General features: G+C 39.4%; 1 protein-coding gene across 2 annotated transcripts; it reads right to left on the bottom strand.

The window, feature by feature from the left end:
• Positions 1-187,618: 187,618 nt before the first annotated feature.
• Positions 187,619-189,600, bottom strand: DMAC1 (distal membrane arm assembly component 1). Of its 2 annotated transcripts, XM_061132888.1 has the most exons (3): positions 189,277-189,600; positions 188,746-188,792; positions 187,619-188,374 (listed from the first exon to the last, which is right to left on the bottom strand). In XM_061132888.1, exons 1-2 carry the CDS (start codon positions 189,548-189,550, stop codon positions 188,761-188,763), a joined length of 306 nt encoding a protein of 101 aa, XP_060988871.1. In that variant the 5' UTR covers positions 189,551-189,600; the 3' UTR covers positions 187,619-188,374; positions 188,746-188,760. The 2 variants fall into 2 exon arrangements, with proteins under 2 accessions (XP_060988871.1, XP_060988870.1); XM_061132887.1 differs by lacking the exon at positions 188,746-188,792.
• Between the last annotated feature and the right edge of the window lie 98,758 nt (positions 189,601-288,358).

The following is a 288,358-nucleotide window of genomic DNA, read 5'->3' as shown; positions in this document are numbered from 1 at the left end:
GGAAGGACTGATACTGAAGCTGAAACTCCAGTCCTTTGGCCACCTCATACGAAGAACTGACTCCTTGGAAAAGACCCTGATGCTGGGAAAGATTGAAGGTGTGAGGAGAAGGGGACAACAGAGGATGGGATGGTTGGGTGGCATCACTGACTCAATGGACATGAGTTTGAGTAAACTGCGGGAACTGGTGATGGACAGGGAGGCCTGGCATGCTGCAGTCTATGGGGTCACAAAGAATCAGACATGACTGAGCTACTGAACTGAACTAGGATTAGAGCATTTGTGTTCCTGTGGAGGCGGTGGGGTCCACAGGAAAGAGCGACTATCTGGGAATCAGGAGGCACTGGTTTCTGCTTGGCCTTCATCACTGGAACACTATATGGCCATGAATCTGGAGTTTCACCTCTCTGGAGTTCAATCCTCACCTTCAGTGTGGTGAACTAGATCTCTCATTTTCTTTCCAGCAGTGTACACAATACTAAGAGATCTAGACATTTGATGGAAACATAGAACTGTTTATTGACACTGATATTGACATTGTCAATTGACATTGACAATCAACATTGACAACTGTTTATTGATTGGTATATATGGTTGCTCAGACAGTAAAGAATCTGCCTGCAATAAAGGAGACCCAGGTTTGATCCCTGGGTTGGGAAGATCCCCTGGAGAAGGGAATGACCACCCACTCCAATATTCTTGCCTGGAGAATACCCATAGACAGAGGAGCCTGGTGGGCTATAGACTGTGGTGACGCAGAGTTGGACATGACTGAGCAACTAACAGTTATGCTCAAGCAGTTCTTTTCTATTTAATGTTGATTTATCTTTATTTTTCCAATGGTTTGCCAGTGCTTTCCTAGATATGAATCCATGTAAGTATCTTAATTTACAGATAGAAGAAAATAGTTGAGCATAATGTGGATATATTAAATTTAGGTTAAACATTTTCATTAAAATTTTATTTTTTATTTTTCTTCATTAAAATTTTAAATGAAAAAAAATAATTTAAAGGGATACCTTTATTCAGAATGCCTTTCTGTAGGACTATATTTTTTAGATTGGGTCTCAGCTTTTTGACCTTCTAAATGCGGAGCTGGTGCCTATTCTGGAATAGCACATGGGGTTATCTGAAGTACTGACTCTAAGGCTCAGCAGGAAAAACACTTGCCATGGTTAAGAACCAGTGTCTAGTAAGGGTAAGAGAAGCACTCAATGCCTTCCATTTCATGAACTTGGACAGAACACGATTAAGTCTTTCCTAAGTATAGTCTTCTTCCACAGTTAGCTGTCCATTGAAAAATCCAGTTGCCTAACCCACAATTTGGAGGTCATTCTTGCCGCCTTCCCTTCCCTCATCTCCCCACTAGCAAAATTCATCACTGGAATCTTTCTGTTTTACCTCCTAAGTCATTCATTACCACTGTCCTCATCTGAAGCACCAGCATCTCTCATCTGAACCACTGCCTCCCTCTGATAATGGGCTATACAACAGGTGGTCTAAGCATGTGCTTAGGGTACCAGGAAGATGGGAACACATTTCCTCCCCCTGCCGCATAAACACACAAAACGGACTGAAAAAGGGGGGAAAGCTATTTTAATATCAGCACCCATGCTCATCTAGGTCATTTAAAGATGAAAAATTGCTATATAATGTTATATGATTGCTTGTGTTTTGCACTATAGAACAGTATTCTTATATATGTGTGTGTGTGTTGAGGGGGTCAGTTGGGCAACATAACTTTGTTTTATGAAATAGTATCTTTAAAATTCTGATTCTTGCCCTGCCTCTAGTCTATATTGTAGCAGAATAATCTTCTCTCTTTCTCTTTTTTTTTTTCCTTTGAGAACACAGTAAAATCTCACTTATTCAGACTGCATTAGCCATCATGATTCATGAACTGAGAGTAAATTTACATTGGTATTATCTATTTTTATAAAAAAGATATACTTAGAAATTAAGCATATAAACCAGAATAATCTTTTAAAAGCAAGGTTTGATCTTGTTATTTCCTGCTTCTCCCTCCCCTTAGGCTAAATCCTAAACTTCTTATTATGGCCATGTATATACTCTGGGTCCCTGCCTGCTTCCTCCTACCTCACATCTCACCACATTTTCCCTTTCTTTTTTGGGTTCAGTCATGTTGTATGTGTTGGTCACTCAGGTGTATCCGACTCTGCGACCCCATGAACTGTAGCCTTCCAGGCTCCTCTGTCCATGGAATTCTCCAGGCAGGAATACTGGGCGGCCATGCCCTTCTGCAGGGGATCTTCTTGACCCAGGAATAAAACCTGGGTCTCCCTCATAGCAGGCTGGTCTATGTCAATTCCCCTAAAGGTCCTATAGTAACTTATCCCTCCCCTGCAAAGCTATTCTGCTTCTTTCCCTTTAGCATTTAATACTGTGACTCATACTTTGATCTCAGCTCAAGCATCTCTTACTTGAGAACTCTCTCAGCCTTCCAGATGAGATCAGAAGCTACCATAGTCTCGCTTTATATCACAGACTTTTTTTTTTTTTACTGTTTTTATGAAATTTATTTATCTTTTTAATGAAGGTTAATTGCTTTACAGAATTGTGTTGGTTTCTGCCAAACATCAACATGAATCAGCCATAGGTATATGTGGTGTTTGACTTGTATCTCTCTCTTTGTTCACCATTGTTCCAGGGGTACCAGGTTAACACCAGGCTCAATAAACACTGGTGGAGGAGATGGATGCTTCTCTAATTCCATGCAATCTAGGATTTCTTCGGAAAGTAGTAGAGGAGATGCAATCTAAAGAAGTTAAAGCCTTATTCTCAATAGTCTTTGATCATAGTATAAATTCAACACCAACTGTTAGTTGTTGAGAAGTATCTCAACTTTTTAGAAGTTCTTAGTTATAATAATTGCCTCATTCATTTCTCACAACTTTTTCAAACTTTTTGTGGCCAAACAGAATTCTTGAAGTCTTCCTCCTGTCCCCCATTGAATAATATAAACATATTTCTCTTCCAGCAACCTGTCTTAATGACTCAAATCCTTGAGGTCAGTCTTAGCTCCTTTCCTTCTTCCCTCAGCCAAATCCATCTAACAGAAAAGATTACTGGCTCTACAAAATACATCTCGAGTCTGACTCTTCTTACCTTCTCTGCTGTCATTCCATTTCCAGTCATAAACATCTTTCACCTGTACAACTTTAATACACTTCTTATTGTGGTCCCTGATTCCAGTCCTGGCTTCCTTGATCTGATCATCTTGGAATGGCCAAAGTAATTTTTCTATGAAACATGTATTAGACCATATCATGCCCTTGTTCACACTTTCCTTTGCTTTTTTGGCTTGATTTTACCCTTTATATGAAATGCTATTATTTACCATTGCTTCTTGCCTACAACTTTGCTCTCATCTTTTACCACTCCACTCCCCTCTCTTGATAAGTTCCAGTCACATAATGGCCTCCTTGTAATTCTTCAACCACACAATACTGAGTCTCACTTGCGGACATTCATGCTTGCTGTCCACTTTGCCTGGAATTCTATTCCCTATCTCATAACATATGTTTTTCCTTCTCAATATTCAGGTCATAGCTGAAAGACTGTGCCCTCAAAAGACTTTGCCTGGCCACCCGATCTGAAGGTGTCCCCTCCACTCCACCATCATTCTCTATCTTATAGCCAGCTTTGTTTTCTTGATAGCATTTATAACCATCTAAAATTATTTTAGATGTGGTCCACTGGAGAAGAGAATGTGGTCCACTGGAAAAGGGAATGTGGTCCACTGGAGAAGGGAATGGCAAACCACTTCAGTATTCTTGCCTTGAGAACCCCATGAACAGCATGAAAAGGCAAAAAGATAGGACACTGAAAGATGAACTGTCCAGGTTGATAGGTGCCCAATATGCTACTGGAGATCAGTGGAGAAATAACTCCAGAAAGAATGAAAGGATGGAGCCAAAGCAAAATCAACACCCAGCTGTGGATGTGACTGATGATAGAAGCAAGGTCTGATGCTGTAAAGAGCAATATTGTATAGGAACCTGGAATGGTAGGTCCATGAATCAAGGCAAATTGGAAGTGGTCAAACAGGAGACGGCAAGAGTGAACATCAACATTTTAGGAATCAGTGAACTAAAATGGACTGAAATGGGTGAATTTAACTCATATGACCATTATATCTACTACTGTGGGCAGGAATCCCTTAGAAGAAATGCAGTAGCCATCATAGTCAACAAGAGAGTCCAAAATGCAGTACTTGGATGCAATCTCAAAAATGACAGAATGATCTCTGTTTGTTTCCAAGGCAAACCATTCAATATCATGGTAATCCAAGTCTATGCCCTTACCAGTAATGCTGAAGGAGCTGAAGTTGAACGGGTCTATGAAGACCTATAAGACCTTCTAGAACTAAAACCCCAAAAAGATTTCCTTTGCATTATAAGGGACTGGAATGCAAAAGTAGGAAGTCAAGAAACACCTAGTGTAACAGGCAGATTAGGCCTTGGAGTACAGAATGAAGCAGGGCAAAGGCTAATAGAGTTTTGCCAAGAGAATGCACTGGTCATAGCTAACACCCTCTTCCAACAACACAAGAGAAGACTCTACACATGGACATCACCAGATGGCCAACACTGATTTCAGATTGATTATATTCTTTGCAGCCAAAGATGGAGAAGCTCTATAAGTCAGCCAAAACACTACCAGGAGCTGACTCTGGCTCAGATCATGAACTCCTTATTGCCAAATTCAGACTTAAATTGAAGAAAGGGAAAATCAGTAGACCATTCAGGTATGACCTAAATCAGATCCCTTATGATTATACAGTGGAAGTGAGAAATAGATTTAAGGGACTAGATCTGATAGACAGAGTGCCTGATGAACTATGGATGGAGGTTCATGACACTGTACAGGAGACCGGGAGCAAGACCATCCCCAAGAAAAAGAAATGCAAAAAAGCATAATGGCTGTCTGAGGAGGCCTTACAAATAGCTTTGAAAAGAAAGGAAGCGAAAAGCAAAGGAGAAGAGGAAAGATATACCCATTTGAATGAAGAGTTCCAAAAAATAGCAAGGAGAGATAAGAAAGCCTTCCTCAGCGATCAATGCAAAGAAATAGAGGAAAACAATAGAATGGAAAAGACTAGAGATCTCTTCAAGAAAATTAGAGATACCAAGGGAACATTTCACGCAAAGATGGGCTCAATAAAGGACTGAAATGGTACGGACCTAACTGAAGCAGAAGATATTAAGAAGAGGTGGCAAGAATACACAGAGGAACTGTACGAAAGGGGTTTTCATGACCCAGATCATCATGATGGTGTGATCACTCACCTAGAGCCAGATATCCTGGAATGCGAAGTCAAGTGGGCCTTAGGAAGCATCACTATGAACAAAGCTAGTGGAGGTGATGGAATTCCAGTTGACCTATTTCAAATCCTAAAAGCTGATGCTATGAAAGTGCTGCACTCAATATGCCAGCAAATTTGGAAAACTCTGCAGTGGCCACAGGATTGGAAAAGTTCAGTTTTCATTCCAATCCCAAAGAAAAGCAATTCCAAAGAATGCTCAAACTACCACACAATTGCACTCATCTCACACGCTAGTAAAGCAACGCTCAAAATTCCCCAAGCCAGGCTTTAGCAATATGTGAACTGTGAACTTCCAGATGTTCAAGCTGGTTTTCGAAAAGGCAGAGGAACCAGAGATCAAATTGCCAACATCTGCTGGATCATCGAAAAAGCAAGAGAGTTCCAGAAAAACATCTATTTTTTGCTTTATTGAATATGCCAAAGCCTTTGACTGTGTGGATCACAATAAACTGTGGAAAATTCTGAAAGAGATGGGAATATCAGACCACCTGACCTGCCTCTTGAGAAACCTGTATGCAGCTCAGGAAGAAACAGAACTGGACCTGGAACAACAGACTGGTTCCAAACAGGAAAAGGAGTACATCAAGGCTGCATACTGTCACCTTGCTTATTTAACTTATATGCAGAGTACATCGTGAGAAATGCTGGGCTGGATGAAGCACAAGCTGGAATCAAAACTGCCAGGAGAAATATCAATAATGTCAGATAGGCAGATGACACCACCCTTATGGCAGAAAGGGAAGAAGAACTATAGAGCCTCTTGATGAAAGAGGAGAGTGAAAAAGTTGGCTTACAGCTCAACATTCAGAAAATGAAGATCATGGCATCTGGTCTCATCGCTTCATGCCAACTTGATGGGGAAACAGTGGCTGACTTTATTTTTGGGCACTCCAAAATCACTGCAGATGGTGACCCTAGCTATGAAATTAAAAGACACTCCTTGGAAGGAAAGTTATGACCAACCTAGACAGCATATTAAAAAGCAGAAACATTACTTCACCAACAAAGGTCCGTCTAGTCAAGGCTATGGTTTTTCCAGTGGTCATATATGGATGTGAGAGTTGGATTATAAAGAAAGCTGAGCCCCAAAAAGTTGATGCTTTTGAACTGTGGTGTTGGAGAAGACTTTGAGAGTCCCTTGGACTGCAAGGAGATCCAACCAGTCCATCCTAAAGGAGATCAGTCCTGTGTGTTCACTGGAAGGGCTGATGTTGAAGCTGAGACTCAATACTTTGGCCACTTGATGCAAAGAGCTGACTCATTTGAAAAGACCCTGATGCTGGGAAAGATTGAGGGCAGCTGGAGAAGGGGACGAAAGAGGATGAGATGCTTAGATGGCATCACCCACTCAATGGACATGAGTTTGGGTAAACTCCAGGAGTTGGTGATGGACAGGGAGGCCCTGCATGCTGCAGTCCATGGGGAACAAAGAATTGGACATGACTGAGCGACTGAACTGAAAATTTTTTATCCATTTATAATGATCTTTTTTTTTTTTTTTTTTTACTGTTTTCTGCACTGACATATGATGTTCAGAGAGAAAAACTCCTAGTTACCTTATTTCCTGTGTTTTTGCTCTCAGAAAAATGCCTGTAATGTGGTAGTTATGCAAAATATAGTTGTTGAATGAGTGAATGGAGATTCACTTCAGAATAGATTGGTGCTGGGCAAAGACTGAAAAATAACAAAAGTGTTTCTTGAAAACCATTTTAAATCATCTTAGTCCTGTGATTATTTTTAAGCTTTCCCTGTTCCAGGCGTCTATACTATACAGAGGTTTGCTCACAGCTTTTCCTTGGAGCATAATCAGTCAAGTGATTATTTTTGAGGAGTGAAATTTCACAATGGATTGCATAATTTACATGATTATAACCTTTAGTATTTGACTTTTTCTCAGAAGAGAGTTTTGTTAAAATAGGTAACTACACATTGGCTTTTCTGGCACTGGACAATCAGCTGATTACTTAGAACTCGTTTTTTTTTTTTTTTTTTTTTCCGGTCTTCTGAGTTTTATTCTCAATAATTCCAATCTAAAATTCACATTTTCTGCTGTTTTATTGAAGGGCGCAAGAAGCCCTCATATTCATCGAGCATTGGATTCCTAAGTCACTGACAGGTTACTGGAATGACTGTATCCTCGTTTCCACCAGGACCATCTTTTGACCTCTATGCCTGCTGGTACTGATTAGACCACTAGGTGGCACCCATTAGATGGTAAGGCAAAAGGCTGGCTGATGGACTTTTTGCTCTTAATTTGTGAAGGAGTCATGGGAAAATTGTAAAATGAGTGTATAAAAGTCAAGGGCTGGTGAAGTGTAAGTAATTTTTTTTAAAAGATACATAAGAAAAGAAAATCATCAATGTGTAATATGTAATGGTCACTTGCATTAATCAATGCAGAACTCAAAAAACCATTGCATGTATGGTAATTAAGCAATAGAAGTAGATTTTATCACTTGGCTACTGTGCTCTGGACTTTAGTTAGGTTAAAATTTTTAGTGAATAGCTTGGTTATTTTATCATATGCTTCTTTGTTATTGAAATGGAAAAATCTAGACAAATGAGAGTTTCATTCAGTTGTATTAAGATAAAATGAGAATTACTTTACTTTATCAGAGTAGCAAATACCTATGGTAATATATCAAATAGTACATGACTGCTTATAATAAACATCAAGCATCCTTCTTTCTATTTCCAGCCAGATTCCACAAGGAAAACTTAAAAAAAACTTTATAAAGCCATTATTTAAATACAGAAATATGAAATTATTTTGACTTAGATATGGTCTTTCTAGGAAGATTAATATGCAAAGATAATGTGATGTTGGCATGATTCTGTACACTTGTTTCAAACTACAATGGGTACCTAGGAATGAAATCATAGACATCTGTTAAAAATTCTCTTTAAATTGTGTACAAGATGCTTAAGCTTTTGGAAGTCCTTTCTTATAACTAATTCAACTGGTAAAGAAGGGGTAGGGAAGAGGGAGAAAGAAGGAGAATGAGTGACAGGGAAGTCAAAAAACAGCAAGTGATGGAGAAATGGACAGAGAAGACCTTGGTGTTGATCCTTACTAAGACTCTAAAGGCCACCAAAACTTCAGTGGGGGTGGGGAGGACAACTTGAAACTGAAAAACTGTCAAATTCTACAACTCAATCCCTTGCTTTGAGAAGAAATTCATCAGAAGAGCCTCTGATGATTTTCTGGTTTACTGATGAGATCATGGGATAGTAGGCATTGCATGGCCTGGATAACTTGAATGTCTGCTTTTCTTACTTGTTATAGTTGCCCTGTGACTTCAATTTTTTCCATTCACCACCTGTGGGCCAGCTTATCCTAGATAGATGGCATAGTCATGATTTGTGGATAAAATCACATTTGTGAATATGCAAAATTGCCTGTGAAGCCTTCGAATAAACTTTCTGGGAAAGACTGTTGGTGGAATGCCCAGAGGACAGCCTCCATTTCTTTCAAATCCCTAAACACACATTTTCTACAATTCATAGCTTGAACAATGTCTATAGCATAGGGAAGGAATAGGCCCACATCTTCCCAGTTCTTACTTACATAAAAGTTGGTTTCTACTAGCCTAATGTATGTCATGTTCACTCCCATCTGACTCTCCTAGGGCGTATGTCTTAGGTTCTGGGTTGTCTTACTCGTTTATTCTCTACAGCTTATATTCAAGCTGTGGAATGAAGGTAATTAATTAGAAATGGCATTCCCATCATTTCTGCAATTATCATTTGCACACTAAGAAATCCTCTTGCTCCAGACTCTTGAGAACCTGTTAGAACTCTCCTTCCACATGATCTCATATGTGCACTCCCGGATTCCCCCATGAATTTCTCATATCCACTTGAGCTGACTAAACCTAAGACGGCTAATTTCTTAGTGCTTACCTGCCCAGGTTCTGGGTCTTTGCCTTGAGACCCTCTCTCCATATCTTGATATTGGGATATTTTGGCATCTTCTCTTAGCTGGTGCTTTTTTCTTACCTCCTTCTTTTTGTTTTTTAAATTGAAGTATAGTTGATTTACAGTGTTGTCTTAATTACTGCCGTACAGAAAAGTGATTCAGTGATAGCACACACACACACACACACACACACACACACACACACATTCTTTTTTGAAAATGTTCTTTTCCATTATGATTTCTCACAGGATATTCAGTATAGTTCTCTGTACTATGCTAACCCCAACCTCCTACTCTTTCCCCCGACCCCCCACCCCCTTAGGAACCACCAGTCTGTTCTCTGTGTGTCTGTATCTGTTTTCTAGATAGGTTCATTTGTGTCATAGTTTAGATTTCATATGTAAGTTTTGTGGTATTTGTCTTTCTCTTTCTAATTTACTTTACTTAGTATGATAATGTCTGGTTGTGTCCATGTTGCTGCAAATGGCACCATTTTGTTCCTTTTTATGGTTGAGTAGTATTCTGTTGTGTATTCTATTAAAAAAAACTAAGATCATGGCATCCGGTCCCATCACTTCAGGGCAAACAGATGGAGAAAAAAATGGAAACAGTGACAGACTTTATTTTCTTGGGCTCCAAAATCACTGTGGACAGTGACTGCAGCCATGAAATTAAAAGAAACTTGTCCTTGGAAGAAAAGCTTTGACAAACCTAGACAGTGTATTAAAAAGCAGAGACATTACTTTGCCTACAAAGGTCTATATAGTCAAAGCTATGGTTTTGCTAGTAGTCACATATGGATGTGAGAGTTGGACAATAAAAAAGGCTGAGCACCAAAGAATTGATGCTTTTGAACTGTGGTGTTGGAGAAGACTCTTGAGAATCCCTTGGACAGCAAGGAGATCAAACCAGTCAATCCAAAAGGAAATCAACCTTGAATAGTTACTGGAAAGGTTGATGCTGAAGCTCATACCCTAATATTTCAGTCACCTGAAGCAAAGAGCTGGATCATTGAAAAAGACCCTGATACTGGGAAAGATTGAAGGCAGGAGAAGGGGATGACAGAGGATGAGATGGTTGGATGGCATCACCGACTGAATGGATGTGAGTTTGAGCAAATTCTGGGAGACAATGAAGGACAGGGAAGCCTGGCGTGCTGCAGTCTGTGGGGTCACAAAGAGTCGGATACGACTGAGTAACTGAACAACAATAATAATTATTTGGAGGGTCACAAAGTTTGTGAAGCATTGCAAAATACATGGTTATGTTATAGACTCCTCTACTATCTGGATCAGTCTTTCTACTTGCATTGATACACATGTGATCTCCTGTACCACATGCCTGGTCAAGTGGGATGAAAGTTGAGGTTATTGATATTTCTCCCAGCAATCTTAACTCCAGCTTGTGCTTCATCCAGCCCAGCATCTCACATGATGTCCTCTGCATTTAAGTTAAATAAGCAGAGTGACAATATATAATATTGATGTACTCATCTTTCCCAGTTTGGAATCAGTTCGTTGCTCCTTATCTGGTTCTAACTATTGCTTCTTGACCTGCATATAGGTTTTGCAGGAAGCAGGTAGGGTAGTCTGGTATTCCCATATTTTTATGAATTTTCCACAGTTTTTTGTGACCTACACAGTCAAAGGCTTTAGGGTAGTCAATGAAGCAGAGGTAGATGCTTTTCTGGAATTCTCTAGCTTTTTCTATGATCCAGCAGATGTTGGCAGTTGAATCTCTGGCTCCAAATAATTATATTTCAAATTACAACTCAGTATATGCTCAATATATATAACTGAGAAACTTATAAAATAATAAATAATACTGGAGAAAAAGATGGTGGAGGAGTAGGTGGACATGGAGTACATCTCTCCACGGATACATCAAGAATGCACCTTCAGACACAGAAGTGCATGCAGAACACCAGCTGAGAGTGGCCAGAAGTACCTGACCAGTGGAAAATAATATATAGAACCACGCAGAACTCAGTAGGATGAAGGAACTAGGGGGAAAACAGGAGTGTTAATAGGACTGCACCTGCCCTCAGTAGGTGGGGAAACTGAAGCAGGGGTCTGGTCCCCACAGTGAGACAATTGTCTGAGTCAAAGGAGAAACTTTTAAGGCTGAGAGTGAAACAGCTGATCTGTGGCCGCCTAAATAGAATGAGACTCAGACAGTCCTTTCCACAGCCATATATACCCCGGACAGGAACGCTGGTCTCCTGGAGAGCACAGTGGCTGGGAGCTGGAGTTCAGGGATTGTGGAGCAATCCCAGGGTGGCTGCTATTGACTGCGGAGAGATGGATTGAGGGGATGTGAGGGAGGAGATCGTGGTGGGAAGTGCCAGTGGAGGAAAGCCAGGCAGCCATGGAAGCAAGGCGATACTGCTGAGTCACATGCAGGGGGTGGAGCTATCACCGTAGCCTCTCTATCCCCACATGCCAGCATTGGCAGCCGAACGATAGAGAGGCTGGACCATCAAACGCCTGATGCACTGAACTACAGAGTAGGACCCCACCCAGAGTGCACCTTTCAGTGACTGACGCACCGATCTACCGAGCAGGACCCCAGTCAGGGGGCCCTCTATGTGCCTGATGCACCAAACAACAGAGAAGGACCCCCGGCAAGGGAGCCCTCTAAGTGCCTGCACAGACGGAGCTATGGAGAAAGACTGGCCAGAGAGGCCTTCCGATAGCCAGCTACAAGAGGCTCGAAAAGACTCTGATGGGGTCATACTCCTGCAGCAGAGGCAGTCCATGTCCCTGCACACTTGTTGCTGCCAGGGTACCTGCAAGCCAAGCAGCTGTGCCGTCTTCACGCTTACTTCTCACTGGGGCAGAGCTGCCACAGGCAAAAAAAAAGTCTTGGCATCTATGCACACAGGGTCACTTCGGTCGTGTCTGACTCTTTGTGACCCAGTAGACTGTAGCCTGCCAGGCTTCTCTGTCAGAGAAGGGGCAAGAATACTGGAGTGTATTGGCCATATATACTGGTTGCCATACCCTTCTAGAGCACTGTATTTCTAGCTGCCAACCCCCCTGAGTACCTGGTGCTGACAAAACCCCTGAGACCCAAGCAGCTGCACCACCTCCACACCTGGCCCTCACAGGGGCAAACCCAAGTCCTCCAGGGCAGCCTCAGAAGCTAAACCCCAGTGGACAACCCACATGTAGAGGTGAAAATAAAACCACAGTTGAAACCCAGGGACAGTGTGGATAAGGAAGAAGACCCAAAACCTTCCCATCAGCTATATAAGCTTGTGATTAAACCCACATGATCAACTAAGCAGACTCTGTGTCTATGGAATATATAAAAGGTCATTGAGAGCTCCCACAAAAGAAAACACACTAGCTCTGATAGTATGGACATTGGAGGCAAGAACACAGATCAGAATCTGAGCTGACCCCACATCAGGTCCAGAGATCAGCAGTGTTGGAGGGCATCCTAGGGAGGTAAGGTGGACTGTGATTCCCAGCAAGGGAAAGGACTCTGATAGCAGTGACTCAAGAAAAACATTTATTATTCTTATTTTTTGACTTGTTCTGTAGAATCTTTTGGATTTTTTATTTCTTTTTTCCCCCTTTTCCCCCTCTGTTGTAGTTGTCAATTTTATTGGCACTAAGAAATCCAATTAAGCTTTTGAGTGTTTTTTTCCTCAGTCACATTTTTTATTGTTGTCATAAACCTCTGCCTCTACATTGGGCTTTTGCAGTTCTGTGGAGTTTTCCTCTTTTTTTTTTTTTTCTTTTCTCTTTTTTTATTTTTAATTTTTTAAACCTATTATTTTTTCTACATTTATTCCTTTGTTTGCTTTAACTACTGTTCTTTTCCCCTTGCAGTTAATCTTTAATGTATATAAATCTTCTTTATCTATCTAGATAGATAGATAAATCTAGATTTATCTATCTAAATCTACCTTTATCTACCTTTATTTAACTTTGCATATCCATTCTTTCTTTTCTTTCTCTGCTTTCCTCTCAACATATTTGTTAGTTTTATTTTCATTACTTTATTCCCCAGTTGGCACATTGCTTTAGTTTTGTTTTCCAGTTTATGCTTTAGTTTTGTTCTGGTGGATATTACTTTTGCTTTCCTTTGTTCACCAGGTCAATCTTTTGTACTTTATTTTTGTTGGACTGTTTAAATTTTGCTTATGGGTGTATATGTTTTTGTGTATATTCAGTAACACTTTCTATTGTTGTTATAAACCTCTGCCTCTACATTGGGCTTTAGCCATTCTGTGGACTTTTCCTTTTTTCTTCTGTTTTTTTTTTTTTCTCTTTATTATAATTCTATTTTTTAATTTTTTAAACCTATTATATTTTTTTCTACATTTATTCTGTTGTTTGCCTTTCCTACTGTTCTTTTCCCATTGCAGTTAAACTTTAATGTATATAAATCTTCTTCATGTACCTCTATTTAACTTTGCATCTCTATTCTTTCTTTCTTTCCTTTCCTCTGAACATATTTGTTAGTTTTGTTTTCATTGCTTTATTCCCCTTGCTTTAGCAAGGTGCTTTGTCACCTTGCTTTAGCTTTGTTTTCCAGTTTGTGCTTAAGTTAGTTTTGTTTTTAACTGGTAAATATAATTTTTGATTTCCTTCGTTCGCTGGGTAAATCTACTATACTTTATTTTTGTTGGACTATTTTCACTTTGCTCATGGGTGTATCTGTATATGTGTTTATTCCATTATTTTAACTATTATTTGCCTGATTTTGTAACTGCTGTTTATCTGGGGTTCATCTTTGGTTTCTCATTTTTGGATATTTATTTTAATCTCACTTAGTCGAGACTATGGTTTTTCTAATGGTCATGTATGGATGTGAGAGTTGGACTATAAAGAAAGCTGAGTGCCGAAGAATTTATGCTTTTGAACTGTGGTGTTGGAGAAGACTCTTGAGAGTCCCTTGGACTGCAAGGAGATTCAACCAGTCCATCCTAAAGGAGATCAGTCCTGGGTGTTCATTGGAAGAACTGATGTTGAAGCTGAAACTCCAATACTTTAGCCACCTGAGGCAAAGATCTGACTCATTTGTAAAGACCCTGATGCTGGGAAAGATTGACGGCAGGAGGAGAAGGGGACAACAGAGTGTGAGATGGTTGGATGGCATCACCGACTCAATGGACAAAGGTTTGGGTGGACTCCAGGAGTTGGTGATGGACAGGGAGGCCTGGCGTGCTGTGGTTCATGGGGTTGTAAAGGGTCAGACACAACTGATCGACTGAACTGAACTGAATGCCATAACAAACCACTTGTGGAATCTTCTTTCCTGACCAGAGATCAAGCCCTGAGCCTTTGGAGTGGGATCACTGACTGTAAGAACCTAGACTGCCAGAGAACTAACCCTAGGGAGTATCAGATAGTGAGAACTCACACAAAGGAAGCCACTTGAATACAAGACCTGACATCACCTAACCACCAGTAGCACCCTGTGCAGGATGCCTCATCTAAACAACAAACAAAACAAAAATACAAACCCAGTCATCAGCAGACAGGATTACCACCTCATTCAGCCTTGCACATCAGAGGAAAAACAGAAAACAAACAAACATTGCAAAAACCCAGCACAAATCTCACCCTATAGGAAGCTTACACAAACCACTGGACCAACCTTAGGAGGGCAGAAACCAAAAGGAAGAAAGAATTCAACTTTCTTCAAGGAAAGAATTCAACTTTCCTTGAAGCCTGGGAAAAGGAGACCTCAAACACAATAACTTAATAATAATAATAATGAAAAAGCAGAGAAATACTGCACAAATGAGGGAACAAATAGAAACACAGAAGTCCAGATAAATGAAGAGGAGATAGGCAAACTACCTGAGAAAGAATTCAGAATAATGATAGTAAAGATGATCAAAAACCTTGAAAAGAAAATGGAGAAAATGAAAGAATCAATTAACAAAGACCTAGAAGAATTAAAGAATAAACATACAGAAACAAACAACACAATTACTGAAATGAAAAATACTCCAGAAGGAATCAATAGCAGAATATCTGAAGCAGAAGAACGAATCAGTGAGCTGGAAGATAAAGTGGTGGAAATAACTTCTGAAGAGCTGAATAAAGTAAAAAGAGTGAAAACAGCTGAGGACAGTCTCAGAGACCGCTGGGACCATATCAGATGTACCAACATTTGACTTATAGGGATCCCAGAAGAAAAAGAGAAGAAGAAAGGGTATGTGAAAATTTTTGATGAGATTATACTTGAAATTTTCCCCAACATGGAAAAGGAAATAGTCAATCAAGTCCAAGAGGCAGAAAGAGTCCCATAGAGGATAAACCCAAGGAGAAATATGCCAAGACACATATAATCAAACTAGCAAAGATTAAACACAAAGAAAGAATATTAAAAGCAGCAAGGGAGAAGCAGCAAGTAATATATAAGGGAAACCCCATATATTTAACAGCTGATTTTTCAGTAGAAACTCTGTAGGCCAGAAGGGAATAACAGGATATATTTAAAGTACTGAAAGGGAAAAAATCTACAACCAAGATTACTGTACCTGGCAAGGATCTCATTCAAAATTGATGGAGAAATAAAAAGCTTTTCAGACAAGCAAAAGTTAAGAGAATTTAGTACCACCAAACCAGCTTTACAATAAATGTTAAAGGAACTTACATAGTCAAGAAATACAAAAGAAGAAAAAAGATCTACAAAATCAACCCCCCAAAATTAAGAAAATGGCAATAGGAACATATATATCAATAATTTCTTTAAATGTAAATGGATTAAATGCTCAAACATTTAAGACACAGACTGGCTGAATGTATGCAAAAACAAGACCCACATACATGCTGTCTACAAGAAACCCACTTCAGAACTGAAGTCACATTAAACAACACATTTGTAAATAACCAACAGGTTGCTAAAGAAATCAAAAGGGAAATTAAAAAAATTCTAGAAACATATGTCAATGAAGACACGACAACTCAAAACCTATGGGATGCAGCAAAAGCAGTCCTGAGAGGGAAGTTTATAGCGATACAATCCTACCTCAAGAAACAAGAAAAACATCAGATAGACAACCTAACTTTACACCTAAAACAACTGGAAAAAGAAGAACAAAAAATCCCCAAAATTAGTAGACGGAAAAAAATCATAAAAACCCTAGCAGAAAGAAATGAAAAAGAAATGAAAGAAACACATTATAAAGACTAATGAAACTAAAAGCTGGTTCTTTGAGAAGATAAACAAAATTGACAAACCTTTAGCCAGACTCATCAAGAAAAAAAAGAGAGAGGAATCAAATCAACAAAATTAGAAATGAAAAAGGAAAGGTTACAACAGACAGTGAAGAAATACAAAGGATTATAAGAGACTATTATGAACAACTATATGGCAATAAAATAGATTACCTAAAAGAAATGGACAGATTTTTAGAAAAGTTAAATCTTCCAAGACTGAACCAGGAAGAAATAGAAATTATGAATAACCCAATCACAAGCACCAAAATTGAAGCTGTTATAAAAAATCTGCCAAAAAACAAAAGTCCAGAACCAGATGGCTTCACAGAAGAATTCTATTGAACATTTAGAAAAGAGCTAATGTATATCCTTCTAAAACTCTTTCAAAAAATTGCAGAGAAAAAAACACTTCCAACTTTATTCTACGAGGTCACCATCACACTGATACCAAAACCAGACAAAGACAACACACAAAAAGAAAACTATGGGCCAATATCACTGATGAACATAGATGCAAAACTCCTCAACAAATTTTAGCAAGCAGAATTCAACAACACATCAAAAAGCTCATACACCATGATCAAGTTGCTTTTTTCCCAGGGATGCAAGGATCCTTCAATATACACAATGTATGCAAATCAATCAATGTGATACACTGTATTAACAAAATTGAAAGATGAAAACCATATGATAATCTTAATAGATTCAGAAAAAGCCTTTGACAAAATTCAGCATCCATTTATGACTAAAACTCTTCAAAAAAATGGGCATAGATGGAACCTACCTCAATAAAGTAAAGGCCATATATGATAAGCCTACAGCAAACATTCTCAATGGTGAAAAAACTGAAAGCATTCCCCCTAAGATCAGGAACTAGACAAGGGTGTCCACTTTTGCCACTATTATTCAATATAGTTCTGGAAGTCCTAGCTACAGCAATCAGAGAAGAAAAAGAAATAAAAGGAATCCAGATCAGAAGTGAAGAAGTAAAGCTCTCACTGTTTGCAGATAACATGATACTGTACATAGAAAACCCTAAAGATAGTATCAGAAAATTACTAGAGCTAATCAGTGAATTTAGCAAAGTTGTAGGACACAAAATCAATACACAGAAATCACTTGCATTTCTATATACTAACAATGAAAAATCAGAAAGAGAATTGAAGGAATCAATCCCATTCACCATTGCCCACAAAAAGAATTAAATATCTGGGAATAAACTTACCTAAGGAGACAAAAGAAAATTATAAGACACTGATGAAAGAAATCAGATGGGGAAACAGTGGAAACAGTGACAGACTTTATTTTCTTGGGCTCCAAAATCACTATAGATGGTAACTGCAGCCATGAAATTAAAAGACGCTTACTCCTTGGAAGAAAAGTTATGACAAACCTAGATAGCATATTGAAAAGCAGAGACATTACTTTGCCAACAAATCTCCATCTAGTCAAGCCTATGGTTTTTCCAGTAGTCATGTGTGGATGTGAGAGTTGGACTATAAAGAAAGCTGAGTGCTGAAGAATTGATGCTTTTGAACTGTGGTGTTGGAGAAGACTCTTGAGAGTCCCTTGGACTGCAAGGAGATCCAACCAGTCCATCCTAAAGGAAATCAGTACTGAATATTAATTGGAAGGACTGATACTAAAGCTGAAACTCCAGTCCTTTGCCATCTGATGTGAAGAACTGTCTCATTTGAAAAGACCCTGATGCTGGGAAAGATTGAAGGCAGGAGGAGAAGGGAACAACAGAGGATGAGATGGTTGGATGGTGTCACCAACTCAATGGACATAAGTTTGAGTAAACTCTGGGAGTTGGCTATGGACAGGGAGGCCTAGGGTGCTGCAGTCCATGGAGGTGAAAAGAGTCAGACACGACTGAGCAACTGAACTGAACTGAATGCATACATACAGAATTAAAAAAAAAATGGTACCAAAGAATATATTTACAGGGCAACAATGGAGATACAGACATAGAGAATACTTATGGACATGAGGAGAGAGGAGGAGAGGGTGAGGTGTATGGAAAGAGTAACATGGAAACTTACATTGCCATATGTAAAATAGATAGCCAATGGGAATTTGCTGAATGGCTCAGGAAACTCAAACAGGGGCTCGGTATCAACCTAGAGGGGTGGGGTGGGGAGGGAGATGGGAGGGAGGTTCAAAATGGAGGGGATAAATGTATACCTATGGCTGATTCATGCTGAGGTTTGACAGAAAACAGCAAAATTCTGTAAAGCAATTATCCTTCAATAAAAAATAAATTAAAAAAAATAGATAAATAATACTTACCTTTCAGTTCAGTTCAGTCGCTCAGTTGTGTCTGGCTCTTTGCGACCCCATGAACCGCAGCCCACCAGGCCTCCTGTCCTACACCATCTCTCGGAGTCTACCCAAACCCATGTTCATCAAGTCGGTGATACCATCCAGCCATCTCATCCTCTGTCGTCCCCTTCTCCTCCTGCCTTCAATCTTTCCCAGCATCACGGTCTTTTCCAATGAGTCAGTCTTCACAGCCGGTGGACAAAGTATTGGAGTTTCAGCTTCAACATCAGTCCTTCCAATGAACACCCAGGACTGATCTCCTTTAGGATGGACTGGTTGAATTGCCTTGCAGTCCAAGGGACTCTCCAGAGTCTTCTCCAACACCACAGTTCAAAAACATCAATTCTTTGGTGCTCAGCTTTCTTTACAGTCCAACTCTTACATCCACACATGACTACTGGAAAAACCATAGCCTTGACTAGACGGACCTTTGTTGGTGAAGTAATGTCTCTGCTTTTTAATATGCTGTCTAGGTTTGTCATAACTTTCCTTCCAAGGAGTAAGCGTCTTTTAATTTCATGGCTGCAATTATCATCTGCAGTGATTTTGGAGCCCCCCAAAATAAAGTCTGACACTGTCTCCACTGTTTCCCCATCTATTTCCCATGAAGTGATGGGACCAGATGCCATGGTCTTAGTTTTCTAAATGTTGAGGCTCTAAGCCAAATTTTTCACTCTCCTCTTTCACCTTCATCAAGAGGCTTTTTAGTTCCTCTTCACTTTTTGCCATAAGCGTGTTGCCATCTGCATATCTGAGGTTATTGATATTTCTCCTGACAATCTTGATTCCAGCTTGTGCTTCTTCCAGCCCAGCGTTTCTCATGATGTACTCTGCATATAAGTTAAATAAGCAGGGTGACAATATACAGCCTTGACGTACTCCTTTTCCTATTTGGAACCAGTCTGTTGTCCCATGTGCAGTTCTAACTGTTGCTTCCTGACCTGCATACAGGTTTCTCAAGAGGCAGGTCAGATGGTCTGGTATTCCCATCTCTTTCAGAATTTCCCACAGTTTATTGTGATCCACACAGTCAAAGTAAAAACACAGCAGTTAATTTAAATCTAAACATTTATTAACATAGAAAACTTTAGAAGTGCAAAACACAATCAACAGCAATAAGAAAAATGTGACGGTTGACTCTCCAGATGGGTTTCATTGTCCACTAATAATTTATAACTCTCATTTTGAAATAAACTGATCTTAAATATATGGAGAAACATCTCCTTTTCACTCAGGCATTGCCATTTCCCTTTGGTTATCTTTTTACTTTATGTTCACGTGCAAAGAGCCTTCATACTTCTGGAGTAAGGCCTGTTTCTCTATGCATTCACTATGTTGTCTCAAACCATACAACTAACATGAATGATATTTATACCTGTAAATGCAAATTAGAATGACGTTGACATACTTACTTAAAAAGTAATTATGTAATCAGAATTATTTCTCACCATGTACCTTGGGAAAAAGCTTTATTTCTCAGGCATGCCTCTAGCAGTGCAGTCCTGTACAAACCATGAATGTTCTGAAGCATCATGGAACCTATAAATACAAATAGCATATGCTTTTTCAGTCCTGTAAGTTCACCTAGGTGTATTGTTTTGCTTTTGACTTAGCTGAGCAAGAGACCACCTAAAAGAAAATGTGCATTGTAAAGGGCTCTCTAAGCTTGTAGAATGAGATCTAGTCTTAAATCTGTGAAAGATAGCAGCAATCTTGGTGTCAGCTATCACTGGTAATATTGCTCAATGCCCTGGCCAATGCAGTACCAGGACCTTTCCATTTTTATCTCTTATCTCTTCCTCACACTTGGGGTAACATGCTTACAATTCCCTTTTTTGCCAGTGCATACACATCTTCACAAGAATCTCAGCTTTGTATAATTTACTCTGCCAGAAATCAATGGGAGGGAAGTCAGAACTCTTGAGTTTCCTTTGGAACAGTTTCTCTGTGTTCCCTGCTCTCTTTCAAGCTTCTCTTTTAAGTTACTTTCCTAAAGTAAGATGGATTCACTCATTCACTTATTAAATGTGTACCCAGAACATTTCTGTTTCCAACTACTCTGACAAATGAGACAGGTAAGATTCTTGTTCTCAGGAGTGGCTGAGCAGACAATTGGGCTTCCCTGGTGGCTCAGATGGTAAAGAATCTGCCTGCAATGTGGGAGACCTCGGTTGGATCCCTGGGTCGAGGAGACAATTAGCAGGTATTAACAGTGAATTGTGATGCTTATCATAGCAGGGGACACAGAGAGTCACAGGCAGGGCATGGACATAGTCCAGGTGTGAGAGAAGGGACCCTTGAAAGAATGACTCTTTAGCTGGAGACCCTGAAGAATAGTATATGAAGTGTCTGCAAGGATTAGATTGTTGTAAGGATATGATGTCTTAGAAGTGTTAGAGGTGAGAGACTCTGGCCCTGTGTGAGTTTTTCAGGGAACCAACAGCAACCAGGAGGTCTGGTGCAAAGGAGACTTGGAGACTGAAGCAAAGCACATTTTGTTTGACTTTCAATAAGCCAGGTTGAGAACACTTAGATGTCTTTATGGCCAATAAGAATGGAAATCCATTACAGTGCTTTAAGTGAGGGAGTGACAGAGCCGTATTTATGTTTTGGAAAGATCATTTTAGCCTCGGTTTGGGGAATGACTTGGTCAGGATTTAGCGTTTGATTGCATTGAGGGTGAGGGAAAGGGAAGAAGCAACAGTATAGCTTGCCTTGTCAAGTCAATAAAGTTATGAACGATTAAATTGCCTTCTTCGGCCTGGGAAGGGACTAAGTGTACATACCCTGGGGAAGAGCTGATCAGTTAGAAGTTTTTTTTTTTTTTTCCCTTCCCTGTCTTTCTTTCTACCCTCAAACAAATCACTATATTCTTGACTCTTAAATTATCCTTCTTGTCTGCAAATGCTCTGCCTTGGACCGAAATGTCTAAACAAACTCTATTCCAGAGGAGCACTTGCTTGTGGTAATTAGGGCAGCGTGTTTCACTCAGTGGGACTGTCAAAGCCTGGCTGTTAATTAGGCCTCAGGTAGCACCCCACCCCCACCCCAGGCCCACCTCCTCCTCCTCTTCTTAGAAACTCAAGACACTTAGCAGGTGGAGCCTAATTGATCCTCCCAGGATTACTGGGAGGCAAGTCAGTGTGGGCCTGTCTGCATCTGCATCTGTGTTTTCCTGTTGAGGACACAGAAGTACAGGGTGGTCAAGGAGTGCTTGCTGTGTTATCCAGTCAGGCAGTCAGTTCTTTTCTAGAACTGAGAAGAGAACCAAGAAGCATATGTCCTGCTCTTTGTTTAATGAGGGTGCTGGTTTTCACCCTGGGAGCTGTCCCCAGATTCAGCACAGGAGTCCCAGGGGTACACAGGGCCCAAGGGGAAAGCTGAGCTGGGCTTCTCATTCCCCCAAATTCCCTTTTAATATTCTGCCTATTGTAAGAAATCGTACATGTGAAACTAAAACAGAGTGGTTGCTTCAGAGATTTCCCAAGGTGAATCCATTTTGAATTATAGAAGAGCAGGCATTAAAACCAACCCAGTTTCCTTAACTGCTTGTCTAGTTCTTTGTGTGTGTCTGTGTGCATCGTGTTTCAGAATGCATTAGACATGTCTTGACCTGGTTGTCTTACCCAAGGATTAACTAACTCTGGGAATTTCATGCTAGGTTGGGCAGAAGGGTAAATCTTAACCTGTAAGGAAGCATGTGACAGTGAGAGTGGTAGTGTCAGGAAAAAAAAGATGTGAGAGGCGTCCTTCAACACGCACTCATCATACGGTTAGTGCCTTAGCCTCTGTGTTAGTCAGGACTCTCCAGAGAAATAGAAGCAATAACAGATAGATAATAAGCAGTTGGTTCATGTGGTTATGAAGGCTTTTCAGGTCCAATTTGCAGGTGGGCAAGCAGACTGGAGGCCCCAGAAGAGATCCAGTGTGCAAGTTCAAGGGCCATCAGGCAGGAAAAGCCAGTGTTGCAGATAAGTCCAGTGGTGAATTCTCTCTTACTTAAGGGTTGGTGGATGGTAGTCTTTTTTCTTTTCAGGCCTTCAACTAATTGGATGAGTTGGATGGGGCCCGCCCACATTACAGAGGACACTATGCTTTACTTTACCAATTGAAGTATTAATCTCAACTCAAAGTATCCTCATAGGAACACCTAGAACAATGCTTGACCAAAATCCGAGAACTCCACGCCCCAGTTAAGTTGACATAAAATGAACCATTGCAACATCCTTCAACACAGTGGTATTTTGAATATCCTTCAACTTGTACCTAACACATAGGTAATATCTTGAGTATCCTTCAACTCATGCTTAATGCCCAGTATCTTGAACATTCTTCAATTTGGAAACAACACACAGATAGTATCTTGAATTTGCTTCCCACATAGAATTGACCAGGAATGTTAGTTACTCATTTGCATCTGAATTTTAAAAAGCATGTATATTTAAAAAGTGAAGATGATCACAAGATAAAAACTTCAAGTTATAAGATAAATCAGTAATGGGGATGTGATGTATAGCTTGGTCACAATAGTTAGCAATACCACATTGTGTGACTGAAAGTTGCTGAAAGAGTACATATTAAAAGTTCTCATCATAAAAATAAAATTCGTAATTATGTAAAAAAAAAAGTGAGATAGAATTTAATTTGCTTTCACTGATTGACATTGTTGTTTATTTAACTACTTGTTAGGATCCAAACCACTTGCAAGCAGGGATCATATCTTTTTATCATATACACATTGTGCATGCTGAATAAGTAGTGACCTGAGCTGGCTTGACCATCAGGTTCTTTTCAGGATGCTACTCCTGAGATTTCAGTCATTGGCCTCCCTAACATGTTTCATTCACTTGAAACTTGCTGCAAAATTATCCTTTGAGCTTTAAATTTCATGCTTGATTTCATCCAAAAGGTGAGTTTTTTTGGTTGAATGTTGAGAGAAAGATCTGTTCAGCTGTTTCTGACACTTGGGCAGCTGAAGAAGAAAAAGAAGCCGACCGTCAGTTTTATGCCGTAAAAATCATTAAAGATTATTTCTGCACATGAATAACTCCAATGTAGAGTAAATTTAAAATTTGAAACTTTCCATGCATCTGCATCTCACAGGGGAAGAAGTGGGGTCATTTTGGAAATTTTTTCTTTTTAATTGCATGTCCATAGCAGCTTCAAGTGACCAAAAATTTGCTTTGTACATGCAGAGCCTGGATTTAAGGAACTGTTTCCATGATTCTGTTTAGTAAATACATAACAGCTCTATTCAATACTTACTGTATGGCTTTTTGTATATTTGATTATAAATTTGTTTGAGGTTAGGGATAGTCTATCATGTGTCAGCAAGAAGGAGTTGAAGGCTTTTTGCTCTTGTTTTTACTGCTTTCTAAACCCATGTTCTTTATTTCTCATGCTCGGGGAAGGTTAAGCTTTACTTAGTAAATCTCAGCCCTGAGCCCTCTTTGTTTTTGGTTACTTGCTCTTCTGGGGTCCAATCTTGCTATACTCCATCCCCTTGTTTACATATATCATACTACCTGCCTTCAACACTAGACTGTAAGCTTTCTTTCTAGGTCAGAGATGGTGTTTCATTTGTCTTTGCTTGAGTGTCTAACTGCAGCTCTGCTGTAGTTAGGCTCTCGCTGGATAAATGGATGATCGAAAGTAGGTGTCTGTACAGGCTGGTAGTAGGACCTCTGATATGGAAAAGCTCTGGACCTCTAGTCTGGTCTGCTGCCACCAAGCTGATTCTGCTTTTTGCTTGTCATTAGAACAGAATGTGTTATAAGTACTCATTAAGGCTTTGTTTTTTTTTTTTCACTTCTGTACTCATTTTCTAGATACAAACTATTCTCATGATTCTTACCCCTCCTCTATTAAGAATCTTCCTTACTCATGGTACACACGTTTTTGTCACACTTGACCCTTTTAGTTTATATTATGAAAATAAGAAAGCCATTTGAGTTTTCCAAATATGTAATATTGTATTGCTGATCATACTTTAAAAGCTATTCGCCCCTTGTCTTTGTTACTTCAAGAAGCAGATACGTCCCCCACAGTAGGGACAGGATATGTCATTCAATCACCTGTGTCCCCATGCTCCTGCCCATGAGAATGAAGGCTTTTAACATCATCAGAAATAGTAACTACACAGGAAGCTCACTTTTGAGTTCTGTTCTCATGTTTAATTATTCTTGCAGTAAAGAAGCTCTGATCTTAATCCCTGTGGTTGCATATCCTCTAATATTGCATTCTGAGAACAGCTGTTCACCGTCCCTTGTCCTAACTGTCAATGTAGATAAAGAAAGTTAATGAGTTGCTGCTTGGTCTTCTTTCTTTCTAGATTAAAAGACCCTCTAGCCCCTTAAACTTTGTGGGACTGATTTATAGACTCTTTAATTAATTTTAGTTGATACTGTCTATGTTTTTCAATCTTTCTCCATTTTCATGGTCTTTTCTTTAAACACTGCCCTAAACATCTCACCAAAGCTCAGTGACATAGAAAAACATCTTAGCTTTCTAGAGTGGAAAAGTTAGAACCCAGGGATGGAATGACTACCTGAAGCCTCATAAGAACTCGTGGAAGTGGATGGAGTCCAGGAATTCACTGATAACTGAAGGGAACTCTTGGAATCAAGAAAAAGGAATTTGACTCTTTCACTTCCCTGCTGTGTCACTTATCTGTCATTTGAGAAGTGGAAATAATGATACCGCATATTCTGCCTCTTTCTTAGAGATGTTACCAGGTTCATAAGTGATAATAAGAGATAATGGGAAATTGTAAAGCTCAATAGGAAAAGGAGTATGTCAAGGCTATATATTGTCACCCTGCTTATTTAACTTATATGCAGAGTACATCATGAGAAACGCTGGGCTGGAAGAAGCACAAGCTGGAATCAAGATTGCCGGGAGAAATATCAATAACCTCAGATAAGCAGATGACACCACCCTTATGGCAGAAAGTGAAGAGGAACTAAAAAGCCTTTTGATGAAGGTGAAAGAGGATAGTGAAAAAGTTGGCTTAAAGCTCAACATTCAGAAAACTAAGATCATGGCATACGGTCTCATCACTACATGGGTAATAGATGGGGAAACAGTGGAAATAGTGTCAGACTTTATTTTTTGGGGCTCCAAAATCACTGCAGATGGTGATTGCAGCCATGAAATTAAAAGACGTTTGCTCCTTGGAAGGAAAGTTATGACCAACCTAGATAGCATATTAAAAAGCAGAGACATTACTTCACCAACAAAGGTCCGTCTAGTCAAGGCTATGGTTTTTCCAGTGGTCTTGTATGGATGTGAGAACTGGATGGTGAAGAAAGCTGAGCGCTGAAGAATTGATGCTTTTGAATTGTGGTGTTGGTGTGGACTCTGGAGAGTCCCTTGGACTGCAAGGAGTTCCAACCAGTCCATCTTAAAGGAGATCCGTCCTGGGTGTTCATTGGAAGGACTAATGATGAAGCTGAAACTCCAATACTTTGGCCACCTCATGGGGTCACAAGTCGGACACGACTGAGACTGGACTGAACTGAACTGATACAGAGGGTTGTTGGAACCTGAGGGAAAGAGTGCCATGTCTTCCGAATGTAAACAGAAAGTTCAAAGTGCAGTGAAGGAGAATTTAAGTAAAGCAAATGAGATTGGTGATTTGTTGCAGTAAATTCTTGATAGAGATTATCTGAGTATATCAAACCCAGTCAAGATGATCAGGTGGAAAATTAGGAAAAACATTTTACTAGGTTCCATTGTGTCTACTGTCTGGTTAAACTAATTATTATTTTAAAATTTTTATGTGCAAAAGAGATAGTGGTAGTCTTTTTCTCCCTCACAAAGGGAGTCTTCATGCTCAGAAATATCAAGTGGTTTGTCCAGGACAGTACAGCCATTGGAGGCAAAAGCTTGGACAAGGACCCTCTGTCTCCTTATCTTCTCAGGTCTATTTTTGTTTTCTTCAAGAGTTTGAAATGTAATGAACATGAATCTATGAACACCGCTGAGACTGCAGTTTCAGTTCAGTCACTCAGTCGTGGCTGACTCTTTTCCACCCCCATGGACTGGAGCATGCCTGACCTCCCTGCCCATCACCAACTCCCAGAGCTTGCTCAAACTCATGTCCATTGTCAGTGATACCATCCAACCATCTCATCCTCTGTTGTCCCCTTCTCCTCCTGCCTTCAATCTTTCCCAGCATCAGGGTCTTTTCAAATGAGTCAGCTCTTTGCATCAGGTGGCCAAAGTATTGGAGTTTCAGCTTCAGTATCAGTCCTTCCAATGAACACCCAGAACTGATATCCTTTAGGATGGACTGGTTGGATCTCCTTGCAGTCCAAGGGACTCTCAAAAGTCTTTTCCAACACCACAGTTCAAAAGCATCAGTTCTTCAGTGCTCAGCTTTCTTTAACTCTCACATCCATACATGACTATTGGAAAAATCATAGCCTTGACTAGATGGACCTTTGTTGGCAAAGTAATATCTCTGCTTTTTAACATGCTATCTAAGTTGGCATAACTTTCCTTCCAAGGAGTAAGCGTCTTTTAATTTCATGGCTGCAGTCACCATCTACAGTGATGAAGTTAATAGAAGCAAATCTTTCTCTACATAGCAATACTTGGGCAGACTGTCTTATACATCAGACTCTTGAAGACTGAATCATTATGTGTCAATACCTCAAAGCCAGTATCCTCACAGATTTTCGGATTTGCGAAGTCAAGAACTAGCTGTAAACCGTGGCGACCTTAGCCAGATTCTAATGCCTCTTGAAGGCTAGACTGGTGGTCAGCCCTCCACCTGTGACATCTGCCTACTCTCTTTACTTGCAACTACCGCAGTGATATTACTTTTGTCTCTAAGTATACTTTTGCTAAAATTATAGAATTTTAGATTTTAACCCTATTACTCCCATTCTAGTTAGCCTAATAAATTAAGGGACTATCATCCAATTAGTGACAGAAATTAGATTTGAACCCAGGTCTCTTGTGTTCCATTTGAGCTTCCTCTTCATTTTTCCATAGTATCTGTTTCTTATAATCTACCTTCCTTTGGGGGTTTGTTTTGGCAAGGGGGAGTTTCTTCTAGCAAATACTTTGTCTCCATCATCTATGCCTTATTCTAGTCTTTAGACTGTGGGTACTAATGCTTACCTCCTACGGATGCCATGAGAATTAAATGGCAGAAGAAAAACACAGACCTTGCTTAGGATGTAGTAGATGTTAGATGAACACTATATTCCATTCAGTTCTTTACTCAAGGTGTATTCTCAGACATTTCTATAATGAACTTGATTTCATTACTTTTCTCAACTAGACTAGAAGCCAGTGGTCTCCATCTTTGTCTATAATTGGAATCTCCTGGGGAACTTTCAAAGCTACTGATGCTGGGGTGGGCCTTGTTCCCAGAGGTTCTGATTTAATTTCTCTGGTGGCAGAGATAGTCCTTGAGTATTAACACTTAAAGTCTCTCCAGATAATTCGAATGTGCAGCCAAAGGCTGAGGAACAGACCTTGCCACCAAAGTATTCTAAGGGCTGTGTTTTTGTTTTACTCATCTTTGCAACCCTAGGATCAGTAGAGCATCTCAGTGTGGGCACTGAGATGTGGGTTACTTGGAGGGACACAAATGGCCATATATTTCTCATTCCTTCCTTTGTTAATTCATGCAAATAATTCCATCTTATTCCAGCTTGTTTGTCCCTCTGATTTAGTTGAAGCTATTTTATAGTTTACCAAATCATTCTTTCTGAAATGATACGTTCTTGGAATACACCATTCTTTTCCTTTTAGTGTTTGTTTGTTTGTTTCTAATCTCAGGCTTTCAGGAAATTTGGAGATTCAGTATTTATTAATTGAAATTAATGAACTCATGGAAGAGAGAGAAGGAGAAATATTGTATGACATCCCTTATGTATGGAATCTAAAAAGGAATGATACAAATGAACTTTTTTACAAAACAGAGACTCACAGACTTAAAGAACAAACTTTGCTTGTCAGGGGGAAGGATGGGGGAAGGGATAGAGAGTTTTGGATGGACAGGTATACGTTGCTATATTTAAAATAGATAACCAACAAGGGCCTACTGTATAGTGTAGGAAACTCTGCTCAATGTTATGTGGCAGTCTTGATGGAAGGGGAGTTTGGGGGTAAATGTGTATGAATGGCTGTGTCTCTTTGCTGTTTACCTGAAACTGTCACAACATTGTTAATTGGCTATACCCCAACACAAAAAGAGAAAGAGTGGGCACAGAAAGTCTTTTGCCCAGGAATAAAAAAGAAATTAATGAATTCATGCATTCATCCGTAGTGGCAATAAGCACTTATGAGCCTCTGCAATATGTTGTGCTGGGCAAATGGGATACAAAGATGAATAAGATGAAAACTGTTTTCAGAGAGTAGCAAGTCTATTGGTAAAATGAACATGTTAACAAATCATTGTGCTATCACCTGGTAAGGGCTTTGAGAGAGGTATCACCCTCTCAATTGCCCATCAACAGCTGTGGTTTTTTTCCAGATCTCTTTGGTTTAGTTTTTCTCCAGTTTGTGTGTGTGTGTGTATACACATATATGGTGTGTATATATTATATGTATGTGTATACACACACCCATATAGTACCACTTTGAATTTGGGTGGAGTCATTTATGGAAGTAGTTGGAGACAGACATACAAACCAATAAATAAGCAAAATGGCCAAGAAGTGCACAGGCTGATGCTCTCCAGATAAAACCCTAGAAGACTATCCATCTTTGTCCCTATCACAGGAGCATTTTACCATGACATTTTAATAGCATTGATTATTTATAGCAAAGATTTATTTCTATTCTCAGTCCTTTTCCATTAACACATGAAGTATTTTTAAATTATGCAAACTTTCAGAAGTCTCTTTCCTAATCAGGGGGAAAATTCTTGGCAATTGGGAAAATTAAACTTCTTTCCTTATCTTCTGACTGAATTATACCATCCACCTGCTTTCCTGGAGGGCCCCTTGGGATACTTTAATTTTGGATGACAAGGCTGGAGGATGGGCTCCGTTTAGCCAATGAAAATAAAATATTATACTCTGGGGGAGAAATAATAGAAAAATATTATTCTAAGCTTTTTTTTAGACCTCATCCATTCAATAGGTAATTGGCTAGTATGACTCATTTTAAGCTTGAAGCTAAGTAAGAAGCACTTAGTATATGAGATTAATTAGTCAGTCATCTTGCAAGTCTCTTTCAGAATGGGATAAAAAAGAAAGGGTTTTTTTGAAGGGGTCAGAAGGATATGAAGTATGAGTTGTGGTTAGATAAATGCATCCCAGAGGAGACTGTGGAACACAAGGACCCTGGAAATATGTGTCTGTCTGTCTACATAGAAGTTATGGTGGGGTGAGGGGGGTGATACTGAGAGACAGATCAAGAAAATGAGCCTCCTCTACATCATTTCTAGTTTGTCTGGGGCAGGATTTCTCAGCCTCTGTACTTGGACACTTTGGACTGGGTAGTTATGTGTTCTATGGAGCTGACTGTGCGTCAAAGAATGTTTATCAGCATCCTTGGCCTGTACTCATTAGATGCTAATAGCACCTACTTTGTTGTGAGAACCTAGAACATCTTCAGACTTTGCCTGGTTGAGAATCGCTGGTCTTAGGCAAGCCCAGGGTGATTGAAGGCTAGTAATTTTTTTTAAAATCCTTTTTAAAAAACAAAACCAGGGACATGGAAGCAACCTAGATGCCCATCAGCAGATGAATGGATAAGGAAGCTATGGTACATATACACCATGGAATATTACTCAGCCATTAAAAAGAATTCATTTGAACCAGTCCTAATGAGATGGATGAAGCTGGAGCCCCTTATACAGAGTGAAGTAAGCCAGAAAGATAAAGAACATTACAGCATACTAACACATATATATGGAATTTAGAAAGATGGTAACGATAACCCTATATGCAAAACAGAAAAAGAGACACAGAAATACAGAACAGACTTTTGAACTCTGTGGGAGAAGGTGAGGGTGGGATGTTTCGAAAGAACAGCATGTATACTATCTATGGTGAAACAGATCACCAGCCCAGGTGGGATGCATGAGACAAGTGCTCCGGCCTGGTGCGCTGGGAAGACCCAGAGGAATCAGGTGGAGAGGGAGGTGGGAGCGGGGATCGGGATGGGGAATACGTGTAAATCCATGGCTGATTCATATCAATGTATGACAAAACCCACTGAAATGTTGTGAAGTGATTGGCCTCCAACTAATAAAAAAAAAAAAAAAAAAAAAAAAACCAAACCTGTAATGGAACCTCAATCTACAGTCTGCTAAATAGTAAAGTCAATAATGGGAGGAACCCTGTGTTTATTATCCACTGTTTACTAAGTGTGCAGTTAAGACCAAATTGTGAATGAACACCATCAGCAAATGAGTTAGGTATGGGAAGATTTGTTGCTCAGTCTCTCAGTTGTGTCTGACTCTTTGCGACCCCATGGACTGCAGCATGCCAGGCTTCCCTATCCTTCACCATCTCCTGGAGCTTGCTCAAACTCATGTTCATTGAGTTGGTGATGCCATCCAACCATCTTGACCTCTGTCACCCCCTTTGCCTCCTGCCTTCAATCTTTCCCAGCATCGGGGTCTTTTCTTCCAAAGAGTCAGCTCCTTGCATCAGATGGCCAAAGTATTTTAGCTTCAGCTTTAGCATCAGTTCTTCCAATGAATATTCAGGGTTGATTTCCTTTAGGATTGACTGGGTTGATTTCCTTTAGGATTGACTGGTTTGATCTCCTTGCTGTCCAAGAGACTCTCAAGAATCTTCTCCAATACCGGAGTTCAAAGGCATCAATTATTTGATGCTCAACCTTCTTTATGATCCAACTCTCACATCCATACATGACTACTGGAAAAACCATGGCTTTGACTATATGAACTGTTGTTGGCAAAGTAATGTCTCTGCTTTTTAATATGCTGTCTAGGTTTGTCATAGCTTTTTTCCCAAGGAACAAGCATCTTTTAATTTCATGGCTGAGGTCACTATCTGCAGTGATTTTGGAACCCAAGAAAATATAGGCTATCACTGTTTCCATTGTTTCCCCATCTGTTTTGCCATGAAGTGATGAGAGTGGATGCTATGATCCTTGTTTTTTGAATGTTGAGTTTTAAGCCAACTTTTTCATCTTGTTTTTGCAGAAACTACCAGTTTTCTAAGGACTGAGGATGTAGGAACACAGATTCTCAGCTCACTTATTCTATGTTCGGTTTTGTTTGTTAATTTATGCACATATATACTAATGAGGCTTCCCATGTGGCACTAGTGGTAAAGAATCTGCCTGCCAACGCAGGAGACATAAGAGATGCGGGTTTGATCCCTGGGTCTGGAAGATCCCTTGGAGGAGGGCGTGATAACCCACTCTAGTATTCTTGCCTGGAGAATCCCATGGACGGAGGAGCCTGATGGGCTATAGTCCATGGGGTCATAAAGAGTTGGATGTGACTAAGTGTCTGAGCAGATATAGTAAAAAATATATTTATTTAATACCTGAGTTTCTGGTACTGTATGTTCTTGGGATACATTAGTGAGCAGAACAACCACTTTTTAGCTGAGTAACCTTGAACAAATTATTAGGAACCTCAATTTTCTTATATATAAGAAGAGAATAATAATAATATGTGCTTACTCCACTATTAAATAACAAAATGTAATGCATGTGAGTTGCTTAGTATAAAGCCTGCATAGAATAACAGAAACAACAATAATTACTATAAAACTGATAATGATTAAATAGTAATTGTGAGACTCACCAGCTTAACCTTTCAGAAGAGGAAGCTGAGTTCAAGAATGTGTACAAACCTCAATGCCCAGAGCTCTGTGACAAAAGTGGGGCCACCTACCTCTCTACACTCTTTTTCTCATTGAGTGGAGGTTTTGAGTATTATAGATTTTAATAAAATGATGGAAACTTCTGAAAATCCATTCTTTTAAAGAAAAAAATCATAATTGTCCGAAGCTGAACAAAGATTACCCATTTACCATAGATAGTTGAACAAAAGACACATCTTAGTGTTTCGTTTGTAAGCACCATAGTCCAGATGATTATCTGGGTAGGGTTAAGAGGATAAAAGCATGAAAGAAAAATGGAAGAAAAAAAAAAACCCACACAGCAGGAGCTTTCTTCAAAGGGGCCTTTAATTCACATGTTTTTGAACTCTTCTCTCCAAAAAATTATAAGGCAGAAATTTCACATGAAGGTGAAGAGAGAGCATGCCGAAGCAGTAATGGCTTTAAGAAAGACATCTTAATGGACTCTACACACACTATTTGAAATTTCTATAAGAGTTAAAACAGGAGAATAAAGTATAAAAATACCTGAAAAGTATGTTGGAGACAACCACTTAAATTTATGCATTGGCTTCAATTAAAATGTCCTCTGGTTTGACTCCATGCTTCTGTTGGCAAGTCAAGAGGACAGTCAGAAACCCCAACTCTTTTCTGGACATGACATCTGTATTTGGAGAAGTTGAAAAGGGAGTCTCTGAAGGTCTTCATGATCCTGACCAGACCTCCACCCTTTCCTTCTACTCACAAGACTTACAGCCCCACCACTACCGTCTACTTGAGACCATCAGGAGTAATCATATTAAATCTTTATCCTTGTTTATTTCTGTCACCACAGGCAGCTCAGGACTCTCTGGTCAGTGTTCTTCCCTGTTTGGTTCCACATATCCATCACTTGTACCCTCCCCTGCCACATACATGTTTAATAATCTCTCCACTTGCTTTATTGTTCTCTTTAGAACTCATCAGCATCCACCTTATTATATAGATTGTCTACTTTTTTGTTTGGTTTCCTTCAACACCAAGGAAAATCTTAGTTTCATGAGGTGAGAGATGTATGTGTATTTTGTTCAGGGTCATATTTCCATCACATGGAACAATGCCAGGCATATGGTAAGCATTCAGTAGCTTTATGGTAAATTTAAAAAAATGAACTTGATAAATATGTCTGGATAGTGTGCCAGGGATTGTGCTGGAGAGGCACTGGGAGATGGAATTAAGGATGGATCAAATAGAATCTCTGCCTTCTAAGGATACGTAGTATAGAAGGAGAGAAAATTATCACTCAAAGTGGAGTCAAACAAGTGTCTTAAGGAGTGTGGTAAAGACTTCCAATGCTCACCCCTGTCTTATTCTCTTCTCCTTTCAAATTCATAGAATCATAATCTCTCATACCCTTTGCCATTAGGGGAGACCATGTGACTTTTGTTCTGACCACTGAATGGTTGTAAGCAGAAGTGATGTGCATCACCTCAGGATTTAACAAATCAGTGAAAGATTCTCTATCATTCTCTTTTGGCATGTTCCAAAAGTGCAGCTTGAGAATGGAGAATTCTGTATCAGCTTAGACTGAAAAAGCACTGAATGGAGGTTGGATGCCCTAGAGAGTCTCTGAGGAGCAGATCCAAAAAAATACTGCTAAGACCAATGTCAGAGAGCATACTGCCTATGTTCCCCTCACCCAAGGAATTTTATGGTCTTATACTTAAGCCTTTAATTTTGAGTTTACTTTCGTATATGGAATAGGAAAATGGTCCAGTTCATTTCTTTTGCATGTAGGTATCCAGGTGTCACCACTTGTTAAAGAGGCTGTCTTTTGCCTGTTAAACATTCTTGCCTCTTTTGTCATAGATTAATTGGCCATATAAGCGTGGGTTTGTTTCTAGGCTCTCTATTCCATTCCATTGATTTATGTGTCTGTTTTGATTACTATAACTTTGTAGTATAGTTTGAAATCAGGGAGTGTGACATCTCTAGCTTTGTTCTTCTTTCTCAAGAATGCTTAGGCTATTTGGAATCTTTTTTAATTCCATATGCATTTTAGGATTACTTGTTCTGTGAGTAATTATGTTTGTATTTTGATAGGAATTGCATTGATTCTATAGTTTCCTTTGGGTAGCATGGACAGTTTGACAATATTAATTTTTCCAGTTTGTAAGTTCATATACTTTTCCATTTGTTTGCATTGTCTTCGGTTTCTGTCATCACTATCACATAGTTTTCAAAGTATAGGTCTTCCACCTCATTTGTTAAATTTATTCCTAGGTATTTTTTATGCATTTGTAAATGAGATTGTTTTCTTTATTTTTCCTTTTGATAGATCATTATTAGTGTTCAGGACAGAACATTTAGAAATAGAACACTGTCCATGGTTTGAAAAACTGTGAGACACCTTTGTGAGTTTCTATAAGGAGGAGAGGCTTTGTTTCCTTTTATTAGTGCATTCTGTATTACCTTCTCTCTGACTTCAGAATGTCCAAACTCCCGGGACAACTGGGGGAAAGATAGAAGAGAAGTACCTTTCATGATAGCAATCCACCCAGAAGAACATAAATTGACAAATGTTTCTTGAGCATCTGTTCTATACCCACCACTAGATTTGGCATAAAGACAGATGCCAAAGGAATAGAAAATAGCATCTGCTCTGGAGGTGACTGTGTACTTTACTGTAAATAAGTGCTCAATACGTACTGTATTAGCTGCAAGATTTGTAAAAATTTAAAGGAAAGGGAGATCTTTGAAGTCTGGAGGAATTTAGGAAGGGTTCCTGGCAGTGAAGATTTGACCCTGACCTTGAAAAAGGGCAGAATTTAATATAGCTAGTAAGATTGCACTTAGTGTTGAGCTTACATGCACTGAACATAATGTGAAGATTTATATAGCCCATTGCATTCATCCTGCATGTAGTATCTCCACTTTATAAGTAAGGAAATTAAGTCATGGAGATGTTAAAAAACTTGGATTCAAGCTCTATGGCAAAGTTTGTTCCTGTCAAAGCAGATGTTCTTAATCATGAGGCTATCATGTTGAGGTGAAAGGACGAAGAACAGGTCTTTTAAAAGGAAGAATGTATTGGAATGAACCTCAGTTGTACTGTTCTCACACCCAGAAGAGCCTTGACTTTATTGATTTTCCAATATAAATTTCAGGTCCTTTATCCTTTTGGTTGTGGAAGAGGAATTAGGTGAACTGATCTTTAAATAGTGCCTTAAGCAATGGAACTGCTGAGCTATCAGCTTTGCTGAGTAAGCCAAGCTACCTCTTCCTATTTCTCAAGTATGAAAATCCATCTCAACTCTTTACTAACATAGATGTATAAGGAGAGTGAGGATTGGGTGGAACTGGTCCTAATTCATTGAGACAGCTGATGAGTCAGAATCCTTGGACTTTGATGAGGATTAGCATAGGTTAATAGGTTCATCGATGGCCTTTTAATCGCATTAGAACTCCAGCCACACAACTTTACCTGTGATGAGTGAGTGAGCATTGTGGTATCTGGGTCCTTGCTAGAATCATATGGCATGCTTGAAGGGTTAATTGGAGATAATTTATTAAAGAAACTCTTTGTAGAGCTGAGGGTGGGGTAAGGGAACCAACTGCAGATGGTGAGGCCTCAGAGATTAGCAGCATCAAAAAGCCATTGCCACTTCTAGACATGAAGGGTCAAATAGAGGGAACAGTGTTACCCAAACTGATAAGAGCTAACCCTGTGTGAAGTAGAAAGAATAATGGCCCCTCATCAATGTTGTGGCCTAATCCCTGGAGCCTGTGAATATGTTACCTGTATGACAAAAGGGACTTTGCAAATACATTTAAGGTTGAGGGCCATGAGATGGGAACGTTATTCTGAATTATCCTGATGGGCCCAATTTAATCCTATGAGTCCTTGAAGGCAGAGAACCTCTCCCCTGCCCATGGTCAGAGAGAGATGTAATGAAGGAAGAAGCATCTGAGAGATGCAACACTGATGGCTTTGAAGATACAAGAAAAGGGGACCACTAGCAAAAGAAAATGGGCAGCCCCTAGAAGCTGAAAACAGATTGGAAACGGATTTTCCATTTCCAGAGGGCCTCCAGCATGGAAGCAGCCTTGCCAACATCTTGATTTTAGCCTGTTGAGACCTTGCTGGATGTCTGACCTACAGAACAGTAAGATGATGCATTTGTGTGTTGTAAGCCACCAAGTTCCTGGTAATTTGTGGTAGCAGCCATAAGAAACTGATATACCATGCAAAAGAGACTACTTGACAGGAGCTATGGGCTTAGACAGAGGATTGCAGCTACTGCCCAAGTGCATTCCAATAAGTTAGGGAGGGAGGTGAATACCCTGGCTTCTCTCTCCTCCTTCCCTCTGGGGTCCCTCCGGTGCCTCCCCTTGGTGAATCCATTAGCTGAAAGCTGCAGGGCAGAACAGCCTGGGTGATGCCTCTCCTAGTGTTTAGTCTTCTAAACACAGAGCACAGAGCAGGGCAGCATGAGGTGGAGATTGGATCTACAGGGGCAAATGGAAAGGAACCGGCGTGGAGGTTAAACTCTAGGGTGGAGGTTTCAAATGGTTGGATACTTGACTTGATTTTACTCATTACCATAAAGAGGAGGGCCTGGCAGGAAGCATTGCTGAGGAACTGCTTTCAGACATGTGGTTGGATTAGCTCCATATATTTCAGCTTTACAGCTGGAGAACAGATATGTAAATGTGTTTCATTCAGTCCAATTAATCAATCAATAAAGTCAGTCATCATTCAACAAATCTGCTTGAAAGACTTGCTCTTTACTGGCACAAGGAGCAAGTTGGGGTGGGGTGGGGAAGGATATAGGAAAATAGGAGACACCACCTTTGCTCTGGAGGAGTTTAAAATATGTGAAGTGGAGGTGGAGTTGAGACAAGATGGAGAGGCAGACAGACAGAGCCATCCATAATTCATGTATCAGGGCTGTATGCATGTGTCTGTGAAGGGAGAGGACATGGGGTGGAGATCAAGGGTAGTGGAGGTGGGGAGCGAATGTTCACAGACAAGGAGGTACTTAAGCTGGACTTTGAAATATCAGTAGAATATTTCAGTATGAAAAAGGGTAAAGAGCCCCCAAAGCAGAGTGAATGGCGTGAGAAGAGGAGAGGCCAAAGGCTTGACATTCAGGCAACAGCAAGAGTTTCCATTTTGCCAGAATAGAGGGTGCTTGGGGCATCTGGTGCTGTAGGGTGGGGGCTTGAGGACTGATAAGGGTGGGTTAGATTATGAAGAATCTTAAATGGAACTCATACACGTGTGTGTGTGCACACCAACAGATACATGCACACGCACACAGATGAAGCTTAATGGTGTGTGTGTGTGGTTTTGCTACAGACGTCATGAACTCATGAAAGTAGTTGATAAGGTCTGTAGAAATAATATGTTTATTATGAATACACTTATAAAACAAAATAAGCAGAATGTGTGAAACAAGTCATTGCTTCCATAATGTAGACATTTTTATCTCTTAAAGTGAATTCTTGCCTTATACCTCCACATACCCTGCTCTGCCCATTTTAATGGAATTTTGTATATCAGAGTCAGATGTGAAACAAAAATACTGAAAGAATCACAAACTCTGAATTCCCTGAAGGTAAACACGTTGGATGACTTTCTTTACCTCAGTTGATTCTTGACCTCTTTCTTTCTGTACCCTCCTTGTCTCTTGCAACTTATACACACATGTGTGTGCACATGAACAGATACGCATGTGCGCACGTGCGCGCACACACACACAAACACACACACACACAGAAGAACCTTAATGCTGAAAGTTCCCTTATGCTTGCAGGAAGATGACCAGTGTCTCTCCCCTCACCTCTGAGGAACCACTGTGCCATCCAGCCATTTGGCTGACTCACCATATACATGATTTCATTACTCAGACCCCAGCCACTGCCTCAAACAAACATGCTTTGTCTTATTTAAGAAAAGTAACACTTCTGTTAAAAAAAAAAAAATGGAATAACTTTCTTCCTCAAAATCATCAGAGCACCTGGTCAGGGCTTCCTTGACATAGGTCCAGTTACATCCTTTATCTCTTGTGATGGAACCTTCACCTTAGTGCAAGTGAGGCAGGCAATGCATGAAGAGATATGGCTGCTGTTATGTAATTACTTTTGAATGCCTTTAGTAATGTACATTGTAACTTTGTGGTAATAGCACACTTATTTTCCAAGAACCTCCATAGCTAAACAAGCTTGGGGAAGTGATATTGAATCCAGAGAAAGCTACTGCCAAGGATTCAAGAAACTCTGAGCTCTAGAGAAAGTGGGCTTCAGCTCTGTGGACCCAGTTTATCATCTATAAAATAAGAGTTTGGATAAAGCACTTCAGAAAGGCAATTAGGAGAGTAGCTGTTTAGTCCCTAAGTTGTTTGTGTTCATCTCTTTACAACCCCATAACTGCAGCATGCCAGGCTTCCCTGTCCCTCACTGTCTCCCAGAGTTTGCTCAGGCTCATGTCCATTGAGTCAGTGATGCTATCTAACCATCTCATCCTCTGCCACCCTTTTTTCCTTTTGCCTTCAGTCTTTCCCAGCATCAGGGTCTTTTCAAGTGAGTCAACTCTTCACATCAGGTGGCCAGAGTTTTGGCGCTTCAGCTTCATCATCAAGTGTAGAGGTTAAAAACACCAATATGACTCAAACCCAGTCTGCTACCTGTTATTTGTGTGGGTATGACATATCAGTTCACTGAGTTTCATCTATAGAAGGATAAAAATAGTACCTAACTCACAGGGCTATGAGGAGGGATAAATTGAAGGATACAGTGAAGTGCTTGGCATTGTGGCTGTGTGTGCCTGCCTGTCTGTTTTACAAGTAGGCAAAATAAGGAGGCAAAGAAAGGATGAGACTCTGTGGGGCAGTGACATAGCCCTTTGCAGTCACATAGGACTATCTTTGAGTTGGGAAATTTAATGCTGTCTCTTGGAAGAAGGCACTGGGGCTAAGGTGCCACAGGTCTGTGAGATGGGCTCTATCTAGTTATTTCTGGTAAAGATGTTTTAACATGTAGGAAAAGAAGCAAATCTAAACCCAAAAATGGTGATGAAAAATTACTTTCCAGAGAGAATCAATGGAGTATCAAATAATAGTGTTCACACACCCCAGTAGCAAATGCTTGCTGCATGCAGAAATGGAGCAATTTCTGGTTGGACCTGAACACTTGTTACCACTGGCTTGGCTTCACCTTTTATTAATTTTGGAATCAGTGGTGGATGAGGCAGCCTGTCATCCTTTCCTAACCTCTTCTCATTGGAATTGGAGAATTAGATCTGCTTAACCAACCTTTCATCAAGAAGCTGTGAAATAACCACAAACAGAACACAGTGAAGAGAGATTTATCCTGAATTAAGTACTGCAGATTCATACCTCCGTGGAATTACAGGAAATGATTCATAGTTCTGGCTGTGGAATTCTCAGAAGGTTAGAGGGTGGGGATTATTGTTGTTCAGTTGTTAAGTCGTATCCAACTGTTTGTGACCCCATGGACTGCAGCACTCTAGGCTTCCCTTCACTATCTCCTGGAATTTGCTCAAATTCATGTCCATTGAGTTGGTAATGTTGTCTAACCATCTCGTGCTCTGCTGCCCTCTTCTCCTTTTGCCTTCAATCTTTCCCAGAATCAAGGTCTTTTCCAATAAGTTGGCTCTTTGCATTAGGTGGCCAAAGTATAGGAGCTTCAGCTTCAGCATCAGTCCTTCAGTCCTTCCAGTGAATTTCCTTTAGAATTGGTCCAAATAGTCAAAGCTATGGTTTTTCCAGTAGTCATGTATAGATGTGAGAGTTGGACCATAAAGAAGGCTAAGTACCAAAGAACTGATGCTTTCAAATTGTGATGCTGGAGAAGACTCTTGAGAGTTCCTTGGACAGCAAGGAAATCAAACCAGTCAGTCCAAGAGGGTGGGAATAAGACGGCACAACTCAGCCAACTGCTTGCTATGTTTCTCAGAGTGTAGTCATAGATCATGTGGGTCCAAAACTTGCTCCTTAAAGAGTAGAGTAAGTCAGAGTGACCACGAAGTCAGAAAGAGATTGAGGCTACAGTGAAATGTTTGTTCTGTGTGGACAGAGCCTTGCCAAAACAAAAACAAAGAAGCAAAACCCCGTAAAACTCTAAATTGGGAAAGAGACATCTCCATTCCTTGTTTCCTATTCAACTCTTTTATGTCTAGAAATGCTTTAAATACTTCCCTCTGTTCCTGAACTCTAAGACAATCACAAAGTTAGATGTTCATCTCTTTCATGTGTGTGGAAGGTGGTTCTTTGCTCAAAGAATGCACAGGATAGGCCCATTAGTATGTATTTAGAGCACTGAGTTTTATCATTATCATCGTTATTATCATGGTCTTCCTGTCTGTTCAGTTTAATGTTTATTGAAAACACTGTCAGTATCTTAAAAGTCCTTGCCTTTAGCCCAAGATTACAAAAGGACTTCCTCTACTTGGCAGTGAGTGGTAATTATCTTCACATGTATGGAGGTGGCCCAATACATGGTTGGGCTATCACACAAGAAAAACAATATCTCAGTTTGTGTTTATTTGTTCAGTTTTTGCAATGCTGAACTCCTCTGTGGCTTTATTTCTATATGCAGTGGAATTTGTCACGAGGCCTGCCTATATTCATATATCATCTTTCATCTCACTCAAGTCATTCTGACAAATGTGTGTATTATTGCTTCACTTTCTCCTGATCCTCAAGCTGATCAGGACATCCATCCAGTGTTTCAGCACATTCCTGTGTTACCACTGTGATGGAGTGTTCTTGGAAGACTCTCCAGTTCCTGACTTCTCAGGACCTTGGCTACTTTCCAAGGAATGTACCTTTGGAGAGAGTCCTTATCAGTCCTGAGTTAGGGCTTTCTTGTCTCCACCACCTTGCATGTCTAATTCCTTCTGACTCTGGCCCAGATGAGGTTTACTGCCCACATATGTCTAAATAAATCAAAGATTACTTTTGAATAGCACTTCACATGTTTCAGAGCACTTTCTCTGATACCTAATTGTTTTACCAGTTTTTACTTAAGACAGGGAATGGGCTGGAGAATTAGTGTTTTCTAACTTGAAGTTGTAGCCTTGAGGCCAACTGTGGAGCTATTTACCCTGGTTTTCTTCAATAATAGCAAAGATGCCAGGCAGACATAGTTTTGGATATGATTGTAGCCAACAGGGTAAACTAGTTTTTTCAAAGCACATATGGTCTGATTTTCATGTATATCTTGAGGAACCATTTTTTTTTTTTTTAATTTAAAAAGAAAACCAATCTGGTGTACTTATACATCTGCATTTCTGAGTGATGGTATAAGCAGATACTTCAATGTAGTGTATTGGGATCCAGTAACCATCCCCACCCCACACATGTCTCTCTTGTTTGTTCTTGTATGCCTTAGAGAGTTAGTGTGGTTACTCGCTAATCAGTACCATAACCGCTAAAGATCCTCCTCTCACTCTCATACTGGGAGAAAGCTCTTGTGTTATTATTGCTTATAATATTTCAATAAAAAAACAAGACTGTGAACAAGCATGAAGGTTTTGCATCTTTAAGGAGCTTTGACATCATAAACCTACAGTGTTGCCCCATTGATGTTAATCTAAATCAACTGCAGGGGTTCTCCAAGTTTAAATTTACTGTTCATTCAGAAATCACACTGTAAGTGCTCACTGCATTCCCCAGGCTTCTGGGTTGTTCTGTTTGTTGGACATGGCTGGATATAGCAGACTCCTGAATTAGATGTGAGATCAACTGAAAGTCCTTAGGGCATATCTTGCTGTGACTGCTCATGCTCTCAGGACCATTCTCTCTGGAGTTCTTCAACTCATAGGTTTTGACACTAGAGGAAAACCTAAGAACATCACTGACACTAGAGGTATTCTAGAATGCTCAGACAGGTTAAGGAAGATTATACAACTGACTAGTGGCCAAGTCAGGACTGGAGAGATCAAATATTTTAATTTTATCCTGGTGTTTCCACAGCCACATGTAACCTTTTACATGTTCTTCCAGGTAAGAACATAGCAACAGTCCTGTGTCTTTTGTAGCTGAAAAGATAAACTCAAGACAAGTAATTTTCTGTTGGTGTTTATGGCAAAAGGCAATTGTTAGTGTGTAGCTAAAGAGCATCGCATTCATTCTTAAACCTTTTCTGATGCTCAAGTTTGCTTTAGAACCTTTGCCAAAATAAAAACCCGTTCTTGAAAGAAACCTCTATCTCTGCTACTACATTCGTCTCTTTGCTGTCCACAGCTATTCCACATCTTTTGGAACATATTTATGTAAGATCAAGAGTTCACTGGGACTTAATGAGAAAGCAGAAATCACTATTCCAATACCTTTTCTACCTGTAAAACTCAATTCTCTAATTATAAGAAATTGTTGTCATTGTTTAGTCACCCAGTCATGTTTTGTGCCCAACTTTTTGTGGCCCCATGGACTGCAGCACGCCAGGCCTCCCTGTTCCTCACCATTTCCCAAAGTTTGCCCAAGATCATGTCCGTTGCATTGGTGATGCCATCCAGCCATCTCATCCTCTGACAACCCCTTCTCCTCTGCCCTCAATATTTCCCAGAATCAGGGATTTTTCTAATGAGTTGGCTGTTTGCATCAGATGACCAAAATACTGGAGCTTCAACTTCAGCATCAGTCCTTCCAATGAGTATTTAGGGTCAATTTCCCTTAAGATTGACTGGTTTGATCTCCTCGCACAAGACTTTAAGGAATTTTCTCCAGCCACCACAGTTTGAAGGCATCAGTTCTTCAATGTTCTGCCTTTATGGTCCAGCTCTCACAACAATATGTGACCACTGGGAAGTCCATAGCCTTGACTATATGGGCCTTTGTTGGTAGAGTAGTGTCTCTGCTTTTCAACACACTGTCTAGGTTTGTCATAGCTTTCCTGCCAAGAAGCAGTTGTTTTCTGATTTCATGGCTGCAGTCACCATCTGCAGTGATTTTAGAACCCAGGAAGAGGAAATTTGGCACTACTTCCACCTTTTTCCCTTCTATTTGCCATGAAGTAATGGGGCTGGATGCCATGATCTTATTTTTTTTTTAATGTTTCGTGTTAAGCTAGTTCTTTCTCCTACTTCACCTTCATCAAAAGTCTCTTTAGCTCCTGTTTGCTTTCTGCCATTAGAGTGGTGTTATCTGCATATCTGAGGTTGTTTATGTTTCTCCCACCTATCTTGATTCCAGCTTGTAACTCAACCAGCCTGGTTTTTCTCATGATGTGCTCAGCATATAGGTTAAATAAACAGGTTGACAGTAGACAGCCCCATCATACTCCTTTCTCAATCTTGAACCACTCAGTTATTCCATATGGGGTTTTAATTATTGCTTCTGGGCCCACATACAGGTTTCTCAGGAGACAGGTAAAATGGTCTGGTATGCCCATCTTTTTAAGAGCTTTCCACAGTTTATTACGGTCCACACAGTCAAAAGCTTTAGCGTAGTTGATTAAACTGAGATAGATGTGTTTCTGGAATCCCCTTGCTTTCTCTATTTCTTATTTTCCTTAAGAAATTAAGGAAATGTAAATTTGCTTCAATATTGCATTTCTGCAACACCAAAGATTTTGGATTGCTCATAAATTTTCAGAACCAGACCGACTATTCCTCTTGAGGATTTTAGGAATTAGATCAGTTGATTTATGCACACTGGGCACCAGTTTTACTCCGCAGAGGTTTCTCTCCCAAGGGCTGACCGAAGATAAGCTAATCTGATTTTTCCCCTTTGCAGTCTGGAACTGGTACATAAAGGCTCTAGTTACTCTCTTCTGGGATTTGGAGCTGGGAGTTTAGCCTGGGCTAGGATGACCATATTCTATCAAGTGTACACAAAAAAGAAAAGTCTTGTTGGCAGAGAGAAAAAAATAAATGTAATGCAAAAAGCAGAGATGAGGATCGTATGGTCCCAAAGAGATGGCGGCAGTAACGTGGGGTCCTGACCCCCCCATTCCTGGTTCAGTAACCACATAAGGTACATCTTTCCTTGCTCGTAAATCCCCACTGAGACTTAATTTAGTGTGAGCAGCATTCTGTTCTTGGAAAAACTATAGCCAACTGAGTTTAAGACAAGGGCAATCCCTCTCTTGTTCCCAAATAGCAGACATGGTGACAAAAGGACATGAAAACAATGTGACTGGTCTCACTTGAAATTTGCACCCACAAACCTTAAGTGAGGCTTCAGTACTGCCAAGCATGCAACAGTGTTTCCCTGAATCAATTTATATTTCACTCTCCAAGACAACTGTTTCATAATTTCTCCTCTTTCTTCAAACTTTCAACACTCCCTCCCCTTGTCACTCCCCTCTAAGGACCCTGATTTTTATTTTGCTAGGAAAATAGGATCAGAAAAGAATGATTTCATCTTCTCACAGACAACAGATTCACTAGTCTTCTTGTATTTTTGCTCATGAGCTTCCCCTCCTATAAAGTGGATCAACTGCCCATATACCTAATAAGGCAACCCCTCTTCATCTGTACTGGGTTCCATTTTTCTTTGCTAATTAAATCACTCTGCCTGTTCAATTATTCCCCAGACTTTACCTTCTCTTACATCATTAATTTTTGCTTCTGTACTTAATTAGCATTCAAAGATATCATGAGTTCTCATCTTAATAAATACTTACACCCGTAAATGAACATCATCTTTGATTTAGAACACCCGCTTCACTACCACTCCATTTATCTATGACTTTTTAACATCAAAAAATCCTTGCAAAAATTCTTAACCTCCTATCTATGTTTTTTTTTCTCCTCACACCATGCCATTCAGGCTTTTATCACCACCATCAACATCTCACTCCCTTTAAGATCCACAGTGATCTCCATGTTCTCAAGTCCTATGGAAAATTTTCAAACTTCATTTTATTTAACTTTTTATCCATATTTGGCAGAATTGATGGCTCCTTCTTTCTTAAGGCACTTTCAGCATGTGGGGTCCAATAAACCACTTTCTCCTGGTTTTCCTATCTTCTTTCTGACTGCTCCTTCTCAGCCTTGTCTGCTGGCTCCCCTTCCTTCCTCTTCTAGACCATGTTTCATTCATCTTATATCAATATTGGTATGCCAAGTTGTTTTACTGTCAGCTTGGTTAAACTAAGAACTACAGTTCCCAGAACCCTGTTTCCTCTGCCTTCAGATTGAAACTGCTCAAAAGAGGAACTTGAATGGGATTTGAGAAATGGAACTAAAGCAGAGTCATTACTTTCTGAAGAATTTAGGGTCAAATATGGTGACGAAAAGACAAAGAAGTGCCTAGCAGGTTCCTACTTGTGTTTCTTTTCTTTGGCTCCAAGTCAGGTTTCTGCCTCCTGATTTCTGGTCCTGTTGATCAGCAATGGTCCTAGTCACATGACCATATGCTTGGTTATAGAGGCACAGAAGTGGTAGATGCATAGACGCATCACCTGCTGTGTTCCTCATGAAGGGGTCCGCATTTGGGGTTCTACTTTCGTGACTGGATGAGCCTAGCTTATCAAATTTCCCTGAAAGCTTCATCTTGACCACTTGTGTCAGTGCTTTGAGAATACTGGTTAGTAACTTCTTCAGGTCCTCCATTCTCTCTTCTAGATCTTTACTGCTCCAGCTCCTCCAACAATTGTGTAAGGCCTAATTCCTATTAACAAATCTCTTGTCCTATATCATTCCTATTGGAATACTGAGATAAATATTGCTGTGGCCAGAAGTGGCTCTAGGCAAATAAAACATTAAGGATAGCAATATGGTATGGTATTAGGATTCTGATATGAATAGATTTAAAGGGATTGATTATCTTGTTGTCAGTGGCAAATGGGGCATTTTTAGACTATGTGAAGCAGTAGTTATTGTCCTAATTATGAAATGTATAATTGAAATAGACAAATAAGCAGCTGGCACAACCTCCGTAGTGGTTCCCTGATCTGTGGAGTGAGGCCTTTTATCACAGGAATGGCAAGATGGAAACCTCCAGAACTTCCTCTTCCTACTAAATCAGTAACCCAGTAAAAAATCAATACTGAATTTTTTTTTTGGTAGTATTAGAGAGATTTGTTTTACCATCAAGGACTTGAAAAATGTGAGAGTGGTGATTCCTACCACGTCCTCATTTAATGTGCCTGTATGGACTATGCAGATGACAGATCTTGGAGAATGACAGTGGTTTATCGTAAACTTAATCAAGTGGAAGGGAACTCCATTCGTAACCTGTGACAGATGTGGTTTCTTTACAGGACTAATCAATACATCCCCTGGAATCCATATGCAGCTAGAAACCTGGTAAATACCTCTGAGTAGAGAAGAAGCTTGCTTTTAGGTGGTAGTTAGCAATACACTGCTCCATCTCAGGACTATTATCCCTTTTTAATAACTTTTTTCCTAAGGGACCTCTCTGCTTTCCCTTTCCAAATGACATCATGCTGGTTTACCATGTTGATGATATTGTGTGTTCTAGACCTGTTGAGTAGGACGTAGTTACTTCCCTAGAAATATGTGCCATAGTATTCAAAATACTTCTCAAAAAAAATGTGGGAGATGCCAGTTTAGTCAAGCATTTAGGTCTCCAATGATCTAGGGCATATCAAGATACCTGCTATGAGAGAAATAATAGATATTCATACAGTACCATGGGTTTCAGATATAGCATAGGATTTGTTGGGTGAAAAACTTAAAATCAGAGAAGCAGTAGAATGCATACAGTTCCTCATGTTTTTGTTACTCTGTTGCACAGTCTGAACACAGATGCTCTGTCTGCACCATGATCAAAAGTCTAGCAGAGACTTGCTTTAACCAAAAAGCTGCTAAGTGTTAAGTGAGAGTCACTCAGTCATGTTTGACTCTTTATGACCCCACCAGGCTCCTCTGTCCATGGAATTCTCCAGGCAAGAATATTGGAGTGGGTTGCCATTCCCTTCTCCAGCGGATCTTCCTGACCTAGGGATTGAACCCAAGTCTCCTGCATTGCAGGCAGATTCTTAACTATCTGAGCCAGATGTACAAAAAAATAACTCCTGCTTACTCACTCCATTATGTAAGTTAGCCTAAGATAGGGAGTGTCTGGTCTCTTGCAGTAAAAAGAAGGAAAATGGGAGGTCTCTGGGTCCAGGAACATGTTAGGGGAGAGGCATACTGGAGACCGAGGTCTGAATACCGGGGCTCAGGGAATGGCCTGCTGAATGGAATGTTGAAATTAGCCAAAGGCTTTATCTCTGAATGCTGGCTGAGCCGTGCTAAGCCAACTCTCTGCTAAGTGTCCAAAAACGGGGAGGAGATGAGCCCCCAAGGCCATCTGGATTTGTCTCTCCTCAATATCCCTTCCAAGGAAAGGGTATCGTTGCTGCACCTGGCTGCTCTTGCAATGCTAAAGCAGGGCATCTGATTGTCCATTTTCCCTAGGGAAAATGGTCAAGTCCTTGGCTCTGTACTGATTCATGGGTAGTGGCTGATGGTTTGATTGGATAGTCAGAGACTGGGAAACAACACAATTCAATGATTGTGTCAAGCAGTCCAGAAATAGTACATGGATAGAACTCTTCAGAATGGGCACAAAGTATAAATGTATTTGTGTTCTGTGTGCTTATTTACAAAAGACCTCCTCCAACAGAGGTCAGTATTAATAACCAGATGGACAAGATGATTCATGCTACAGATGTTAGTCAGCCCCTTTACCCAGCCATTCCAGCCATTGCCTAGTAGGTGAGGGTGGCATTGTGGAAGTAATAGAGGTTTTACATGGAATCAGCAGCATGGACTTTGCTCACAAAGATCACTTTGGCTTCATTCATTACTGAGTGCCGAACCCACTAGCATAGAAGCCAGCACTGAGTCCATAATATGTCACCACTCTCACAGGACATCAGCCAACCACTTGGTGGAAGGTTGATTACATTGGGTTACTTCCATCATGGAAGGAATAGAATTTTGTTCTCAGTAGCATAGACTCATATCCTGGATATGACTTTGTCTTCCCTGCCTCTGATGATTCTGCCAAAATCATCACCCATAGATTTCCAAAATGCTTTATTGAGTGTTAAAATTTTCCACCCAGCATTACTTTTACCATGGAAATTATTCAATATCAAATTCATTAGCATTGTTATAGTCCTCATAATTCTGAAGCAATTCATCTGAGAGGTCCTTTTGAGGCTCAGTTGTGGTTCCAAATGTGTAGCACTATTTTGAAGGGTTAGTGTAAAATTCTTTAGGATGAATATATGCTCTGAATGAGTGACCCATAGGAATGGTTTGTCTCTGTTACCTCTAGTGATCCACTGGCAGAAATTGTCCCTACAATTTTCTGCTGTGATGATTTAGTGTTCTTTTTTCTCCCTTTCATTTCATTTTATTGGGTTTGCAAACAAGCAATATAATATTGACCCTAGGTTTTGTATTATTTTATGAGGTGGTCATTTAGATGTGACCACAGGAGGTAAAAGAGAACAGTCTCAGGAAAGAAAAAAGAATTTATCTACACAAGCCCCAGGAGGTAAGGGTGGTCAGGAAACAGGTGATAGGAGCTGAGGGAAAGCATTAGGTCAGAGCCTTTTGGGGGGTTTCCATTGGAAAGGCAAGGCAGGGTAGGGTAGACAGCTTAGAAATGGCTAGTTTGAATAATATTGTGGGGCTTTGGGCTCTTTGTGGTTCCTGGTTGCCTGGTCCCCGTTCCTCAGATTATTAAAATAGAGGAGGATTGCCTGAGATGGGAGATAGCAATCGCAACCTGCTCCAGGACTCTTGCCTGGAAAATCCCATGGATGGAGGAGCCTGGTGGGCTGCCGTCTATGGGGTCACACAGAGTTGGACACGACTGAAGCGGCTTAGCAGCAGCAGCCGCCTGAGATAAGGAGGGGGGTATAGGACACGTTGGGTCAGATGGTCATCTGTGTCAGTACTGAAATCACCTGGGATTGTGACACAACTGTCCTAATGAGTGGTGGTAAAGTAGGGCCTGGGGTACTGAAGAAGGGCTGTTTTGAGGGTTAGTATATGAGAGAAACAAGCAGGGGTGCTATACTTTGATTCAGCATACTTAGTGAACAGTGGAAGACTATTTTTATCAGAGGGCACAAGATGTTTCACTAAACTGGAAGTTGAGAGACTGTTACCTGGTTGTTTTGGACTCCTCATCCCACTGAACCAACAGGCAAAGGAAAGAATCATTGTATTGGAAGGGTGATTGGTACTGTCAGTGGGAAAACTGGGCTTCTCTAACACGGTGAGGCCAGTGAGAGTATATCTGAAAGCAGGAGGTCCTCTGGGTGCCTCTTCCATGTCTTAGGTTAAAATTAATGGAATACTACAACAATCCAATAGAGGCAAAACTGCCAACTGGGCAGACCTTTAAGGAACAGTTGTTTGAGTCACCCTGCCATCATACATGTAGCCATGACCAGCCAGGGTACTTGCTGAGGACAAAGAGAATACAGATGGATAATGGAAGAAAGAAGTTATAAATTTCAGTTATGATGGCCTGACAAGTTACAGAAATACTCTTGTACTTCTAAGTATTTGTTCTTCCTTTGAGGTGAATATGTGTGTGTGTGTGTGTGTGTGTGTGTGTGTGAAATGCCGTTTGTTTTCTTTGTTTTTTCTATTCCTCTTTACTCTCCAATATAAAATATATTAATAGTGTTTAATGTTTAGATATCAAAAGAAGTGTGTGACTCTTTTGAAAAGAAATGAACATCCAAAAATGGATAAAGAAACGGAAAGCTTATGCATCCTCTTCTGGGGAGTATTATGTTGTGCATTATTAGTTATATCAAGGATAATTGTATCATGTTAGGTAGAAACATCATTTTGCTGTTGCCTCTATTTGGAAATTAAATATGGTTAAAAGAAGTATATGTGGACAACAAGCTGACAGGTATGAATATGGACTAATTTGGATTGCTTAATCCTAGCAGTACATTTCCAAGAATCTCCTTTCCTGACTGGTTCCAAGTTATGGTTGGCCAAAACAGGAGCTTGTGTGAGATTTAGAGGGTAGAAAAACGAGCACAGAGACACCCAGTTTGTCCTCATTCTCTCCTGCTCTGCATCCAACTCCTCCTTCCAACAGTGAGGCCTCTTACCCAAGCATCTCCACCAGATGTTTGGCTGTGGACACACAGAAATAGTAGCTGCACCAAGATCACAGCTCTTACAAACTTGTGTTGCTGGTTGTGCTTGGTTTTTCAGATTTCCCCAGGTGCCCCAACTAGTCTACCTGCACCAGCACTTCAGGGGGACTGGTTAGAGACTTCTTCTAAGTCTGCAAGTCCCCCTTCCAGGCCTTTTCTTTCCCCGCTACTCCCATACTTTTATTAGAGATCACGAATTCCTCAACCCACAGTGAGCACAGTGCTTTGCCTCTCTTTGAACCCTAACTGCCACAGAGCCTACAGAACATCTGCATGTAGTAGATGTTTGATGAAGGTCAAGTAAGTTTGTGAATGTGTGTGTCAGTGTATATGGTATGGGTAGGTAAGTTGCTGAAGACTCCATATTAGAGATAAATGCTGTTCCAATTTGCTCTAATATGCATTTAGCATGGGTAAAATCGAGAATTTATAGCCCTATGTATTGAGAAAGGGAGTTTGGAATAGTTCTTGGACCTATGACCATGGACCTATGGTGCTAGCTGAGAGTAGTTAAATATTACATCCTCAAACTTGTTCTGTTTCAAACATCCAAATTACTCTTGATTTCTAGGATTTTGTTGAATTCAGGAATATAGAAGTCAATGATTTGTGACATAAAATCATAAAGGCATTGGATATTTGAATGATGCATTAGACAAAGTAACAGTAATGAAAACAACAAAACCCAAAAGACAGTAGAAACAAACACAAAATTCCTAGTCTTTGAATGTATATACTTTCTGCAGCAAAGCAAAATGAATTTTAAAACATTTTCATTGAAACTTAAGAGAATACTCAAAAGTTCCTGGTGAGCAGGATATAAGAAATTAACAGTTTTAATTAGAATATATAAACTGTTATAGATATTAAAGCTAGTTAGTGGACATCTTTTAGTCATTTTATTTCAAAAAATAAAAATATTTGTAAAGTCTCTCACAAATATATACACAGTGTCAGTCCTCTTGTTCGTGTTTCCCCATGAGATTTTTAAGTTTTTACAACAATGATAGTAATTGATTACTATTGGTTCCACCATTCATTTATATTCATTAAGGTAAAAAATTTCCTCTCCTTTGATTTGTCTGGCTAAAGTGACAGATTCTAGAGTGGTACATTTTCCTTGTGAGCATTTTTTTAACCTTTAAAACAAGCGAAAAAGGTGGGAATTACATTTCCAATTTTAGTGTCCAGGGAATTGAAGATCAGAGAGATTATCTAAATGATGTATTCAGGGTCACCCAATGGAGTCATGAGTTTAACCCTGACCTATATTCCTTCCACTGTCTTGCTTCTATTTTATTTTTGTATCATTGCTTCCCTGATCCCATGAATGGTTGTGCATTGTTTTTATAACTATTGCCAAATTTCCCTCCAGAAATTGCACCAATGTACATATATTCCTACCAGAGTAGGAAAGTCTCATTTTCTCCAATCTTCATCATTACTAGCTAGATTTTCCTTTCTTTCTTTCTTTTTTTTTTTTTTAGAATTAAGAGGTGATCATAAAGATTCTTACTGGGGTAGAAGGTGAGAATAATCTGATATCTCAGGTATTTTAAAATCAGAAATGTCAAGCCTTTGTGTTTGAGTGTGTCAGTTAGTTCAGTTCAGTTCAGCCACTCAATCATGTCTGACTTTTGTGACCCCATGGACTGCAGCACACCAGGCTTCCCTGTCCATCAGCAACTCCCGGAGCTTGCTCAAACTCATGTCCATTGAGTTGGTGATGCCATCCAACGATCTCATCCTCTATTGTCCCCTTCTCCTCCCACCTTCAATCTTTCCCAGTATCAGGGTCTTTTCCAAGGAGTCAGTTCTTCGCATCAGGTGGTGAAAGGATTAGAGTTTCAGCTTCAGCATCAGTCCTTCCAATGAATATTCAGGGCTGATTTCCATTAGAATTGACTGGTTGGATTTCCTTGCAGTCCAAGGGACTCTGAAGAGTCTTCTCCAACACCACAGTTCAAAAGCATCAATTCTTCGGCACTCAGCTTTCTTTATAGCCCAACTCTCACATCCATACATGACCACTGGAAAAACCATACCTTTGACTAGATAGACCTTTGTTGACAAAATAATGTCTCTGCTTTTTAATATGCTAAGTTGGTCATGGCTTTTCTTCCAAGGAGCAAGTGTCTTTTAATTTCATGGCTGCAGTCACTATCTGCAGTAATTTTGGAGCCTAAGAAAAGAAAGTCTGTCACTGTTTCCACTGTTTCCCATCTATTTGCCATGAAGTGATGGGACCAGATGCCATGATCTTAGTTTTCTGCATGTTGAGTTTTAAGCCAACTTTTTCACTCTCCTCTTTCACTTTCATCAAGAGGCTCTTTAGCTCTTCTCTTTTTGCCATAAGGGTGGTGTCATCTGCATATTTGAGATTATTTACATTTCTCCCAGAAATCTTGATTCCAGGTTGTGCTTCATCCAGCCTGGCATTTCACATGATGTACTCTGCATATAAGTTAAGTAAGCGAGGTGACAGTATACACCCTTGACGTATTCCTTTTCCAATTTGGAACCAGTCTGTTGTTCCATGTCCAGTTCTAACAGTTGCTTCTTGACGTGCATACAGATTTCACAGGAGGCAGGTAACATGGTCTGGTATTCCCATCTCTTTAAGGATTTTCCACAGTTTGTTGTGATCCATATAGTCAAAGGCTTTGGCATAGTCAATAAAGCAGAAATAGATGTTTTTCTGGAACTCTCTTGCTTTTTATGTGATCCAACAGATGTTGGCAATTTGATCTCTGGTTCCTCTGCCTTTTCTCAAACCCGCTTGAACATCTGGACGTTCACAGGTCACATACTTTTGAAGCCTGGCTTGAAGTATTTTGAATATTACTTTGCTAGTGTGTGAGATGAGTGCAATTGTGTGGTATTTTAAACATTCTTTGGCATTACCTTTCTTTGGGATTGGAATGAAAACTGACCTTTTTCAGTTCTGTGGCCACTGTGGAGTTTTCCAAATTTGCTGGCATATTGAGTGCAGCACTTTCACAGCATCATCTTTTAGGATTTGAAATAACTCAATTGAAATTCCATCACCTCCACTATCTTTGTTCATAGTGATGTTTCCTAAGGCCCACTTGACTTCACATTCCAGGATGTCTGTCTCTAGGTGAGTGATCACACCATCATGGTTATCTGCATCATGAAGATCTTTTCTATATAGTTCTTCTGTGTATTCTTGCCACCTCTTCTTAATATCGTCTGCTTCTCTTAGGTCCATACCATTTCTGTCCTTTATTGAGCCTGTCTTTGCATACCATTTCTGTCCTTTATTGAGCCCGTCTTTGCATGAAATGTTCCTTTGGTATCTCTGATTATCTTGAAGAGATCTCAAGTCTTTCCAATTCTGTTGTTTTCCTCTATTTCTTTACATTGATCACTGAGGAAGACTTTCTTATCTCTCCTTGCTATTCTTTGGAACTCTGCATTCAGATGGGTATATCTTTCCTTTTCACCTTTGCCTTTCACTTCTCTTCTTTTCTCAGCTATTTATAAGACCTCCTCAGACAGCCGTTTTGCCTTTTTCCATTTGTTTTTCTTGTGGATGGTCTTGATCACTACGTCTTGTACAGTGTCACAAACCTCCATCCATAGTTCATCAGGCACTCTGTCTATGAGAACTAATCCCTTGAATCTATTTGTCACTTCCACTGTATAATCATAAGGGATTTGATTTAGGTCATACCTGAATGGCCTAGTGGTTTTCCCTACTTTCTTCAATTTAAGTCTGAATTTGGCAATAAGGAGTTCATGATCTGAGCCACAGTCAGCTCCCGGTCTTGTTTTTGCTGACTGTATAGAACTTCTCCATATTTGGCTGCAAAGAATATAATCAATCTGATTTTTCTATTGACCATCTGGTGATGTCCATGTGTAGTCTTCTCTTGTGTTGTTGGAAGAGGGTGTTTGCTATGACCAGTGTGTTCTCTTGGCAAAATTTTGTTAACCTTTGACCCACTTCATTTTGTACTCCAAGGCCAAATTTGCCTGTTTCTCCAGGTATCTCTTGCCTTCTTACTTTTGCATTCCAGTACCCTATAATAAAGAGGATGTCTTTTTTGGGTATTAGTTCTAGAAGTTCTTGTAGGTCTTCATAGAACCATTCAACTTCAACTTTTTCAGCATTACTGGTTGGCTCATAGACTTGGATTACTGTGATATTGAATGGTTTGCCTTTTAAACAAACAGATCATTCTTTCATTTTTGAGATTGTATCTAAGTACTGCATTTCAGACTCTTTTTCTTTTTTTTTTTTACTATGATGGGTACTCCATTTCTTCTAAGGGATTCTTGCCCACAGTAGTAGATATAATGGTCATCTGAGTTAAATTCACCCATTCTAGTCCATTTTCGTTCACTGATCCCTAAAATGACAATGTTCACTCTTGTCATCTCCTGTTTGACCATTTCCCATTTGCCTTGATTCATGGACCTAACATTCCAGGTCCCTATGCAAGTTTGTTCTTTACAGCATTGGACTTTACTTCCATCTCCAGTTACATCCACAACTAGGTGTTGTTTTTGCTTTGGCTCCGTCTCTTCATTCTTCTGGAGTTATTTCTCCACTGATCTCCAGTAGTATATTGGGCACCTGTCAACCTGGGGAGTTCATCGTTCTATTTTTTGCCTTTTCATGCTGTTCATGGGGTTCTCAAGGCAAGAATACTCAAGTGGTTTGCCATTCCCTTCTCCAGTGGCCCATGTTTTGTCAGAAGTCTCCACCCTGACTCATACATCTTGGGTGGCCCTAAAAGCCATGGCTCATAGTTGCATAGAGTTAGACAAGGCTGTGGCCCATGTGATCAGTTTGGTTAATCTTCTGTGATTGTGGTTTTCATTCTGTCTTCCCTCTGATGGATAAGAATAATGGAAACTTCCTGATGGGAGAGACTGACTGAGGGGGAAACTCAGTCTTGTTCAGATGGGCCAGGTCATGCTTAGTAAACCTTTAATCCAATTTTCTGTTGTTAGGTGGGGCTGTGTCCCCTACCTATTGTTTGACCTGAGGCCAAACTATGGTGGAGGTATGAAGAAAATGGCAACCTCCTTCAAAAGGTCCCATGTACCCACTGCCACACACAGTGCCCCCAACCCTGAAGCAGGCCACCATCGACCCATGCATCCACTGGAGACTCCTGGACACTCAACGGGCAAGTCTGAGTTAGTCTCTTTTGGTGTCACTGTTCCTTCCTCCTGGGTCCTGGTGCATGCAAGGTTATTTAAAGTAAGCTTCAATGGACTTCTACACAATTGCCTTTAATTGTGTCAGGGCTTAGAATCAGCTGGAGTGTTAGGTCTTGTAGGCTGGAATTGGCTTCTAGGTATCAGACAGAGTTGCAAGCTACTGGTTAACTGAGGCTCTCAGCAAACAGTGGGACCTGAGGCTCCTCACTGAGAGGGCTCAGCAGTTTTCTAATCCTATCCTCATAGCCTAAGCTTGGTTTTACCACCAAGCTCAGCAGACAGTTGGCCCTTCACTGTCTTTCCTGTTGATTCAGAGAAAGATAACACTTCTGAAGGACTGTGTTCACTGGAAATGAGTATCAAATCCACACTCTTCTCCCAGCATAAGGAAGTTATAGCTGCTTCCCAGAGCTGCTCATCCATGGAATCTGGTCCTAAGATGTTCTAAAGACCTTTCAGTTTCCTGTGGTTTTCTCCATCTTCTCCATTCCAACACTGCCAGTCAGTGCAAAGAGCATGTGAATCTCACTTTTCTCTTCTCACAGTGCGTGGTGGTGGTGGTTTAGTCACTAAGTCGTGTCCGACTCTTGCAACCCCAGGGACTGTAGCCCACCAGGCTTCTCTGTCCATAGAATTCTCCAGGCAAGAATACTGGAGTGGGTTGTGCATACTTTTCTTTTTTCTTATCTGCTATAATTTCTGGCCTTCCAGGAAATAAATTTTGATACTCTCTCTACCGTCCTTGTAGAGAGAAAGAGGGAATTCTAGAGTCTGGAGCTTGCTTTAGTTAGGATTCTTCCAAATGCAGACCATAAAATAAGAACCTGGGTTCAAGTAGTTTATTTGGTTAATCATTCCAGTTAGCACAAGACAGAGAATGAGGAAAGTGATCCAGGGAATGGAGAGACGATGTAAAGGATGCATTGAGCTGTGGGGCTACTGCTGTGAATAACTGAAACTCAGTGCTCCTAGAGAGCTCCTGAGAAACCATGTTGAATGTGGTTCATAACTGAAGGGTGGAAAAACTGGGGTTTATCCACCCCTTATTGTTAGAAATCGCCTCTTGGTACATTGGATCCTTGGCTGCTGATTGGTGCACACTTCAAAAGTGATGACCCATTGATCAGAAAACCAAATAACTTGGTCTGTATCACTACTATATATTCTCCATCCATGGATTCCAAGAAATCATTTTATCCTTCTAGCCTGCTTTTCTGTATAAATTTGAAGGCATGTGTGTGTGTATCTTCCTGATACTAGCAGCTGCTGAGGGAGTGGAGGCAGTGTACTGAGAGGGAATCAGATGAGGCTGGCTTGGTTGGCACTGTGCCACTGGGGCAATTCTACTGCAGCTGGAGACCTACTATATGTCAGATTGGAATCAAACTTCCTGTTGCTGAAAATCACAATGCCTCTGATCTCAGCACCATCAGATAAGCTGCCAGAAAATAACATCTTAGATATTCATTTAACAGGAGGCAGGGGTGTTGATAGAACTGTCTGGCTTTGAAAATTCCTACAAGAAGGCAGAGCCGGCAAAACTTTAGTACAAGCACCAGAGAGACAGAAGCTAAAAGTATGGCAGAGAAAAAGGATGTGGGAATCTTTGAAATGTGTTCCCTTTTAAGCACATTAGACAAGCACATGGCAGAGACTGCATACCCCTTAATTATTTCCTGGCCTCTGTGCTCACAAACAAGCACCATTTCCAGCATGAGAAAAGGGAAAAGAATGATTATAAGAAAGCACAGAAATGTTCTAGAAATTATCCTGGCTGCCACTTGCCTTAAGCACTGGGATGATGCTGGATCTGGGGACATGACCTGAATGATGTGCAAACTTGCCCTTTAGAAGCTGTGAGGGTACTAATCATGGTAATATTCCATCTGTAAGTCTCGACCCTTGTGGTTTTTCTCTGCATTCCCCATGCCTACCTGCAAGGCCTGGTCCCATCATTTCCTTCATAAGTCACTGAAAAATCTTTCAGGGTCCTCTTTCTTTTCTCACACTGCGTACCACTCTAATATTATGTCTTCCTGGTAGAATATTTATCACATCATGCCACTGCTCAAGAAGCGGCAGAAATTTCCCTGTTGCCTATAGAACAGAACTTGAGGAGGTTCTCTAGTTCCTCACAAGGATGGCCCACACAACCAGCGGCCCACTTGACTGGTTCACCTCACTTAATTAGACAGGTCACAGTGCTATTTTTGACACATCATGCACCAAGTCTGGGACCAAACCATATATTTATTTAATGTTTTTTATCACTAGGTATTTAGCTATGTGGCTGTGGTCACTTTCTCTCATTCATCCCGGATGAACTCTTCATCTAGATGAACTCTTGATTCCTTTTAAGTGCAAAAAAGTCTTTGCTTTTAGACATTAGCTGATTTCTTCTTCTGGGTATGATAAACTAAAACCTCATGAGATAACTTCTCTGGGCAGAAAATAAGTAGACAATTTGGCCACAATACAGAAAAGCACCTACCTGATGGTACTGGAGAGTGAACAGAGACAGACAAACCCAACTGAAGAGTGCACACTTGGGAGGGTGGGCGATGGTTCCTGTAGAAGTCAGTTCTTATATCTGTGCTTTCTGACTAGAGCTCGGTGCAACCCTCGCAGAGCATAGAGCCAGTGGAGTACAAGTGGGAAGACCGCCATCTTTCTGGCTTGGAAAATAAAGAGAAATGAAACTAGGAAACTTAATGCTAAAGAAAGTGGGGAGATCACATTAGGAAAAAAGTCAATGAAAACACCTCTAAGGTCTGTCTATACATATTTCTGACCCTTGAACCACATGTCCATGGAACAGAATAAGAGTTTCAGCCAAAGATAAAAAAACAACTGATACAAGAGCTGCCACCCTGGAGACACCGAAGAGAAAACTTAAGCAGACAAGTTCTGGTTGGGAAATTGATCCTAACTTGGGAGAGGGGGAGATGGAACTCTACAAGTAGGTCCCCATATCTGCAACTCTTAAACTGAGTTTAAATACATGTTATACATATAAAAAACTATAGAGAATCCACAAAATATTACTAGCATCAAAATCAAATTAGTGTGTTTGCAGCCTAATCTGCTCTAGTTAATGTATATACACATACCTATTTCATGGATTGAGAGGCTCAATATTTGAAGATAGTGATTTCCCTAAATTATCCTAAATATTCAATACAATTTCAAGAGGTTTTAAAAATAAGAAATTAGCAAGCTGATTTTAAAATTTTATGGAACTCGAAATGACTAAAATTGGTGCTTTTTAACTGTGGTATTGGAGAAGACTCTTGAGAGTCCCTTGGACTGCAAGGAGATCCAACCAGTCAATCCTAAAGAAGATCAGTCCTGGGTGTTCATTGGAAGGACTGATGTTGAAGCTGAAATTCCAATACTTTGGCCACCTCATGCAAAGAGTTGACTCATTGGAAAAGATCCTGATGCTGGGAGGGATTGGGGGCAGGAGGAGAAGGGGACGACAGAGGATGAGATGGTTGGATGGCATCACCGACTTGATGGGCATGAGTCTGAGTAAACTCCAGGAGTTGGTGATGGACAGGGAGGCCTGGCATGCTGCGATTCATGGGGTCACAAAGAGTCGGACACGACTGAGCGACTGAACTGAACTGAACTGAAATGACTAAAATATAGCTTCACATTTTTTTGAAAGGAACAAAAGTGGAGAATTTACACAGATGGCTTTCAAAATGTACTAAAAAGCTACAGTTATCAAAACATTGTGGTATTAGTAAGAATCGGCATATAGATTGATGAATAGTATAGAGTCTAAAGATAGGTGTATACTGAGATGATCAATTGCTTTAAAAAAAAATATGTTTATTTATTTGGCTGCAGTGGGTCTTGTTTGTGTCATGTCAGATCTAGTTCCCTGACCAGGGATCAAACTCAGGCCTCTGCACTGGGAGGATGGAGTCTTAGCCCCTGGACCACCAGGGAAGTCCTGATCAATTGATTTTCAAAGTAATGTAGTCAGTTGAGTAACTAGTCATGTTAACTAGGGTAGGTGAGGCTGTAGTAGCAAATGAATTGCCAACTTAAGTGGCTTAAACAATAAGAATTCTATTTTTTGGTCCAGGAAATATGTTTATATTGGTAGGTCAGCTTTGCTCCATGAAGAAATTTAGTGACCCAGGCTATGGTGGTACCAACATTTTCAGTATGTGGCTTCTAAGACCATTCTGAGTCTCACTATAGACATCATAAGTCATATCACTGAGACATGGATGTAATGAGGTGGTATATATGTGAAAGGTTTTTAAGGGACTGGATATAGACGTTTTTACTGGCCAGACTTAGACCTCAGTTACATGGTCATACTCAGCCCCATTGGAGGCTGGGATATGTATTAATAGTTTAGCTGTATGTGTAGGAAGAATAGAAAGTATAATTTGGTGAGGAGCTAATAATCTCTGTCACATTATGGGAGGATATGTAATTTAAGTGGGCAGATAAAAATATAATAAGTAAATGATAAATAACAACTGCATCAACAAATGCAAAAGTTGTCATTGTATGTGTGTCAATGTAATTGTAGAGGCATTGTTACCAGGTAAGATGATATTAACTTAGTGAAGATAAGAAAGATGGAATACACTATTACACAATAATTCTGTATCTAATGCCACATTGTTTTGGTTTTCCTTTTAGGTCCTAAATCTAGAGAATGTATATCATATAGAGCAGTCATGAGTAGTGTAACGGTAACTGATTATCAAAATGTAACCATGGTACCTTCATTAGATTTGTCAGGCAAAGTGCTATGTGGACATCAGATATATCCTGAATAGAAGCTGTCTTAGATTCTTGTTTGTGAAGAACCTTATATCACCATTTCCCCATGTATATGAATGCATCTTACACTGTTTCTAACCCATGGTAGTCCCTCAGGTAGTACTTGTGAATCATTGAATCAAAAGAGCATTTGCTATTGGCATTCTTGGTTTTCCCTAGATGAGTAAACTGGGAAATTACTTTGTGTATATGAGAATATAGGTTTTGTTTTTCTGCTTCTACTTGTTAGAGGATGCAGAAAAAATTATGGAAAACTCTAAAATACCATGAAAAGAAATACAAGACAAAATAAATCCTGGAGGCCTGGTAATAATTAATGATGTCATGTATCTTCTGAGTGTGTGCATGATGGCCAAGTGAAAAAGGCCAGATAAATTCCAGGTTATGTCAGGGGAAGTATGAGATCATAAATTCTTGTTGTAAAATTATATCACCAATTTTTAAGTGAAAAATAATTTTTAAGAAACAACTACAGAATATCTTCTAATGCCTTACTTCTATTCAAATCTTAAGTATAATACTTGAAAGAAATCTTAGAGAAACTGCAAAAATCTAAGGAAACACTGTCTTAGTTTGAGTTTTATAAACATAAATGGTTGAGGTAAAACTACCACTTTCCTAAAATATTCATAGAGCTATAGATGTAAAGAGGATACTATGAGAGTGTGCTCTGACCCAAATATGGGGAGTTCAAGAGCAAATAGTTATTCACCAAATATTTCCTTTGTGTCAGGATATTTGCTTGCTACCTTCATATGCATTTACACAAGAATCCTCAAAACACCCATACAAATTAAATATTACCTCCCATTGAAAAAATGAAAACACTGAGGCTCAGACAGTGTTCAATAATTTGATTGTTGAGATTTTATTTCAGATTTGCCTGATTCCAAATTCCAGTTTCTCTCATTAAAATCTCAGTGTAATTAAACAGTAGGTCATGTGTCTCTACCTTCCTATGGAGGAAATATTAAGACAAATCTTTTCTTCTGTTAGGTTCAGTTCAGTTCAGTCGCTCAGTTGTTTCCAACTCTTTGCGACTCATGGACTGCAGCACGCCAGGCTTCCCTGTCCGTCACCAGCTCCTGGAGCTTGCTCAAACTCATGTCCATCTAGTCGGTGATGCCTTCCAACCATCTTATCCTGTTATTCTCTTCTCCTCCTGCCTTCAGTCTTGCCCAGCATCAGGGTCTCTTCCAGTGACTCAGTTCTTTGCATCAGGTGGCCAAAGTTTTGGAGCTTCAGCTTCAGCATCAGTCCTTCTAATGAATATTAAGGATTGATTTTCTTTAGGATTGACTGGTTTGATCTCCTGGCAGTCCAAGATCCAACTCGAACTGTTTCCCTCTTCCTGCCTAGCTTTTCTTCAACCTTTCCTTTGTTAATCCTCACTTCTTTTGCATGGGCTTTGCCTCCATGAAAATGGGCAGGAATTGGGTGTGACGTAAGCTGTCCATGTTAGCTGTGGTAGGAACTCTTCAGATGCCAAAGTCCCCACTATTACTCTGACTGACACTACAACGGAGTGCTTCTGATCCTTTATTATCATTCTTGCACCATTGCTTTTCTCCTAAAAGAGTACAGAGGCATCTGCGATATTTATTGTTCTCATGTTTCTACCAAAAGTGGAAAATTAAATACAGATTGAGGAAGCCATGCAAGCTCCACTCAGCTGACCATGCTCATTTATGTTATCTGCCTGTCTTGGAGACGTTTGAGTTTGTGATGCCTGGGATAAAAACGTTCCATGAGCCTTGCTGGGTGACAGCAAGCCCATCTGATGAAATCATCTCTCTTGTATGAAGAGAGGTTTAGAACCTACATGTTTTAGCAGCATTTCTCCTTTTTCTCTATATTCCCTGATTGTTTCTAAATTAATAATGTCCAAGTACTGGATTATCTAGGCCAACTATCACACCTGGAAAATTGGTTAAAATATACATCCCCTACCCCCTGGCTCTCAAGATTCTGATACAGGGTTTGGAAATCTGTTTTTTTAGCAAGTTCCCTGGGTGAATCCAATGCACTGCTATGTTCAGTAACCAATGACAAAGAAACAACTCTACAGGGAGCGATACTTTAGGACATGTATCAGGCTGCTGGAGAGCATTCGAGGGGAGGCAGAACGTCTCAGTACTTATATGAGTTGCAGTTATAGACTGTTGAATAAGCCTGAATGATCCGTTTTATGTCACAGACACCATTGTTAGATTATCCTGTCTCTACTCTCTACCCTGTCTCTCCCCTACACCTTCTCCCCACCCTAGCAGTTTATATCCCAGGCCAGTTAGGACTCTGTTTCTACAAACTCTAAGAAAAAGCAGATTCTGGAGATTTTAAAAAGAAGCATAGCTCTTCAAAACACTCACCTTACAGACAGGGACTTAAGTCTTAGGAAGATAAAATTTTCTCTCTTTTGCTCTCTTTGCTCTAATAAGCAGACTACAAATATAAAGGCCATTAGATAGTGGACAGTCTCATATCCTTACATAATTTCCAAAGTTGTTACTTTTTATGTGCCATCCTTGGATGGAATTCATTTGGTGTTGAATTTTAGATATGGAGGTTCATTGTATATGCACTCTAAATTAGCGATATTAACTGCTTAGTTTAACTAAAACTATAATTAAGATATTTAAAATGCTTAGGGTTAATTATATACGCTTAAGATTTTCACATCCCCCTGGTTAATGTATTACATATAGCTGAAAATATGGAATACACATCTGAACTCTTACTATACAGCTGGACCCAGAGGAAGTAATAAAAAGTAAATTGTACTTGTTACCAGGGGAAGGGTTAGTTTGAAAAGGTGAAGCATTAGGTGTTAATTTCTACCCTGAGTACATGTTTGACTGATGGTTGATGTGCAGGACATCTGCATGAGTAACGATTTTGAACACAATCTGGTTGGTTTGCAGTGGTGGTAGTTTAGTTGCTCAGACATGTACAACTCGTTGTGATACCACAGACTGTAGTCCATCAGGCGCCTCTGTCCTTGGGATTTCCCAGGCAAGAATACTGGAGTGGGTTGCCATTTCCTTCTCCAGGGGATCTTCCCAACACAGGGATTGAACCCCGGTCTCCTGCATTGCAGGTAGATTCTTTATCATCATCCGAGCCACCAGGGAAGCCCAGTTTGAGGTAGTCATGGTTTTGGTATTGTCTTGTTCTCTAGAACCAGTGGTACCAGGAGTTATCTTGGAGGATAAAAGTCACAGCAGTCTAAAGGAATAGGAGTTTTAAGTTTTTACTTTCAAATGTGCTCCATTCTATTTTTGTCTAAAGTGTAACCTCCTTTCATCTTTTGGGGGGAAATTCACTGAATTGAAGAGAAACAAAGCCACATCAGATCTTGGTCAGATTCCCTCAAGAAGCATTCATTCAGAGCTCACTTTCAGGTTCAGAGTTGAGGCTTTCTTGGCTTTTGTTCTGTAGTGTTGTTGCACTTGTGTGTCATTTTGTAAACAAAATGGTGTACAACAGAGTGCATTTATCACACAAGAAAGGCAGGTTGCAGAGCCATGGAAGTGAATTTCATTAAATTGAAAAGCTTTCTCTGTATTATGATTTTTACTACTGGTTTATAGTAACTCATCAATCTAAAATAATTTGAGAGTCAAAATTCACCTATTAAATGGATTTACTTAATTCGTTATATACTCCCCCATCATCAGTTCTTTGCTCTAGTTTCTGATACATTTTTTGATGATCGTGGTTGACTATATAACCAAATTTCTTAAAAGTTTTCTTCACTAGTAAACATTTAAGGAATTCTGTTTTAGTAGCTCCCAGAATGCACCTGAAGTAGATGTTAATGTGAAGTCTGATGGCTACATAGTGTAGCAAGGGTCTGGGAAATAGAAGGAAAATGATCACAGGGTCATATTCCGGCCAAAGATAACAATGTGCTTAGCTCATACAGAGAGTTATATTAAGCTGTCATCCTTTGATGGGTTTCACGGGATTAAACATGGATGGGTTTGCAGTGTGCAGATGTGCATGGCTTCAGACTGGAATGTTGTCTGTTTGTGCTAGGGGTATTTCCTGACTCAGTCCAAGACCTAGAAGTGTTGACAGGGAGCTTGGGTGAAGTATAGTATAAAAGACCACTGGGAAGTTTTCTGTCACCATAGCCAAATGATTTCATCTACAATAGATCATAACCATCCTTCAGATGAGTACAAGCAAGGAGGTTGTTTTCTCTGGCCTGTTTCTTTCTACGCTGCTGTTTTTGGTTCATGTTTGGGTATGTGTACACACACATGTGTGTATATTGAGCAGACAGACATATGTCTTGATACCAACAGTCATCTAGAAAGTCATGTCTTGTTAACTCTAAAACTTTATCCTTTGGCATTTACACTTGGATGTGCAAATAGGAAGGCTTAGTCTTGTCAAAACAGTGTTATGTGTCTAAATGAGAGAATATGTTAAATTAGAATCCTCAGGCATTGTGACATTCATCATCACCCTGATGCTGTACATTCATGTACGTTCACACACACACACACATGCATGTGCGCGCCCCCACACACGTTTAGGCACACACTAGTGGTTGAAAAAGTACAAGGTTTCCTTAGCAAAGGGGAGTTTCCTGACTCATTTCCAAACAGAAGCTTATTTTCTACCTCAAATTAAATGGCCAGTGTTGCACTTAAAGCATTAAGGCCTCCAAAGTCAATAATTCCTCTAACTCATCACTTTACCCTTCACTTAACATTGGTCACTGTTTCCTCCTTTAGCCATTATTTAGAAATACATCTTTTATCCTCATTTTTTTCATCCATTAATTCACCCTATCAGGATTTTGGCATAGAGTCAGACATAGATGTATAAATAATACCATACAATTCCACTGAGCACAACCAACATTTCCCAAGTGTGTATTTTGTGCCAACTTTTGTGCTAAGCACTCTAGGCAGTGTAAGAGTGAAGATTCATGGGCCAGAGTTTATTTTCCTAAGGAGTCTCCAGAGATACTTTAAACTCATAGTCAGATGATCAGTAGTATTTACTGGGCATCTGTGGGGTATAGGAACTGGCTCGTTGCAGTTGTGAAGCGTGTATTTCAAATGCCTTTTCTAACTTAACTGGTTACTCACAAGACCTTTCTATTTCAAGTACTCATAATCATGTGGTGACATGACTGAGGGGGTTGAGAGAGGCCGAATAAAAGCACCTGTTTCACCATTGCATGTAAATGGAGAGAGATAAAGAACGTAGCTTTGCTCGTCATAGAGGCAATTCATCCACTTAGTCATCATCAGCCACGAGCCAAGTCCTTGTGTTATATTTGGATTATTCTCATGGTAGTGACAATATGGGCTTCCCTGGTAGCTTAAGTGGTAAGGAATCCTCCTCCAGTTCAGGAGACCCAGGTTTAATCCCTGGGTCAGGAAGGTCCCCTGGAGAAGGGAAAGGCAGCACATTCCAGTATTCTTGCCTGGAGAATTCCATGGACAGAGGAGCCTGGTGGGCTGAAGCCAATGGGGTTACAAAGAGTTGGGCACGACTGAAAGATTAACATTTTTACTTTTTACAGTGACAATATGTTTGCATTTATTTACTCAGGCTAGCTGGCCTGGGCCCCTTCATGGCAAAGAAGAGCTACTTTTGAGATATCTTGGTAATAGAAAGGGTGTTAGAATAAGGGAGTTCAAGTCAAGGACCAGGTTTCATGCATGTCATTTGCTGAATAATTAAGCCATACAGTCACTTGGGACACAGTAGAGACACCTAAAAGATATCTCAAACTAAGATGATATGAGTATAATAGGATAATGTGAGATAATGATTGAGATCTTTTCCTTCCTTAGAGAATAGTGAGGAGTGCAAAAATTCCAGTAGAAGTGGTATCCTGTAGAGAACAGAGCCATTAAATTCTCCATGCCTGAGTTTTTGAAAAATGCCTGCTTCTTCTGTGAGACTCCCACTCAATTCCTGACATGAACAGAATTAAACTTGTTTGATGATCTGTGACAACTGGAGTGATAACTGGGGACTGAAAGAGTCAGGGAAGTGGAAATGGTGTTCATCAGGAGCAGAAAAAAGAAGAAACACACAACTTGTCCCGTTCCCTCCATCAAATGGAATTGGACGTTGGTGAGCAAGCGGAAGTATTCACAGAGCTTGTGGGCATCTGTGTAAAGGGCGACTGTCACTTAGTCCCCAGTTGGCTGAGAAATGAGACACCAGCGATGCTGATGCGTCCTGATGCTACTGGCATAGGGCAGAGAGCACCGTGCAGACAGCGGTGGGTTACCATCAGGCCAGGCAGGGTTGTCATGGCCCACTTGTTGAGTGTTTGATTTCTGAGAGGTATGGAAAATAGATCTTACCACATAAGCCCCCAGACTGGGATAAAATAGAGAAGATGGAGGAATAAGACCTTCTTGGTGGGGATCACTGTGGCAGGGGACAGAGAGAAAGGCATGGTTATGCTGCTGTCTGGAGATGGGCTGAAGAAAGCAAAATATCTCAAGAGATTATTAATATGGAGACTAGCTGCATGGGATTGAGTCCCCTGTCAAAGAGTCTGGAGGTCTGCAGGTGCCACTTTATAAACTACATATAAGAAACTAGATCAGCAGTGATGACCAACAGAAAGGGAAAGACATTTGCTTGTCTAATCTATGGCTACTCATGTGTACTAGATTCTAACTATTGCCATAATAAATTACAACAAACATTTAAAAGAACATAGGTTTGTTCTCCTACAGTTCCAAAGGTCAGAAGTCTAAAACGAGTCTTAAGGACCTAAAGTCATGGTGTCAGTAGAGTCGGCTTCTTCTGGAAGCTTTAGGAAAAATTTCTATTTCTTACCACTTTCAGTGTCTAGAGTCTGGCATTCCTAGGCTCATGGCTTCATCACTCCAATCTATGATGCCATCACATGACCTTCTACTGAATCTGAAGTCTCCTGCATCCTTCTTATAAGAGCATTCGTGATTATATTGAGACCACTCAGAGCATCCAGGAAAATCTCCCCACTTAAGATCCTTAACTCAAAATTATTATGTTGAAATTCTAACTTCCAGTACCTCACATTATGTCTGTATTTGGCAATATGATTTTTAGAAAGGTCATTAAGTTAAATTATATACTCGCAGATATGAAAGGAAAAATAGACAACAGCACGGCAATAGTAAGTGTTATATTCATCAATGATAGATCAGACAGGAAATTTATGAGGAAATGCTGGACTTGACCAGTAGACTTAATGTAAACGTACAGAACATTCCACACAACATCAGCATAGGACACATGCTTCTCAAGTGTGCATGAGACATTCTCCAGGGTAGATCATTTCACAAAACAAGCCTTAACAAATGTAAGAGGACTGGAATCATATCTTGTATCTTTTCCAGCCCCAATGGTATAAAAATAGGAATCAATAATAGGAGGAAAACTGGGAAGTTCACAGATGTGTAGAAAAGATGACATAGGTATCACATGAACAATTATATGCTAATTCATTGGATAACCTAGACTAGATGGATAAATTATTAATGCTAGAAACATACAACCTACTAAGGCTAAGTCATGAATAAATAAAAAAAAATGTGAACAGATTATAGTGGTTGTTTGGGTACTGGTGGAGAAGGAAATGGCAACCTACTCCAGTACTCTAGCTTGGAAAATCCCATGGATGGAGGAGCCTTGAAGGCTACAGTCCATGGGGTCGCAAAGAGTTGGACACAACTGAGTGACTTCACTTTCTTGGGTACTGGGGTGGTGATTGTGAGGAGGAGCAGAATGAAAGAATTAGAAAGAACACAAAATGCTTTTGGGAAAGATGAATATATTCAGTATTATTATGGACTAAATGTTTGTGGCTTCCCAAAATTCATGTGTAGAAGCTCCTAATCCCATTTTGGTGGTATTTGGCCCTTTGGAAAGTGATTAGGTTTAGATTAGGCAATGAGTGTGAGTCCTCATGATGGAATTAATACGTTTATGGGAAGGAGACATCTCTCCTTCTCTCCTTCTGTGCACAAAGAGATTTCATGAGCACACGGTGAGATGGTGGCCATCTGCAAACCAAGAAGAGACCTATCAAGATTTGAATCTGCCAGAACCTTCATCTTGGACTTCCCAGCCTCAACTGGGAAATTGAGAACTATGAGAAGTAATGTCTATTATTTAAGGCACCCAGTCTATAATTTTTGGTTATAGTAGCTCAGGCAGGCAAAGATCCTCCCTTTGACTGTACTGATGATTTTACAGGCTTTTAAACCGTTATAAAGCTGTTTAAAAATAACATTTTCCATATTCTTACTGCATAGGCATTTAAAGATTTCAAAATTCTATCATGAGGTTACTACCAAAGACATTTAGCACCTGCAGGTTACAAGTTGAGAGAGGGGTGGAGAAAAGGCACAGGAAATAGATCAGAAGCATGTTATCCAGTGTGAAATATAGTTGTTATACAATCAGATTCTCTGATTTATATTGTGATCTGACTAAGCAGCCTGAGCTATTGGCTTCTGACCCTTTACAATGAAATCCAGTGTTTATTTAGAAATTTCTCTTAATGAAGAAAAGAGATAACACAGCTTTGAATCACTGACATGAAGTGTACCCTTCAGCCTCTTGAAGCAATCCAAGAAAGGATACTAAACATATGAAAAATTACGTGACAGAAATGGAGGAAAATAACCTTAGAGTAGAAAAGGGGGTTCAGTGCCCTACTTCAAGCCCATTTCTTAATTAACCCTCCTTAGGAGAAAGAGTAGATTATCTTATCTTAAAGACTGCCAGCCTTTTACATTTCCTAATGCAGAGTGAAAGTGAAAGTTGCTCAATCATGTCCAACTCTTTGCAACCCCATGGACTATACAGTCCGTGGAATTCTCCAGGCTAGAATACTGGAGTGGGTAGCCTTTCCCTTCTCCAGGGGATCTTCCCAACCCAGGGAATAAACCCAGGTCTCCCACATTGCAGGGGGATTCTTTACTAGCTGAGCCACCCGGGAAGCCCTCCTAATGCAGAGGGACACAGCAAAGTAGGTGGAAAGGGCCTGGCTTGGGAGTCCCACATATCTGGGTGTCCTTGACTAAGTTACTTGGCCTGAATTATTACTTAGTGCATATAAGAAGAGGTTGTACTCGATGATTTCCCCTGCAATTATCTGTTTTAATTATCAAGAATCCAACAGTAGAATAAGTTAGGAGCTTGGAGATATTGTAAGAAGCCTATACCAGGTGTTTGAAACCTTCATTAGTAAATGTTCAACATAGCCTTGCTCTCCTGCTCGCTTCAGCCCAGTTTCTCGAGACTGCTCATGCTGCACTACGCTCATGTTATTTACATTTTCAAATGCTGGCCAGCTTTCAGAACAATAGAATTGGATTTGTTTTATATGCAATGTATTTAATGAGCCTTCTCCACTCTAATCATTATAAGTTACAATAGGACAAAATTAAAACGATTCTCATGTTGGAGGAGTTGTTTATCCATTGTGAGATTATTCCAGTCGCCTCTAAACATCTGAAAAATTTTCCTTGCAAAATAAAGGACATTCCCAGAAGCGTGAACAGCCTTGGTTTAAGGATACAACTAAATTGCAAAGCTGAGGAGGTAAATCTCAAGACTGCTGTTTTCAGAGGGAGAGCCTTGGTTCTTTTTTGGCCCCACCATAAGAATGCTTTGCCCTGAGAACTCTGACAAAGTTTTCCAGCATTCCTATACCCACTAGTTTCAAGGAAAATGTTAAAGCTTGGGAAGATTCCAAGTAAGTGAATGAATAAAGCTCAGTAAGATTACAAATAAGTGAATGAGTCGAATTCTTGAAAAGCACTTAATTTATTTTTTTAAGTGGAGTGGATTATCCCAAATAGGAGTACATGAGAGATGAGTGAAATAGGTTATCACCCTCACATTTTCTTAGTGAAATGGGTTATCCATTCCATGCTTGGCAAGTATGCGTTGATGGAAATGAGGCATCAACCCTGCCCCTCACACTTTACTCTTCCAGCCTAGCTCCAAGGAAGAGGAGAAGAATCCTTCCAGAACTCTTGCCATAAAGAAGCTGCTTGCCTGATGCAAGAGGTGTTTAATAATGCAGCACTGCTGAGAGTGACTGTCCCCCTGACACAATGCTGGCCTTTCCTTCTGGATATTATTAGGCTTAGCCTATTGTTCATACACCAAACCTTCGGAAATCTATTGTTATAAATGACCCTGCTCTTTTGATGCTATTCATCATTTCTATAAATGGAACAACTCTTCCTCTTAAAGTAGATATTTCCTTCCTGTTCTCACTTAGAATGTGAGATGGACAGTTTCTAATAACTACATCTATGTGGTGTGGTAGTATGCCATTAAGAGACTCAGATTTTGAAATTAGATGAGATGAGATTTATTCAAAGAGTTCACTTGCCATTAACATTGTCACTTCTAGACAGCCTGAAAAACACAGGTGTGACAGCACCAGCTGTTAACAGTAGCCGAAGAGTATGGGAAAATATAGATGACATCACAGTTTTCAACTTTGTCTCCCAGGGGGAGGTTCATGTGGCATGTGTGTGTGTGTGTGTGTGTGTGTGTGTGTGTGCGTGCGTGCGCATGTGTGAGTGTGTACTTTTGTGTGGGAAGAACTGATTAAGCAGTCTGTGTAAATGAGAGCAGTCTCTCATTTATCCATCATTAAATTGTGTTTATCTACTCATTAAATTGTCTCAACTTTTTTGAAGTGGTGCCTTTTGCTGTGGTGTGTATATAGCTAAGTAGTCTAGCAGTCTAGCTAAGTAGTCTAAGTAGTCTAGACCTTCTGACTTCAGAACCATTGGTTGAGCAGTTCTAGAGACCATAGTTGCACTGTATTTTGAGTGAAATATGTCTCCTGCAGTTGTGTTTTAGCTCTGGCTATCTTGATTTCTGCAGCCAGTTTGATGATGTTTTTCAAAAACAGGGCTTCTTACAGAATGCCCTGTTTAAGGCCTTGTGTGTCTTCTAGAAGTACCTCCAATGTCTGCCTCACCATCTAGGTTTTTAGCTATTACTGTGCCCCAGCAGTGATCTGTTCTTCCCCATTGTCTGCTGTTATGTTTTTTCTTTTGTTTCCTGAACCAGTATGTTGGTCTACCCACTCTGCTTCCTAATAGCATCTGGGTTTGTTCTTTGATAATGCTGAAGTGGGAAAGGAACTTTGCAATTAAATTCCAGCTGTGCCCATTACTAACTGTGAAATCATAAACTCTCTGGTCTGAGTTTCTTGTTTGTACAATGGAAGTAATAAAATCCACCTCCTCGGATTATGAGATTAGGTAGGATGCTATCTGTGGTTGCTCTGCAAATTGTCAGCTCGGCTAAACTAATTTCTCCAGATTTTCCTTCCTTGTATGCTTCTGGATAGGACAGACTATAAGAGAGATTCTTGGATGAGTTTTAGAGGGTGAAAGGGAGGTAGTAGTATAATCAAAACCATTTTATAGCTCAGAGATACTGTTGCTTATCTGCAGGCTCACCTCACTGACCAGGTCTGTAACTGCTCCCCCTGTGCCTGACTTCTGCAATTTCTCAGATTCTTGATCCAGGTTTAGCTCTGGGTTGAAGGACCCAAGCTTCTGGAAGGTATCATATCATCAAGATCAGAGGCAAGAGCAACTGGCCAGTTTCAGCAATCATAATGGGCTCTAGCTCATGCTTGTGCCCTCTGGCTTGTCCACGCTCCGCTTCACCTTACATCTGTCTTCTGCCTGCTGTGTTCCTGTGGACTTGAATTTCAACACCAGATCTGAAGACAGCTGTCTTATAGGGGCTGCTTAATCAGCTGCCACAGTTATATAACTCACATTTCTGTAATAAATTATTTTTAAGTGAGCACAGACTCAGAGTTCTGTCTTTTAGTGGTTTAAGTGATTGAACCTTAGCTGATACAGATTTGATATATAAACTGTAATTGCAAAGATTATGAAAGGCACTCAATAATAGATAAATGAATGGATAGATGGATGCATGGATGACACAGACTTACTGGCCTACATGAGGATGGTAAAAATGAGAAACTTGAACTTACTGAGCACCTGCTGTATGCCAGAAACTATGCTATGTGCTGAAGAGACAGTTGTATAAAAGTCAAACCAAGTCCTTTTATTCATGACAGTTGCAGTTCAGTAGCATTATTTAATTTTGTTAACTTTGTTGACAGCTTGCCTGGATTCCTGATGACAATATTTAAAGACCACATGGCACATAGATAATGTTTAGGTTATTAAAGAAGGCAGATAATATATCTACAACTTCCTTTTTTTCCCCCTATGCCTTGGCATCATATCTGGTCCATAATATATATTCAGTAAATGTTTAATGAATGAAGGAAATCTAGAGAAGACCTAGTTCTCACAGGCCATTTCCCTGACATAAGCTGGTTTGTGGTCTTGGGCTCTTCAGAATCGCCATCTCTTTAGAGTATGATATTAACTTAGCCATGATTTTTCTGATACATGGTATGTATTAGATGTATAGGATATCTAGAGAAAAATACGCACTGTAAGGCAGGCTCTGGTAAGGTTACTGCTTACCAGGGATTATGCTAAAAATAAATAGCAAAACTGTGGCATGGATAGCAATAGTCGAAGCAGGTGTCCAGAGTCCTGGAGGTCCCCTCTTTGCCTTGTTTTAATCCTTTAAGTTCTGGGTTCCAGGAGGATTCAAGAAGTCCTGGGAAATGGTTGAAGATTTAGGTTGGTTCTGAAGAATAGCCAGGGGCTCAAAATGGAAGCATGTTAATATCAGTGACTGATAGAGATGAACTAATGCCCAGCAGCTCAGTATCAACTCCATGCTCACTTGGTTTTCCCTACTCCAGGCACGTAATTCTTACTGCTGCCAGAGTAGTTTCATAAAGTCTATGTTTATAACAGTAACCCAATGATTTTATAAATTAGGGCTTTACAAAGCCATCCATAGATTTGTTGAGAATCACTGACCCTACATTTTGCAGTACTATAAATTAAGTGTATTACAGTTTTTAGCTTAATGTAGGTAACTTATTGTGAAAGTAGTCTATCTTTTGGTCTAAATTTCTTCTCTGTAAGTTTGAATTTCTTTGATACGTTTCTGGTACACATCAGTGTGCTCTAAGATGTCACATTCTAATTCTCATCTATCTTTTGGTCTCTGTCTCACACACAGACACCCCCCCTCACCTTCCACCTCTTGTGAATTGGAATCACTCAGTTTACAGCTCCTGATGGAAGCAGTTTGGTGACTGACCTGTGCGGTGGCATCCTACATGTGCTCCACTTACTGGTAGTGAGCCACAGAGGCGAGGGAACTTTCATGCAGGCTCCTAGAGCTCTTCTTCTGTGTATCTCCCTCCCCTCCTGTTCTCTGCCCCTCGAATTCCAGCCCCCTTGGTCTTCACCACCTCTGATCTCTTCGCACCTCAGTGAGATGGTTGTGCTTTGCCTGGGGAACCCCCGCTCCTCCACACCTGCACAGTGCCTCCAGGCAGGAAGCCAGGGACTTTCACGGGCTTGCAGTTTGCTTTCGCTCAGAGATCACAGCCCTAGCCTGTGGGCTGTGAAATGTCTGAAAACTTTTTGTTTCCTTTATCTTGCTCAGTTTTCCAGTTGTTTTGTTGTCGGGGAGGGTCAAATTCAGTACCAGTAACACAATGAGGCAAACCCAGAAAGTCTGCCTCCTTCTTTGAGGAGTAAGGACATGATGCTCAATATTCTCTTCTTTTTCTGGGTGCTCTCCCTGTGGGGGTGCGTACATCCTTCTCAACATGCTCTGGCAAAGGATGCTTTGGAGAAAAGAATCACTTCCTAATTAAACTCCAAATTGAAAACCATTCCCCTACTTTGAGAAGAGACATGGATGCTGTGACATGCCTGACTTACTGTGGGTAAATATCACTGGACACTGTCCCCTTTACTAGCCCAGAGCATATGGGTGCTCATTCTTTAACATTTTCATATCCAGTGTCCTATAAACTACACATCTCCATGTGTGCACTTAGAACATAGGACTCAACACAGAAAGCCTTTATCTAAAGAGAAATGACCCTGGAGGCCTCTCAGCCTTGCTCTGGAGAAGACTGTAGGAATAACATTCAGTTCAGTTCAGTTGCCCAGCCGTGTTCGACTCTTTGCAACCCCATTGACTACAGCATGCCAGACTTCCCTGTCCATCACCAACTCCTGGAGCTTACTCAAACTCATGTCCATCAAGTCAGTGATGCCATCCAACCATCTCATCCTCTGTCATCCCCTTCTTCTCCTGCCTTCAATCTTTCGAGCATCAGGGTCTTTTCAAATGAGTCAGTTCTTCCCATCAGGTGGCCAAAGTATTGGAGCTTCAGCATCAGTCCTTCCAATGAATATTCAGAGTTGATTTCCTTTAGGATGGACTGGTTTGATCTCCTTGCTGTCCAAGAGATTCTCAAGAGTCTTCTCCAACACCACAGTTAAAAGCATTAATTCTTCAGTGTTCAACTTTGTTTATGGTCCAACTCTCACATCCATACATGACTACTGGAAAAACCATAGCTTTGACTAGATGGACCTTTGTTGGCAAAGTAATGTCTGTGCTTTTTAGTATGCTGTCTAGGTTAATCATACCTTTTCTGCCAAGGAACAAGTGTCTTTTAATTTCATGGCCGCAGTTACCATCTGCAGCGATTTTGGAGACCAAGAAAATAAAGTCTGTCATGGTTTCCATTGTTTCCCCATTGTTTCTATTTGCCATGAAGTGATGGGACCAGATGCCATGATCTTAGGGATAACATTAATGACTCCTATTTGTGTGTCACCTCACAGCTTATATAGACTTTCACATCATTATTTCACTGAATCCTTGCAAGTTGTCTGTGAGGTAAACAAGGCAAGTAACATTTTCCAAGTTTATCAGAAAGGAACTAAGGACTCCAAAATTCTTCTTCAGGTGTCTTCAACAGCTTTATCCTGACTCCTTTTGGGACCATTGTCATGTATGCAGCTTAAATGCTAAGTGTGTGATGTGATTGGAATTGTATTACTTTATATAATTTAACAATGTTGCTGCTTCAGTTGTCTTAATTTTTAAAGAAGTAGCCTAAATTAATTAAAAAGTGTGTTGCAAATATGTTTGTTCTTTGCAGTTCAGTTAATCATGCTTGTGGGGAGCTAAGCTTTCACCCTGTGAGGTCACTAAGTAGTGGCTTAAATAAATTGTCAATATAGCCTCTGGATGGAAATAATTCCAGTATGCCAGCCTTAAAAATTTGTTTGTTATAGCACCTGATCAGAATGGCCAACATAGCTGTAGATATAGAATAATGAGATGGATCTTTTAGGAGACTGTGGATACAATGATGTGATAGATACCGCTGGACTCCCTAGGCAGGATTCACACCTTTTCTTTCTAAATTATTCCTTAACTTACTAATTTAGAAGTTAAGTTACTAATTTAGAAGTTAACTTACTAATTTAGAAGTTAACTTACTAATCTAGAAAAGGCATTTAGTCAACTAAACAGTCAATTAATTTAAAATTTTCTGAGTACCCACTGCATGCCAAGCTCCATGCCCCACCCTGCAAATGCAAATTGAAAAAGCAGATCTTAGGGAAGACAGTAAGTTCATACCTAACTGTAGCAGATTTTGCCAGGTAGTGAGGAGAGGAAGCCTCATTCTGTGATCCTGTAGTGAGGGATCTTTTACCATTTAGAGGTGATGGGGCTGGAAATTGTGTCCAGTGGGAATTATCTGAAGGTTCTCTAACAAGGAAATTGTCCCTGGAGTCTGTGAACAGAGAGGTAGTCTTCCTGCATATTCCAAAGTAAAAGGAGAGCTCTGAGTGCCCTCGGTGGCTGGGAGAGAGGGCTGACTGGAAAAGAAGACATCAAGATGAAGAATCAGTCCCTGCTGATGGCAGAGAAACGGGTCAATAGCAGAAGATAAAAATCCTTCTGTGTGAATGGAAGATGCTGATTTAATAATAACGCTGATAGAAATAACATTACTATTAGCTACCAATGATGGCATACCTAATATGGGCCACTATTGTCTCAATTAAGTACACAAAAGTTAGCTGTCATTACCCAGTTTTACAAATAGTAATACTGAAAGGCTCTTGAAGGTTAAGTTACTTTCCCTGGGTTACAAACCTAGTGAATATCTATGTGACCCAAAATCTCTACATTGACCCTCAGCTGGTAACATTAAATAATATTGAGTGACTGTGTGCCTGCTGAGTGATGATATTTTAGTTGAGGCTGAGTAGGCTTTAGTTTAGGCTTGGTGATGTCTCCTTTTCTTTATTAAAAATGTATTTAGATGCACTGAGATCAGCATACTTAGAAGTGAGCAGTTAGTGTCAATCTGCAGAGCTGTCTAGAGTAGGAATTGCTCCTTCTTTCTGAGTGAGGGGCTTTTTACCAAAAAAGTAGGCAATTCCCGTAAAGCAACTCTGACTGTTTGTATCAAGAGCATTGATACAGAAGAATTAAGTGAATAAATATTAGTTTGCAACAGAATAGAATAAATGGAAGCAGCAAGGGGCAGGAGCTGCTAGTGGGAGAAAAGAAGAGTTATTAGGCTATTTATGTCTTTTCTCTGGCCTTCCTCTTGCTGTCTGGCTAGACCTGGTCCTGAATAAGTAGCTTCAAGCACTGGTTGGTATCTTGCCTTGCTCAGTAAATTTGTTCAATGGGCAAGGGAAAATGATTATTTCCCATTGCACTGTTGTTAGAAATTGAAGTCCCCATATAACAGAAGCAATTTTTCAGTTCTGTTGAGCTGCAGTTTTCTACCTTGTGAAAAAATAAAGACTGTGCAAAATATATACTCTGATAATTTCAAGCTTTAAACCTTCAAAGAAAATTCACGTGTTTTTTTTTTTTTCTATTTAAGAAGCTATAAGTATATGTGTGTGTGTATATATATATATATTTATGCACACATACACATAAACATATAAAATAAAATTAAAGGAAAATTAGAGAAATGGGAAATTAGACTAATTTGCTACTTCCTTTATTCTCTTAGGGGAATCATACACAACACGTGAAAACTTATAGCTTTTGTTCAGTTCAGGCAATGAAAGGCTGGTTGACTTCACTTTACAGAAAGAATAGAAACAAATAGAAGGGTCTTTAGACCCTTATCATTCTTCCTTGCCTGCAGCTCTCTCCCAGACACTTCCTTATTTAATCCTGGCATAGCAGCAATGCATTGGATGGTGTCAAGCCTCAGGGGCTCAGGGAGGTACAAAACCAGTTTGGGCCTTGTATTTCCCATTTAAGTTAAAGTTACAATTTGTCCAGAGGCTGATTTTTATTTAGGCCTTAGGCCTCCAGGCCTGTACTCATTTGTGTGGCACATTATAGCAATTCCCTTCAAGCAGACTCTCACCAGAGGGATTTCATTTTTGCAAAAGTCTAAGTTAGGTAGCCTAGGAACAAATGACTGAGGAAGGAACTGATGTCCACCGGGCCCAAGGCTGAGTTGTTATAATTTATTCTCTTATTCTCACCACCTCACAACAGATATTTAGCATTAGGGGATATGGCAATAAGTTAAACATGCTCCCCACCTTCAAAGACATTATAGCCTAAGAGGGGAGAAGGACCTGCAGAAGAGCAATTTATTAATAGATACCATAAAATGGTGGCCATAATATGGAAATGGGCAAAATTAAGTAAAGTACATATGGAAGGAGCCATCCACCAATGCCTTTTGCCCAAACCCTGGACATTCATTTCCAGAAGTAAATTCTTTCCCTCCCTATTTTAAAAAGCCCCCACCTCACACCTCCTGCTATCATTCCCTTTCTGAAAACCAGGCATTTCATGGGGTGGGCACACCATCGAGAGCGTGCAAGCTGTGTAATTCTGTGAATTCACTGTGCTTATTTACATCTGTAGCTCTTTGGCCCTTTCCCCTTCTTTTGTTTTTCTCCTGTATTCCCTGACTCCAAAACCTTCATTTCTATTCAAAATATGTCAAATTTTCAACTACCGAGACTTTGAAGTGAAGGGAAGTCATCCCAGAGAGGGAGAAAAAAGTTTCATTTGTGAAAGTGGAATCTGCACAGGGCGAATCTGGTAAGTAGAGGGTCATGAGCTGAGCAGTCGTCAGGCAGGTGGGCCTGGGCGTGTGGATGACAGAAGCCAGCCTGCTGCGTGAATGAATGTGATGGGGCAAAGGTTCCCCACTTGTGAATTGTGAGCACTATCTGAGAGAGGATGCATGAAGACAGAAGTATACTTGTAGGTTGAATATATATATGTATATATTTCCCTCTCTTGGGCCTTATCAAAAAGACTGTATATTTTAAAAGTTTTAACTTTTTCCCAATCCCAGGTGGGGCTGTATCTAAGTTAATGGTGCCCAGGGAAAGATATTCATATTCCAGTGATGATGCCAATAGTTTACTACTTAGTACTCTGCACTGGACTGGGAACTCCTAAGAGAGCCAAAGATGTATGGTTGATCCCTTTCTGAAAGTGCTCTCCGGAGACTTTCCTCAAAAAGTCCCACTTGACGGCAGAGCAAGAAGTAAATCTGCTGATGTTGTTCAAACAACAGGAAACATATTTTATTTCCAACATTACTAATAAATCCTTCCTACTGCATTTTAAGTTCTCCCTCTTAAAGTAGACAGTTATGAAATCTCATACAAGGGGTGTATGCATGGCATTGCTAAATATGCCTCTCCAGGAGACGTATTTCAGCTGCACACCTGGGGAAAGGTGTAGCCTAAATGAACTTGGAGGATTCTCTCCTCAGTATGACCCACCATGGCTTTTCTGTTCCCTACACCCTTTTAGATTTCTTTGTTCAAAGAAACCCATTTCCTAACAAGCATAGAGCAAATACCCCCATGAATACATTAGTTTCTTCTTTCCTCATAAACTTTTTCTTTCTTCCTCTGTCCCTCTGATGCTTCTTTTCCTTCTCAATTTTTTTTTTTTTGTTTTTTTGGAGCTCTTTTTTTTTTTTTTTTTTTTTACACCCCTTCAATCAGTTTTCTCATTTTTCCTTTCTTATTTCTTTCTTCACCCCTTACTAGGCATTTATTGAGGGAGGAAGAGATTTATTCTTTAAAGGTTAAATAGGATGGCTATCATTTTTAAGACTATATCAATCTACTATCAGAGAATGTTAGTCCTTTCTGCTTTTTAAGTCTTTGAGAAAATACTGGTCATGAGTTTAGGGTGATTCTGATAGTGATTACACCTTGCTTTTGTGTCTATTTTGCTTACTGTTCACAAAATCTTCTTTCACTTAGGTTTTATATACTGTAGGACTGCCAGAGACAGTATTCAATGTGTTGATTACACGGGTCTTCCGGATTTGACCTCACTAATATTTCTCAGGCTATGACACCTGAGAGACAGATGTTTGGTGACACAATTCAATTCCATAAGCATTTACTCCCCGGCTCCTGTGTGCCAGGTACCATGTATCCAAAGATGAAGAAGCTGCAGCCTTGACTATCTTAGGAGTTCCCAGCTGAATGCAGAGTACTAAGTGGTAAACTATTGGTGTCATCGTTGGAATATGAAAGATTGCTTATTATTATTATCTTTATATATTTTTGATTGAAAATGAATGTTATGGAAGATTAAGGGCCTTAAAGAATGAGCCAGAGTCTTATGTATTGTGATTGGAAGAGATGTATATGGAATAACCTAATCAAAGGAACGAGTGAAATGTGAACTACTATTGGCCATATCAACAATGGTTTCACCAACTCTCAGGAATCCTCTACCACCTTGATCTTGTTCTGTTCCCATTATCAACACTGGGGAATTTCCACCATCTGCTTTTTCATATCCTACTTTTAGCCAACTGAGAATTTTTACTGAATCCATGTTGGTTCAGTGCACTCGTTTTTAATTCAAAAGAAAAAGCCCCAGAGTCTCAGAAGGCAATTTCAACATGCTAGAGGGTCAGAGTGACATGGTACCAGTGGGTAAGGTTTGTGAGGGAAGCAGAGATCAAGGAATCAAGGACTATATCAACAGATGTGGGAGAACAAGTGATTTCCATTCATCTGGTTTCATGGAAAGTGCTGGGAATAGTGTGTATTTTCAGAGTCATAGTTACTTTGATAGTATTTGAAATAATAAATGCCTGTTTCACAACCATGCATGCAGTGTGCTCATGTATTAGGTTGAACCATGTGAAATGCTAGTATCATATGACAATCAGAATGGGACTTTCAGGGCCTCCTCAATTTCTTAGCCATTAGAAAATTAAAGGTTTTAGGAAAATTTAATACATTTTACACAATCCATTTTAGATAACTGATGAAACTCAAAGATTTTTTTAATGCAATATGGGAAACATTTTTTTCACATAAGGATATTTCCGTGCACAGCAAATGGGGTGTAAATGATCAAGTTTTTTGTCTTGTTTTGGATCTATATCACAGCAAACTATTCAAAACTCTTCCAAAGAAGTTTTAAGAAATCTGAAAATAGACTCGTTAGGAATTTTATTTCTAGATCCAGCTGGAAATACTAGGAAACCAGCCTAATGTGAAATATTCCATCTTTTGGTTGAATATATTTGCTCTGTTCAGATTCAAATAGCAATTATTAAGTACTTGAGCATTTTCTAACTTACTAGCTTATGTGCTAGGTTCATTTATTATTATTTATGCATTATTTTCTTTAATAACAACTCTGTACGTGACCTTACACTTATTTATGTACTATTTTCTCATTCTACAGATGAGGAAACAGCTTGAGAGAAGTTAAGTGACTTGGTCACTTGGAACAGATGAAGAATGAAGTGAAGCCTGGGAGCCAGGCATTGGACCCAGGTCTCTTTAACCGTAAGTCTTGTGTTCTTTCTGCTATTCCATGATCCTTATGTCTAAACTTCTAAAGGAAAATGAAAAATTACATCTAATTTTTCATTAGATGTAAGATTAGATGTGAGATGCCTGTGAAATGAGGAATGAGATATTTATTATTGAATTAGGCTCATATGTTTCTATCCTTTATCATGTAGAAATATAACTATATTTATGCACAATATTATATATGTCATATATGGCATAGTGTTGAACATGTATATGTTCATATATGATATTATATATGTCTTGTATGTCATAGTGTTGAACAAGAGGGCCATGATATTTAGACAAGTAGTGAGAAAATTTTCAGAATATCCTGGACTATAGGAAGAGGGCTGAAAGGGAATGGCATGATTATAGAAGAAGGGATGTATGTAATACATGGAGCATGTTGACTTGATCTCTGTGACTATTAGTCTGGGAACATAAAAGAAATGTGTCTGTGTGTGTGTATCTGTGTGTATGTGTGCATGCATGCGTGTGCTTCTGTCCTATGAATTTTAACATGTAATTGGATATTACCTAAAAGTACAATTTATCTGAAATGTCTTATATATCTCCTATTACAAAATTTGAACTTGTTTAAAATTTATAAAATAGACTATGATCATCTTACTGAAGGATTTTTTGGTTTACACAGGTACCATCACAGTGTAAATACTATGTGATTTATATCTGACTTTTAGAGATGCATCCATTATGTAAAGCAACTTGCTCTTGTCCATACAGACAGTCTGGTTTATGCAGGTCTGTATAATTTCTGGGGAGTGTGGACCTTCTTTATTACTTATATTCCTACTGTGATGCTTGATGTTTTATGGATAATGATCCTTTTAAGAATCTGAGAAGTAATGAAGCTTGTTCTAAGAATAGATACATGCATACAAGTCAACAATCTTGCATTTCATGCCAGAGATTCGTGAACTTCTTGGCACCAATCCCTGGACCTCCAAGTTTAGCCTGCTACATAGTAGGTTTCATAGATACTTCCCTTATGCTCCTTAACCCATAACTATGAGATGTGGGTATGAGTGAATGCATCACTCCACAGTTCAATCCCATCTCCTAATCCACTCTAACTCTAGTCCCATCCAAACTCTTCACTCTGACTGAAGGTAAAGGAAGGGGGCATGATTCCTGTGGATAAGTAGTCAATCATTCCTTTTAATGATACCATTTGGTATATCTATTCTGGCTTGGAAGTTTTTGAATTAGACATAAGTAATAAATCTTCAAGTTTTTTAATCACCAGATGACATAAAATTAGTGTCCTCTGTCCCTGAGCTTCACTGAGTCATTGAGACCCATTTGTGGAGACTGGATGAGGTGAAGTTCAAATATGAACTTAGGAAGAAAAACAGGCGAAGTCCTCAAATGCATGAATTATGTTAAAAAACAGTGATTTTACATTTTGATGTGGTTGTTGTATCTCTAAAGTTAGGCATGAGAAGAATGGTGGTGGAGAAATGCCAGTGTATTGGATGCTACCAAGAATATTTTTGGGATCAATGACTTGCAGAGTTGTGTCCATTGCAAAGTTTGCCTTCAGGCTCAGGATTTGAATTGGTATCATGGAAAAGGTTTGTTTGTAAATAGACAGACTCAGGCCATTTCTAGTTTGTGTTGTGTGGGATCAAATTAATGAACAGGGATTTTTTTGGTAGTAGAATACAAATTTTTGTAACAGACATTGCTATTTTCCATTAATATACTATTTTCCTTTCCTTCTGGACACAAGTTAAAGTTGTACTTTCCACCCTACCTCCCTGAAATTAATTGAGGCCATTTGATTCTCTTTGGTCAGTGAAATGTAAGTTAAATGAAATTTAACACCCATGATTCTGCCCCTCCCCTTCCATCTACCTCACTGACCTATGGAGTTCCAGATGGCAATACCTCCATCATGTTTGATCCCTGAGTGAGGATAACATGGAGCAGAGGCCACTTACCAACCTACAATGGTTGCAAAGCTGAAGCAAGAAAAACACTTTGGTTGTTAAAAGCCACTGACGTTTATGGTTATTTGTCATAGCGGCACAGCCTAGTCTGCTATGCCTGCTATTATACAACTTCTGTTTAAACAATATAAACAGATTAATGAGCTAGTGAGTAGATAGTACAATGTAAAAGGGAAAATTAGTAGTTTCTTGCTTTTAATAGTGGGTCTGTTCCTCATAGGAGCATCTCAGACAGTTGTTCTGGGATTCTTGGCTATTCCACAAAGCAAATACGTGTGTGCAAACATATCGATAGCAATGAAAACTTAGAGAATTCACAATAGCTGGGCTGGCCCAGTGGCCCAGGCAAATAAACACTATTTGCTTCCTTTCCCCTTTTGTTTTCTCTGAGAGCTATAGTGTACTCAAGTCACTCAGCTTCCTCCACTGGGACAGTGGTGACAATGATCTTATTGTTCTCCAGAGGCTCCATGTCATGGTTAAGTCACTTGAAACTGTTTAATAATCTGTGCAGGTCTTGTTGGGTCACAAAGTCCCAAAGCCTCTTCCTCACACATTATCTTCCACCACTCTCATTTTTTTGCCCATGAACAGAAGAGTCTCTCAGGATCCTTTAAAGTGTATCCATCACAGTCTTGACTACAATAGGGAAGAGGTAGGAGAAAATACTTTCACCATTAGCAGGCACAAGCTGAATGAATCTCAATAAGTGACAGGCGTAGGGGATGAAGAGCTAATTTTTAGATTCCAGCAATTCACCAGTGTCACTTTTTAATTTGACGGAAGATGATATATAGGTGGAGAGGCAAATGTTGTCATGAGAAGCACAATGGATTTGGAATAAATGATCTTGTCTCAAACATGCTCTCTACCATTTCCCAGCTTTGTGGCTGTAAATACCTGCTTAAGCTAATCCCATATTCTTTACCAACACCAGTGGGTGAGGTGATACTTACCTTCCATGGTAACTCTAAAAATGTATTTCATAAAATAGGCTTTCAGGGACTTTCCTGGCAGTCCAATGGTTAAGATTTCCTGCCTCCCCCGCAGGGGGTATGGGTTCAATGCCTGGTTGGGGAACTGAGATCCCACATGCTGTGTGGGATAAAAAATGTGGGGAGGCTTTCATTCAACACTACTTTCATGTTCTTTGTTTTCATATTTAGTAAATAGTACTGTAATCCAGGTGTCCAGACATCTACAGTCTTCTAGTCATGTTTTCCTATAATGCTCAGTCAGTGATAATCTAAAGTTCTATCCCAGTCAAATCCAAGAAGTCCAGTGTTTTCCTTCTTTCCACTCTGAGGTTTTCTGAGAATCTCTGAGGGATGTGTACATATTTCACAAATGTATCCTGGCTGTTCCTGTCACTTTAGCTAGTTATCTGGCACCAGACTCACTCTGATTCTCTGCAAGTCCCCCTTGCTGTTGTGTAACTGTCTCCTCTAAGCTCTAGCTCTTCATCCCTACATTGCTTTTTCTTAAAATTTGACCCAGGTCTGTCTCTTTATTGCCTCAGCACAGCAAAAATCAGGCTCTGCGAAGATTATCTTGAAGGCTTAGGGACAACAGAAAAAGATTTCAACTTGATGAGAGGTTAAGTAGAGGAGGCAGAATTTATATGCCCATTATGTAATGACCCCCAGATCCAGTGCTTTCCAAATAGTCTCTGTAGCAAATGAACAGAATTCCCTGTTAAACACAATCCTAGTGAATTAGAATCTCTGAGAGTGACTGCAAAGGAATGTATATTTTAATAAACTTATGAAATGTTTCGCTGTTGGGCATTCATATGGAATTGTTTGGGAACTTGTGCCCCAGTGCCATGTTGCAAGAAGAAGTTTACATCAAACTCGAAAGAATGATTTGATCATATTTCCCTGACCTGGAGTTTGTGCCTCCAACTTTTCCAGGACCAGACTGAAAAAAGCAAAATGAACAATATCAACAGTAGCAGGAACAACAAACTTTAAAAAGAGCTTTCCTTTGGGGAAAACTTTGTTTTTTGCAGTTTCCACACCATGTCTTTTCTTCCTTGCTCATGGAACGATTACGTACCTAGCTTCTGGTGATGAATTAGAATTTGTCCGAGTCACTTTTGATTATCCTGTCTCCTTTTTTAGCCTTCCTTCTATCTAAGGGGGACTCATATGACCCAATTCTTGGCAATAAAATGCAGCAAGAAACTTTGAGGGGAACAATCTCTGGGAAAACTTTCACTTTTCTATCTTAAATATAGATGTGATTATTAGATAATTGATTCCGTGACAGTCAAATTCTGATCATGAAGGAAAGGAAGAGGAAGTTACAGAGACATTGCCCATTCCTAGACCAAAGTCAGCACCTGCTTTACCCTCAGTCTTCTTTTGATGGGAGAAGGATCCCCAGTCTTTCTCGGGCCACTGTACCTGTTTCTTTGTTCTGGCTACTAAAAACATTTCCAGTCTCAGGCTATCCTCTCCATAAAGGTCATGTTATTTCAGTGGTAACCACAATGATGATAGGCTTTTATGGTACATCACCTATTTAGCTCCTCATTATTGCAAATATCTCCATTTCAAAAGAGAATCTTGGCTTTGTAAAAAATCTCATTGTTTTTTATCCCCTTCAAATTAATGAAGAGGCTTGACCTTAAAATTTGCTCTGACAGTGATTTGTCCTCTACTAAGAAAAAGCTTGGAAATAAGGTTTTTCTATTCTGTCTCATCTCCTCACATCCCTCATTCTCATGGTTTCAGAAATTGGCACACTTTGTACTAATATGTAGTATGCAAAAATCTTTTTTATAATTTCCAAATATTCTTTATCATATAAATGCACAAACATGCTCATATTCATACATACACATATACATATGTAGATTCATATTTTCTCTCCTTTAAAATAAAATATTATGAAAGAAATATGTATACATTAATTATAGATACATTTAAAAATTCAGACTAGTATACAAATAGTAAACACTAGTAAAAATAGCATGCAAATAATACAGATAGTATACAAATAGCACGCTAGTATGCTATTCACCAGCATTATCCATAGTCTCCTACAAAGCGTTTCCATATCTTGAGAAAATATTTGCAAACCATATATCAGATAAGGGGTTAATATACGAAATATAAAAGGAATTCATGCAGCTCAATAGCAACAAACAAACAACCTGATTGCAAAATGAGAAGAGAAACTCAATGGACATTTTTTCAAAGAATATACACAACTGGCCAACAGGTATATTAAAAGGTGCTCAATATCCTAGTCATCAGCAAAAGGCAAATCAAAACCACAGTGAGATATCACCTCACACCTGTCAGAATGGCTGTCATCAGTAAGACAAGAAATAACAAGTGCTAGTAGGAACATGGAGAAAAAGGAACCTTGGTACACAGTTGGTGGGAATGTAAATTGGCACAGACACGATGGAAAACAGTACAGGCTTTCCTCAAAAAACAAAATATAGAACTATCATATGATCCAGCAATCCCTATTCAGCATATATTCCTAAAGGAGATAAAATCAGTACCTCAAAGAGATAATGCACCCCCATGTTCACACATCATTATTCACAATAGCTGAAATGTAAAAACAATCTGGGTGTCTGTTGATGAATGAACAGATAAAGAAAACACTGTGTGTATATATATATATATACACACAAATATATATATATATAGTCTAGAGATCTGTCTATATATGAATATCAGTTCAGTTCAGTCAGTCACTTCTGTTCAACTCTTTGTGACACCATGGACTGTGCAGCACGCCAGGCTTCCCTGTCCAGCACCAACTCCCAGAACTTGCCCAAACCCATGTCCATTGAGTCAGTGATACCATCCAACCATCTCATTCTCTGTCGTCCCCTTCTCCTCCTGCCTTCAATCTTTCCCAGCATCAGGGTCTTTTCCAAGGAGTCAATTCTTCCCATCAGGTGGCTAAAGTTTTGGAGTTTCAATTTTAGCTTCTGTTCTTCCAATGAATATTCAGGACTGATTTCCTTTAGTATTGACTGGTTTGATCTCCTTGCTGTCCAAGAGACTCTCAAGAGTCTTCTCCAACACCACAGTTGAAAAGCATCAATTCTTTGGCTCTCAGCTTTCTGTATAGTCCAACTCTCACATCCATACATGACTACTGGAAAAACCATAGCTATGAATAGACAGACCTTTGTTAGCAAAGTAATGTCTCTGCTTTTTAATATGCTGTCGAAGTTGGTCATAGCTTTTCTTCCAAGGAGCAAGCATCTTTTCATTTCATGGATGCAGTCACCATCTGCAGTGATTTTGGAGTCCCCAAAAATAAAGTCTCTTACTGTTTCCACTGTTTCCCTGTCTGTTTGCCATGAAGTGATGGGACTGGATGCCAACTATCATATGATAGTTCTATATTTTGTTTTTTGAGGAAAGCCTGTACTGTTTTCCATCGTGTCTGTGCCAATTTACATTCCCACCAACTGTGTACCAAGGTTCCTTTTTCTCCATGTTCCTACTAGCACTTGTTATTTCTTGTCTTACTGATGACAGCCATTCTGACAGGTGTGAGGTGATATCTCACTGTGGTTTTGATTTGCCTTTTGCTGATCTTAGTTTTCTCAATGTTGAGTATTAAACCAACATTTTCACTTTTATCAAGAGGCTCTTTAGTTCTTCTTCACTTTGTGCCATAAGGGTGGTGTCATCTGTGTATCTGAGGTTATTTATATTTCCCCTGGCAGTCTTGGTTTCAGCTTGTGCTTCATCCAGCCCTGCATTTTGCATGATGTACTCTGCATATAAGTTCAATAAGCAGGGTGACAATACACAGCCTTGACGTACTCCTTTCCAGATTTGAAACCAGTCTGTTGTTCCATGTCTAGTTCTAACTGTTGCTTCTTGACCTGCATACAGATTTCACAGGAGGCAGGTAAGGTGGTCTGGTAGTCCCATCTGTTTAAGGATTTTCCAGTTTGTTGTGATCTACACAGTCAAAGTCTTTGGCATAGTCAATAAAGCAGAAATAGATGTTTTTCTGGAATTCTCTTGCTTTTTCTATGATCCAACAGTTGCTGGCAATTTGATCTCTGGTTTCTCTGCCTTTTCTAAAACCAGCTTGAACATCTGGAATTTCACAGTTCATATGCTGGCTTGGAAAATTTTGAGTATTACTTTACTAGCGTGTGAGATGAGTGTAATTGTGCAGTAGTTTGAACATTCTTTGGGATGCCTTTCTTAGGGATTGGAATGAAAATTGACCTTTTCCAGTCCTGTGGCCACTGCGGAGTTTTCTAAATTTGCTGGCATATTGAGTGCAGCACTTTCACAGCATCATCTTTTAGGATTTGCAATAGCTCAATTGGAATTCCATCACCTCCACTTGCTTTGTTCATAGTGATGTTTCCTAAGGCCCACTTGACTTCACATTCCAGGATGTCTGGCTCTAGGTGAGTGATCACATTATTGTGGTTATCTGCATCATGGAGATCTTTTTTGTACAGTTCTTCTGTGTATTCTTGCCACCCCTTCTTAATATCTTCTGCTTCTGTTAGGTCCATACCATTTCTGTCCTTTATTGCACCCATCTTTGCATGAAATGTTCCCTTGGTGTCTCTGATTTTCTTGAAGAGATCTCTAGTCTTTCACATTCTATTGTTTTCCCCTATTTCTTTGCATTGATCACTGAGGAAGGCTTTCTTATCTCTCCTTGCTATTCTTTAGAACTCTGCATTCAGATGGGTATACCTTTCCATTTTTCCTTTGCCCTTTGCTTCTTTTCTTTTCTCAGCTATTTGTAAGGCTTCCTCAGAAAGCCAATTTGCCTTTTTCCATTTCTTTGTCTTGTGGATGATCTTGATCACTGCCTCATGTACAATGTCACGAACCTCTGTCCATAGTTCTTCAGGCACTCTGTCTATCAGATCTAATCCCTTGCATCTATTTGTCACTTCCACTGTATAATTGTAATGAATTTGAATTATTTCATACCTGAATGGTATTTTATGTCCCCCTACTTTCTTCAATTTAAGTCTGAATTTGGCAATAAGGAGTTCATGATCTGAGCCAGAGTCAGCTCCCGGTCTTGTTTTTGCTGACTATATAGAGCTTCTCTGTCTTTGGCTGCAAAGAATATAATCAATCTGATTTTTCTATTGACCATCTGGTGTTGTCCATGTGTACAGTCTTCTCTTGTGTTGTTGGAAGAGGGTGTTTGCTATGACCAGTGCATTCTCTTGGAAAACTCTGTCATCCTTTTCCCCGCTTCATTTTGTATTCCAAGGCCAAATTTGCCTATTACTCCAGGTATCTCTTACCTTCCTACTTTTAAATTCCAGTCCCCTATAATGAAGTGGACAGCTTTTTTTGGGTATTATTTCTAGAAGGTCTTGTAGGTCTTCACAGAACCATTCAACTTCAGCTCCTTCAGCATTAGTGGTTGGAGCATAGACTTGGATTACTGTGATATTGAAGGGCTTGCCTTGGAAACGAACAGAGATCATTCTGTTATTTTTGAGATGCACTGAAGAACTGCATTTTGGACTCTTTTGTTGACTGTGATGGCTACTCCATTTCTTCTAAGGGATTCTTGCCCACAGTAGTAGATATAATGGTCATATGAGTTAAATTCAACCATTCCCATCCATTTTAGTTCACTGATTCCTAAAATGTTGATGTTCACTCTTGCCATCTCCTGTTTGACCACTTCCAGTTTACCTTGATTCATGGACCTAACATTCCAGGTTCCTATGCAGTATTGCTCTTTACAGCATCAGGCTTTACTTCCATCACCAGTCACATCCACAACTGGGCGTTGTTCTGCTTTGGTTCTGTCTCTTCATTATTTCTGGAGTTATTTCTCCACTCTTCTCCAGTAGCATATTGGGCATCTACCAACATGGGGAGTTCATCTTTCAGTGTCCTATCTTTTTGTATAACACAGGCTTTTCATATTGTTCATGAGGTTCTCAAGGCAAGAATACTGAAGTGGGTTCACATTGCCTTCTCCAGTGGATTACGTTTTGGCAGGACTCTCCACAATGACCCGTCCGTCTTGGGTGGCCCCACACAGCATGGCTCATGGCTTCACTAAGTTAGAAAAGGCTGTGGTCCATGTGATCAGTTTGATTAGTTTTCTGTGATTGTCGTTTTCATTCAGTCTGCCATCTGATGGATAAGGATAAGAGGCTTATGAAAGCTTTCTGATGAGAGAGACTAACTGAGGGGAAAACTGGGTCTTGTTCTAACGGGTGGGGCCATGCTAAGTATATCTTTAACCCAATTTTCTATTGATGGGCGGGGCTGTGTTCCCTCCCTGTTGTTTGACCTGAGGCCAAACTATGGTGGAGGTAATGAAGATGATGGCCACCTCCTTCAAAAGTTCCCATGCACCCACTGCCACACTCAGTGTCCCCGACCCTGCAGCAGGCTATAGCCAACCCACCCTTCCACCAGTGACTCCTGGACACTCACAGGAAAGTCTGAGTCCGTCTCTTGTGGGGTCACTGCTCCTTTCTCCTTTCTCCTTTCTCACTGCTCCTTTCTCCTGGTGTGCTCAGGGTTTTGTTTATGCCCTCCAAGAGTCTGTTTCCCCAGTCCTGTATAATTTCTGGGGGCTCTATGATGGGGTTAACGGCGACTTCCTCCAAGAGGGCTTATGCCACACCCAGGTCTCCTTCACTCAGAGCTCCTGCCCCCGAAGCAGGCCACTGCTGACCTGTACCTCTGTAGGAGACACTCAAACATTCGAAGGCAGGTCTGGCTCAGTCACTGTGGGCTCTCTTGGTGCACACAAGTTTTTGTTTGAGTCCTCTGAGTGTCTCTGGCAGGTGTGGGGTTTGTTTCTAAACTCAATTTCAAATATTATTCAGCCTTAAAAAGAAAGAGATTCTGCCTTTTGCAAGGATAAATGGATTAACTTGTTAGTCATTAATGCTATGTAAAATAAATCATATACCTAAAGAAAAAAACACTTCAATCTCACTTATATGTGGAACTTAAAGTAGGCCAGCTACATAGAAACAGAGAATAGAATGGTGGTTACCAGGTATGGGAAAAGGGTGGACAGATATTGGAATGGAGAGGTGTTGATCAGAGCATACAAAGTTGCATTTATGTAGGATGAATAATTCTAGAGATTTGTTGTATAGAATGATGACTATAGTTAATAATATTGCAGTGAATACTGAAAATTTGCTAAGAGAGTAGATTTCAGATGCTCCTATTACACATAAAATGATAACTATGTGAGAAGATATGTTAGTTGGCTTGACTGTAATAATCATCTCACTAAATATATATATAATCATTATGTTTCCTTTATAACTGACTGGTTGGATCTCCTTGCAATTTAAGGGACTCTCAAGAGTCTGCTCCAGCACCACAATTCAAAAACATCAATTCTATGGTGCTCAGCCTTCTTTATGGTTCAACTATCATATCCATATGTGACTACTGGAAAAACCATAGGTTGAACTAGACAGACCTTTGTTGGCAAAGTGATGTCTCTGCTTTTTAATATGCTGCCTAGGTTTGTCATAGTTTTCCTTCCAAGGAGCTAGTGCCTTTTTATTTCATGACTAGAGTCACCATCCACAGTGATTTTGGAGTCCAAGAAAATATCATCTGTCACTGCTTCTGCTTTTCCCCCGTCTTTTTGCCATGAAGTGATGGGACCAAATACCCTGATCTTAGTTTTCTGAATGTTGAGCTTTAAGCCAGCTTTTTCACTGTACTCTTTCACCTCACCAAGAGTCTCTTAAGTTCCTCTTCACTTTCTGCCATAAGAGAGGGGGGTCATCTGCATATCTGAGGTTGTTGATATTTCTCCTGGCAATCTTGATTCCAGGTTGCAATCCATCCAGCCCCACATTTCAGTTGATGTACTTTTTATAAAAGTTAAATAAGCAGGGTGACACTGTATAGCCCTGATGTATTCCTTTTCCACTTTTGAACCAGTCTGTTGTTCCATGTCTGGTTCTAACTGTTTGAACAGTTATGGGTTGTTACAGGTTTCTCACGAGACAGGCAAGGTGGTCTGGTATCCCCATCTTAGAAGAATTTTCACACTTTGTTGTGATCCACATAGTCAAAGGGTTTCACATAGTCGGTGATGCAGTACTAGAGCGTTCTGAAAACACATGTTAGAAACTCTTTTCTGAAGCACATTAGCCACACATTTTTATTTATTTGGAGTCTGAAGAAGTCTTAAAATTCATTTAGTTTAAACCATCATTTAGCAGAGAAGATGAAATCAAATGATTGTGTCCTTTTTAAGATCACAGAATTAATTATTGGCAAATAACAGACTAAAAGTCAACTTTTCTAATGTCTAGATGTTCAATGATCTCCGCATATCCTTCCATTACTTCCCTAAATTCAGAATTGCATGAAATTCAAATATTAAACAGTAGAAAAAGGAGTGGCAGGTTGCTAAGAATTTTATTTAGAAGGTCATCCTAGTTTCTCTTCACTTTCATTAATGCATTCATTTTTTACTTAGTTGGGTAACATATAATCAGACTTCATCATTTAATGTTAGTGACTATAACATTATAAATTAAAACACTGCCATTGAATTTCATCTGTAGTGAAGATATTTGATAACACTAAAACTTTCAGTTTCTACTTTGCAATATAACCTCCTGTTCTGATACTCTGATCTTACTAGCAATGACATGGCTTTCTTTGCTTTCTCATAACCTTTTTCCCTAGCAGTTCTTTAATGATTAAAAAGATTTTTAGATTAAATTTGCAAGTCCTCAATGAATTCCTGGCAAGTGATGCTCACTTATTGAGTGGTCCATCAGTAGTACCATGGTGCATCAACAGATACTGGATTGTTACTTCATCAGGGCCCTGGTACCAAGATTTATTTTAGAAATCTGACCTGAAAAACTTTTGTTTCACAGATATTCCTTTTGAAAAAAATGGAAAGGATTAAATATACCTTTATTATATTTTATTTTTTATAGTGAAGACTTCTTAGAATGGATAATATGATATAGCAAGAGAACAAATGAAGGGGGAAAATATGATACATAAGAGTATGGAGTAAAAAAAATGGCTCAGTGAACAAATGATAGGAAATTCATAAACAATCTCTTATCCTAAAGCACAGAGAACATTTGCAACCACATGTGGGTCCATTCATATGGTGTCTTCTTTTTTGAGTGTATGGGTCCATCTGTAAATGAGTCTCGAAGCTAGCTCAAAACATGACCAAGCTTTAGAGAGTCCTTTGTTCTTCTCTGGTATTTTTTCACCAGACTCTGGGATTCCTTCACCTATCCATCTCCATACTCTTACTGATTCCCAGATATTCACACATACAAATTCTTTCCACATATTGCAAAGCAGATTTAAGTCACTTTGGAAGGCCAGTCACCCCAGTTTTAGAGCTAGTTGTTTCCTGAAAACCAATTAGAAGGACAAAACTATTGAAAGTTATTGCCTCACCATAGGTCATGTATAATCCACAAAGAAACCAATTCAACCTGGAAAATGTTATATGGAATCACTGCTGTGTGCTAAACTGCAATGAAAGAAACACAGAGAAATCAGAACAATCAAGAAATTGGATGAAACTTAAAGAAGTTTATGAACTAAAGAGGAAAAGAGAGATGGGGAATAGTATTTAGTGATATCTTCTATGTTTTGAACCCTGAGCCATCTCATTGTTTTAATTGCACAGAAGCTTTTAGAACAGTGTGCAGGTCCTAGGACAATGCCTAGCAGAGGATTAGACCTTTTCAATATTTACCAAATGAAAGAGTAAATGTGTAATCCTATGAAGAATGAAAAATTCAGAGGAGCCACATACCTGTTTGAGGTTAGGTTGAATTTACTTGCATGAAAACAGTAATGGGTCACTATTTATTGAGCATTTTGTGTGTGCCCAGACTATTAGTGTAGAGGTTTGATCAACATGGCAGCCAAGTGCATGCGCCTTGGAGTTAAGCAGACACATATTTTTGCTCTATTAAAGTTACCAACATAGCACTGTAAGACCGGGTGGCCTCATATTGCCAAGCTACAGTTACTTCATAAAATACAGATACGTGTACCTCTATTTCAGTCATTTTTAAGAGACTGAATGAAAATATGTAAAGTGCCTGGCATAGTGCTTGGTACAGGGTAGGAACTAAGAGACACAACTAAGATTGGAACCCAGCTCTGGTAGAATGAATAATGTTCCTGCAAAGATGTCCATGTCTTAATCCCCAGAACTTGTGAATGGTGGCAGGGACTTTGCAGATATGATTAAATTAAGGCTCTTCAGATAGAGAGGTTATCTTGGATTATCTGTGTGGACCAAGGTAATGACATGGGCCTATAGAAGAGGGAGATAAGAATGTCTGAGTCATGGAAGGAGACATGACAATGGAAGCAGAGGTCAAAGTAATGCAGCCACTGGTGAAGAATTCAGGCATCAACTGGAAGCTGGAAAAAGCAAAGAACTAATTCATGCCTGAAACCTTCAGAAGGAAGCAGCCCTGCCTACACATTGGTCTTAGCTTGGTGAGACTCATTTTGTTCTTGTGACCTTCGGAATAAATCTGCATGGCTTTAAATTTGTGGTAATTTGTTATCACAGCCACAGAGAACAAACACATCAACCCATGCTTTTACCTCTATGCTTTGCTGCCTTTTGCAAATACATAATTAAATAAGAAAGAACTCTCACATTGGAAGCCTAGAACTGGTTTTCTTTTGAATTTCTTTCCTCTTAACCTGCTTGCTCTTCTCTCATGGCCAGACAATTTGACAAGTATGTTTCCTCTGTCTGATTGCTTCCTCTGTGGCCACTGACTTGGGAATTACATGGAAAAAGAGAGAGAAAAAGCAGAAGGGAGAAGCAAAGGGATCATTGGCAGAAATAAGGTTTTTTTTTTGTGTGAGAAAAGGCAGATCCTCTGTATCTGTGGGTTGTCTTTCTAAGCTAGAAAACATGGGCTTCCCTTGAGAGGGCTTATTTTCTCCACCCTTCCCCAACATGCATCTCCATGCCTCTTCCTGTGTCTCCCAGACACAAACCCAGAGCATTTTTGAGAAACTGGACAACTCCTCTAATGGTGGCCCATGTTCAAACTCCAGATCCCCTGCACAGCTTTTTCCATTGTGCTCCTTAGAAGATGCCTTTACTGAAAATGATTATTGTAGTGACTATGTAGGGCCATCTCTAATCTTTATTTAAAGACAGGTTGTTCACTTATTCATATATTAATTCAAGAAGTTTATTTGGCGAACTTTGCACGGGTCAGATTTCTCCTGAGGAACACAGTGGTGAATGATCAGATCAGAGAAAATTCCTTTCCTCATGCATTTAGATTCCAAAGGGAGAGGCAGACCAACACAAGTAAATATACTTAAAATGTGTGTCAAAAGAATTTCAGATTGTGTTAAACATTTACTAAGGAAATGAACCAAGGGCTGAGATAGCTAATAAGGTGCATGGGATGTGGGGCAGGGGAATAGGGTTACTTACACAGGGTTAGTTAAGGGAAAGCCCCAGACATTTTAGCTGAGACCACCTGAAAGGATGGGTAGGAGGAGCCTTGTGAAGGAAAGGGTCTGGAGACCATTCCAGAAAAAGGGAACAGAATGCTCAGAGACTTAAGGCAGGTTCAGTTCAGTTCAGTTCAGTCACTCAGTCATGTCCGACTCTTTGCAACTGCATGGACTGTAGGACGCCAGGCCTCCCTGTCCATCACCAGCTCCTAGAGTACCCAAACTCATGTCCATTGAGTCGGTGATGCCGTCCAACCATCTCATCCTCTGTCATCCCCTTCGCCTCCTGCCTTCAATCTTCCCCAGCATCAAGGTCTTTTCCAATGAGTCAGTTCTTTGCATCAGGTGGCCAAAGTATTGGAGTTTCAGCTTCAACATCAGTCCTTCCAATGAATATTCAGGACTGATCTCCTTTAGGATGGACTGGTTGGATCGCCTTGCAGTCCAAGGGACTCTGAAGAGTCTTTTCCATCACCACAGTTCAAAATTTCCAGGAATTGAAAGAAGACAGTGCCATTAGAATGTGAGGTATGTTTGGAGCCTTTGCATGTTTAGCTCATGGAGAGTCTTATAGGCAAGAGAAAGGAATTTGATTTGATTTTGTGTGTAGTAAAAAGCAATTAGAAATTTTAAGGAGGCAGTGACATAAGCTGGTGTGTGTTTAAATCTGCCATGTGGTTATTTAGAGAATGAATCTGAGAGGAGCAAGGCTGGAAATGGGGAGGCTGGTTTATAGGCTTTGCTGTCTCCCAATTGAGAGCTGAGGAAGGTCTGAACTAAGGTGGTAGACATCAACTATACTCAGAAACATAATAGAAAGATTCTATGAATATATCTAATATGGCAGAGGGTTCCTGGTTTGAGTACTTGGGTAGAATTGCTGCCATTCCAGCTGAGATGGAAAAAAGATAGAAGTGAAGAAGAAATAATCTTGACAAAGGGAGTGGGAGATACGTTTTGTGCATTAAAGTTTCAGATGTCTGGTAATTATCTTAAGTGGAGCTGTCAGGTTGAAAGTTGGATGCATATGTAAGCCTGGAGTTCAAGGGACAGGTCTGGGCCAGAGAGATAAATGTGGAAATCATTAGCATACCATGGCAGTTAAAGCCAAATGCCTTGTGGTACAACTGGAGAATATGTATAGACCAAGAAGACAGTCAAGATGAAGCCCTGGGGAACTGCCACATTGAGATGTCAGCTAGAAGAGGAGCAGGAGCCAGGGGAACAGAAGGAGAGTGGTCAGTGAGGGAGAAGAACAACCAGGTGTACGCCTGCACAGGAGGGAGAAGGCACCTGTCTCTTGATGCTGAGGGCTCGAGTATAACAAAGACAGAGAGTGGTTTTTTTTTTAATAAGTTAAAAATAAGACTTTATACACAGTATTTCCTTTTCTGTTTCATTCCATACTACTTTTTAAACTTGTGTATACATTCAGCTTTGGGAGGCCATTTATGATATATTAGATTCTTTATCTCTATCTACCCATATTTGCGGAGTGTTTTTTGGATTAGCCAACATGGAAATCACTGATAACCTTGACCAGATGAAGGTATGCTAGGTCACCAGGTAGATTATAGTGGGTTCATGAGTTAATGTGTCAATAATACGAAGAAGTGAAGGCAGCATTTGTGTGTACAAAACTTTCCAAGAAATTTTCAAGAAATTTGGTCATGATAAGGGACAGATAAATGGGGCAGAAGCTGACAGGAACTATGTGGACGGTGGAGGTGTTTTGTGTGTACAAGATGGAGATGCTAAAACGTGTCTGTGTGCTGAGGAGAAAGAGAAAAATGGATGGAGAGACGGTGGATGTATGAGAGAGAGTGGGTAATAGAAGAGGAGAGTTCTTGAGAACACAGAAAAGGATGCGAGCTTGACCTTTACTGGCAGATGCAGTAAGGAGGCAGGGGATGTGCAGGTGTCAGTGATAGAAAGAAGATACTCCTCCCTTCCAATGCTACTGTTCTTCACTGAATTGTGAAAAGTCATCAGCTAGTTTTAGTGGGGGGTTTGAGGGAGAGGAAAAAATATGAAATGCTTGTCTCATTTGAATTAGATAACTAGCTTCCTTTAAGCTGACTTCATGCTTATTAAGCAGCCTTATTGTTGTAATTGGGCTTCCTGTGGGATTTTCCAACAGAAGGAAGATGTGCAGGACAGAGGCTCCAAGTGTCAGCCTAGAGGAAGTTAGAATTCTCCCGAATAAATGTCTCTTGTGAGTTTGTTTCTGTGAGCCAACTTATGTGGATCAACTCAGGGAAGCAAAGAAGTCCAGATCAGAAGTGCAGTGTGATATGTGACAACTTTGTCAACTTTGTATATGGTTCTCCTGGCAAAAGGCTTGATTTATTCTATTAAACTTCAGTAGGGAGTATATAATTTACCTGCATGAGTTGCTGTTCAGTCACTAAGTCGTGTGTCACTATCTCTTAGCGACCCCATGGACTGTAGCACACCAGGCTTTCCTGTCCTTCACTATCTTCTGGTGTTTGTTCAAATTCATGTCTATTGAGTTGGTAAAGCTGTCTAACCGTCTCATCCTCTGTCACCTCTTCTCCTGTCCTCAATATTTCCCAGCATCAGGGTCTTTTCCAGTGAGTTGGCTCTTCACATCAGGTAGCCAGAGTATTGGAGCTTCAGCTTCAGCATCAGTCCTTCTGATGAATATTCATGACTGATTTCCTTTAGAATTGACTGATATGATCTCTGTGCAGTCCAAGGGACTCTCAAGAGTCTTCTCCAGGACTACGGTTTGAAAGCATCTATTCTTCAGTGCTCAGCTTTCTTTATGGTCCAACTCTCACATTCACACATGACTCCTGGAAACACCGTAGCTTTGACTGTATGGACCTTTGTCAGCAAAGTGATGTCTCTGCTTTTCAATATGCTGCCTAGGTTTGTCATAGCTTTTCTTCCAGGGAGAAAATGTCTTTTAATTTTATGTCTGCAGTCACTGTCTGCAGTGATTTTGGAGCCCAGTACAATAAAATTTGCCACTGTTTCCTCTTTTCACGCATCTATTTGCATTAGAGAGCCAAGTAATAAAGATCTTTCGTTCAGACTCACAATAGACTATGCATTCTATCTCTTAAACAATGAATCTAGAGAATCATTGGTTGTAATCATTAATAGTCTCATAGAAACAGCATTTTATACCTCCAAATGCTCCCACTGTGTATCTTATAATGGAAAGTTTTCTGCTCTTCCTTACCTGTAGAAATAACACAAGTAAACAGTTAACGGGGAGAAATAAGGAAGTTCTGAGATTAGCCTGAGAATTAGAGAGACTTCATGCCATTATCAGGTACATTATGCAGCTACATTTCCCTTGAAGATTTACAAAATGTTCATCTAATGGGTTCATAATTGCTGGAAAAATAGAGAAGGGATGAAAGAGTTGGTAGTATATCAGAATATTTAAGTGGTAAAAACCCAAGACTGTCCCCTGCTCCCATATCATCAAGAAGATTTTGGTTTCAAAACATTCAGGGAAATGTTATACCTGTGGTATTTTTAACAGAGTAAATAATGACCATCCAGAGAAAGACTACAGGTTTCTTTCTTAGATGGGATTCTTTTAATACTCCCTTTGGGGACTTCTCAATAGATCATTATGATAATCATTCTTTTTGTGTCATACATTTTCCTCTCAAAAATGCAGAAAAAACTACAGGCATTAACGTCTGAAAGGGTGGCATTTCCAATATACTGGAGGAACTGGTTGTCCAGTCTCTGCTGGTGTCAGTCAGTGAGCTGACTCTGGCAACTGAAACTGTCCGGAGCATTCGGAAAATTTATGATGTGGTAAACACTCGGTAATCTGGTTAACACTGGCTGACTGGCACGATCATGGCCACTAATGGTGCAGCTGGAGTGAAAGAGCACCTTGGCATTCCTTGTTGTTTCGAAGATTGTTTCTTTTGTGAATTTCTGGGCCTGGTCTTCCAGTTGGCATTTGCTTGAAATTGTATTGACACAATTTAATGAAAATATTAAATATATGGTTTCAAAAAAAATGCAGAAAAAAAGAATGTGGGTTCTGGACAAGCAAAGCTGTAGAGTAATTCTTGTGCATAACAGCTGGGAGTGTGTGTTTGGGGAGGGGTTTGGCGAGAGAGAGAGAGAAGGACAACATAAAAATGTTTGTTGCTGTAGAATGTTCCTTACAAAACAGAGCTCAACAGAAACATAAGACAGAAGAACAGGACAGAACGTTTATTCCGAAAACATTTATTGAGCATCTAGAGAACAGGGCACTGCCCTGGGTGGTGCACATCCAATAGCACATGAAGTAGACTTCAGAAAAGCCTGCTGTCAGGGAGACTTGCATTCTGGTGGACGGCACCTGAAATTTTCAGTACATTGCCATGAGACCCAAGGGAGTGGAAGGCCTTTTCAATTCTTGGATCAAACACAACCTGACTGGGTACTTTGTCTTTCTAGTTGATTTAAATGAAACAAGAAGTGACTTTCAGGTTTATTGTGGTAATAAAATTTGAGGCTGGTGAGAAGGGGATGATGATATTATTTGCTATAGAAAAGAAAGCATGTCTGTAGAATGCTGAGATTAGATCTATCAAGGTAGCATGCAGGTAACTAGAAAGCAGCCACCAAATATGATTGAATCCTTCCCTCAGTAGCGATAACATTGTCTTCTGTTCTATTGAAACTTGCATTTCATTTTCTGAGGAAACAAGGATTCTCTCCTCTTCACTGCCAGACAAACTCTCAGACACACATGGGCACTGTCTCTCTGTTCTATGTGTCTGTTACACACACACACACCCACACCCATGCCTCCAAGCCAGTCGTATCAGTGATTCATCTCAAAACTGCCTACCTAGAAACAAACCCATTTTTCTCCCTCTTACCAATCATCCTAAAATTCTCCTTGAAGTAAAATCAGAAAATGCACCAGAATAGTTTTCCTGGTTGCTAGAAATCCTATCACTGTATTTTCAAACCAGGATTCTCAAGCGGCCAGCCTTACTCCTGAAGTAGCACAGAGACCATCTTCCTACTTTTATCTTTGTTCACATGTGGAGAAATCACATTAGGCAACACAGGAGTGTATTATATCCACACTTGTCTCCTTGGCATGGTTTATAGATTCTGCGTCAACACTCAAGATCCTCGATGATAACGAAGAAGGTAATTAGTCTATAATTAGAAGTTAATCACAAATCTATAAGAGAAATTTCAGCATATTGACAAAGACTTTTCTTTAAGTGACATTTCTATGCATAGTTAATTAATTGCTGATCTCAAATTGGGTCACTGGAAATGTATTCTTCTGATCTCTAGTAATTTCTCATCCAGACACACTTTTTAAAAAAATTCAGATTACATCTCTCGGTGCCCCTGTGCAGGTGAGTTTTATTGCAGTGGGAAAAAAGACAAACCATCCAGATACAGTTAATGCATTTGCTTAAAAAAAAATGAACACGCTGTAACTAATGCACCGCTGGAGTCTACTTTGTGAGTGACAGGACAGGACACACTCAGTCCCTTTGTTCTCAACATCACTCATTATCAGAGAAATGAATATCTAAATCACAATGAGGTGCCATCTCACACCAGTCAGAATGGCTGCTATCCAAAAGTCTACAAGAAATAAATGCTGGAGAGGGTGCGGAGAAAAGGGAACCCTCTTACACTGTTGGTGGGAATGCAAACTAGTACAGCCACGATGGAGAACAGTGTGGAGATTCCTTAAATACTGGAAATAGAACTGCCATATGACCTAGCAATCCCACTGCTGGGCATACACACCGAGGAAACCAGAATTGAAATAGACACATGTACCCCAATGTTCATCACAGCACTGTTTACAATAGTTTGGACATGGAAGCAACCTAGATGCCCATTGACAGATGAATGGATAAGAAAGTTGTGGTACATATAGACAATGGAATATTACTCAGCTATTAAAAAGAATGCATTTGAATCAGTTCTAATGAGGTGAATAAAACTGGAGTTTATTATACAGAGTAAAGTAAATTAGAAAGGAAAACACCAATACGGTATATTAACCCATATATATGGAATTCAAAAAGATGGTAATGATGACCCTATATGCGAGACACCAAAAGAGACACTGATGTAAAGAACAGACTTTTGGATTCTGTGGGAGAAGGTAAGGGTGGGATGATTTGAGAGAATAGCATTGAAACATGTATATTACCATATGTGAAATAGATTGCCAGCCCTGAGACAGGGTGCTCAGGGCTGGTGCACTGGGATGATCCTGAGGGATGGGATGGGGAAGGAGGTGGGAGGGTTTCAGGACGGGGAACACATGTACACCCATGGCTGATTCATGTCAATGTATGGCAAAAACCACTACAATATTGTAAAGTAATTAGCCTCCAATTAAAATAAATAAATTAATTTTTTAAAAAAGGCACTCCTTCTGCTACTGCTGCTAAGTCTCTTCAGTCGTGTCCGACTCCGTGTGATCCTATAGATGGCAGCCCACCAGGCTCCCCCATCCCTGGGATTCTCCAGGCAAGAGCACTGGAATGGGTTGCCATTTCCTTCTCCAGGAAAGTGTGTGAAAGTGAAAAGTGAAAGTGAAGTTGCTCAGTCGTGTCCGACTTCTAGCGACCCCATGGACCGTAGCCTGCCAGGCTCCTCCATCCATGGGATTTTCCAGGCAAGAGTACTGGAGTGGGGTGCCATTGCCTTCTCCGAGGCACTCCCTCACCCTCCCCCCAATTCTCTAGGAAAAGCAGTGAACCAGAAACAGCTCAGATTTCACTGTACACATGTAAATGTGATATTAACATTGCAAGATTAATAATGAGGAAAAAAAAAGAGGAAGCAGTCCAGACATTTTTACTCAGTATATGCATATAAATAAATATAATATGTCTATCTGTGAAGCTGCACTAAGGTTCGACACATGGAAATCTAATGGAATTTTAATAGAAAAGAACATGAGGATCAGTATGGAATGACACTGGTACTCTACTCACTGATACCAAATGCATTAGTTACAGTTAGCACTGTTACCATTACTGGCTAAACAGGGGTGTCACGCCTCTAATAATTTGCTGAGCAGGTTTCAGAGACTTTCCATCAAGTAGGAATAAAAAGCAAAATGCTTCCCGAGGTTCCAACTAGAGAGAGAGATAATCATGTTGGAATTGTGAGTTAAGCTTGAAGCAATGTTCATTTCCTGTATTATGTTTCAACTTAAGTAGCACAGCCATGGGCAAGCATGTGAGAGGATCTCACTCTGTAGTCTTGAAATGGTTGAAGAAGGGTCATCCACATAGCTGAACTGTGGATGTCAGTTCCAGCTCCATCCTCCCATACATTGCCTGCCCCTTCCTGTTATTAGTGGAAAGCCATATGGACACTATATCATAGTTCTCATGTTGCTAAACAGAGGGGCTCAGGAAAAATCTTGCCCCACCCCTGAGCTGATGCTTTTGGACTTTACAGAAGTGCTGGTGTTAATGCTCTGAGGTCCTATTCCTGCGTCTGCACCCCATGCGATGTCCCCATGGGAAAGCTGAGCTGTTTTTCTGATTCTTCCATGCCACAGGAAACTGAAGTTTTTGGCATTCCATGATACTGGTGTTTACCCATTTGAGAAAGTTGAAAGGCTCGGAAATTTTAGTAATCTATAACAAAAGGGAAATGACAAAGCTAGGAGTCAAATGTTGGCTTACTTCAGCATTCACATACGAACCACACTTCCTCATGTTTCTCCCTGTGTTCCTGAAACTGGGGCCTATGTCATTGGTTCCCAGGCCTGATTGCCCATGCGAAGCACCAGCAGGCTTATGACAAATGCAGAGTCCTGGACAGTTTTCCTCCCTCTGTTATTTGAGTAAGTAGATCTAGGGTAGAGCTCTGGAATCTGATATATTTTTAAGTTCCTGTCAAGAATTCTGAAGGATACCCAGGTTCAGGAACTGCTGATCCTGATCAGGGTGTTGGACACAAAATTGAGATTCATTCATTGTTTCTTTTCAACAAATAACTATTGAATGCTGACCATCTACCAGGTATTGTTCAGGATGCTTAAGACAAGTCCCTGTGTTTGTGAAATTTACACTCTAGTTGGAAGAGCCAGAGAATGAGGAAAAAAAAAAAAACCAATATGTATCGACATATGTATTCTATCAAGTAATGATAAATGCTACATAGAAAAGCATAGCATTTGTTGTTGTCGCTAAACTGTGTCTAACGCTTTTGCAACCCCATGGACTGTAGCCCGCCAGGCTTCCCTGTCCATGGGATTTCCCAGGCAAAAGTACTGGAGTGGATTGCCATTTCCTTCTCCAGGGGATCTTCCCGACCCAGGGCTTGAACCTGTGTCTCCTGAATTGCAGGCAGATTCTTTACTGCTGAGCCACCAGGGAGGCTGAGTACTATTCCACTGAGCATATGTGCTGCATCTTAAGTCATAAAAAGGAACAGAATTGGGTCATTTGTAGAGACTTGGATGGACCTGGAGACTCTCATGCAGACTGAAAGAGAAAGAGAAAAACAAATATTGTATATTAATGCATGTATGTGGGATTTAGAAAAATGGTACAGATGGACCTATTTGCAGGGCAGGAATATAGACACAGATGTAGAGAACAGATGTGTGGATGTGGCATGGGGGAAGGGTGGTGGGATGAGCTGGGAGATTGGGATCGACACATACTGCCACGTGTAAAACGATAGCTGTTTGGAACCTGCTGTATACACAGGGAGCCCAACTCGGTGCTCTGTGGTGGCCTAGATGGGCCACTTCATTGTACAGCAGAAACTAACACAATATTATAAAGCAACTCTACCCCAACAAGAAAAGAAAAACATAGCATGGAATCTGCAGGAGATACAAACATTGTGACTGATGATAAAAATGAACATGACTATAGGGAAAATGATAAGAGATGAATCTGGAGAGGTTGGAAGAAGTCAGCAGCTTCATGGACAACTTCCAAATAGGTTGATACTAAAGATACTTCTGGAAGAAAATAAGGATGGTCTAACTTTTTTTCTCCAGCTGTTGTGGTGACTATAAAATGACAATACAATCTGTCCTTGTTGGGGAAATAGGCTTCTTCGCTTGTGGAATCCTGGACCCCACAGTCTCATCTCTGCCTTTTCAGGCAGCAAGAGAGAATTAGCTCAGCAGCACTGATGGATAACCACCCTCTGGAATCAAAGATAAAGTTCACTTTCCCACCAAAGATCCTGAGGGTGTTTTCAATGCCACTTGATTCTAAGTACTGCTCAGAATCCTTTAGGTCTCCAACATAGCAGTGAATGAATCTCAACAGAATGGTTCACAAACAGATCTTGGGAGATGCTCCTTCTACCTCATGGCAGACCTGGAGCCCATGCACACCCAGTCAGCATTTTCTGTAAGCCAGGACCCTCCAAGTACAAGTTCACTGTTTCCCCAAGGCATCTCCTGAGGAGTATCAGTAGTAAGCCTGATGCTTTTAAACTCAGTTTCTCCAAGATCCTTGGGGACTGAAGTGACCACACATTTCTGAAGAATTTGCAAAGTATGTTTCCTCAAAGTTTCAGGTTGAGACTAGGGGCAGATTAGTTTAGTCCACATCTACTCAAGGCTGTGGCAGGTATATACACAACTTCTCTGAGGTCCTCTCTGAACTCAGGGGAAGGATCAGGAAAAGGTGAGCCTCTCAGAGAGGGAGGAACACATGTGATGAGGTGCATGGGTCACACAGAGAAGTGCCCTACTCTCAGATTTCTAGCTGTTTTGCTGAGAAGACTCACAGACTAGGATGGCCAACATGTTGTCCCCAGAACTAAATTTGAATTTCATAAGGAGTTAACCTAAGTAGTAATACTGCTTTCTGCCAACTGGAAAAGGGGAAAATGGGGAGGAAGGATAAGGCTCTGTTTCCGATCCTGTCTAAAGAAGAGCACTTCGTCCATCTAGCACAAGCATACATCTAACCTTTACCTGAAAATGGGTGTGTCTGGCCTTCAAATCTTGGAGGTTTAAAATCATTGAGCTCCCTTGACTCTGATCCAAGCGCACAACAGTCCCAGAAGATGTGGGCATTCATGGAAAGGAGAATATGCTGAGTGGTAGCCTGGTTATTCTGAGCTTCTTGAAAGTTTGATTTTTTAACTCACTGAATTCATAATTTCTCAGTGTAAATTAATCATGTGTTATTTGATGAGAATGAGTCAGTCCCAAGAACCTGAAAAAGTCTGACTGATAAAACTGGACTTCTGTACCACAAAGGAAATGATCCTGTCTGAGGGCAGCTGGTCTATCTCTTTAACGTCATTCATCCAAATTTTACCTGGATCATTAGGTATGACCTACTCCAAGGCAGATTTAGATTTAATTTGATATATAATAATGTATGTAGTATATATATATTTGTATATATATTGATAGTGATTATATATTCATTATAGTAACCTGAAAAAAAAATTACTCTGACTTTAGAGTCTGAAAGGGACTTTGATATAGTCAGGATAAAAGCTACACACAAAGACACACACACATATTCCGATACATACGTATAAGGTGTATGTATACTATTGATACATGCATGCTCAATGACTCACACATTATAATAAAATTACATAGTGGAAAATTTGGTGTTACAGTCCAGTTCTCTGGTCATCTAGCTAAATATCCTTTCTATTATCTCTACCATATTATTATGATCTCGCTATTCACTTTTATTTAGTCTGCCAGGTAAACAGACTTGCCCAGAGACATGTATGCCATTTTATTACTCTTAGTAATGTAATCTGGAAGTCAGCTGCAATACAGATTCTATATACCAAACAAGAAAGATGAATAGATGAATAAAGACACTTGAAAAAAAAGAAAATAACCACTTTTATTTTTCTTTATTTCAATCTTACTTTCTATTTTTCAGTTGATTTCACCATTTTTTCCTTTAATAAGCTCACTTACCAATTTTATCTTTTAGACAAGTTGTTTGTACTACCTGGTTTTTTTTTTAAGTTCTCTCAAATGTTTATCACCTTTTAGTGCAGAATTATTTAGCCCCGGATTCTTTCATTTGTGAATATAAGCACTTGGGTTATTTTAATGATTTGTCTTTCATAAGTTTATTTGGACTTATGTCAGCAGCATCTCTTTCCCAATTAAACTAAGTCACCCCAAGGTTTCCAAAACCATAAGATCAAGCTTATTGATGACTTCAATTCTTAACAGCCAATCTTCTCTTACTGAGTGGAAAGCCTCAGCCCAGTAACAAGGTCTTATTACAAAGGAAAAGCATAAAATGGTCATTATAATGAATATTGCTGTGATAAGTTATTATAATCCCTGAGAGAATTGCAGGAATTTGTTTGGAGTTCTGCCATCAGTAACCTGCTTTAGATAAGCAACTGATTTAAATGGGACCAAAGTATCCAGTACATAGAAGATACAGTGAGTTGTTCCAAAGAAAATATGAAATATGAATGGAAATATGAATCTGCCTTGAGTGATCAAATCAATACTCAGTGAATAAGGACAGAGATATAGGAAGTAATCTTGAAGATTTAGAGATGATACAGAGTGATTTCCAGGATAGAGGAAATATTCTTACTGATTGGCACACTTGAACCATTTGAATAGTTAGTATTAACACACTTGAACCATGACTGAGCCTAAGCAAAGGGATTGTTTAACCATAAAAATATAAGAAAGGGAATTTTCAAAGCCAGCAGTGCCCAGGAAGAAGGGAGTGTGTGAATTGTACATCAGGTTTGATAGACAGTGTCCTGAGACGCTCTCAAATCCCCTTTGCCATAGAATTCTACCAATCTTCTTATCTTTTAAAATGGAGATTAAGAGTGTCATGGCCCAGGTACTTAAGCAACAACCAGTGCAAGAGGTACCTTTTAACACTCTTTTTCTATCCTCCTGAAAGCAGGATATAAATCTTTCTCTATGAAAGGTACACTCCCTGCACCTGGAGTTAGGACACCCTTATCGCCAGTGATCAGAGACTTGGAGCCTAGAAGTCTGTATAAACAAACTTCATTTCTTCTTTAACTTACTACCCCAAGCTCAAACTCTGTTTAGATTCTTCATTTATTAAGCATCCAAAGCCTAAGTTTCTTTGTCTCGTCAATTCCTCACAAATTTATTGTTTCTTTGTCTAAAAACTGTAAAAGCTAACTGCTTTGGCAAGTTCCTGGGTCCTATTTCTATGAGACCTCTGTGTACATGAATTGAGATTTGTTTCTTTTCTCTCTTGTTAATCTGTCTTGTTTTCATTTTATTGTTAGCCCAGCCACAAGAATTCAAGAGTAGTTGAGGGGAAAAATTTCCCCTCTCAACAACAGTATCAACTTCACAACATTGTAATAAAGTTCATATGACATCCTATATTAAAATTAGAATGATCTGAATGATGTGTGTAAGTTCATTCTCTGTTTGCCTGTCCCATAAGTCAGTTGAGTGCCTCTGTTGAGATTTTTACCATTGTAATATACACCTCTCCTATTACTTACTTGAAAATAGTTTCTTCTAGTTTTACTGAGATATAATCAGCATACATCACTGTGTAAGTTTGAAGTGTACAGCATGATTATTTGACTTATACATATCATGAAATGATTACCACAGTAAATTAGCATCCATCATCTCATATATTTATAAAATATAAGAAAAAGAAAAAAAATTTCTGTGTGATGACTCTTAGGATTTAATTTATTAACTTTTATATGTAACATGTAGGGGGCTTTATATAATATTTATTATCTTGTACATTACATCCCTAGTACTAATTTACCTTTGTTGTTGTTCAATTGCTAAGTCTCGTCCAACTCTTTGCTACTCCATGGTCTGCCTCACGCCAGGCTTCCCCATCCTTGTGACTCCATGGTCTGCAGCACGCCAGGCTTCCCCATCCTTCACTGTCTCCCAGAGTTTGCTCAAACTCATGTCCACTGAGTCAGTGATGCCATCTAAACATCTCATCCTCTGTTGCCCTCTTCTCTTCCTGCCCTCAATCTTTCCTAGCATCAGGGTCTTTTCCAGTAAATTGGCTCTTCTCATCAGGTGGCCAGAGTATTGGAGCTTCAGCTTCAGCATCAGTCCTTCCAATGAATATTCAGGGTTGATTTCCTTTAGTAGTGACTGGTTTGATCTCCCCGCTGTCCAAGAGACTCTCAAGAGTCTTCCCCAGGACCACAGTTTGAAAGCATCAATTCTTTGGCACCCTGCCTTCTTTATGGTCCAACTCTCCTATCCATACATGACTACTGGAAAAACCCTAGCTTTGACTATATGGACCTTTGTCAGCAAAGTGATGTCTCTGCTTTTTAATTCACTGTCTAGGTTTGTCATAGCTTTTCTTCCAAGAAGCAAGCATCTTTTAATTTCAGGCAATTTGTACATTTGACTACCTTCATCCGGTTCCCTGTCCTCCCACATCCAACCTCTGGTAACCACAAATCTGATCTCTCTGAGTTTGGTTGGTTGGTTGCATGATTTTGGGAAGTATAATTGACCTATGACACTGGTGCCCAACATAGTGATTTGATATTTCTGTACATTGCAAAATAATCACCATGATAAGTTCTAGTTACCATCTGTTTCTATACAAAGATACTGCATTATTATTGAATAAGTACTAGGAATATAATGAAAGGAAAAATATCATCCAGCAGCATATTAGAAAGTAGAACCTCAGGCTTTTTTTAGTTGATGAACTCTTCTTAAGTTTACTCCTTCATTATAGTTCTTTGTTTACCAAGCAACCTCAACTGGTGAGTTGGTGGGAAGTAATATACCAGTAAATCATGCTACCTTCATGAGAGTATATACACTCCTATACTTTAATTGGAGAAGGAAATGTCAACCCACTCCAGTGTTCTTGCCTGGAGAATCCCAGGGACGGGGGAGCTGGTGGGCTGCCGTCTATGGGGTCGCACAGAGTCGGACACGACTGAAGAAACTTAGCAATAGCAGCAGCATCCGTTAATGAAGCTGACATCCAAATTTGTATAGTAATCTCTGGGAACCTAGTTAATATCCATGTAGAGACTTAGATATACTCTAGGTTTGTTATCAAAACACATTTTTGAGCCTACAAGACTTCAAGCCTCACTGTGGACCATGGTAAATGAACCAGGAAAATTCCATCTGGTGAAACCTGTTCTAAAGAGATTGACAGCCAACCTCTTCTTGTGCCACCCTAACCACAAATGTTCTTTTCTCATAAATAGGAATACCAAATCTACCTGGTTCTGAGATATGCCACCTGAAAACGATAAATAATTCATCAGCTCTGAGTTTCATGTAGAAGTATTAGCCTTCTTAAATTTTCAATGCCTTGGCAACCCTGAAGTCTTCTGAGGCTTTGACTCACCAAGGGAGAGTTGAACCATCTAAAATACTCATCCCAGCCATTTCAATTTAGGCCACTTAAAACAATGGGTCTTCATTGATTCCTGCCTCCTAAGCCAGCTTCCTCTGTTAAGGTTTTGGGGACCGGCAGATCTGAGAAATCCTTTTGGGCTGCACCTGTGATAATCAGACACTGAGGAATGTAAATTTGGGTAGAAAAAGACTTTGAAGTCAAGAATAAGAGAACCAGAGAACCCAGGAACCAGGAAGGAATCTAGAAATCAGCCAAACTAACCCCTTGGGGAACTGAGACCCAGAGAAATGAAAATATTGGCTAAGGTCATTGAGAGGGTAATTAAGTAACAGAGGTGGAATTACAATTAAGTCCAGTGACAGGTTCATTGCAGTGTATTCTTCATCACATAAGTGCATTGAACTGATTGCTGTTAAAGAAAGCAGGGGAGGTGATAGAGAAACGAGACAAGAAGGAAAAAAAAGAGGATAAGATTTCTGAACTTGGTTTTCCCTGAAAAAACCTTCAGGGGTTGCTCTCACTTTGATACAGATAATGTATTCCTCTAGCAGTATTCTAGCTTCTCTTTTCCTTTCTCTGCTGCATATGGTTCGGCTGAAGGCTGTGGACTTTTCTCCCATAACCGTGGAACTATTTCCTAATCGCTGTTCTGCATTCCTTTTCCATTTATCAAATAGTTCCACTGAGCATTGTCTGCCTCCCACTGAACTCTTTATCAGCATTCAGCCTTTCTTTCCACCTACTCTTCACCATATCTGATTGCACTATTCCATTGTTTCTTATGGCCTCTGGGCAGTCACCTATTCTCCCACGCCACAGCGTCCCAGTCCCTGGTAGAATGTGCCAGGGGATTTGGAAGAGAGGAGGGCACATAAATGAGAAACAATCCTTCTAAATTTCACATCAAAATTGGAATTTTCTATGGGATTTATGTATGATATAGGAATAAAGAGTTCATTCTTTTTGCTTATTGTTCCTAACATGATCTAAAATCAGAATGCTTTTGCAAGGCTTAGATACATAAAGTGTTAAAAAAAAACCAAAAACTAATACCCAATTTCCACTGGGTATCCACAGACTATCTTAAATTCATTTCCATTTAAGGGATTAAAAGGCAAAAAAGAAAAATGAAATCCTTTAAAGAAATTTGTCTTCCTTATCCTAGCAGATTTAATGCTCTGGGTTCTTTTTCTAAATGGGAGTCTTCAGTGTAATTCAGGAAATCCTGTACCTATTACATTTAGCTTTTCCAACCTCAAATCACTCCCATTAGGGCTTTGTGGCCCAAATGAAGTAGATGAAGCCAACCCTCAGAATGAGTTCTGTTCTATAAAACTCTTAATTTATACTTCATCAGCCAGAAATAGATGATTTAACTTTTTCCACAATGGCAGATCTTTTGGGTTTTGAGGAAAAAGATGCAATCACTGTGTTATCACTTATAAGACCCATCAAAATCCCAGTGGTTAGTGTTGTCCAGTAAATGAGTGGGAGAACCACAAGGGGGCATGTTGGACCTGGGGTCATTCTGAACAGGCGCCCACAGGAGAGATCAAATGACACTGTAAAGTATTTAAAGAATGGCCGTGGAAAATAAATATAGAGAAGAAAATGCAAAAAAAGAGAGAGGAGACTGAAAATTGAATAAAATTAAACAAATCAATATTTTGCCCAGAAAGATGAAACTAGATATATTTGAGGTCTGAAACATCAGTGTAGAGAGTACAGACCCTCATTTGATGAAGCAGTGTTACATGTCTGCTCAGTGTAAGGCTCTATGTTGAATCTGTGGGGGAAATAGATGAGTAAGACAAGGTTCATGCCACGGAGTTGTATGCGTGTTCAGTTCAGTTCAGTCACTCAGTCGTGTCCGACTCTTTGCGACCCCATGAATCGCAGCACGCCAGGCCTCCCTGTCCATCACCAACTCCTGGAGTTTACCCAAACTCATGTCCATCGAGTTGGTGATGCCATCCAGCCATCTCATCCTCTGTCGTCCCCTTCTTCTCCTGCCCCCAATCCCTCCCAGCATCAGGCTCTTTTCCAATGAGTCAACTCTTCGCATGAGGTGGCCAAAGTACTGGAATTTCAGCTTCAGCATCAGTCCTTCCAATGAACACCCAGGACTGATCTCCTTTAGGATGGACTGGTTGGATCTCCTTGTGGCATGCATTTTAGTGCTTTTAAATTTAGAAGTGTATTGGTAACATAAATATTGATAGAACATGGCACACGTCTTAAAAGGGCGCAGATAAAGCATTAGAGTATTTCAGGAGAACAGTGCTAAGTGAAAGCGTTGGGAAGGGAATAGTGAATAAAGTTGTATCTCAGTGGATAAGTACAGTCAGACATACATATATTGGAGAAAGGGGCATGTGATATAGAAGAACTATAGCAGACAAATATACATCAATGTATTAGTTAAGGTAAAGTTTGCTGGTATAGCAGATACATCAGAAAATTTTTTGAGAATAGAAGCTTTCAGAAAGGTTCTTTTCATTAAGATTTTTAAATTCTTGTTTTCATGAAGTCCAAAGGGGCCTTCCTATTCACTGGGTGACTATCTGCAAAGTAGTGATTGAAGGACTAGGTTCTGTCTGTCTTTTGGCATCACCAACTTTAACACCTCCAAGGTCGCTATGCTCATCTTCATTAAGTTGGTAAAAGGAGAAAGAGAATGGAAGGAAATGCTTGGGAGATTTACGTGGGGCAGGTCTGGAAGAGGAACATCACTTGGGCTTGCTTTCTGTTCACTGGAACTTAGTGATATGGCCACACTTGGCTGTGAGGGATGCTGGAAAATGTAGTGTAGTAAAAATGGGTTTCATGAATGAATAATGAGTCTATCTTTTCCACAGGTAGGGAAGCCTAAATGGAGATGCAATTCAATTTGGTTGAAACAGATGATAGGATATGAGAAATAAATTGATATAAAAGTAAAGAAATGGGTGGAGAACATTTTCATTTTTGATTGAATGTTTCTTTTATTCATTCAGTAAAATTTATTTAGCACCCATTATTTGCCAGATACCATACTAGATGGTGAGGATTTAATAAGGAATGTGTCTCGTCGAGAAGACAGTTATAAGAGTAAATATTATAAGCACTGTAATAGAAGTATGTGTGAAATGCCATAAAAACACAAAAGAGAGGCAGTAACATGGCTGGAGGAATCTAGGACTGAAGCTCAATCAGGAAGTCTTTTTATGTGAGGAAAGTGGGCACTGGGGGTGTGAAGGGACTGTTCCTGGGAGAGGAAATGTCATATGCAAAGGCACAGGTACATGGAAAGGCATGGTGTGGTCACAGAGTCATGGGGAATATCAAATTTCTCACAGGATTCTAGGTTATTAGAAACTGGACCAGCCCTGCCAGTCTGAAAAATATAAATTCAGGGGAAAAAGGAAAGAAGTAACAGAAAATGCTGTATTTCACAACAGGTAATAAATTTACAAACTTTTTTCCGTTAAGAGGAAGGAAAAACTTTTTTCATTAAGAGGCTGGTGATGTACACACTTACCAGTAGGTTAAAGAGAGAAATTCACTGTTGATATATTCACATTATAGGAAGGGTTTACAGTTTATCTGATCCCTTGCCATTAATGGTTTGCTCAGAATCTGTTATTTGGAGTTGCTGTCAAGGACATGGGCTCTGAAGTCAGACAGACAGTTTTGAATCGTAGATGCAGCCCTTGATAGTTGTGTGGGCCTGGGAAATTTTTTCTGAGTCTGAGGTTTTCTTGTCTGTAAAATCGGGACATTGATATAATACTCCAGTGTAACAGACTTTATTGACCATAGTTAAGTAGCTTTAGAACCATTGGTTATCTCATGGTTCTGAGAGTTGACAATTTGGGTTGGGCTCAACTAAACAGTTTTTCTGCTTGCCCCACCTGGACTCATGCATATGGCTGTATTCAGCTGGAGGACTGGTCGAGGTCTATAGTGGCCATGTCTGGTGATTTGTCTGGTGGCCATTTGGTGCTAGTTGTTGGTTGAGGTTATGGGGATGGATGTATACATGTACCTAGCAGACTAATTTGGGCTTATTCATATAGTGGCAATCTTAAGATTCCCAGAAGCATCAAGATAGGGCAAGCTACAATGCTTAGAATCTGCAAGACTCTGTTGGTTATGTTATTATCCCACCAACTAATAAAAGCCCTATAAGCCAAGCCCAGAGTCATGTAACAGTTGACTATCCAAAGCCATGGATACAAGGAGATAAAAACAAATTGGAGTCTACCACATCCAATCATGGTGTTTCTGTATAGATTAAATAATATTATGTTTATCAAATTTATGGATGTAGTGAATGTTTAATAAATGGGAATGATAAAGATGATGATGATTATGCATGGATCACTGCCAATGTGGCTTATCTAATTGCCTTTTACAGTTGAGGAAAATGTCTAATAGGGGATAGGAGATCTGCATACTGGTCTAGCTTTGCTGTTATGTGATCTAACATAGAGATGTGAGACCAGAGGGACTAGGAGAGGTTTAGCTACAACAGTTGGCAGATGGATAACATTTCTTGGTTAATTGCTACTCCACTGCAATTCTTCCACCTCCACTCCTACTTCATATCACATCCCGCCCTACTACACTGTCCCCCAATGCCCACCCCTTGCCCAGCTCACCACAACCACCCTTTTCTGCCTACCACTTCCACCACGGTACACATGACTTACTATAGAACCTCTCACTCCATGTCAGATTTCTTGGGTACTTCTTCTTTCTGAATCTGTAACTGTATTTATTAGAATGCTTACAGTTTCTTGTAACTAAATTATGAAGTGAGATGGCTTAAACACTGAGAAATTATTACCTCTTGTAACAGCTATGCAGGAAGCAGTTACTGAGTTGATTGGTTGATTCAAAGGCTGGATAAATGGTGGGTGTCAGTGCTCAAAGATGGCTTCTCTGAGATCCTCTTTGGTTTCCCCTCAGTATTATTGCAAGATAGCATCTATAACTTCCTAGCATCTGCTCTCACAAGAATATAGCTAAAGAAAAGAGAGAAGGAGCATTTCCCACTCCCCGCTTCTGGCCCTCAACTCCCCTTTATTTGTCAAAGAGGTAAGCTTCTCTCAAACTCCTCCCTTATTTCTCATTGACTAGAATGTGACCACATCTCCAAACCAATCAGAGGCAAAGGGGAATAAGATTTTCATTATCATGGTTAGATCAGATTCATCATAGTTTATCTCCTAAAATTCAAAAGGGACCCATGTTTCCTGGATATACTGTTACAGAATGCATTGCTCAAGGGTAATCATTTTTTTAACTTTTTTTTATATTGGGGTATAGTTGATTAATAAACAATGTTATGATAGTTTCAGCGAAGGGACTCAATTGTTTTTTAAAGGTTAATCATGACTCTCATAAGGATATGAAATTAACAGGTGTCAAAGATTTAATTTAATTTATTAAGGAGAGAACTATAAAAGAAGTTATAGACAGTTCCAAAGAGAATCCAAAAACCAAGACAAATATGTAAGATCTCATGATTTTTTAAATACATTTATTTAATCAGTTCAAAACTGTCTTCCTGCACTGGAGAGGAAGAAAGTCAGTTGACCCTCCGTGGAACAGAAATTATTTGCTTATCTGGAGACAAGAAATACATGTTTAACACCAATTTTATACAAGTTAACTTCTATTTCTACATGGCTGTAGAAAACAATGAAAAGCACAAATAACGCAAAGTCAGATACCTTTGAGAGAGTGAGTTCCAATCAATACCCAATTTTCAACTGAAGACTTTTTCTAGTCTTTTGGTCCACTTAAAGACCTTTCAATTTTTCCTTACAATATGCACAAAATCATGATTCTTTAGCAAAGAATAAAGAGGAAATGACTGTTGGGTGGACAACCAACAGTATCTGCCAATCACATTGCTGAGAAGTAGGAGAAAAATAAATGTATCATAATTTGCAGTGAGACTTTCACACTGCTTTACAGGGATTACTTTGGAGGTGAATGATAAGCCAGGAGATACTGGTTGAGCCTGAGAAGGCATGGCCACTTGCCTTGAGCCTAAGCCTGAGCTTATAGTGGGGATGGGACAGTAGCTCATGTCTTTCCTCCTGAAGAGTCACTAAAATCATGTGTTAAGTAAGAGCTGTGACCAGAGGCACTTCTGTCATGAAGGATGAGACTATGAATAATTCCATTATGGAAGCTGCAGATTTTAATTTTTCTAATGTACATGACCATTTTCTGTTCCCATTCTACACCCTCCCTTGGTTCTTTCTACATTTAGTGTAGATTAAATTTCAAGGGAATAGTACCAATAATCACATACAATTCATTTCAGTCTTTTGACAGGCAATTTTTCTGTAGTACCCTGCTGGGGATTTGATAGTGAGAGGGGGTGGTGTGAAAATGTGATATCTGGTATTCTTACAGCCTTTGTCCCCAATCTGGTGTTTATGAGCTTCTTTTTTCCTCTTATACAATTCAGGATACTATATTTTTGTACCTTAATTAGTTTCAAAATTAATAAATGAAATGTTTTTTATATTTTTTAAAGTTCCAAACCACATAGTTTGCTTGCTGGTACTGTTAGTGGCTCAGTGTCATGAGAAAGAAATCTAGTCAGGATTTTGCTAAATGCTACATTTCACACATACACATTTTGCAGATATAGTTCTGATTTTGTCTGTGAGTAATCCCCTGGAGAAGGAAATAGCAACCCATGCCAGTATTCTTGCATGAGAAACCCCATGGACAGAGGAGCCTGGTGGGCTAAAGTCTATGGGGTTGCAAAAGAGTGGGACATGACTTAGCAGCTAAATAGCAACACTTGCTCTTTGAGAAGGAATTGCTTACATTTTAGAGAAATAACATGTTTTACATGGTTCTATTGTAACTACCTACATGTTCATTGGCCATTTCCATGACAGAGTTCAATTCTACCTGTGAAAACACTGCTTTCTCTTGGCTGCTGGCTCTTAACTATCCATCAAAATCTCATGGCAGGGGTGACTTGTTACAACACAGATGGCTGTTCCCCACACCAGAGTTTCTGATTCAGTAGAATGAATCAACCTAAGAATTGGCATTTCTGACAAGTTCCCAGGGAGTGCTGATGCCGCTGGCCTGGGGAAAATCATTTAAGAACCCGTGCTCTAGGCCATGTACCTTCAGGTTAGAAAAGATTCTCAGTCCAGGAGACAGCCACAATCTACACATGACAGAAAAGGGAAGATATTTTGTTAATACAGGGGAGAATTTTTTGCCCTTCAAAGGAGCCTATTTGCACTTCCATTATCTTCATCCAGTGAAAAATTGATATGAATAAATTCAAAATGGGAGGCCAGTAAAAAAAAATCATCATATTGAAGTCAATCTAGGACTTCCAATTAACTGATGATGCACAACATAGAGAGGAGGAAGAGTCAGAGATGAAGCCCAGCAGATCCATAAACCTGAGTACTAGTCTTAGCATGGGCTTCCCTGGTGACTTAGATGGTAAATAATCCACCTGCAATGTGGTAGACCTGGGTTCAATCCCTGAGTTGGGAAGAGCTCTTGGAGGAGGAAGTGGCAACCCACTCCAGTATTCTTGCCTGGAGAATCCCCATGGATAGAGGAGCCTGGAGGGCTGCAGTCCACGGGATTGCGAAGAGTTGGGGGTGACTGAGCAACTAAGCACACAGTCTTAGTGTATCCTGGCTGTACCACTTAGGCCAGCCAGTGACTGTCTCTGTAAATTTCATTAGTAGACAAAGATTGTGGACTGTTGATTTCTAAGTTCCTTTCTAGCCCTGTTCTTCCATGAATCTGATCCTAACCAGATGTCCAAAGAGTTCCCCAGCTTTATCTGCTGGTGTGGACATCTTGAGCCAAGACATGTAGCAGGAGAGGGGGCATCATCTGCCTCTGAGCCCACAGCAACTGTTTTGCCATCCCTGATGTCAGAGAGTGAAGTTTAGTGGAATTTCAAGGAATTCAAAACTTTGTGACCCAGTAAAATCTGTCTGATGAGCAGGGTATAAAACTTCCTCTTCAATAGAGCTGTCAGGGGGTTACTACTGACCTCAAGCTGCCTGACTGTATTGTATGCCTTTTCACAAGTGTGTCCTCAGCATTTTTTTCAGCACTAAAGTTCCTCAATTAAGGGAAAAGCACCATCTTTACCTTTTCACTGGAAACTCTGGGGATCTTCCTATGAAGTGTTTTGGGTAACTACAAGCATCTGAAATACTGCAAGAGAAAAACAGGTTGCTTTCTATTTCACCTCAGAGTCTTAGAGTTCTATGCAAGCTTAAGGCAAGTAGATAGGAGAAAGCAGACTATTGGAAAGGAAAACTATTGCTGCATCTTGCGGACAGTTGAGTATGTGTGTATATGTGTCTCCTTTGCAAAACTCTGAGCTTTTAGGTAAAGGGCTGTGCTTTTTCTCCCTCTTTGCCTCATTAATGAGTTTGTCTGTTGAGAAGACTTGGAACAGAAGTGCTTCATAAGGTTTGCTGAGTGGATAAATACATAGAATGTTGCTGTGTGCATGGAGTTATTTTGTTGGTTTGCATCTTCTTTCAGAAAACTCTCCAAGGTCAATAAAAGTACTAGAAAGAAAGAAAGTGAAGTCACTCAGTCATGTCTGACTCTTTGCAACCCCATGGACTGTAGCCTACCAGGCTCCTCTGTCCATGGGATTTCCCAAGCAAGAATACTGGAGTGGATTGCCATTTCCTTCTCCAGGAGATCTTCCTGACCCAGGGATTGAACCCGGGTCTCCCGCATTGTAGGCAGACACTACTGTCTGAGCCACCAGGGAAGTCCAAAAGTACTAATGAATGAATAAATAATTTTTAAATATATAAAACATAGTTATGCTGAAGGCTCAGAAACTACATTGCCTCAATAAGGAGCCATTGTGTGGATGGATGAATGACTTTTTTTCTATAGAAGCTTCAGTAAAAATGGGGTTGGGTCATGGCTTGCAAAACTAATATCTGAATTTCTAAGTCTTGATAAACTTCCAGTGGGTTCCAAAAGTAACTATGCCATAATACATAAATAAGTAAATGGTTTCTCCCTGATCTTGACTCTATGAGTCATACAAACTTTTATTCCTCTTTATTGTTTATTATAATAAAGCAGTAACAATAATGATAATAATAGCTAACTTCAATTAGGCACTGAGACTCAAACTCTGTGCAAGCCTTTTTGTTGTTGTTATTTAATACTTGTAGCAATCTGAGAAGTAGTTACTATAATTATCCTCAGAAAGACTGTGTTGCTTACTCAAGGGCATCTCGCTGGTATTGGGTGGAGGCACACTTTTTGCCAAGGAATTCTGACCATAGTGCTCTGCTTCTCATCACTGCACTGTATCAGAAGCACGTATGATAAATGCACCTTTGGAGAAATAGCTTATGGTAGATTGAATAATGGCCTCCAAACATTTCTATGTCTTCCTGCTTGAAACTTGTGAATAAATGACCTCACATGAAAAAGGGGACTTTATGGTTGTGAGGAAATGAAGGACCTTGAGATGAGGAAATTATCCTGGATTATCCAGGTGTGTTTACAATCACAAAGCTTCTTATAAGAAGGTAGACAAAGGGGCCAGAGTAAGACAGTGCAATGTGGCGACAGAAGCAGAGGTCAGAGTGGTGCGGGGCCACAAGGCAAGGAATGTAGGCAGCCCCTAAAACCCGGAAATGGCAGGGAGACTCCCCTAAGGTCTCCAGAAGCAACGTACTTCTGCTGACTCATTTGGGACTTCTGACCTCCAGAACTGTTAGATAATAAATATGTGTTTTTTAATGCCACTAAGTAGTTATTATTGCAAATATTCCTTTTTGTAGTTTGTTAGAGTAGCTGAAGGAAACTGATACCCAGTCGATATAACCTGACGATGGTCACACTCTGCCCTTGGTGGGAAGATGCTAACATAAGGCCCCACATCTGCTATAATGACTTCACAGATCTTACTCTGCAGAGAAACACCCTGTTGGTTTTGAGGTTTTCTGGTTCGCCTGCTGCTTTATTTATCAGTACATAAATACATGCCATTTCAGAAAGTGGGTGCCATTCCCCAACACATTCACAGCAATCGAAATAGCAAAACAGACTGAAAATTGCCATAATAGCACTTTATTCTTGTCCTCACATTGGCTTATAAAATGACACGCTCACAAGATTTGTAAAAATCTCTGCTTTGCTTTGCTTCCCCCTACCCCTTCCTTCTAGATCTTTCCTTTCTCTCTCTGCTAAGAAATTAAGCCCCTTAGTGGGTTTTCCATTCATGGAAATATATTGTGAGCTTTGTTTTTCTTACTTTTTAAGTGAGCATATTTTTTCCCCTTTAATTGTTTTTATGACATGTGTTGGGTTAGCAACAAAAGGGAACTTTGAAATCACAAACATAAACATGAGAAATGAAGAGTCTAAATTAATTTCCCCTCTGATTCAGAGGAAAACATGCTTGGTCCCTATTTGAGTTTATCAAAATTATGCAGTAGGGGAAGTAGAATTGTTTTAAACATTCAAAAGAAGAGAAGGAAACTAATGTCTTTTAGATACTTGCTGTATGTTTAATGCTCTTATGTGGGCTAGCATGTACATGCCTTACAACTTTAAATGCTAGGTATTTCCTCCATTTTTTTGGGAAGAGTACATAACTGTGCATGATCTCCTTTCATTATGGGCTACCACCAGGTAGCTTTTGGAGAACTTGCTGGTACCTGGGAGTTGGTGAGGGTCCTGCTTCTTGTGTTGCTGCCATTTCCCTATTTGGAAGTTGTCTGCCCTCAGAGCCGTTGCTTCACATCTAAGCCTCCTCTTGTCCTCTAAGTTGTGGAAGGTGCTCCTGCTCATTGATTCAGATTTTTGCCTGTGCTTTTCCCTCTCATGAATGTGTGCTGGTTGATGGAGATGGAATGTTTGGCAAACCTTGTGATATTTCCATGGAAGACCTGGTCCATCCATATCATGTTTCATCTCCAAATATGATGGTTTCTCACCCACTGGTGAAACAAGATTGTTCTCCTTAGCATCTCTTGGCATTAGTTTCAAATGTTGGTGCCCATTACAAATATACCTGGTAAAGATAACTCTATTGTTATAATGCTATCTGATATTGATGTATGTATTGGGTTGGCCAGTAAGTTTGTTTGGGTTTTCCCGTAAGATGTAACAGAAAAACCTGAACAGACTTTTTGGCCAATCTGATATAAAGAGACAGAGTATAACTTCAGACAAGTAAGTATAGGGGGATAGAAACAGAACACTGGGATATAGAAAAGTCATGAAAGGGACACATAAAAAAGAAAAAGAAAATCATGATTTCATGTTAATCAAAGATAAGTTAAAACCAAGCGTATTTGGAGACTTCACGAACAGTCTCCTGGAAAGGGTGGGATCTCATTCTCCCATTGCACTTCGTAGGTATAGACTTCATTTGTTGACTAAAACTGAAATGGAATCCTGCTGAAGACAAGAGAAAGAACATTTGATGGACAGTAGACTGTCTCTGCTCCTTTTGTCCTATTACCTCCCCCTGATTCACTTTCTGTCCTACTCTGAGCTCCTGCAGCCTGAACCTTTGGACCACAGCCTCCAGACTTCTGTGACTTCATCTTTTCATTGTGTTCTGCCAATGAAAGGTACTTGTGGGGGATTTTAGGATGGAGGAAAAGAAGAGTTAGGGAATTTCTTGCTTGCTTGCTTCCTGTTAAATGTTGTAGGTCTGGTGATGTCTACACTCTTCACTTACTATTGGGTTGTTGTTGTTTAGTCACTGAATTGTGTCTGACTCTTTTGTGACCCCATGGAATGTAGCCTGCCAGGCTCCTCTGCCCACGGGATTTCCCAGGCAAGAATACTGGAGTGGGTTGCTCTTTCCTACTTCAGGGTATCTTCCCAATGCAGGGATCGAACCCACATCTTCTGTGTCTCCTGCATTGGTAAGTGGATTCTTTACCACTGTGCCACCTGGGAAGCCCCAGATATTGGGTCCTTCTCCATAAATCTGTCACTCAGTGGGCTTCACTGTCTCTTTCTTTCGCCCCTTTATATGCACAAGTAGTCATGACTTTCCACTATTGCTAAGCTTTGGGTGCCTCAGCCTCCCTAGTTGGTCACCTAAAGCTGCCCGCTTTTAATGCAAATAGTCCCTTCATTAAAATCTCTTCAACTCAACCATCTGTGTATGAATTCTGTTTCCTGCTGACACCTCAACTGAGGCACAATTCCCTTTTCAGAACCCTCTGAATAGAGAATTTTCCTGCAAAAACTGATTATTTGGTTTCTCTGTTTTGTCCCAGTATCAGAGCTAGCCATGTTTTTAAATCTTAAGTTCCTTTGTTTGCTTGTTTTCTTTTGTAAATGGAGAAGTGATGCTGCCTGTTCCTTAGGAAAAAATAGGGAAAAGTAATACCTCTTTAAACGTGACATGGGTTTTGTTCCCCTGGAGGGCCTAATCAGTGCCTCCCTGGAAACAATTTCCATTTTTCACACAGGACCCTGCTGTATGCACTTTTGCCTTCGTGCCACATCTCTCGGGCAGAAGAGGTTTTGTCTTATAACATCAGGGTGACAGTGGGACTCCACCATGCTCGTTTCTAGGCCCTACATGTCACTCTTCTGGCTGCACAATACCTATGTCCCTAAATGTCCCAGATATTTTTAGAAAATTTAACATAGCCATCTGTAATAAAATGTTATAAAGAGTTGGAGTCTTACCTCCACCAGGCAAAAGCCTGATTAAAAAGATCTTGTGCTGGCCCTGAAGGTCAGTATTTATGACGCTGTATTATTTATAAATAATGTGAGAATTATTATAGTAATAAAAGTTGGCGTTCCAAAGAATGGGCATATTAGGGATGGCTAAATTATGGTGACATTGAGATCATGGGTCACATCTGAAGCTTTCTTTCAAACGTGTGGAAAATTACCACCAACTTGACTGCAAAGCTACAGGAAAGTCTTGAAAGGCATAAAAAATAGTGGGAAAGTCCTACTCACTGGAGGAATAAGGAAGGCTAGGTTGATCCAAGGGGCTGGGAGTTTCTTACCAAGAAATGAATAATTCAGCACCCTTTCTCAGTCTCAGGACTGGCAACATTTCTACCTAACTCTGTCCTCTCTGAATCTGAGTTGAGTCCTAATCCAGTCAGAATTCTAGAATCTCAAATAGAGATACACAGCTGAAGGAACCCCTGTAGGAGGATGAGACTGGGTGCTGTGTGTTTCATCCTTCCCAAAGAGAAAATGCTAGCTTAATCACAAATCACAAATTGGACCTTAATCTACAAACCTCTCTCCTTCTGTAAAAGATTGGGCAGATCCATGGTTCCCTGTTCATACCACTGCATGGCCAAGGCTCAGACAATTGATACGTTTAAAGAACACTTGGGGAAAAGTCTCTTACTTCTTGAAGGAAAGTTCTAGAACTACATAATGGTTGGAACACTCTTTGGAACTCTCTCTATGGAGATAGGATCCACTTGATAGCTGCAGAACACAATTTTATCACAAGATCTATGAGTTTTTAAAAAGTAACACTCATTAGGAAAGATTGTCCTTTATGATGTTCCTATTTCACCACTTTGCTGATTTAAATGCTTCAAAGCCAAAGATCCGTTTTCATTCAAAATGGAGTTTACAGGTGTTTATCTCCCTAGGAATCAAGTCAGTTTTCAAAGTTCAACTATGTTTCTGAGTGATTCAGAAGCTTCTGTGATGGGAAGGAGCCCAGAAAAGGCTTTTCAAAACCAGTCTTCTAATCATACTGTTTCTGGCTATGGGCAAGGGATTGATTTAGTCACGAAAAGTCATTCTTGTGGCATCTGTAATCTGCCAGTAGGGTCTCTCTCTGCTGGATGATCTCTTTGCCCAAAAAGCATCAGAGATGCAAGCAAATTTCTGAACAGTTGAGGGGAAGCAAAATAAACCTCCAGTCTTTTGATAGACCACCATTTCCCTATTTTGTTTGTCTTGTGCTTTGGCATTCTGAATGTTTGTTTTCTTTTCTTGGGGTTCATTTCACACAGTGTAAAATTTCTGTAAATATCTTTTCTTTCTTTAGGGAAAATTCATTCCTCTTACAGGTCTGGTAAAGTTCTTCAGCAACCTTTAAACTACTAATTATCTGGAGATTATACTGGGGAGGAGGTAGATTCAATTCAAGGATGATTACCATGTAATCTGGAGAGCATAAATAATAATGTACTTAGTGCAGAAGAGTTTACAAAATGCGCAGCCATTTCTTGGCTCTGTGTGCCTGGGGAAAGAATAAGAAACTAAATGTTTGTGATTTATAATTCCTTCATCTCTGTTGGGAGTTGTCTTATATATATTTCTAATCTTTTCCTTATGGGGATAAAAATAATCTTCAGCATTGCATCTTTCTGCTTCTCTTGACTTTCTGTACTCTTGAGGTCAGGTCAGGCTGCTCAGCCCTGGAATTTGAGGACAGCATTGTAAGGAAGCAGAAGCAGAGTCTCTAGATTTGCTTGGCTGGAGGGAAAGCTATACCCTGTATTTTTATAAACTCTATTCTGTATTATTTTCATGTTCTTCTATACATTTTTTTGCGCTGTGGAGATTCAGAAAGCTCTGTTTTCTTAGATTCAGGATTTAAGGTTTCATTGTTTGCAAATTCATTGTGCACACTCCTGTGGTTTCAAATCCCTCCGCTCAAATTAATAGGGGATTGAGATACTAAGGAAAGGTGTTTAAAAACTAGCAGTTAATTGAGACTTCTCTCATTATGGAATGTGAAGAATTCCAAGGTATTGCAAAGAGAAAACTGACAAGTCTGTCAAGTACTGATACATTTTTAGGGATTTTCCAATCTTAAGAAATCTAAATAGTCTATCTCATCTTGCTAAAATAGAGAGGATATAACGCTTAGTGTATTATTCTTAATTGTGGTGACATTTAATTGATCTTGAATGTATTGATTATTTCCCCAATTGCTTCATAATATTTATAAACCAGATGGACTGCCTTTCATTTTCTTCATCTGTACCTCAGTGCTGTACATGTGTTCTTATGTATACAAACTGACACAAATCTCTGAAGACAAATTATAGTTCATTGTAATAATTCAGAAAATGTATCATCAGTCAGAATAGGCTAGGATATGCTGCAGCAACACATAATCTGAAAATGTCAGCTGCTTCTAACAAACATCCTCATTTCACCCTGGTAGTCACCCTGGGGTTTAAACACATGGAGCAGTCTCTGTATGAAGCATTGCTTATGTCATAGTAGGGAGAATGTGAGACACTTAACCAAGTGTTGGCTCTTAGAGCTTCTGCTTCAAGGGAATAAGCATCACTTCTACACACATTTCACTGGTCAGCATGTCTTGTGCCTACTAACTGAAGGGAGAGAAAATAAAGTACTGGGAAAATCATAATGTAATCTTCCACAGGAGACTTTTAACATACTGGGACATTATTGAACATGTACATATCCTTCCGGTCCTAAGCCAGGCACTTAGCAGCCATTTTTCACCACTTTTCTGTCTCTCCTAACCTTGGGTATGATTAAATTAATTGGTTAAGGAAAGCTGGTATGTATTTCATGTGATTAATGCCTTGGAAAACAATTGTGGTAGATTGCATTGATTTGTTTCATTTTACATGCTTGAAATTAGAGGCTTATGAAGTCTACATGCAAATTTATGCAAAGTGGGATGCAAATTCACATTGTGAGCCAGGAGTCCTGGCACTCCCCCCCTCCCTCTAGAAAAAGAACTGCACCATTGAATATGCATGTGCTGCATATGGTACTGCTCTTTTCAAATAGCAGCTCAGAGCCAGCAGCCAAATAAATCCCAGTGACATCAACCAAGCAACAAACAAAAGTTTAAAGTCATTTAGGAACAAAAATTGAGCTCCGAAGCCTCAGTCTTTTCAGGGTCAACATTTCCAAGCAAAATTTGAGTTAATAAATGCACTGTCCTTTGGCTTTCAAACTCTGTATGGGTAGGGGGCAGAGGCCTACAATACAAAAAAGGTGTTGGCGGAACCCACTCTGGAATTTCATTCTCTTGATTACTTGCTTCTGGTGATCACTTGGCTGGCTGGATCAAATAAATCTTCATTGCCACGAGCCAGTGCCCATGTGTGCTGACATATTTCTCCCTCATTTGTACCCATCAGTGGGGGATTCTGGTTCCAAGATTCAGACAGAGAGTGATTATTAAGATGGTCTCAAAGAGAGGAACAAATTTTGCACCTGAGTGCTTGCAAGTCAGGCATAGGGGAAAATTAACCACTTGTAGGAATGCCAATTAGAATCAATATCTTGATTGGCCTGCAGGTGGTACTCAGATGATTCACTGAACTCATCCTGCTCTTGTGAGACCCCAATTTTGATTTGATACTAAGTACATGTAAAATATTTTGGTGAATGTTTATAAATAAACAGATATGGGGCACAGTCTCATGCAGATTCTTCTAATTTGATGCTAATGAATTCAGAATGTAGTTATTCACTCATTTATCAAGTATCTTTTTGGTTGTCCGCGGAGAACTGGGCAGGGACCACCTGGGGGTATCAGAACAAATAATCGACATTCCCTGCCCTTGGGGAGCATCAGCCCACCTCCTGAGCTCCTGGAGCTTTGTGTTGTGTCAGGGACACTGTCTCTGGGTGGTTTTTCACAGTAAATGCCTGTGAATCATGTTGAGAAATACACCAGATGGGAGGAGGGAATAATGAGATCCTTTGATGTGATGGAACAGCCCTTCGTTACAGCAACTGCTTTTATAAAATTCTAGTCAGGAAAATATTTCTCAGCCATGGCTTAGGTTTCAAACAACATTTCGTACAACAAAATTTCAGTACAACAAATGCACTTCAAATGTCCCTTGGAGTTTGTCTTAATGGGGTTTGCTCTGTGAATTTTAAAAATACGCCCAGTGGTTTAGATATTTTACTTATAAAACTTTCCTGGAGCAAAGAGAAAAGGGAAATGCAGAGACTGTGCTGGAATCATAAAGTGACCTGGGGGTTAAGGGACCTATGTTTTCTTTATTTACCCTTGGAGTGTGGCCTTCAAAATTATTCACAATAATTGGCATGCCAGTAACAAATGTGTCAGGGTTTCCCATGTATCAGTGCAAAAGAGTAAAGTCAAGTCTCCATATAGGTTGGGACACAGAATAAAGAAAATGACAATCACCAAAAGATGGATAATAGAAATAATAGCAATCATTATAATGGCACTGGGTCATATTTATCAAATGTTTAAATATTCAGTAAGCACTGGGATAAGAGCATTTAATTGTTCCATCAGTTCAGTATTCCTATTTTACAGATTAGGACACTGAGCTTCAGACAGTATGTTAAGGAGAAAGCCTGGTATTTGGTCTGATAGGACCCACAGCCTCTTCTTTCCCTCGGTGTTAAACCTCTGCTTAGGAGAGCCTCCTTCCCTCAGCTGAGATAAGGAGGCTGTCAGAGCAGGCATGTCCGCATCATCTTATTCTTGGTGAAGGGCAGCCTGCGGAAGGCTGCTCATTTCTGGCTTGTCAATGAGCACAGCTGATCCAATCCAAGGACCAAAGGAACTGCTTCTTTTATGCCTGTGACTAGAAAAAATCATGGAAGCAGGAGATTGGAAGGGACCTCTCTGTGGCTTCCCACCTCTTAGCTTGTTTCAAGTTTGTGGATACTATATACAGTGGGTTAAATCTTCAGGTCCTAACCCTGATACCTGTGACTGTGGCCTTATTTGGAAATAAAAACTCAGCTGATGTGAATAACTAAGATGAGTTCATACTGGAGTAGAGTGGACTCTAAACCCAGTGACTGGTGTGTTCCTAAGAGAAAGCAGATGGAGATCTGAACACAGCAGGGAGAAGGCCAGATGGAAACAGAGGCAGGGATTATTAACATTGCAAGTGACCAGCTACAGAACAGCAAGGATGGCTGACAACAACCAGAAATTAGGACAGAGGTGTGAAAGGATTCCCCTCTAGAACCTTCAGAGAAAGCAAAGCTCTACTAACTCTGTGGTTTTGAACTTCTACTTTCAGAACTAGAATTGAATAAATTTCTGCTCTTTTAAGCCACGTGGTTTCTGGTGCCTTTTTATGGCAGCCCCGAGAGTCTGAATACCATATATCTTGTCTCTCCATTGAATCCTGTTTTGTTATCATGGCCACCACCCAGCCTAGACCTTTGTCTCCATCAGTTGAACTCTTGCAGTGGACTTTTGTCTTGTCTGGCCATAAAATATTCTTCCCTTGTACAGTACATCTTTCCCAGTGCTGCCAGAATCATTTTTCAGAAGTCCAGTTCCAATTATGTTACATCTCTGCTGTTTGAAGTTTTCACTTTCAGTGATCCCCCAACATACAACACCCATAGCCTGGGACCCAAAACTGTGTGCTAGCTTCCTTGGTCTTGAGTTACTGTAAAGACTCTTCTAATTGTCTCATTCTGTACTAGATTTTGAGCTCCTCAAGGTTGGGCTCTGCAATGAACTCATCTTTGGTTTCTCTGCTGGGCTTAACGTAGTGGGAAAGGCTCTGGTTCAGGAGGTTGGACCTGTGAGTTTTAGACTTGACTCTGCTGTGAAGCAGTGCTGTGGCTTTGACCAGATGTATCACCTCTGTAGCTCTCTGTGAGCCACTCTGACTATACATGGCAGCTATTACAATGGCTCAGAGCTCAAGCTTAGGAGAACAACATGCATTGATGTAACTGAAATTAATTAAGAGCAAGTCTAGCCATGGTCAAAACATTGAGACAAACCAGAAGGCATGGGTTCATGGATGAAATGTCCATTTGATGAGTTGTTGTTTTGTTCAGAAACATTGCTTTAAGCTTAAACACTCTCATATAAGAACCCCTCTAAAACAGAGACAGATTATTTGCTGAAAGCAAGTCTGCTTAATCTTTTTCTATTGTCACTTTAAATCAGATGGGCTTTCTATTTTTAACAAGTCTTCATTTATTAAAACAAGCTCCCAACATGTGATGTAAGGCATAAGATTTAGCAGTAGATTTTAAGGCCACTTTTAAGACAGCTTGGGTAGTATTAAGATGTTTGAAGATCATAATTAAAATTAGACATTAAAAACAAAAAGATTTCTCAGCTCTTCAACCATCAAAACATTTGGCGTTCCTTTCTTTTCTGGGCCCCAAATAGCCATGTAATCATCGCTCTGTGTTTTACATGTAATTCTGCAGCTAAGTACATCATTATTTAGACTCCACAGATTATATGGTAATCATGGATTTACTGTAAACCCAATTTAATTTCTACGGAATTACTGACTTTAAGGTTGCAAAACAATATTGTTTACAAGGCAGTATAATAGCACTCAGAATGAATGCTGATTAGAGCTAATAAAGAAAGGAATGCATAGCTCTCAGGACTAAGCCTAAATAGTTAAAGTGATCGATATGGTAATCAAGCATTTTTAAGAGAGTACCTGTTGAATACCTACTGCAGTCTGCACACAATAAAACTAAAAATATGGATAAAAACCAAGTCATTAAAAAATTCAAGAATAATTGCTATAATGGGTCACCTCACCTTTTTTTTTTTTTTTTTGCTTATTCTAACTAATAGCTCTGATTCTGCATTTGGGATTTCAATTTTTAACTAATAACCAAAATGTTAAATTCTTGGATAGGTTAGTCTTAGATGCATCTCTTTGAAACCTAAATGGTACACAGTCAATTCATTGAACACTGACTTTGCTCCTGTTATCCTTTTCCCTGTAACCAGTTAAATGTGTCTGAATTAGATGTACAGGCGGGGATTGGCACGGATAAATGAATACTCCCCAATTTAGCAAACTTTGAAGTGTAGTGGATAAGAGGAAGTACATTGTTTAAAATTCCTTGTGCTTGTTGGTCATAGTCTCTAGTGAATAAACTTAACTGATGAACAGAGGTGAGAAGTAGCCTAAGGCATGGGTTCAGGCTTTTGATAGGCCTAGCTAGAGGCAGGGTAGGAGGTGGAGGAGGAGTATTTATGCAAACGCTGCAGCACAAACAGACCTTTAGCAGACCCTGGAGTAATCCAGACTGTCACCTAAAGAAATGAAGAAAGGTGGAAGTTTCCAAAAAAAAAGGAAGGAGATGCAATTCTGTGATTTTGTTTTCCTAATCTTTTTCCTTATGATAGGAATTGTATTCAAAAAATATCAAGCTGTTGGGAAATAATGAAACTTATTTTTAAATTTAGTAAGGATTGCATATGATAGAAAGAAGTTGCAAAGAGGTCAGGGGTGGAGAGGAGGAAGATAAATCTCTTTTGGAAACAAGTTTTCCTTCAAACTTTTCTAGTCATCAGGCTAAAAGTGTTAATCACTCAGTCATGTCCATCTCTTTGCGATCTCATGGACTTGAGCTCACCAGGCTCCTCTGTCCATGGAATTCTGTGCGCAAGAATACTGGAGTGGGTTGCCATTCACCTCTCCAGGGGATCTTCCCTACTCAGGAATAGAACCCAGTCTCCTGCATTGCTGATAGATTCTTTACCATCTGAGCCACCAGGGAAGCCCATCATCAGGCTAAAATGTCCCTGGAAATTTATGTCAACAATCCAGTTGACTCTAGATAGTGAATCAGTTCTAAACAAAAAGTTCCTTGAGGAGAAGCATTCTACTGTGTGTTATTTTTTCCATGCATTCGCTCAACCAATATTTAATAAGCTCCTACTTCATGGCAAACACTGTGCTAGATGCTGGGGGTTTAAAAATCAAAAGATAGATGTGATTTTTCCTTTCTTAAAGTCTTCAGCCTCATAGAGAAGGCAGATAACCAACAAGTTATGTCAAAAAATTGTGTATGTGCTGCTTTACTCATGATTCTTTTAGTTATAAGAGACAAAGACCAAATTCAAATAGGCCAAATCAAAGAGAATGAATGGCTCACAGATAAAAACAACCCAGTACATTGATCTCAGCCAAAAACAGGGGGTTCAGGATATATATTCTGCTTTGATCTCCCTCTCTCCACTTTTCTCCTGTAATGGTTCTGTTCTCAGGCAGACTTTCTCCTTGTGGTGACAAAATGGTTGCCAGTAGGTCTAGCCTTAGCTTTATCTTCTTAGATAATTCTCTTACCCTCACAGAGATAATTTCTCTTCTACTGAAGTTTCACAGAAATCTTGGGCTTAATTTGTATTGTTCAAAATTGGGTCACTCACCCATTTCTGAACTGGTCATTGGAGTTAATGCAATGCTCAGACCAAGAACCACCCTGAACTAGAGTGTGAGCAACTCCAATCAAATGTCATAACGCGGACAAAGAAGGGATGTTTTCATAAGGTAAATTTGAATAAATTACTAGAAAAGGGTGGGTAAACTCCTAGGCAAGTAGAAATGATGGGGATCCAGCCCAAATCTCATGATGTTGAAGTAACGGGTATGCTCTTACCTCTTTCTTCATGCACACAGGAGGTGTATTTTCAATGCTGGTTGTATCAAGTCATTATTAAAGGTACTTTTGAGCATTTCTTGTGATCTGTGATGTTAACTTTGTGTCAGCCTGGCTGTGCTGATGGATGTCCAGATAGTTGATAAAACATTATTTCTGGGTGTGCCCATGAGGACATTTCTGGAAGAGATTAGTATCTGAATAAGAAGACTGAATAAATGAGATCACTGCCTCTGGGAGGAGGTCATTGAGAAGACACGATGGCAGGTTGACCCAAGGTCTGAACCATGCAATGGGGGGGCTCCTTACCACCTGCTCTGTCCTTAGAATGTGCCTTCCCCTTGCCCTTCCTGAACACCAGAAGCTCCAAAGACCTAGCCTTCAGATGTATTCTTGAGACCATCTTGACTGTACATGTGAATGAACCCAGTTAAGGTCTCTATATAAATTTTTAAGATTCTGATGAGCTAGTGCCAAGATCTACTTATCTCACAGTTGCCCAAGATAGCCTTGTATACAAGTTCCCTTGCTTTTTAAAACTGCCACCTATCACCCTGGAGTGGTCTTGCCTCTTCCTTCAGCCTTTCCTTGCTCTCCATGTACAGGGGCAGCTTGCAAACCAGCACCCTCACCAATGTGGGTGGGCATCACCTAACCTATTGAAAGTGAAAGTATTACTTGCTCAGTCGTGTGTGACTCTTTGTGACCCTACGGATTGTAGTCTGCCAGGCTCCACTGTCCTTGGGATTCTCTAGGCAAGGATACTAGAGTGGGTTGCCATTCACTTCTCCAGGAGATCTTCTTGAGCCAGGTATTGAGAGCCTGAATAAAACAAAAAGGCAAAGAACAGGAGAATTTGCTCCTCTACTTAAGCTAGGCATCCATCTTATCCTGCCCTGGGACACTGGTTCTCTCTGCTCTTGGGCCTTTGAGTTTGGATCCGGACCATTGACCTCTGGTTCTCAGGCCTTTGGGTTTCAAATAAAACTACACTCCACTGGCTTTCCTGGGCCTCCATAAACACTTGAGCCAATCCCTCATAATAAATCTCTTTCTTTGTATCTATATGAATCCTCTTGGTTCTGTTTCTCTGCATAACTCTGACTAACACATAGAATATGATTTGTGAGATACCAAAAAAAGAAAAGCCAAAAGCTTGGAGTCTGTTTTAAACACAAAATATCAATATCACCTGCAACAATCTAAGAAGTTCCAACTTGTGTAAAGTGATGCATTACAGTTTAAATCCTTGAGTGCAAGTAAGGCATGGAGACATTATGCTCTATTCTAATAATTAAAATTAGCAACTATTATTTGTCTAGTATGTCATGTTTTAAAAGCATTTTTGTGCCTAAAATCTCAGTTGATTTTAGTGTGATCTCTGTCAGCTTATTGGGGACTATATTTTCATGTCCTGCATTTTTTTTATATGAGACAGCTGAGGCAGGAAGGGGCACACAAGTCCTCCATGGAGCTGAACAGATTGAGGGGTGTGCAATCCTGACTGTTAATGTTTCCTCTTGTTTCAGGAAGGATCTGCTCCCAAAGCCTCCTGGAAGTGGACATCCTTGGGTAGTCTGAAAGCATAGCCAGAGTGCCTGTCAAAAAGGTCCCTGTTTTTCTTTTAAAAGCTCATGTTAGCTTAAAAATACATGTTCAGTTTCAGTTCAGTTGCTCAGTCATGTCTGGCTCCTTGCAACCCCATGAACCGCAGCACGCCAGGCCTCCCTGTCCATCTCGAACTCCCGGAGTTTACCCAGACTCATGTCCATTGAATCGGTGATGCCATCCAACCATCTCATCCACTGTCGTCCACTTCTCCTCCTGCCTTCAATCTTTCCCAGCATCAGGGTCTTTTCAAATGAGTCAGCTCTTCACATCAGGTGGCCAAAGTATTGGAGTTTCAGCTTCAGCATCAGTCCTTCCAATGAACACCCAGGACTGATCCCCTTTAGGATGGACTGATTGGATCTCCTTGCAGTCCAAGAGACTCTCAAGAGTCTTCTCTAACATCACAGTTCGAAAGCATCAGTTCTTCGGCGTTCAGCTTTCTTTACAGTTCAACTCTCACATCCATACATAACTACTGGAAAAACTATAGCCTTGACTAGACGGACCTTTGTTGACAAAGTAATGTCTCTTCTTTTTAATATGCTGTCTAGGTTGGTCATAACTTGCCTTCTAAGGAGTAAGCATCTTTTAATTTCATGGCTACAGTCACCATCTGCAGTGATTTTGGAGTCCCAAAAAATAAAGTCAGCCACTGTTTCCACTGTTTCCCCATCTATTTGCCATGAAGTGATGGAACCAGATGCCATGATCTTAGTTTTCTGAATGTTGAGCTTTAAGTCAACTTTTTCACTCTCCTCTTTCACTTTCATCAAGAGGCTCTTTAGTTCTTGTTCGCTTTCTGCCATAAGGGTGGTGTCATCTGCATATCTCAAGTTATTGATATTTCTCCCAACAATCTTGATTCCAGCTTGTGCTTCATCCAGCCCAGCATTTCTCATGATGTATACTCTGCATATAAGTTAAATAAGCAGGGTGACAATATACAGCCTTGACGTACTCCTTTTCCTATTTGGAACCAGTCTGTTGTTCCATGTCCAGTTCTAACTATTGCTTCCTGACCGCATACAGGTTTCTCAAGAGGCAGGTCAGGTGGTCTGGTATTCCCATCTCTCTCAGAATTTTCCACAGTTTGTTGTGATCCACGCAGTCAAAGGCTTTGGCATAGTCAATAAAGCAGAAATAGATGTTTTTCTGAAACTCTCTTGCTTTTTTGATGATTCAACGGAAGTTGGCAATTTGATCTGGTTCCTCTGCCTTTTCTAAATCCAGCTTGAAAATCTGGGAAATTCACAGTTCACGTACTGTTGAAGCCTGGCTTGGAGAATTTTGAGCATTACTTTACTCACGTGTGAGAAGAGTGCAATTGTGCGGCAGTTTGAGCATTCTTTGGCTTGTCTTTCTTTGGGATTGGAATGAAAACTGGCCAGTTTCAGTCCTGTGGCCACTGCTGAATTTCCCAAATTTGCTGGCATATTGAATGCAGCACTTTCACAGCATCATCTTTCAGGATTTGCAATAGCTCAACTGGAATTCCATCACCTCCACTAGCTTTGTTTGTAGTGATGCTTTCTAAGGCCCACCTGACTTCACATTCCAGGATGTCTGGCTCTAGGTGAGTGATCACACCATCATGATCATCTGGGTCATGAAGATCTTTTTTGTACAGTTCTTCTGTGTATTCTTGACACCTCTTCTTAATATCTTCTGCTTGTTAGGTCCATACCATTTCTGTCCTTTATTGGGCCGATCTTTGCATGAAATGTTCCCTTGATGTCTCTAATTTTCCTGAAGAGATCTCTAGTCTTTTCCTATTTCTATTCTAATAGTCTAAAGACTATTCCAGTCTTTTCTATTTCTTTGCACTGATCACTGAGGAAGGTTTTCTTATGTCTTCTTGCTATTCTTTGGAACTGTGCATTCAGTTGGGTATATCTTTCCTTTTCTCCTTTGCTTTTCACTTCTCTTCTTTTCACAGCTATTTGTAAGGGCTCCTCAGACAGCCATTTTGCTTTTTTACATTTCTTTTTCTTGGGGATGGTCTTGATTCCTATCTCCTGTACAATGTCATGAACCTCCGTCCATAGTTCATTAGGCACTCTGTCTATCAGATCTAGTCCCTTAAATCTGTTTCTCACTTCTACTGTATAATCGTAAGGGATTTGATTTAGGTCATACCTAAATGGTCTAGTGACTTTTCCCCACTTTCTTCCATTTAAGTCTGAATTTGGCAATAAGGAGTTCATGATCTGAGCCACAGTCAGCTCCCGGTCGTGTTTTTGCTGACTGTATAGAGCACATGTTTAGTTGCTTTCTATTTCGTAATGTATCTGTACTCCTTTTAATGCTGAAACCTTTTTGCCTCTAACTCTGACCCTGGCTTATTTGTGCCTGAGTATCCCTAGTGCACTTTCTGCCATGAACTCACCCAGATTCACAAAACACAGCAGACAGTTGTAGGGATGTTGTGGTGACCTGTGATGTGATTTCTTGGCTGTGGGTGGGGTGGAGCAGGAATTGTCATTTTCAAACTTGAGGAATGTGTCTAACAGAGAAATTGTTTTAGGTCACAAAGCAGCACCGCTTCCTTGTGAACGGCAGTGACAAGAGAATAATTCAAGTCCCTTCTCATCCTCAAAAGTCCTTGAAAAGGAAGCTCAAGCCCAGTGGGAAAATCTGTATTTAGCGAGTTTCTACTATTTTGCACGAAACATCCATATGCTTCTTTGTGTTGTTATCACGTTTGCTCCCTTTCACAAAGAGATAAATCGCACAATGTGTTCTACAGGTTTCAAGTTTGCTAAAAACAAACACAGTTTCACAGCTTTCCAGAATACTTTATTGTTTGGTATCTTCCAGGACTTTGTATTCACTAAGTACCTTACAGTTTATTCCTTAATCATCACAGAATCCTTGAAGCAGTTTGGCCTGATATATTGCTGGTTCTGTTTTATGGATGAAGAACCTAAAGGGAAATGATGTTCAAAGTTACACACAAGGACCAAAGTTAGAACCCATAAGTCTCAATTACAAGTATATTCCATTCCCTCTGGTTCCCTTCCTGCATTTCAACCCTGGGTTCTTCCATAACCTCTTTAAGTTAGGTCAAAAGGACAAGTCTATGTCTGAATCTACCTGACCTGTGTTCTAATATTGTCACTCAAGTGACACAAGTAGTCTTGTGACATAGGATGTGTCATAAAACTCAAAACAAGCCTCAATTTTCTTACCTGTAAAAGGGGGAAATTAAGCCTGTATTTCAAGTTGTGATTATCTGTAAAAAATGATCATTGTTGGAACTAAAAGTCAACATAATTTCTCCAATTTGCTTATTCTTTCTTGTGATATAGCATAAACCCCTGAGGACACAGACTTCCACTTACAAACTGCTTTATAACAGTGATTCTCAGCCTTAATTGCACTCAAGAATCAGTTGGGCAACCTTTTGAAATCATCCATTTCTTCTTCTTTTTTCACTCCAGATCAATTAAATAGGAATAAATAAGAGGTGGTCTCAAAAATTATACTTTTAAAAATCTCTCCAGATGGATTCTATCATGAAGACTTCATGCAAAGTGAGTGATGACTTACAGAGCTGATTTTGACTTCCCTCTATTTTATATACTAGTTTTAAAGTACTTATAAACTCTGGCATTTTATTATTAGCAATAGTAAATTATTTTGCACCTGATTGATAGGACAGTCTAACATGTCAGCTCAGTTGGAACCGTTAATTCCTGGATAGGATAACTAATCCTGGATGGGGTTTGGGAAAGGATGGGTGGGGAGAAGGAGTTGATGCAAATTTAAGTATCTGGATGCATGGGATGGAATTAATGGAGATGGGGAATACAGCAAGAACATGATTTTGTAATGATGAAGCAGTGAACACCAGGCATAATCTGCTAGAGGCTTTGAACTATATTTAAGAATCAAGACCCTAAAATCTTCAGAGTATAGATATGAATCAGCACACAGCCTGAGTCTCCTTAATTTATTTAAGTCTATTCAGGAGAGTGCAGTAGTTAAGAGAGTAACTGGAGTTAGAGTCCCTGAGTTTGAGTTCTGTCAATACAATTTCCTAGCTTTGTGACCCTGGATGATGACTTAACATTTCTGTGCCTCAATTTCTATATCTGTCAAATGGGGGAAATTATAATACCCTAGGTTACTAGGATAATAGGTAACCTAGGATAATATCCTAGGTTTCCTAGGTTGCTTGGAGGGAAAAAAAATGAGCAAATTCTCTCCAAGTGCTTAGAACAGTTCCTGGCATATAATAAATAACTAGTTAGTGCTATAAGTTTTTATTTATTACAGAGATATTTAGTGTTGACTGTGCGCTAGGTACTGTGTGAACAGTGCTGAGCAAAACACATTTATTTCCACCCTCATAGAGTTTAGAGAGGAATGATGAGCTCTAAAATAAGAAATACTGACAGTAGTCATGATTGATTCTGAAGAGGGGAAAATGGGAGTCTCTATTACCATACAGGGAGTTTTCTGATGAGTTAATGTGCTTAAATATATGCAAACAATTAATGTATATAAAGATGCATGTGTAGGGAGAGAGAAGTGCACATCATAAAGGCAGGTGTATAAAGAAAATAGTCAAGGAAGCTAAAGACCAGAATGAGGTGAGAACTGCAAAACTTGCAAAAACAACTAATGGGGATATTTTCAGAGCAAAACAGATGACTAAGTAAAATAAAAAACAAATACCAAAACCAGACAAAGATCCCATAAGAAAACAAAAACATAGACCAATATTCCAAATAAATAGAGATAGAAAAATCCTCAACAAAATATTAGGAAATTGAATCCAGCAATACATTAAAAGGATATTATTCCCCATGATTAAGAAATGCAAGTATAGTTCACATTAAAAAAAAAAAAAAAAAAAAGATCTGTCAATGTAATGCACTGTGAAGGGACGAAACAAACCCAATCATCTCAATAGACATGGAGAAGCACTTGAAAAAATTCAGACCCTTCATGATAAAAATACTTAGCAAACTAAGAATGAAAAGTAATTTTCTTAGCATGATAAAGAGTGTCTGTGAAAAAGCCACAGTTGACATCATACTTACCTCATACTCAGTGGTGAAAGACTAAAAAGATTTCCCCTAATCTCAGAAATAACATCTTCTACTTGCTAGTTAACATTTCACTGGAAGTCCTAGCAAGGGCAGAAAGGCAGTAAAAAGAAATGAAAGACATTCAAATTAGAAAGGAGAAAGTAAAACTTTCTCTATTTCCAGATGAAATGATTCTATTTCTGAAAATCCCAAAGAAGTCACAAAAAAACTATTAGAGTCAATAAATGAATTTAGCAAAGTTCTGAGGTAGAATATAAACACACACAAAAACTTGGTTGCACTTCTTTACACTAGAAAGGAACAATTCAAAAAGAAAATTAAGAAAATAATTCCATTTATCATTGCATCCAAAATAATAAAATACCTAGAAATAAATTTAACCAAGAAAATGTAAAACTTACATGGTGAGAACTATAAAACATTATTGAAAGAAATTAAATAAGCCCTAATTAAATGGAAAGACAGCCCATGTTCATGGATTGAAAGACATACTATTTACTATTTAAAATGGCAATACTCCCCCAGACAATCTACAGATTCAGTATAGTCCCTATCGAAATTCCAGTGCCCCCTTTTTTTGCTTAAAGGAGAAACCCAACTCTCATATTTATCTGGAATTACAAGGAGTTCCAAATAGCTTAAACAACACTGAAGAAGAAAAAGTTTGAGGACTCACACTTCTCAATTTTAAAATTTACTGCAAAGCTGAAATAATATCGTACTGACATATGGTAGATATTTGGACTGATGGAATACACTTATGAGTTGAGAAATTAATTATCTATAGTCAGTTTATTTTTGATATGGGTGCTCAGTTCAGTCCAGTCACTCAGTCATGTCTGACTCTTTGTGACCCCATGGACTGTAGCACACCAGGCCTCCCTGTCCATCACCAACTCTCGGAGTTTACTCAAACTCATGTCCATTGAGTCGGTGATGCCATCCAACCATCTCATCCTCTGTTGTCCCCTTCTCCTCCCACCTTCAATCTTTCCCAGCATCAGGGTCTTTTCCAGTGAGTCAGTTCTTCGCATCAGGTATAGGGTGCTAAGAACATTCAATAGGGAGAAAATAGTCTCTTCAACAAATTGTCCAGGGACAATTGGATAAGCATATAATAAAGAGTGAATTCAGAGCTTACTTCATTCCATTTGCAAAAAATCAACTCAGCATGGATCAACAATATAAGCGTGAGAGAGGGAAGGACCAGATGCCTGCTTAGATATAGATAATGCAAGTTAATAAGGGGTGGTGAAAAGCCAGGTTTCTTCAGTTGTAAACTATAAGACGGACATTTTAAAAAGAGAAATGGAGATCAGGTTGCTAAACTAGGTGATGATTCCCAACAGAATTTCCCAGTAGACATTATATAGGCAGTTTATAAGAGGTGACATATAGGAACAAACATGGACCCCCTAAGCAGAGTTAATAAGTCAAGTAGTTTACCAGGCCAGAAAATTAGGGGAATGCTATAGATCTGAGAAAGCTAAATTTATCAAAGCAGTAAAAAAGACTTATCTTTCTAATAAAGTGGAAAAAATATTTGATGTGGAATAATAGTAGGGTTAACTGATTTAATTTCTGGTAGAATAATTGTTAATTTAATTGTTTGTTGAGTATTCAAGGAGTGTTGATTAATGGATGGACACCAAACTGAAGGGAGACCTCAGTGATCATGTTCTGGGGCCCTATTCTATTGCTTATTCCAATTCAACTTATAATTTAAGTCCTAAGAGTATAGGATTCTAGTAAAAGACCTCATTGCAAGAATAAAAAGAGTTTTTAGTTCAGATTATAAAAACTAATCAACACAATTACAAATGGGAAAGGTTTACTCGATAGCCTTTCTTGTGAGAATGCTTTCATTCCTCACGTGTTCCATGAGTGTCCGCTGTTTGCCAGGCACTCTGCTAGCTGGTCAGCAGGTAAAAATGCGGTTGCTCCAGGAATCTCAGCAGACTAGCCACCACAGAGCCCTCCCTGAAATTTTAGTGGTTCGTTTCTTGCCCAGGTTCCATAACAAGGTAGGTCAACAGAGGCACTCTTTCAAGCAGGCTTTCAGGGAGCAGGGCTTTACCATTTAGTCTCCCTGCATCTGGCCAGCAGACAAGGGAGGAAAGAGCATGTGGAGGATCATGTCCCCTCCTGCCTTGCCACATCACTCTCTGTCACTTCTGACTGCTAAGGAACCTGAGAAGTAGAGTCTTGCTGTGTGCCTAGGAGGAAAAGCGAAAAATCTGTTTTGGCAACAACTTGCCAGTCTCTACCACAGGGGAAAGACAGACACATAAAAAAGACACATAAAACAGCACAGTAAATAAAACTGGTATTAGAGATACATATCCATTTTATTTACTGTGTTGTTTTATGTTGGTGTGCTTTCCCCCAGGGGATCTTCCCGACCCAGGGATCGAGACCAAATCTCCTGCATTGGCAGGTGGGTTCTTTAACACTAGCGCCACCTGAGAAGCCCCATTAGAGATATATAGAAGGTGCTTAACACACACACACACACACACACACACACACCATATATACACAAAAAGCCAATTGAAGCATCTTGGGCCAGAGTAATCAAAGAAGATATCCCCAAGGATATCTTATGGGTGCCAGTGGTGAATCTCTGAGGACAATTTTGAACTAACAGATAGGGGTTAGCCAGACAAAGAGGAGAGGACATTAAAAGAGAGACACTGAGAAAATGCAAACAAGGGAGAAAGACTGTGGAGGAACTCGGCCCAAGGGAGCTGGCGGCCTGCCTGGGAGTGGACAGTGGCTCCCTTGGGTCTCCTGTAGTTCTTGGCATTTAAAGCAAATGGCTGCTTGAATAGGAAGGGGGCATACTCTTCTGTTTTACAATCCAGTTCACAGAGCTCCTTCTGGGGACAGCCACCAGAAAACGGTCCCTTTTGATGGTGCGCCTTGCCTTGTAAAGTGCCGCGGAACTGCTCCCACAGCTCTTCCCTGTGGGTGTCGGTGGCTGCCGTTCCACCAGCCAAAGCCTGGAAGGCAGCTGGACACAAACCCACCATTATGTTCTGTTGAGAACAAGGTTTCAGTTTCCACTCCCCCAGGAGAGATGTGGTCTCAGTTGAAAGCCATAGTATCTGTGAGAAAAGGGCATCTCAAAGCGGGTGAATCTATACTTACTTCAGGTCCAGGATTTCTTATTTTTGGAAACCCTCAAACTGATGACAGAAACTGAGATGAGACTACCCACAGGCCCCGGGAGAACAAGCCAGGACCCGTGGAGTTCTGCCCAGTTAGAATGGCCCGGGCAGCTCTGTCCCAGGCCTAGTAGTCTTGCTGGGCAGCACAAAACTGAAAGCCATTCCCCTATGCTCACACCCTCAGAGGAAAGGAGACCAAGGCTAGTGCTATTTCCACACTAGGGTGGTCTCACTAGCAAGCAGTACCACTGGGACAGTCTCCGCAGCTCTAGTTTTTAAGTTTTTTCTTGGTCTCCTTCTCTTAGTCACTCAGCTGTTTTCTGGATAGAAAGGAATTTTAAAAACAGATAAGAGCTAGCCAGCCTCAAATTGGATGCTTAGACCTTAATTTCCAAATCCCACTGGTTCCCAAATGGAAAACCAAGGTCCTGGATGTTGAGGTGTATGCAGAACTTTCATGTCTCAAGGCCTGGAGTGGTGACTCTTGGCTCTGTATCAAATAAAACATGAATGGTATTTTTACACAGAATGAAGACCACAAGATTAGATGCTTAAAACAAAAATTAAACATCACATGTGCAGACCTTATCAAGACCCATGGTCCCCCTTTTTGTTCCTGTGTCCTGACAAAGGAGGCAGAGACTAGTGGAAAAGGCACATATCTCAGTGTCAGGGGGATGTATGTTCAAATCCAGGTCTTTTGAACTGTATGACTTTGGACAGGTGGCTGAATTTCTCTCCATTTTGATTTCCTGTCTATAAAATGGCAATGAGAACACCTACCTCATTGTAGCACTAACTGTGAATACTGATAAAACAGCTCTGCTTCAGGAATGGCATACCGTAATTCTCAATGAAAATTATTCTGCCCTTTTGTTCTCCTTGTAAACCTTCAGTGTCCTCTATTGCACCAGTTGTGGGAAACTCCCAAATCTCTGTCTCTTGATGGCATCTCAGACTCAATAGATCCAAAAATGAAATTGTTTCCTTTACTTCTAAACCAGAGCTCCCTCTCAATATCCATCTGTAAATGGTATCACCATTGTCTCAATTAATTAGACTCACTTTTATTCTCCCTCTTCACTCACCAAGACCTGTTCGATTTTCCTCTCTAGTGTCTGCAATAGCCTCATTACACCTTGTAAATCCATACTTTTAAAGTTATGGAAACATTACAAATGTCATAGGAGTCACTGAAGTGTTTAGAATAGAATCCTGACCTGGTAAGTCAGTGTTTAAAGATCCCCCCCCCCCCCCCCCCCCCCCCGCCAGCGCACTGCCTTTAGAGGTGTGACTGTGAACTGCTAAAGAGATGAGAATCAGATTGAAAGAATCAAACAGAAACAAAGCCAGGCAAATGGAAAAATGATAACAAGGAAATTTACTGTTTTAGTGGAAGTTGAGGGTTTGGATGGCTTCAGACTTGTCAATCCAATGGTTCTGAGCTATCTTTCAGTAAAGTTGCACCCTGCCCTTTGCTCTGAGCCTTTTGTCTACTGAGCTAAGGATCATTAATTTATTTTTGTCTGCCACCCCATTTAATATTCGAGAATGTCAAAGTCCAGAGAAGTAACAGGACTTGTCTAAAGTTATCCAGTAGGTCAGTCAATGACACTTTATTTGTCCTGTGTGTCCTTTCCTCGGAACTTTGCTCCCTGCAAGCCAATCTAAAATAAACCAGACGTCTTACACCTTAGTACTTTTTGAGTACAAATGCTGACCCACCAACATTAATGCCCAAATTTATATAACCTATTTCCCCACCTGAATAAATTGTAGGACCTTAGCTGACATCCGTCGGAAGATTCTGCTGGTTATTTCTAAGAGAACCAAGGGAATAGTCAGCTTACATAAATGCAAGGACAGTTCCACTCATGTCCATGTTAGATTGTGTCAGACTGCCTGCCAGGCATTTCAGAGAATCATGGACCTTGTGCCACTGCTAAGTGATGCCTTTCCTCCTGCTGGTTCCCAGGACTCAGAAATTCACTGCTGGTCTTCCCAAGTCTTTAGGGTGTGGTGGCTACGCTGAAACCAACAGTGGAGTATGGATGGCGGGGAGAAATTCCCTTTTCACAACTCAGTTTCAAATTAGCTTACCTAGGCCATGAAGCAATACTACTTGTGCCTGAGGTCTTACACGTTTCCCAAGGGCTTTCAGTTTCTGGCCCTAGTTCCTCCTCCTTCTTTCCCAATTGAAATAAATAAGCAATCTACCAAAGAAGCAAATGCTAGTTCCCTAGGAAGGACAGATACCATTTATCCCTTCTGTTGATACCACTGCTCCTCCATGCTCTTCAAAAAAAAAAAAAAAAAACCCCCACAAATCTTTGCTCTTTTTTTCCAAATATGTACTTAGGCAGAGGGGTGTTCCCAAGTTGTACTTGGTGTGTGTTTGTGATGCTTAGCTCCAACTCAGACAGAATTCCTATTCATTCTGCAAAACTTCTGTGTGAAAGCAAAGATGTGTATTTGTGGGCTAGTATTTGTCATTTTTTCTCAATACTTAGCCAAATTCCTACTATACAGGAGAGGTTCAGTGAAGACTTGCCTTTTAGAAAAGGTCTCCTGATGGCACCAACCTTGCAGACATGTCATTATCTTTGGTATTCTGATTCCATAGAGACCAATCATGTATACAATAGCAAAACTGTGAGCCTACACTTTGACCAAGAGATCTATATTTGAGAAGGCCTATTGGGATGGGAAATCATGTGTAGGAGATGTTGTGTGATTTATAATAAGTATATATTTGGTCTTTGTCTTGTCCCCATTTCTGGCACAGAGTTCTTAAGATCATTGGAATTTCCAGTGTTGAGAGTGATAAGTGTACCTTTTGTTATGTTGATGAAGTAACTTTTAGAGAGCACCTAAGCATGGGAGCTGGTGGTCCCTGTGTGTGTGTATACGCGCGCTAAGTCACTTCAGTTGTGTCTGACTCTTTGTGACCCTGTGGACTGTATCCTGCCAGGCTTCTCTGTCTATTGGATTCTCCAGGCAGGAATACTGGAGTGGGTTACCATTTCCTCCTCCAGGGGATCTTCCCGACCCAGGGATCGAATGTATGTCTCTTATGTCTTCTGCCTCGGCGGGTGGGTTCTTTACCAGTAGCACCACTTGGGAAGTCCCAACCATATGATTAGAGGGTTGGAACTTTCTCTTCCTATGTCCTGACCTCCAGGAAGAGGAAAGAGACTGGAGATGGAGTTCCGTCAGACAATGGCCTGTGGTTTAATCAACCATGCTTATGGTTGCAAGAGGACTTGGAACTAGCATTCTGAATTGCAGAGGGTCACTGGAACCTCCAATTTGTAGCTGGTCAGTCAGAAGCACAGGTAACAATCTGGGCTTGGAACTAACATCTAAAGTGTGTGTGTGTGTGTGTGTGTGTGTGTGTGTGTATGTGTGTGTGTGTGTGTGTGTTTGTGTGTGTGTGTGTGTTGAGGGAGGGCAGTCCTGTGGTATTGAGCCCTTAAGCTGTGGGATCTGATGCTCTCTCTGGGTTGGTAACATCATAACTGAGTTGAATTATAGGACACCAGCTGGTGTGCCAATAATTGCTTGTTGGTGTGGGGAACTCCCTCCCCCACATGGATTAGAATTGGGATCGGAACAATTTTAGGTACCCTTAGTATTTAGTATTAAGGTGTACCCTTAATACTCAGCTCAGGCAGTACTTCCTCCAGGAAGCCATTCCTGATCTCCCAGTATAAATTAGGTGGCCTCCACAGCGTTGCACTGCAGCCTTAACTTGTCTTCATCATAGTCCTTATAATTCTGTGCCATGATTTTTGCTTAATTACATATTATCTTCCCCTGGACTATGAGCTCTTGTGGGTAAGAAAAGAGTCTACTTGCCTTTGTTAATTCAGAGTCTAATATGAGACTTGCCACTTGAGGAATTTGATGGCTTTCCATTGCTATTATAAAAAATTAAAATTAAAACCCTCAACATGGGTTATAAATTCCCTAACCTCTTTTTCCCTGCCTGCTTCACCAACTTTCTCTTTGCTCATTTTTCAGAACTCAAGTATAGTGGCTTCTTTCAGTTCCCTTGATTATGCCCTGGTCATTCCAGCAAAAGGGTGTTTTCCCAGTATGGTCTCCATCATCTAAGATCTCAGCTCATATTGCAGTTTCCCAGGAAAGCCGTATTGGATGCCCCTCATTCCACCATTACTTCTGATCTCCCTTCATTCCTGGTCCAAATTAGTTTCCTTTGTTGCAAGAGCTCACAGAACCATGTTCTGTTCCCTCAGTCACTCAGTTTGGGCTTCTGCATTCCACTGGTAGGCTTTAATGATAAGTTTTCCTTTCCCTCCGATCATTCAGTTTTAATCCCCCCAAAAGAGAGTATTCCCAGTATATATATTCCATGTGATCAGCACCATGCCTGGGTGTATAGAATGTACCATGTTAGTACCATGCAGTGGAAGAAATGTTTGATGAATGAGTGAATGAATGAATTAGTAAATTCAGATTAAGTATATTAAGCCTGTAAAGGCAGAAAGAGGAGTTAGAGATCAAAATACAGTGAATTTTACCCTACCGTTTCACTAAATCCAGATAACTGACCTTTTGATGAGCACCAAAAGCAAATTTGCTTAGTTATTACAGGTTCACCATGAAAACATTTATGAAATGTATTTTCTAGAATGAGAAAATAAAACTCAGGTTAATTTTTAAATTAATAGCATGACTAAGGCGAGGACCTAATATAGTTATTATCTATATATAAATGTATTCAAAAAGTGCACAGGTAGAATTAATGGTGTGTTCATTATTTGCAAATGCTGCCTACGGATACATGCAGATAATATGAAAGAACATTTAATTGGATATAATTTAACTACTAAGATACTTAAAGTAATGATACTTTTAAGAATAAAGTCACGGAGGAATATGAGGAGCCAATTCAAAGAACATACAACTCAGTGATTATATTGGCAGAACTAATGCTTATAATTAAAATAGAGTACTAGTATTTTATACAACAAAGACCCCTATTTTCTGAAGGAAGCTCATAATTTGGTAGAGAGAACAACATAAATTTCAGTGTCAGAAAAACCCAGGTTCGAATCCTGATTCCACTACTCACTGGCTGTATGAATTTGAGCAAAACACTATATTGGCTTCTTTTCTTTGAAATTTAGCTCTCCCTCTGCTTCAAGGATTTTGCCTTTGTTCTTTCCCTACCCTTATGCATGGCTGGCTCCTTCTCATCTTTCAGATTTCAAATCATATGTTCTTTGCAAGGAGAGGCTGATTTTGGCCATGTTCCTTGGGCAGCAGATTCTGATGCACAGGTGTGTGTACAGAAAGTTGATCGGGAACACCCTTAGGAATGATACCTGGGAAGGAGTTGAGGGAAGCCGAACTGGACAGAGAGAAGCTGAGCTGTGATGCAGTCATGGAAGAAGCCTCAGCCAATCCCACTGGGAGTTCTGGAGCTGGGAATGGCACTTCGGAATTGCACTGTATCAAGGCAAAGAGGCTGGGCCTTGGCACTCTCCTATCAATCAGGCATTGCATGTAGGCTATTTCTGGGCAGGCATAGTGTGTGTGGGTCAGGTCCCTTCAGCTGAGGATGGTTCCTAGATGGCCTCAGCTGTGAGCCTATCATGGCAAATGTTCCTGCAACTGAGGGGATTACAGAGGGCTCAGGTCCAGAAGGGAGGGTCAAAGCATTCGGTAAACAGGCCTTGCCTAACCATGCTGTATTGATTAGCTTACCACTCTTGCACACTGCTTTCTATCAACTACCCTGTCCACTTCATTTCTATTTCATCATACATTTTAAAATTAATGTATCCTTTTGTTCATCACTCACATTCTCCACATGGGTAAAGACATTATCTGTCATAGAACAATGTGTAGTTGACAGTCAATTCTGGTTGACAAAAAATGAATGTGTGAATGCATGATGCGGGTTGATAACATAAACTCTACAGCACTTGCTGCAGCAATCAGGATGCCCCAAGTTTCTACATAGAGTGAGGAGTCATTTTATAAAGGAGGTAAGTCTGCAGTATTATGAAAGAGTAAAAGAACATTAAAATCCCATCCTCATTCTGAAAGCAGAAACAGAATGGGATCTCAAATTGTAATATCAGATGCATTATAATTTTCAACCAACTTTTTCAAAGAAAAAAAAATTAAATGTTTTACTCTAGTAAAGAAGTGGATGTTTATTGTGGAAAATGTGTAGGATGCAAGCTATAAATAAGAAAATAAGATTTATCTATAGCCCAAACACAGAGAAATGATGGCCAATGCTAGCATATTCTAGTATGTTCCTTCTCAGTTTTTCTGTTTGTATTTTCTATATAATTGAGATCATACTACTGCTTAGTTTTATATCTTGCATTTTTTCCCCTCAACATTATAAGTTTCTGAGCTCATTGAAATCCTTTGGGAACCTTCTTTTTAAAGGTCTGTTCTTACAGTTGCAACATTATTATTTAACCATACCACCATGACTGGATAATTAGATTGTTTTCAATTTTTGTGTGATTATAAACAATGCCAAGTAAACCTTTTTTAATAACAAGATTTATTAAAGATTATTCTTTTACATGCTCAGATGATCTAATTTGCTAATCACATGCCTCATTTGTCAGTTAGATCAAATCATTCCTTTTCATTAAGGTCTTTTATCAGAAATAATAGAGTAGAACCAATCACTGAGCTAAAAGTAAGAAATCCTGGGTTCTATCCCAGGTTGGACACTTGATGCAGCCTTGGGAAAGCAATATGCTTTTGACACTGAGCCTCAGTTTCTTTGCTTGTAAAGTGGAATGGTTGGGCCAGATCACCTTTAAAATCCCTTTTAGCTCTAGTATCTTTTCCTATTATGACTGCTTCTTGCTTCTCTTCAGGAAACAGCTTCATGGGCTCAATTTCAGGCCTCTTTAACATTTAGAATTACCTACAAATCTTCTCTGATTTCCTGTATTTCTGATTTAATTTCCTTCCTTTTATCCAATTTTGGCTATTCCTTAATCTTCTTATCTAGGTCTTACTTTTGTTCCATCTTTCACTGCCATCCATTAAGCTGAGATGAACCCTCTCTTCTTGATCTTTTACCCACTCAGTACATGATTTTTCTTTAAATCCTTTCTCAACACTTAATTTTTATCCTGCTAATCCTTTTGCTGTTCAGTATTCACAAAGATTGCTCAGCCCTCTACTTTCTCTTTTTTCTGCAAAAATAAATGAAAATAAAAAGTTTGGTAAAATAATGAAAGAAAGTGAAGTTAAACCCAGTAACATGTTACAGCACACATCATGGGCTTTAGTATATTATCTATAACAATCTATATGTAGCGTGGGGTTTAGTGGAGAGGGTGAAGGAAAGGGGCAGCATGTGCTAAAAGCTGGCTGTAAGGCCAAAGGATATTTCAGTCAGCAAGGTTAGTGAGAGGCCATATGCTGAATTACTCTTAATCTCATAATAAAAATGATGATAGTAATTAGTAATTGATAATATTTTAAGTTGCTTTTTATGTTATAGACATTATACTAAGCACATTGACATGCCATGTCTCCTTAAATCTTCAGAAACTCCAGTGAGGTAGGGATTATTACCCCTGATCTGTCAATAGGGAAGCTGATGTATTGAAATAATTTTTTATGTATTATAACAAACAAATTTATAAGCATTATATCAAATGCCTAGAAGGTGTTCAGTGTAATGACAGGCATGGGTTATATAATGTGTCAGTTAGAATGTAGCAAATATTCTTAAATTGGGTTTGCCCCAAATTCAGAACCTGAGACAAGAACTTTGCAGGTGATTCTTGAAATCAGAAGGGAAGGAGTGAGGAAAGAGAGAGAGGGAAGGAGGGCATGTCCTTGAGGCCACTGCTACAGGCTCCTGGGGGGTGGAATCTGCCTCAGTGCCTCCAGATCAACCCCTGGAATTGTGGAGATGGGCATCCTCCCTTTTGTTATACTATCCTTTCTGCAAGTGGGGTTTCAGAATAATACTTTTGGAGTTGTTGATAGGCAAGGTATAACAAACTAAAAGAATGACTCAGTCAAATAAATTTAAGAAACACTACAGGAAAATAGGAAAGGAAAAGAGAGGGACTCACTGCCTCCTCTATCCTTTTCCTTCACTATCCCATTCGACCTTCCCCACAAGGATAAGAAATGATGCATGAGACAAGTGCTCGGGCCTGGTACACTGGGAAGACCCAGAGGGATCAGGTAGAGAGGGAGGTGGGAGGGGGGATCAGGATGGGGAATACATGTAAATCCATGGCTGATTCATGTCAATGTATGACAAAAACCACTACAATATTGTAAAGTAATTAGCCTCCAACTAATGAAAATAAATGAAAAAAATAAAAAAATAAAGACATCTTCACATTAAAAAAAAAACAAAAAAAGAAATGCCCAGCATTTCCATTTTATGGGTGAGGACATGGGGGCTCAGAGAAATTATGTAACCAGGATCGGATACCCACACATAGGGCAAGAGTGGGTACTGGAGCTGACCCCTGCCTGACCTGAGCATCCATCCTCTGTTCTGAATACCCCCTTGTCTACAGGAGCTAGTGCCTGATGTTATTTTCTTGTGGGGAAAGGTCACTCCCTGCTCTCTTGTGAGCTGTCAAGACACCTGTCTGCTCAGCCATGGGACTCATGCAGTTTGTTGAAGGTCTGCCGTGCTGGGCAGCTGTCTAGGTCCCACTGGAGCTGAGATGTGTTTGTCAACATTAAACCCATAGGCCAGTTTTTGTAAAAAATAGTTTGTGGAACTTGTCCCAGATGTGTCCTCTGCACACCACCCCTCTGCACTCCTGCTGTGCTGGCTGTCCCCATCTGGGGCTCCTCCCTTCTTTCTGGGGTAGTCATCTGTCAGATACTGCTTCCTACCAAATCGGTGTTTTCCAAACACCCAAAGGGAAAGGAAGTTCTGAGTAAATAAGGGTTAAGTAGGTCACATTTCTTTCAAACTAGCTTCCATGTGAAAACCTACCTGATTTACTTGCATTCCTAGATGTAGAGAGGCATGGGTGTTTCACAGCTGCTACTCAGATGGTCCAGAAATACTATATGGGGCCATTATTTAAGTTTCTCCTTGACCAAAGTTTGAACTGTGTTGGCTGACCAGAAAACCCCAAATAAACTTGAATTTCACTCTCTTCTCTTCAGGGGAGCTTGGGCTTCAGAGAAAGATAGGCATGTTTTCAAATCCAGCCCTGTCTTAGACCAGCTGTGTAACTTTGGGCATGTTAATCAAGCTCTCTGCTCTGTCAGCATAAAATGGGTATACAGTAGTCATGGTCAGAATTACCTGATGGGGTTTCTTTCTGAACATGAAAGAAGCAATGTGTAAAGCATTTAGCAAATTTCCTGTCACCAGCAGGCACTCAAATCTTAGCTTCCATTCTGTCCCCTCCAACCCCTCTCCCCTTATCCTAATAAAATTAGCAACGGACTGAGGAAGGTGTGTGTTTGTAGACAGTAAGAGTCAACGCTTCTAGATTTTTTCACAGTGTCATAGTTGTGACAGTGTGTTTAGCATGGAGCTCCCAGATTAGGGAATGAAGCAGAGATCCAACTCAGACACTCAGATGCTGTTTGTTACTGGGAGAGAACTCTGTATCTTATTAAATACCAACTTCTGTGCTATTCTCTCCAGAAAATGATTGGTTGAATTAGGTGTCCAGGGAGTTAGAATTGAATAGAGTCAGGAAAACAGCTGTGTCTCGATGGAGGCAGCATGCTTCTAGCTCTTGCTGATTCATTTCTCTGGCATTTTTTACTTAAGAGAACCATCCATAATTCATGGCGGCAGGACTGTATAGAAGGCAAATCACCCAAACTGGGAGCATTACAAGCATCACACATTGACTTTTCCAATTCTGGGAATTGCATGATGAGCTACCCATGATTTTTCTAGCAGGAACATGAGAGAAAAAGAAATACAGTTACTGAAACAAAGAAATAAGAAAAATGACTGATTTTCTTTCCTAGTAGGCTTTCACCATCCTTCCAATAAGACTTAATTATGATTAATTAATTCTACAAGCATTTGTTAAACATCTACTGTGTGGCCAGGCACAAGGCGAAGTATTGGGTATTCAGAGGGGAGCTAGATTGCCTTGATCCCTGCCCTTCATGGAGTTTGCAGCCTAGTGGATCCAATAAACATGTCATTAAATAAATAAATATGTATTTTCAGTTAGATGAAAGTGCTGGGAAGCTGGAACACAGTGGAGACCTGATTAGAGGTGCCAGCAGCCATTAAACGGAGCCTCCAACACGAGGAGGAGGCAGGCACGAAAATGCTAAGAGCGTGCTAAGTGTGCAGAGTTGTGCACTGTCAGCTGTGCAAAGTCTCTGGGAGACCAAAACTTGGCTTTCTCTGGAAGTTAAGAGGAAGCCATGTGACTAAAGCAAAGCTAGCAAGGGATGATGGCATGAATGGGAAGCTGGAGATGGAATCAGGAGCTCATTGGCCATGCACAGAATGAGGCTTTTACTGTGAGGTTAATATGAAACCATTTAAAGGTTTGACTCAGGGGAATGGCATAATCAGATTTACAATTTCAAAAGATCACCCTGGTGACTTGGTGTGAGAAACATTTGTGTAGAAAGGACACAAGATTTGTAGCCATTTAGTGGGCTTATTGACATTCTAGTCATGGAATGATGGTATGGAGAAGGCAGGAAGGGGATGATGAGGCAGGTGGAGAGAAGCTGAACAGGAGATGCTCACTGGAGGTAGAATTGAGTTGGGTGGTTTGAGAATGACAAAGAGGAGAATCAAGGATAATTAAGTTTGGAATGGTTCAAGGGAATGGGAGTGTGTTGGCACCATTTACCACCTTGGGAAAGACTACAGAAGTAGCACAAGGATGTTCAGACTTTCTCTGGGCTCCTTGAGAACTCTGTACCTATCTTTGTTAGGTATAAGCCACACTATGCCTTGGTTTATTTTCTACCTTACTGCTTTCCCTGTCAGCTTGTTCATCCCATTGGGTAAGAAGCATAGGGTTGAGAGCATAGTCGGAGTCAGATCTGTGCAATATCAGTCATTCGCTGGGTGACCTTGAGCAGGTTACTTAACCTCAGAGTCTAGGTTTCCTCCTTTGTCATTAGGCTCCAATAACACTTATCTCAAGGGTTGATAGATTAAATGAGAGAAATTATAAATGTGTCCAGTGCTTAGTATGGAATCAGTGCATGTCAACTATTGTTAGTTATCACTGGACTCTTTGATAGTCTTGGTCCATTATAGATACTATGTAAGTATTTATGGAATAAATGAATGAACAGGCTAGAACCCATTTAGGTTCTCACTGAAAAAAAAAAGTAAATCAGATCTGAATTATAATTTTAAGTCTATGATTAACCAACTAATTACTATTGGTTTTAACTTCTTTGGGTCAAACTTAAACTCAGTTTCCTCATCTGTGAATTGAAGCAGAGATGTATGAGGGAAGGGTAGTTATATGTTAAGACTACATAGTTTCTTAAGCTTCTAAATTTAAACTTCCCATAATATTCTTAGTTCTTTGTTTTAATGTATCTATTTAGTCATCTATTAAAGGGTGCCTAATAATTCATTAAATACTTATCTGCTTTCTCAGTTGATGCTTAAAATTATCACCTATCACTGAGGTAGTTGATAGACCAAATGACATGATTCTCGGCTAACAGATGGGAAAGTTGATATGAAATAACATGTCTGTGGTCAGTACTTGAATTCAGACCTCATGACACAGACTATAATCACTTTTCCACTGTGCCTCACTGCTTCTCAGACTAGGTATTAGTCCTTATATGCAAACAGGAAGAATTCATTTCTAAGAATGATACTGTCTGAAAATAACTGTTTAAAAATGTTGGGTCATCCTAGGCTTAATATTCAGTCTAGGAAAAAAATTCAAATTGAGTTCAGAGCTATGAGAAATCCCATATACGAGTAAGACTTCCAGTATGCACTCACTTAGATATTCTTGTTTTTATTACATTGTCCAATGGAAATTTAACATGAGCCCCATATGTAATTTAAAATTTTCTAGCAGCCACATTGAAAAGTTTAAAATAAATAGATGAAATTAATTTTATTATCAAATTTTATTTAATTCCATACTTCTAAAATATTATCATTTCAATATGTGACGAATTTAAACATTTTATAATATTTTATTTTTTTCATTCGCAGTCTTCTAAGTCTAAAAACCCAATGTGTATACTTACAGCACATTTTGATTCAGCCTGGCCATATTTCGGATGCTCAGTAGTCACATGTGGCTCTTGGCTACTGTGCTGGACAGCACAAGTAATACAATTAGTATAATCGGCCAGTCACCAGTTAGGTCTTTAAAGCTTTCATGTAATCCTTACAATAAAAGCCACATTCTGTACAGGGCCAACCAGTCCCTGCTTTTCTCTCCACCTTCCTGTTCATGTCACTTTCCCTTGCTAACTTGGCATTTCCCAGAGGACAAATACATAGATCATAGAATGCTGTCATATAGAATGACTGTGTTGTGTTGTGTGGTACATCTATTAATATGGCTATAGTATAAAAAGACCAATCCAGCTAGTCAAACTTGGTGTTTCACTTGAAACGAACTATACTAACCCATTTTATCTCAAGTTCAGTTACCTAAAAAAGATCTTAATTCAAGAAATCTTCAGAACATTAGAACCAGAACCCCGTGAAGTAATTCTCAATATATGTAGCTCCCTGCAAAAAGGTTCATAAACATATGCTTGTATATACATAGAAAACTTTTGAAAGAATTTCTAAGACATTGATCTCAATATTGACTTTGGGGAATAAGCGAAGTAAGATGGATTGGAAGAGAGAATAATTTTTTTAATATATGTTTTTATAGTGTTTTAAGTTTCTATCAAAATTTCCAACAAAAATAAACATTTATTTTTCAAACAAAATTATTACAATACAATAAAATTGCACTTTGATAGGTAACTATCAAACAAAAAGATAACATACATCAGAGAGGAATAGAATTCCTTTGGTGTTTTGCTTTTTATTTTTTTCAGTAGGGCCCTTTCTTCAGCTGGAAAATTTAGAAATTGCAGTGGCATGTTATCCAAGGATATAATCAGTGTATAAACCGAAGATGGGTTCAACCATATCACTTCAGCAGAGGAGACAGACATAGTCTGTCGAAAATTTCCTGTGAATTTGATGGGATTTGTAGCCCTATATCACCCATGGGCTCAGGCTGTCAAGCAACCGGAGAAAATCAATAAAGACTCCTTACTTGTGCTCAGAATTGCAGGACATGTTTGATGTGCTACCAGCCACCTGGTCTGAACCACATTCTGGCAGATTGTGATCATGTCATTGCACTGTTCTAGATCGATCAAATTCTTTCTTTTGGGAGGTAACATAGTTTGTGTAGTATTTATTTCTGAAAGCAAATAAGTCACTGAACACTAATTCTGAGAGTTACTCTTTTTAACAACTAGTGAAAGTTTCTATTTACTATATTACCTTCTTGGAAAATGACAATCAGCTTCAACTTATTAATGACTCAGATAAGTCTTGTAATAAACCTTTTGTTGTTGTTGAATTCAGCATTTGCCAAGTTAGTGTGGTCAGGCAACTTCTGGTTTCTCTGGGGAAATGCTTAAGTGACACACCTGAGCACACTCTGGAACCCTCTGGTTTCCCTATACATGGACCTTACTTATTGTTTATATGATCCTGGTCAAGTGACTTAGTTTTCTTAGGCTTTCTTATAAATTGGGGATAATAATATATGAGGAATAACTTAATTTAATGAAATAATTTATGGAAGAAGCATCTTCATAATGGCCACACATAGAAGAGGCACACAGGAGCTCAACCAATACTGATTTATTCTTTTCTACTTCCCTATCCTTCCCTGTTCCTCTGTTATTAGGTAAACTCTCATGCAAAGAGTGTGATCTGTAGAAAATAAAATTGCTAAAGCCTAACTATTGGAAAAATAAGGAACTTAGAAACTTATGGCACACTTTTCCAGCATATCTAGGACATGAAGGGTGCAGATGAAATGGAAAATGAGAGTGGACTAAAAAATGTGAACCACCCTTGAATGTGTTACTTTAGTCAGGTTTTCAGCACACAAAAAATTTCAGTCTGTAGATATTCTTTAAAGTAGGAATTTTGCCAATTTTCTGCTTTTTTTAAATTGAAAAGGATCTTATAAATTTATAAATTCCTGAACTAAATATAAGAATATGAGCTAAAAAAAAATAGAATATGAGCTTTACAGGGTCCTGGATAAAGATTCATTTGAACTTGAACTTTTAAGCATTTTACAGACAGTCCACTTAGTGTGATGAATTATTGCCTAGGTTCCCCAGTGTTTACTATTTAAATTTCCAGACCTTGTCTTATTGTTTGATAGGCATACCACTTTTAGAAGTGAAATAATATATGCATATTTTGAATATTTTGGGTCTAAATATAAGCTTAAACCACATGTAGCTTTATTTAAAAAACCAAATACTTGGTGTCAGTTGGGGTCGTTTCTCCTTAAGAGCTCTGTGTGTGTGTGTGTTCAGTAGTGTCTGACTCTTTGTGACTCACCTGTCAGGCTCACCTGTCCATGGGATTCTCCATGCAAGAATACTAGAGTGGGCTGCAGTTTCCTTCTCCAGGGGATCTTCCCAACCCAGGAATCAAACCTGCATCTCTTGAGTTTTCTGTATTGGCAGGCAGATTCTTTACCACCGAGCCACGTGCAAAGCCCCTCTTAAGATCTCAATAAGATCAACTCACAACCTCAGTCTGTGGAGGACCCAGTGCCATCAGGAAGTGTGTTTGTGAATCCCCAACAGGCTTTATTTACATTTCATGGCCACATGCAGCTCCAAGTCATGCTTCCGCTGACATGGCTGAGTTACACATTTTCTTCTCATTCCAAATGAGCTATCCTCCAGACTCATGGCATCAACCCAGATGTAAAACTCTGTCCCTTTACTTGATGTCCAAACAGAAACAACAAATATACATGCGTGTGGGTGCACGCGCGCACACACACACACAAGTTCATTATGAGGATTTTATGGGCATAAAATAATATTTAAGGAAAAGGAGGAGGTTTACATTTCAGAAACATAAGCAATATAAACAGTAAATAGTCAACATTCCTTTTTCAAAGTCTTGTGGCCATTTCTGCAATACAGAGCTTCAGGGTCCCTCCATGTGGCTAAACTCTGACCTCTCACACTTTACTTTCTGATTTTCTCTATTACCACTTCCTGAGGAACCAAGGAGGGAAAAAAAAATCCCCCTGCCTCCAAAATAACCCAATATTAGGTGATGTCCTTATTGTTCAGGCAATCAATAAATCTCTACTGCCCTTTGTTTTACTTAAGGGGCCCATGTGAAAAGCAGCTTCAAGTGGAAATCAACCCCATGATTGTACCATCTGTCCCCTAGACGTTCATTTTCAACTTGGGTTTCATATTCAAACCCCTTGTCCATGGCCTGTCAACATGTTTGTACCAAGGGACAGTTCTTAGTTTGGAGGAGAACTATTTAAATAAATAGTTTAAATAAATGTTTAGCATGTCACCCAGGGCCCTTCATGTTGAATTTTGTAGGAGCTACATAGCCTATATTTTAAGCTGTACTGTGCTAAGTCACTTCAGTTGTGTCTGACTCTTTGCAACCCTGTGGACTGTAGCCTGCCAGGCTCCTCTGTTCATGGGATTTCCCAGGCAAGAATACTGGGGTGGGTTGCCGTTTCCTTCTACAGGGGATCTTCCTGACCCAGGGATCAAACTCGTGGCTCCTGCAGCTCCTGTGTCACAGGCAGATTTTTTACTGCTGAGCCACCGGGGAGGCCCATATGTTAGGCTGGACAATCCTCAATTTACTTTTCCAGCTTATTGAAAGTCTATCCAATTATGTTCATAGGATATAGATACAGTTGTAAACAATTATATCTCTCTATATAATCATATGTATGTATATGAATCATCAGTAGATGTGATAAATGCTGTAATGTAAACCATCATTATTTAGTTTTGTTGCATATTTTTTTATTCATATTTTATTTACACAAACTTATTCATTTGGCATCAAAAGGAAATGAGGTGTTTATTATAGTCAAGTAATTAATGTTCCTCTTTCATAAGAAGTGACAAAATTTTATTAAAAAACTCTCAAATTATTTCTAAAGTACATATGTCTATCATAAATACACTCATATTACAGTAATTTGGGATGAAAACAAGGGGAGATGGGGTGGGGAGACATACCATTGGAGGAATTTTATAGAGCATCATTATTCAAAATTGGAGTTGGAAAGTCAATTTGAGGAGTCTCTACCAATAATGAAATAGAATGGAATAGAGAATAGTAGAAAAAACAAGTATATTGCATATTGTATGATCAATTACTTTCCTGTGAAGTTGTTTTTTAGATGTTTATGTGCATGTGTGTTTATGTGTGTGCCCTTGGATGCAATGCAAAATATTTTTTTTACCATGGGTTACAGTCAAAGACATTTGTAAGTCATTAGTATGGAGGCCAAGCTACACTGGGGCAGCATATAAGTGTGGTCACCACAATACAGAGCCTGGTCCTTCCCCCTGCAGGTAAGAAATGGAATTTTCTTTGTACATTGAACCTTAATACTGTTTTCTTAAAAAAAGAAGTCTAAGGTCAGGCTCAAGTTGAGGGTTGTGTGAATCAGACCTGGTATCGCTCTCTTGGGCCAGCCAAATGCACTTTGAAATTGGACCACTGGGTTCAAATCTTGGCTCCACCACTTACTAGTAGGACACTTTGGGCAGAGTACTTAACTCTCCAACTCGGGTTCCTCACCTATAAAGTGGAGTTAATAATAGTATTTTGTATTTCCAAAGATTACTATGAGGGATATATGAGATTATTTATCAAAATTTTGCTATAAAGTCTTCACATAGTAAGCTATGTTAACTATAATAATTATTTTACTTTCCACAGCCAATTATATTAAGTATGAACATTGGCCTTATATTGTGTGTCTCTGTGTGTGTATAGAGTAAGGGGATAGTGATCTTATGATAGAAAAAGTCATAAAATTTACCAGAAAACCACTGACTTGCTATATTGTTTTGTAATTGTTTTTCTATCACCCATATTCTGCCTTCAAGTACCGTGAACTCTAGTCAGGAGACCCAGAGTAAGATGGATACTGGAAAAAAGAAAATACAGGCTATAAATAGAAGTTTTAACCTCTTAAATCAAATAATCTGTCCATGAAATGTGTGAAATCAAAGGACCAATGAAAAACAACCTGCATATTCTTTCCACTTGGGATAGACTGTTTGAAAAAAGAAGTACTTATGTGCTTTGATCGTCATCTTAGGAGGATATGTGTGTTCTTCGCTGTTGCCTATTGAAACTTTGGCATCCAGTGCAGTCAGGGAGAGCCATGTTGAAACTAACCTCAGCAAATAAAGTGTACTTCCTCTCATGCTGACTGTAGTTAAGACTAAGTCCAGCTAATCTTTATCTTTTAAAAACTCTCTATGTTAAAATGAAAACCATTACATGCTCACTTTTAATTATTTCTCTAAGCTTACTATTTTAACTTCACCCTATTGAGCTAAATTTCTTCAACTTTATTAAATTATGGCTCCCTCCTTAATTAATACCAAAAAAACAAATGTTAAAGTAGCAGTGATTTTAGGAATCTTAGAGTCAAATCACCATCTTTAATAGAAGAAAAAAATAAGAATCATAGAAATGAAAAAGAAATATTGCCAAGATTATACAACTAGCTATCAGCAGAGCTTATATCAAAATCCATGCTTCTTGAATACTCAGTTTGGAGTTATGCACCCTTCTCTCATCTACTTTCATTTTAGGACTGTGATAGAAGAGCTAAGGAAACATTATTTTAAGCCATTATCTTCTATGAAATATCTGCTTTCTGAACAAGGCACCATGTTGTCTTGCTCTGCAGGCAGAACTAGGGTGCCTGGAGTCTCCCTGGAGTTTTCCCAGAAGAACAGTGGTGTTCCAGTGCCTTTTTCAGTTTGTTATCTGTCCTGTTGATTCATTTTGATTTCAGCTTCATGTTTTGTGTAGCTCATATGGTTTTTTTCTGGCCAGCAGGGTTCTGTTTTCAACATTCTGGAAATAATAGAAATGCAGGACACATCTTAAGGGGATTGTGCTGGGGGTTAGTAAAGGGAAGGGTGGGTTGTTAGGGCAGAATTAACTGCAGCTGTTGAAAACGCAGCTGAGTGGAGAGTATCAGGTCACAGACAGTGCACAAATGGCACACACATGTACACATGCACATAGACACATTCTCATTGCAGTACCAGGTAGTGGTTGTCCTGTGGCAGGTATTGTACATACAGAGGGTAACTGAGACATGTGGTTGTGTGTGGCCAGAGTAAAGTGCAGACTAAGAGGATGGCAATGCTAAAGAGTGTTCAAACTGCCTCACAATTGCACTCATCTCACACGCTAGCGAAGTAATGCTTAAAATTCTCCAAGCCAGGCCTGAACAGTACATGAACCATGAACTTACAGATGTTCAAGTTGGATTTAGAAAAGGTAGAGGAACCAGAGATCAAATTGCCAACATCCGCTGGATAATAGGAAAAGCAAGAGAGTTCCAGGAAAACATCTACTTCTGCTTTATTGACTATGCAAAGCCTTTGACTGTGTGGATCACAACAAACTGTGGAAAATTCTGAAAAATGGGAATACCAGACCACCTGATCTGCCTCCTGAGAAATCAGTATGCAGGTCAAAAAGCAATAGTTAGAACTGTACATGGAACAACAGGCTGGTTCCAAATTGGGAAAGGAGTATGTCAAGACTGTATATTGTCACCCTGCTTATTTAACTTATATGCAGAGTACATCATGTGAACTGCTGGGCTGGATGAAGCTCAGGCTGGAATCAAGATCCCTGGGAGAAATATCAATAACCTCAGATGCAGATGTCACCACCCTTATGGCAGAAAGTGTAGAAGAACTAAAGAGCCTCTTGATGAAAGTGAAAGAGGAAAGTGAAAAAGTTGACTTAAAACTCAACATTCAGAAAACTAAGATCATGGCATCCAGTCCCATCACTTCATGGGAAACAGATGGGGAAACAATGGAAACAGTGACAGACTTTATTTTGGGGGGTTCCAAAATCACTGCAGGTGGTGACTGCAGCCATGAAATGAAAAGATGCTTGCTCCTTGGAAGAAAAGCTTTGACCAATCTAGACAGCATATTAAAAAGCAGAGACATTACTTTGCCAACAAAGGTCCGTGTAGTCAAAGTTATGGTTTTTCCAGTAGTCATGTATGGATGTGAGAGTTGGACTATACAGAAAGCTGAGTGCTGAAGAATTGATGTTTTTGAACTGTGGTGTTGGAGAAGACTCTTGAGAGTCCCTTGGACTGCAAGGAGATCCAGCCAGTCAATTCTAAAGGAAATGAGTCCTGAATATTCATTGGAAGACTGATGGTGAAGCTGAAACTCCAGTCCTTTGGCCACCTGATGGGAAGAACTGACTCATTGGAAAAGACCCTGATACTGGGAAAGATTGAAGGCGGGAGGAGAAGGGGACAACAGAGGATGAGGTGTTTGGATGGCATCACTAACTCGATGGACATGAGTTTGAGTAGGCTCCGGGAGTTGGTGATGGACAGGTAAGCTTGACATGCTGCAGTCCATGGGGTCACAAAGAGTCAACGACTGAGTGTCTGAACTGAACTGAAGAGGATGGCAGCTGGGTGCCAAATTTTTTGGTAACATCTGTTACAGGAAAGGTTTGGGAAGTACAATGACCAAAAGAGAAGCAGAGGATGGAGAGAGGACAAGACAGTAGATACCCTTGTGCATAACTGCCTTTGTTATAAGTATCCATACATACATTTTTCTCTCTCTCTCATCTATTATGAGTCACTTTTCTTTCTATCCTCTTTTTAAAAGTCTGTAATTATTTTTAAATTTAATATCTGGAATGTTTTTTGATCTAAACCTTATTGAGTATTATTATTGGTAGACATGTTATCTCTACCTCAGAACCATGTAGAAGCTATGAAAGATATCAATAGCATCCAAATAACATCACAGGAAAAGGAGACATTTACTGTAGGTATATTTTCTGTAGGGTTTTAACATATAAATGCCAATATTCAACTTTTTTGAACTATAAAAAGACAGTGTCATATTGTTTTTCTTCTGCTTGTCCAGGGTTAGTAGCAAAGAGACACATAAAGAGGTTGCCGTATGAGCAGTCATTGAAGGTTGACTTTTGCTGTCCCCCTTCCACAGTATATGTGTACAGTAGGAAGCATGGAGCTTTGCTATCTAACAGGCTTCAGTTTCAGCCCAGGTGTTTTCATTATTTTGTTTGTGATCTTGAACTCATTTTATAGCTTCTCTCAACTGTAACTTTTTCCACTTATAAAATGAAGATTGCAACAGAACCAACTGCATTTGTTCTTTCTTGATATATTAACAGATTCTCTCAGAACTTAGTGGGTTAAAAACACCGACATTTATTATCTTATCGTTTCTGTGGGGTGGGAATTCTGGAGCTACTTAGCTCGATGATTCTGGTTCAGGATCTCTCCTGAGGTTGTGTCAAGATGTTGGCTGGAGTTTGAACCATCTAAAGGTTAGACTGGGGCTAGAGAGTCTATTCACTTGCATGGCCGATGAATTGGTGCTGGCTGTTAGCAGTTCTCAGTATATATAGACTTCTTTATAGGGCTGCTTAAGTGTCCCTACCACTTGGCAGCTACCGCCCTCCAGACTGAGTGATTCAAGAGAGAGCAATATATTTTATGACATAGCCTCAGAAGTCATACATTATCTTTTCCACAATATCCTATTGGTTATGTAGGTCCACCCCATTCACTGTGAGAGCTACACAAGAGTGTGCGTGCCAGGAGACAAGACAGGCCATCTTGATGGCTCACTACCACACCAACTGAGCTGAAGTGCAGAAGTATTTAGCTTGGCACGTATCAAGCACATTTTGAGCCCTAATTAAATGTTAACTATTATTATCATTCTTAATTTGTTGCCTGCATGCATGTATGCTCAGTTGTGTCTGACTCTTTGCGACCCTGTGGACTGTAGCCTGCTAGACTCCTTTGTCCATGGGATTTTCCAGGCAAGAATAGTAGAGTGGATTGCCATTTCCTCCTCCAAGGGATCTTCCCAACCCAGGGATCGAATCCAAGGCTCCTGAGTCTCTTGAATTGCAGGTGGAGTCTATACTGCTTGAGCCATCAAGGAAGCCCCCTTAATTTGCAGAAAGCAGTTTAAAAGTTAAGGCATAATTTCTGTTCAAAATTTGGAGATTGCTAAAATAAAGCACAGAGAAGAAATTTTAAATAAATAGAAAAACCCCATGTCTTACTTATTTCTACCTTTCTGACCCAGGATAGTACATATAAAATAAAGCAGTGAGATTTGTCAAAATAGAATGAAACATCAGAATCCTTATAGTGGCGATGTTTAAAAAGTTTTGTTAACTTCAAACACTAGGTCCTCTTCAGTATAATCTCACATTTAGTTTACATCATTCATTTGAGATTATAAATAAACAAAAAAGAGATTAAGAGTAAGTTCAGGTCAATATGATAAACGTTCCTCAGTGTTCTGTAAGTTCATAAATTCCTCCTTTTCTTCTGAATACAATAAATGTTTGGTTTAAAAGACATCTTTTGATTTTAAATGGCAGAAATCAGTTAAGTCTATTTTGGGAGAACAGGAGGCATTAAAGCTCACATAACTGTTAGAGGTGGAACAGTGTATGAAAATAGCCAGACCCAGGGGTTCAAATGATATCATCAGGTCACTTCCTAACTTGTCTTGTTTTTCCCGTTGTGGTGGGCAACATGATTACCAGCATTCCCACACCACCACCTTTATAGCATCACAGTAAAAGAGAAAGAAGACCCTTCCTTCCTACCTCCCAGCTTGAAGTCACATGCTCACTCTGAGCCAATCACTGTAGTTAGGGAGATGGGCATTCTGATTGGCCAACCATCTTCCATGTATGTAAGATGACAGTGATAATGGTGTTGGTGAGGGCTAGTCATTGGGGTGGAATTAAGGGGCACTGTGATTTTTATTTCCACCAGTTTAGCAAAGGAACCAGAAGAAAATGGTTGGAAAGTGTGTAGAAAAAGGAAAGTTATACCTACCATAGTTGATTATGAATAAGCAGAATTTATGATAGATATAGTTTATAAAATGAATTAAAAATAAATTCCAGAATAACTATATTTCCTAATTATATACAGGGAGACCTTAGAGATACTGTGCATTTGTTTCCAGACCACCACAATGAAGTACATGCATGCATGCTAAGTCGCTTCAGTCAAGCCATTCAAATTTTTTGGTTTCCCAGTGCATATAAAAGTTATATTTACACTATATTGTGCAGTCTGTTAATTGTGCAATAGCATTATGTCTTAAAAATGTACATACCATAAGTAAAAAATACTATATTGCTAAAAAATGCTAACCATCAACTGATCTTTCCTCAAGTCAAAATCTTTTTGCAGTAGTATCATCAAGGATCATAATCACAGATTGTTATAACACATATAATAATAATGAAAAGTTTGAAATTTTGGAAGAAGTACCAAAATGTGACACAGAGACATGAAGTAAACAAATGCTGTTGGAAAAATGGTGCTGATAGACTTCTTGACACAGAGTTGCCACAACTTTTCAATTTGTAAAAAAATGCAAAATCTGTGAAGCATAATTAAACAATGAAGCACAATAAAAGAAAGTATACCTGTATATAATATTTTATTTTATAAGACCCAGAGGAATCGGGTGGAGAGGGAGGTGGGAGCGGGGATCGGGATGGGGAATACGTGTAAATCCATGGCTGATTCATATCAATGTATGACAAAACCCACTGAAATGTTGTGAAGTAATTAGCCTCCAACTAATAAAAAAAAAAATATTTTATTTTAGATTTTATAAAGAAAGAAAGTGGAGGGTATGCATATCTTGTGGATAAAAGATTAAAATGTATCTCCCTCATGATGAAAAAGTATTTCCTGCTCATTTTTAGAAAGGTGAGCCATGCTAAAGTTAACTTTTTAATAACCCATGATTCTAAAGTATAACATCTTGAAGTGTAGAAAGCTGCACAGGAATCTTGTGAAGGTTGTACAGACCAATAGTTTTAAATTAGGTTAAGAGAAATTGATTCAAGAACTATTTGTTGCTGAAGGATGTTGGAGATGCAAAGGAAAGGAATCCTCAACACCTCTGATCTCTCTCTCTTATCTGGAGGGGTCCTACATGAGTTTTTCTTTGAAGGGAAGGTTCTGTTACTAAGAAACTAGTTTAGAAAACTGGTTTCATGTAAAAGATTATTCTAGAGTTTTAGAATCTATGTATATTTATACATCCATTAGTCATTCAACAAACATTTGTTTAGTGTTCACTGTACACAATGGTGGGCGAACAAGCAAAACACACTGCTCTTGTCTCTTAGAGCTAAGAATTTAATATACATTTGTTGCTGTTTTAGGGTTCTTATAAGCTCAGACCAGAAATGTTCCAAGTCTACTAACATTTGACAGATATTTAGCATGTTTCAGGGGCTTCTCTGGTGGCTCAGGCAGTAAAGAATCTGCCTGCAATGCAGGAGACCTGGGTTTGATCCCTGGGTCAGGAAGATCCCCTGGAGAAGAGAACGGCTACCCACTTCAGTATTCTTGCTTGGAGAATTCCCTGAACAGAGGAGCCTGATGGGCTACAGTCTATGGGGCTGCAAAGAGTCTGAAGTGACTAACACTTTCACTTTTCTTTTTTCACTAGCAAGTTTCTATTACCTGCCAGGTAGTAGATAGAGTAGTGTTACAGGTGGGTGCTGGGAATGCAAAGATGAATAACAGTCTCTGCTCTCAGAAAATCACAGATCAATATTTTGCTTCTTGGTCTCAAGGATGGTGGACTTTTGACCTCCTCTTACACTTTCATTTTCAGTGAAGGAGGAAATATGAAGTGAGTATTATCTTCCATATTTCTCATTTCCCCTCCTCAACAATGAAATTCCTTCTATAAGGTTTAAGGGACCTCTATGAAGAAAAATGACAGCAATACAATAGCTCTTGGGTGGCCAAATCACAACTCATGGACTATTTGTAGATCCCAAGAGGACTATTCAGTATCAACCTCATTCTTAAAAGTGGACCAATATTTCAAATGCAGAGCCTTCTTGGAGGGAAAAACTACATGTTTTTATTTATAGCATCTATACTTTAATGCAAAATTCTTAGAATAGAGTTTTTGAAAGTGTGGATCACCTATGTTAGAATCGCATAGGAAACTTGTTGAAAATGTAGATTTCTGTAGCCATCCTAGAACTTCCAAATGAGAATCAGCAGACTTTAGAGTTCAGCAGATTTAAACAAAGACTCTAAGTGGGCCATAGACACACTGAAGTTTCAGAAATATACTTTAAAAACTTCAGTTGCTGTATAAGATATCAGATCGGTAGCCAATTGCACTCTGGAATGTATCCGTTCATTGTTATAAGTATGCAGCTTTAATAAACTCCATTAAAACATCAGCAGCTCATCAATATGACATTAAATGAAGCCATTTTGGCCTGGTAGCTATTAAGGAGTTCCTCTCCACACATCAGTTTTCTGTTCTAACTCAGATCAGTGACTGTTGGTTTGATAGTAGCAAACCCATGTTGTTACTTGTCACAATGATCTAGGGATGCAATGAGGTTAACAACAGCATGTCCCTCTGACTCTTCGCCAAGTGACCCCATCCCTTCCTGGATTCCTCCTATGACATCCAGGAGGTCCATATGTGCTCTCATGGGCTCCCTCGATGGCCTCATCCCCTTTCTTGCTTTTACATTTGCAATACTATTGCTCTGACACTAACACTGTCATGTCCAGCAGCTCTCCAGGATGCTCTGATTTTCTGCTCCCAACTTTTCCAAACCCAGTGGTTCAGTTTGGTCTGGCTTTCATAAAGTCAGTGGAGCTACTTTTACTCCCAGTGTCTTTCCAGAGAGTGGAGTGGTGTGCTTCTTAATTGGTTACATATTCCTATGAGTGGAAGTTGATCAGAAGTCATTTATGGTAGGATTTAGGAGGTTGGGTAGGGAGCTGATGACACTCCACTTGATCATATTTTTTTTTCACAAAGGTTCTTCAACTTCATATCAGTTTTGCTAACCTCAATATCTTCCCTGGTAGGCTGAATTTATTTTTGACATAGGATGTTTTAATATTAACTGGATACTTTCATTTTAACAATGCCATCTAGGACTCAGGGCTTTCTATCTTCTATAGCTCATTGGCTTGTCCTCACACTGGTTCCCTCTGTGGTCACAGGATGGCTACAGTAGTGCCAGGCATCAACTCTAGACCCAATATTCAAAAGAAGAGCATCCATCCCTTCTTGTATGTCTGTTTTATTCCTGAGGAAACCTGTCTGACAAAATTTGCAGCAAGTTATCCCTTAATTTCATGGGCTGGAACTGGGTTGCATACTCACCCTTAAACCAGTCACAAGGGAGGACAGGTAAAACTGTTGGGTTTTTTTTTCCCTTAGAATATTCAGTATTTCCTCCCTGAAAGCTCGACACATGAATAAAGTTGGGATGTTCCTAGTTGAGAAAAAAAGAGGTAGGTTTGATTAGGCAACCAAGAGTCTCTACAGAAAGATGATGAAAACCATTGGCTCTTGAAAACCAATGGAGCTGTTTATATCCCAACCTCTGGCATGTTGATAACCCCTAGATGTTCACACTGGAACCCCAGAATAATCAGGAGAATATCTCAGATCTTGACTTACCATAATGGAAAGGTTTTTAATTTTTCACTAGTTATCTATGATATAATTTCTCAATTTATTTCTAAATCCCTCCTGGTTTGTCTGTTTTTGTGTAAAAAACAAAAACAAAAAACTAAGAACTTTCAATGCTTTCAGGTGGTTGTAAATATAATAAAGCTTTAATAATGAAACAAAGGAATTCCCTGGCAGTCCAGTGGTTAGGATTCACTGCTCTCATTGCAAGGGGCTGGATTCAATCCCTGGTCAGGGAACTAGGATTCTGCAAGCAGCTTGATGCAGTGTGTGTATATATATATTTGTTCTTGTTCAATCGCTCAGTCGTGTCCGACTCTTTGCAACCCCATGGACTGCGGCACAGCAGGCTTTCCTGTCCTTCACTGTCTCCTGGAGCTTGCTCAAACTCATGTCCATTCAGTCAGTGATGCCATCCAACCATCTCATCCTCTGTGTCCTCTTCTCCTCCTGCCTTCAGTCTTTCCCAGCATCAGGGTCTTTTCCAATGAGTCAGTTATTTGCATCAGATGACCAAAGTATTGGAGCTTCAGTTTCAGCATCAGTCCTTACGGTGAATATTCAGGACTGATTTCCTTTAGAATTGATTGGTTTGAACTCCTTGCAGTCCAAAAGACTCTCAAGAGCCTTCTCCAACACCACAGTTCAAAAGCATCAATTCTTCAGTGCTCAGCCTTTTTTATGGTCCAACTCTCACATCCATACATGACTACTGGAAAAACCATAACTTTGACTACATGGACCTTTGTCAGGAAGATACTGTCTCTACTTTTTTAATATACTGTCTAGTTTTGTCACAGCCTTTCTTTCAAGGAGTAAGTGTCTTTTAATTATATGGCTGCAGTCACCATCTGCAGTGATTTTGGAGCCCAAGAAAATAAAGTCTGTCACTGTTTCCATTGTTTCCCCATCTATTTGCCATGAAATGATGGGACTGGATGCCATGACCTGGCAGAGTTTTTTGAATGTTGAATATTAAGCCAACTTTTTCACTCTCCTCTTCCACCTTCATCAAGAGCTTCTGTAGTTCATCTTCACTTTCTGCCATAAAGGTGGAGTCATCTGCATATCTGAGGTTATTGATAATTTTCCTTGCAGTCTTGATTTCAGCTTGTGCTTCATCCAGCCCGGCATTTCGCATGATGTACTCTGCATATAAGTTAAATAAGCAGGGTAACAATATACAGCCTTGATGTACTCCTTTCCCAGTTTAGAACCAGTCCATTGTTTCATGTCTGGTTCTAACTGTTGCCTCTTGACCTGCATACAGATTTCTCAGGAGGCAGGTAAGGTGGTCTGATATTCCTGTCTCTTTAAGAATTTTCCATAGCTTTTTATTGTGATCCATATAGTCAAAGGTTTCAGTGTGATCAATGAAGCAGAAGTAGGTATTTTTTTGGAATTTTCTTGCTTTTTCTATGATCCAATGGACGTTGGCAATTTGATCTCTTGTTCCTCTGCCTTTTCTAAACCCTACTTGAACATCTGGAACTTCTCAGTTCATGTACTGTTGAAGCCTGGCTTAGGGAATTTCGAGCATTACTTTGCTAGCATGTGAAATGAATGCAATTGTGTGATAGTTTCAATATTCTTTGGCATTGCCTTTCTTTGGGATTGGAATGAAAACTGACCATTTTCAGTCTTGTGGCCACTGCTGAGTTTTCCAAATTTTCTGGTATATTGCATACAGCACTTTCACAGCATCTTCTTTTAGGATTTGAAATAGCTCAGGTGGAATTCCATCACTTTGACTAGTTTTGTTAATAGTGATGCTTCCTAAGGCCCACTTGACTTTGCACTCCAAGGTGCCTGGCTCTAGGTGAGTGATCACAGCATTGTGGTTATCTGGGTCATTAAGATCTTTTTTGTATAGTTCTTCTGTGTATTCTTGCCACCTCTTCTTAATATCTTCTGCTTCTGTTAGGTCCCTACCATTTCTGTCCTTTATTGTGCCCATCTTTGCATGAAGTGTTCCCTTGGTATCTCTAGTTTTATTGAAGATATCTCTAATATTTCCCATTCTATTGATTTCCTCTATTTCTTTGCATTGTTCATTTAGGAAGGCTTTCTTATCTCTCCTTGCTATTTTTTTGGAACTCTGCATTCAGATGACTATATCTTTCCTTTTCTGTTACTTTTCACAAACACCCAATCACTTCAGTGGTATGAGTAACATGAGCCAATGACCACAGTCTCACTTCAAATGAAAACCGCCAAAGGGGTGCACTTTGCCTCAATCCTAAATGGGAGATATGTTCAAAAAGTTAACAGAGGGAGGTAGAGAGGAAAGAAGGAAGGCAGGAATGAAGTTAGAAGGGAGAGAAGAAATCGTCCAAATCTCTCAAAGAACAACTGCAACTAACCATTAAAGTTAATTGGAACAAAGTGTCAGAAACAGAACTTTGAAAATTTCATTGATGTTTACTCTAAAACCTACTTTCCCCAAAGCTTCTGTGTTGCGTTATTTGGTTTTACTTCTAGGACTTGTGCTCAGAGCAGCAGATGTGGGAGCAAAAATGAAATAAGAAGGACTTCGGTATTCTGGAGTAATTGCTTTCCACTGCTTTAGTGAGAGAGAACAGATTGTAGCTAGGATAAGAGCAGTGTAAATAATTTTAAGTGTGCAATAGCACACAGCATCGATTTAAATGACCTGGTAACTCGGCACCATCCCAGGCAATTATTCCCTAAGCAGGATTTATGTCATGTGTTGTCAAAAAGCAGTCCAAACCTTGGACCCAGATACACGTCTAGATATATGTTCAGAAGTTTCTTTTCTTAACTGGGAAAGACCTTTGGATTGCTTTGTTATTAAAAGCAGGAAGACCATTTTCTCTTTCTTGCTCCTTAAATTTAATATGGAAATAGTCTGCCTTTCCCCTGTCTCATAAATATTTTGAAGATACACATGCAGGTTCGATTTGAAAAATATCTGAAAGGATGACAGCGTTTGTTGCTATGAATGAAGGTTTTAAAGTCTTACACTTTTATTTCTGATAATATACTTCATGTACATCTAAAACTATTCCAGGGCTTTTAGGGAAACTGCAGAAGAAATTAAAATATTTTAGTTCCCCTGCCCCAGTTGCATTTCTTTCTGGGAGGCAGCAGCAAGTCTTGGAATCACATAAAGCACCACATGTTAATGTCATAGCCTCAGATTGTCTGGGTAAATGCCAAGAAGCACATCACAGTTAGTAATGAACCTTCCATTGACAACTCAGTCAGCCTTTGACTTCACATTTTATGGCTCCCCACTCTGCCTGACATTATATTTCAGGACTACAGTTGGAATGTTGAGCACAGCGGTTTGTACATTCTAATCTCAGGTGCTCAGAGGCGTTGGTGGATTTTTCTTTTCGGTTTGCAGCAAAATGCCTCATGAACCTGAGGTTTAAACTTGGCTATAATTTTGGCAACAGTGCTGCCAATCAAGAGCTGAAGTAACCCTTTCATTTGCTATCCTTTCCTCTCACTTATAACTTGCCAAAGCAGAGCCAGGTCTCTAGGACTCAGGTGGTATTCTGAGTTAATGTCCAGAAACTGTACGTGTAGAAGATATCAGGTATAGCATGCTGCGTTCTAAAGCTGGTCTCTGTACTCTCTCCAACTGTTGTTGCTGCTGCTTGCTGTTACTTAACACCCCCGCCTTTGTTTATCCATCTCATAAGCAAGGCTCCTTCAAACTCTCTCCATCTTATTTTGCTAATTGTGATGAGATAAATTTATTTCTCTCTCTCATTCTTCCTCCTTCATGGGAATCAAACAGATTAAAATTAGGAAAGTAAAAGGAGGAGTTTAGTAGTGCAGATTAAATGAGGAAAGAAACAGAAATTGTAACTGTGCGAAGATGATATTTATTTTGGCAGTATAAAACTATTTTACTGTCTTACAGATCCTCCGCTTGAAGCCTCCCAAATACTGCTCCCTATGTACACCCTCGTGCACAAATAGTTGTTGACTTGGTCCAGAGACTTGAGAAAAAGAGGAAGGCCCCCAAGAAGAAATGCAGAGGGATCAATTAAGACCTTCCTTGGCCTTGCTGAAGAGGTCTGCTTTCCTAGTGATTCTGAGGGTAAAAGTTAGAGGCAATGTACAAGGAACAGTTAGAGCATCTGTATTCTCTGTGAGTACTTGACTACAAGCAAGGGTTTTAAAAATGAACTGTACTGCCCCTCTTATCCATCCAAAGAACAATACTGGGGTTATTCTAAATTAACTCCAAGCTTCCTCATATTGAATGGAAGCCCAAAAATGTTTGCCACTGTCAACATTATGAAAGAGCTCTGTCTTTCTCTGTGCCTTAAACATGCAGATTGATTTCTGCATGAAATCACTTCATTATTTCAGTCAATGCATTCAATAAATGAAGCTCAGATAATGTATGATTTGTCAGCACCCACAGGACATGTTGGAACAGGTCATCAGAATCATATTCTTCATCTGACTATGATACCCTGGGTAGCACCTACAAATGAGGACCTCAAACAATAATTTGGGGATGTTCTTGCCTATATGGCTGCTTATGTAAAGCTCTTTGGGGATAAGAAGATTGGCCCTAAGTCTCTGGATCTCACCAGGCTCTTGATTTGCTTAATTTAGCAAAATCAGATACTTTACACCCATTGCATTAGCTATACTCATTTGTTTTCCATAGACATGTAAATTCTAGGGAATGAGAAGTTTAATCAGAACAAAATTTGAGAGCAAATCCTTAAAAGTTGTGGTAGAGATGCTATTTGGTCCAGCTCATTGCCTCCTACGCTGCCGTTTTCTATCACAGTTGTTTTTCTGTGCATAACAAATCAAGATCATAAACCAAAAAGTAAAGCAAGGAATCGTGGGTTTTTAAAGCTAGTGGAGATTTTATAGATCATCCTATTGAAACCTAAAGAAACAGGCCCAGAGACTGCATACTTCCATTCACTGACAATTTTTCATTTACCTTTTACTAAGTACCTGGCACTGATCTAGTTACTGGAAATACCAAGTTGTAAACAAGACACTCTTCAGTTTCTGTCCTCATGGTATTTACATTCAGTTGAGGAGTGGAGAAGTGTGGGTGTGGGTTTGAGCAGAAAGAGTGTCAGAGAGTAATGGGAGCTAGGAAGAGAAACAGGTTTCAGGAAAGAAACTGAGCAGTGAGATTAGAAGCGGGTGCTCTTCTGGATCTGATGGAAAACACTGAGGCAGTTTGAGCAAACACCTGATTGATGCAAGGCACAGCTCCTTGACTGTTTTAGGGGAGGAGTTCCAGGCAGAGAGAACAGTAAGTGCAGAGAGGATGTAATGTGTGTTTGAGAGATAGGAAGAATGTGCCTGGAACTCTGAGCGAGAAGGATGTGTGAGATGAGATCACATGCTTCCAGGGTTCAGTCATGTAAATAAAGCCTTGAATGCCAAGATAAGAAACTTTGCATTTATACTAAGTGTGAAAGGACAAGATCAGTGATGGCTGGATTTCAGGAAAGAGTGTGACATGATCCCATTTACTTTTGAACTGAGCATGCTGTCTGCTAGGTGGAGTAAAACAGTAGTGTGTACAAGACAGGAAGCAGAAAAACCAGCCAGAGGATTGTAATAGTCCAGGCAACAGCTGGGTGTGATTAAAGTCAAGCGACAGGTGGTCTGATTTCAGGAATATTCTGAAGACAGAACTAATAGGATTTGCTGAGGGGTTGGGTATGTTGGAAAAATAAACTGAGGCATATGAAAAATTTACAAGTTTGCTTGAGCAAAAATCAATTTGAATTGGGCAACACCAAACAGAAAGTGGTTAGGAGCACTCCTGGACAGAAGCTGGGGGGAGATGTCCATGAAGAAAGCGGGGAGCAAAGAAAGCAAGTTATTTGATTGGCTATAGCATAAAGCCTAGTTGGCTGTTTATAGTAGGCTGTTTGTGATTTCATAACCTTAAGGCATTTACCGGCTTGGATTTTGATTTGCTAACTAGGTTGCCAAGATCTTAGAGCCACCTCAGTCTAAATAATGGCCTCTTTGCTTAATTAATGTAATGGGTATGGAGTGTAAATGAAAGAGAAGTGTCAAAGAATATTCCTAGGCTTTTGACATGAACACCTGCGAAGATGGAGATGCCACTTTTTAAATGGGACAAAGAGACGAAGAAGATTTGGAATGGAGACTGAGAAATCGAGAGTCTCTTGATTATGATTTTGGATGGGTTAAATTCAAGACAAGTATTAGTCACCCAAACAGCAATGTCAGGAGGCAGTTAAATAGATGAGTCTGGAGGTCAGGAAGATTTGGGGTCTAGAGATATAAATTGTGACTGAGCATGGTGAAAATTTGAGAATCATTATCATTGGCTTATTTAAGATCCCCCTTGGCAGATCTGAGACCTGAAGCCTAAACTTCTGCCTTATTCTTTGTTCTATATCTGACTGTATCTAGATGACTTATTAAAATAGATTTGGCAGAAATCAGCATGTTATTTGAGTATTGTTTTAATTAAATATATATATATATATACACACATATATACACCTTACATGTAATATATTGTGTATATATAAATGTATTATACACATATAAAATGCGTTCAAGGAAATAAATGAAGGCTAAATTCAGTAAAAGAAAATCCTGAATATATTAATAAAAGAGACCTTATAATAATCTTTAAAAATCAGCAGCGTGTTCTGAACTGTAAAAGCATGCATGTGTCTCAGTTGCTCAGTACTGTCCAACTCCGCAATCCCAGGGAATGCAACTCGCCAGGCTCCTGTGTCCATGGGATTGTCCCCAGGCAAGAATACTGGTTGCCATGTCCTCCTCCGGGATCAAACCAGAGTCTCTTGGATTGGCAGATAGATATTTTACCACTGAGCCACTGAGAAGCCCCAAACTATAAAAGAAAAGCCCTTAACTAGGCACAGTGTCTCATCTAAAGTTCAAACCACGTATCAGCTAGAAAGCCATAGCTAACTTGAACCCTGGGGGCTAGGTAAGTTCTCGAGAACTCAATAGTAACTGTTTGCAAGTTCACATGTGGCTTTGTAGAGTAAGCAAAATGTCACTGAAATACATCTGGAATATATGGTGACTCATGAGCCCAGGTGGGACGTTCCATTTGACTCCAGTTGTTAGAGGAGGAGTGGCTATGCGCCTAAATAGCTGGGATGCTGAATAGGATCCTCCTGAAAGAGCTCTTTTATTTCAAGTGGCAGGTCAGAGGAAAAGGGAGAGGAATCATAGAACAGCATGTAAACTATTGTGGAGAAGGAAGAAGTACACTTGATGGTATATCTTCTGATTCAAAGGATTCAGAGCTGAAAGTCTTATTTAACAAGATTGTCTACAGGCTCACCTAGTTTTATTGTACTTCAGGTACTCCATTATTTTGTAAACCGAATGTTTGTGGCATCCTTGCAGCAAGGAAATCTATAGGCATTATTTTTCCAACAGTATTTGCTCACTTTTATCTCTCTGTCACATTTTGGTAATTCTGCAATATTTCAAACTTTTTCATGATTATATGTGTTATGCTGATCTGTGATTAGTGATCCTTGAAGTTACTCTTGCAAAAAGATGACTATTTGCTGAAGGCTCAGATAATGGTAATTTTTAGCAATAAAGTATTATTTAATTATGATATGTACATTTTTTGACATCATGCTATTGTACATCTAATGGACTACAGTGTAGTATAAACATAACTTTTATGTACACTGGGAAACCAAAAAATTCATAAGACTCTCTTTACTGCAGTGATCTGGAACCAAAGCCACAATATCTCTGAGGTATGCCTGTATTAGAAACCAAGTTTCAAGCAATCATGATAATTATTTGAGGATCACCATTACAGTGGCATTTTTGAAGAGTTAAACTGTTGGCAAAGGAGAATGCCTAATGTTGCACAGAAATGGGATAACTTGGGAGATCTTGGTTTTAGGATGCATAGTAGCACCACTAGATGGACAAATTCCTTTCCTGAGTTGCATTGCCTATTTTTTAAAATAATTTTGTTTATTTATTTATTTTCGGCTGCAATGGGTCTGCCAGGCTTTACTGTAGTTGTGGCAAGCAGGGGCTACTCTGTAGTTGTGCCGTATGGGCTTCTCTACACCCTGGAGCCTGTACTTCAGGGTGTGCAGGCTTCAGTAGCTGTGGCATGTAGGCTCAATAGTGCACGGGCTTAGTTGCTCCATGGCATGTTTGATCTTCCAGGAATAGGGATCGAACCCATGTCTCCTGCATTGGCAGGTGGGTTCTGAGTCACTAGGGAAGCCCCACGCACTATTTTTGAAAAATTACAACTGGAGGAAAGACTGAGGTAATACTGAAAGGGTAGTATATCTAGTTTCAAACACTTATACATCAGTTCAGTTCAGTTCAGTCGCTCAGTCATGCGACCCCATGAATCACAGCACGCCAGGCCTCCCTGTCCATCACCAACTCCCGGAGTTTACTGACTCATGTCCATCGAGTCGGTGATGCTATCCAGCCATCTCATTCTCTGTTGTCCCCTTCTCCTCCTGCCCCCAATCCCTCCCAGCATCAGGGTCTTTTCCAATGAGTCAACTCTATAGTCACTTATTTTATTTGATCTACCTGAGAAAGCTGTGAGATGAGCAAGACAGATAAGAATGTCCCTATTTTCCAGATGAGACAGAGACACAGTCACTAAGTGATGGAGAAAGGACTCAATGCAGGGGAATCATTTACCATTCATGTCAAGCAAAAGCATGTTAGTCCCCCAACCAACTTGGTGAAATAAGCATCAAGCATCCCAGGTAGCCGAAGCTGCTGTCACTTGCCCTCCTCCTCCTCAGCCATGGATGTATTTAAACAGAGTAACAATAAAACAAACCGGCAGCTGGCACTCTCCTAGAGCCAGCTGTGGGGCCCCCTCAGAAGGAAACTTTCTTCTGGATAGATATCATCATTTCTCTTTTTTATTTTTCATTTGCTGTTTATTTTAAAGTTTAGTTTAAAGGAAACATTTTAAAATTAAAAAAAAATTGGGGTGAACTAAACCGGATTGCAAGAGCAAACCTGCCTTGAGCAACATGCAAATTAAAAAAATTTTGTTTTAAATTTTGCCTTGTTGGTATCTGCATGATGTGATCCCAAACACCCGATCCCTCAGACACTCTGTAGCAGGCTCTTCCCCACATCCAGACCCTGAGTCCTCAGTCACCTGGCAAGAGGAGTGGGAACTTGTGATTTATACTATTAAATATTTATACACTTATACTATTAAAACAGAATATGCTAATAAAAACAATATTGTTGTTGTTAAGTTGTTAAGTCATATCTGATTCTTTCCAAATCCATGGACTGCAGCACCCCAGACTTCCTTGTCCTTCAACATTTCCCAGTTTCTCAAATTCCTGTCCATTGGGTCGATGATGCCATGGAATCATCTCATACTCTGTCACCCCCTTCTCCTTCTGTCCTCAATCTTTCCCAGCATCAGGATCTTTTCTAATGAGTTGGCTGTATGCATCAGGTGGCCAGAGTGTTGGAGCTTCAGCTTTAGCATCAGTCCTTCTAATGAAAATTCAGGGTTGATTTCCTTTAGGATTGACTGGTTTGATCTCTTTGCTATCCAAGGGACTCTCAAGAGTCTTCTCTAGCTCCACAGTTCAAAAGCATCAGTTCTTCAGTGTTCAGCTTTCTTCATGGTCCAACTCTCATATCCATATATGACTACTGGAAAAACCATCTAGCTTTGACTAGATGGACCTTTGTTGGCACAGTGATGTCTCTGCTTATTGGCAATCATTTATTGACATCCTAGTATATCACAGTCATTAATACACAGTCCCCACAGAAGCTGGGGGATATGACTATTCACATTTTAATTTCAGGAAGTAGCTTATCTAGGGACAGACATGTTTCAACTGGCTGGTCGAAACAAACCTTTCATCTGCATTGCCCTTGTCCCCCTGAACCTCAGGCTTCCAGAGACAGGGTCGCTGCACTTACATCTGAGGGAGACAGATTGAATTTCCATTGCTTTAAAGGCACAACCTAAATTGCTTCCTACCAGGATGACAGCTGGATTAGAACAGACACATCTCCTTGAATTCTTAGAGAGTCAGTGGGGAGGTGGATCCTGCGAAGGTTCCAAAGACCTGAGCTCACATGATTCATCTGCTTCTTACTGGTGGCTGCACTGTCCCTCAAATGCCAAAACCACCTCCATTACTTCATCTGTAGAATAGGAACTCTGGGAGATGCACTGCCCATTCTCTTGCCTTGCTGTAGACCCAAGTGTGTAAATGAATGAAGGAAAGTGCTTGTCTATTGAAAAACTCCCTGCATGTGGGATTGCATGTGGGAAACAATGGAAACAGTGAGAGACTTTATTTTGCTGGGCTTCAAAATCACTGCAGGTGGTGACTGAAGCCATGAAATTAAAAGATGCTTGCTTCTTGGAAGAAAAGCTATGACCAACCTAGATAGCATATTAATAAGCAGAGACTACTTTGCCAACAAAGGTCCGTGTAGTCAAAGCTATGGTTTCTCCAGTAGTCATGTATGGATGTGAGAGTTGGACTATAAAGAAAGCTGAGTGACAAAGAATTGATGCTTTTGAACTGTGGTGCTGGAGAAGACTCTTGAGAGTCTCTTGGACTGCAAGGAGATCCAACCAGTCAATCCTAAAGGAAATGAGTCCCAAATATTCATTGGAAGGACTGATGCTGAAGCTGAAACTCCAATAATTTGGCCAGCTGATGTGAAGAACTGACTCATTGGAAAAGACCCCGATGCTGGGAAAGATTGAAGGCAGGAGGGAAAGGGAACGACAGAGGATGAGATGGTTGGATGGCATCACTGATGCTCTGGACATGAGTTTGAGTAGGCTCCAGGAGTTGGTGATGGATAGGGAAGCCTGGCATGCTGCAGTCCATGGGTTTGCAAAGAGTCGGACATGGCTGAGCAACTGAACTGAGCTGAACTGATGTGGGATTACTGTGATGTTTTATTTTTCTCTTTTAAAAAGGAATGTTTTGAGACTTTTCGGTATCTCTATAGTCAGCCACGGTAAAAACTGCTCAAGGAGTTTACTTACCTCTCCCTCCTAGTCACTATGCTGCAAAGGAAACTGTAATCAATTTGTGAGGCAGAAGGCGCAGACAAAGGATCATGTTTTCACTAAATCATGGGGAGGGGCCGATTCTTCTGGTGCTGCCAACATGTGCCAAATGTGTCTCTCAGCTTGCTCTCTTGGTAACAGGTGTTCACAGGGTGGCAAGGATGGAGAGCAGGCCTCCCGGCACTCTGCCTGTCTTTCACTTGTCGAGAGTTTTGACAGGCCTTTTGCAGTTCTTTGTCACAGAGTTCCAAGCGTGGCTGCACTGCACACAACTTAAAGCGGCCAAGTCAGGAACTCGGAGGATCCCCCCTTAGAGTTTCTGTTTAATGACACGCCTGGGTGTGAGTGTGGGCAGCCCTTCTTGGCATGTGGCTGCTTCATTCATCCTCCTGATAGGCAGCACACAGGTCCAAAGTTTGTTCCACTGGTGACGGGGCTTTGCTCTGGGCAGCATATCAGACTAGATTTCTGTGCCAGTTTAAGGAGATCTAAAATATCCCCTTTTCCTTGCTCTCACATATCCATTCTGTAACATTTCCTTATATCACAGTCATTTGTTAAAGTGTCTGTCTCTCCTAGTCGACTCCCAGCTTTCTTTGATCAGGGACCCTACAGTATTCCTGGCATACCTAGCAGTGCCTGACATGTAACAAAGACTAATAAGTATGTATCGGACTGACTCTTAATACAGTGCATCCAAGGAACCTGAAAGTAGTAATTCCCCTGAGAGAAATGAGGCCAAATTTCTTCTAGTTATCAAAACTGTTTTGGCGATAATGGCCAAAATCTAGGGCTTTCACCAATACTGGCTCCTAGTCCCAGGCTTAATGGCTATTTCTATAGTTGCCATTATAATGTTGAAATCGCCAATTGGGTTTTATTGTGTCCATTAAGCTTCACATATAAGGTAGCCACTATTAAAAAATACATATTTGTGTGTGTGTGTGTGTGTTTGTGTATTAGTCACTCAGTCATGTGTGACTCTTTCCAACCCCATGGACTGTAGCCTGCAAGGCTCCTCTGTCTATGGAATACTCCAGGCAAGAATATTGGAGTGGGTTGCCATTTCATTTTCTAGGGGCTCTTTCTGATCCAGGGATCAAACCTGGTTTTCCTACAATGCAGGTGGATTCTTTACTGTCTGAGCCACCAGAGAGGTCCATATATATATATGTGTGTGTGTGTGTGTGTGTGTGTGTGTGTATAGTTTTGTACTTCTAGGTACAGGACAGAATGTGCATTTTTTATTGGTCTCCTTTGCCTACTCACTGATGGCATGTTTTCTTTTGCTGAAATGTGTTGTTATTCTAGACACATAAATTAAACATAACATGTTTAATTTAATTCACATCACTAAATTAGTATTATGCAGGGTGAAACTGAAGGAGGGATTTTCCTATTTGGGTTCTTGAGAAATAGAAAGGAACTACACATACACAGATACCACCACCGACAACCTCCATGCTTCCTTGACTTCCCATATTTCTACTGAACCCCTGGGTAGTCATACAGGCTAGGAGAGGGTAATCACATTTCATGCTTCGGGGTGTGATCTGATCACAAGGGGGTCAGGAAGGACCTCTCCCCTCCCCTGTGGGACTGTTTGGTTGGCCAGGTGCACTAATTGGGGTGAAGGGTTGCTAAATTCCTGGGAAGCATCAGGCATTTGCAGCTTCAAAATTCTAAGCAGTGAACTTGCAGGAGCAATGGTTTGGTCTTTCTGCGGCAGATTCACAGGATCACTGAACAGAGTGCTACTGCAATTTTCTCTTGGTTTCCCACTCCTTTATCTTTGTCCTTGGGAATCAAAGAATACATGTCTTTCTTTATGCAAAGAGAGAAGTTTAATGCTGAAAGGGAATTTAGAAATTATCTAATCTTCTGAATTTACGGAGAGTAACGTTTATGTTCTGAAAGGTTAAGTCACTTTCTCAAGAGCATAGTAGGAGCTGATGACAGAACTGAGCTTAGAACCTGAGTGTTCAGATGTTCCTTCCACTACTTTACAGCTGAGATCTGTTCTACACACATTAGTCAGGTTCAGCTACACTGGTGGTGGTTTATTCGCTAAGTTGTGACCAACTCTTGGTGACCCCATGGACTATAGCCCGCCAGGCTCCTCTGTCCATGGGGTTTTCCAGGCAAGAATACTGGAGTGGATTGCCATTTCCTTCTCAAGGGGATCTTCCCCACTCAGGGATTGAACCTGGGTCTTCTGCATTGCAGGTGGATTCTTTACCAGCTGAGCTACCAGGAAAGCCCTATCAACTACACTGGTGATTCTTAAGTGTAAACGTTCACTTGAATCACCCAGAGAGCATATTAAATTACAGATTGGTGGGCTCCGACTCCAGAGTTTTTGAGTCAGTAGTAGGTCTGGCATGGGGATAAGAACCTGCATTTCTAATAAGTTCTCAGGGAATGCTGATGCTGCTGGGCCAGGGATCATGCTCAAGGTAAGAAGCACTGAAAAATACTAAAGTTGTCAAATACAACAGATGTTTTTCTTTCCTTACTCCTTTGTTCAGCCATTTATTCACTTCTTCATCAGATATTTATTGAACACCAACTGGCATGTCTGCTATTGTGGCTGGAACCAAATAGGAAACATGAAGGTTAAAAAAAGGCATAATCCTCTTCTTGAAGAGTTCACGATTGGTAGAAAGGGTAGAATGCATACATAATTACTGAGCAGTATTTTAAGTACAGTGATAGAAGTCTGTCCAAAGTGTAACAGTTGCACATCCCTAAAAGTAATGACAACATAGGGACTTTTCAGGGAAGGCTTTACCAGAGAAGTGACATTTGGGCTGGGCTTTGAAAGACAAGCAGGATTTCTTCACAAAAGGAAGATTATAGGCTGAAGGGATAGAACATGCAAAGGCATGGAGAATGGCATTTTTAGGAAGAGCTGGCTAAAGTGGCAGGAACATGGAAGGAGGGGCTGTGGTACAAAATTCAGAGAGTGGAAATAAAATAAAGATGGAAAGTTATGGCGGGTGAAATAACGAAAGGCATTCCATACAATGCCATTCATTTTGTGTGTAGCAGAGATACTGAAGGGTTTTAAGGGGAAACATTATATGTCTACACTAGCTCTAGTGTGGAGGGCAGATGAGAAGGGTTTCTAGAAAGCAAGGAGAAATTAAAAATCTACTATGGTAATCTACATGAGAAATGATAGCAGCTGATCTAAAGCAACAGCAATGGAAATGGATAGGAAAGAGCTGTAAAGAGTTAAAATAATCAGGACTTATGAAAAGAAGAGAAAAATGACAAAGACACTCATAAATAATTCCACAATCTCTAGCTTCTCTGATTAGATGGAAATGCTATTAATGGAGACAGAAAAGAGAAGAGCACAAGTAGACGAGTGCTAAGTTCATTTGGGTGAGTTGGGACAAAGAGTCAGACACAACTGAGCGACTTTCACTTTCTCTTAGCCAAGCTACTGCTGGTTCATCACTTGAGGTGTTGGAGAAATTCTTACCTGCTCTGGGCCTCAACCATCTCATCTGTAAAACAGGGTTGCTGAGAGAGGAGTAAATGATCCCTGCAAAATATTTAGTTTGCATAATTCTTGGCACATAAAAAGGGTGCTGTAATTTTTTTAAAATAGATTTAACAGTGGAACAATTTTACTAGAAAACAAAATATAGATTATCCAAGAAAACCACCAATAAAAGAACAAGTGAAGACTGTAACTATAAAGACAAATGCTATTCAGATGGTCCCTTCTTATTCTTCCCAGAATGGGGATGTCTGTTTGGTCCAGTGTGCCACCTACTTTTGTTCCTAAACTCAGGTTTGCTTGCTCACTTCTCAGAGACCTGTAACCGAGGGGAAAGTGTCAGTAGAAGGGAAAGGTGCTTTATTCAAAAAAGCTGGCAATTTGGGGAGAAGGCAGACTCATGTCTGGAGACCAACTCAAGATTCTGTTCAGCCATGGTAATTTTCAAAGGGAAAAAGGAGAAACAACCTCATTTAATCATTAAGGTAGGAGGTCAGATTCTTTATCATTTCTCCATTGTGTGCAGGCCTGCTGATTTCTCTTGACCTTCTTTTGGATGCTCTCTTGCCTGTTTGGTCAGCCTGCAAATTTGCTAAGGGGGGAAGCTGGGGATAGAGAGTTAGTCATTATTTTTTAACTACTTAATTTTTCATTCTTGCTCCTTTTAATCCAGGAAAGGATTCAATAGGTTAGGCAGGGCATTGTGTATATTCAGTAGAGCAGAAGACAGGAGTTAGGTTAAATGTTATCAACTGACGTCATTTTTATAATTAACGTTTTGGAGAAGCAGAAATAGGCTAACAGGAAAGGGGCAAAAGAGCTGCTTACAGACCCCCACTTGTCAGACATCATTCTGAGACTAGAGGTGAAGGCCCATCTTCTGTAACCTCTTTATTTGTTGTTGTTGACATTGTTGTTCATTTGTTCAGCTTTACTCTTTGCAACCTCATGTAGTGCAACTTTATGCTGACATAGGGTGCTATATGTCACTCTATGTCAGAGCAGAAGATATTGACATGGTTTTGTAGCATCTGTTTGGTGACAGTTTTAGTTGCCTACTTCCATTTGTGGGCCGAGCAAGCTACAATCATTCCAATTCTCACAAAGATATAGATTATTATGAGCAAGAATGTTAATACCATTCTTTCATCAGACACTGAGTCTATGTCTCTCTTGTCATAATCATTAACTGCTTGAGCCTGCTCTTTTGTGACTCTGGGAGGCTTCAACTTTTCTACAAATAAGAGGCAGGGGACATAGAGGGCCTTTGTTCTTGGGGGGAGGGGGCCATGGGGTTCTGCTCAGTTCCACTATGACTATGATACCACAAAACCCTTCTGATTCCTTGTATTCAAACTTCTGATTCCTTGTATTCATTGCCTATGCTATGTAACAGATTATCACAAACTTGACAACTTAAAACAAATCAAATTTATTATCTCATTTCACAGCATAACTAGATACTGTGCTTGGGGTCTCACTGGGCTGAAACCAAGGTTTGGCTGGGGTTGCAGTTCTTCATTCTCACAGGGCCCTCTTCTAAGCTCATAGGTGGTTGGCAGGATTCATTGCCTTCCAGTTGCAGAAGTGAGGGAGGGCTTCATTTCTCTTTGAGTTGTTAGTCATTCCTAGTCACATGACCTCCACAGGAAATCCTCACTATGGATGTTTGTTTTCTTCCAGCCTCCAACTCACTTCTCCTGCCTTGACTCCCCCTCCTGCTTTTAATCTCTGTTTTCTCAGGTCTCTGACCTCTGGACCAAGATATAATGGGCTCAATTGATTTAGCCCATCTGGATAATCTCCTTAACTTCAAATCAAATTGATCTGGAACCTTAATTACATCTGCAAATTTCCTTCACAGCCATACCTAGAACGATGTTTGAATAACTAGGAGGTGTATATATACCCAGGGGTTGGGAACATTGGGGGATCCATCTGAAGAATTCTGTCACCACACTCCTGAAGCCCCTGCAAATTCAGTCACAGGACTGAGCAGTGTTTTTAGTGGCATTGTTGCATTTAACACTGGCCCTTCTGGCCATTTCTCTACATTTACATTTGAATGACAAGTTGTTGAATAGCTCAAAGGCCAAGAGACATGCATTTAGAAGAGTGACAAATTTTTTTTCCCCCATGCTCTTAGGATACTCTGAATGATGTGTAATAATAGGTCTCTCACCTCTCTTTGCCCCTGATACCTAAATAATCATTGGGTCAAGGCAATAATTTATCTGTCATTTAAAAGAAAGACAAAAAAAAAAAAAGGAGCTTTCAACTCATAGTTGCTTACTATTCCTCACTTCAAGATTTGAGAAGTGTTGGTTTCATCAACGTCCTGGCAATAAATCAGTTGAGGCCAAGCCTGATTTGAGGGGGGTCTTGAACATAAGCTTGCCCTGAACATATATTTAATTTTGGAGCAATATATTTCATGCTGTCAAATCAAGTGGCATCATTCAAGAGGCCTCTAATTCAGACACAGTCAGACTGAGAAATGAGTAATAAAAAAGGAGCAAGGGGCAAATGCTAGTTGAGGGTGGGAGTGAAGCGCAAATCACAGCTGAAAGGCTTAACCGCTAAGGCTGCCAGCAACAGCTGTCTCTGCAATGGCTTCTGTCAGGTGAAACTCCAGAACTTTTTAGGTTGATCTGCATTTGGCATACAGCAGTGCTGCAAGCAACAGCTGTCCATTAATTGACCTAGGAAGAAAAGAGACCCCTATCTCTCCCCCCAATACTCAAGATCCTAAGGATCAGTCTATATTCATGTCCTTTAATACATTCAGGCATGTTGTTAGCTGTTCACTGGTTTCTAGTCAGTGCAATACACAAAGGAAATAAGAGATGGTATAGTCATTTCTTGATCATCTGAAGATATCAAAGTTTACACCATGTATAGTTTGTTCTAATAGGTATTTTAGATACCATGAAAAATATCAGTGTTGACACATTTTGATCTGCGTCCCAAGGAAAACCCTTAAGTGCATTTTTAAATTGCCTGTTTTTGTACTTTTTCCCTTTGTGAAAGATAATTATAAACTCTCAGTTCCATGCTGCAAAGATTCTAAAGCCCATCATAATTAAGCTGATGTTCTTAAACTGTTGTTATTGTTTACTTGCTAAGTTATGTCCACTCTTTACGACCCAATGGACTGTAGCCTGCCAGGCCCCTCTGTCCATGGGATTTCCCAGGCAAGAATACTGGATTGGGTTGCCATTTCCTTCTCCAAGGAATCTTCCCAATCCAGGGATTGAACCCATGTCTCCTCCATTGATAGGCAGATTCTTCACTGCTAAGTCAATCAGGGATCCTTTGATTCTTGAGCCTCTCTGTCCTGCTCACCCAAGGAAAGAGAAGATAATATAGGGGCACTAAATGCACTTCATCCCTGAGGAAAGAGAAGGTAATACAGAACACTAAATGGACTTCCTACTTTGCAGAACTAAGGCAATGTCTCTTTTCTCTTTGAAGATTCATCCCTAAAACAAACCATGGCCTCTAACTTAGCACTGACAGAAAAGAAACCAAATTTCAGAATACTTCAAAAGAAAAACAAAATGAAACAATTTTAACTACAAATTCTAACTAACCTATTTTGGGGAGGGGATGGAGGGAGATTATCCCTAACTGCCTTTAGACATGGAAGAACAGTACCTTGCTCACACCTAGTTAAGTGAGTCCAAGTTCAGTTCAGTTACTCAGTCATGTCCAACTTTGCAACCCTATGGGCTGCAGCACTCCAGGCTTCCCTGTCCATCACCAGAACCTAGAGCTTGCTCAAACTCATGTCCATCAATTCAGTGATCCCATCCAACCATCTCATCCTCTGTCTTCCCCTTCTCCTTCTGCCTTCAATCTTTCCCAGTATCAGGTTCTTTTCCAATGAATTGGTTCTTTGCATCAGCCAGCCAAAGTATTGGAGTTTCAGCTTCAATATCAGTCCTTCCAATGAATATTCAGGATTGATTTCCTTTAGAATTGCCTGGTTGGATCTCCTTACAGTCCAAGGGACTCTCAAGAGTCTTCTACAACACCACAGTTCAAAAGCATCAATTCTTCGGTGCTCAGCTTTCTTTATAGTCCAGCTTTCACATCCATACATGACTATTGGAAAAAACATAGCTTTGACTAGATGGACCTTTGTTGGCAAAGTAATGTCTCTGGTTTTTCATATGCTACCTAGGTTGGTCACAGCTTTTCTTCCAAGGAGCGTCTTTTAATTTCATGGCAGCAGTCACCATCTGCAGTGATATTTGAGCCCCCAAAAATAAAGTCTATCACTGTTTCCATTGTTTCCCCATCTATTTGCCATAAAGTGATGGGACCAGATGCCATGATCTTAATTTTCTGAATGTTGAGTTTTAAGTCAACTTTTTCACTCTCCTCTTTCACTTTCATCAAGAGGCTCTTTAGTTCTTCTTCACTTTCTGCCATAAGGGTGGTGTCATCTGTGTATCTGAGGTTGTTGATATTTCTCCTGGCAATCTTGATTCCAGCTTGTGCTTCTTCCAACCCAGCGTTTGTCATGATGTACTCTGCATAGAAGTTAAATAAGCAGGGTGCCAACATATAGCCTTGACATACTCCTTTCTCAATTTGCAATCAGTCTGCCAAACATAATTTGGCAGTACACTTTGGGCAAGTTTATTTGGAAAAAGCTTTTATTTGGCTAAAGCATCATACTGGTATGAATTCTGAGAAACATGCTAAAATTATAATATATACATTTAAGAGTTATGCTATGTATCCAGGAAATCAAGTCAAGATGAGCAAATTGTAATTTGGTTTTAAAACTAAGAAAATGTAAGAACTGAAGCTTTCCTTCAACAGAATGGCTTACCTTTTAAAGCAGGTAGTAACTTGTCTTCATAGGTATTTTAGTGGATGATCATGTCATGGGGGGCTTCCCTGGTGACTCAGTGGTAAATAATCTGCCTGCCAGTGCAGGAGAATGTGGGTTCAATCCCTGGTTTGGGAAGATCCCCTGGAGAAGGAAATAGCAACCCACTCCAGTGTTCTTGCCTGGAGAATCCCAGGGATGGCAGAGCCTGGTGGTCTGCCGTCTATAGGGTCGCACAGAGTCGGACATGACTGAAGCAACTTAGCAGCAGCAGCAGCCAGTATTGTTGCCTGGGAAATCCCATGGACAAAGAAGCCTGGTGGGCTACAGCAGTCAGACATGGCTTAGTGAATGAGCATGGACATGTGTCATGGGTCCTCAAGGAAGTCCCCTGCTTTGGGTCCTCTCTGGTCCCTTCTAACTTAAAACTTCTGTATTCACTAACATCACATAACTGAATTTAATATTTCACTTAAATATTTTATGTTGAAAAACCTTCTCAGTTGGATAGATATATAATCACTCATGCCATGAACTCTAGCGTAGACAATGCAAGAGACTTATTGTCATTTGTGAGGCTTAATAAACTTGCACACTTATATACAATATCAAAAAAATAGCCCTAAATTTATCTACTTATTCAACCTACCATCCAAAATGTAGACATTGTGATTGGCAGATGAGTTGAAGAGTATTTGTCTGCTCTGAAAAAATAGCTACACACAACTTTAGAAACTATAGTATTGCAGAAAAAAATTTAAAAACCTGGTAGGAAGCAGACTTCTCTCAGGCATAAAGTATCTAATCTTCAGGCTTTATCTCAAAAGCAACTCAGTTTTATCACAGAAACTTTTCCAGTGCTTGTGAGAAAAGAACAAAACACACACACAAACTACAAAAGATTTTGAATTTCTCACAAGTATTTTGGTACTTAAGCTTTTTATTTTATGATTTTTATGCTTATCCAATTGTTTCATAAACATAATTCTTGCTTCCTGGGAACAATCCTACTTCTGAAAGACAAGAACAAGTCCGAACACCCATCGCTGAATGAGCCTGGGCATATCACTAGGACTCTGTTTTTTAATGTTCACTTACCACCAATGACATAACCTCCTCAGAGTAGCTGGTAAACTCTCAAAAGGTCATGGATCTGACAATGCTTTGGGAAGTATGAGCAGTATGCAAATACATTTTTTATGTACTTCTGTGTATTATATGATACCTATCCAGGATAGTAGGTGCTGAGCCAATTATAGGAGAAGTATGATAAAAAAAAGAACTATTGAAAATAACTTTAGCTAACTTTCCCATTTAGTTTATCACTTCCTCTCTCTATATATATATTTACAATTATACCGTCCTTCCTCAAATAAGACACAGAACCTCTTCTCTTCTCTCAGGGATTTATTGGTCCCTGTGGAACCTGCAAAGAAGGCCATAAACAGTCATGGCCCATGAATGACAATCCATGTTTGTCTTTTCAGTCATGTAGTATCTGCATGACTGAAGTCTGTCAATGTCCGTGTTTCTGTCCGGAACATCTATAACTGCCATGCTTGCTCTGTGTGACGTGGGGACGTGGGGAGACGGCAGATTCACGGGTGGTACTGTCATCCAGTGCGGAAGGCCTTCCCTTTGGGGTCTGACAGGATGACCACACCCCAGCAAGCAATGCCTAGGGGGAAAATAAACAAAACAGTACTTTATGTGCTATGCAAGTACCAAGTGCTTTCATATATGTCAACCCTAATCCTTGATGATTTATTATAGACAAGTGAAGCTCAGGAAAGGAAAGTTGAGAGAAAAAAAATTCTGTTACTTTCCCTATACAGAGAAGTACTTGATCTAAGCCATCTAGTTAAGAAGCTAAGAGATATGAAAAATTAAAATTCTATTCACTCAATTGATCTAAAGAGCTAAAAGAATCACTATATTTTACCAGAAGACATCTTGACCATCACTTAGTATCCTTACAAATAATAACTATGGGGTCACAATACACAGAAGACCTCATATGTGGGCTTTAAACCCATGTCTACAGTTTACCTTCAAAGCCAAAGGTCAAGTGCCCTCACTCAGGCTTTCTCCACAACCTAGAAAAGAAGTATGGGTTTTGGTGACACATAAACCCGGGATCAAAGACTGGCTATGTGTCACATTCTGGATGTCTGACTGCAAACAAATTTACTTCTCTTTGTCTGGGTTTGTTCAACAGGAAAATGGAACTACTATGCTCATACCTATTTCTAATAGCTCTCAATAGGATTAAAAAGATTGAGGCTAGAATTTTCAAAAAAAAAAAAATATATATATATATATATATATATATATGTATGTTATTAAGTGTTACATAGCGTTATTTAAGAAAAAACAAAGCAAAAAAAGTATCCCAACAAATATTTCTTCCCGCCCCGCCCCGCCCGGCCCCGCGAGGCCCGCACGTCTTACTGGAGGGCAAGCCTGCCGCCACGTGACCAACCCAGGTGCCTCGCTTCCCCACCCCCCGCCCCACGTGTCTCATCTCCTCCCTCTCCCTCTCCCTCTCCCCCAGCCCAAGGGTGGTGCCCAGACTCTCACTGATGCCGAAGATCATCTGCGCAATAGTCCCAGGACCCGGGGGATATCCCAGCTTCATGGGCTTCCGCGCCATCCAGTACACATACCCGCCTGCCCCTATCAGCCCCGACCCGGAGAGCACGCGACAGCTCCAGCAGTTATTAAATAGAGGGGCTTGCGCTGGAGAGGCTGGCGCTCCGGGTGCAGTGACCTGTGCGGGCTTAGCGGTGGAGGTGGCCTCGGGAGGCGCAACGAACTTGACAGGGTCAAGGGGCTGTGAAACGAAAGAGCCCATGTTAAGGAAATCAGCGTCAGCCCCAAGTCGGGTCCCATGAACTGACGTAAAAGATGTGCCCGGAAGTAGCGCCGGCGCGCTGCACCGGAAGCTGCCTGAGGGCCACTGGGAAATGTAGTTTCTTCTGCCCCTGGGAGGGAAAGGAACGAGGAGGGGCCTGCTGTCCTGGTGTGGTGTGTGGTTAAAACCTTGGCCATTCCAGAGGCATGCTTTCGTTGTTGTTGTTGTTGTTGTTTTTTAATCCCTCCTAGTCCTTTTAAGAATTTAGCCAACTCCCTAAATGCCTTGAACTCTGTCTCCATAGAGGAAAAGGCTGTGTTTCTCAGTATGAGGCCTCGGGTGTGTCACTTCACGTGACTGCAAGTGTTTGACTTAAAAAGAATTAGGTAGTGTATGCCTAACTTTATGCTGGACCCTTTGCTAAGCGATTATCTGCAGTATGACATTCACTATTCTCAACCCAATACGGTTATCAGTTTCCCAATATATGACAAAACTGTTAGGTAACGTAGCCGTGGTTGGCTCCTCAATGTCTGTGAGGAGATAGAATCAGATTTCTTAAATGCTACAAAATGTGAAGGGGCAACACAGATATAAGACAGTTATTCAAAACGGGTTTGAATAATCTCCATAAATACTTTAAATTTCTCTTCAGCATTTTTCATCCCATCTTTCCTTCAGGGAGGGTTGAGCCAATATTTCTTGTGCTGGATTATTTGCAGAGGATTATTGATAAGAAAGAAAATCATTTAGAGTTCAGAGGCTGTTTTGGATAGAAGAGATGGACAAAAGCAGGATTAACTTCAGGTTTGAATTTCTCTGATATACAGTGGCTTAAAAAATTAACATGATAAAAAAGAAAATTCACTATTCCTTTTTCTAAAACAGGATGTGATTTGGGGAAGCTAGAAAAAAGGCAAAAATAAAAATGTGGTTAAATAGAAGAAAATTAAGTAGTAAGAATGCTAGGTTGTGTGTGTGTGTTATTTGCTCAGTCATCTACAACTCTTTGTGACCCCGTGGACTGTGGGCGGCCAGGCTCCTCTGCCCATGGAATTCTCCAGGTAAGAGTTCTAGAGTGAATTGCCATTTCCTTCTTCAGGGAATCTTCCTAACCAAGGGATTGAACTCAGATCTCCTGGCTTGCAGGCAGATTCTTTACCCTCTGAGCCACCATGGACATAGAGAGAAAGCCATAAAGATAGATAGATATTTAACAAAAGGGAAGGGTCTTTGAAATTAAGTAGCAGATAACCTATTATTATTCTCTTTCTCTTCATGGGGTCACAGAATACTAGGTTATCTGCTACTTAATTTCAAAGACCCTCCCCTTTTGTTAAATATTTGTCAGTCTTCCTGTCTATCTATATATATGTGTTGAATAGTTGAAAGACAAAGGTTTTAGAAATTTGGGATCTGTACCTGGCTCTGTCACTATGAGTCAGGCATGTGACATGGAGAACATTATTCTCTCCAGCTTGTAGTGACCTCATGTTTGAGACTTAAAATAGGTGACATATAATTTCTTTCCTAACTTCAAAATTCTATTATTTATTAGTAATTTATCTGTAGTTAGAATTGTATTAAATGCTGTACCAAATGAATTAACAGCATTTTATTTAGAAATTTGTAGTTTAATCGCTTCTCGGCCTTTTGGCTAAGATCAAGTATAGAAATTCGTAGTTTATAGCTGCTGCTTCTTGCTATGCCCCAATAAACTATTCTATAGTATGTTTAAATTCTCCTTATATATGTGGAAAATCACATTTAGCAATGGTTACCAAACATTTTGATTGCAATGCTCTATGGATTAAAAAAGACTGAGCCCACAGTAGAATTTATGTATGCCTGTTTATGATTTATAAGTTATATATTAATGTGTTACTTTATGGGCTTCCCTAGTGGCTCAGTGGTAAAGAATCTTCCTGCAAAGCAGGAGCTGGAAGAGCTGTGGGTTCGATCCCTGGGTCAGGAAGATCCCTGAGGAGGACATGGCAACCCAATCCAGTATTCTTGCCTGGAGAATCCCCATGGACAGGGGAGCCTGGAGGCTACAGTCCACAGGGTCTCAAAAAGTCAGACATGACTGAAGTGACTTAGCACAACACAGCATATGCTACTTTATATACTGTGTGTTCATGCTAAGTCGCTTCAGTTGTGTTTGACTCTTTGCCACCCTGTGGACTGTAGCTTGCCAGGCTCCTCTGCCCATGGGATTCTCCAGGCAAGAATACTGGAGTGGGTTGCCATGCCTTTCTCCAGGGGATCTTCCCAACCCAGGGATTGAACCTGTGTTCCTGTGGTTCTTGCATTGCAGGCAGATTCTTTATACCTGAGCCACCAGCCAGAGAAGCCCTTATATACTAAAAGTAGTATATTAATATATAATTTATAAATCATAAATAGGTATACATAAATTCTGAGAAAAGAAGCCAAGTGAAAGGCAAGGAAGAAAGGGAAAATACACCAAAATGAATGGAGAGTTTCAGAGAACAGCAAGGAGAGATAAGAAAGCCTTCTTAAGTGAACAACACAAATAAATAGAGGAAAACAATAGAATGGGAATGACTAGAAATCCCTTCACGAAAATTGGAGATATCAAGGGTACATTACATGCGAGGATGGGCACAATAAAGGACAGAATGGCAAGGGCCTAACAGAATCAGAAGAGATCAAGAAGTGCCAAGAATACCTAGAAGTGCTGTACCAAAAAGTCTTAATGACCCAGGTAATCACAGTGGTGTGGTCACTTACCTAGAACTGGATATCCTGGAGTGTGAAGTCAAGTGGGGAAGCATTACTATAAACAAAGCTAGTGGAGGTGACGAAATTTCAACTGAGGTATTTAAAATCCTAGAAGACGATGCTGTTAAAGTGCTGTGTACAGTAAGTCAGTATATTTGGAAAACTCAGCAATGGCTACAGGATTGGAAATGGTTAGTTTTCATTCTAATTCCAAAGAAGGGCAGTGCCAAAGAATGTTCAAACTATGCAGCTGCACTCAGTTCGCATACTAGTAAGCTTATGCTCATTATGCTTCAAGGTAGGCTTCAACAGTTCATGAACTGAAAACATCGTTATGTCCAAGCTGGATTTATAAAAGGCAATAGAACCAGAGAGCAAATTGCCAACATTTGTTGGATCATAGAGAAAACATAGGAATTCTAGTAAAACATCTACTTCTGCTTCATTGACTATGTTAAAGCCTTTGAGTATGTGGATCACAACAAACTGTGGAAAATTCTCAAAGAGGTGGGAATATGAGACCACCTTACCTGCCTCCTGAAAAATCTATATGCAGGTCAAGAAGCAACAGTTAGAACCAGACATGGAACAACCAACTGGTTCCAAATTGGGAAAGGAGTACACCAAGGCTGTATATTGTCACCCTACTTTTTTAACTTATATGCAGAGTACATCATACAAAATGCCAGGCTGGATGAGTCATTAACTGGAATCAAGATTGCCAGGAGAAATATCAACAACCTGAAATATGCAGATAACACCACCCTAATGGCAGAAAGCAAAGAGGAACTAGAGGGCCTTTTGATGAAGGTGAAAGAGCAGAGTGAAAAAGCTGGCTTAAAACTCAACATGGAAAAAATGAAGATCATAGCGTCTGGTTCTATCACTTAATGGTAAATGGAAGGGGAAAAAGTGGAAGCCGTGACAGACTGTATTTTCTTGGGCTCCAAAATTATGGTGACTATAACCATGAAATTAAAAGATGATTGTTCCTTGGAGGGGAAGCTATGACAAACATAGTTTATTAAAAAGAAGAGACATCACTTTGCTGACAAAGGTCCATACAGTCAAAATTGTGATTTTTCCAGTAGTCAGTATGGATATGAGAGTTGGACAATAAAGAAGACTGAGTGCTGAAGAATTGATACTTTCAAATTCTGATGCTGGAGAAGGCTCTTGAGAGTCCACTGGACTGCAGGAAGATCAAACCAGTCAATCCTAAAGGATATCAACCCTGAATATTCATTGTAAGGACTGATGCTGACGCATGAATGCTTTGGCCACTCAGTGCAAAGGAGCCAACTCATTGGGAAAGACCCTGGTCCTGGGAAAGATTGAAAGCAAAAGAAGTGGACAACTGAGGATGAGATAATTAGATAGCCTCACCAGCTCATTGAACATGGATTTGGCTAACTCTGGGAAGTAGTAAAGGACAGGGAAGCATGGCATGGTGCAGTCCATGGGGTCACAAAGAGACAGACAAAACTTAGCGACATACTACTTTATATACTATAAGGATAAGATAAAATAATAGAAATGAAAATTTGTAATATTTTATCTTATCCCAATAGATGGCGTTGTGCAGCTCTGTGGATGGTCATGGTTATTCAACATGTGCCTCTACTAATTACATTTTATCTAAAAGCTTACCTTCTTTAGTGTGCTTATCAGAGTTAATAATGTTGGAGAGGACATCTTTAATTCTCCAAACAAATATTATTAGAATGGCCTATTACAGATTTTGCAAATAACAAGCAAGTTTTTATTTTAACCAGTGCTGCTTTTTTTTTTTTTAAAGAACCTTCCAAAACTTGTGCTTGCTCTCTTCTGTTTGCCTATGTCCTCTTCTACAGATTTCAAACATGCAGAAGACATTAAAAAGTACTTACTGTTAATAAAAAGTATCCTTCACACTTCAGTTCACTCTCACCAAGAAGGTCAGCCTCATCAGTTTTTTGTGTGTCTCTTCAAAGATGTCTGTGTGCTCTTCTCCTCCAGTGGTTTTGAAGATCATTCTCTTAACAGTCAGTGAGTAAAGAGCTTCTTCTTTCTTTTGTTTGGCTTCATAGGATTCCATTGTTTGAATGGAATGAATATTTATATATTGACATTAATAGACATTTAGGTTGCTTCTGTTCTTTCACTATTACATATCAGTTCAGTTCAGTTCAGTCACTCAGTTGTGTCCAACTCTTTGCGACCCCATGAACCGCAACATGCCAGGCCTCCCTGTCCATCACCAACTCCCGGAGTTTACCCAAACTCACGTCCGTTGAGTTGGTGATGCCATCCAACAATCTCATCCTCAGTCTTCCCCTTCTCCTCCTGCCCTCAATCTTTCCCAGCATCCGGGTCTTTTCCAATGAGTCAGCTCTTCACATCAGGTGGCCAAAGTATTGGAGTTTCAGCTTCAGCATCAGTCCTTCCAATGAACACCCAGGACTGATCTCCTTTAGGATGGACTGGGTGGATCTCCTTGCAGTCCAAGGGACTCTCAAGAGTCTTCTACAACACCACAGTTCAAAAGCATCAATTCTTCTGTGCTCAGCTTTCTGTAGTCCAACTCTCACATCCATATATGACTACTAGAAAAACCGTAGCCTTGACTAGACGGACCTTTGTTGGCAAAGTAATGTTTCTGCTTTTTAATATGCTTTCTAGGTTGGTCATAACTTTCCTTCTAAGGAGTAAACATCTTTTAATTTCATGGATGCAGTCACCATCTGCAGTGATTTTGGAGCCCAAAAAAAGAAAGTCAGCCACAGTTTCCACTGTTTCCCTGTCTATTTGCCGTGAAGTGATGGGACCAGATGCCATGATTTTAGTTTTCTGAATGTTGAGCTTTAAGCCAACTTTTTCACTCTCCTCTTTCTCTTTCATCAAGAGGCTCTTTAGTTCTTCTTCACTTTCTGCCATAAGGGTGGTGTCATCTGCATATCTGAGGTTATTGATATTTCTCCTGGCAATCTTGATTCCAGCTTGTGCTTCTTCCAGCCCAGCGTTTCTCATGATGTACTCTGCATATAAGTTAAATAAGCAGGGTGACAGTATACAGTCTTGATGTACTCCTTTCCCTATTTTTGGAACCTGTCTGTTGTTCCATGTACAGTTCTAACTGTTGCTTCCTGACCTGCATACAGGTTTACTAAGAGGCAGTTCAGGTGGTCTGGTATCCCCATCTCTTAAAGAATTTTCCACAGTTTATTGTGATCCACACAGTCAAAGGTTTTGGCATAGTCAATAAAGCAGAAATGGATGCTTTTCTGGAACTCTCTTGCTTTTTTAATGATCCAGAGGATGTTGGCAGTTTGATCTCTGGTTCCTCTGCCTTTTCTAAATCCAACTTGAACATCTGGAAGTTCATGGTTCACATATTGCTGAAGCCTGACTTGGAGAATTTTGAGCATTGCTTTACTAGTGTGTGAGATGAGTGCAATTGTGCAGTAGTTTGAGCATTCTTTGGGATTGGAATGAAAACTGACCTTTTCCAGTCCTATGGCCAATGCTGAGTTTTCCAAATTTGCTGTCATATTGAGTGCAGCACTTTCACAGCATCATCTTTTCATATTTCAAATAGCTCAACTGGAATTCCATCACCTCCACTAACTTTCGTAGTGATGCTTCCTAAGGCCCACTTGACTTCACATTCCAGGATGTCTGGCTCTAGGTGAGTGATCACAGCATCATGATTATCTGGGTCGTTAAGATCTTTTTTGTACAGTTCTTCTATGTATTCTTGCCACCTCTTCTTAATATCTCCTGCTTCTGTTAGGTTCATACCATTTCTGTCCTTTATTGAGCCCATTTTTGCATGACATATAGTGCCACAAAACATAGCCTTGTGCATACATCATATCACAAACATATACATCTTAGAATATGCTTTAAAAGGGGTACAGTATTTATATGCTTGGTGAACTTTAAGAAGTTATACCAGTTTACACTTTCACCAACAAGTAGGAGAAGACCTGTTTCCCTACCCAGTTTCCCCAAAGTAGTGAATTATTGAACTTCAATCTCCACCAATCTGGTAGGTGAAAATTATTTAATTTTCTTCTTATGAGTGAACTTTATGTATATTGAGGGACCATTCATATTTCCTTTTTTGTGAACTCTCAATAGTTTTTGTCCATTTTTCTCATTGGATTGTATTTTTCTCACTGATTTCTAGAAACTCTTTATAATTAGTGAGGTTAACCTTTTGTCTGTGATTTAAATTCTCATATTTTTTTCTCCCAGTTTGACATTTGCCTTTTAAATTTGCTTGTTTACTTTTTACCATGTACATTTTTAAACCTGTAATTGAATTTGTTATTTTAACTTTTATAGTTTCTGAACTTCCTGTCAAATAGAAAGGCCTTCCATTTTCTATGGTTTCCCCTGGTATTTTGATCTTTTTTTAAAAAAAGTAATTAAAAATTTAAGACATTTGAAATTTATCCTATTTACTAGTTGTCAGGGATGAAACCAGATTTTCTTCTTTGTTTTCTTTTTTCAGATCCATTTTTCTCAGCACTGTTCATTAATAATCTACCTTTCCCCCAGCTATTTGAAATGCCACCTTTTGTAAAATGCCATATGTGAACTTCATAATCCGTTCAGCGATTTGTCTGTTTATCCGTGTGCTAGTGTTATACTGTTGTAATTACTGAAGCTCTGTAGTGGGTTAATACTTGGAGACTGGTCCCTCTCTATTACTCTTCTATTGCAGACTTCTCCTGGATAGTTTTACTTGTTTATTTTCCCACATGAACTTTTGACTCAGTTTGATTATTCTGACAAAGTGATGCTGACACCTTCATTAGACTAGTGTGAAAACTGTAGGTTAATTTAGGGAGAAATGATGTTTATATGATGTTGAGTCACCCTGTCTCAGGACAAGGAATGCTTTTTCTTTTGTTCATATCTTATTTTGTGTTCCTCTGTATCATTTTAAAATCTTTTTCATAATGATCACACACATATTCTGAGGTATTTTAATGTTTTGCGGTGTTTTTAAAAATAAAGGATTTTTCCTTTTGTTGTGTCTTCTCACTGGCTGTTGTTTGACTGCAAGAAGGCTGTTAATTTCCATGTATCCTAATATTGAAATAACAGTGACTTCTGTTGAACCTTTGAAATGTGGTTGCTAGTTTTGTATGTGTGCATGTGTATAATCCTTGTTGATTTTAGAGATCACTTTTATGCCCACTTCATAAAAATAATTCAGAAACTTTCTTTTTATGTACTTTAGTGAAAGTGAAGTCACTCAGTCATGTCCGACTCCCTGCGACTCCATGGACTGTAGCCTACCAGACTCCTCCATCCATAGGATTTTCCAGGCAATAGTACTGGAGTGGGTTGCCATTTCCTTCTTCAGGGAATCTTCCCGACCCAGGGAGCGAACCCGGGTCTCCCACATTGTAGACAGACGCTTTACCATCTGAGCCACAAGGGAAGTCCTTTATGTACTCTAGAAGACATAAAATGTCATTGGAATTACCTGCTGTTTAAAAGTTGTGTTAGCATTTTCCTGTGAATTGTCTAATTATTTTGGGGGGATGGGGAGTTGAGGGGGAGATTCTTTAATTTTTTTTTCTTTTTTGTATTTTCAAAATCTTTAAAATTTCTCCTGTAAATAGTTTTGATAAATAATATGTTTCTGGCATATTATCTACTTCATCCCAATTTTCAAGTTGATTTGCATTGAGAAGAGTAGTCCCTTACAATTCCATTAATTTTTTTAATAAGTTTTTTATAGCCTGTAAATACTATATTTTATGTAAAACCAAAAAAGATCTTTGCAGATGTGATTAATTAAGGTTCTTGAAGTGGAGTGATTATGCTTGGGTTATCTGGGTATGCAATCACACGTGTCCTTATAAGTAATATAAAGAGGGAGGTTACACAGTAGAAGAGAAGGGAATATGACCACAGAATCAGAGACTGGAGTGATAAAACCACAAGTCAAGGAATGTTGGCAGCCTCCAGAAACTAGCTGTAAGAGGCAAGAGACAAATTTCCCTTAGAGCTCTTGAGGAAGCAAGCCCTACCAATACCTTGATTACAGCCCAGTGATAGCTGATTTCAGGTTCTGATCTTGACACTATAAGAGAATAACTTTCTGTTGTCCTAAGCCACTAAGTTTAATATAGCATCCACAGGAACCTAATGAATACATTCAATTAAACCTTTGTTCCAGAGTCTGCACTCTGAAGAACCTAGGTTAAGGCAGCAAAGTATAACCACTTGGGATAGTACTTTCTTTTCTTAAAGTTCTTGTATTACTCTACTATTTTCTGATATTGAATATTACGTGGAGAATTCTGAGGCCAGGCCAGTTTATTCTCTGTTGTAAGTAACTAAATGTTTTTGTCTACATGCCTGGATGGTTTTCATTTTTCTTTTCCTTTTTCACCTTCCTTTCTTCCTTCCTTCTTAAAGCTGTTGAAGTCCAGTAACATCTTTACTAGAATATTTATCTTTTTGGACTATTCTAGCTTAGTTTTCCAGGTGTTAACCACATATATATGTATATATAAGTATATATGTATATATACTTATATAAGTATATATGTATACATATATATATAAGTATATATGTATATATACTTATCTTTATTCCAAGAATATTTATCTGAATTACATCACTTTTAAAGCACAATTATTTTATTGTTTTCTTATAATCAAATGCTGCCAATGGGCATTACTTCCACTATGCACCATTAAAGACAAAAGGATAATTCATTGGATATTTTGAAATAATGCACTATACAACAAAAAAGTTAAATTTACAAAATAATGATTAATTATGTAAACTGATAAAGAAAAGAGCAAACTAATCATTTATTTCTTTCCTTGTAAATAGAAATCTAAAGGATTCTTTTAGTCATAATGTTTTCTTTATACTGAAGTTGCATAGCGTGTGGCACATACAGTTTCATCTAGAAGGGTATACAATTTATATGCCTCATATGAATTACTAAAATTTATTTTAAAAAATGAATACAAAGAGCCCTAGGCTTTCATATTAAAATTTGCTGTTGAACTTTTTTTATAACACAAGATTATTACATAAAACATTTTTATACATCTATAACCTTGAAAACAAAAATGTAAGTGTTTCTTGGACTAGAACTCTCAGTAGCCAATTGGATTATAATAAGAAAAATTGAACCTCTCAGTTTACTGTCTCCCAAATCTTGAAATCTTTAGTTTGAGTCAAAAAGTCAAATTTGCTACATGTTTCAGTTTCCTAAGTCTTGGGTCTGCCTTTTCTCCTGAAGCACTGACAATTTATGCACTTTTAGCAAATATCCCTGGCATGGTGGCTTTCTGTGTGTTGTTCCTGGTGTTATTAATGTCTGCGAGCTATATTATTTCTCCTCTTTTCCTCCTCTAACATATTTTCTATTTTACTTAATTAAAGTTCACTCAGAACATTCTGAAGAATATTCCTCTAAGAGAAGAAATTTTAGAGGTGGAAAATTAGAATAAGACTGAGTATTGGTGTGTCCTTGGCTTTCCCTATATTTGCCACCAACTTCTGCCAGATTGGTGATGTTGAAGTTTTAAATGTGATGACAAGCTCCATAACTCTGATTTGTTTTTAAAAGAAAATCAGCATCTATCTATGACTCCTTTTTTATTAGAACTTTTTGAAGACTCTCCTTTTCTGCTTTTCATTGTTTATTTTCTTTTTTTTTCTTTTTCTTTTTATTAGTTGGAGGCTAATTACTTCACAACATTTCAGTGGGTTTTGTCATACATTGATATGAATCAGCCATAGATTTACACGTATTCCCCATCCCTTCATTTTTTTCATTCTTAGCCTCAAAGAACTGCACATGCCTCTTTAGTTTTTATTTTTTCCACATCCCTTTTTAGAAATACAGTTTTGGTTATATACTCATTTATAGGTTTTTTATAATCTTGTTGAGCTTTGCTCCTTATGCATAGCTCTGCTAGCTTGTTCTGTTGCCAATTTAAAAAAAAAAAATAGATCCCACAAAAATAGAGCTCCCCTAAATTTCTGCAGGTATGTCTCTGTGGCGGGCCTCCATTTCTAGGAAAGAAAAGGACCTGCACTTTTAACTTCCACAGCGGAGGGTTGGAGATACCCGAAGATGAGGAGCAACATTCTTGTCCATATTCTGCCGGACTTCATACTTTCAAATACTTTTCTTTTTCCACCTCTCCAGAATGAGCAATAACTGCTTTGTACAACAATCTGTTCGCAATTCCAATGATAAATGGGCATGGTTAGGCCATGTCAGCCCATAGATTCAGAAAGATATATGTCTGCCTTTTTGTGACAAGAAATAGCCTCTCCCTATTTCCCTGCAGCTAACAGTTTGTTCTTTTACTTTGTTGATAAGTATATTTGAGGGACTCTTCATTACTTCTACAGACCTTGGGATGGGCAGTGGCAGAGTTGTGGCCGCAGCATTAGCACATGGAGGAGAGCAGCCGCGCCCTGTGACCTGCTGTGACCCCTCACCTGGGCTCCGGGGGCCTGGAGCGGGCTCAGCAGGCCTGCTTGCTGTGCGTGCTGCATGCTCAGTTGTAAGCAGCTCTTCCAGATCCAGGGATTGAACCCAAGCCTTTTGCATCTCCTGCATTGGCAGGTGGATTCTTTTCCCTAGTGCCGCCTAGGAAGACCCCCTTCCTCATGCTATGCTGTTGTCAAAATGGATCTGCCTTTTAAATATTTGTTCCATTTTTTCTTTTTCTATTTAAAAATCCCAGTTATATACCCTGTTGTATCTCTTTTCATTTTCTTACAAATCTTTTTCATTCACTTTCTTAGTTATTGTGTTTTGTTAATATGTTTATAAGAGTGTCTGTTCTCCCTTATATTCCTCTACTTTATCCTTCAAAATTTGATGGTTTTATTTTTTCTCCCACTGATTTTCTTGAGCTCTGACAACTTAAATTTTATCTTCTCCTTCTGTCTAGTTATCCTGTAAGTTCTTATATTTGTGTTTTGAGCTCTTTCTTCATTGAATCGCTTGGTTCTTAAATTTTTAAAATTTAAGGAGAGAGATTTGGTCATAATTTTTACATGCTCTGTGACAATATTCTTTGGATGTTATTATGAATCTAACATTTATTTTTTTCTCATATCTTACAATCCTTTCCTTTTTCCTTAACATATATTTGACTATCTTGATTTTCTTCCCTTATTTATTAAGTATCTCTGAAAAAGTGAGTTTTATCAGCCGTTAGGAGCAAGTTTACATTAGCACAGAGCCAGAATTAATTCTAGGCCAGTTGGAATTATCCCTGTGGTTTAGGGAGTCTTATGTAATTTTAGCCTGCTTTTCTCCTCACTGAATGGAATAGGCAGCTGTGATTTCTTGTTAGTTTATTTGCTTGTTTTGCTTTGTATTGTTTTTAATCAAATCTTTTATTCTTCTCTACTGCCAAGAGGCAGTGCCTTCCTTCTTGATGGACTTCCCTGTTCAACACTACCTTCTTTACTTCAAGGGACAAACTAGTTCTAGGGAACCTAGAGGTTAGGTTTTGCATCTCAAGGTGTGCCCTTATCCTTCAAAATTATGCCTTTCTGCCTCGTTCTGATACCTGAAGCTGTAATTCCCTCACTGTGATGTCTCTTCTTTCCAATACACCCTGTATGATCACCACTGCTACAGTGACTGTGTGTGTGCTTATTGCAATCAGCCTTATCAGCCTTGGTCCTTGGTCATAATAATGAGCAGAATGTACCTCTTGATTTGTTTTGTATATGTAGAGTAAAAGAGAAATTTAAAAAAATTATATGTTATCTCAGAGGTTTGAGGTTTTTGTTACTGCAGCATCACTTGGCCTATTTTGACTAATATACTCAGTTCACAACTGTTACCCTAGAGGGCAATTGGAAATAATAAGAGGCACTTTTGGTTGTCATAATGGCAGTATCCAGGGGCCAGGGATGCTAAATCTTTAGTAATGCTTACAACAGCATTATGCAATAATGACTGCTTTGCTGAAATGTCAGTAGTTCCCCCACTGAAAAAATGCAGTACATGGCTTGAGAAGTATGGATAAAGTGCCTTTCTAAAATGAGTGCCTATTATTGAAACCTGTCTAAATTTGGCATTTAGGAAGGTCTTTTAAGTAATTCAGATAATTTCAAATTTATATATCTATATACTTATTATTTCCTAAATATAATACCCATGAGTGGACTTTTAGGATTTATTAAATTTGTATCATTCCCATATTATTATTAATATCTGATAAATATCTGTGGATTTCATTACTGTAAAATATCTTCGTGAGTCCATGTTTGACAAAGTGCTTTTCATGTTATGAGTGCACATTAGTAAAATGTGGGTTCCCCTTTTGTTTTCTGTAGTTTGAACTGACAAGAAGCTTGGAAAATAAACAATTGAAAAAGACATTTCCTGAAGGTAGCCATCAAGTGTAATAAGACTCAAGTCAAATGGCCCAGCTGCCACTGTAAAATACAGCCTATTGACTTCCTTCTCTCTAGGGAAAAGCACTGCTTGCCACTTAACCACAGACAGCATGGAGAGAGAGTATCACCCTATGAACGGCAGGAGGGCATGTCCCATGTGTAGCTGAGAGAAAGGCACAAAACGAATCTGGTTACATACGTCCCTAGTAGGTAACCACACGTTTTTATAAGGGGTGAGGGTGGGTTGCATAACTGTTGTATTTTACTGTCAGAATTAACAGCTCCACAGGTAACATATAACTGGATGACCAGCAACATTTTTAAAAATAAATATATATTAAAAAGCAAAAAAGATCATTAAAGATCAGCTAGGTACAAACTCCTAGAGGCGAGAAGTAAAGGGGGCAGCTTACACAAAGATAAGCAGAATAGAGCCTGCCTTCTTGGCATCCGGAGTTTTATTTGAAAGCTAAGCATTTTTGTTATTCAGTGCTCAGTTGTGTCTGACTCTTTTCAACCCCGTAGACGGCAGCATGCCGGGCTTCCCTGTCCTTCACTATTTCCCAGAGTTTGCTCAATCTCGTGTCCATTGAATAGTGATGCAATCCAACCAGCTCATCCTCTGTTGCCACCTTCTCCTTCTGCCCTCAGTCTTTCCTAGCATCAGGGTCTTTTCCAGTGAGTCAGATCTTTGCATATGTGGTCAAAGTATTAGAGCTTCAGCATCAGTCCTTCCAATGAATATTCAGCATTGAGTTTCTTTAGGATTGACTGGTTTGATTTCTTTGCAGTCCAAGGGACTCTCAAGAGTCTTCTCCAGCACCACAGTTTGAAAACTACAGTTCTTTGGCGCTCAGCCTTCTTTATGGCCCAACTCTCACATCCATACATAACTACTGGAAAAACCATAGCTTTGATTAGATGGACCTTTGTTGGTAAAGTGATGTCTCTGCTTTTTAATATGCTGTCTAGGTTTGTCATAGCTTTTCTTCCAAGAAGCAAGTGTCTTTCAGTTTCATGGCTGCAGTCACCATCTGCAGTGATTTTGGAGCTCAAGAAAATAAAGCCCATCACTGTTTCCATTTCTTCCCCCCATCTATTTGCTCTGAAGTGATGGGACCAGATGCTGTGATCTAAGCTTTTTGAATATCGAGTTTTAAGCCAGCTTTTTCGCTCTTCTCTTTCACCTTCATCATGAGGCTCTTTAGTTTCTCTTTGCTTTCTGCCATTAGGGTGGTATCATCTGTATATCTGAATTTATTGATATTTCTCCCAGTAATCTTGATTCTCACTTGAGCTTCATCCAGCCCTACATTTCACATGATGTATTCTGCATATAAGTTAAATAAACAAGGTGACAATATACATCCTTGACATACTCCTCTCCCAATTTGAAATCAGTCCATTGTTCCATGTCTGGTTCAAGCAGCTGCTTCTTGACCTGCATACAGGTTTATCAGGAAGCAGGTAAGGTGGTCTGGTATTCCCATCTCTTTAAGCATTTTCCACAGTTTCTTGTTATCCACACAGTCCAACGTTTTAGCGTAGTCAATGAAGCAGAAATAGATGTTTTTTTCTGGAATTCCCTTACTTTCTCTGTAATCCAATGAATGTTGGCAGTTTGATCTCTGGTTCTTCTACCTTTTCAAAATCCAGCATGTACATCTGAAAGTTCTTGGTTCACATACTGTTGAAGCCTAGCTTGAAGGTTATTTTGAGCATTACCTTGCTAGTCTGTGAAATTAATGCAATTATATGGTAGTTTGAACATTCTTTGGCATTGCCTTTCTTTGAAGTTGGAATGAAAACTGACCTTTTCCAGTTCTGTGACCACTGTAGAGTTTTCCAAATTTGCTGATATATTGAGTGCAGCACTTTTACAGTATCATCTTTTAGGATTTGAGATAGCTCAGCTGAAACTCCATCATCTCCACTAGCTTTGTTTTTAGTAATGCCTCCTAAGGCCACGACTTCACACTCCAGAATGTCTAGCTCTAATAGTGTTTATCCTTAAGATCTTTTTTGTATAGTTCTTCTGCGTATTGTTTCCACCTTTTCTTAATTTATTCTGCTTCTGTTAGGTCCTTAGTGTTTCTGTCCTTTGTATGTCCATCCTTGCAGGAAATGTTCCCTTGGTATCTCCAATTTTCTTGAAGAGATCTCTATATATGTATAAATAAATATGATATCAATAAGCTGTGATAAATGTTATAACAGAGGTAGTAAGAAATTTTAGTGAGACGGTAGGAAGAAAGATTTTGATTGAAAGGAGGCATATGAGTTAAGTCTAGGAGGAAAAAGGTTTGAAGTTGAACCTTAAAAGAAGCCTACTGTGTGGACTGCTGAATATTATGTAAATATCACTGACCTCATTGTCTTAGGGTTTGGTTAAGAGATATAATAACTAACATCAGTAACACAGTTTACAGTTAACTAGTGCTGCTACAGATATTATTCTTATGGGTGTATTAATATTAAAAGATAATTTATACAATTAGAACCTGAAAAATAAGCTTTTAAATGATTTAACCTAGAGTATTCTAAAAATGATTACAATAATTTACCATTGAGTCTGCAGCTTATGATTCTGTGTGTGTGTGTGTGTGTGTGTGTGTGAAGTATGTTCATGTCTTAGAAAAAGGCAGCTAGTATGCACTGTAGATGCCCAGTCAATCCACCAATATTGACTGTTTGCAGTACCTCATTCAACCAGAATAAAAAATGAAAACGTCATTCAAACTGATGTTTGAGTAAATTCTGTTCTTATAAGAGCATCCCCTCTTATAGCGTGGTACTAATGCTTACATTCATTGAATTCAAGGAGTTGTATGTGATCTATTAAGCACAGACAACTTGGGTTGTGTGTGTATGTGATTCCTTTGGTCTGGATACTGGTATTGATTAGATGAGGAATAAATAGTGTGGCTTTTCTTTAGGAAGTAACACTTCATAATGTCTTAAATCTTCTTAACTTAGAAGTGTCTGATGTATATACACAGCTGAGGAGGAAACAGTGTTAAAGTACATGTCAGTGAGCCCAGACCTTCAGAGCTATGAGCAAAAAATGATTTAATTATTTCAGTTCTTCCCATAACACCTATTCACTTCAACAGGATGCCAGTCTACTCCCTTGCTCCTTATTAGTGTTATGAGAAAGGAACTCATATTGATCCCCCTTGTAATCTTTTTTTAGGCCTGGTGGGTGTTGCATGGTTGGACATCTGGGAATGCTGTTCTTTGCTGTCCAGTGAATCAGCGGAAGAGGGCCAACTGCATCTCAAGGTTTGCTGACAGTAATCCACACGCATTGTCCTGTCAAGTTAGATGGCTCTGGGTTTGCTGTTGATGTGAAACACACATAGCCCAAGGGAGATAACTTCTTGTGATAAAAATGCAGTTTTCTTGGAATTTTAATTTATTCCAGAATTTCCTTCCAGAGAGCATATCCTGGTAGTTTACTGCGGTTAGTATGAAGAGTGAAGTGGCAGAAGAGAAAGAGGATGAGGTGATAATAGAAATGAAAACATCTGTGCTATTTTCCAGATTGTACAGCACCTAGTTTAATATAACAGTACAGTGACAAAACTTTATTATTATTCCCATTTTACAGATAAGGAAATTGAGGTCTGGTAGGGTTAAATAGTTTGTCGTTGTTGTTTCGTTGCCAAGTTGTGCCCAGTTCTTTGCATCCCGTGGACTATAGCCTCCCAGGCTCCTCTGTCCATGGTATTTCCCAGGCAAGAATACTGGAGTGGGTTGCCATTTCTCTCTCTAGTCGTGACCTAGGGATCAGACCCACGTCTCCTGCAATGGCAGGTGAATTCTTTACTGCTGAACCTCCAGGGAAGCCCCTGAGTATTTTGACTCAAGGTAACTTGCTATTAGGTGATAAAGATGAAAAAAGTACTAATTGGCCAGTCTGGATATGCTCTATTGAATTAATAGATTCAATCCTCATAACAACCTGTGTGGCAGAGACCAACACTGGTCCCATTTTTTTTTTTTTAATGAGGATGAGAATCCAGATACTAGATTCATTTAGTTTAAGTGGCTAGACTTGAATCTAGGTCTTCAGACTCCAGAACCCAGTCTATACTGTGGTGCAGTCATGTGGTATCTTCTGACTGGAAGTTGATATTTCTCTTCACATACCATGCTGAGAATGCATTCATCTTTAGAGCATTTTGCACACTGCCTCACACATTAAAAAAAAAAATTGTAATTGAAAGCTACTATAAATGTGTGACTAGCAAGGCTATATTTACCTATTACCTTTATTATAAAGATTTCTGAAGATTTTACAACTGTCATCAGAATCATCAAATGCTGCATCCCACTGACCTTTTATCTGCATAAGGCAGATTTTCAGGTTGTGGCTGGAAAGGCTGAAATTCCACGACAAGTGTGACTTTTCCAAATTGATAAGGTGTCAGTGGCAAGTCAGCCTGACAATCCACAGCAGCAAGGAAAGTTCTCATTGGCTTGACTGCATGCTCCTCTCTACTGGCCGTAAGCTCTCTGAGCTCACAATGTCATTTAGAAAATGTCTTCAAGTTTTCCAAGTGCGTTCAGCGCCTGCTTTTGTTTGTGCCTCACAACAACATCCTTGGGTGACAATTGTTATTCTTGTTTTACAAATAAGGAAACTGAGAGCTAGAGTCAGAGGTTAAGATTCAATTCACACAAGGAGGAAATGGAGGAACCAAAGTCCAGAGCAGCTTCCCTGACTCAAAGGTCAATGCTTTTCTCACTAGTCATTGCCACCACACATTTTTGTTCAGATTTCTGTCTCCTTATATTCGTTATGAGCCACCAGAATCTGAAAATACAAATGTAAAAAAGTGTCACAGTGGGTGTCTTTATGAAATGCGTGAACCAAAAGGGAAATCTGATGGGCCTAACAGTGAAATCTTAAAAAGTGCTCTCAGCAAACATGCATCCAACACCAATTTATTTAGTCCCTACTTTGGCCATAACATCATGTTAAATTATGTGAGGTATATAAAGAAGCAGGGGCCAAGTGTGTTGAGTTGTTCAGTTGTGTCCTACTCTTTGTGACGCTTTGGACTGTAGCCATTCAGGCTCCTTGAAAAGCCTTCAACTCAACACATTTTTAGATGTACAGCAGTTTATAGGAATCATGTCGTGGTAATTGTATACATGTTTTATTTCACCAGTAGAACTAACATCAAATAGAGGATGGTACCTGTATCTTATTTACCTTTAAATTTCACATAATGCCTGGCTCAGTATCATTACTGCTGAATAAATGAATGAATGAATAACAGTGTAGAATCAGGACCCCTCCTGTCTAGGAGCTTATGACCTACATGGAAAGATAAGAAACTAAATGAAGTAAAGGACAAGATTGATATATGACCATAGAGTAGAGAGATGAGAAGCATGATTTCTAGTTGAGATGATCAGGGAAAGCTTCATGGAAGAGGCACCTGTTGAATGAGAGGTAAATAATGAGGACTTGTGCTATCCTTTTTTAGAGCAATATTGGATAGACTAGCTTAGTGAAAACAATAAGTGGGAGATTTAAATCTTCCAGCATCTATAGATGGGCAGAGTGGACCTATAAAACATTTTTGTTGAATGAATGATGATTAAATCTTTCCAACAAAAATTTTAATGTATTAACTTTTAAAAATGAAATGCTGTTGAGATGTCTTGATGTTACTTGAAGTCAGTTAGATAAAAAAAAAAAAGTCAAAACACTGTGATCAAGGATCTTGCCATCCTCAGTTTAGCCCTTCTAGAAATCACGGAAATACCTTACAGAGTGCTTTATTCTTACAGAGATTGAATAAACCTATACAATTCAGAAAAGTATTTTAGATGTATAATCAAAGAATGAAACAGATATCTTTGAGAGGTTGTCTCATTTCCTTGAGAAGGAGAAAACCAAGCCAAAACTCTTTAGTTATATCCTCATTCCTACTTACCCCATATAATTTTAACATCTTTTTGCAGCCTGATAATAAAAACTAGGATATGAAGATTCCTGCTTAATTCTGAGTCTAGGTTACACTCTAGTCTCCACATTGATCATTTGGTTTTATTTCGTTTTACAGAAAATCACTTGCACTGCCTCCTAGGTTACTCTCAGAGCTACGACTTTTACACCAGCAATAAAAAGAGGCATCATTTACCATAAGGCCTTTTTTCCATTTGATGGCAATGACTCATGGTGCTTTCTTTTACTCTGAAGTAAAATAATAATGCTTCTATTTGAAATGTAAGGGTTTTTTATGTTTTCTAAATTTTGCCTGGAGTTGTAATGATCAAAAGAATAAATAAGACCTCAAAGCATTAATTATGGAGATGGGATTTCAGTTTGCTTTTATTGTAACAGTAAGTAATAAACACATTTAGTGGACCTTCCAAATACTGTACTTTTATCTGAATCCTTTTAAAACATTTTGAAGAACAGTGTAAAGAAAATGTCAACAATGTTAATATTGCTAGTATAAATTATTTAATGTTTTTGGTAATCACATTTCATGCCTTATATAAATTCCCATTGAGGAGAAACCCTATTTGAACTTTGTTGTTCTGTCACTCACTCATATCCAACTCTTTGCAACCCTACGGACTGCAGCACGCCAGGCTTCCCTGTCCTTCATCATCCCCCGGAGTTTGCTTAAACTCATGTCCATTGAGTCGGTGATGCCATCCAACCATCTCATCCTCTGTTGTCCCCTTCTCCTCCTGCCATCAATCTTTCCCAGCATCAGGATCTTTTCGAGTGAGTCAGCTCTTTGTATCAGGTAGCCAAAGTATTGGAGCTTCAGGTTCAACATCAGTCCTTCCAATGAATATTCAGGTTTGATTTCCTTTAGGATTGACTGGTTTGACCTCCTTGCAGTCCAAGGAACTCTCAAGAGTCTTCTCCAGCACCACAGTTAGAAAGCATTAGTTCCTCAGTGTTCAGCCTTTTTTATTGTCCAGGTCTCACATCTGTACATGACTATCGGAAAAACCATGGCTTTGACTAGACAGACCTTTTTTGGTAAAATAATGTCTCTGCTTTTTAATATGCTGTCTGGATTTGTCTTTGCTTTTCTTCCAAGGAGCAAGTGTCTTTTAATTTCATGGCTGCAGTCACTATCCGCAGTGATTTTGGAGCCCAAGAGAATAAAGTCTCTCACTGTTTCCATTGTTTCTCCATCTATTTGCCGTGATGTGATGGGACTGGATGCCAGATCTTCATTTTTGAATGTTGAGTTCTAAGCCATCTTTCTGTCTCTCCTATTTCACTTTCATCTGGAGAAGGCAATGGCACCCCACTCCAGTACTCTTGCCTGGAAAATCCCATGGACAAAGGAGCCTGGTAGGCTGCAGTCCATGAGGTTGCTAAGACTTGGACACAACTGAGCGACTTCACTTTCACTTTTCACTTTCATGTGCTGGAGAAGGAAATGGCAACCCACTCCAGTGTTCTTGCCTGGAGAATCCCAGGGATGGGGGAGCCTGGTGGGCTGCCGTCTATGGGGTCGCACAGAGTCAGACACAACTGAAGTGACTTAGCAGCAGCAGCAGCAGCATTTCATTTTCATCAAGAGGCTCTTTAGTTCTTCTTCACTTTGTGCCATTAGGGTGGTATCATCTGCATTATCTGAGTTTATTGATATTTCTCCCTGCAGTCTTGATTCCAGGTTGTGCCTCATTCAGCCTGGCATTTCACATGATGTACTCTGCTTGTAAGTTAAATAAGCAGAGTGAAAATATACAGCCTTGGCGTACTCCTTTCCCAATTTGTAACCAGTCTGTTGTTCCATGTCTGGTTCTAACTGTTGTTTCTTGACCTGCATGCAGGTTTCCCAGGGGGAATGTAAGGTGCTCTGGAATTGCCATCTCTTTAAGAATTTTCTACAGTTTGTTGTGATGTACACAGTCAGAGGCTCTGACATAGTCAATGAAGCAGAAGTAGATATTTTCTGGAATTCTCTTGCTTTTTCTGTGATCCAACAGATGTTGGCAATTTGATCTCTGGTTCCTCTGCCTTTTCTAAATCCAGCTTGTACATCTGGAAGTTCTTGGTTCACATACTGAACTGGATGACTACATATGTTCAGTAAAGTCCAAATAATTTGAAATTTTGACTTATGAAATCATGATGAACACTTTTCAAAAAATAGCTTTCTAAATTAATTATCTAGGACTGTGAGGTGAATCATGTCTCCTGAAAATGTATATTATACATTTTTGGAATACTTCGTATATATGGTAGTGTTTGAAAATTTCTATGTGATGAAGTATAAGCCTTTTATAGTTTTACTCAGAACTTTATAAAGTTCAGAGATTTGAATTGTCACCCATCTTCTCTTAGAACTCTATGTCACAGTTCTGTATATTTATAGTAATTATGACTGTATAACTACTTTGGCTTGAAATTTTAAAAAATAAAGGAGAATGATGGAATAGTTGAAATTGAGCATATATTATAAGCAATAGAAAAAAAAAAGACTTTAAAAAACATCAAAAAATAATCTAGAGGAAAAAAAGATGTTCATTCATGGATGGAAGCCCCAAATTGAATATATTTTAAAAAATGTGAAGTTCCTTCCCCAAGGCAAAGGTTTTTAGACCTTGGTATTTAGAGGATCTCTTTGGGAGCCAGTTAAAAGCAGAATTTCTAGGTCCCATTCCCAAAAGAGGCCATTTCTTTTAAATATCTAAAACAGCAGAGGGGTACATGAGGAAGGGGTAAGGTAGTTTAAAAGGGATGGAAAAAAATTTTAATAACGATAGCTATGGTCCTTGTTGTAATTGTGGTGATGGCTCTTTCAGGTGTGTATTTAAGTCAAAACATCACATTGTACATTTTAATCAGGTACTGTTTAGCATAGGTTAGTTATATAGTAGTTGCATGTTAGTTATATTGTGGCTCTGGGACTTCACAAGTGGTACTAGTTGTAAAGAATCTGCCTGCTGATGCAGGAGACACAGAGATGTCGGTTTGATCTCTGGGTCGACAGGATCCCCTGGAGTAGGAAATGGCAACCTGCTCCTGAATCCTTTCCTGGAGAATTCCATGGACAGGGGAGTGTAGTGGCCTTCAGCCCATGGGGTCACAGAGTCAGACACGACTGAGCAACTAAGAATTGCCACTGCACTGCAGTTATGAGAACTACAGAGTCTTGTCTTTGACTTCTGGGCCTCTCTGGTGACTGTCCTCACATAGAAGTTATCGCCTCTTTCACACTGCCCAAGTTGTTTGGATTTTAATGACAAAGGTATGCAATAATGGTGGGGATCAAAGTCAGCAATCTTACAGGGCTTCTTGCAAAAGACTGTGAGATTTCTAGGCAGGTAAAATGGCTGATTCTTAGGCTTTATGAAAATTCTGTAGATTGTCTAGCAATTACATGGGTTAAAAAACCTCAGGGTAGGAGAAAATTGACCTTATCAAGGAAGATGCTGGCATGGAGCCTCTTGAATATTAAAAGATTTGTAACTCAACTGGACAATGGAAAGTACACTTACTGAAGACATCAGTTCAGTTCAGTCACTCAGTCATGTCTGGCTTTTTGCTACCGCATGGACTCCAACACTCCAGGCTTCCCTGTCCATCACCAATTCCCGGGGTTTGCTCAAACTCTTGTCCATTGAGTCAGTGATGCCATCCAACCATCTCATCCTCTGTCATCTCTTTCTCCTGCCTTCAATCTTTCCCACCATCAAAGTCTTTTCCAGTAATGCAGTTCTTTGCATCAGGTGGCCAAAGTTTTGGAGCTTCAGCTTCAGCATCAATCCTTCCAGTGAATATTCAGGACTGAGTTCCTTTACGATTCACTGATTTGATCTCCTTGCAGTCCAACGGCTTCTCAAGAGCCTTCTCCAGCACCGCAGTTCAAAAGCACCAATTCTTCGATGCTCAGCTTTCTTTGTGGTCCAACTCTCACGTCCATACATGACTACTGGAAAAACCATAGCTTTAACTAGACAGATCTTTGTCAGCAAAGTAATGACTGAAGACATACATGGAGAAAAGTTCCAATAATTGCTTACTCTTGCTTCTTTATACAGATGAGGAAGTGGAGTCAGTATTGATTGTGAATTTTACCTGAAGTCACAAACACAATGTAATTGAACTAAAGGAGAAAAAAAAACCAACCAGAAAACTCAGTTTTTCAGTTCTCAGTTGAATACTTTTTGAACTCTTACCAAATGCAGGGTTTTTTTTTTCCCCTTTTTGACTCTGAAGAAATGAACTTCCAACTGGAGATAGCAGAACAAGCATGGTTAAGGAATATTTGAAATTTAAGCAAGATCAAATGTGGGAGAGCACTTAGATGCTATAAACTAGTATATTTTTTCAGAGTCATAAAAATTATACATCAAGATCCTGAAAGATCTTGCAAATGTAAATGCAGAATCATAGTTTGGGGGTAAGGCTTAATGAACAACAGTTATTTTAAAAAGGGAAATTGGAAAAAAATAAGCTTCTGTAAAGGCTAACAGATCTAGATCTTCTCTATTATACCATGCTATCTCCCATTTATAAATGGGCAATATTTAGTTAGGTGGCTGTTTCAATTCTTAAATAAATCTAATCATAATCCAAATTTTCTGGGATAAGTAAGTGTTGTAGGATCAGTCTAAGGAAGATCCTAGTAGGTTCTTTTAAGAACATGAGTGATAACCGAAGAGGTGAAATGAAGCCTGGAGTAAAAAACATTGGTTGTAAGAAATTTAATAAGCATTGTCATATATAAAGGCTGTGAAAGAGCTGTACTTATTCTTCCTCAGGCTGTACTTTAGGAAACAGGTTTAAACTCTGAATGAAATTGGCAGGGAGAGGAATATTGCTAGCCATTGGAATATGTAGATATGTTTCTAAAAAGGTACCTTCTTATTTATATAAGATTCTAGCTCAAGTACTATATCTTCCAGGAAGATATTTTCTCTGACTTCCACAGACCACATTTATTTGATCTTTCTCTGAACTTCTGTCGTCCTGAGAGTCAGTAGGTCAATAGCATGCAGGTTATCTCATAATTAACTCAATTTTACTTGTGTCAACCAAATTAGGTATTAGATCAATCAAGTTAGATATTATAGGAGATGCATATATGAAAAGATAATTAGATCATCATCTTCTTCAGGTCGTCTGGAGAAGACTTCATTCATCTGGAAGTTTAGTTAGAGTTTATGAGGAAGAGAAGAATCTTCAATTAGAATTTCAGGACTCTACATAGCAGGCCAGAAAGTAAGCCATGGTTAGACTATAGAGTTCATCAGAGTCAGAGGCAAGAGATGAAGTTGGTAGTGTAGGTTAGGGTCAGATTGTGAACAGTCCACAGACTGGGAGAAAATAATCACAAATCATATATTTGATAAGGGACTTATATCTAAAATATACAAAGAACTTGAACAACTCAGTTTAAAAGATAACACAACTTAGAAAAAATGTTCAAACTATATGAATAGAATTTTATCTAGAGTAGATACAAATTGTCAACAGGCACATGAAAAGATGCTCAACATCATTAGCCATCAGGGAAATACAAACCCAGATTAGAATGAGAGACCATTTCACATGCATAATGGCTATAACAAAAAATCAGATAATAATAAATGTTGTCAAAGATGTGGAGAAATCATAGTATCATCCACTCCTGGCAGAATGTGATTTGATGTAGTCACATGGAAAACTATCTGATTGTGCTTCAAAGAGTTGAACATAGATTTACCATTTGATCTAGCAATTGTACTTCTAGAGAAATATTTTAAAATGTTAACATAAAAAGTTATATATTAATATTCATAGCAGCATTACTCATGATAGCCAAGGAGTGACAAAAAGCCAAATATTCATCAGCTGATGAAAGAATAAACAAATAAAATGTGGTCTATCCGTACAATGGAATATTATTCAGCCATAAAAGGGAGTGAAGTACTGATATCTGCTACAACATGGATGAACTTTAAAAATGTAACACTAAGTAATGGAACACATTCACAAAAGATCATATATTATCAATATATGACCCCATTTATATGAAATGTCCAGAATAGACAAATGTGTAGAGACGTAAAGTAGGTTAGTGCTTGTATTTAGGGTTAGTGCTTGTGTTTAAGGTTAGTGCTTGTTTTTAGGGTTAGTGGGAGGAAGAAGAATGTGGAGACTTGGGGGGGGGGCGCGGTAATAGCTGACAGGTTGTTCAGTTGCCAAGTCATGTCCAACTCTTTGCCACCCCATGAACTGCAGCATGGCAGGCTTCCCTGTCCCTCGCCATCTCCTGGAGTTTGCTCAAACTCATGTCCATTGAGTCGGTGATGCCATCCAACCATCTCATCCTCTGTCATTTCTTTCTTTTCCTGCCTTCTTTTTCAGCATCAGGGTCTTTTCCAGTGAGTCGGCTCTTTGCATCAGGTGGCCAAAGTATTGGAGCTTCACCTTTAGCATCAGTCCTTCCAGTAAATATTCAGGACTGATCTTTAGGATTGACTGGTTTGATCTCCTTGCTGTCCAAGGGACTCTCAAGAGTCTTCTCCAAAAATTGAAAGCATCAATTTTTTGGCATTCAATCTTATGGTCCAACTCTCACATCCATACATGACTACTGGGAAGACTTTATAGCTTTGACTATATGACCCTTTTTTGGCAAAGTGATGTCTCTGCTTTTTAATATGCTGTCTAGGTTTGTCATAGCTTTTCTACTTTTTAATATGCTGTCTAAGTTTGTCATAGCTTTCCTTCCAAGTAGAAATGTCTTTTTAATTTCATGGCTACAGTCACCATTCACAGTGATTTTGGAGCCCAAGAAAATAAAGTCTGTCACTGTTTCTATGTTTTCCCTTCTATTTGCCATGAAGTGGTGGGAACAGATGCCATGATCCTAGTTTTTTTTAATATTGAGTTTTAAGCCATCGTTTTCACTCTCCTTTTTCACCGCCATGAAAGGCTCTTTAATTCCTCTTCACTTTCTGCCATTAGGGTGGTGATGGAAATGTTCTGAAACTGATTGTGGTGATGGTTGCAGAAATCTGTGAATATACCAAAAACACTGTGTACTTTAAGAGGGTGAATTTTATGATCTGTGAAATAAATCTCAATAATTACCAAATAACTGATGCTTTTGAACTGTGGTGTTGGAGAAGACTCTTGAGAGTCACTTGGACTGCAAGGAGATCAAAGCAGTCAATCCTAAAGGAAATTAACCCTCAACATTCATTGTAAAGACTGATGCTGAAGCTGAAACTCCAATACTTTGACCACCTGATGCAAAGAATTGACTTGTGGGATAAGACCCTGATGCTGGGAAAGATTGAAGGCAGGAGGAGAAGGGGATAACAGAGGATGAGATAGTTACATGGCATCACCAACTCGATGGATGTGAGTTTGAGCATGCTCCAGGAGTTGGTGATGGACAGGGATGCCTGGTGTGCTGCATCCCATGGGGTCACAAAGAGTTGGATATGACTGAGCGGCTGAACTAAATGCTTTTATCCAAAACAAGCAAGCAAAGAACTCACATAACTCTATAAATTCTAATCTGAGTTGTAATTATCAATATGCACCAGTGATATATTTTATCTTTAATTTTTTTTCCTACTTCTATACACTGAGAATATCTAAAAGAAATGAGCATCCAACAGCAAAGACTGCTTTTCTGGTATCCAGATTATGGACTTCATCACTTACATTAAAACGAACTTATGTTTTGTTTTGGAGATATGGCTCATTTTAGATATGGGACAAAAAGAAATGTACAATGTGGGCCTGAAATATTCTATAGTATTGGAAAGAAAGGTAACAAAGACTTTTGGGTCATATCAAAGGACTTCATAAGGCAACCTGAATAATCTTCTACTGGTCAAAAATGAAATAATTGTATCATCAATTAAGACAAAAACTATGGTGGATACCTCAAATATGCTTAGTTTCATGGGTTTATAATGGTATTAAAAATAACTCATTGATGACATTTTTTGAAATCTAAAGAGAAAGAATCAAGTATTTGTCCTCATTTTATATAACTGTACCAAAGTGATTAGTGAAGGAACATTTCCCTTATAAAAGGATTCTAGCTAATAAATGGAGAAGAAAGACAAATATCACTATTTTGCCACCCCACTAATAGATTAACAGGTCTAAGGAATAATCATCAGTAGTTGATAACATCTAAAAGAAAGGCAACATATGTAACTTATCTTGGTAGAAGTATGCAATATTATCCACAAGATATCTTCCCAGAAAAAAAAAAATCTGAATCTAATCAATCATCTTGATTTACCTACCAATTTATAGGAAATATAGAGGACAAAGGAACTCAATAAATGACATCACTGGTATGCAGTTAGCATGATATATTTTAGAAAACTCTGCAGGATAAAGGATCAAGTATCTTTAACAAGAACAAATGTAAGAAATAAAAGCAAGAAGGTTTTAAAAGACATACCAGCTATCTCAATGTGTGGACCTTCTGAATCTTGATTTAATGATTCATCTGTTTTTAAAATTTATAAGACAGTCAAGTATATGTGAACATAGTCTGGATGTTTGATGATCTTAAGTAATAATTCATTACATGTGACTGTATTTTCCTCTTTCTAGAAGGAGTCTCCTGTTTTAGAGATACATGCTGAAATATCTCAGTAATATGATATGTGGGATTTACTTAAAAATAATTGAGGAAGGAGTGGGTAAAGGTATAGTAGAACAAGCTTGTCATGTGTTAATATGTTGTTGAAATCATAATAGGTGGTGAAATGGGCACATTTTGTTTATAGTACTGTTGCCACAACTTGTGGTCATTTTTGAAACTTCAGTAATAAAAATTTAAAATAAAATTTGCAAAATTAAATAATGAATGTTTTTAGTTCCCATGCTTCGATGTAATTTGAGGAAAAGAAAATAAAGAAATAATCTTTAGCAGCTCTTATGCTTATCTGATAGAATCATCATTATATTTCACTTCTCCTGGGCAACAGGTTTAAATCACTCAGCTCAACTCAGCCTAACCAAGGATATAGCCAAGCTAATGAATTAGTAATTCAGAGTCACAACCGTTTGTGTTTATTTGCTTGAAATATTCAATTCATTTCCCATGGGTGATAAGGAGTTTGCTTGTAGGTAACAGCAGGCAGTGGGTGTTTCAGCATCAGTGAAATTCTATTTAAAAAATTAACTGGAAAGGGGAAGGACTGACTGACTTCATTAAAAACCAAATAAAGGAAAATGAGAATACAGATTTACTGGAATATGAAAGAGTACAAAAAAGAAGAAATGCTGTATTATCAGTTGTAAAAGAACATAGACTGACTAAGAAATAAGGCAGAGTTTTCATGGATGTGAAAAAAGCCTATGTATTTAGGAAATGAATAAACTTAATGTTTAGGTAGCAGTTTTATAGAAGCATAATTTAAAAGATTGATAGTGATTTATTTCTCCAAGTCCAGGTAATGTTATTGGTTTTTAGTATTTTGATTATATTGAATTATTTTTAAGTAAGAAAATACTGATTTTATTATTTATATAATACCATTCATTGTTGTTTTGAAAACTCAGAAATCTCAACTACTTATGTCTTAAGATATACCATAGATGATCATTTTCAAATCAACAAAACCTGTTAAATCTCTTCAGAATATATTCTTTCCTTGTTTAAAACATTTCCTGGTTGTAGTCTCATGGTTGTTACTCCCATTTTCTAGGCTGTTAATGGGGCTTAGCATCTTTTGTCATACCTGCTAGTTGTTGGTATTTCATCAGAGTCACTTTGGGCTTCTCTCTGCTGTATTTATGTGGCAGGCAGAATTCTGAGATGGCTCCTAAGATTCCTAGAGTTCATGGCTTGAATAATCAACTCCTCTTGAGTGTGGGTGGAAATTGTGACTCTGATGGAGCAGGAGCTCCCTTCATTAAGTTACATGACACAACAAAGGTGACGGTCACTCACATGGTTACCTTATGTCACATATATTACTGTCACAGCAGACTGGAGGGAGATGCTTCTGTTGGCTTTGAAGTGAGCTGCCATACTGTGATATGGCCATATGAGGTATTACCATATATTACTATAACCCGAGGGCAGCCTCTGGGAGCTTAGAGTCAACAGCTAGCAAGAAAATGTGGTCTATGTCCTACAAAAACAAGGAACTGAACCCTTCCAACAGTGTGAATGAACTACACCTTGATTTCAGCCTTGTGAGACAGTGAGCAAGGAGCCCAGATCCAGCTATGTTCTGCCTAGATTTCTAATCTAAAGAGTTATGAGGTAATAAATGGGTATTGTTTTAAATCACTAAGTTTATGGTAATTTTACAGCAATAAAGATGAGTACAGTTAATTGATGTCCTCTTAGAATGAGGGGTGTGTGGTGGGGATGATGGAACATTATGGGATGTGGAGAATGGTGTGGTTATTAGGTTACATGGGTGCAAGAAGAGAAGAGGAAGGAGGTTCCTAGGCCCAATTCCCATTGCTTCCTAGAGCTCAGCTTCCTACATGTGCTCATGACTAGATTCCTTCCACTTTAGTTCTTTTTTTTTCCTTCAGGAAAAATTTGAGGCTGACCATTTTGTAAAGATTCTTAAAGAATCTTCTTGTAAATTGGGAAACCCAAGTTTGATCCCTAGGTTGGGAAGATTCCCTGGAGGAGGAAATAGCAACCAGTATTCTTGCCTGGGAAATCCCATGGATAGCGGCACCTGGTGGGCTATATAGTCCATGGGTTTGCAAAGAGTTGGACATGACTGAGTGACAAACACTCACTTTTCATTTCTTGTGTGCATGTACATGCATGCTCAGTCCCTTTAGTAGCCCGCCAGGCTCTTCTGTCCATGAGGATTCTCCAGGCAAGAATACTGGATGGGTTGCAATGCTCTCCTTCAGGGGGTCTGCCCAACCCAGGATTGAACCCGAGTCTCTTATGTATCCTTACTGTAAGTAATTTAACCATATCCTTCTACTCTCTGTGGTGCTGGACCCTAGTTCTCTTTCTGAAGGCTTTGCTTTTAACTACAAAGTAAAATGTGATTGATAATTACCCACTTGGTTGAATAATCTTTGTCTGTTAAATATTTTGTGTGTATCTGTATTTTTCCATATTACCACAAATATGATTTGCATATCACATTATAGGAAATAAATAAAAACCTAGTGTTATCTTTTTGCTTTCAATGTTGTAATCACTAGGGACATCTACTGATACACCTTTTTGCTGTAAGAGAACAAAAGAGCTTGTTTTATTTCAATTCATTTATTTAATAAAAAAGCATCTAGTACTTACTGGAGCATGTCAGACACAATGGACGGACATTAAAATGAATAAGAATTTAGTATCTGCTTAGGACAGTAACTAGTAACAAGAAAGAATGTAACTGCATTGGCCCTCCTCAGTTTCAATTTCACTGTGTATCAACTTGAGCGATGATATGTCTCCAGCCTCTCTGGGCTTCAGGTTCTTGTATAAAGTGATGCGGATGGTAGATGATCAAAGTGTCTGTCTGAAATGTGGTAGTGATGTGTCATCAGGGACATCAGCAGGAAACCTAGACTGAATTAAGATGCAACTCTAATAGACCTTCATGGGGGTATAATTGAAACTGTAGTATTGAATTTCATTAATAGTTGATGAATTATAAATTGAAATAAGGATTTTTATGCCTATCATATTGTAAAAAAAGAAAAAAAGTTGTTTATATCCAATGTTGGAGAATATTTTGGGAAATAAGTACTCTCAAATACAATGAGGAAGAGGGCAATTTGACAATATCTATCAAAATTTTACCTGTGTATACCCTTTGACTCAGCAATTCCACTTCTGGGAATGCATCCTATAAAAATACTTAAACATTTATTTCCAAGGATATTTATTGCATTGTTGGTTATAATACCTCCCAAACTGGAAAGAATATGAGAGTCCATCAGTATGAAATTGGCTAAATACAGTACACTAATATAGTAGAGTATTGTTGTTGTTCAGTCTGTCAGTCATGTCCAGTTCTTCGTGACACCGTGGACAGTGGTGTCCCAGGCTTTTCTCTCCTTCACCATTTTCTGGAGCTTGCTCAAACTCATGTGTATTGAGTCAGTGATGCCATCCAACCGTCTCGTCCTCTGTCATCCCCTTCTCCTGCTTTCAATCTTTCCCAGCATCAGGGTCTTCTCTAATGAGTCAGTTCATCATATCAGGTGGCCAAAGTATTGGACTTTCAGTTTCAGCATCAGTCTTTCCAATGAATATTGAGGGTTGATTTCCTTTAGGATTGAGTGCTTTGACCTCCTTTCAATCCAAGCGACTCCCAAGAGTCTTATCCAACACCACAGTTCAAAAGCATCAATTCTTTGGTGCTCAGCTTTCTTTATAGTCCAACTCTCACATCCATACATGACTACTGGAAAAACCATAGCATGACTATATGGACCTTTGTCAGCTAAGTAATGTACCTGCTTTTTAATATGCTGTCTAGATTTGTCATAATTTTCTTCCATGGAGCAAGCATCTTTTAATTGTATGGCTTTAGTCACCATCTGCAGTGATTTTGGAGCCATTAAGAAAATAATGTCTCTCCCTGTTTCCATTGTTACCCATCTATTTGCCATGAAGTGATGGGAATGGATGCCATGATCTTCGTTTTTTGAATGTTGAGTTTTAAGCCAGCATTTTCATTCTTATCTTTCACCTTCATCAAGAGGCTCTTTAGTTCCTCTCTACTTTCTGCACTAAGGGTGGTATCATCTGCATATCTGAGATTATTGATTTCTCCCTGCAATCTTGATTCCAGCTTGTGCTTCGTCCAGCCCGGCATTTCACATTATGTACTCTACATATAAGTTAAATAAGCAGGGTGACAATATACAGCCTTGGCATATCCCTTTCCCAATTTGGAACCAGTCTATTTTTCCATGTCCAGTTCTAACTGTTGGTTGTTGACATGCATGCAGATTTCTCAGGAGGCCGGTAAGGTGGTCTGGTATTCCCATCTCTTGAAGAATTTCCCACAGTTTGTTGTGATCCACACAGTCAAAGGTTTTAGCGTAGTCAATGAAGCAGAAGTAGATGGTTTTCTGGAATTCTCTTGCTTTCTCTATGGTCCAACGAATGTTGGCAATTTGATCTTTGGTTCCTCTGACTTTTCAAAGTCCAGCTTGATCATTCTGGAATTCTACCTTAGAGAATTTTGAGCATTACTTTGCTAGCATATGAAATGGGTGCAACTGTGCGGTACTTTGAACATTGTTTGGCCTCGCCCTTCTTTGGGATTGGAATGAAAACTGACCTTTTCCAGTCCTGTGGCCACTGCTGAGTTTTCCAAATTTGCTGGCCTATTGAGAGCAGCACTTTCACAGCATCATCTTTTAGGATTTGAAATAGGTCAGCTGGAATTCCATCACCTCCACTAGCTTTGTTCATAGTGATGCTTCCTAAAGCCCACTTAACCTTGCACTGAAAGATGTCTGGTTCTAGGTGAGTGATCACACCATCATGGTTATCTGGGTCATGAAGATCTTTTTTGTATAATTCTTCTGTATATTCTTGCCATCTCTTCTTAATATCTTCAGCTTCTATTAGTTCCATACTGTTTCTGCCCTTTATTGTTCCCATATTTACATGAAATGTTCCCTTGGTATCTCTAATTTTCTTGAAGAGACCTCTAGTCTTTCCCATTCTATAGTTTCCCTCTATTTCTTTGCATTGTTCACTTAGGAAGACTTTATTATCATCAGTTCAGTCACTCAGTCATGTCCGACTCTTTGTGACTCCATGAACTGCAGCACGCCAGGTATCCCTGTCCATCACCAACTCCCCAAGTTAACCCAGTCCCATGTCCATCGAGTCGGTGATGCCATCCAACCATCTCATCCTTTGTCGTCCCCTTCTCCTGCCCTCAAATCTTTCCCAGCATCAAGGTCTTTTCAAATGAGTCAGCTCTTCGCATCAGGTGGCCAAAGTATTGGAGTTTCAGCATCAGCATCAGTCCTTCCAATGAACACCCAGGACTGATCTCCTTTAGGATGGACTGGTTGGATCTCCTTGCAGTCCAAGGGACTCTCAAGAGTCTTCTACAACACCACAGTTCAAAAGCATCAATTCTTTGGCACTCAGCTTTCCTTATAGTCCAACTCTCATATCCATACATGACTACTGGAAAAACCATAGCCTTGACTAGATGGACCTTTGTTGACAAATTAATGTCTCTGCTTTTTAATATGCTGTCTAGGTTGGTCACAACATTCCTTCTAAGGAGTAAGCATCTTTTAATTTCATGGCTGCAATCACCATCTGCAGTGATTTTGGAGCCCAGAAAATTAAGTCAGCAACTGTTTCTGCTGTTTCCCCATCTATTTGCCATGAAGTGATGGGACTGGATGCCATGATCTTGGTTTTCTGAATGTTGAGCTTTAAGCCAACTTTTTCACTCTCCTCTTTCACTTTCATCAAGAGGCTCCTTAGTTCTTCACTTTCCGCCATAAGGGTGGTGTCATCTGCATATCTGAGGTTATTGATATTTCTCCTGGCAATCTTGATTCCAGCTTGTGCTTCTTCCAGTCCAGCGTTTCTCATGATGCACTCTGCATATAAGTTAAATAAGCAGGGTGACAATATATAGCCTTGATGTACTCCTTTTCCTATTTGGAACCAGTCTGTTGTTCCATGTCCAGTTCTAACTGTTGCTTCCTGACTTGCCTACAGGTTTTTCAAGAGGCAGGTCAGGTGGTCTGGTATTCCCATCTCTTTCAGAATTTTCCACAGTTTATTATGATCCACACAGTCAAAGGCTTTGGCATAGTCGATAAAGCAGAAATAGATGTTTTTCTGGAACTCTCTTGCTTTTTCGATGGTCCAGCGGATGTTGGCAATTTGATCTCTGGTTCCTCTGCCTTTTCTAAAACCAGCTGGAACATCTGGAAGTTCACGGTTCACATGAGGTGTATCTATATGTATTGACATGGAAATGTGTCTATTACATATTGTTTATTGAAGAAAGCAAACTGCAGAGTCTATGATTCCATTTATTTATTATTCATTTATATAAAGAAATCATATTATATACATATAGTTTGTATATATTTGCTGTAAATGCAATGTGTAAAATATATGTAAATTTATATAATATACCATACACATATTTATATGCAAGTGGGTATATGTTGGAGAAGGAAATGGCAACCCACTCCACTATCCTTGCTTGGGAAATCCCAGGGATGGAGGAGCCTGGTGGGCTACAAATCATGAGGTCACACAGTTGGACATGACTGAGCAACTGAACATGCATGCACTGGTAGCTGTTATACCCAGAAGAGGCTAGAATAATGCTCACTAAATTAGTAGTACTATTCACCTTCAAGAAGTAGAGTAAGATTAGGCAGGTTGGCTTCCACTTTTACATCTATACTGTTTGAAAAATTTCCAAGAAATATATACTATTTTACTATAAAAATTCCTTTGTTGTTGTTTAGTTGCTGAGTCATGTTCAACTCTTTTGCAACCCCATGGACTGTAGCCTGCTGAGCTCCTCTGCTCCGTGGGATTCCCCCGGTAAGAATACTAGAGTGGGTTGCCATTTCCTTCTCCAGCGGATCTTCCTGACCCAGGGATCAAACCTGTATCTCCTGCATTGGCTGGTGGATTCTTTACCACTGAGCCACTTGGGAAAACCAAAAGATCCTTAGGCAAATTTTTAATATATACACAAGAATATAAATATGAAACTATGAACCTGATTATAGGGGAGATCAGACTAGAGCTTAGACCCTAATGCAAACATGAATGAAAATATAGAGCTGAGTAAGGCATAGGGTACTAGGATGGCATCTGTACCAGCCATAGGGCCACTATGAAGAGAGCCACTTGTATTTAAGGAGCCTGAAAAATGTTTGGAGTAATGTCACTGGAAAGGGGAAAAGATTCAACACGCTAAGGTTGGGAGCAGGAAAAGAAGGTCTACAGTGGACTATTCCTAAGATTCAAGTACAGACAGCTGAGGAGAGAGTTAAACCTCTTGAGGGGGGTTGATGCTTTACTGAACTCAGATGTAAGGATAGTTGTTATCTCCCATTACAGTAGGTGCCCTTGATCTCAACTTCTGCCCTAGAAAACAAAGGTGGCTTCAGAGATCAGCAAATCCCAGCTCCTGAATCAGAAACTATCTCAATCAAACTTATTCATGAAATTTGTAAAGATGTGACCCTGTGGGGTATGTTTGTGGAAAGCAAGTGGTGGTCTGTTTGGCTAGATTGAAGCATGAAATAGAACCAGTTTACATCTATTCCCGGTTGTTTATATTTATTGGAAAGAATCCTGGACCCAGAGTCAGAAAATCTGGCTGGGCTTCTAGCCTTGTGCAGTTAATGACTAATTCTATGGCCTTGGGTGAATTATTTAATTTCTCTGATGCCAATGTCCTCATTAGTAAAACAGGACTTTTAATAATACATACTTTATTAAATAAGCTACTAAATAGTAAATTGTTCGGCATAGCGCCTGACACGTCATAAGTCTCACAAAAATGGTAACTAGTATTAATTTTGAATATTCGCCATGTAACAAGTTGTATGGAAACCCTTTTATATTATTTTATTTAACCACCACAAAACCCTTAAGGTTGACACTGTGTATTTGACACTTTACAGATAAGGAAACTGAAGTTAGTTAAACTAAAGTGACTTGCCGCAAACTAGTAAATGGCTGAGTTGAAAGTCAAACACTCGCCTTTAGGTTATTAGAGTATACCATTTGTTCCTTTTTTTTTCTTTCATATTAGAAAGCAGAGTCTCAAATTATTTTAAATCACAGACTCTTATCAGTGAGGGGTAAGGAACAGAAGAAGCAACAAAGGTGAATTAATTGGTCTTAAAATACAGTAATGTGGGTAAAGTTATTTAATTATAATTATGATCTTCAAAGGTAGAAATAAAGACAATGTCTTTCATTCGTCCTTATCAATATCTATTACAAACTTTGGGGCAACTTTGATTTCATTTTAGCAAAATTTATTTACATCTCTAGAAATCTGTCTTATACATACCAGTTTCTTATAACTAAAGGATATTGTAGAATCTGCAAAATTTTATACCTTTTGCTTTTTCTTGGGAATTGAGAGTAAGAGGATTGGGGAAGCAGTTTCAAATATATTTCTTCACTTTGGTGGAAAATGAGTTTTTGAATTGTGCCAAATACTATAGTTATGATCAAACTATGCTTATATAGAGGAGATTTTTATTCCCCTTAAAAAAAAAAAAGATATTGAGGAAAGAAAATGTTCCTAGTTCACTCTAACTATAAATCTTTTCTCACGGAAATTTGTTCTCACCTAATGTCCCCTTTTAGGAAATGACACCAGGGGGACTTCCCTCATAGCTCAGTTGGTAAAGAATCTGCCTGCAGTGCAGGAGACCTGGGTTCAATTCTTGGTTTGGGAATATCCCCTGGAGAAGGAAATAGCAACCCACTCCACTATTCTTGCCTGGAGAATCCCATGGACAGAGGAGCCTGTCAGGCTACAGTCCATGGGGTCGCAAGAGTGGAGATGACTTACGACTAAACCACCACCACAGTATATAATTGGTGGGAACACTGGGAACCACTGTTGCTTCCTTGCACATCTGTCATTCAGATCTACCCATTAGTGGGGTAAGAGGGGGAAAAAGAGGAGAGAAAAAAAGGGAGAAAAAAGTAGAGAATCAAGAGGTCAGGGAAGGTAAAGAAATGAGTTTGTTCTTCTGGGGAAAATAATGGAGGGATCACAATTAGTCTTGAAAACTATGGTACTGTTACCTTCTGTATGCTGGGACACTGGAATCTCAGAAAAGATGCCTTATTCCTGTTAAGAACATTTTACTCACAGACTTTGTTTTTCCTAGAATATAGGCAAAGACATTTGGAGAAATACTCAATTATAGCAGGACTTTTTGCTGTGCTTTTCCAACAAGCAGACTCACTGCACTAGCCTCTTTGTGCCTCTCAGTTATAGATCATTCTTATAGTTTTGCCACCACCAAATGAAATTGTGGGTACTTGATGCTAACAGTTGTCATGATGGCTGAATCTATGATTTGACAAAAATATCTTACAACTTCATGCATAAGTAGGAACCAGATGGAGAGTTTACTACGCCAAGAAGATAGATAATATCTGAAGAACTGAAGTTGGCTGTTTCAAATCCCCTAGCTTGATTCATTTATTAATCATCTATTTTATACTAATAGTTGAAGTTACAAAAATGACTAAAGCATGGAACTTTGTCTTAGGAACATAAAGTGCTATGAGAAAAAGACATTCATTTGAATATTGACTTTCAATCGTGTCATAATAGGATTTGTATAAACATCAGAGGTACATAGACAAAGGGGATAAAACAAAGTGTTCTTGGGACTAAGTTGATACTGAGTAGTAGACAAAACTACAGAGAAGTGATTGTCCAGACCGTGAAGGATCTGTAGTTTCACACTACTGGCAGCCTAACAAGTCAGCCTGCTGTAGTTTCAGGATGCAAGCAGGAAATACAAGACTCCCGTCTTAGAGACAAAGAACTTTATTATTCATGGCATTGGAAGCAGCATGAGCTTCAGGTTGGCATCGGTTCCCTTTTTTGCCCACCTCTCACAGAGGTGAGGCAGAAGTTCCAGAAATGCAGCATGTGCAATGAGTTTGTGTGATGACTGAGGAACCTCAAGATTTCATTGTTGTTCAGTCACAAAGTTGTGTCTGACTCTTCGTGACCCCACTGACAGCAGCATGCCAGGCCTCCCTGTCCCTCACCATCTTGCAAAGTTTGCCCAAGTTCATGTTCATTGCATCGGTGATGCCATCCAGCCATCTCATCCTCTGATGCCCTGTTCTCCTTCTGCCTTCAATCTTTCTCAGCATCAGGTACTTTTCCAATGAATCAGCTGTTGGCATCAGATGTCAAAATACTGGCATTTCAGCTTGAGCGTCAGTCCTTCCAACGAGTATTCAGGGTTGGTTTCCCTTAAGATTAGCCCCCAAGATTAGGAACCTAAACCTTTCACAGCAGGCTGCACATAGACCCACCCAACCTCTGTCCCAGGGGAGATGTTACCTCTCTTAATACAGGGCAGTAAACAAACCTGCCATTTCCTCCACAAGGAGGAACTCTCTATCTTTCAAGGCTCTTTGCTGTTTGAAGATAGTCTGGAACAAAAGCTTCCTCTGTGTGCAAAAATGTGTGAAGTTGGGAGAGATCCACGGAGACTTGTCTCCCAACAATATCCACCCCTTGTTTCTACCCCATCTTGGCCTCAGGAATTTTCCAATGTGTACATATAGTCAATCTGAGAAGAGCTACTTGTTGACTAATATTTCTCTTGCCTCTTAAAGTAGGGTCATAGCCTTAGAGAGGATCTTGGGAAAGGAAAGAGCAAGACTATAAACCGGGCTGATAGGAGACAGTGGAAGTAAATCATGGCCGTGAAGACATCTGGAGGACCTGGGGTGGAGAGAAGTCCATCGTGTGGTGTAGTGCCTGGCCTGTTGCTCTAGATGCATATATAAAATATGGAGGTGGAGGTTCGATCGTTTATTTCACCTGAGTTGTCCCAGTATTACACATCCGCTGCACTTCCTTTTGTCTGTTGGAGTTTTTCCAATGACAAATGGCCAGACATCAAACTTTCTGTCGCTTATCCGCCAGCACCAGCCCTCCTTTCTCAGTGAGATGACAAGGCTCTGCTGCTGCTGCTGCTGTGTCACTGATAGGTATTTTTCCAGCCGTGGGTGAGGTGGTATGATAGTGTAGTGAGCCCAAGCTAATCACTCCTTCCAGTCCTGAATGCTAACCGCCTAGCATGTGTCATTGGCAAGTAGAAAGTGATGAGCTGTCTAGTAAAAATCACCAGGTTCTGAATTCTCTCTCATCTTAAAGAATTAAAAAAAAAAATTCAGATATCCAACATGGTTTTCTTAAGCTCTTTAATAGTTACTTAGATATTTTTTAAACAATGTTATTTACCAAACTCTTTTGTTTCCTTGCTCCAGCTTGCCCTCTCTTATCCTTCCTTTTATTTTTCTCTTTGTATTCTCAAACCTGCAGATGTTCATGAGTTACCTTCAGAGAGTGGCAGATACCCTTTTGAAATAAAGAGCCACTATGCCTGTCTTCACATTCCAAGTGGCAGACAGCCTAAGATTCTCTTTGCAGGCACCACTATCTGTCTGCTTTGGTACATGGTGGCAGACGTTCGAAATATGGTGAATAAAAAAGCCTGTAGAAATCAAATTGTACTTGTGAAACAAAATGACAATAAAAACAATTCCCCAATCTTTCAAATGTCAGGCAGCTCAGTTACAGTTTTCAAGTTAGCGTTCACAACTAGCTATGCCTTGATTGCAATTCCTCTTGGCTCTGGCCAAATAACACCTTCTATATAGAAAATGGCTTAATTATAATAACATTACCTGACACTACCCCCAATAAAATACAAAAGCAGGATGAAAAGATTTGCAGGATACAAGCTGTAGTGAAGTAAATGGCTGTTAGTGACAGGTGGGTCACAGGCTGTACTTTTTTGGCCTCTTGTCAAAATTCACAATTTTTATGAATGCACATATGTATCATTAATATTAACTACTCTCATATTGAAAGAAAAAGATCTCTTTTCACACTCTTCCCAATATTAGTGAGTGAGTGATAGTTGCTCAGTCATGTCTGACTCTTTGCAACGGAATATTAAAGGCGTCATATTTAGAGTAGTGCGAAGGTAGTGTATCATTTCAGTTCCCTTTCACAATGGCTGCATACACAGGTTGGAAATCTGGTGTGCTGTGGTTTGAATTCCAGTTCTTTTTTCAGGGGCTTAATGTGAACTTGCAACAGTTGTTTCACCTCTCTAAGCCTTGATTCAGTTCAGTTCAGTTCAGTTCAGTCACTCAGTCGAGTCCGACTCTTTGTGACCCCATGAATTGCAGAACACCAGGCCTCCCTGTCCATCACCAACTCCTGGAGTTTACTAAAACTCATGTCCATCGAGTTAGTGATGCCATCCAACCATCTCATCCTCTGTTGTCCCCTTCTCCTCCTGCTCCCAGTCCCTCCCAGCATCAGGGTCTTTTCCAATGAGTCAGCTCTTCACCACAGTTCAAAAGCATCAATTTTTCGGTGCTCAGCTTTCTTCACAGTCTAACTCTCACATCCATACATGACCACTGGAAAAACCATAGCCTTGACTAGATGGACCTTTGTTGGCAATGTAATGTCTCTGCTTTTTAATATGCTATCTAGGTTGGTCATAACTTTCCTTCCAAGGAGTAAGAGTCTTTTAATTTCAGGGCTGCAATCACCATCTGTAGTGATTTTGGAGCCCAAGAAAATAAAGTCTGACACTGTTTCCACTGTTTCCCCATCTATTTCCCATGAAGTGATGGGACCAGATGCTATGATCTTAGTTTTCTGAATGTTGAGCTTTAAGTCAACTTTTTCACTCTCCTCTTTCACTTTCATCAAGAGGCTTTTTAGTTCCTCTTCACTTTCTGCCATAAGGGTGTTGTCATCTGTGTATCTGAGGTTATTGATATTTCTCCTGGCAATCTTGATTCCAGCTTGTGCTTCTTCCAGCCCAGTGTTTCTCATGATATACTCTGCATATAAGTTAAACAAGGAGGGTGGTCATGTATGGATGTGATAGTTGGACTGTGAAGAAAACTGAGTCCTGAAAAATTGACGCTTTGCAACTGTGGTGTTGGAGAAGACCCTTGAGAGTCCCTTGGACTGCAAGGAGATCCAACTAGTCCATCCTAAAGGAGATCAGTCCTGGGTGTTCATTGGAAGGACTGATGCTGAAGCTGAAACTCCAATATTTTGGCAACCTCATGAGAAGAGTTGATTCATTGGAAAAGCCTTGATTACATCATATGTAACGTGGAAGTAAAAATAGTGATATCATTGTATAGTTGTGAAGAGTAAGTGAAATAAATCATGTGTAGTATGAAAGAGTAGACTGCTAGTTGACTACCAAAACTCATCCTCCCCTTTTTGGGGCCCAGTACTAGACCTTGTTTTCTTTCTTCTCTGATTAGGGCTGGTCCTATGACTAAGTTCTTTCCAGGGGAAGGGCCATGAGCCACTTCTGGGCCTAGGCCTTAGGGCATTGTGCCTGTTGTCTCCATTTCTCTTTCTTCTTTCTTCCAGGTGGAACCAGGACATAGTGACATGTTTGCGTTTTGTCCATGAAGATGGAAAGATCCTAGACTCTAGATACTGGTAAGATACCATATCTTTTTTTTTTTTTAATCTCTGGGTCCCTTATTGGTTCTTGGAGCAGGTACCTATTCTGGACATCTTGTTTGAGCTATTGCATTTTTAATATCCTTGATAGAGCACTATATTTATTAGCCTAACTAGGTATCTAGTCTTTGTCGACTGAAAAATATAGTCACAACCTGAAAGTAAAGGGTTATTTTATTTGATGGAAATGTTTAGGGCTCCAAGCCTGGGAGACAGCATCTCAGTAACTCTGAGAAAACTGCTCCAAGGAGGCAGGGGAGAATACAAGGGCAGGCTATATACAAGTTTGCAACAAAGGGAGCAGGCAGTCTGAACATTGAAGGTCAGGTATCAAGTTAGGGAATTTATCATTCTATGTATGGGAAGATGCAAGCCTCTGGGCTCACTGAATTCATTCCTTTCATGTGCATCTCAGCTATCTGGGGCCAATCCTGTTTTCTTGTTGACCTTGTTTCTTGCATTCCCCCAGCTCCTCAGCAGTCACCATGGGGGGTGGCAGCATTCCCTGAATCACAGTTTTGGGAACCCTCATTCACATTTGGAGGCCAGAAATCACTGATGGCTGTGATATTTCTTGTTTATTTATATGGCAGAAGAAATTTTCATTTCACATCTGAGATCCAGCTAGTTATAGCTGCTCAAAAGTCATAAGTATTTTATCAGTTCCCTTATCAGACTGTTGTTTCTTTAAAGGAAGTGTTCATGTTTTAATGTTCTTTGCATCCTTTTCAGTGTTTAGCATAGAGCCCTGTGCATAGCAAATTTGTTATAGTCCTTTATTGAATAAATGCAGTTCCTGAGATTGAATCATAGTTCATAATATTCAGAGTTTAAAATCCTAGTTGTCATGAATTCTTTTACTTTTCCCTTCATGTTTGACCTTTGTGGTTTTCCTACTTCAAATACAGGCTATTTAGAGGCTGGAATTAATAATTTTTTATGATTCAGTTGTGGTAAACATGAGGTTGTGCTTGACAGCAGGATATGCCATGATCTGACATGATAAATCCTTCTTTAAAATTCAATAAACCTTTAAGGAAACTAGTAATTCCTTCCTCTAGATGAACAGCTTATATTATAGGTTACAATGACTATGGTTTGCTGGAGAAATTAAGCAGGTAGTAAAAATGCTCAGGAAAGTTGCCATGAATTTAAAAGTAATCACTCGTAATTTAGAGTTCATCATCCTTGAGCACTATTTCATGAGCTTGGTTTAGGTCATTATTAAGAATGTGCTTCTTCTTGCATTAGAAACTAGATAAAAAAGAGATGGTGGTTTATGACTGCTATCTAGTTGATGAGATATTAAAATTTCACATCGTAGCGGGAACTCAAGAGGAAATATCTGAGAGAAACATGTCCTTTCTAGGTATTTCCATAGAGTGGCTTCTGGTCTGGGTTGTAAATTGGCATGAAACCATTACCATTTTTTTATAACCACTTTATGTGCCTATATGTGCTTAAGATACAATTAACATGGATGATCTTGGGGAACTGGTAGTTAATTGATTTTCAAACTTCAAATCACATAGGCTATGGATAACCCACTGGTGGGGAACTGGTTCGTTTCTACTTTCCTGAGGCAAACATCATCCTCTTTCCTGGCTATTTGTCTTAGAGAAGTTTACTTTCGGATCCATTTGAGTTTAAATTCCAATTTTGACACTTTCTAATATGTGTCCTTGGTAAAGTTACTTAGGCTTTTTGAAACTTAGCTTCCCAAAACACTAAAATAAAGACAATAATAATAATTACCTCCTGGTGTTATTGTGAAGACTAAATGAGATAATATATGTAAAACTTAATAGCAATGCCTGGAACTTAGAAATTACTCAAAAGGGTTAACACATCTTACTTATTCGGAGCGGTGGTTCAGACCAGCATCAACATCAGCTAGGAACTTATTAGAAATGTAGCTTCCTGTAACTCAATCTAGACCTACTAAATCAGAAATTCTGAGAGTAAAGCCCAGCAATATGTATTTTAGCAAGCCCTCGAAGTAATTCTGATGTGCTCTAAAGTTTAAGAACCACTTCCTTATGCAAATGGTTTAACATTCCTGGATTTCCATTTTCTGTTGCTCAGAAACTATCCCTTTCTTTTCAAAAGAACATCCTAGTTTTCCACTATGGAAGTCACTTCTTCCCTATTCTCAGTCTTCATTGTTAAATGAGACTGATCTTTCAGTTTTAGGGTGGGATCTTTTCTAGCATTAAGCCAATCGGTGGATCCCATCCTCCAGGCCACAGTTATTACCTCAGGTATGAACATGGGATCTGATTCAGGTCAATCAAGTCATGTCTAGGAGTTTGACTGGAGTTTGGAAAGACAGAAGATTTCCACCATTGGAGTTTTGAAGAGGAGGATGTAAACCTGGAGTTAATGGAGGAAAAGCATAAGCTCTCATAGAATAGGGCCAAAACAAAGAACTTCAGAGCCAAAAGGTGGTAATTCTTGATGACATGGATAAAATCCTTAGCCCAGCCATGCCTGGGGTCTTCCCCTGGACTTTTCATACACACAAAAATTAGACCTCTTTCCACCTGTTACCATTTCTTGAACATGCATTCTTCTTTAAAGGAACAGGTTATATATGCTTTATAATGAGTTTGATTATAAACTCTTTCATGAGCTTTTTGTAAAGAGTCGACTAAATCAAATCAGTGTATATAAAACTATTGTGTAAGTCTGGATCATCTGAGAAACAGACAGTAAAATAGGGTCATATATGTAAGAGGTTTATTAGAGGAATGACTGTAAGGGAAAGTGGGTAAGGAGAGAAGCGTAGCCGGGAAAGCCCTCAGAACATAGTGCAGGCGTGACCTTTGTGGAGGAGAGAGGGAAAGACAGAGTGATGGGTGGAACACTCTTAGACCGTAGCATAGTTCTATGAAAGCCCTTGAGCCGAAGTCCCCCACCAGAGGAGTTCCCATCTCTCCAGAAATGGACCCACCTCAGTAGCCAGCCTTAGTCAGTTGTTAGTTAAGAGCAGCTCATGGGAACCATGACCTCCATGAGAAAGCAGTGGTGGATTTCACAGTGCAGTAGCTGAGGCCTAGATCAGTCATTCTTCTCACAGACAGAGATCTGAGAAGCATCTTCATGATCATGACAAATGCCTTGGGCAGTATCTATAATTAGTAGTGCTTCACTAGCTTATGACTCTTCCACCTAACCTATTCTTCTGAAAGAAGAAAACAAACATCCTTAAACCTTTTGCATACCTCTTCTGTTCTTTGTTCTAAGTATGAGTGCATCCTGGGTCTCTCTGAGCAGTTTCGTGTTCTAAATATTGTAGACTAGAAAAACAGAGCAAACTCTACTGGCCCAGTGGGGCAAAATGCCACTCAAATAATACCTTTAATGCATAACTGCCAGGCATACTGATTTTGTCAATATACTTGGTTTAAAATCAGCATAGCTTAGCTGAGAACATAGGGCACTCCATCTCTCTTTTATTCTACTGGAGTATTATTTACAAACACCCTAACCCTAGTTTACGTTCCTCTGGTTCTGGAGTTAATAGTTGTACATCAAGTTGAATGACTTTTAGGGGTAGAAAATACAGTTACAAATTCTTGGGAATCCACATGCAGCAATATTCATCAGTCCATTTTTGTCCTTCCCGTTGGTTGAAGAGTTGAGGATTAGTAGCAGCCAGGTGAATCATAAATATCTGAATTTTTTCAAATTACTCCATTACATTTCTGAAGTTACATTAAGTGCTAAAAATGTAAGTATATTAATGTGTAAGGGAGGACTTCCTCTAGTGACCCACCCTCAGTGACAAGAATATATCCCATAGCACATGTTCAGTTTTCAGTTCTCTGAGCCTTGGTTTTGAAACCTCTCTTTAAAAACTCTTGGCAGTTGTAAGTTTGGAAGTGAGACAATCCAATTACCTTTTCTTGATTTTCTTTATAATATTACTCATTTTTTAGAGCTTCTGAAAGACTCATTCAGTCTCACCTTGTCGATACTCAGATGCTCCAATCATGTTATAAGTGACCCAACTCTGGCTGTGGTGAATGATAAAAGTTCCTGCACAATGAACTGGAATAAACCAGCATTTAGGTGAAACTGAGGAGGACAACATCTATATACAGCCGTAAAGAAGAGGGACTTGGGTATCCTAGACCAGGACACTAGCTAGTGTTGGAAATTGTGTTCCAAAGGACAGGAGCTAAAGCAGGATTCAAACACGTGACAGTACTTGACTGGGAGAGCTAGAGGCAAGCCAAGTCTGAGCCCAGCAGGTTATGGTAAGCCAAGAAGCAACACTAGTAGGTCCTGAAACAAGATGGAAGAAGGGTTTCCAATCTAAGAGTTCACAGCAGAGTAGAGATAGGGTTTAGAGAGACAGCAGGTAAGGTACAAGCAAGCAGGATCGAGGGGGGTTGCCGTGACTCACTTAGGGTATCTTTAGCTTGTCATTTTATTAATTGATGAGTCTGTGGCACCTAAGTATGTGGGTTTCCTTAAAGGGCCAGAGCCAGTTAGGTGTACGACAGAGGTGTTGCCCCATGTTAAGTTAAACCTTTAAGTCAAAATGGTGTGGGGACAAATTCAAATTTCATATCAACTTGTTAATTCCAAGAGTTTGGATCTGAGAGAATTGAATCAGGATGCAGTTTTAAAGTTCCTGGGCAGATACAGTTTTTGCTTTTTTCTTATTATTGAAATTTTTTTTGTCTATCAAGGAGAATCATGTAAAAATTATTAAAGAGATTTCCAGCAAAATCTACTTTGAAGCTGGCACAGAGTGCTTACTTTTGGCTTTTCCTAGGTAGTATAAGTAGTAAAAAGGAGTGGTTTAAGAGCATGAATCCTGGAGCTAATGCACCTCACTTTGAATTTTTGCTAATTACTAACTATGCATGACTTTGAGAAAGTTTTCTAACCTCTTTGTGCCCCAGTTTCTGCATATGAAAACTGAGAATAATAGCAACACCTATGCCAAAGAAATGTTGTGAGAATTAAATTAATGAATATATGTGAAGTTCTTAGAGTGTACCACATAGTCAGTGCTCATTAGTGTTAGCTATTGCTATTATTCATTTATAGAAACTGGGACATTTTGAATAGAACATTCAAAGATTTTTAGACATTTTAAAAACAGTGAATTCTTTCTTCAAATTAAAAATTGTATGGTAAACTCAACACATGATAAGTAAACATGATAACTTCTTCAGTTAGTGCAGGAGATGGTGAGCTCAGAGCCATACCCACTCAGCTCTCTGTGTGATTTCATGAGATTCAAGGGCATGAAGAGCACAGCTTGAAAACTGCTGAGCTAGAATTGTTTAGGTCCTACTTTCTAGGGAGGACCATATTATTATCTATTTGTCTGGGTTCACTTTGGTTCCAGGAATGGAACCTACAATACCTGGGAGAGATTTAATGGACATTTGTGGATAGATCTAGGACAGAATGAAACTCATTTGACACATGGCTGTGCCCACATTCATGTCGTAGTTGTGTGGCACAAATAACCACACACTGCATAGAATTGTTCCAAAACACAGTAGGATGTTGGTACAGGAAAGAGACCTATGTTTGTGTGAGTACACAACACACACACACACACACACACATACACAAGCTTATTAATAAGACTGTCATGTAGATAGTACAGGCTTAGAATAGGTTTTGGAGTGTCTTTGTGAGATATTTCCCCAATTCATTCAGTCAAGAAATACTGAGAGTCTACTATGTGCCATTTACTATTTTGGATACAGGTCTTATAGGAGTAAACCTAACATAAAAATCTCTGCCCTCATGGAGCTCACCTTCTGGGATTATTGTAGTTTATCTGTATCTTCTCAACCCGTTAGATTGAGCAGTTCTAGACTTGGGGAAGTTTCCTCCAGGTGTGGTTTAGATATTGATAGGCTAAATAGAATCACAGACTAGTGCATCAGAATGAGTCTTCAGAATATTATATCAAAATCCTTTATTTTAAAAATGGAGACATAAAGGCAGACAGAATTTAAATGCTTTGCCTGAAGTTCACACTGAGGTGGTGTACACCAAAACCCAGACCACCTGTTCAACATCTGTACCATAGCACAATCAGCACCCTTTATCCAGTCGCATGCCTGTCTCCCACGACAGGTCTGCCAACCTGTCCTTATTTCCTCTTCTCATGGGTGGGTCTCAGAATCAGGTTCAAAATTCCTTGATGGCAAAATATGGAATACTTAGATTAATCAAAACTTGGGTACTACCCAGTTTTCACAGTCTCACAGGCTGATTTTCAGTCTCTCAAACTTTTACATCAACACTTATCTCATGGCTGGCTGTTCATTCTCCCCTAAAACCGGGCTTCCTTTACCATCTTTTCAGCCTTGCTTCAGTGCCATTTCAGTTTATTTGTCCAGTAACTAGCATGTACCTCCTATAGCCCATCTGCTATATTTTGGCTGATACATTAACTTGTTCGTTCACCACTTCCATGAACACGTACATATCTAACACATACTCCCTAAACACAGTTCATATTTTATAAAATCTGTGCTTTGCCAACAAAATATCTAGATGTCAACTTTTGATTTGTCATTTATTCTTAAAATATTAATAAAAACCAAGAACTTTATTGGGAACAGAGAATGCAAAGATGAAGAGGATTATTCTTTGCTCCCAAAGAATTCAGAGTCTAATAAGAAGAGACAAATAAATACATATTTACAATCCGATGTAATAAATGCAAAAGGAGCTACTGGAACACAGAGGAAAGAGAAACTAAAAATACAAGCAGGAAGATCTTCATGGAGGAGGAGTCACTGACTCTGACTCAGGAGACTCAGTGGGATTGTCCAGGCAGAGGGGACAGGAGCAGGGAGACATTTCACTTAGAATAGCATGTATTTTCACATACGTGTGCAACATGACATGGTGTACTTGAGAAGCTGTGAATCGTTTGAAGTTTTTTTTTTTTGTTTTTTTTTTTATTTAAGAACCTTGAGCCCTAAGGTAGTTAAAATTAAGAGTGTAGATAAGACCTAAGGAAGTTCACCAAAGATTTGGACTTTATTTCAGACAACGGGAAAGCTCAGAAAAGTTCAAGGCAGTGAATGATGTATTTACATCTGGAAATGGTGGCAAAAATGACAGGCATTCAAGTATGGAGCAGTAAAGGGATGAGATCCGTTGGGAAGCTACTGAATTGGAGTGAAGAGTATGTGTTAGACAACAGAGTAAAGGTTGCTACCTGACCACCATAGAATTCAAAGTTGTGATTCATGTTCCTTGTGCAGTGGAAACTCACATTTGAAAAAAAAAAATCAAATTAGATGCCATATGATCAGATTTCACAAAAAATCTGGATTTCCATAATTTTTAAAAAAACTTAGGAAGTATGCAGGCAGTTGGCTAGAGTTAGTTGCAGTTGCTCCCTACAGAGCAGGCCTACATTTCTAGTTACCATAGTGTCCAAGTATCCCTCTTATACCTGTAATACTGAAATGTAGTGTCAGTAGCCACAACCATTGAACGTGTATGTCATCTGAGGGTACTCTGCCAACAGAGCCTCTACTGAACTTAGAGTCAGTTGCCATTCTCATTGAAATTCACGTTCTAGTGGATTGGGGGCACGGATTTCTCTGTTGAAAGCCATAGTATTTCCCTGGAATCTCCTGATTTCATAGGCATCTTTGAATTCAGTCTTCTTAACTGTAGCTTGATTCTAGTTCTAGAGTGGTTTGGGGTGAATGTCAGGGGCCTTTCCTTAACAAATAAATTACTAGGCATTCCTGTTGTATAGCGAATTTAACAATAGAAAGGTGTTTGCAATAGTAGATCAGTCACAGACCTAGATGCCATGAAGGATACCAAAGATACAAGGCTGATTACTAGCCTTCTCAAGAATTAACAGTCTATTAATAGAAACCATTTCTAACCTACTAGCTGAAGCTGCCTCTTGTTCCTAAGTCCTGCCTCTCTGGTTACATACTTGATAAATGCTTTCTAACCAGTGGAGTACCATTTAGTGCACTGGAACTCCTACCTTCTCTATGGCACCCAAGGCCTGAAAAAAATTTCTACAGCTTTCAAGAGAATGGAATCTCTCAGCAGAGAACATCATCTAAACTGGATCAGGGCAATCTTTTCATACCTGGACCCTGACTGTTTGCTGCAGGGTACCAGGGCATTTGTTGTAAATGAGGGAATTCCTTTCAGCCTCTGGGAAATTTGAGCAGGAAGCAGTCAGTATGTCCCTGTGAGCAAGATCAGAATTGCTAATTTTTTTTTAATTGTTATTTATTCTCCTTCTAAATTATAGCTTTAGAAGATAGTACAACAGAGTTATTAGTGTCTTGTTTTTCTTAATGTTCTGCAAATTTATACATCTTCTGAGACTACAAACACTCACTAGCAATAAGAATAAATTATGGCAATAAACATAATATACAGTGACCTAATAGGAAAAATGATAATCCCTTTAAATGTCACATGGTAGCATTTAATTTACATTTAAAAGGCAGTTAGTATGAATAATTATAAGTTAACTAAATATTGATTATTCTAAGAGCTCTATTGTGACTTAGGATCTATGCAATGTAGAATAAATCTGGCTGATTTGAAATAAACTTAAAATGACATTGGTAACTACTGTGTAATTACATTTTATGGTTATTAAATGTGACTTAACAAGCTGAATATTTATGATGAACAAATCAAATACTATAGTAAAACATCAACATTGGTTTCTCAGTACCTACTCTTATTATGTAAGTGCTTATACTTGTCTAAGTTTGTTTGTTTAACTATCTCTTTATGCTCAGTTGTCTTTGCAGAACAATGTAGTATTGATATTTACAAGAGAAACTCCATGTATCCTGTGTACCTTTTGCATTTTGCCTGTTGATATTCTCAAATGCAACCAATAATAAACATTTATTTCACTTAAAATGTTCCTTTGAAATACTTATCTTATTTCAAAGTTTATGTTTATGAATTATGCAGTCAACTAATTTATCACTTCTCTCTTGCCTCTTACTAGAAGGGTGCCATCAACAGAAACCAGCTTAATCCAAATAAAACTCATCCTTCCTCTTCCATTTGGGTATCCAATGTTAACAGTAAATACATTTTTTGAGAAGGTTTCTATCTTTTGAGGGAAACCATGGGATTTGCAACTTAGAGCAAGGTGATGTTTCAGAAATTTCTTTAATAATCTTCCAAACTTTGCCATGGTAACTTTTCATTCATATTCACTCTTCTGTCCATCTGTATATCCATCCATCCATTCACATAGTCATTCAAATGGCTATTTAGTCAATAACATATCATGAGCAATTCTTCATAAGAATGTTAGTAAATTTGGTCTTTTATCTCTTTTCCTGGAAACCCAAATTTGTTGATGTGGAGTCTAGGTCAGTTATATTGCTGGAACTGAGAATATAATGTGCCTACCAGATTTTTTTTTTTTTACATAATGGTGCTGTGTTTTGTTGTGGTTGGGTTTCTGAAAGAGAAGACTTTTAACATTAAAATGTTAGATTGAAATGAAACATTAAATGATAACTAAAAACTGTCAGGTCTCTTGAATGTTGTCAACTGTGGATGTTATATTATATTGGAAAAAGCTGGATATGTGCTTGCTGATCCTTTGCTATAATCTTGAATGCCCTTTGTCTATGATGAATCTTCCGCTTTTCATTTTTTCAAACCAGATTCCCAAGCTGGTAGGACCACTGTGTGCTCAGAATTTTCCAATTGCATCTTCTTCCCTGAAACAGCAAATCTAATCTCCTGCTTTCAAAAGCCTCCATGATCACCTTGCCCTGCTACACATTTAAACTTCCCATTACTCCCCAAAGGACTTCCCTGGTGGCTCAGTGGTAAAGAATCTGCCTGCCAATGCAGGAGACCCTGGTTCAATCCTTGGGTCAGGAAGATCTCTGGAGAAGGAAATGGCAACCCACTCTAGTATTCTTGCCTGGGAAATCCCATGGACAGAGGAGCATGGCTGGCTACAGTCCATGGGGTCACAGAAGAGTTGGACATGACTTAGCGACTAAACAGCAAACAGCATGACTCCCCAGTACAATCTCAACAACTCTCTCTTCTCTGTCTTCCTATCAAAATCTTTTAAGATTATTAGTCTAATCTCGGCTCTTAAATTGCTGTCTACTTTGTACAAATCACTTAATCTTTCTGAATTTCAGATTGTTAATCTGTAAAATTGGGAGAGGGGGTGCAGGGCAAGGGTGAGGAGATGCATGAAATATCTCTAAGTTCACTTTTCAGTTCTGAGCTTTTTTTCTCCTTTGATTCTATGTTGAATCCCATTCTGATGCAAAGAACTGACTCATTTGAAAAGACCCTGTTGCTGGGAAGGATTGAAGGCGGGAGGAGAAGGGGACGACAGAGGATGAGATGGTTGGATGGCATCACAGACTCAATGGATATGAGTTTGAGTAAACTCTGGGAGTTGGTGATGGACAGGGAGGCCTGGTGTGATGCAGTCCATAGGGTCGCAAAGAGTCGGACACAACTAAGTGACTGAACTGAACTGACTTGAATCCCATATCCTTCAAGATGCCTTCCCCAGTCCTGCTTTCACACTCTAATTTCACTTCTCAACTCTTAAAGCACTTGCAGCACTTACTACGTAGTTATTGAAATACAAATTTTCTCATATCATTCTTTTGTACTTTGTGAAGTTTCATACTATAATAGCTCTCTGAATGGACTGTAAGCTTCTCTAGGGCAGGAACCACTATTTAGGCTTCTTGATGTGCCTTTCGCCTATGTCAAAGAATCTAGCATAATCATTTGATCAGAGAAAATGCTAGCTGCATACAAGAATGAATGGTTCTACTGTACCAAAGTACACATGAGCTGAAACAATCCACTTATTTATCTAAATGCAGATCAGATATTACCTCCTCTATATGACTGTAATTTGTTCTTTTTTTCATTCCCAGCTCCTAGCACACAGCCAGTGTTCAATAAAGGTTGGTTCAAAGAAGGAAAGAATGAATGAATGAATATCTTCTTCTTTCAGAGCTTTTATTAGCCACTAAGTTTATTGAAAATAGTTTTACATTTTATTCTGTGCACCAACAAATCACCTTTCAAATCTGAGCTTTTTATCTGGGCATGTAAATACTCCCTTTCAAAGTACATTAATCTTTATAAGCTTTTATTATTATTATTATGCTGTGAATTCCAATTCTTTGCTTTCTCTTAGCAGAGTCCCTGCCCTTGTCTAATCACATCTGCAAGTAAGCAAATATTGGTGAAAACTCATAAAAGCTTATTAATCCCTTTGGGCAAATGATGTCAAACTCAGTGGCCACTATTGCCATTTATAACTATGAATCGCAAATTTGCATTGCCTCTGGACACCATAAATGGCTTGTCTTATAAAATGTGAATAAAAACCATGCTTCCATTTCATAAGAAGCATCAACATGAATAATCAGCTCAAAATAAGCCTTTAAAAGCATTTTGATGTTAAAGGTTGCTTATCAATGCTCACCTCTTAAAAGTGACATGTAATTTTTACTTATTTAGTTCTATTTCATAGATTTTGGTTGCTTGTAAAAATCATGCTGCTAAAATGGCTTCTCTGAAGAATAGGCAGTCGGTTATGATTTTTGATTGAGAACAACAGAGACTGTGTCTAAAAGGAGGGAATTTATTGTCTGGACATGGAGGATTCACAATGACTCTGGAGTGCTAAGGAATGGGGCTTGAAGATAGGTGGGAACCAAAGAGGCAGGAACCCTACAGCTATCTCAATAATCTGAACTGTTACCATTGCTAAAAGAATGAGCTTAAAATGTTCCCCCAATACTTGAGCCACCATGCAAGAGTTCTCCATCTTTTTCCGTTTCTTTTGTATAAGAAAGTTGTCTAGAATTATACTGCCTACAAAATTACATGCAATGGGGAAAGGATGATATCCCAGTAGTAAATCAGGAAGCTATTTTAAAGGGAAATGCATATTAAGTGGCTTTAAAGTGATGACTATCCACCACAGTTAGTACATAATAATATAGGCTTATGTTCACTTAAGGCTTAAAGCTCAACATTCAGAAAACTAAGATCACAGCATCTGGTCCCATCACTTCGTGGGAAATAGATGGGGAAACAGTGGAAACAGTGTCAGACTTTATTTTGGGGGGCTCCAAAATCACTGCAGATGTTGATTGCAGCCATGAAATTAAAAGACGCTTACTCCTTGGAAGGAAAGTTATGATCAACCTAGATAGCATATTAAAAAGCAGAGACATTACTTTGCCAAGAAAGGTCCATCTAGTCAAGGTTATGGTTTTTCCAGTGGTCATGTATGGATGTGAGAGTTGGACTGTGAAGAAAGCTGAGCACCGAAAAATTGATGCTTTTGAACTGTGGTGTTGGAGAAGACTCTTGAGAGTCCCTTGGACTGCAAGGAGATCCAACCAGTCCATCCTAAAGGAGATCAGTCCTGAGTGTTCATTGGAAGGACTGACGCTGATGCTGAAACTCCAATACTTTGGCCGCCTCACGCAAAGAGTTGACTCGTTGGAAAAGACCCTGATGCTGGGAGAGATTGGGGGCAGGAGGAGAAGGGGACAACAGAGGATGAGATGGCTGGATGGCATCACTGACTCGATGGACATGAGTTTGAGTAATCTCCAGGAGTTGGTGATGGACAGGGAGGCCTGGCGTGCTGCGATTCATGGGGTTGCAAAGAGTCAGATACGACTGAGGAATTGAACTGAGCTGAACTGATGTTCTCTTAGTATGGTGTTCATTCAGTCAGCTAATATGATGCATGTCTACTGTATATAACTACTGAGCAGACAGCTTGGCCCCTGACCTTGAGGAGGATACCATATAGCACCTAAGAGAAACCTATAAAGAAATATGCACAGTACAGTCTGATTAAGGTCATAATGAATTACAGATAAAGTAATATGGAAATTCACTGAACAGAAGCTATGAAAGGTTGTGAAGGGGAAGAAAGAGTATTTACTATGGAATCATTGAAGGTGGGTTTGATTATCTACCCCAGTATCTAACAGCTCTTTAACTTCGGAAAAAAATCACTTATTATCTGCAACACTCAGTGACCTCATCTGTAAATTGAGAAGGATAAATGGTCCCTGTAGGATTGGAAGAAATAAATGAGATTGCATATATTTAAGCATTTAGCACTTAGCAGGTATTTGATAAGTGATTGTTGATTGATTCATTCATAATAAAGAATGTTGCTGGCTTCAGCTGCACCAAGAGGAAATACCGGAAATGTATCTTGAACAGCAATGAGTATCTTTATTTCAGTTTATGCAAAAGTGTTTCAAAAGGATATATATATATATATATATATATATATATATAAATTGAATTTTTGCTTTGTGAACTGACAGATGAAACTACTGTTTCATCATAACTAGTCATAATTATGTCACAAGTAGTCCTATAACATGAACCAAGGCAACTGAGAAGAATAAAATTAGTATGAGGAAAAAAAAAAGATTTTGAAAAAATGAGTAGAAATCCTTCCAGCAGAGGGAAAGGACATTTTGGGCACGTGCAAAGATGAAGTGATATAAGGCATGGGGATCTCTGGAGAGGTGGTGAGAAGGTCAGCAAAGATGGACTGTGAAGATTTAGAGCAGTGTCAGGTAAAGAGAAGGGAGTGATGGAGATAGTTGATAGGTGTAGTGCAATGTGAAAAGTTTGGATTATACCAGTCATCAGTGCTTTTCATAATGTGATCCCTATGCTTCTTACATTAAACCCAACAGGATTACTTCTTAGAAATACAGCTTCTGAGGTCCCAACCCAGACTTGTTGAATCAGAATCTCTGAGAGCAGGCTGTGAAGAAACTATAGTTTTTACAATCTACCTGGGGGATTTTAAGATACCTTATAGTGTAAGAACACCTGTTAATAGAAAGCCAAGGGAAATGTTTAAGTGGGTAATCATAAGAAAAGGAGAGATTAAGACTCCATACACTTGTCTCATGCATCCAGCCTGGGCTGGTGATCTGTTTCACCCTAAATAATATACAGGTTTCGATGCTGTTATCTCGAAACATCCCACCCTCACCTTCTCCCACAGAGTTAAAATTCTGTTCTGTACATCTGTGTCTCTTTTTCTGTTTTGCATATAGGGTTAAATCCATGTCTGATTCATGTCAATGGATGACAAAAGCCACTAGAATATTGTAAAGTAATTAGCCTCCAACTAATAAAAATAAATGGGAAAAAAAAAGAAATAGAAAAAAAAAAAGACTCCATACACTGTCACTGTGTTTCTTTTTCTTTAGGAATTTGGTGTATATTTTATTCAATATATCCATCCATGTAGGATTTTGATATTGCTGAGTTAAACTTAACACATATGAGACAGATTCACTACTGGAATATACCAAATAATGGTATTCTCTTTTTATAGCCAAGATCAGACTAGACTATGAATGATTCTGTGGCAAATAAAATAGAGCAAGATGGCTGATAATAAAAATGAACACTTTCTAAAAGCATGTAACACTCAAGGAGATGGAGCAGGGAGAAGATGTATGCTTTTGAAATGGGAAGAGGGGTGGGAGAAAAGGAAAAAGGAAACAGCATAAATTTTCAGAGTTATGGTAAATGTCACAGAGAATTCAACAATTTTCTTTGCAGAATTTAGAAAATGAGTGTGCATAATTCCAACTGGGTGATATCACAGGGAATTTGAAAAGTACCCTGAGGCAATTCAGGGAGCTGCTTTTGTATTCAAGCTGAATGAAAGAAACCATCCATATTTCAACTAGGCATGCGCGCACACACACACACACACACACACACACACACACACGTGCGCACACCCAATGACTGCATGCAAATGTACACCACAAAAGCTCTTAATCACAAAAATATCCTCTTAGGCTGAAGGTGCAGCAGGGGGGATTACCTTGTGGGTGCCCTCTATCCATCTACCCAGTCCTCAAAGTCAGGACTCAGATTTTAAGCCAAAATGATCAACCAGCTGCAATTCAACCTCAGACATTTTCGGGGGGAGTTGAATAGATAAACAATGTCAGTTCCTTGTTTTTCTGACTTAAAGCCTTACAATTACATAAGCACAGACTTCTGTGGTGTTTGGATGTCTATTTGCAGAGAACTGCATTGAGGAACAGCCTGTAATTTCTGGCAGCCTTGTGAACAAACAACACGTTAAAGGCTGAACTCCTCTGAACCAGTTCCTTGCCTTCCTTCACTTGCTAAATGCAGATCAGTAAGGAAAGGAAAGGAAACTGGTAACATGTCTAAGAGACTATGGAGGGTCATGTTAGGTAAACCAAAGGGAAAAAAAAGCAAACTGCCCATCATCTGGGAAGCAATTTCAACACATAATAGCGTGAAGAAAAGGGGTAATATTTCTGAAGCCAAAAGACAAACACGTACTTTCATGTCCATAGAAATTTAGGCAATAGAAGTGAGGGATGTCAGTGAAGAACCCAAAATGGAGCTCTAAAGGGTTATTGTTGGTTGGGTTCATTCATTCATCCATCCATTCAACTAAGATTTATTTAACCATTACTATTATCATGCTCTGTGCAAGGTGGTAGGGATACAAAAATAAACAGAAATAGTGCCTTTCATCAAGGTGCACACATTTCTATGGGGGAGATAGATGTGGAAAAAAATATTTATAAAATAGTGTGTATAAATGTAGCTATAAGCATACAAATAGTGGTTAAGGGCATTAAAAAAAAACCCAAGAGAAACAAAGTACCTCAAACCATATGTGTACGCAACACAAAAGAAAGAGCAAAAAAAGTCCATAAGAATGCTTGAGGGTAAATTATTAATAGTATGATGTTCTGGCCAGCTTTTATGAAGTATCTGGAACTTACTTGATATATTACCACTTACATAACATTAATTTGATCATGTTGCATTCAGTTAGAACATGAGTTCTGAAGATAAAACAATGTTACAGTAATGTAGCTAGAATGACACATGTCCTGGCTGCTGCTCTCAGGATGAAGTGGGGAAAGATGAAAGCAAAATATGTGGTCAGGACCTTTATCTCTCTGAGTTAGAAAGTTTTAGAAACTGAAATCATTTGCTTAATTGGAGTAAGTTCATGATTATATCCTCTCTTCTCACAGTCCAAGAAATGAAAAATTAGAGTAGAATCAGCTCAAATTAAGTCTTAAGCTTTGGAATATATGATTTCTTTGTTTTGTTTTACTCATTCAGAGAACAGGAGATGAGCAGAAGGAACTGGCATTTATTGGACACCTACTTTGCTTATGGTTTTATGTCTAGGACTTAATATAATTTACCTTATATATTGGCTTCCCTGGTGGCTCAGAGGCTAAAGCGTCTGCCTGCAATGTGGGAGACCTAGGTTTGATCCCTGGGTCAGGAAGATCCCCTGGAGAAGGAAATGGCAACCCACTCCAGTATTCTTGCCTGGAGAATCCCATGGATGGAGGATCGTGGTGGGCTACAGTCCACGGGGTCGCAAAGAGTAGGACACGACTGAGCGACTTAACTTAACTAACTAACTAACTTTATATATTAGTTCTGTGAAGGAGGATCATGGAAATGACAATATTGCATAGAGATTCCTGGATTCAAATCTCAGTTCCTCAACTTATAAGTTGTATGATCCTGGTCAAGGTACTTAACCTCTTTGGACCTCAGGTTTTTCATCTAAAAGATGTTTGTATTAAAAAAAACCTTTCTCAGTAATTGTTATGACAGTTAAATTATTTAATATAAGTAAAAATACTTGGAGTAATACCTGACTCAAAATAAACACCAACAAATGTTAGCTACTCTTCCAGCTTTTAGTACTATATAATATTCTGTTTAGTTGATCCTCTGGGGAAAAAGCTCTTTCATTTATTTTAAGAATTAGCATACTAAAAATATAAGGAATACAATTTTATAAAATGTAGTGACAGTTTACAGTAAGCATCTTGATTAATGGTGAAATGTGAAAAGCTTTTTCTCTGAGCCCAGGAAACAGAAAAGAAAGCCTTTTACCATCACCATTATCCAACAATGTACTTGATATCCTAGGCTGGACATTAAGGCAAGAAGAAAAGAAAGGTATAAGAACAAAAAGGAAAAAGTAAACTGTCACTATTCATAAGTAATATGATGATATAGGTAAAAAAATCCAAAAGTTATTGGAATTAAAAGGTGAATGTATCAAGGTTGCCAGATACAAGATCAATATACAAAATGAGATTTGCCGAAGGATAGAAGTAACTGTAAAATCTCCTTTTAACTTTTCTCTCTTATTAACTCTTTCATTCACCCATATAATAAATCTTTTTAAGAACCCACTATCTGTCAGAGTCGTCCAACCTTACTGCAGAGTCTTAGCTTTCTGGAAAATCCTTAGTTTCCCAGCTGTTCAGCAAAGTATTACCAATAACATGCCTAGTCCAAAATCCTATAAAGTTAGGAGTGGCTTGGGCAGATTCTGGAGATCCTAGAAGCCTTGGACCGATAGAGTGTCTCTCCTCTTACCTAGAGCCTCTGAGGGATTATGGGGGGTTTGCACATGAGAGCAGAGAAGCAGGCAAATGTCTTCAGGATGAGTTAGCACAGTACTCAGAGGAGGAGCTTTTCTGCCCAGCTTGCTTAGGAAGTACTTCCTTAATGATGTGTTTTTTTTTTTTTTTCAATTTATTTTTTGTTAAAGTATATTTGATTTACCATGTTGTGTTAGCTCCTTAGTTTCTTAGTATAGCAAAGTGATTCAGATATGTGTATGCACACACACACACACACATATGTTCTCTTTCATATTCTTTTCCATTAAGGTTTAGTATAGAATAGTTCCCTGTGATATACAGCAGGTAAGATCTTGTTTATCCATTCTATATATGATATTTTGCATCTGCTAATCCCAAAGTCTACATCCATCCCTCTCCTACCTCACCCGCCTTGGGGACTACAGGTTGCATTATTTCATTCTTTTTTATGGCTGATTAGTATTTTATTATTTAATGTTGTGTTTTTAACTGTGGGTGGCAACCTGTAAGTGGGTCAAAAAAATAACCATATAGCTACATATATATGTGTGTTACATATATACTTATATATATATGTACATATTTTCTGCATTTTTGAGCTTTTAAAAATATTTTACTTAAAAATACCAAGGTATTTGTTTTTAGGCATGTAACATTGGTACCTTGTGCCATTTTTAGAAAGAAGAATCCAGATCCTGTGGACTCCAGCTGTCTGAACACCTTCAATTTTAGATGTCCTACTGGGAGACAGAACCAAGTTTAGGGAGATAATACCAGGAAAAACAGGGAGGATAAATAGGCTATGAATGAAAGCAGCAAAGCATAGGAATATTATCTCAAGAAGCATCAGTGAAACTTGGGAAGATGCCTTGTTATGCCCTTGTCACTATGTTGTGCAGTTCCACACAAAACAAAGACCTGCTTTCTCAGTGTTTATAAAAGGAACTAGTTCTCTCAGAAGGAACATGGAGGAGAACTGATTAATAGGGTACAGTTGTCCTCTCTAGTGAAGTCTTTAATATTCCTTTAGTTTCTGGGATCTGTGATGTTTCATCCATCTTAACATTGTCAAACCAACATCAAAATTGAGATATAAACGTGTACTTGAATGTCTTTTACAAACCAAAAACTTTAAAATCCTTGATCGCGTTTAATCTATACATTGATCCTGTATAGAATATATTATTCTCCTTATTTACAAATGTGTAGCTGATAGCTCAAGGTCACTGGGTTAATAGGTGATACATTCAAGAGTTACTCCAGGACTAGCTCCAGAGTACCACCGGAGGACACTTTCCTCTCTACATCATACTTCCTGTCTAACTGCAATTAGAGCCTCCAGTTCACTTTCTTTTGATATCATTTATTTATATTCTTACTTTGATGCAGACTTGCAAATTTTTCTTTTTTCTTTATATTTGGTTGTGATCTTATCATGGGACTGGTAGTCCCAAAGTTTCTTCAGTTCAGTTCAGTTCAGTTGCTCAGTCATGTCCGACTCTTTTCGACCCCATAAACCGCAGCACGCCACGCCTCCCTGTCCATCACCAACTCCCGGAGTCCACCCAAACCCATGTCCATTGAGTCGGTGATGCCATCCAACCATCTCATCCTCTGTCATCCCCTTTTCCTCCTGCCCCCAATCCCTCCCAGCATCAGGGTCTTTTCCAATGAGTCAGCTCTTCGCATCAGGTGGCCAAAGTATTGGAGTTTCAGCTTCAACGTCAGTCCTTCCAATGAACACCCAGGACTGTTTTGCAAAAATCCAAACAAATCTTTTGGAATCTTAGTTTTGAAGACTGACTGCCTTAAGAACTGGCATTTTTTATCACTTGAACTAAATAACCTTTCTCCACAGAACATGCAGTTTTGTCTAAAAAGAGTAATGTGGTGTGTAACTCCGTTAATTCTTCACTCTATTTCTCCATCTTCCAATATTCAGAACCAGAGTGTCCTCTTGGCAGATTATCAAAACTTTCTTGTTTATTTCTGGCTCTGTGATATTTTCCCATTTTACTCCTCTTGCTGTGTTTGGTCTGCTTTGATGTCAGGTGAACACACGGGTGCCTTGGGCACGCAGCAGAGAGGTCAGTTTGGATCTGTCTGGAACTGAGTGTCCTTCATTCTAGTCATGGCATGCTCTCATTGCACTGCCACTGTCCATAATGCTCACCAGTCTGAGGATGTGCTCAGCCCCTTGCCAGGAGGGAGGTATGACCCTCCTGGGGTAGTGGATAGGTGGATAGTGATTGTGGAGAGTGGGCAGCATCTTCAACTATGCCTTGATTATCTCAGCCAACTCAGACATTGCTTTCTGATAAAGCAAGTGCTCACTCTGGATTGAGACTCTTTCCCAGTGCAGACTATTTTATAGCCATCTAGCAGGATATCAATAAGATATTGAAAGGATACTTGTGTTTTTGAGACCTAAGCAGTAGGAGCTGAAATGCTTGTCCATTAGGAAATGGAGCTGCCGGTCTGCAGCATGAAATGGAATCTCAAAGGCACTATTGCTGGCAGGTGCTTCAATACTAGAGAGGTAATTGTTGCAGTATTGATTTTCCTGGGTCTTCTGTTATAGCAAACAGTCATCTTAATCTGCAAGAGCTCAAGTAAATGCTTAACATCCTATTGATGTTGAGTGTCCATTTCTTGCTTTGGGATTTTGAGGCATTGTTTCCCACAGTGCATGAGATTGTTGTAAAGATTTCATTTCAAAGTGTTGCGATGTGCCTTGTCATAAATAAATAAATTTAACAGTGTAAACATCAGACCCTCCCATGTTACCACCAGTTTAATAATCACCTCCGTCAGTCAGTTAAGTATTAACCCCAGCATCTGCTTCCTTTATCCCTCCCTTCACCAGGGCAATGGCCCCTAGGTACCCTGCCATTTTCTTAGAAAAGATGTCCAAGGCAGGACTTGTCTGAAAGTGTGGAAGCTGGGGAAATTATATGGTGGAGAGCCTGAGAAAAGAATGTCTTTCTTCTCTCCACTGATAAGAGACACTTGTAGGTGATGGAACAGAGATGTGTGGAAGCTGACTTCCTTCTCAAGTGACAGGGATTCTATTTCTCTAGAACTGTAGTGTGGCTATGGTTTGACTGTCCAAGAAACTCACTCTAGTCCTTTCAACTCTTTTTTTCCAGAATAAATCACTATAGCAGGATTTGTGTTTCCTAATTTAATTTCTTGGTAGGAGAGATCTGATTAACTCAGCTCAGCCTAATAACAGGTTACCCTTGGGTCAGGAGCTTACCTTGATCTAATTACCTGTGGATAAATTATGAGGTTAGGATCCCATGGGCAGAAGTTCTCTTAGTAGGGCAAACTCCAACAGTGGGGAAAAAAGTCTACAAAGGGGCACCTAAATTGTCAACATTAATTTTCTCTGATAGAAATAATTTAAAAATTATATACTTATATATACATATGGTTGCTAAGTTATGTCCAACTCCTTTGCTACCCCATGGACTCTAGCCCACCAGGCTTCTCTGACCATGGGATTTCCCAGGCAAGAATACTGGAAATAGGTTGCTATCTCCTTCTCCAGGGGATCTTCTTGACCCAGGGATCGAACCCAGGCCTCCTGCATTGGCAGGCAGATTCTTTACCACTAAGCTACCAGAGAAGACCCAATTTTAAAATTACAAATTTCATATACTAGTGCTCCCAGTGATTTATTTGTTATGAAAAAAGTGTTGGCTATCCTGTATAGTATGTTACCCAGAGAAAACAGCTCTTTTAGATTCGCTTTTACTGATTTGCATTCACAGCAAGAGATGTGATAAGTTCTAGTAAATGTAGTAAAGGCACGTTATTGAGAACATTGTGCACTATATCATGTAGTCCTCTTAATAAGAATGTAGGGACAAAATCTTTTTAATGGTCTGAAGTCCAGAAAAGAAAACTATATTTCTTTGAGAGACTGTGTTGACTTTGCCATATGGACATTTTGGCTGATAAATCATTGTGTTTCTCTCTCCTTTGGCTATTAGGAAGCTCAGAGCCAAATTTGTAGACCACTTCCAGCAAGTGTATAGTATCTTAGGTTGTGTGTTCTTATTTATTCATCTTCCATGTGACTTCTTTTATAGTCCACCCATAATCCTTATTTTCCATGTGCAGTCTCTTCTCTTGCTGACTCAGTTGGTTCCTGCCATCTCCCCAATACTTCCAGTTCCAAAGATACTCTAGAAATCTTACTCCATCCTCAGGGAAGAGGTGGCTCCAAAATAGTTCAAAGCCAAAATGGAATTCCTAGCTTAACTAAATTATGCTACCATAGTGAAGGAGAAGGTAGAGATTTTAGTGAAAGAACTAACCAAATTAAAGACAAAACAAGCTGAGAGACATCACTTCTATGTCTTCATTTCCATTTTGTTCTGTCTACTAAGAAATTGGTGTGGTGAGCCGAGGACTCGAAGTGCCTTCTGCTCGAGAGGCACTCTGTGTCTGAAGGCCCAGTAGGAACCTGAAAGGGGTCCAGAGAAAAAAGGAAGCTCAAATCAGCTTATTAGGCTGATCTCTAGACTCATCTTTAAAAGCATTCAGGTGGGAATATAAATATGTGCAACCAGAATGGGAAACAGTAAGATTTTTGAGGTTCCTTAAAAAGTTAAAATTAGAACTGCCCTCTGGTTTAGCAATTTCCCTTTTGGGTATATATCCAAAGGAAATTAAATCACTATATCAAAAAGATATCTGCACCCCCATGTTCATTGCAGCATTATTTATAGTAGCCAACACATGAAAGTAACCTAAATGTTGATCAGTGGATGAATGGATAAAGATAATGTGACATATATACACAATAAAATATTATTCAGTCATAAAAAAGAAAAAGATTTGCTATTTGTGACAACATGGGTAGGCCTTGAGGGTATTATGGTTAGTGAAATAAGACAGTGAAAGACAAATTCTGTGTGATCTTACTTATATGTGGAATCTAAAAGGTAAACAAATGTGTAAAACAGAGACAGACTGGTGGTTGCCAGAGGTGGGAGTTTGCCAGAGGTGGAGGAAATCAGTGAAGGTGGCCAAAAAGTAAAAACTTCCAGTCAGAAAATAAATACATTCTGGGGATGTAATGAGCAGCATAGTGACTGTCGTTCAAAATTCTGCATTGCATATGGGAAGGTTACTAAGAGTAGATCTTAAAAGTTCTTATCATCAGAAAAAACAGTTTCTATCTGAGGTGATTGATGTTAATTAGGCTTATGGTGGTAATAATTTCACAATATAGATACGTATCAAATCTTTATGTTGTATACCTTGAGCTAATACAGTGTTACATGTCAACTCTGTCTCAATAATAGGGAACAATAAATTAAAGGGGTTGGAGGGGTTACTCAGTACCCATGATAGCTCTAGCTTAGCTTAGCAGGTCGACTGGGGCAAAACCCTATTAGAGAGAAGAGTCCGTGGTTTTGGAGTGTGCCTTATGCCTCTGTTTTTCAGGCCATAATGAATATGCTAGCAAACGGAGTAGAGATTTGGATTCTTGCCACTGAGAAGATGAGTAACAGTAACAATTTCTTCATCAATTTATTTAATCCAGTTACATTGTACTTATGTTTGAAAACTGCCTCAAATACCTTTGTGAGTCAAACAGGATATGTGTGCATGAGTGAAATAACATAACTATTTAAAAATGCAGGAGAGTAAGCAGTGTTCTCAGTGATACCATTATTCTCCCACTTAGTGATCTATCACAATGCCTGAAGTTCCACCATTAGAAAAACTTCTTTGAGATAAGTCAGTTTCTCCAAAAATCAGGATCACAATGGACAAATTTTCTCCTATCTACACACTGGTAATTTCCAATTTTACCTCAAATACTTTGTAAACTGAAAACCATTTACAATGTATTAAGTTGTATTATTTAGAGTTTTTAGTTCCCATAATTTGGATTAAAATCTGCATTCAGTTCAGTTCAGTCGCTCAGTCATGTCCAACTCTTTGGGACCCCATAGACTGCAGCATGCCAGGCCTCCCTGTCCATCCCCAACTCCCAGAATTTACTCAAACTCATGTCCATTGAGTTGGTGATATCATTCAACCATCTTATCCTCTGTCATCCCCTTCTCCTGCCTTCAATGTTTCCCAGTATCAGGGTCTTTTCAAATGAGTCAGTTCTTCACATCAGGTGGCCAAAGTATTTCATTAGATTATTGCTATCTGGGAAATCAAAAGGAAGGACCCTGGCACAATGATAGAGAGAACAGATAGATCATAACCGCATGGAAGATCATGATGAAGGGAAGGCATAAGAATGATTCAGAGCTGCTGCTGTTCATCCTTCCCTGTGTAGGGCAAACCTTGAAAGAGTAATCTTTCAGGGCGAAGACCAGCTCTGCCCCAAGGTGCTAAGTAAATAATACAGTGATTACTTGGTTCAAATCCTGGCCCTACCAACTACTAGTTGTCATGATCTTGAACAAGTGACAACTTTTCTATGTTGTTTTTCCATTGATGAAATGAGGACAGTAGAATAATCTTCATAATGAAGCTATGAGGACTGAGTGAGTTGATATTGGAAAAGTGTTTCACACAGTGCCTGGCATATAATAATCACTTGTTGTTCAGTAGCTCAGTTGCGTCTGACTCTCTGACACTGTGGAGTGCAACACACCAGGCTTCCCTGTCTTCACTACCTCTCAGAGTTTGCTCAAACTCATGTCCATTGAGTCGATGATGCCATCCAACCATCTTATCCTCTGTTGCTCTTTTCTCCTCCTGCCCTCAGTCTTACCCAGCATCAGGGTGTTTTTTCAGTGAGTCAGCTCTTAGTCACTGTCGTTGGTTAATGAAATATGGAAAAAAAATTTTAAAAATTGGTGGTCCAGGCAGAGACTGGGTATCATGGAGGTCAGAAATTGCCTGTGATATTAAATTTAATGTGCATTTGTTTTTCCATTTTAAGAGACATACTCAAAGGTATAGGATATATTAGAAGTGGAGAACTGGGTGAGACAAAGTATTCAAATCCAGTGGAAGAGAAAGAGAAAAGAGCATATTTGGGAACTATTTCAAGGAAAAAGCAGAATTTCATAACAGATGGAGTGGAAAAGTTTTTTTTTTTTTGTTTTTAGAAGCACAGGTAATATAGTCCTTGAAATCAAGAGTGGAAGTTACTTAAAGTGCATATTCCTGATGTGTATGGCAAAGTGTCCTGGGCCTGTTCTGAGGATAGGTGTTGATTAGGTGGTGATAGACACTTCTAATGAATGAGCAGTGGCAGGACATTGCACAAAACTGCCCAACAGAAACATGAACCACAGCTGTGTTTTAACATATTCTAGCAGTCCCCTTAAAAAAGAAGCAAAAAAAAATTTTTAATCAATGTTAATAATGTATTTTAATTAAACTAATTTATCAAAAATATTTTAGACTGTACAATCAATTTTTAAATTAATGGGATATTTTACTTTTTTTAAATTATCTGAAACGTGATGTGCATTTTACACTTTCAGCACAACTAAATTTTAACATTTCAAAATGCATGTAGCTAGTAGCTATGTATTGTACAATATCTGTACCTTCAGTGAAAAGAATCCTTGTCATCAGTCCCTGTCTCAGGATGTAGTGTCCTCCTCTTGTCCACCAGGTTAATATTCAGTTGTTCCATTTTGGTCATCCATGGTTCTAACTATAGGTATTAAGCATCTACTCTGTGTTGGGCCTTTGATTAGATGCTGGGGATTCAAAGATGTCTATAGAGAGTATAATTTTATATCCCAGGAAAGTTTTGACTGGATTAAACTACTTCTTTTTTGGGTTTTTCCAAGTGAATTCAACTAAACCAAACTAGTTTGAATATGACTAATTGAAAACTAAATCAAACTGTTTTAAGCAAGCAAGCCAGTGTGAACTTGTCTTAAGAAGAGCAAAGATTTCTGGCTAGTTCCTTTGGATTACCGCTTAATTATGCTATTGAAAAGCATGGTTCTAGTCTAAGCTATGGTTTTTCCAGTAGTCATGTTTGGATCTGAGAGTTGGACTATAAAGAAAGCTGAGTGTGGAAGAATTGATGCTTTTGAGCTGTGGTGTTGGAGAAGACTCTTGAGAGTCCCTTGGACTGCAAGGAGATCCAACCAGTCCATCCTAAAGGAGATCAGTCCTGAGTATTCAGTGGAAGGACTTATGCTGAAGCTGAAACTCCAATACTTTGGCCACCTGATGTGAAGAACTGACTCATTTGAAAAGACCCTGATGCTGGGAAAGATTGAAGGTGGGAGGAGAAGGGGACGACAGAGAATGAGATGGTTGGATGGTATCATCAAATCAATGGACATTAGTTTGAGTAAGCTCCATGAGTTGGTGATGCACAGGGAAGCCTGGCATGCTGCAGTCCATGGGGTCACAAAGAGTCAGACACAACTGAACGACTGAACTGAACTAAACTAGCCTTTTTATTACTTAGTTTAACATGGACTTTGTGTACTCTAGTCATTTCAAAATGGTTCATAATAGATAATAGATGCAATAATGTCTTCCCAATTCAGAGCTGAGCAGTCTGTTCTAAGAATATTAAAGATTTTAAGCCACTTATGAACAGGTAGATGTTGCCAAACACAGAACACCATAAGAAAAAAGACAGAAACCAGGATATAAGAATGGGGCCCTAAGGTCATAGCTGCTCTGTCAATAAGCCTGACTTTAGTCTGAACTGACAAGATTATTGTATTGAGATTCTTCAATCCTCCTAAATTTGGGATTATTTATTCCCAGAAAGAGGTACAAACACAAAGCACTGAGTTAAGGTTAAAGAGCCTTAGTTGTGACTTGATATCTGATTTCAGTCAGTCAGTCAGTTCAGTCACTGAGTCGTGTCTGACTCTTTGCAACCCCATAAATCACAGCACTGCAGGCCTCCCTGTCCATCACAAACTCCCGAAGTTTACTCAAACTCATGCCCATCGAGTTGGTGATGTCAACCAGCCATCTCATCCTCTGTCGTCCCCTTCTCCTCCTGCCCCCAATCCCTCCCAGCATCAGGGTCTTTTCCAATGAGTCACATGAGGTGGCCAAAGTATTGGAGTTTCAGCTTCAGCATCAGTCCTTCCGATGAACACCCAGGACTGATCTCCTTTAGGATGGACTGGGTGGATCTCCTTGCAGTCCAAGGGACTCTCAAGAGTCTTCTCCAACACCACAGTTCAAAAGCATCAATTTTTCTGCGCTCAGCTTTCTTTATAGTCCAACTCTCACATCCATACATGACCACTGGAAAAACCATAGCCTTGATGAGATGGACCTATGTTGGCAAAGTAATGTCTCTGCTTTTTAATATGCTATCTAGGTTGGTCATAGCTTTCGTTCCCAGGAATAAGCGTCTTTTGATTTCATGGCTGCAATCACCATCTGCAGTGATTTTGGAGCCCAAAAAAATAGTCTGACACTGTTTCTACTCTCTCCCCATCTATTTCCCATGAGGTGATGGGACCAGATGCCATGATCTTAGTTATCTGAATGTTGAGCTTTAAGCCAACTTTTTCACTCTCCTCTTTCACTTTCATCAAGAGGCTCTTTAGTTCTTCTTCACTTTCTGCCTTAAGGGTGGTGTCATCTGCATATCTGAGGTTATTGATATTTCTCCTGGCCATCTTGATTCCAGCTTGTGCTTTTTCCAGCCCAGCGTTTCTCATGATGCACTCTGTATATAAGTTAAATAAGCAGGGTGACAATATACAGCCTTGATGTACTCATTTTCCTGTTTGGAACCAGTCTGTTGGTCCATATCCAGTTCTAACTATTGCTTCCTGACCTGCATACGGGTTTCTCAAAAGGCAGGTCAGGTGGTCTGGTATTCCCATCTCTTTCAGAATTTTTCACAGTTTATTGTTATCCACACAGTCAAAGGCTTTGGCATAGTCAATAAAGCAGAAATAGATGTTTTTCTGGAACTCTCTTGCTTTTTCGATGATCCAGCAGATGTTGATCTCTGGTTCCTCTGCCTTTTCTAAAACCAGCTTGAACATCTAGAAGTTCTCGGTTCACATATTGCTGAAGCCTGACTTGGAGAATTTTGAGCATTACTTTACTAGCGTGTGAGATGAGTGCAATTGTGCGGTAGTTTGAGCATTCTTTAGGATTGCCTTTCTTAGGGATTGGAATGAAAACTGACCTTTTCCTGTCCTGTGGCCAATGCTGAGTTTTCCAAACTTGCTGGCATATTGTGTGCAGCACTTTCACAGCATCATCTTTCAGGATTTGAAATAGTTCAATGGAATTCCATCACATCCACTAGCTTTGTTCATAGTGATGCTTTCTAAGGCCCACGTGACTTCACATTCCAGGATGTCTGGCTCTAGGTGAGTGTTCACACCATTGTGATTATCTGGCTCATGAAGATCTTTTTTTGTACAGTTCTTCTATGTATTCTTGCCACCTCTTCTTAATATCTTCTGCTTCTGTTAGGTCCATACCATTTCTGTCCTTTATCGAACCCATCTTTGCCTGAAATGTTCCCTTGATATCTCTAATTTTCTTGAAGAGATCTCTAGTCTTTCCCATTCTATTGTTTTCCTCTATTTCTTTGCATTGATCGCTGAGGAAGGCTTTCTTATCTCTCCTGGCTATTCTTTGGAACTCTGCATTCAAATGGGAATATCTTTCCTTTACTCCTTTGCTTTTTGCTTCTCTTCTCTTCACAGCTATTTGTAAGGCTTCCTCAGACAACTATTTTGCCTTTTTGCATTTCTTTTACATAGGGATGGTCTTGATCCCTGTCTCCTGTACAGTGTCACGAACCTCCATCAGGCTCTCTGTCTATCAGATCTAGTCCCATAAATCTATTTCTCACTTCCACCATATAGTCATAAGGGATTTGATTTAGGTCATTCCTGAACGGTCTAGTGGTTTTCCCTACTTTCTTCAGTTTAAGTCTGAATTTGGCAATAAGCAGTTCATGATCTGAGCCACAGTCAGCTCCTGGTCTTGTTTTTGCTGACTGTATAGAGCTCTCCATATTTGGCTGCAAAGAATATAGTCAATCTGATTTCGGTGTTGACCATCTGGTGATGTCCATGTGTAGGGTCTTCTCTTGTGTTGTTGGAAGAGGGTGTTTGCTCTGACCAGTGCGTTCTCTTGGCAAAACTCTTTTAGCCTTTGCCCTGATTCATTCTGTACTCCAAGGCCAAATTTGCCTCTTACTTCAGGTGTTTCTTGACTTCCTACTTTTGCATTCCAGTCCCCTATAATGAAAAGGACATCTTTTTTGGGTGTTAGTTCTAGAAGTTCTTGTAGGTCTTCATAGAACTGTTCAGCTTCTTCAGCATTACTAGTTGGGGCATAGGCTTGGATTACCGTGATATTGAATGGTTTGATATCTGATTTGGCAACAAGCTATTTAGAGATTCCTAAAGATTCCTAAAGTTTAGAATATTATGTATCAGTGAGTGGTGAAAAATCTGGGATTGGACTTGTTTACCCTGGGTCGATGTGAGGCTACTGTATTAGAGAAAAAAGCATCAAAAATAAGAATGAAGGGTGACAAGATGCTGTAGAGTATGTAGCTTGAGTCTGGGTGATGCAGGCCTGTGGAAAGATTCCCAACAATACCACGGACCTTGAGAAAGGAGGTACCAATGAACTGGCAAGGACAGTCTGCAGGGAGATTAAGTTAGGTTTACTTTACTCCAGAATTTTTGCCCTCAATCCATGCTGCCTAACACTATGCCTAGTTTTTCATAAGTTAACCTCTCAGTCTTTTTTAGGTCTGTTGTCTAAGAAGCATTCAATGGCTTCTATTGGGCTACCAAATCTGTATAGATGACAGATAGATACATTTTTGTCACTTGCCTTATATTTCCTTGCAGGCTGTAAGGCTAATTTTCTTGCCACTTTCAAGTGCTTGTAACCTCCATTGTCAGAATTCTTGTTTTCCGTCTCATGTTAACTTATCATTCATATTGGCCTCCCGTTTCCATTCATTTTTCTTTATACTTATTAAAATTCTACCCATTCCACAGGGCCAGTACAGGGTCTTGCTTCCTGCTTGTCGTCTCTAGTCTCATAGATCTCATTTTCCACTGAATCTTCTAGCCTTGGTCCACATCACACAACTTGTCACCTCTATTGCCTTATCTTATTCCTTGAAAATTTCATCAGTGTTAACCTCAACACCCCAAGCAGTTTGAAAGGTATTCAGTAGCAAGAATTATGTTTTTGTAATCTCTCCCCACCAGCATTATAGAGTTATGAATTCATAACTCCTTAGTGTATTTACTTAAAATGGGTTTTGATGATTACTATGTGCTCACTACTTGAGATGCAGCACAGAGTTAAGGACCCTGGCTTCATGTAGTTGCTAATCCAGTGGGAGAATAAAGTTTGCAAATGAATAAATAAATAAGTTCATTTTTAAAAATTTTTTTAATAAGTTCATTTTTAACTTCATAATTTTTATAATGAAAATTAAGCCAGTAAGACAAAAAGAGAAAAAGGTGTTATAAGTAAAATTTAGTTAGAGATTTATTTTAAGGAATTGACTCCCTTGATTTTGGAATCTGGCAAATGCAAATCTGCAGAATTAGAACAGGAGACCCAGGAAGGAATTGCAGTTTGAATCCAAAGGTTGTCTGCTGGCAAAATTCCCTCTTCTTCCAAGGTCAGTCACTTTTCTACAAAGCCTGTCAGCTGATTAGTGAGGCCTGCTGACATTAAGGAGAACAGTCTGCTTTACTCAAAGTCTGCTGATTTAAGTAGTACTCTCAAGGCAAACCATTCAATATCACAGTAATCCAAGTCTATGCCCTGACCAGTAATGCTGAAGAAGCTGAAGTTGAATAGTTCTATGAAGACCTACAAGAGCTTCTAGAACTAACACCCAAAAAAGATGTCCTTTTCATTATAGGGGACTGGAATGCAAAAGTAGAAAGTCAAGAAACACCTGTAGTAAGAGGCAAATTTGGCCTTGGAGTACAGAATGAAGCAGGGCAAAGGCTAATAGAGTTCTGCCAAGAGAATGCATTGGTTATAGCAAACACCATCTTCCAACAACACAAGAGAAGACCCTACACATGGACATCGCCAGATGGTCAATACCAAAATCAGGTTGACTATATTCTTTGCAGCCAACCATGGAGAAGGTCTATACAGTTAGCAAAACAAGACTGGGAACTGACTGTGGCTCAGATCATGAACTCCTTATTGCCAAATTCAGACTTAAATTGAAGAAAGTGGAGAAAACCATTAGACCATTCAGGTATGACCTAAATCAAATCCCTTATGACTATACAGTGGAAGTGAGAAATAGATTTATGGGACTAGATCTGACAGACAGAGTGCCTGATGAACTATGGATGGAGGTTCATACACTGTACAGGAGACAGGGAGCAAGATGATCCCGAAGGAAAAGAAATGCAAAAAAGCAAAATGGTTGTCTGAGGAGGCCTTATAAATAGCTGTGAAAAGAAGGGAAGTGAAAAGCAAAGGAGAAAAGGAAAGATATACCCATTTGAATGCAGAGTTCCAAAGAATAGCCAGGAGAGATAAGAAAGCCTTCCTGAGTGATCAGTGCATAGAAATACAAGAAAATAATAGAATGAGAAAGACTAGAGATCTCTTCAAGATAATTAGAGATACCAAGGGAACATTTCATGCAAAGATGAGCTCAATAAAGGACAGAAATGGTATAGACCTAACAGAAGCAGAGGATATTAAGAAGAGGTGGCAAGAATACATAGAAGAACTGTACAAAAAAGATCTTCATGACCCAGATAATCACAATGGTGTGATCACTCACCTAGAGCCAGACATCCTGGAATGTGAAGTCACGTGGGCCTTAGGAAGCATCAGTATAAAGAAAGCTAGTGGATGTGATGGAATTCCATTGAGCTATTTCAAATCCTGAAAGATGATGCTGTGAAAGTGCTGCACACAATATGCCAGCAAGTTTGGAAAACTCAGCATTGGCCACAGGACAGGAAAAGGTCAGTTTTCATTCCAATCCCTAAGAAAGGCAATGCCAAAGAATGCTCAAATTACTGCACAATTGCACTCATCTCACACACTAGCAAAGTAATGCTCAAAATTCTCCAAGTCAGGCTTCAGCAATACATGAACCATGAACTTCCAGATGTACAAGTTGGCTTTAGCAGTGGCAGAGGAACCAGAGATCAAATTGCCAACAACCATTGGATCATCAAAAAAGCATGAGAGTTCCAGAAAAACATCTATTTCTGCTTTATTGACTATGCCAAAGCCTTTGACTGTGTGGATCACAATAAACTGTGGAAAATTCTGAAAGAGATGGGAATACCAGACCACCTGACCTGCCTCTTGAGAAACCTGTATGCAGGTCAGGAAGCAACAGTTAGAACTGGACGTGGGACAACACACTGGTTCCAAATAGGAGAAGGAGTACGTCAAGGCTGTATATTGTCACCCTGCTTATTTAACTTATATGCAGAGTGCATCATGAGAAACGCTGGGCTGGAGGAAGCACAAGTTGGAATCAAGATTGCCAGGAGAAATATCAATAACCTCAGATATGCAGATGACACCACCCTTAAGGCAGAAAGTGAAGAAGAACTAAAGAGCCTCTTGATGAAAGTGAAAGAGGAGAGTGAAAATGTTGGCTTAAAGCTTAACATTCAGAAAACTAAGATCATGGCATCCAGTCCCATCACCTCATGGCAAATAGATGGGGAAACAGTAGAAACAGTGGCTGACTTAATTTCCTGCGCTCCAAAATCACTGCAGATGGTGATTGCAGCCATGAAATTAAAAGACGCTTACCCCTGGGAAGGAAAGTTATGACCAACCTAGACAGCATATTAAAAAGCAGAGACATTACTTTGTCAACAAAGGTCCATCTCATCAAAGCCATGGTTTTTCCAGTATTCATGAATGGATGTGAGAGTTGGACTATAAAAAAAGTTGAATACTGACGAATTGATGCCTTTGAACTGTGGTGTTGAAGAAGACTCTTGAGAGTCCCTTGGACTGCAAGGAGATCCAACCATTCCATCCTAAAGGAAATCAGTCCTAAATATTCTTTGGAAGGACTGATGCTGAAGCTGAAACTCCAATACTTTGGCCACCTGATGCAAAGAACTGACTTATTGGAAAAGACTCTGATATTGGGAGCGATTGAAGGTGAGAGGCAAAGGGGATGACAGAGGATGAGATGGTTAGATGGCATCACTGACTTGATGGACCTGAATTTGAGTAAGCTTCATGAGTTGGTGATGGACAGGGGAGCTTGGTGTGCTGCAGTCCATGGGGTCACATAGAGTTGAACATGACTGAGCAACTGAATTGAATGATAGAAAATTGTCCTCTCCAAATCCATGGTCGCAAAGTATTAGATAATTAACAATCATCTCTTAGTGCATTTAAATAGTGCTTTTCCTTCCAGCAAACCTCCACAAATCTGAATACAGAATTTTAAAGATATGCATGTGCATACAGATGCATATATTTGACACAATGTCGACCTTTTATTGCAAAACTATAAATACTGTTCATGCTGGATAGTTCTCATAATTATTTTCTTTTTGTATTATTGAAAGAGAAGCATATCTTTTCCTCTGTATTCATAGGAATGGGAATTAGTATTGGAAATAAGCAATTAAAATCCCCAAGAAAACTATATTAAAGATGAAACACATTATGTTAAATAATACCATATGGAGAGGACAAAATCTGATATTGAGCCAGGAAGAAAATGGCCATAAAGGTCCAGGATTCAAGGACAAGCTTTCCCTGTTCCTTCACTCTCTGCAAGGTGCAGGATTTCCACACATATGGTGTTAGAATCTTTCACTGTTCTACAACCCCTGGTGTAAGACCATATGTGCTGCAATCCACAATCACAACAGGATGAGATAGGAATTATCTGCCAATTTTTTCTTGGAGTTGATTATGCTAAGGAGTTTTATACCTTGTCTCTATTGTTATAATTCATTGAATTAATTACAGAAGCCTTTAAATATTTAAATATCCCTACTGCCCGAGCTTCATATATGACTGATAGTTGTTCAACCTTGTGCCCAAGATCATCATTATAATGAATTTGGGCCTCAAACCTAATCTTACAGAGAATTAAATCAGCTAGTTGATTAGGCACTAATTTATACTTTTCTGTGGCTATCTTTGTTCTTGCTTCTTATTCAGAAATGCTGTAATTACTGAATCCTTCTCCTGTGACCCTGCTCCCATTTTGATTAGTTTTGAGAAGTTAAGAGTAGTATCTTGATATGTCAAATTTCCAGTTCTGGATTTTTCTTCTATTTTTGTTAATTTTTTTTTTTTAATAGCAAAGTTATGTAAAAGGTTAGAGATAGCTCCTGCAGTTTTGCTTTAGCTTGATTAACCTTATGAGGAGTTGACATGTAGGGTGAGATTCCTCAGCCTCGGCACTAGTGACATTTTGGACCAGATGATTCTTTGTTGTGGGTAGCTATCCTGTGCATTGTGTAATGTTTAACAGTATCCCTTGCCTCTATTGACTAGATGCTAGTGGTAACCCCCATGGTTGTGACAATTAAAAATGTCCCCTGATATTGCCAAATATTATATGCATGGCAAGACGGTTTCTGACTTAAAATTGATATAGGAATGGAGTAACTTTGGGAACCTCATAATATATACCCATACCAATTGTCTCCTCTTTGAAAAGCAGACAACATTAGGAGGAGCAAAGTGTTTGGTTGGCCAAAATGTTCCTTTGGTTTTGAAGTAAAAATAAAAGATACATTTTTTATTTTCACAGAGAACTTTATTGAACAGCATATTCACCATTTTGTTCCACTGTCTTTTGCCATTTTTCAGGCAGTTTCATAATTCCATCTTCCCAAAGCTTTTTTAATTTTTGAGCAAAGAACTGTTGCAGGTGCCTTTTATGGTCTTCCAGGGAATTGACTGTTTTTCCATTAAAATAATTTTGTAAGGACTGAACTAAATGGAAATCCAAAGGGGTAATGTCTGGTAAATACTGTGCATGAATCAGAACTTCCCAGCCACGCTTTAACAGTCTTTGCCTGGTCATCAAAGAAGCTTGCAGTCTTGTGTTAGTCGGATGGAAGATTGTGCATTTTCTGTGACTCGCTCTGGAGGCTTTTCATCCAGTGTTGCTTTCAATTAATCTTCTTGGGAGTAGTGCTTGTTGCAGTTAATCTAATCATTTGTTTTCCGGAAGGAGCTCATAATAGAGGACTCCCTTCCAGTCCCACCATATATACATCTCCTCCTTTGGATGAAGACTGACCCAACACATGGTTGGTGGTGGTTCATTTTGCTTGCTCCATGGTCTCTTCCATCTTACATTATTGTGCAATATCCACTTTTCATCACCTGTCACAAATTTTTTTTTTTTAATGAAATGTTTTCCTTATGTTTAAGTAGAGAATTGCATGTGGAAATATGGTTAAGAAGATTTTTTTCATTTACCTTATGTGGAACCCAAACATCAAAGCAATTAACATAACCGAGCTGGTGCAAATGATTTTCAGTGCTTGATTTAGACATTTTGAGTATGTCAGCTTTCTCTTACATGGTATACCATGGATGGTTCTCAGTTAATGTCTCAATTTGATTGCTATAAACTTCAACTGGTCTACTTGACTGTGGAGCATTGTCCAGAGAAAAATCTCCAGCATGAAACTTTGGAAACCACTTTTGACATGTTCATCAGTCACAGCACCTTCTCGATACACTGCACAACTTATTTTTTTGTATTTCAGTTTCATTTTTACCTTTCTTGAAATAATAAAGCATAATATATCAATTTTTTTTTCTTTTTGTCAATCTTAAATATTAATATGGCTATACAAAAATTCACCAATTTTGATAAGGTTTTTTTTTTTAATGCACACTGATATGATAGCTGTCACAACACAATCTGAAAAAAAGATTGTTTTGAATGAAGTTAAAGACACTAAGCACTACTAGAGCCATCTTACAGAAAAAGAAAAAAAAAAAGAAGCTGAAAGAACTTTGGCCAACCTAATACTAGCAATTATCACAATATTTTATGAGTATAAAATGCTATCAAATTCTGAGAAAATGTGTGTCTGTGTGTGTGTATGTGTTTGAGCGTGTATGTGTGTGTGTGTGTGTGAAGAAGTTGAAGAATTCCTGAAGTTAGAAACTAAAGGAAAAATTACCACTGAGTAGGAACAAAGAACAGAATGGAGTGACTATGGACCCTGAAAGCAAAGTTCCCTGTCAAGAGTTTTCTCAATTCTGTCTCAATTAAGTGTTAGTTGCTCAGTCGTGTCCAACTCTTTGTGATCCCATAGACTATAGCCCACTAGGCTCCTCTGTTCATGGAATTTTCCAGGCAAGAATACTGGAGTGGGTTCCCATGCTCTTATCTAGTCTCAATTAAACTAGTCAGTAAAAATTGATCACTTTTCCTCTCATGGACTAACATCTAGTCCATTACCAAATTCCATTGATTTTTATCTTTCAGATCTCTCTTAATCCTATCTGCTAATTTCCATTTTTATTCAGTTCAGTTCAGTTCAGTTAAGTTACTCAGTCGTGTCCGACTCTTTGCGACCCCATGAATCGCAGCACGCCAGGCTTCCCTGTCTATCACAAACTCCCAGAGTTTACTCAAACTCATGTCCATCGAGTCAGTGATGCCATCCAGCCATCTCATCCTCTGTCGTCCCCTTCTCCTTCTGCTCTCAACCCCTCCCAGCATCAGGGTCTTTTCCAATGAGTCAACTCTTCTCATGAGGTGGCCGAAGTATTGGACTTTCAGCTTCAGCATCAGTCCTTCCAATGAACACCCAGGACTGATCTCCTTTCATCACCTCCCTAGTCCACATTATTACCATCTCTTGTCTAGCCTATTCCAGTGTCACTTAGTTGCCTTCTGGATTCAACCTGGTGATATGTCAGTTACTTCTCTATACTATAGTTAACATGACATTTTCAAAAATGCAAATCCAGTCATGGACCACGCTGCTTTACAACCTTCAAAGTGTCTCATTGCCCTTAAGATAAAAAAACAACACTCTTTAATGCAGCCAAACAATCCCTAGATGATCTCTCACCTACATCCTTTAACCAGATATTATGATATATTCTCATTTCACGCTGTAAGCTTTCGCTTTGTTTAAAAATACTATCCGTTCTATCCTGAATGTACTTCCCTCTCCTTTTCTAACTCATTCTTTAAATCTCAGTTGTAACATAACTTTTTTTTTTTTTTTCACTGTTGATCTCTTCTCATTAGAATGCTTGCTCCATGAGGGCAGGGAGAAATCTGGTCCTTTTGGGTCAACTCTATCTCCAAAAATCAGTAGCACAATGGCAGCATATAGTAAGTGTCCAGTAAATATTGGTTCATCACTGAATGAATAAATAGATAAATTCTCTTGCCAAGAAATCTGTGACATTTTGAAGGGGCTTCATCTTCTTAATGTATCATTTTTTCCCCCACTAAATAAACAAATGTTACTCATTCACTCTGATTGCACCATGATCAGGTCATTGTGTCAATTATGCTATGAGCTTGTAGTGGACAAACGCACTGTACTAAATATTTTTGCTTTCCTCCCAGGTGCCTCACTAAGTGCCAGAGGTGATTAAATGCAAATGAAAAATGAGTGAATGAAACTCCAGGAAGGCAGAGGCCAAGTCTAAATTTTTCATTTATATCTTAGCACTACAAAATACTTAAATTTTATTTTTTAAGCATTGATTTAGTAAACTTTTGTGTCTTCTTATATCCTCCCTTATTGTACATATCTCAGAACAGTTGCTGAACAAAGGTTGCTGAACGAAAGATGAGAGTTGAATATGCTGATAAGTTAGAACTTACTGAAAGCTGCTTCCTACAGATAGAATTTCAAAGTACTTGATAGACTTTAACTTGTCAAGAAGAGTACACATTTTATATTTATTAACATAATGTTTGCTGTGTTGGTTTTGAAGCAATATTGCTTGAGTACAAGCCCTGATTCTGCCTCTTATTAGGTATGTGACCTTAGACAAGTTAGTGAACATTTTGGTTCCTTGATTTCCATATCTGTAAAATGGAAATAATAATGGAAACTATCTTTAAGGCTTGTTTTGATTAGTAAAGAGTAAATATGTGTAAAAGGATTTACAACAGTGACTGATACACAGTATGTGCTATAGAAGTATGTTCCCTTATAACTCTCATTTTCCTCATTTACAGAAGAGGAAATAGAGACATAGACCACTAATTGGGTCCAGATTACATCCTGTTTTCACCTCATGGTAGCTGCTGTCTGGCATGCAATGGCATGCATCTCTCTGCACTGTGATTTCTTCATCACTTAGAAAATAATGTCTCTCCCTGGAGAGGAATAAAGGGGGTGTCACCTGTGAGGGTGCCTGCCACTCAGTAAGATGTTCTATAAGTGAGAGTTTTATTTTCTATCTGTGTTTCACAGATGGGGAGACTCAGGTTAAACAGAGAGAGTAATCATTTGAGTGAATAAGTCTCCTAGTTGATGACAAAGTCAAGACTTGATCTATATTCTCATTATATAGTCCTCCCATTAAATCCAGTTGTTTTCTTAAGAGACTTAAAAATGCATAGCTGTAATCACTAACTTGCTAAATTAATCTGATTCTATCAATAGATTTATTTATAACTCATACTCTGTGGGCTTCCAACAAGAATCAGAAATGATTTAACCCAGTCAAGAAATGACTTGATACCAATTCTTGCCTGCAGAAGTTACCTTTGTCAGGCTCTTAAGCAGTGCTGCCAATAGGCTCACCATCCTGGGAAGGGGCAGAGCAGCCCTGTTGTCAGACAGGGCCATTGCAACTCAATCAGTCAGTTCAGTCACTTAGTCCTGTCCAACTGTTTGTGACCCCATGGACTGTAGCACACCAGGCTTCCCTGTCCTTCACCAACTCATGGAGCTTGCTCAAACTCGTGTCCATCGGTCGGTGATGCCATCGAACCATCTCATCCTCTGTCGTCCCCTTCTCCTGCTGCCTTCAATCTTTCCCAGCATTAAGGTCATTCCCAATGAGTCAGTTCTTTGAATCAGGTGGCCAAAGTATAGGAGCTTCAACCTTAGCATCTGTCCTTCCAAAGAACATTCAGGACTGATTTCCTTTAGGATGGACTGGTTGGATCTCCTTGCGGTCCAAGGGACTCTCAAGAGTCTTCTCCAACACCATAGTTCAAAAGCATCATATCTTTGACGCTCAGCTTTCTTTATAATCCAACTCTCACATCCATACATGACTACTAGAAAAACCATAGCTTTGACTAGACGGACCATTGTTGACCAAGTAATGTCTCTGCTTTTTAATATGCTATCTAGGTTGGTCATAGCTTTTCTTCCAAAGAGTAAGCATCTTTTAATTTCATGGCTACAGTCACCATCTGCAGTGGTTTTTGATCCCCCCAAAAATAGAGTCTGTCACTGTTTCCATTGTTTCCCCATCTATTTGCCATGAAGTGATGGGACCAGATGCCATGGTCTTAGTTTTCTGAATGTTGAGTTGTAAGCCAACTTTTTCACTCTCCTCTTTTACTTTCATCAAGAGGCTCTTTATTTCATCTTCACTTTCTGCCATAAGGGGAGTGTTATCTGTGTATCGAGGTCATTGATATTTCACCCGGCAATCTTGATTCCAGCTTGTGCTTCATCCAGCGCAGAATTTCACATGATGTACTCTGCATATAAGTTAAATAAGCAGGGTGACAGTATACAGCCTTGACCTACTCCTTTCCCAATTTGGAATCAGTCTATTGTCCTATGTCCAGTTCTAACTGTTGCTTCTCTATCTGTGTACAGATTTCACAGAAGGCAGGCAAGGTTGTCTTGTGTTCCCATCTCTTGAAGAATTATCCACAGCTTCCTGTGAACCACACAGTCAAAGGCTTTGGCGTAGTCAGTAAAGCAGTAGATGTTTTTCTGGAACTTTCTGGAACTTGCTTTGTTGATGATCCAGTAGATATTGGCAATTTGATCTCTGGTTCCTCTGCCTTTTCTAAATCTAGCTTGAACATCCAGAAGTTCACAGTTCATGTACTGTTGAAACCTGGCTTGGAGAATTTTCAACATTGCTTTCCTAGCATGTGAGATGAATGCAATTGTGTGGTACTTTGAACATTCTTTGGCATTGCCTTTCTTTGGGATTGGAATGAAAACTGACCTTTTCCAGTCCTACTCTACTCCAGTGTAGAGTTTTCCAAATTTGATGGCATATTCAGCATAGCACTTTAAAAGCATCATCTTTTAGGATGTGAAATAGCTCAACTGAAATTCCATACCTCCACTGGCTTTGTTAGTTGTGATGCTTCCTAAGGCCCACTTGACTTCACCTTCCAGGATGTCTGGCTCTAGGTGAGTGATCACACCATTGTGGTTATCTGGGTCATGAAGATCTCTTCTGTATAGTTCTTCGTGTATTCTTGTCAACCCTTCTTAATATCTTCTGCTTCTGTTAGCTCCATACCATTTCTGTCTTTATTGTGCCCATTGTTGCATGAAATGTTCCCTTGATATCTCTAATTTTCTTGAAGAGATCTTTAGTCTTTCCTATTCTATTGTTTTCCTTTATTTCTTTGCACTGATCACTGAGGAAGGCTTTCTTATCTCTCCTTGCTATTCTTTGGAACTCTGCATTCAAATGGGTATATCTTTCCTTTGCTCCTTTGTCTTTCACTTCTCTTCTTTTCTCAGCCATTTGTAAGGCCTCCTCAGACAACCATTTTGCCTTTTGCATTTCTTTTTCTCGAGTGGGGATGGTCTTGCTCCCTGTCTCCTGTACAGTGTCATAAACCTCCATCCATAGTTCTTCAGGCACCCTGTCTATCAGATCTAATCCCTTGAATCTGTTTGTCACTTCCACTGTATAATCATAAGGGATTTGATTTAGGTCATACCTGAATGGTCTAGTGGTTTTCCCTACTTTCTTCAATTTAAGTCTGAATTTGGCAACAAGGGGTTCATGCTCAGAAAATCTTTAATCCAATTTTCTGTTGATGGGCAGGGCTGTGTTTCCTCCCTGTTGTCTTTTACCTGAGACCCAACTGTGTTGGAGGTAATGAAGGTAATGGCAACCTCCTTCAAAAGGCCCTGTGCATGTACTGCCACACGCAGTGCCCCCACCCATGCAGCAGAGCACCGCTGACCACGTCTCTGCCAGAGCCTCCTGGACACTCACAGGCAAGTCTGAGTCAGTGTCTTGTAGGGTCACTTCTCCTTTCTTCTAGGCCCTGGGCCTCGGTACACACAAGATTTTGTTTGTACCTTCCACGAGTCTGCTTCCCCAGTCCTGTGTTAGTTCTGGTGGCTCTGTGCTGGGGTTAATGGCAACCTCCTCCAAGAGGGCTTATGCCATACCCTGGTCTGCTGTACCCAGAACCCCTGCCCCTGTGGCAGGCCACTGCTGACCCCTACCTCTGCAGGTCTGGTTCAGTCTCTGTGGGGTTCCTGGTACACACAAGGTTTCACAATCCAGGATAACTTTAAAGCAGGGACATCATGAGTAAAGCCACAATTAGAATTAAAACTCCACATTCAGAAAACTAAGATCATGGCTTTGGGTCCCATGACTTCATGGAATGTAGATGGGGAAACAGTGACAGACTGTATTTTTGGGGGCTCTAAAATCACTGTAGATCATGACTGCAGCCATGAAATTAAAAGACACTTGCTCCTTGGAAGAAAAGTTATGACCAACCTAGACAGCATATTAGAAAGCAGAGACCTTACTTTGCCAACAAAGGTCCATCTTGCCAAAGCACTGGATCAGTAGTTTTTTCAGCAGGTTTTTCCAGTAGTCATGTATGGATGTGAGCGTTGGACTGTAAAGAAAGCTGAACACGGGAGAATTTATGCTTTTGAACTGTGGTGTTGGAGAAGACTCTTGAGAGTCCCTTGGACCGCAAGGAGATCCAACCAGTCCATTCTAAAGGAAATCAGTCCTGAATATTAATTGGAAGGACTGAGGCTGAAGCTGAAACTCCAATACTTTGGCGGCCTGATGTGAAGAGCTGACTCATTTGAAAAGACCCTGATGCTGGGAAAGATCGAAGGCGGGAGGTGAAGGGGACGACAGAGATGGTTGGATGGCATCACTGACTCAATGGACTTGAGTTTGAATAAATTCTGAGAGTTGGTGATGGACAGGGAAGCCTGGCATGCTGCAGTCCATGGGGTCGCAAAGAGTCAGACACAACTGAGCGACTGAACTGAATTGAGAAGAATGGCAATGACTAGTAAAGTTGCCTCCTACCTCAGGAAATAAATTTTGAAAAATATCTCACAGATCAGTCTTAACATTTTGTTGATTTTAATAATACCCATGTATTCACAAGGCTTGAAAAACTGAATGTTTAAGTCAAGAGCTTGCCAAACTTCTCCTCAGAGTGAGTTCAGGTGGAGTAGATCCTGCTGTTGATCACATTAAGCAGTTAGGGGTTGTGGAACAAGTTCAGTTTGAATATTGTAACTATAAAGCTGTTTAGTTCAGATTTAACCTGAAGTGGTCCAAAATGTATATATAAACACATTCATTTGTTTTGTTTTTCAGCAATTAAATTTTCAGTGATAGCCACTATATAAGATACAAATCAGTGCCTAACCTTATATGTCTATATAGGATATATGTCATTTCCATGTTGTAATGAAAGTGAAAAAAGTATATTAAGAATGGAACAGAAAAAAACATATGGGAATTCAAGGATGTAGTACCATAGGTAGAGAAATGAGAAAAGACATTTTGGAAGAGGTTTTGTTTTTGTTTTTTGTTTTTTTTTCTTTAACTTTTTATCTTGCATTGGGGTATAGCTGATTAACAATATTGTAATAGTTTTAGGTGAACAGCAAAAGGGCTTAGCTGTACATATACATGTATCCATTCTTGGAAGAGTTTTTTGAGTTATAATTTGATGAATAAATTAGAATTCTGCTTGAGGTGATAGGATAGAGGGAGAACCAGATGTGAGTGTTATGTTTGTGTGTGTGTGTGTGTGTGTGTGTGTGTGTGTGTGTGTGAAGGAATAAATAGAGTGGGACTTTTTCAGTGCAAAAAGCATGGAGGAAATATTAATTTATTTATTCAATGAAAAATATTTATGGAATAGTTCCAGTATATTATGCTCATTTTGGGGGCAGAGAGATGAGCAAGAAAGATGAGATCTCTACCTTCACAGCAGGTGGTAAAAGTTGTCCTTGGATACAGTCCATTAAAAGAAAAAATACTGTGGAAGATATCAATATCAGGAAAAGCATAGACATAACTCTTAGCATGAAATAATCATTCTTTCTAATTTACTTCACTATGAAGAGGCTGCATTTGTGGCTCACTATTCCAAGTAAACATATCACTTCCATATAGATTTCACTCCTTTAGTCTGTTCTTGAAAAGAAACAGAAGACACTGCTCATCCCTCCTTTTTTTTATTTCATGAAAAGAAAAGAGACATTTTAAAGTCCTCAATGATTGCTAGTATAAAATGCCTTCATTCCAAGAAACAATGAGTACTAATATTCATATTGGACTTATTATGTGGTTTTCATATATTAATACATTAATACTTGCCCAATATACTGTAGCTACTGTTATTATCAGGATTCCCAGGTGGTGCAGTGGTAAAGAATCTTCCTGCCAGTGCAGGAGGCACAAGAGACACAGGTTAAATCCCTGGGTTGGGAATATCCCCTAGAGTAGGAAATGGCAACCCACTCCAGTATTTGCCTGGATAATCTCATGGAAAGAGGAGCCTGGCAGGCTGCAGTTCATGGGGTCGCAAAGAGTCAGACATGACTGAGGAGCAGACATGCACACACTGTTATTATCAAACTCATTTTGCAAATAAAGAAGTTAAAGCATTGAAGGATTAGGCAATTCACCTAAGGTCAGTGAATTTATATGTAGTTAGTAGCAGAGTCAAAAGATGGACACAGGGGAATTAGCTCCAGGGTTTCTGGTCTTAACTAGCTGTTGCTGCTTCTTAGCACCGTGTTACTTGTTCCTAGAGGTTTCTTTGATAAACTAAAAACTGAGATGATGCTCGGGACTGCTTGTGCTTCTCTGTAACATTTCTCCTGAAATCCTCTTAAGTGGTAGCATTTATTTATTTATTTTTGGATGCATTACAAGGACCTGCACAGATATATGTGAGAATGTGGCACCCACATCTAAAGATTTCTGAAATCAGTGACTGGTACTAGGCCATCCAGAGTTCTGTGATTCCTTTAGTGGGAGATCAGTGAGTCAAACCTCCAGGACCAAGTAAGACTCATCTGCTCCAAAAGTGTACACTCAGCCCTTCCATGGCAGTTCCATAGAACTCCCCTGCTGAGTTTAACATTCTTGCTTTGTTCTCTAATCAGCAAAATTCCTGTTTCCCCTGAAGTCAGTATTCTTTCATGCATTTCCAGAGGCCTGGGAGGAAGGATATTATGCAGAGAACACACCCAAGCATATAACAGGGTAGATTAAAAGATCCAGATGGACACCCAGTGTACTCACATAAATACATAAAAAGTCAAACTAGAGCACTAATTGTGGCACTTATTGTAAAATGGCACTGAATACTGCCATTTCTTCTATTTCTAAACCAATTTAGATTTCAGGGCTCATTGGCAGCACCGGCTCTGTTGCCATCCATAACCCATGGGGCTTTTGCAATCTCTTACTCACATAGATTAGTCTTTTTTCCTATTCTTTTTAAAGGCATAAAACTTATTAACTAACTTATTCTCACATCCTTCCTATACTGAACTTCTTGAGCCTCTCAATGTAAAGCCAAGGGAATGATAAAAGACCCAAACTGATTCTAATCTATCCTGAAAAAATGACCTTGGAACATGTCCTTGATCATCTTTAAGAGTCTGGACATTGTTAACCTCACCAACGGAAGCCACTCCACAGCTCAAGACAAACACCAGAAAATGAAAAAAAGTATTCACTGACCACCGTTTAGAGCCAGGTATCTTTACCAGGGTGATGACAGTCATGGGTTTGTCACAACCTTTGATATGTGTTCCTTCCACAAAATTATGATATTTGAAAAATGTCACAAATAATTATTTCTGCGAGGAACCAAAGATTGTAACTAAGTGTCAGTTTTCATTATGAGCTGAGATGAAAGATCCTGAGATCATTCTGGACCTTCAGACCCTGATCTCCCTGCCTGCACAGAGGCCAGTGTGGTACAGCTGCTCAAATACAAAATCCAGAAGATAGAAGGGAGATTTTACACAGGGATATATTTTAAAACATGTTGTACACTTTTAAATATTTTTATATGAGAAAAGCAAGTGAACTTTTATAGGAAATCACTAGATGTATGCTCAATTATTCCATACTATGTTTTAAGATTGGATGGTGGGGAGGGAAGGAGCACCATTTTCATAATTTTATAGAAAAATGAGAACCCCGATATAGAATGTAATGCTGTAATTGGAATGTTATTCACAAAGGCTGACATGGTTAAATTTGAAATTAACACATCAGGAAATTCCAGGAGTCCAGTTGGTATTCACAAATGCTCTGGTATGCTCATGGCATGATGTCTTACATATAGTAGGCACTAAATAAGTGGTCTTTGGATGTTTATTGAATTAAAGTCAAACAACAAACAAAGACTGCCAATGATCTACATGTTGCCAACCACACTAGGAACCATTTGGATATGCAGACTGCAGAGAAGAGGAAGCCTGCCTTGGAGTCTCTGCTCTTCCATTTGCTTGCTGCTTGCTATGTTAACTGAGATGAGACATTTAGCTGTGCCAGTGTCCTCATCTGTAAACGCGGTCATTTCTCTCAGGCAAAATCCTTAAGAGTTGTTGAGGTATTGGAATAATGGACATCATAATTCTTTATAAAAACAATTCTAATGGATGTATTACTGGTTAACTGTTTTGTGCGTGTGTGTTTTCTAATTTTCCCATGGAGCCCTATTACACTGAGAGATGCTTTCTCACTGGGGGGTGAGAAAGGGATGGGGAAGAAACTGATCTAGAGGTCTACCTCTGCAAGTCCTGTCCTTTGTATAGAGTAGATTTGCTTTTACATATTTTATATATGTTGGATGTCCACTTTAGATTTCAACCAAAGAAATAGTTTTACTGATTTAAAAAAAAAAGATTGAACGTCACTGAATTATTTTCATTTATTTGGATTTGGGACTGTGAAAATAGGAGCAACACAAGTGTCCATGAACAGGAGAATGGGATAAACAATCTTACTGTACTCTTACAATGGAATACTACTCAACATTTAAAAGGTATAAGCTACATAAAAAGGAACAAACACAGCACATGGCTAAACTTTAGAAACTTTATGTTGAACTGAAGAAGTCAGATTCAAAGGAGTACATGTTTTATGGTTTCATTTATGTAATGCTATTTATATGCTTAGGCATTTCCTCTAAGGTACTATTGACTGAAAGGGAAGATAGGGGAACTTTCTAGAATGATAGAAATGGTATTTATCTTGGTCTGGCAGCAACTGATTACCTAGATTATCTATCTATCTATAATCATATATATTGCAGTCTTTGAACTATACATTTAAGATTTATGCAACTCACTCTATTTAATACACTGTGATTTATAAAGTAGGCACAACCAGTTGTTTTCTACTCACTGTTGGACAGAGGAAAATGGAATCAGCTAAGTTCCAGAGAGATACAAAGGGAGTGGTGAACATGTCCATGACTCTCTGTGATACAGTATATATATCTCCCCACATTCACTTCTGTAAACTCATACACACAAGCACACAAAATGTACCCCCATATATATTTCTCCATTAAACTTATTTACCTTGTTATTCTCCCCCTCTTCTCTTTCTTTCCAGAATCTATGAAGTTACTATATGTTAGAAAAGTCTCTCATTGAATAACAATTCTTATCTTTTTAGTTTTGTGTTCCTGACCCATTTCTTATGATAAGTAGAAAGATGTCTTAGCATACCAAAAACATTTTTTTTTCTAGTCCCACCAGAAAATAATTTTTTCCTATAAAATTATTTTACTTGTAATTGTGGAACAGAAATCTATGTCTAAAATCTCAGGGAAGATTTGTTATTGCTGTTTAGTCCCTAAGTCATGTCTGACTCTTTTGCAACTCCCTGGACTGTAACACACCAGGCTCCTCTATCCATGGAATTTCACAGGCAAGAATAGTAGAGTAGGTTGCCATTTCCTTTTCTAGTGGACCTTCCTGACCCAGGGATTGAAACTACATCTCCTTCACTGGTTGGTGGATACTTTACCACTGAGTCACCAGGAAAGCCCCAGGGAAGCTTGGATATAGAATAATAGTTAACATTTTTTTGAGCATTTACTATGTGCCAGGTGTTATTGTAAGCAATTTGCATAAACTGACTAATTTCTCAACAAATCTATAAGTTACATGCAGATTAAAACAGCAGCAACAACAAGTTGAGGCACAAAGATTAAGTAACTCTATAAGTTACACCATGAGTAATTGGGGGAGCTGGAATAGGCATCCAGACAGCCTAGCTGTCACTTCTCATTAACTGAATGGGTCAAGGCAAACTCCCTAATTAAGCAGACCAAGTGTGTCTACTTTTAGCTCTAAACCCCCTCTGAGAACCCTAGCCTATGCTAGATACCCTTGTTGTTGTGTCCTTTCTGATGAATTTTTACAGACTTTTCAAACCTATCATATCAATTGAGTGAGACAAGGCTATGACCATGCCATGTAGGGCCACACAAGATGGATGGGTCATGGTGGAGAGTTCTGACAAAATGTGGTCCACTGGAGAAGGGAATGGCAAACCACTTCAGAATTCTTGCCTTGAGAACCCCATGAACAGTATGAAATGGCAAAATGATAGGACACTGAAAGATGAACTCCCCAGGTCAGTAGATGCCCAATATGCTACTGAAGGTCAGTGGAGAAATAACTTCAGAAAGAATGAAGAGACAGAGTCAAAGCAAAAACATCACCCAGTTGTGGACATGACTGATGATGGAAGTCAAGTCCAATGCTGTAAAGAACAAAATTGCATAGGAACCTGGAACGTTAGGTCCATGAATCAAGGTAAATTGGAAGTGGTCAAACAGGAGATGGCAAGAGTGAACGTCGACATTTTAGGAATCAGTGAACTAAAATGGGCTGGAATGGGTGAATTTAACTCAGATGACCGTGATATCTACTACTGTGGCCAAGAATCCCTTAGAAGAAATGAAGTAGCCATCATAGTCAACAAAAGAGTCCGAAATGCAGTACTTGGATGCAGTCTCAAAAATAACTCGTTTCCAAGGCAAACCATTCAACATCACAGTAATCCAAGTCTATGCCCTGACCAGTAATGCTGAAGAAGCTGAAATTGAATGATTCTATGAAGACCTATGAGACCTTCCAGAACTAACACCCCCAAAAAGACGTCCTTTTCAATAGAGGGGACTGGGATGCAGAAGTGGACTTCCCTGGTGGCTCGTACGGTAAAGCGTCTGCCTACAGTGAGGGAGACCTGGGTTCAGTCCCTGAGTCGGAAAGATCTGGAGAAGGAAATGGCAACCTGCTCTAGTATTCTTGCCTGGAAAATCCCATGGATGAAGGAACCTGGTAGGCTATAGTCCACGGGGTCACAAAGAGTCAGACACAACTGAATGACTTCACTTTCACTTATCAGTTTAATGCAAAAGTAGGAAGTCAAGAAACACCTGGAGTAACAAGAAAATTTAGCCTTCGAGTACAAAATGAAGCAGGGAAAAGGCTAATAGAGTTCTGCCAAGAGAATACACTGGTCATAGCAAATACCCTCTTCCAACAACACAAGAGAAGACTCTACACATGGACATCACCAGATGGTCAATACCAAAATCAGATTGATTGTATTCTTTGCAGCCAAAGATGGAGAAGCTCTATACAGTCAGCAAAAACAAGACTGGGTGCTGACTGTGGCTCAGATCATAAACTCCTTATTGCCAAATTCAGACTTAAATTGAAGAAAGTAGGGAAAACCACTAGACCATTCAGGTATGACCTATATTAAATCCCTTACAATTATACAGTGGAAGTGACAAATAGATTCAAGGGATTAGATCTGATAGACAGAGTACCTGAAAAACTATGGATGAAAGTTCATGACATTGTACAGGAGATAAGGAGCAAGACCATCTCCAAGAAAAAGAAATGCAAAAAAGCAAAATGGCTGTCTGAGGAGGCCTTACAAATGGCTGTGAAAAGAAGAGAAGTGGAAAGCAAAGGAGAAAAGGAAAGATATATCCATTTGAATGCAGAGTTCTGAAGAATAGCCAGGAGAGATGAGAAAGCCTTCCTCAGTGATCTGTGCAAAGAAATAAAGGAAAACAATAGAATGGGAAAGACTAGAGATCTCTTCAAGAAAATTGGAGGTATCAAGGGAACATTTCATGCAACAATGGGCACAATAAAAGCAGAAATGGTATAGACCTAACAGAAGCAAACGATATTAAGAAGAGGTGGGAAGAATACACAGAAGAACTATACAAAAAAGATCTTCATGACGCAGATAATCACTATGGTGTGATCACTCACCTAGAGCCAGACATCCTGGAATGTGAAGTCAAGTGGACCTTAGGCAGCATTACTATGAACAAAGCTAGTGGAGGTGATGGAATTCTAGTTGAGTTATTTCAAATCCTATAAAATGATGCTTTTAAAGTGCTGCACTCAATATGCCAGCAAATTTGGAAAACTCAGCAGTGGCCACAGGCCTGGAAAAGGTCAGTTTTCACTCAAATCCCAAAGAAAGGCAATGCCAAAGAATGTTCAAACTACTGCACAATTGCACCCATTTCACATTCTAGGAAAGTAACGCTGAAAATTCTCCAAGCCAGACTTCAACAGTACGTGAACCAGGAACTTCCAGTTGTTCACGCTGGATTTAGGAAAGGAAGAAGAACCAGAGATGAAATTGTCAACATCCATTGGATCATCAAAAAAGCAAGGGAATTCCAGAAAAACATCTATTTCTTCTTTATTGACTATGCCAAAGCTTTTGACTGTGTGAATCATAACAAAGTGTGGAAAATTTTTTCAAGAGATGCGAATACCAAAGCACCTGACCTGCCTCTTGAGAAATCTGTATGCAGATCAGGAAGCAACAGTTAGAACTGGACATGGAACAGCAGACTGGTTCGAAATTGGGAAAGGAGTACATCAAGTTTGTATATTGTCACCCTGCTTATTTAACTTATATACAGAATACATCATGAGACATGCTGGGCTGGATGAAGCACAAACTGGAATCAAGATTGCCGGGAGAAATATCAATAACCTCAGATACGCAGATGATACCACCCTTATGGCAGAAAGTGAAGAAAAATTAAAGAGCCTCTAAATGAAAGTGAAAGAGGAGAGTGATAAAGTTGGCTTAAAGCTCAACATTCAGAAAACTAACATCATGGCATCTGGTCCCATCATTCCATGGTAAATAGATGGGGAAACAGTGGAAACAGTGAGAGACTTTGTCTTTTGGGGCTGCAAAATCACTGCAGATGGTGATTGCAGCCATGAAATTAAAAGACGCTTACTCTTTGGAAGAAAAGCTATGACCAACCTAGATAGCATATTAAAAAGCAGAGACATGACTTTGCCAACAAAGCTCTGTCTAGTCAAGGCTATGGTTTTTCCAGTAGTCATGTATGGATGTGAGAGTTGGACTACAAAGAAAACTGAGTGCCAAAGAATTGATGCTTTTGAACTGTGATGTTGGAGAAGACTCTTGAGAGTCCTTGGGACTGCAAGGAGATCCAACTAGTCCATCCTAAACAAAATTGGTCCAGAATATTCACTGGAAGGACTGATGGTGAAGCTGAAACTCCAATAATTTGGCCACCTTATGCGAAGAACTGACTCATTTGAAAAGATCCTGGTACTGGGAAGAATCGAAGTGGGGAGGAGTAGGGGATGACAGAGGATGAGATGGTTGGATGGCATCACCAACTCAATGGACATGAGTTTGAGTAAACTCTGGGAGTTGGTGATTGACAGGGAGGCCTGGCATGCAGTCCATGGGGTTTCAAAGAGTCAGACACAACTGAGCGACTGAACTAAACTGATCATATCAATTAGATAGGTGTTCCCAGGTGATGTTATCAGGCAATGATTCAGTCAGTGGTGACTAAGTAGTGAAACCTCCATGAAAACCTAACAGGACTGGATGCAAAGAGCTTCTTGGTTGATGAATACATGGAGATTTGTGGAGAGTGGCATTCTCAGAGGGAGCATCAAAGCTCCTCTTTCTTTTCCCCTATGCCTTTTTTATGTTATGGCATCTCTTACCTCTGACTATTCCTGAGTTATATCCTTTTATAATAAACTGGCCATCTAGTAAGTAAAATGTTTCTCTGAGTTCTATGAGCTACTCTACCACTGGGTTGTGGGACCCTCTGATTTATAACCAACTGGTCTGAAGCACAGGGAACAACCTGGAGTTGTGACCAGAGTCGGAAATGTATGTGTTTCGAGGATGGGACAACCACCCCAACCACTAACATTGGAATTGAGTCCAGAAATCCCATTTTAGAGCCTTATTACACAAACCTGGTCTCACTGAGATATGGAATCTTCATTCGTAAAGATAAACTGATGCAAAATTTATCTCAAACATCTTATATAGCCCAGAGTTTTGAGAGCAAAGTGAACTTGCTGCCAGAGTGAAATTACTGTCTTTGTTCCATCTCTTTCCTGAATATATTAATCATCTCCAGGAAAAGACTTTAAAGATGAGTCTACTCTCTTCACTCTGACAGTAAGTTCACTTTGTTCTCAAAACTGGGATACACAGTTTTTGTGAGATAAATTTTGCATCAGTTTATCTTTACAAATGAAGATTCCATAGCTCAGTATTTAATGTCAATGGACTGCCTCCTACCTATGCAGTTGCCAGCAAATTCCAACAACTTGGTGTCAGAATGTCAAATTAGTGACTAATAAAATGAAACAGACTAAAAGAGAATGCCGAGTTATAGAGGGGATAACCATGATATATGAATATCATTAGGTATTCCTTAAAGAACATTTATGTGATTACATGAATGTGAAAATACAGTGCAATATTTTAGAATTTCACCAGTCACTGGAATCCTCTGAAGCAAATGGACTGTGTGACTGATGATTCAATAATTGCACTCATTAAAAATTTTCATGTTTTTAATTTCTTCACAGCTCCCATCCCCCCATCTCATTCTACAGAGAGCTGAAGAGTGATTTTTTTTTTTCATTGTCAGTGGAGAGATAATCATTGAGATTGCTATGATTTCTTGGGGGTGCACCCATCCCACCTCCAGGCTCCTGATTGATAGCTCAGAAGCCTGGTTAAATGTCGGAACTACCTCCAACTGTCTCAAGGGCTAGACATACCATAGGACAATCTTCCCTCTACCTTCATTATTGTCTCACACAAGAGCTTCCTTCATGTAGACAAAGTGTGTGCTTGTGTCTTCTCAAGGTACTACACCACATATCCCAGACATGGGAAATTAAGCTGATGGCCATGAAGTAAAGTTTTGAAAGTCTATCTAAGCATAGTTATTATTGCTGTTTAGTTCCTAAGTTGTATCTGACTCTTTTCTGATGCCATGGACTATATCCCTCCGTGCTCTCTGTCCATGGGACTTTCTAGGGAAGAGTACTGGAGTGGGTTGCCATTCCCTTCTCCAGGGGATCTTTCCAACTCAGGGATTGAACCCATGTCTCCTCTCCTGCATTGGCAGGCAGATTCTTTTGCTCACCACTGAGTCAACTGTGAAGCAGTACCCTAGTTATAGCCAAGAATAAATCAGAATGAATGGGAGGTGGGGGGTGGTAGGAGGAGTCTGTTGCTGCAGCAGTGATGGTTAAATGGGCATCACAGTTCAAATTCAATAACGAGGTTATTATGTGTGTCTGTGGAAACCACAGCATCTGCAGATCAATAGGATGACCTCTGTCTACAAAAGGTTAAGTACTAGATGGACCAACTGAAAAAGAATGGAACTTTTTCTAAAATTTATTTACATTCATCTACTTACTACATTCATTCATCAGTAAAAAGAACATTATCTGCTAGCAAGAGATCTAGGTTCTGGTCTGAATCATGCCTCTAACTACCTGTGTATCTGCAGGTGGTCACTTTACCTGTCTGAATTTAATTTCACTCAGCGCCCAAATCTACAGCTCTATTTTATATGAACTATTGACTCTCTCTCTCCTAAGCAGAAGGTGCAATAGGGCAAAGAAACACTGACTGCAGGACTAGCCCTTCTAATGAATTACATGGTTTCTTTGGAAGAGATAAGGTATAGATGCGTACACAGAAAAAATAACATCATAAAATCCAGTTGGACTTGCTCACATAGAGGCTAGGTGTGACAATGAGTCCCTTGAGCTTAGGAAATGAAGAGAAAGCTCTTGGGGTCAGGGAGAGTTCAGAGGGGTGTTCTTTAAAGCAGGGGTCAAATTTGAGAGATGAAGAAGAGGAAAAAGGTATGCTGTGGGAAAGAAATGGTTTGAACAAACGTTAGGGGTTAGACTAAGTCAGATGTCTTAGGACAGATAATTTGTGGGCAGATTGGTTTTGGAAGAAGTTTCATGAGCCTAATAGGGTTTGTTAATACCACTGCCAAGCTCCCAGTGTTGGGAAGACCCTAAACCTCTTCTCTGAGATCTCTATTCAGGACTGAGTGGGGTTAAAAGAAGGGAAATCCTAAATGCCTAAAAGGTTAGTCTGTAAGCATCAGAATGTTACTGAGAACTCATGAGGTGAGAGTAACATAGAGTAAACTGAAATATGGGAAGTTTAACTAGCCTGCAGGATGGGTCAGATGAAGTCAGACTAAAGGCAGAGGGGCTGCCTCCTGAAGCTGGTAAGAGACGGGCCAACCAGAGCAGAGCAGAGAGGGTGAGAAGATGTGGATGAATTTGATTCCCCAGCAGCATGTTCCTCTTTAAAAGCTTTGCTTTCTCTTTAATGTGGAGTCATATTTGTAATTACGTGCTCAGTGTCTCTTTTTCCAGCTAGACTTTAAGCCCTCCAAAAGAGCCAGCTGTGTCTGCCTTTTTGGAACTGTGTATCTCTACTACTTACATGGTGGATGACCCAGAAAAAACACTTTAAAAGACTTGGGCAGTAAATGAATGCATGCAAGACACACTCTGAAGAAAAGAAAAACATTCGATAAGTCACAAATTCTTAGCTTGGTAAATGGAAGCATTGTGGCAGCAACTAGAAAAGGTGGAAACAGCAATGCTGGAAGAAAAGTGATACTGGAAATGAATTTAAAGTGATGTTGGGATGTCCATGTAAAAATGTTGAGAAGGTCATTGGAAATATTGGCTTATATGTTGAGAAAACTGCCAGGGTGTCCTTCTTTAATATAGAAAATTGAACTGGTTGGCTGAAGTCCTTTGATTTCCAAATTCCATTTGGCAAAGAATACATGTGAGGTCATAGATCAAAAAAGATTTTTTTTTTTAATGTACAAAAGCTAAGAACTACTTTTTTGTCCCCATCCTAGCCCTATCTCAGAAATTTAATATCTACTTTCATGCCATTTTCATCTTTAAAAGACTTTTTGGTAAATTAAAAACCAGACTTTTTCCTTTTAGTGTAATAAACTGTATTGGAAGAATCCATTTTAGAAGAAGTTTAAAAGAAAATATATTAGCTTAGAGAATTTTTTTTTTAATTTACTAGAGATGTTAATATCTTCTTTTTGCTGAGGCAGTTTTGTGTTCATTTTTAGATGCCACAAGGAAGGCTCATGGTGAAAGACCTAACCTTTGATGTCATATTGACCTAAAGTTGAATTTTGAGTCCACTTCTTCTTAGCTCAGTGAGAGTTCAGGACCTCAATTTTCTCATTGGTGAATTGAGATTTCTATTACCTACCTAACAGGTTTGTGAATGCTAAATATATACTCTTGTGGGTTAACAGTGATCGCCTAAACAGTTATCTGCATCTCAGAATCTGTGATTATGACTTTTTTCGGGGGGGAAAAAAAGGTCTTGCAGACATCAGGATCTCAAGATGAGATCTTCCTAAGTTTTCTAGTGGGCCCTAAATCTGATAACAGTTGTTGTTATGATATTCACACAGTCACAGAGAGAAGAAAATGCCATGTGAAGACAAAGGCAGGGATTGGAGGGATCCAGCTACCAAGACTGCTCTCAGCCATCAGAAGCTAGACTTGGCAAGGAAGGGTCCTTCCCCGGAGCCTTCAGGGGGAGCATGGCCCTGCCTGCTCCTTGGTTGTGGGCTTGGCCTCCAGAATTGTTAAGAGATAGAAGTTCTGTTGTTTTGAGCACCAGTTTGTGGTAATTTGCTACAGCAGCCCTGGAAAATGCACACTTACTAGTCACTTTGTAAATGCATGTTCTGTTTCCTTATTCTTATTTAAACAACCGCATTCCAAGCCCTCATGTATAAAAATAAAGGACTGCTGGAAACACTCCAGTGGAGGGAGGTAAGAAAGACCACTGTAAGAATATCTGAATGTGATATTGGTATTAAATATGAAGGGGTAATTATGGGGCACTCGGGAGAAAAAGAAGACAATGATAGCAGATTAAGGAAGACAACTAACTATAGAAGAAATGAGAGTGTGGAAGAAGGAAAAGCAAGACCTTTGCCCACCCTGCCGCCTCACAGCTGTGTCCTTCCATGGTGGTCACTCAGGGGAGATAGAAGGAAATAGGAGGAGATATATTAACGTAAGGAGAAGCACATATATTTCAAACTTACCCTCGAGACATTTCAGAACTGCTGTGTCATTAATCTTCCCAGGTTGGAGAGACCAAGATCTGGGGCTGTTGTCAAGTGAAACTGTCATTAGAACCAAGGCCTGTTGACTCCTAATTTTCAGTCTGCAAGATTGTACAGTTGCTGCTTGAGATCCAACATACATCACTCATTCTCCCCTCTTTTGCTCAGCTGTCAAGTGGAAAGTTAAAAGAAATATTAGGTATACTATAAGACACAGCAATAATCACAGCAGACATAATTCCTACTGTAACACTATATTTTTCTGAGTACATTAGTGACTTGTCATTTCTAAAGAGCATTTGTTTAATGGTGAGGTTATTTTCTATGCATCAGTAGCCCACATTAAAAAAATAAAATAAAAAAAACTCAAGCTTTCACATGTAGCCATTTTAAAATATAAATATACAGCGTACATTGGGAATGGAAAGGATAACCTTTTCTTGCAGTCCAAACAAATGTCTTAATATAACTGGAATAATGAAATCTACCAAATACCAAGTTATTGTAGACACTCTTATAATTTCTTCAGAAAAATGTATTTCCTGGGCTCCTTGATAGTCATAAGCTCTCCATTCCTCATCTCCTCGATCCCAGTGAAGGTCCACATAATTCCAGGACAATTGTATAAAACCCTGAGAGAAAGGAATGATCATTGCCACTTGGCCAATGGCCATCCAGATAAGGTGACATATAAGTATGCTACATATGTAAGTGTGATTTATTAAAATGATTGAGTCAGAATCTTGTTTTGGTCTGTTTGTTTGCCCCTGTGGCTAGTCTGGGAATCTAGAAAGCATATTCTTTCCCCTGCACTCTGCCTCCACCTCAGGAAAAAGAGGGCAGCATTATTTGTAAAGATGCTGGAAAGTGGTTAAGCACTAAATTCCAGGGCTGCAGAAGCCCTTAGTACAGAGCAAATGATTATCAAAGGAACATGTGAATTTTTACATTGGCCCCAACAGTCTCAGGCCGGACATAGAAGCCTCTGGGACACTTCTACAACAATGTAATTCAGAGGGAGAGATATTTGAAAATAAGATGCATCTGAAATTTGAAATGTAATTCACTGGAATTTGAAAAATAAAGAACTGTGAAATATCTCACTCTGCTATGAACAAAATCCATGGCTTTAATACTAGCCTCAAGGATGGCAGTGAATAAATGAAAATGTGCCCAGCACTGTTCCATATACTGCTGTGCAGTTACACCAGATTCTGTTTGTGTGAAACTTCCAGTTAAATCAGCACACTCTTCCCCAGTAGAATAGATCACCTGGATATCATCCCATCCCACAATACTCAAGGAATGTCCTGCCAGCACCACCCTCTTCCTAACATTCTGGTGACTAGGATTAGTCACCTCTGCTGTGGAACACATGGAATAACAAAGGCTAAAAGGTTATCAAAGTGAGCCATGTTTCTGAGCTGATTGTCAGTGCTTTGAGGTTGGAGTGGGGGTGTGGGGATAGAATGACAGGGCACTGGCCATTCCTGGCCGGCTGATAAGGGAGCCTGCTACATTGAACCCGGAAGGGCAGATGCCACCATGATTGTTAGAGATCAAAGTAGTGTCAGTCACCCCACTCTTGATAAAATGGGTTTTTTTTGAAAGAGAAAGCTTAAAAAAAAAAGAAAAAGAAAAGATATTGAATATTTTCAGCTCAGAAGAGTGGAGTGACCTGTTTGCCATGAGTGGAGGAGTCCTTAATCTCCTTTTGAAGGCTCATGGAGGGTTTCTGGAAGTTCAAGGATTTCCTAACCTTGTGAACACAAGTTTGTATATCTTCGTCAGAAAAGTATAAATAAATTTATGACACAAAGAGTTTAAGAACCTTTGTGGTAGGGCAGGGGGAAAACCACTCTCTCTCTAGGGTCCATGTCTTGGCTTCAAAGCCTGTGTTAGTCCTAGTACTAGTCCACAGTGTTTTGAATGCTCATGTGGCAGTTGTACAGGTTGTCTTATTCCTCCTCAGATTGGTTTCACATTCCTTCCATTGAGGAGTTCATAGGCCTATGTTGAATATTTCTACATTGACATGTATTTGATTCACAATATTATGGGTTTCAGGTGTACAACATAATGATTCATACTTTTTAAAGATTGTACTCCATTTGTAGTTATAAAATATTGGCTATATTTACAGTGCTGTATAATATTTCCTTGTAGCTTATTTATTTTTTTACACACTATTTTCACCTCTTTATCCCCCTTTTTATCCCTTCCCGCCCCTCACCTTTGGTAACCAATAGTTTGTTCTCTCTGTGAGTCTATCTCTGTTTTGTTAT

Source organism: Dama dama, chromosome 29 (genome assembly GCF_033118175.1).
Source record: "Dama dama isolate Ldn47 chromosome 29, ASM3311817v1, whole genome shotgun sequence".
Classification (NCBI taxonomy): Eukaryota; Metazoa; Chordata; class Mammalia; order Artiodactyla; family Cervidae; genus Dama; species Dama dama.
The sequence above is the reverse complement of the archived record's forward strand: the minus strand, read 5'-3'. Positions and strand labels throughout refer to the sequence as shown.

Excerpts from the sequence above, each read along its gene's own strand:
- DMAC1 (XM_061132887.1), bottom strand. The coding sequence starts at position 189,550 with ATGGGCTCTTTCGTTTCACAGCCCCTTGACCCTGTCAAGTTCGTTGCG. Across the intron at positions 188,375-189,276 it reads GCAGATGATCTTCGGCATCA|GCATTGCTTGCTGGGGTGTG; the intron begins GTGAGAGTCTGG and ends TTTTCCCCCTAG.